Raw genomic sequence first — 288,358 nt, forward strand, 5'->3', positions numbered from 1 at the left:
ACATGCACCAGATGACTGTTGTGAAGTTGTCACAGCTCTTTCATGCTAGCGATCTGAGGGTCATTTGAAGCTTTTTACCGGTGGTGGGATTCAGCCAGTTCGCACCGCTTTGGCAGAACCGGTAGCTAATTTTTTGTTGCCCAGGCCCAGACTGGACTTCCAGAAGCAGCATCCACACAGAGAACGGGTTGTTCACATATTTGAATCCCACCACTGCTTGTTACCATTCATCTCTGTGCCTATTCCGCAATGGGGCACTTTTAAGGTCACTCACACCCAAGATGCAGAGTCAGTTTGAAAGCTTTTGCCTTCCGCTTGGTTCCTGAGCTTACAGTCCTATAAGGGCCACCTGCCAGAAGGTGGGGGTGGGATGGTGTGGGAATCATATAAAACCTTGCACATGGGAGCACGAAAGTAATGTAATCACTGTATCTCTCTCCAAGAGCTTAGGGAAGGGGCAGGCAACCTTGGCTCTTTTATGCCTCGTGGACTTCAACTCCCAGAATTCCTGAGCCAGCCATGCTGAGGGGAAGGGAGAGGTTTCCATGCTGAGCCATGCTGGCTCAGGAATTCTGGGAGTTGAGGTCCACGAGTCATAAAAGAGCCAAGGTTGCCTACCCCTGGCTTAGGGGAAGATGGGCAGTACAGGTCGTCCTCAACTAATGACCGCAACTGAGCCCAAAATTTCTGTTGATAAGTGAAACATTTGTTAAGTGAATTTTGCCCCCTTTTACGACCTTTCTTGCCACCGTTGTGAAGTGAATCACTGCAGTTATTAAGTTAGTAACACGTTTGTTAAATAAATCTGGCTTCCCCATTGACTTCGCTTGTCAGAAAGTTATAAAAGGTGATCATGTGACCCCGGGACACCACAACCGTCATAAATATGAGTCAGTTGCCAAGTGTCTGAATTTTGATCATGTGACCATGGGGATGCTGCAATGGTTGTAAGTATGAATTTTTTATTTTATTTTAATTCCATTTATATCCCGCCCTTCTCCGAAGACTCAGGGCAGCTTACAAGCTTAGCAGTAGCCTTCATTCTATGTATATGCCTGCTTATTAGGGCTTTCACACACACACACCCCAAGCGGCATTATTACAAAGTCAGCTTAATTGCCCCCAACAATCTGGGTCCTCATTTTACCTACCTCGGAAGGATGGAAGGCTGAGTCAACCTTGAGCCTGGTGGGACTCCAACCTGCACTAATTGCAGGCAGCTGGTGTTACTTAAGGAGGCATTAGCCCACTGCTCCACCAAGGCTCTAAATTGATCGTAAGTCCCTTTTTTCAGTGCCATTGTAACTTTGAACAGTCACTAAATGAACTGCTGTAGGTCAAGGACTACCTGTATGTACTATTCTGATAGTCCTACTGGGAAAACAGTATTTCGATAGCTTTACAGTTGCCCTCAGTGGGTCAGTGAAATTCAGTTTCTCTTTTTTCGTCAGCATTGGCTAACAAGCTGGCATGCAAAATGCCAGTATTATCTTTCTTTCTTTCTTTCTTTCTTTCTTTCTTTCTTTCTTTCTTTCTTTCTTTCTTTCTTTCTTTCTCTTTCTTTCTTTCTTTCTTTCTTTCTTTCTTTCTTTCTCTTTCTCTCTTTCTTTCTTTCTCTTTCTTTTTCTTTCTTTCTTTCTTTCTTTCTTTCTTTCTTTCGTTCGTTCGTTCTTTCTTTCTTTCTTTCTTCTTTCTTTTTTTGTGAAAAGGTTGAAGGGATTTTTAGGGACAATCCTAAAGGGAAAGCAGTGATTTTTGCTCCTTTGTCTCAATCGTTCAAGTTGACAAATATGAAGATCACTGGCAAACTGCTTCTGAGACTTTGAGAAGAGAAAATTGTGGAAGCACCCATTCTGTATGTTTTATTAAATATTCCATCTTTGTAGTTGTTGTTGATTTATGTTTCTCTTTTGCAAATGATGAAGATGCCCACCTAATACACTGGAATCAACTGGAGAAGAGTAAGATGGCATTGAATATACTTACTGTATCTCTCGCTGCCAAACTCATAGTCCCTAAGATGGATGCACGAGTAGATTTGAAAGTGCTAGTGGACTCGGGGTGCTCCCGGTGCATTATTAGCTTGCCACTTGCCCTTAAAATGGGTATACGAGCAAGGTTGCTCTCCAAACCCATGAGATCTGAGCAAGCTGATGGCTCTTTAATGGGAGGAACTTTGGTCACACAATTGACAGAGCCGATATGCTTAGAAATAGGTGAACATTGGGAGTTCATTTGCTTCATGGTGGCTCCGAAGATGACCGAAGCTGTGATTCTAGTGCTAGCCTGGCTGGTGTTGTCCAACTTTTTTTTTATTGAAAAGTTTTAACATACATTTTATCTTTAACAGTCCCCCCTCCCCCTCCCCTATCCCTCCCTCCCTCCCCCTCCCCCCCTCCCCTCCCCCCCCGACTTCCCAGAGCTAAGTACAAGGTATAAAAAACCAAAAAAAAAAACCAATCATAAACATCCATATGCTAACAACCATAAACTCTGAGATCTATCTCTCTCTAGCTCATATAGGATAACTACAAACACTATTAATATAAGATATATAAAAAAAGAGAAAAGAGAAAAAAAGGAGAAAAAAAAAGGAAGACTTATTCAAATGCTACATGAAACTTCTTAGTCCCATATTTGTTCTGGATATACTCAATCCATTTTCTCCACTCCATAACATAACGTTCTTGCGAGTGATCTTTCAAATAAGCCGAGATCTTTGCCATCTCTGCCAGGTCAGAAACCTTTAAAGTCCATTCTTCTATAGTCGGCAGTTCCTCCTTCTTCCAATACTGACCTATTAAGAGTCTTGCTGCCGTAATTAAATTCAACATCAACTTAGTGTCCACAACCGTAGCATCTGTAATTATTCCCAACAAAAAAAGTTGCGGACAAAACTTTATCCTTTGCTTGAAAATCTTCTGCATATTCCACCAGATTTTTATCCAAAAGGCCTTAACCTTTTTGCAAGTCCACCATATGTGAAAATATGTTGCATCTTCATTGCCACACCTCCAGCATTTTGGCTGATAATTCGGGTACATACTTGCAAGCTTTTTAGGATCTAGATGCCATCTATAAAACATTTTATAAAAGTTCTCTCTTAAATTTTGAGCTTGTGTAAATTTTACGTTCCTCACCCAAATCTTTTCCCACGTGTCCATTGTAATAACTTCTTGGATGTTTTGGGCCCATTTTATCATACAATCCTTAACAAGTTCTGTTTCTGAGTCAATCTCTATCAATGCAAGATATATCCGTTTAATATGTGCTGGACCCTGATTTCTAATTTGCTTTATCAGATTTTCATCAGTCATTGTAAAACCAGTTTTCTGGTCTTCTTTCCACCTGGCCCGTAGCTGAATATATTGAAACCAAGTTTGAACAATCTTCTCATCTCGCAAGAGGCTGTATGGTTTCAGACACCAGACATTTCTTTCCAAGCTTAAAATCTCCTTATACGTAGTCACATCATGTTTAAAACCAACATTTATATTTTCTATTGCGTGTTTTGGAATTGCCCACAAAGGTATCTTACAGTCTAACTTATGTCTATACTTCTTCCAAACTCTCAGCAATGCCTGTCTTAAAATATGCACTCTAAACACATTATCTACCTTCTTATCATACAACAAATATGCATGCCAGCCAAACAACAAATCGTGGCCCTCAAGATTTAATAATCTCTCTTGTGTCAAATTAATCCAATCACTTATACCTGCTAACGCAGCAGCTTCATAATATAATTTAAGATTAGGCATTTTAAGACCACCTCTTTCACGAGTATCCTGCATAATCTTAAGTTTAACTCGTGGCCTTTTCCCTGCCCAAACAAATTTATTGATACCTCGCTGCCATTCCTCCAGATTAGAATCTTTCTTAAGAACCGGTATCATTTGAAATAAGAATAAAAATTTAGGCAGGACATTCATTTTCACTGCTGCGATTCGCCCCAACAAAGACAATTGCAATTTTTCCCAACTCTCCATTTCTTTTTGAATTTTCCCCCATAATTTTTCATAGTTATTTTTATATAATTTTGTATTAGAGGGCGACAGAAGCACCCCCAAATATTTGACCCTTTTAGCAATCTCAAATCCAGTTAACCCTTCTAAAAGGGTCTTTTGCGATGCTGTCATGTTTTTAGCCAAAATTTTAGTTTTTTGTACATTAACTTTAAATCCAGAAACCTTCCCATATTGCATTATTATCTCCATCAGGTCCACAACAGAGTTCTCCGGCTGGGTCACTGTAACAACGAGATCGTCTACGAACGCTCTCAATCTATAATCCTGATCTCTAATTTGTATACCCTTAATTCTTTCCGAGTTCCGTATTTTTACCAATAATATCTCCAATGTTAACACAAATAACAAAGGCGATAACGGGCACCCTTGCCTTGTACCCTTCTCAATATTACATGCTTCTGTCAAGCTATTATTAACTATTATTCGGGCTGTTTGTTTTTGATATAATGCCCTAATTGGTTGCAGAAATTTATCCCCAAAATTCATTTTATCTAAAACTTTCATCAAAAATTGCCAATTCAATTGATCAAAGGCTTTTTCAGCATCTAAAAAAATTAGCACCGCAGGGATCTGGTTGTTCCTTTCCAAAAATTCCAACACATCAACTATATGCCTCACGTTATTTTTCATTTGCCTACCACTAATAAACCCAGTTTGGTCCCCATGAATCACCTGTTGCAGAACCCTCATCAATCTATTAGCCAACACCTTAGCAAATATCTTGTAATCTGTATTTAAAAGTGATATCGGTCTATAGTTTTTTACTTGAGTAACATCTTGGTCTTCCTTTGGAATCAAAGAAATAAAAGCAGTTCTCCAAGACGGAGGCACCTTTCCCCCTCTCTGAATTATCTGGAACAATTCCTTTAACGGTTTTATCAACTCTAATTGTAAATTTTTGTAGTAAGCCGCAGTCAGACCATCCGTACCTGGCGCTTTATCCACCTTCAACTCCTTAATTGCTGTAAGAATTTCTTCTTCTGTAATCAATTGATTAATCTCCTCTTTTTGTACTTGCGTAAGAACCGGGATGCTAGCATTCTCCAAATATACATCAATGTCTTTTTCATTAATCTTCTCCTTAGCATATAATTTAGAATAAAAATCCACAAAGGCTTCCTTAATAAGATCCTGTTGAAACACAACCTTTCCCTTATGCTCAATTTTGTCTATATTAGAAGCCCTTTGCTTTTTCCTTAGTCTGTAAGCTAGCCATCTACCTGGCTTGTTAGCATTGCAAAAAGTATTATGCCTGGCAAACCGCAAATTGGTTGCCACCTGGTCAGCCATTAGTTTATCAAATTGTCCTCTTAATAGTTTAATAACCTCCTTAGTCTTCACATCCAATGGATTCAAAATCAAGGCCTTCTCTTTTTCCTTAATTTCATTCTCCAATTCTCTCCTTCTAGCTTCCAAAGTACGTCTATGTTTATTATTCATATATATATCAACACCCCTCTCATATAGGCCTTGCTAGCATCCCAAACCATGTCCATAGAAGTATCCTTATTCATATTAATTTCAAAACAATCCTTCATCCGCTGTTTACATTCTTCCACATTTTTCTGATTTCTAAACAAGTTCTCATTTACGCGCCACGAGCGCCTATCTCTATTGTCCTTATTGATCTCTAACCATACTGGACTATGGTCAGAAATAGCTCTTGCACAGATCTTTACCTTCTTAATCCTAGAAAAAAAATCGTTAGTCAACAAAATAAAGTCAATCCTGGAAAAAGATTGATGTCTATCAGAAAAAAAAGTATAATCCTTTTCATGCGGGTGTGTGTCACGCCAAATGTCTCGCAGTTCCAAATCATCCTTCATTTCAAAAAAAGATTTAGGCAATCTGGCATGACATGGAACACGCTTAAAAAAAACCAGCCTTATCCATCTGTACATCCAAAACACCATTCCAGTCCCCCATAAAAATAAACGATTTGTAATCCAACTGAGTAAGCTTTGTATGAAGTAAACTGAAAAAGTCAGCTTGTTGTTGATTAGGAGCATACAGTCCAACTAAAAGCGTTTTTTTGCCTTCTAGCAACAAATCTATCATAACGTATCTTCCATGCTTATCTGCTTCAATTAAGTCCGCTGTTAAAGCACTTTTAACATAAACAACCACTCCGTTTTTCTTATTCATTGCAGAGGCAACAAATTGCGTGCCCAACCTTGAGTTCGATAAATACTTTTGGTCCATAACCCTAATATGCGTTTCTTGCAAGCATATAACATCAATCTTGAATTGTTTTAAATATTGAAAAACTTTCTTTCTCTTCTGAGGCGAGTTTAGTCCATTAACGTTCCAGGTTAGAAATTTAGTCGCCATGCTTGTCATCCCGAAGCTGTTGGAGCACATCTTTAATAGCCCCTCTGTCTCCTTTGGGCCGCGCTCCTCCCACTGCTTCGCTGTAAGTACGCTTTGAAAGTTCCATAAACTTCTGCTGGTCTTGTTCTTTTATTTGTTTTGCTCGTTTTAAAGCGGCACGCGGCACCCTCTGCTCTCCAGCAACAGCGACGAGGCTATAATTTGATCCCCTCCAGCACCATTCTCCTCTGTCTGTCCAGCTTCGGCCTCTTGAGGTTTTCCTTCTCCATATCCCTTTACAGCTTCCAGAAGTGATAGTGGGGTTGCTTTTAAAACATTATTGTAGAAATCACGCACCTGTATCACAGTAACCAGACGGTATCTTTTACCTTCATGCATCACCACCAATCCAACTGGAATCTCCCATCTGAACCTTATATCACGTTGCTTAAGTTCCTGCACAAGAAATGCAAAGTCCTTCCTTCTCCTTAAAATCTTTGGAGGAATTTCTTTTAAAACCAAAACTTCTTGGTCAGCAACCACTACTTTAGTATCATAGGCGGCTTGAATAACTTCATCTCTAGTTTCTCTCTTTGCAAAATAAACCACCACATCTCTAGGTAGCTTTCTCTGTCTAGCAATCCATGAGTTTACACGAAAGACTTTATCCATGCATCCCTTTATTTCAGATGCTGGCTGACCCAATACTGCTTCCAGAGCCTCAGAAATCAGCTGCTTTAGGTCTTCTTTGGTATTTTCTTTTAAGCCTCTGATTCTAACAGCATACTGCATCTGATGATACTGAACAAGACTCAATTCTCTGTCCATTTTGTCTCTTAAATCTTCATTCTCCAGTACCTTTACTTCTAGTATGGCATTCTTTTGAGTCAGGTCTTCCACTTTTTCATGCAAACCTTGCACACATTCAGCCACGCTTTCCACTGTAGACAAAATGTCTACCCTCATCGCACTGAACTTCTCTTCTATCCTCTCTTCTATCCTCTCCTCCAGTTTCTTCAATTTCTCCTCCACCTTTGCCAACTTATCACCCAGTGTTTCTAAGATTACCTGGGCTTGTTTTTCAAGAGCATCTTGTAAATCCTTCGATGTCAATGCAGCAGGAGGAAGCAAAGCTTGCAACGATGTCTGTTGCACCGGGGAAGTTCCAGCACTCCAAAGAGTTTTTGAGGGAGGTTTAGCCTCCATCTTTTTACTTTCACTTGTTGCGCACTTTCACTTTAAGTTTATAAAGTCCATTAAGCTAGAGAGTAAAAATAAAAGTCCTCTTCACCTTGTCCTCCTGTACCGCTCTGCCTGCTCCTTTTTATTCCAGGGTCTTTCCTTCTGGCAGGGGTGGTCGCAAACGCCTGGCTCTGCTCCAAAAATCCCGGAGCAGAGACGCTGAACAGCTGGGAGCAACCCAGGCTACGGGGGAGTTCAATCCTTCAGCCGCCCAAGCTTTAAGCTCAGGCGGCCCCGGAGAACTCAACCCCTACCTGGGGCCTCAACCCCTCCTCTTCTCCCAGGGAGGGGGCTTCAAATTCACCTGAACATCTGATCGGCGCTGTTTTGGGTGAAAACAACACAGCTGAGCAGCGGGCAGCCTGAAATGGCTGTCTCCGGCGCCACGCCGCCACCGGAAGTCTGGTGTTGTCCAACTTATGTACCAGGAAATCTAAAGCATGCTATGATAGGCTCTTGGGAACCCTACCCATAAACCCAGAGAAAGCCATGAATAGAACTGGAAGTTAGGTATTTATTTTTATTTTATTTTAATTCCATTTATACATTTATATATTTGCAGAATTACCAATTGTGCTCTACAAATAACCCAAATCTGCAAGGACGGAGTTAGGAAAGCTAAGGCCCAGCAGTCCTAAAGGTGCTTTTTCCAAAAGGGAATTGGACATTCTTGGTGTTTTTTTTCCCCTTTGAAAAAGTTTTGCTCCTCATCCAAGAAACTTCTTCAGTTGTGAAGTCACTTATACAAGTCAAAATAGGCAAGCAATGAGTAAGAGAATACTTATCCACCCTGGATGAGTGCAAATCAGAAAAATGGATTCAAGAAATTTTAGACTAATCAGGCTGACATCTTCTGTATTGAAGATTACCTTGGCCTGCGTTCTGGCCAAGCTTAGGTATTGGGTCTGCCCGTGCTCTGTGTTTTAAGCTGATCTAGCCACATGCTGGACTAAAGCACTGCTATTTTAAATACACTTGGAGGTAGCCTACTATAGTCTCTTAAGGGACCTGTCTGCCAACGATTGGAAGACTTTAATTCGTTAGCTATATAAAGAGCCAATACTGTATTTGCTTTGGTTCTAATCATGGGCCAACATATTGTTGATTCCCACAATCTTAAAAAAATGAGTCTGGTTTTGTTTAAGTACAAGGTGCCATTGATAGGCACCTCAGCTCTGCACATAGATTAACACAGGAGATAGTTTTGTCTTGTACTAAAAGTATGGATTCAAAGTATCTGGATATTTATAACTGAGTGATTTAAATAGTGTTTTGGCACTCATTGCAGCCCATGCAGGGTTTCTTTGGAAGTGATTTGCCCATGGTTGCTTATCAGTAGAAAACACTCCTAAGTAGGGAGAAGATTCAGCTTGTTCAGTAAGCTCCTGAGATTCCAGTTATGTTTAGTAAGTTTCTCACTGAATACTACCAGTTTGGACTTGACTTTGTGGATCTTCACTCTGTTGGAAGCAAACAGGCACTTAGTTTCTAAGGCGGTCTTCTCAAGCTATCTTGGGGATACCATCTGCATATGAAAGAACATTAATGAATTTATCAGAGATCTTTGGCATTTGGACATCCACAGAAGACAGGATATCTGGAAAGTTAACACAGAAATTGATAATGTGTTCCATGTTAAAGATCTATTGACTTGACTGCGAACTTTCAATTAAAGGTAAAGGTAAAGGTTCCCCCGCACATGCGTGCTAGTCGTTTCCAACTCTAGGGGCTGGTGCTCATCTCTGTTTCAAAGCCTAAGAGCCAGCGCTTGTCCGAGGACATCTCCGTGGTCATGTGGCCGGCATGACTAGACGCCAAAGGCGCACGGAACGCTGTTACCTTCCCACCGTAGTGGTCCCTATTTTTCTACTTGCATTTTTACGTGCTTTCAAACTGCTAGATTGGCAGAAGCTGGGATGAGTAACAGGCGCTCACTCTGCTACGTGGCACTCAGGATTCGACCCGCCAAACTGCCGACCTTCTGATCGACAAGCTCAGCGTCCTAACCCACTGAGCCACTGCGTCCCTTTCAATTAGGTATAAATAAATTTAAACAAATATAGGAGTCTAGGTTCCAAGGCTACTTTTTTCTTCTAAGTATCTCTGTTTATGGAATCAAATGCTGCAATAAAATCCATAAAGGATTCAAACAGTTGTTTACCTTCAGTTACATGTTTTTCACTGAGATGTTATTCACAGAGAATAAAACAATTCTGAATCTGGCCTGCTCTTCCACTAAAAGAATTTTCTCCAACTTCGGTCTTCACTCTTATTCAGAACACTAACTTAATTTGATTCTGGTAACAGAGCCAAATATCTTCATGAAACTAATTCAGTTTTCTGCTGGAGTTTCCCCAATTGAATTCCTCTTTTTCTTTCCCTGGAGGAAAATGTGGAGGATTGAGACAACAGAATAAGAGCCTGTTTCCAATAAGTCCACTTTTAGGATGACCTGGGTCAAATTCCACCTGGTGTTGAAAAAAAGTTGAGGGAGAACTCACATGCATTGAGCACCAAATTTTAGATGTTTGCTTATCAACATACTATTATGCCATTGTCAATACTACATCTTTTAAAAATGTGGCTTGTGTTTGTTGGCACTATGAAAGAGTGAAAGAAATCTCAAGAGGGCTTCAGGACAGATGTCAGGTTGAATGCAAAGCAGTGCCCATTACAACACTATATGCTTTTTAATAAACATGCGTATAAAATTTGCTTCATATCATCATTTTGAAAGGCTATTGACAGTAGAAATAATCAGTCAGTCATGAATTGTGACAATATAGTAAGGAATTACTGTATATGCACAATTATTCACAATAATATACTTATAAAGATACAATAAAGTCAGTTAAGTTAAAACATTTATCCCATTAATTTTCTTAGAAATGAACTCAGGTCTATAAACCAGAGGAATATATCTCCAGATGTTCTCCTAGGACAAAGTAACTGAAACTTAGTCAATTATATAGAGGTTTGGTTTTTTTACATATTTTCATTTATTATACTGTACACCACTCATTTTATCTTATTTTTTTCTCTCTAAATAGATATGCTTAATAAATGTATCTATTCCACATTACACAGGCTGAAATGTAATATACATTTCTCCAAGTAAACTGTACAAAATGAAGGGGAACTATGCAAGTGTGTAGTAATAATTATGCCATAATGTACATAATAATAATAATACATTCATCTGTAATTATAATATTTCACTATGATCACTTGGCAGACTGTTAAGAGGTAAAACTAACAAACTCTTAATAAACATCCATTAAGTAATCTTATTATGGACAATTGGCTGAGCAGATAATGTTGGTGGATAGCAAGAATGTTTGCCACAAATCATCTCATAGCTGCCAACACTGTCATTTTTTGCATCACAAAACACTTTTTGGTGAAGCAAACGATGCTGTTTATTATCTTTGCATTTTGTGACTCCTGATGTTCCTTCTTGCTCTCTGTAGTCATGATATAGTACCATTAATTTTTTCTGGCACTCTTGCACTTATTATAGACTTATGGTCTTTTTAATTAAAAGTGGAGTGTACCTGGGGACAGTGAGTCATAGGCATCATTGCGGATGCTTGAAGGTTATTAATACTGAAATTGGTCCTTACCAGATTGCATCCCCCTCCTCCTTCCTTTTGAAACATATATGCTGGGTTTGGTTGAAGTAGGCATTTTCTTTGAAATGTGATTTGTCTTCAAGTTAGGAATACTATTATTGGGTCGGTAAAAACTTAAGCAAGTATTTTATGTGTGCATGCTGTTGAGTGACTTACCTGGACTCCTGGTGACTACCCGGATTAGTCCCTGAGGTTTTCTTGGCAAAGTTTTTTGGAAGTGGTTTTCCATTGCCTCTTTCCTAGGGTTGAGACAGATTGATCATTCCGCTGGCTTTGTGCCTAAGATGGGACTAGAACTCACAGTCTCCTGTTTTCTCCCCTGGTTCCTTAACCACTACACCAAACTGGCTTTCAGGCAACTGGTAGCAGAAAATATTATTTTCTTCCGTACTGGGTCATAAGAACTTTTGCAGTGCAAATATGGTAGTTCTGCATACACAGACTTTAATAAGGGACTTCTACATAAACTGAGAATACTTCTGAGCGCAATCCATTTTTGATACTATTGCACAATGAGGTTAGATGAGAAGGGCTGTAAAGGATTACTTTTTAGGAGACTAATAAACTGCCTTCTACTGAAGCAGAGCATTGGTTCCTATCTTTCACTACTGTCCTGGGGGAATTCTTTTAGAGACAGCTACTTGACAGTGATTCACGGAGCTTAAACCGAAACTCTCCCTCTCTCACACATACACACGGGAAACACCAACCAAACAGGCTCTTATTTGCAACTTCTCAGTCATTTCCCAATAAACTGAACAATAAACAATAAGTCAGGCTTTCCCTGAAATAATATGATTTCTAGGTGTGAAATCCTTTAGAGATGAATATGAGCCGAGCACACGTGTCATGTAAGTTTGAGCAACTGTATGATGGATAACACCAAGTTTCACTGACTCTACTTCCTGAAATGTTTTGCAGTAATGGGTTTTTCCAGGCCGTCTTGTAAAACAGCTTAGATTATGCAATCCTTGGTGCTCTCTGAGCTTGGTTATTTGCTGCAGACATTTCATTACTGAACTAGGTAACATCATCAGTGCAATTATATCGCTACATGGCATTAGTGTAGCACACAAGTCATATTGCTGACGTTACCTAGTTATATACTGTATGAGTTGAGTTACATTTGTTCTCTTCTGTTGGAACAGCTAAGACCTCAGGGCATTGGAGTAATCAAGATGTTAGCAGAGCATGGGTTGTTGAAGTGAGGTCACCTTTATTAAAGTATGGCCATATCTAGTGCTCTAGCCTAATATGGCAAAAGGACCTCCATGATGCAGATGGACCTCTGATGACAGAGGTGGATCTAGAAGGCCCCCAAGCTATTAAGTAATTTATTTAGAATGAATGTAAATTCTTTTAGAACATGCTGAATGCTGTCAGGTAATTGTATTTCTTGTTCAGGCAGAAATTCATTTTTTTTAAATCCCCTTGCATTCTACTCATGCAAGCAGTGAGTGCTTGCTTTTCCTATTTGGCTAGCATACTGGAATGGTAATAAGTCTTTGCTCTGCACCTCCAAATGATCTCACTCAGTATCTCATACTGACATTAACGGAACATGGGGTAAAACAGAACGGTATGGATCCCCACAAAGAAAGCTCCATGAGTGTTATGAGAAATCCCTTTACACTTCCTTTTATAGATAGCTATCCAAGAAGGAACAAAATGATGAACTGTTTGAAATCTTGACTGTAATCCAAGGTCTTGTGGTGAAATGAGATACCTTAGAAAAACAGTCTGTGCTTTTGGGAGTTCAGTAGTTAATTTTAACTGCACATACAGCAGGGATTTGTGGTCCAGAAATAGCTATCAAGGAATAACTTGCTTTCTGAAAGATTAGTACAAAAAGAAATATAAGAGAAGTCCGGCTGGATCTGGCCAAATGCCTACTAGCCCAGAATGCTGTATCACTCACTACATGCATGCAGGAAGAAGTATGTTACAAGGGCTATATATTTAAGCTTCTTAATTGGCTATCCTTTATGTATTAATGTTAAACATCTAAACTGGTAGTCACCCGTAGTCATCACCAATACATCCAGTGGCGGAAAATTCTTTTATTTAACAATTCACTGAATGAGGAAATAGTTCTTTTATCAGTTCTGAATCTCCCAACATTTAATTTTAATCGATAATCCCCAATTCTAATTTACAGGCAGTGCTCAATTTAAGATCCTGATTGGAACCAGAATGTCTGTCCCTAAGCAATGTTTAAGCGAGTCACGCCTGATTGTATGACCTTTTTTTGCTGTGGTTGTTAAGCAAATCACACAGTAATTAAGGCTGGGTTGCCAAGTGCCTAAATTTTGATCACATGGCCGTGGGGATGTTGCAATGTTTGTCAGTGTGAGAATGGTTGTAAGCCACTGTTTTCAATGCCTTTGTAACTTTGAACAGTTACCAAATGAATAGTAGTAAGTTGAAGATTACCTGTAGTAAGTGTTGGTGGTGGATTCTATCAGTCCATATCTTTCATACTTCATCATATATCCTCATAGTCATATTCTATCTAAGATAAACATACTCAGTCATATTCTAAGATAAACATACTCAGACACTGCTCTAGGTCCTCAAAACTGTTATTTGATCCTCTCTGTACATTTTTCAGTTCTACAGTATTATTTTTGAGGCGCAGCAGTGAGAACTGTATAGTATTCTGAGTGTTCATAGATTTATCCTTGTAAGATAGGAGCAAGCCAAACAACTCATTTTTTATTATTATTACAGCCATCTGTTAGAAGATGTTTCAGTTCTACCAAGAAGCAGAACAAAAGAACTAATGAAGAAGTCCCATCTCCTCCTGGTGACTAGCAAAGAGATTAAAGATACTTCCTTTGGTAGAATTTATCCTGTTTTGTCCCTTTTCTCTCTTTCATTATAGTCTAGGTTTGCATTACAATTTTCCTACAGTGATTTCTTTTCAGCATTTTCAGACGCTCCTCTTGTTTAGCTCAGGCAAGTGGCCCAAGTTTCAAGAACAACCCTAGGACTTGCAGCCAATCCTTGCAAGCGATACAGATAATAGAGATCTGTTTCCAGCTAGCACCTCTACCTACCATCCTTTTATTGTAATGTCTTGTTAGGTCATGATAAAGAAGAACAAAAAGGTAACCTGGCTAATTTAAAAAGCACTATAAAGGTAAAGGTAAAGGTTCCCCCGCACATGCATGCTAGTCGTTTCCGACTCTAGGGGCCGGTGCTCATCTCTGTTTCAAAGCCGAAGAGCCAGCGTTTGTCCATGGACGTCTCCGTGGTCATGTGGCTGGCATGACTAGACGCCAAAGGCACACGGAATGCTGTTACCTTCCCACTGTAGTGGTCCCTATTTTTCTACTTGCATTTTTACATGCTTTCGAACTGCTAGGTGGGCAGAAGCTGGGACGAGTAACAGGCGCTCACTCTGCTACGCGGCACTCAGGATTCGACCCGCCAAACTGCCGACTTTCTGATCGACAAGCTCAGCCTAGTATAAAAGCACTCTGGCACCCCAGAGACAACACATTGAAGACGAAAAAGCAGCCATAAATGATGATTTTAAAAGCAGGCATAAATGATGATTTTACCCACCCCCAAGGCTATGGGATTCAAATGTCTCAAATAATAAAGTTGAATTTTTGTAAAATGAGACTTTGGGTAATGGAGCTGAAGAAAATCAGCCCTCGCTTGGAAACCAAGGATATGGTACCCATCAAGAGCAACATTAAAGACTCATGTAGAAGTCCCCAAATTGCCTTTTCTCTTTTGAGCCTATATTTTAAATTTTTATTTCTTTTATGGTGGATTTGTTAACCGATGCTATGCTATATGGATTGTTTTTATCCTCATCTAGTGATGGTTCTTTACAATTTTTATTTCAATTATTTCATGCTGCTGATTTGAACAATTTATGGATATAAATTTAAGTAATAAATTTGACATTAATAGAAAAAATGCACACTTAATAAGCTAGTTGTCTCCATATCTTCTTAGCTCCTTTTTGCTTCTCTTCATGTGAGGTCAAATGTGTAGAGTAGATGTTGGGATCTGCTGGCATTTCTTGCATTGTAGATCCCAGTTTGTGCTGGAAAATAGTTTGCCTATTTCAGTTTTCTCCAAGCTAATGGAGAATCTGGGAACTGGAGTTAGGGATGATACTATCTTTGGAAGTCCTGTTTTATGCCATAGGTTTCCTTTTATCTCAGACTTAAGCACTGGGGAACTGAGGGTTTCTGAATCTGAATCTGACCGAGCACAGTTAAGATCTTTTACTAGATCTTATCTTGTGGCAATGGAAGTGGCGAAGCATGCTTACTTCACCACTCTCATTGCATCTGCAGATAACTGCCTGGCCACCCTGTTTAGAGTGACCCATTCCTTATTGAATCAGGGGACGAGGGAGGACCCTTTGCGGGGACGAGTTGAGGAATTTAGTCAGCATGTGCTGGACAAAATCGCTCATATCCGGACCAGTCTGGACTCCGAATGGGCAGTATCTGACAGGGGGGAAGCGTCAGGTCTTGTTGATACCATTTGGGAGGAGTTCGACCCTGTGACTCCAGATGAAGTGGACAGAATCATGGGAAGACTGAGTGCTGCCACGTGTTTGTTGGACCCGTGTCCCTCCTGGCTGGTGTATGCGACTCGGGAGGTTACACGAGGCTGGCTCCAAGTGGTTATCAATGCTTCTTTGAGTGAGGGGTGCTTCCCTGCCACCTTGAAGGAGGCAGTGGTGAGGCCCCTGCTCAAGAAGCCTGTCCTGGACCCAGCTAATTTGAACAACTTTCATCCTGTCTCCAACCTTCCCTTTATTGCAAAGGTTGTTGAGAGCGTGGTGGCGCAGCAGCTCCCGTTGATTCTGGAGGAAACTGAGTATCTGGACCCGTGCCAATCGGGTTTCAGGCCCGGGTACAGCATGGAGACGGCATTGGTCGCGCTGGTGGATGATCTCTGGCGGGCTCGGGATAGGGGTTATTCCTCAGTCCTGGTTCTATTAGATCTCTCAGCGGCTTTTGATACCATCGACCATGGTATCCTGCTGCGACGTCTTGAGGGGTTGGGAGTGGGAGGCACCATTTTACGGTGGTTCTCCTCCTACCTCTCGGGCCATTCGCAGTCGGTGTTGGCAGGGGTCGACCCCGAGGCCCCTCACTTGTGGGGTGCCTCAGGGGTCAGTCCTCTCTCCCCTCCTGTTCAACATCTATATGAAGCCACTGGGTGAGATCATCTGTGGTTTCGGAGTAAGGTACCATCAATATGCTGATGATACCCAGCTTTTCATCTCTACCCTGAACCAACCCAGTGATGCCCTCGAGTTGATGTCCCGTTGCCTGGAAGCGGTACGAGTCTGGATGGGGAAGAACAGGCTCCAACTCAACCCGGCCAAGACCGAGTGGCTATACGTACCAGCATCTCGGATAATCCAGGATATTCCATCTTTGGTTATGGGGAGAGAGGTGTTACCCCCTGTTGAAAGGGCACGCAACTTAGGCGTCCTCCTGGATGCATGACTCAGTTTAGAAGATCATATAGGAGCCATGGCCAGGGGGGCATTTGCCCAGGTTCACCTGGTGCGCCAGTTGTGCCCCTATCTGGACCAAGATGCCCTACATACAGTCACTCATGTGCTCGTTACCTCCCATATAGACTACTGCAATGCTCTCTACATGGGACTGCCCTTGAAGACCACCTGAAGGCTTCAACTGGTGTAGAATGCAGCTGCGCGGGTTGTGATGGGAGCATCCCGATACTCCCATATTACACCCCTCCTGCGTGAGCTGCATTGGTTACCAGTTGTCCTCTGGGTGAGATTTAAGGTGCTGGTTCTTACCTATAAAGCCCTACATGGCTTAGGTCCGGGATATTTGCAGTACCGTCTGCTGCCAGGAATTACTGCCCATCGCCCTGTGCACTCACACAGGGAGGGCCTCCTCAGGGTGCCGTCGGCCAGACAATGTTGACTGGCGACCCCCAGGGGGAGGGCCTTCTCTGTGGGGGCACCTGCCCTTTGGAATCAACTCCCCTTGGAGCTCCGGATGGCCCTGGATCTCCGTTCCTTTTGTCGCGACCTTAAAACATGGCTTTTTCAACAGGCCGACCTGGACTGATGGAAGGGAGGTTTTCTTAATTTTGTTTTATTGTGTTTTTAATTGGACTATTTATGGGATAATTTGATTTAATACCTTTTAATGTTTGTATTTTGTGTTTTTATCGTTGTTAGCTGCCCTAAGTCCTTTGGGAGATAGGGCGGCATACAAAATCCCATAAATAAATAAATAAGTAAGTAAGTAAGTAAGTAAGTAAATAAATAAATAAATAAATAAATAAATAAATAAATAAATAAAATATTAGGCTGATAATGAGAAAAAAAAGGCTAAACAAGAAGGGGATCCTTAAAATAAATCAGCACTTTGAATTAATTAGTTTTTAGTCAGGCATGGTGTCTTCCATAGCACGTCTTGTGTGTATTAGTAGAGAATGTTGCCACTGTAGATTTCTCATAGGTGTGGCTATTTTGTTGGTGGTTAGACTCATTTCTCATTAATGTTTCCTCTGAGTAGTTTATATGGAAGCAAAGGGCACAACATAAATTGCCATAAATGTACCTTATACTTCCTAGTTAATTTTTTGAGATGTGGTTCAAATGCTTAAGTGGTTGCAATGAGGTTTTCCATTAGGAAGATTGATACATAGCTCTACCAGTATTAATTATGAAGGAAAATAACCATCATTTTCATCTGTAAGAAAACATACGGAGAAAGCTCTATTGGGGGAGGGGGTGATAAATGAATTAATAAACTAATATGTCCATCTAAATGCTTACAAAATTCGCTTGTAATACTCATTAATGTGGTTTGGTGATTAATGAGGGATGGTTTTAACAAACGTTTGTGGGGGATGGAAGTCTTGATTCCAGCTTTGCCTGATCCAGTGCATATTTATATAAAGATCTGTATACCCTTTACTAGTATTCTCAATTCAAATGCCCAAAACTCAGAAAGATGCCAGCAGTTTCATTGTTAGAAGTATAGGATAAATATAAGTTGATTACATGCAGCAGCCTAGAATACATCAAGCAGAAAGGAAAAAAATCTTGGAATCTATTAGTTAATGATTAAACACATGATAATTATCTTGAATCAACTTCAGAAATGAACTTTGGGTCTCTCAAAATCCTCATCCGATAAGGGGCAGGGACCCAGAAATCATATGTTAAATCAAATTAAAACCAGACTTAAGGAGATTTTCTACTTTTTCACTCCATTTCCCCCAATCATTTCTACTCCTTTGTCTTAATTTGATGATACCTTTGCTTGTTGCTAGAGGTATTGTTGGGCTTGGGAGCAGATATAAGAAATAGATGATAACTGGAGGTTAGGGTTATGGATGTCACAATGAACTGTTGTCTCTCTAGAACAAATGAAGGTAGTGCTAATTTTTCTCATCTTTTTGAAGTTCATTTGAAGTTAATGCTGTCCAAGTTTAATTTTGTGCCATAAAGCTCAGCTTCTAAAGGATTCCATATGTTATGGCTGTGCAATTGATAAACATTTCCAAGGGCTGACTTCAAATATGATGGCCCTAAGAAACTGTTGTAAACACAAAACTAACACAATTATATAAGAGTACATGAACGAAGACAGTAATCTGGGATGAAGGATGAGACAAAACAACTTCCAAGATTTATGAAGTCCACTGCCAGTTATCCCTTTCTGTTAACACCTACATTTGGGAACAAAGGATGTGTACCGAACACTTTAAAACTCATATCATCATAGAGATAATATACTGCATATTTTGGGACTTCACAACAGTAGATTTTAATACACTCAAAGCAATGATAAATCAGATCTCATGGCAAGGGAAGGTGAGAAAAGGAGGATGGGAGTTCGTAAAAAAGGAAATACTCAAACTACAATTGTAAACAATTCCAATGAGGAAAAAAAATGGAGGGCAGTGGAAGAAGCTTTGTGAAGTTTGCTAAACAAAAAAGGACACATATCAGAAATGGAGAAAAAAAAATCAGGTTAGCAAGGAAGAGTACAGATGGATAACCCAAAATAGCAGACCTGATATCAGAACAGCAAAAGTTCAGAATAGACTGAGATTAATGAAGGATGCTAGAAATAGCACAAAGAGTTTCTTTTGATATGTTCAGGATAAAGAAAAGAAAAGAATTGGTATCTCAGTTGCTCAGTGAAAATGACAAAATTGTGGCCAATTACAAAGAAAAAGCATAACTCAACACTTATGTTGGCAACTGTGAAAAGCAGGATCTAGGAGCCGTTTGAAGTTTAAGATGAATAAAATATGATCAAGAAAAATCCATTTATTATTTTATTTTGAGTGAGTTGATAATTCCAAGACAAGCTTAATTGCATCCTATGGTGCTTAAGGTACCAGCTGATTCTCTGGACAAAACCTTATATATATATTAACTTTGAGACATAATAGAAAACTGATGAAATGCCAGATGCCTGAAAGTGAGGTTGAAAATTGTACAATGGTTCCGTATGGTGAGAGGCATTGAATATGGTGCCATAAGGTTCAGCCCTGATAATCTATTCTTTCATTTTAATTATTAATTAAAAGAACGGACAGAATGTTTAACAGATTTTCAGATATACAAAATTGGGTGGAAAAGCCAGTTCTGTCAAAGGCAGAAAGAAAATTAAAAATAATTTTGATAAGCTCAAGGAACGGGCTGAAATAAATGGAATTAAATTTAAATGAGAAAGTACCAAACAACTATCAAGTGCACACATATAAGATGAGGAATGTTTGGCTTGGCAATGATTGGTAAAAGACTGGATGATGATTGATTGTGCAATAGCAGTAGATTACAAATGGAAGTAACAGCATAATCTGGCTGCAAAAAAGACATACAACTTTAGGTCAAGTCAGCAGAAATACAATTTCCAAATCATAGGAAAATATCATTCTGCTTTATTCTGTGTTGATAAGATCACATTTTGACTACCAATTCCAGATTTGAGTACTACATGTTAAGAAGGCTTCTGAGAAATTGGAGCAGGGCAGCAAGGCTGATCCAGGTCTAGAAATTAAATCCAGTGAAGAAAGACAGGGAACTGAGTAAATCTAGCCTTGGGGGGGGGGGGGAATTACCAAAGGGATGTTACATCTCCAAAAGAAATCACATAGAAGAAGGTCAAGATCTGCCCTCTGTTTTTCCAAAGCACATTGCACAGAAGAGTAGATTTCAGCTATGAGAAGACAGTTTCTGATTGCATTTTATAAGTTATTTTTTTCCTAACATATAGAGGAGTGTAATCTTTTACCTGGAGAAGTAGCAGATATTTTAAAGCAGAGGCTAGAGTAGACAACCATGCTCAAAGGGATTAATTCCTGCAATGAGATGGGGAAATAGAGATGACTTAAAGTTCCCCTCCCAATGACATGATTACCTTCTTCTATGAATTTTACAACCTCTACTGCTGATCTGCACCCCCTTTTCCCAATTGCTGTAATCACATGGCCTCCACCTTCCAGCTACTCTAGGGTGGTAAAGGGAAGCCATTGCTTAGCATCCTTATGGCTTGAAATGACTCAAGGCTGTCTCACTCATGGACTAAGGGTGAGATGAAGGTGAGGCATAGAGACAAGGCAAAACAAAAAGGTTGCTAGACACACATATGCTCTGCTAAGATGCAAGTGGGGAAAGGCAGATGGTGTACATACGTCAATACAGAAGTAGGCAGCTCTCTTGAAGTGAACGGGCGTAGGCTTGCAAAAAGCAAACCTGATCATGATTACTGTGGGGCTAGTGTACATATCCACAAAAGTACTAGTCATGTGTATGAACTTAGGCAGGGTTGGAATAGCAGGTAGAAGCAAGCTACAGTTGAGTGTAGCCAATATAGGATGGTCAGATATCTGAACAGGCAAAGGAAGACAGCTACTGATAGAAGAGAGAATATCTGTAGTTCAGGGTTGAATTGTGCAGTCCTTGGTGCTCTCTGAGCTTGGTGGGTTTTCTTGCAGATGTTTCATTACCAAACTAGGTAAAATCATCAGTGCTAGAAGGAAACCTCCTTCTAGCACTGATGATGTCACCTAGTATGATAATGAAACATCTGCAAGAAAACCACCAAGCTCAGAGAGCACCAAGCACCCATAAAGGAGTACCCGGACTACTGGATAGGAGGGCAAAAGAGGAGGAAAGGAGGACCACACATATTGTTTGATATTTGTACTTACATTCAATGGAGATGCAGAGAGTAAACAGGCATGCAATGGGGAATGCAAACTGAGAGGAACGTGCTAGTGCCAGCTTTTTTGCCTAGTTTGTTTAGGCTGCAAGCTGGTTAGAGGTCAAAAGCCTGATTAACATTTTGTCAATTTCAGGACCATCTTGTTAACCTGGTTAACAAGTGGTTAGCGCTTATTAGGAAAATGCTGCACCTTGCACAGGGCATAGAAAAACTGCTCAGTTACCTACTCAAGCAGTCTGACAATACTTGATGTTAAAGCTGTGTCTGCCAGACAGAGGACACAGGGAGGAAAAGGACAAGTCCTCCTCCCCCCCCCAGGTTGGTAACTCTAAGCAGACAGTCTCAGTAGGTGTGTTTACTGGTCTCAATTTCCTCTGTTGGGATTGTTCAGACAGCTTTCTCTCATATAAAGATATTTATTACTCCCTGGAATCACCAGAAAAATCTATTTTAGCTAGCAGAGAAGTTCCTTTCAGCTACATTTACAAAGCCAAGAGAACAAAAATCAAACAAACATTTATTTGGCCAAACGTCAAGAAATCACTCGTCCATGTCTTCGACAACATGCAGCACATAGAACAAGAGTAGAGAGTGCTGAGCTGAATTGCAGAGCTAGAGGACCAAGATATGCCATTTTTATCTTCAAAGAGTTAAATAAAATAGGCTTCCAAGATTTCCTTTGCCCTCAGCACAGAGCACCTCTGAAAATGCTGCAAATTATCTGGAAAAGGCTGCTAGATAGTACCCCACAAATGTAATCACAGAAATGAGAAAGAACCGGCTTACATGGTGCTGTTGCCATGGTTTCCGTGAAAGTCACACATGACCGAAATGTTTCGATAAAGGGATCCTGGGGAGAGCAGTATCTGTGGAGACACAGGTTGCTCGAGAAAATTCTTGAGCCAAATTTCTTTTTGAAAGATATTTGCTTTTCATTCATCTCGATCACATCTTTACTTGGTATTGTACCATTCCATAAGCAAATAATGGATGGGAGCTAAAGGACAGAACATTTTTATTTTGTTTTCTTTCTTTTTTTCTCTTTTGAAGAATTACATCTTTACATGGAATGACTCTAGAAAAATGGGGAAAAGAAAGATCCAACTCTTTGGAACTCTGCTCTGTAGAAGGGTACCTATTCTGCTGTTGAGAAATATGTGAGCATTTGGGGAGGTGGCTGCCTTCCTTTTTAGAACTCAAGAGATCTGGTTGAGGGCTGAATACTTACTGCTGCCCTAACTAATATCCTTGCATTCTGCTTGGGCAGAATTTTAAAACTCTAAACATAAAATTAACAGCGTAAACTTTGGAAGAGACCTATGCATTTTAGCCTCATTTTTAAGAAAAAAGAGAAGAGACAAACCAGCTGATAAGATGTTGTGCAGGTGAGGAACAACATTAAGAAAACACTGGAAGATATAAAGTAGGGGAAAGGATTTGGAGCTGAAGAAATAAAGAATAAGATAAGAGAGGATCAAAACAATCAGATACGTATGAGGAAGAAGTCCTACAGAATGGACAGATTTGATTCTTAAAAGGATGTTGAAAAGGTAAGCATGGAAGAGGGGTAAAAAATGGAGAAGCAATTTTTTTTAACCTTTTGAGGGGTGTGTGATGCCACAGGAGGCAGCAATTAGAGCTGGTGTCTGGCTTTCCTTTCCTTCTCCCTTGTACCCCTCCATCTATTTTACCAGGCAAGATCTCCAGCTGTGAGTATCAGTCTTGAAATCCTGCATTTCATCTTCTGTGAGGTTGATATTCCCAGTAGCCAAATCATACAGCCCTCCTCTCCACTCATAAAAAAAGCAACAGAAAGAAAAAACTATGCAAGGAATGTTTTATCTCCCTGGTCGCCACAGAGACCCCCTGAAAAAGACTGGAGATGGGCAATCCTGCAAGGGGCTTATTGAAGCCCAGCAGTTTTTTTCATGGTATCCAGATTGTCTGCATGGCTGGGTCTCCACTTCCAATTTTCCTGCCTTACTTTCATGCAGATCATCTGGGACCTGCATCAACCTACTTCAGAATGGACTGATGACAAGATGGTGGGTTTGTTGTGAGGACACATGCTCCATGAATGATAAGGGGCCACTTTCCACAATGAAAATAAAATAGAATCAAAACATGGGCAGAATCAATGGAACAAGAGCACGGATAACATAATATCCACACTGTCTTTCTCTTTAATAATTAACCATTTAATACTTGACATAAATGTAGTTGATACGTTGATGGAATTTAAGAAGAGAAAATAAAAACAGGAACAATGTATCAGGAAAAGCTCTAATCTTTTGCGACTTCAAGAGGTGTTAGGAAAAAAGGTGGTGTATATATATATATATGCTTATAGCCCGTGTTTCCCTTCCAATAAGTAGGAGAGGCTATTCTTATTCCCTCATAAACCTTGGGCTGATGAGATGGCAAAGATGAGGAAACATCGTAAGGCAGAGCAAGCTGTCTTGAAGACTATGAGTTACAAGCTAACGAATCCATGTCACAGAAAAGCAAAGTCCTGTCTGCTCACCCCATGGCAGCTGTCAATTAGACAATAGATATTGTCGTTATGATCATGAGTATAAAGCAAAAGAAGCAGTGCTTTTTTTGTAAAAAAAAAAGGTGCCGGAACTCCATTCTGAGCGTTCTATGACAAAAAAAAGCCCTGAAAAGAAGGATGACCTATGACCTACGGCAACACCTGCGGCCGGCGTCAACTTCCCTCCGTCCAGTGCGCTCCCACAGAGAGGGCCTCCTCAGGGTGCCTCCGATCAAAGAATGTCGATTGGTGGCCCCCAGGGGGAGAGCGTTCTCTGTGGGCACGCCAGACCTATGGAACCGCTTGCCGGTTGAGCTCCGGATGGCCCCCGACCTTCGCTCCTTCCGGCGCGATCTAAAAACGTATCTATTTGAGCAATCTGACCTGGTCTGATGGGTTAGGGTTAGGGTTTTAAATACGTTTTAATTATTGTTTTAACCTTGGGCATTTATTTAATTGCTTTTAACTTTTGTATCCTGTTTTGTATTTATTGCCCTGTACACCGCCCTGAGTCCTTCGGGAGAAGGGCGGTATAAAAATACAATAAATATATAAATAAATAAATAAATAAATAAATAAATAAATAAATGAGGAAAACGTCACCCCGTGTTAATCTTGCGAGGTAATCCAGACAAAAAGCACAATCAGGAGTAATGGCTCTATTGCTTTATTTTTTTTGTAAGGTTACATTAAGAGAACCTTGCAAAATCTGAAAGCACATCTCCTGCCTCTCACTTTCACGCTCCTGAAAACTAGGCAGGGTCCCTTCTGAGATGCTTTAGCCTCTGCTTCAGGCTCAAAGTTTGCTTATCAGACCATTGTCTAGATTGCAGCTCTTTCTCCTGTCTCCCAGGTCATTGCCACATAACTTTATGTCTCCTGAACGTATATTGGTGAGCTTTCATTAGCACCTCACTACCCAGGGAAGGCAAGTTAATTTTGAGATGTTGATTTCAGCTTAGAAGGCTGGGGGCAGAGGTGTCCCTGATCCTAAAAGAAATTAGCAACCATTTATATTTGTTCCAAGCAGGAATATCTTATATGTACTGTAAAGGGCAGCCGATTAAGGTTTTCCTACACTGTCCCAGAGGGATGCGGTGGCTCAGTGGGTTAGGACGCTGAGCTTGTCGATCAGAAGGTCGGCAGTTTGGCGGGTTGAATCCCGAGTGCCGCATAACAGAGTGAGTGCCTGTTACTCGTCCCAGCTTCTGCCAACCTAGCAGTTTGAAAGCACGTAAAAAATGCAAGTAGAAAAATAGGGACCACTCCGGTGGGAAGGTAACAGCGTTCTGTGCACCTTTGGCGTCTAGTCATGCCAGCCACATGACCACGGAGACGTCCTCGGACAAGCACTGGCTCTTCGGCCTTAAAACGGAGATGAGCACCAGCCCCTAAAGTTGGAAACGACTAGCACGCATGTGTGGGGGAACCTTTACCTTTACCTTTACACTGTCCCAACCACTCTGCCATTTGTTGAATCACCAACCAAGCACAGGACTCCTATGACCAGGATTGGTTAGACAGTATACATATTGCTTTTTTCTCTCTCCAGGTTACACTCTTTCCTAAATGCTTTCAGTAAAAGCCATGACATTTTTGTTGTTGTCTGGCTGGGAAGAGAGTGGTCAATGTAGTTGGAGGTAGGAGGGTGAACAGGATGTGCCTCAGGCACAGAAGAGGCAGGATCTAATCACCTGGGTTGACAATGAGGGCAGGTGGTTCAATAGGTCAAAGGATCTATCGGAGCCACTAACTGTATTTAGGTTTGCCCAGTAACCTACCGGTACTATACTTTCTTTAGGGAATTAAAAATTTGAAACCTTACAAAAATAGAGAGTCTTGTTGACCCAAGCTTTTTGTTATTTATCCTTTTATAACACTTTCAGCCATTTAAATTAATTGGCCTATAATTTTCTATATCCATCTACCAATTGGTTTTTAAGGAAGTGCACTGGGCATAGGGGTCCTGTGCTTGGTTGGTGATTCAACAAATGGCAGAGTGGTTGGGACAGTGTAAAGGTAAAGGTAAAGGTTCCCCCACACATGCGTTCTAGTCGTTTCCAACTCTAGGGGCCGGTGCTCATCTCCGTTTTAAAGCCGAAGAGCCAGTGCACCCGGCTATTTTGAACAACTATCATCCGGTCTCCAACCTTCGCTTTCTTGTGAAGGTGGTTGAGAGCATGGTGGCACTTCAGCTCCCTCTGTTCCTGGAGGAAACTGATTATTTGGACCCATACCAATCCGGTTTCAGGCCCGGTTACAGCACGGAGACGGCATTGGTTGCGCTGGTGAATGATCTCTGCCGGGCTCGGGACAGGAGTTGTTCCTCTGTCCTAGTCTTATTAGACCTCTCAGCGGCTTTTGATACCATCGACCATGGTATCCTACTGCGGCGTCTCAGGGGGTTGGGAGTGGGGGGCACTGTTTTACAGTGTTGACGGGAGGGCAGAGGTCTGCCCCGAGGCCTCTCATTTGTAGAGTTCCTCAGGGGTCAGTCCTCTCTCCCCTCTTGTTCAACATCTATATGAAGCCGCTGGGTGAGCTCATTCGTGGTTTCAGCTTTTTCTTTCCACCCCGAACCAACCCAGTGATGCCCTCGACATGATGTCTCGTTGCCTGGAGGTGGTCCGGGTTTGGATGGGGAGAAACAGGCTTCATCTCAATCCTGCCAAGACTGAGTGGCTGTGCATACCGGCATCTCAGACTAACCAATCTTTTCCATCGTTAACTGTGGGGGGGGTGAGGTGTTACCCCTCGTTGATAGGGCCCGCAACTTGGGCATCCTCCTGGATTCACAGCTCAGTTTGGAAGATCATATAGGAGCCGTGGCCAGGGGGGCTTTTGCCCAGGTTCGCCTGGTGCGCCAGTTACGGCCCTATCTGGACTGAGATGCCCTACGCACAGTCACCTATGCGCTCGTGACCTCCCGGCTAGACTGCTGCAATGCTCTCTACATGGGGCTGCCCCTGAGGACCACTCGGAGGCTTCAGCTGGTGCAGAATGCAGCCGCGCGAGTTGTGATGGGAGTCTCCCGATACTCCCATGTAACACCTCTTCTCCGCAAGCTGCATTGGCTTCCAGTTGCCCTCTGGGTGAGATTCAAGGTGCTGGTGATGACCTATAAAGCACTAAATGGCATGGGCCCGGATTATCTGAGGGAGCACCTGCTGCCAGCGTCAATTTCCCATCGTCCTGTGTGCTTCCACAGGGAGGGCCTCCTCAGGGTACCGCCGGTCAAGGATTGCCGATGGGTGATCCCCAGGGGGAGGGCGTTCTCTGTGGGCGCGCCGGCCCTATGGAATCAACTGCCAACGTAACTCCAGACTGCCCCTGACCTTCGTTCATTTCGCCGGGACCTAAAAACCTGGCTCTTTGAGCTATCTGATCTGGACTGAGGGGTTTTAATGTTTTTAAATTGTGATTTTAATTTTTTGGGGCTAGACTTAATTTAATTTTATTTTAATTTTATATTGAATTGTTTTTAAATTTTGCCTTGTAAACCACCCTGAGTCCTTTGGGAGCAGGGCGGTATATAAACCGAATTAATAAATAAATTTTCTAGATTCTAATTAATTGGCCTATAATTTTCTATATCCATCTACCAATTGGTTTTTAAGGAAGTGCACTGGGCATTTTCTAGTTTTCAGGAAAAGATGTCAGTTTTGTAGACAAATTGTGCATTTTTTAAGAAAATCAAGAATTTCATATTTGAGTTATTTAGGAATCTGACAGTGAAGATTATCTGAATCAACACATTAGTTTAACTTGTCAATTATCTCACATCCAAGCATTGCCTTCATCTGCTGCAATTCACCTGATTTCCTAAATATGGCATCTCATCTATATCCTTAGTAGAAGCAAAAACTACATTCAGTTTCTCTGCAATTTCTCTAATCTCCTTTAGCCCACCCTTAAAAATTTTGCAATTTGGGGGGATTTATTTACTGTACTGCTTTGACTAGAGTTGACTTTTTTTCCTTACCAATCTTTGCCATATGCTACTCAAAAGTCTTTTGTTTATTTGGTTTTTGAATCATGTATTGACTACTTGCATTTATTTTGTCAAAGAGCATGTTCTTGGTTAGGAGTCTCATTTGGTAAAGAGTTTATTTCTTTCAAGAGCCTTCTTGCCTCTGATAGTTTTCAGACCCTGCTTGCTGATCAGTGAGATGAAGTGATCCGTAGATTCTGACAGTTTTATAGTTGAATGACATTATTTTATTATTTATATTTCCTATTTCTTAACCACCCATCTCTCTCAAATGAATTTGTGCTGGAAACAGCCAATGGAGCAGAAGAACATACATTTAATAGGATAATTTAAGTCAGTTCTATTGATATCTTGATCCCTTATTTCAGATTTGCTGAATCTGAAATAAGTTTAACTTTTCCTTTTCAAATGTTAAACTTAAAATATAAACTAGGCTGTGCTGAGTTACTGGCCAGTTTTGAACTCCAACCTCAATTCTTTCTGCCTCAGATTAGTTGGGGGATAAACTACTCCAACTTGTTTCCATCTCTGGACTTAATTCAAGAAAACAGAATTAATTCTATTGTTGCTGGGAGAATTCTTCTTGCAGAACAATGCTAATAAAACCTTTGGGAATAACAAGAAAGTGGTCAAGATCCAGCGACTAAAATGCAGGCACAGCTGTTTTCATCTCCTCTTTATGACAGCCACCTCAGTTCAGACAAAGCTTAAATTTACAGAAAGCGTTTCCACAGGATGATAGATGATGGCTCTAAATATCTAGTGAGAGGAAGAATAAGCTGTCTGTTTATGTATGGAGGGAGGAATTGGTGTTACTGTCTTAAAAATCTATCTTGATCTTCTCTCTGCTGCTTTTCTGATTACAGTATAACAAGTCTGAGATCTCCCAAACAGTATGGCGCTCCCGGGTCCACATTCAGCATGAGGCCTCTTAGTACAGTTTGGCTCTTCATCTCCTCATATTAGCAAGTGCTTGTTCAGGCCAGTTCTGCAACCTCCTCAAAGCTCTTTTTGAAAACAATTTTATAGAAATATCCTGTTCTGTGCTCCCTCAGGGTAGCTGACCAGCCACTTGGACTTCTGTTCAGTGTTAAAAAGTCTTGTCTCAAAGGTTTGGAAAGGAGCGACTAATAGTGATGTGATAACAAAGGCATTCTCAGTTGCAGTCAAGCTTATTAATCCCGGAATCCCATATTCCTCTTTCCTACCATCCTCAATCAAGGAATGTTTTCATAAGCAACTATCAGTTGCCTTTTCAATTTTCCCTCCTGACTTTTTTATTTACTTTCTGATGTGGCAGCCATGGTAGCAAATTGCAGCACGACAGATTTCCACGGTGCATTGAAAACTTACTGTATACTTCCATGCAGGATCTTGAATAGGGTCAGAAATAAGTAAGATCTTTCAGTTATCTTAATAAACATCTATTCCAAACTACATTAACCCAGAGAATATTTGAGCTTTTCTGAGAATCAAAAGCACATGCCTAGTAAAAGGCCTTCAGAGCAGCTTTAGCACACACAGCTGGGCAGATGAACTACACATATCAAGAGTATTTTTGGCTTATGGAGCTTCAAGGCAACTAGTTCATTGCTGCACCCAGACCCTGACCAGGTCAGATCTTCTGTCTCACATGAGTTTGAAGAAAAGGAGAAGAAAAGAGATGGCTGTCAGTCCCACTTCAATTTCACATCTTGGATTTCACTTGAAACAGCTTCACTGAAAACGTTAAAAATCCAAAATAATAAAAGAGAGGGAGAGAATCCTGTCCCTGTACAACTTTGTAATAGAATTGCCGTTGCATGGAGCAATTGTCACACTGCACCAGCTTTTGAAATCACCTGTCCAAGGAAGCTTTGCAGCCTGTCTAATAACCAACTCAGCCAATTTATCCATTAGGATATGGTAGTCATTGCTAGTGTATGAACAACCCTTTAAAGGTACAGGAAAATCTTTATGTTGGCAAATTTCATCACATACAGGTAGTCCTCAACTTACAAGCATTCGTTTAATGACAGTTCGAAGTTACAATATCACTGAAAAGTTAATTACAACCAGCCTTCGCCCTTATGACTGTTGCAGCGGTCAAGTGGTCAAAATCTGGGTGCACGGCAACCAGTGTGTATTTACGACAGCTGCAGCATCCCGGGTCACCACAAAATCAATGGGGAAAAGCCAGATTTGTTTGACGGTTGCATGATTTCCATTAACAACTGCAGCGGCTCTATTAATGATCATTGGGAAAAAAAGGTTATAAAACTGAGTTCAACTCTTTTAACTGCCTCACTTGGCAACAAAAATTCTGGTCTGGGTTGTGGTTGTAAGTTGAGGGGATTTTCAATGCAGAATGGAACTTAAATGTAGAAATGCACGAAACATTTCTGATTTAAAAATAGGGCATTTTGACCTTACTTGACACCACCCAGGCAGTTGCTGGCACAACCCTGGTAAGATTGGAAGGGCTGCTGAGAACTAAGGTTGCAAAGTTTCCAATCTGAAATACCATTACTTAAAAGCCTATGATTAGGGATGCCTGGTGCTGACCCGGCGGGATTACTGCAGGGTTGAATACTGAAACAGGGAAACTGAAATCTTTTTTATTGTCACGTCTTTGTGATGGCAAGGTACAGGCAGAGGTGTCTCTCTTTGCAAGGCTATTGGTTCTCTTTGGGAGCTATTTATGCAATAGCAATAAGTCTCTGATGGAAGGTCACTAGCAGCATTTCCAGTCAGGCTGAACGCATGTTTATAATTTTTGTGTCACTTTTGCATTTTATATATATATACATACATATATATGTTTTCGGAGGTTTTCGTGGGTGTTTGTGCTCACTACCACATGCTTCTCCCAGAAGAAGGAAGCTGAAGCCACCAGCCTGATGATGACGGATGGGATTTCGTCGAAACGTTGCTTTTACACCTTCAATTCTACGTGGGAAAAAACTCGAATAACCAAAGATCATATATATATGTGTGTGTATGTATATATGTGTGTGTATATATGTGTGTGTATATATGTATATATGTATATATGTGTGTGTGTATATGTGTGTGTATATATGTATATATGTATATATATGTGTGTGTGTGTATATATATATATATATATATATATATATATATATATATATATATATATATATATATATATATATATATACTTTCATTTTCTTAGGCTGAGAGCCCATGTGTTCTAGCAATTATTCCATCTGCCATGGATCTGTTCTCTGTTCCATCCAGGGAAAGATTTTTCAGCCAATTATCTTTGATTATTTCAATGTCAAATAGTTGGCTTTCAATAGTGAGTCCGTGTCATTTATTAATGTAAGCGTAATCCTGAATATTCTGAAGACATGTTTTAACCATATGTGGGCAAAAACCTGGCTTATAGGTGTATTTACATTATGGAGAGCCTCTGAGAAGAAATGTGCTTTTAAATATGTAGAAAAAACACGAAGGAATAAACTTCAAAGCTTTTGTGTTTTTGTAACCCATTGCAGCAATTTACTCCCGTTTCTTTTGGTAACAGAAGTCTCTCTCCCTACTCCTGGTTTGGTCAATTGCCACCAACTTTCTCAGACAAAAGGTCATTCTGTTGTTGCCAATTATTTCAAGTGAAACAAATTTCAGTTTTATGGCTAATAGTCATCTTTGTGTCACTGTCTGTGCCATTCAACCATAAATGTCTGTTATGTTCCCCAGGGATTTTTGTGGAAGTTATTATCTTCCTTTGAAGATGGATCAGATCAAGCCATCTGGACAGACAGAGAGACAGGAATCACCCCGATCTCCTCACCCTCCACCTTCCCTTACAGCGGCACTAAAATATCAGGGAGTAAGATCTGTGTGCAGGCTAGAAATGGTGCTTCTGGTATTCTCTGTGACACAGCAAAGGATTCCCAGGCATTCCTCTTGGATCTCACATGCTGCTGGTGATCTCACTCCACTGCTTGTGTTGCTTATGCAAGCTGAATGAGCCCAGCAATAAAATGAAAACAACACCCTCTCTTTTTAATCACAAATACATATTAAAGCAAGAACTTTATTAGGCCAAGGTAGAGCTGTAAAATAATCCCAAGAATCTTGACTACAATTAGGTGACTAAATGCTTAACAAACAAACAAACAAAAAAGATAACCTGAGGAGAGGGATAGAATTATTGGGGTTGATATTCAAAAGTAAATCACAATCCTTTTCTAAAATTTTATTTTTAATTTTTAATTTTAATTTATTGCACAGATGATTTTAATTTTATTTTTATCTTAATTTCTGTACTTATTATATGTTTTGTTGTTAGCCGCCCTGAGTCCTTCGGGAGATAGGGCGGGATATAAATCCCATTAATAAATAAATAAATAAATAAAATGGGGGGGAAAGTAGAAGCAGAATTCCTTCTTCGGAAGCCACATTTATCACAATTGCTTAGGGACCAGGCATCCTACCTTAGAGCCGGTTCAGGCAAGATGATTTGAGATGACTGCCTGATGACTCTTAGGTAGAAATGAGCTATGACCTAAGACTGCAGACAGGATGCCACATCCTCACCGCCATTCACCTCTTAATTCAGCTTTTTTTTTCCCCCCTCGGTCAGATTCTTTCTTCCATGTCAGTTGAGTTCACATATTCAACTACCACTCTCAACAGATGCTGGTTAAAAAAAAATAATTAAGCCACCCAACAGGAGCCTCCTCCTTCAGGGATCGGGGTCCAGCACTCTGCACACGCTCAGGGTTACTTTTTGCTGCCTGATCTAAAACGCAGCAGTGGTTGAGGCGAAACCCGGAGACAAATGAAAGCGCACCCTATTTACCGGATGAAGCCGTGGAGAATTTGCCCAAACCTCCTCCGGTCCCCCTAGGCCAGGGGTAGGCAACCTCGGCTCTTTTATGACTCATGGACTTCAACTCCCAGAATTCCTGAGTCAGCATAGCTGACTCAGGAATTCTGGGATTTGAAGTCCATGAGTCATAAAAGAGCCGAGGTTGCCTACCCCTGCCCTAGGCTTTGCCAGGCTGGACCATTATTTATTATTTATTATTTTATTACATTTATATACCGCCCTTTCCCGAAGGACTCAGGGCGGTTTACAGGGTGATTAAAAACAAAAATACAAAAGTTAAAAACAATTAAAACATTATATCCGTCCCTGAACAAATAAAACCCCCGTTAAGGGGGACAGAAGCGGGCTCCGGCGGCGGCCACGAGGCGTGGGCTCCCTGGTTGTCCCCAGCCGGTCCCCCGGTTCCCTCCAAGAACGGGATTCGCTGGAAGAGGCGGCGACAACAGGCGGGGCGGCCTCCAAGACGCCCCCGCCCCCGGCCTCGAGCAGGGGGCGGAGCCGATGGGCGAGAGGGGGCCCCCGGCCGACGGATCTCCACCGCTGCCAGGCCGGCTAGAGCGCTAAGCGTAGCAGCCGCCAGCCGGGGAGCCCTGCCTATGGCGCAGCGCCTCGCCCTCGCCGAGCAGCCGGCCGCCCTCCGAGCCACAGCGCTCGGAAGCGGCTCGGCGTGAGCGGCGAAGGAGGCTGGGCTGGGCTGGCTCCCGACGGCCGAGAGGGCTGCCCGGGCGCTTCTTTGCCTCGCTCCGGCCGCTGGCGCCGGGGCATCCTCCTCCGGGGCGCTCCGCTCCGCACCGCGCCGTCCGTTGAGATGCTGCCGCCGCCGCCGCCGAAGAGGGGCCAAGCTTGGCGGCGCAGGAAAGGGCTGCGCGCCGGGCAGCTGTGCGTCCTGGCTTCGCTGCTGGGGCTCCTGCTGCTCGCCTGCGCCCGGGCAGGCCAGCGGGCTGGCCGCTCAGACGCCGCAGCCGGTGAGTGAGAAGCAAGAGGGGAGGGAGGGAACCGGCGGGGTCGCGGGGAGGGGAGGGGAGGGGAGGGCGAAGAAGGGACTCCGGCGGCTGCCAAAGGAGTCGCGACGCGGCGTTGGGGGCGAACCCAACAAGCCGCCCGGCCGGCGTGGAGCTGCTCTGCTGCGGCCGGACCTGCCTGTGGGTTCGGCGATCGGGTGTCCTCCTTCGGATGAAAGGAATCCCGCTGCTGGGCTGGGCTCAAGCGCGGGTTGGGGGGGAGGGGAGGGGTGGGGTGGAGGGGTGGGGGTGGGTGGCGAGTCGATTTGTGGGCTCGTTCGCCCTTTTTCAAGCGTTTAAGGGGTGGGGAGAGCTGGCCCTACCTCCACAGCCTTTGGGGTGGGGTCCTCGGGTTCTTTCCTCCTCCGCCGTCCTACCTGACAGGTGCCATTCTGGGGCTCCGGTCTGCAAGACAGGGAAGGGGGATTGCGGGAGCCTTCGCTTGTATTTTATTTATTTATTTATTTTAATTCCATTTATATCCCGCCCTTCTCCGAAGACTCAGGGCGGCTTAGCAGTAGCCTTCATTCTATGTATATGCCTGCTTATTAGGGCTTTCAGCCCCCCACCAGCGGCATTATTACAAAGTCAGCTTGTAGGCTGCAAGCGACGTCGGGACCGGCGAGCGGGCTGCGCGGTTCTTCCTTTCCCTTCCCCGAAGTTTTCCTGGGCCAGCCCGATTGGAATGAGCTGTGCCCCTTTTTTTTTCTTTTTTTCTTTTTAAAATTCCATTTATATCCCGCCCTTCTCCCAAGACTCGGGGCGGCTTACAAGCTTAGCAGTAGCCTTCATTCTAGGTATATGCCTGCTTATTAGGGCTTTCACACACACACACACACCCAAGCGGCATTATTACAAAGTCAGCTTAATTGCCCCCTTGCCTGCTCCCGTCACTGGTCCCAATAGTGTGCCCTTTTTTCCCCCCACAGAAATATTCCCGGGAGGTTGTAACATGTCTTACTGAAGAACGGCAGGAAATAAGGGGCGTTTGGAGTTTCCACCTGATTTCATTGTATTTGCATAGTACCTTTAATCACCCACCGGCTAACCATATTTTAACATAGCATGTTGTGTGACCTCCATCCTGGGAGGGTTCAGTGAATTAACAGAACCTAGGGAATGGGCTGAATAAACTGTGTTTGAATTAACCGTTGGTTAGGCATGTTGTACAAATATGACCACTAATCACTTGGGAGGGCCTAAAGTTTGCTTTTCACATTACTGACTTCTTCATTATCCCCACCTATGGGAACTTCCTCCAGTGACCTAAGGAACTACTGGGCTAAATGTTAAATGGAAAAGCTAGGATTTGGCTTGGATTCCTACAACTGAAGGACCTGTATGCATATCTCACCATAGGACTGTAGCCAAACTGCATATGTTACCAAGCTGACCTTCATTCAGCTTGTGATTTAATGCATGCTTTTAGAAGGCTGTAATATTTAGATTGCATTCTCATACTCGCTTTCTGGCTGGAAATATGCCTACCTGAATTCAGTGGGCCTATTAAGAAGACCTGTTTAGGATTGTGCAGTTAATGAAACCAAATATTAATATCTTTCCAGTGTCAATAATATATCTTTCTTCCAAATAGTAACTTATGCTCCATTCTTCCTAGCTGCCCCCCAACCACCATATGCCACCTAGATTAATGGAGTGGAGAGGAAGAAAAGAATTTAGTAGGTTCAAGCATCTACTAGTGCTGTTACTGGTCCTCACCTAACAGCCTAGTAATCTCTTCAAGCTTGACGTGGAAAGACATCATTAGTCTGCCCTCCATCAATGTCATTCAGCTGAGTATTTGCGAGCAGGCTGCAGTTTTTCAGGTTTTCTTATATCCTGTTGAAATCAGCAAGACTTATTTTTGTCTAACCTTAGCCAGAGAAACCATACAGACTGAGGTGGCAGTGAGTCGCAGAGAAGAGAATAAATAAATGAACATTTTTATTTGGAATGCTCTATGAATAGTTTTATTGACATTTAACTGACTGACGAAGTGATTCTTTAGTTGAAATGGTAGAACGGATCAATGAATTCTTCTTCACTAAGGTGAAACATTAAGTTTTTAGCTCAGGGACTTTTCACCGTTTCATAAAAATTCGTTTTAGTATCTCTGCATTCAGCACGTGCCTCGCCTGGACTTTTTTTTAATGGGGCAGATGATAATGGTTCCCTACCTGGGTACAGGTGATGGCAGAGGTGGTGTGTCTTTCTTTGTAGGTTCATGATGGAGATGAGAATTGAACATTTCCAGCCATTGCTTAGACAGTCAACAAGACTGCTCTTGTTCTACTGTTCTTCTGTTGTTATATCGTTGTGTTTTTTTTTCAAGTTTAAAATTCCTGGGAACTGTGATTTTCTGATGTTACCTCAACCAACTGGATTTTACAGTCTCGCTTGTCTTTCTGGACTTTCGTAGAAGAATCTGTGGTACGGGATTGTTGGGCACGACTGTGACAGCCAATCAGCATTTTCAGGAATTACACGTATCTGTTCAGCTAGGGTTGCATAACTAATGGAAAGGCTCTTCAGTACATTTCTTTTGCAATCCCCTCCACACTGCTGGATTTTGTGAAGGGAAAGGCTGTGTACAATATATCACCTACCTCTGAACAAAGGAAAATCCATCTGTTTATGGTTTATGTTTCATATCATGCAAAAGAGTCGCTGAGTCACACGCACAGCCCTGGGAAAGCGAATCGTTTAACCTAAGTTAATGCTTTTCAATTGTGAGGGCATGCAGTGGAAAACTCTGAGCGTGTATCAGAACTAGACTATTTGTCTTGCCCTTGCTAATGTTACTGTATTCTCTGGAGCTCTTGTTTGTCCATTGAGGAACATGAGGGTGGTCTAGTATCACATCAACCTGACCTTGATTTGTGTCTTAGAGACCTTGTGCCAAACTCTGTTACCTGAACTAGAAAACATGAGAGATTCTCCTGTAGTATACATTCATGAAGCTTTGACCATGGGAATACTTGTGTTAGAGTATATCCCACTTACAAGTAGTCCTTGGGTAAGAACCATTTGTTCATTCAGTGACCATTCAAAGTTACAATGGCTCTGAATGAAGGAGACTTAAGGATGAATCCTCACTGTTTTGGCTGTTACAGTGTCCCAGTTTTCAACATTCCCAGCCAGCTTCCCACAAAATAATCAGTGGGTAGCTGGCAGGGAGTCAGAAGTTGTGATCATGTGAGATCCTTACTTAATGACCAATGCAGTCCTCATTTTACAATAGTATCTGGGACTTAGCAATGTGGACACATGTTATACTTTATGACTACCTCACTTAGCAATGGAATTCTTGGTCCCAATTGCTGTTGTAACCCGAGGACTATTGTACACTATTCTGGTGCAGAGTAGCACTTGACCTGCAGGCTACAGTAGACTTGGCACTCCAAAGTACACACAAGAAGCTCTTCTGTCTTTTCAACAAAACTGTACTGCTACCTGAGAAGGTGCTAATTCCTGGACAGTCCCATACTATCACTGCTTCAATATTAAGGGATTCGAAGAAGAGGAGGTGAAATCCTACTAACAAGGGTGAAGAAAGGAAAACTTTTTTCAAAGTTTTTTTTCTTGTGTGTGTGCATGTGTGTGCACCCCTTCAAGGGAGTCTTAACTCTTTGCAACTGTCTCAACTAGTGTCTGCAGTATCCTTGGCAAGATTTTCAGAAGTGATTTGCCTTCTTCCTTGAGCCCAGAGAAAATGAATTGCCCATAATCACCCAGCTGTGCTTAAGGTTGGACTTGAACTCATGATTTCTGGTTTCTAGCCTGGTGCCTTAACCACTACACCAAACTGGTTTTCTTGTTTCAAGTGTGTTATCTATTTCAATTCTTAATCATCCCTGTCTGTTCTCTACCACTACTTCTACCTCTACCATCTACGTTGACATAGACACAAACAGACAGATCTGTTCAGTTGTGTCCAATTTTTGGAAACTACCTAGACAAGTCCCTGATATTTTCTTGACAAGGCTTTTCAGAAGTGGTTTGCCACCACTGGAGGTTTTTAAGAAGAGATTGGACAGCGGTTTGTCTGCAATGGTATATGGCAGACATGTCAAACACAAGGCCCAGGGGCCGGATCCGGCCCGTGAAGTGGTTTCATGCGGCCCGCAAAGCCATCCTGGAAACAGTGAGGGAACGGCCCCCACTGCCTTGGCCCTGGCCCAGAGACCCTCCTCCTGCCAGAGACCCTCAGATCTGTCCCACTCCTGCCCAGGCCCCCATAGGCACCCTTGATGCGAATGATGTAGAGCTGGCCACACCCACCCAGTAGGCCATACGCACTCTAGCCACGCCCACCCAGTAGGCCACACCCACCCTGGCCATACCCACCCGGCCCCCTGAGGGCAACCGCAATGCTGATGCGGCCCTCAATGAAATTGAGTTTGACACCCCTGAAATAGGGTCTCCTGCTTGAGCAGGGGGTTAGACTAGAAGACCTCCAAGGTTCCTTCCAGCTCTGTTATTCTGTATTCTGTATTGCCTCCTTCCTAAGTCTGAGAGAAAGTAGTATTGTTATGAATGTTCTAACTTTCCAGAAGGTTTAAAAAGTGTCGACAAATTGAATGTAGTGACTGAGGCTGTACTGCTGATAAAAAGAATGAATCGTTGATAAAAGATAATGAAGAATGAATGAAAAAAAATACGATATCTAAAATGTTTATATATGCAAGTGGTCATATGCATAGCACACAGGGCACATTTATTAGTCCTGCACCTACATTTTAAAAATGAATGTGTGAAATTATATATCAATTAAATTAGAGATATGTGAAAGAGCAACATGTAGAAAGGCAAAATAACGCTTCTCAGATAATAGGCATATTATTATTATTATAAGATCAGCAAGAGTTTCTTTGAAATTTGGGCATATGGGATCTTGACATTCTCCACCGTATGACAAAAAGGGAGCTCTTTCTCTCTCTCTCTAGTTGGTTGTTTGCTTTCAGACATTTCATTACCCAATAGGCAACATCATCAGCGGAACTTGCTGTATGTTTATATGCAGTACTGTAGCTTGCCTTGCCAGTTTTGGTGGGGGTATGTTTTTCTCCTTTTGAGTTAGCATCTTTCACCAGGTCAAATCCAAAAATGCTGGAAAATTCCTGGAAGCTTGGCATTTAGACAAATCAGCCATCAATAGACCATGGAGACAAACCACATTTACACACAAGAGAAAATTAAAATAAACTAGGAAGGAAACAAAGAGACCACAACCCATCCCCTCCAGCAGGCCACATTCAGAAAAGCAAGGGTCAGCACCTGACAAACAGGTAGCAAACTATACCCTAATCAAGGAACCATCAAAGTTATTCCTGATTGGATTTTGAAGTTGCCCATCTTGTGGACTACTGACAAAAGAAATAAAAGAAACAAAGCACAAATTTGGGCAAGTAATCAGTGAATAGTTTGCTGTTCTGAAAAACGGCTTAAGTATGGTAAACCAAAATCCAAACCCAATTAATTATACCTTAATGTGAGGGATGAACCCTAATCCTGACTCTGCCTGGCTTTTTCCTTGCTTGATAAACTGTGATTAAAATAAATCCTGGATTATGTGCAAATATTAAAATATTGTGGTTAATCCATCAACAGACCACATCAATCTTTAGCATTATGACTGAGCTAGGCCAATATTTATAAGCCGCCATGGGAAAACTTAAATTCTCATACTGGATGATGAGTCTCTACTTGTGGAAACTTCCCCTGCTGGGTATCCATGCCCATACATAACAAGGCTACCTTAACTGGGAAAGAAACTGTGACATTGGTGTCACCCATAATAATGTATAATAAGGTAAAGGTTCCCCCGCACATGTGTGCTAGTTGTTTCCAACTCTAGGGGCCGGTGCTCATCTCTGTTTCAAAGCCGAAGAGCCAGCGCTTGTCCGAGGACGTCTCCGTGGTCATGTGGCCAGCATGACTAGACGCCAAAGGCGCATGGAACGCTGTTACCTTTCCACCGTAGTGGTCCCTATTTTTCTACTTGCATTTTTATGTGCTTTCGAACTGCTAGGTTGGCAGAAGCTGGGACGAGTAACAGGTGCTCACTCTGCTACGCAGCACTCGGGATTCGACCTGCCAAACTGCCGACCTTCTGATCGACAAGCTCAGTGCCCTAACCCACTGAGCCACCGCATCCCTCAATAATAATGTATACTCCAGTATTAACCCATGAGACATCAAGTTTTAACTGTGGGGATTATTATGGCAGATGAAGATTATTTGCATACAGGGATAATTGTGCCAGACAAATACCACAATCAACTAAATAAGTAGATATTACTGTTTTTCACTAAGTTAGAATTAGCTGTTTCTATCCATTGTCTTCATGACCTTTTTCCGTGAATGGTCTTGATACAATGACATATCCTGTTGAAGTGTCTAATGTTGTCCCTTTGATTGATGGTGTCACATTTTTGACATCTCTGTTTCAATGCATTCTTTAGCATAGATTCTTTAATCATTCTTCAAAGGGGCACTATCTTGTTAATTCTTCCTGTCTTCTAAACTGTATACATGTTGTATTGAATTCTTATTATTCTAGATGGAACATTTGTATTGTACCCTTTCCCCTAGAAGTTTAGAAAAAGGTACATGGAATTATTTCATCATCGCAATAATCCAAATATTTCCCGAGAGTTACCCAGTAGACTTTATGACTTTGTAAAAATTCCAACCCAGGTCTTTCTCTAGTCTACTTTCTAATGCTTAGCCCCCACCCATATAGTCTTGGTATGCTGGAAAAGTCTGTTGAAAAAGCTAAGCTGTCTTGTCCTCATGCAAGTGTAGAAAGCAAATAGCTGAGTGCCCTGATTACACTAAACAATTATTGCAGAACAATTATTGTACAGCTTGGTATGATATGTGAATTCAAGTGCAAGTCTCATTTTATTTGTGGTCTGTTCAGAGCGTTAGTTTATTGTTGCTTTGCAAATGAAGGTAGTTGTTCTGAATTCTTTGTCTCAGAACTGGCATTCTCTCCCAGTTATATCTGAATATAACTATTATATCTGAATATAACTATAACTATCCTGTTGATCTTTTTCTAATTTTCTAATTTGTCCTTCTCTCTCTCTCTCTCTCTCTCTCTCTCTCTCTCTCTCTGTGTGTGTGTGTGTGTGTGTGTGTATGAATGAAACATATATATGTAAAACTGGGAGACAGTGCAGCTCAAACAACAGGGGTGTAATATGAACAAACTTAGAGACAACCCAACACTGTATTGCTGTTGCATTCTAGACCAGTTGTAACTTCTGTGTGGTCTTCAAGAGCAACTTCATGTACAACCCCATATATTGTTTGATATATGAAGCTCTAGATTTGCTCTATAGGTTGGTTATCCAGAAGTGAATATGTGTTAGAAAATACTATAACTTTCATTGTTGATTGTTTATAGCTCTGTTCCTTGCCACAATATTGGGCTAAGGCAGTGAGATCATTTCTGGGGCTGATCTATGTGAATGGTAGGGTTGGAGTATCGTTGGTATAAAGTAAGACAGATAGATGTTTCTCAGACAGTTTTGGGCATGCAAATCAATTCCTGGAGATGTTTAATTGGTCAGTGTGTGTATGTGTGGGAGGTGTATGTGTGTGTTTTGTGGGTGTGTATGAGTATATTTTTATGAGTGCATCTATCCATCCATCCATCTAATATCTGCCTGCCTGCCTGCCTGCCTGCTTGCCTGTCTATCTATCTATCTATCTATCTATCTATCTATCTATCTATCTATCTATCTATCTATCTATCATCTATCCTCATTTATCTTTCTCACAAAGAGGGGCCAAGAAACATCCTATTCATACTCCTTTTTAAATTAAATTTAGAGTTGACAACAGTCCAATGCAACTAAATCTGATAAAATTTATATTTTCATATAATTAAGAACAATAAATGTTTATAAGTAGTTGAGCTTTAAGCGTGTTGTGTAAGAGGAGTCAAAGCAGCTCTGAAGTTCAGGAAGCTACAAATATCAACCATGAATACAGAGTCCACAGTGAGTTTGTGTTTATGGGGGGGTTATATATTCTGTTATTCCCATGTACATACCTATTGTTACCTAAATATGTGCAAACATACATGCATGTGTTTGTTTTACTAGACTCTACTACAGGGGTCCCCAACCCCCAGTCCGTGGACCAGTACCGGTTCGTGGCATGCCAGCAACCAGTCCGCACAAACAAGCAAAACTCCTTCCACGGGATGCAGACAGTTATAAAGAGAAATGTTATGCTCTCTAGGATTTGATCATGCAGCTTATTGACAGTCTCACAGAGAAGTGCCCTATTGCCTGACTTGAGCAACAGTCTCCCTAGTGGAGTTTCTATACTAGTGGTAGGGTGATATGATTGGGAGCAGAATGTCAAGTGCCAGTGAAATCAGGAGATCCAGGCAATTCAAATGGGTTTATTGCAAACTTAAGCTGTCTAGAAAAATTTGAACTACTAATGGCCAAAGGAAATCAGCAGTGGGTAAAGGTAGAAGAAATTCAAGATGGGCTGGATTTAGATCTCTTGTGGGTGCAATGGGACTCATGACTGATAACATGTTTGACCCCCTCCCTCAGGCTCAGCCTAGTCATTTCCTACACAGAATGACAATACAACTTAATTTGGGGACATGGAATAGATTATTATTAATTCAGAAACCTTGTTATTGGAAACAATACTAAAGACCTTTGTTGGATGAAGTATTATTCTGTTGATGAAAGGTAGGTGTAGCCTGAAAGTGTGCAATAAGCATTGCTCCCTAAATCCCACTTTGGCTGCCTGTGGAGTTTCTTTTGCTAAAAAGCTGGGGCATTGTCTCTTACCATTTTGTACTAGGAAAAATTAAAAAAGCATCTGTAGTGGAAATTTTAAATAAGCAGAACATCATTTTCAAAGCATAAAGAAAACCTCCAAACTACCTTCTGTATCCTGTAGTCGTCAAAAAACAGCCCTGGCCTTCATCTTAGTTCCCCCTAAAATGCACACCCCAAAATATGAGACTAGGCATGGATGCTCCTGTCCCAGCATTCTGTGTCAAAGCAATGGCTCTGCCACATTTCTAATGGATCTTCACATCTGCAGCAGGTTGATGGCATAATGTTCTGGTGATACATCGGGAAAGTTCTGATTTCATCGCCCCTTGCAATCCTAGTATCTTATCAGGGAAACTCTGCTCATAGCCTGCAGCTTGATTCTGACAGAGCTCAAGGTTGCCTCAGCCTTCCATCTTTCCGAAGTCGGTAAAATGAGGACCCAGATTGTTGGGGGCAATATTCTGACATTATAAACCGCCCAGAGAATGCTATAAAGCAAGGGTCCCTAACCCTTCATGTGTGGTATGCCAGCAACTGAGCCGCGCAAACAAGCAAAGCCCCACCCGCCAGATGTAGGCAGCACGCGAAAACAGTCCATGGAAAAAACCTCTCTCCACGGAACCGATCCTTGTTACCCAAAAGGTTGGGGGGCCACTGCTGTAAAGCACTATGTGGTGTGGCAGTATTTAAGTCTAAGAGCTATTGCTATTATCATAGTATTATTTTATTATCTGATACCTTGCTGAAGCGTGCAGGGCTTCACTCAAAGCCAGCCCAATGACAGTATAAGCTGATGCCCTGATTCGAGGGTGGATAGACTCTGAATCAATTTAGTACTTATGAGCCCAGACCTAGAAACCTGAGTCAGGTGAACAAGCCATTCTCCTAGAATTAAAGGATTCTAAATCCAGCAACTTCTTTGAGCTGAACAGAGCTTACCGTCTTTCTGTTCCAAACCCCTCTCCAGGGTCCCCCAATTTTTATTTCAGCTGCATAATTTATGCAAAATTCGAACGTGGGGGGAACTTGCTGAAGCACGATGTCTGCTTATATGGTATACTGAGTGCCATTCCTGATATTTGGTAAGCTTGTGAATTTTAATTATAAGGCATGCAACTGAAAGACATTACACAGATTTCCTTTTTTGGGCACAGAGCAAGTGGCTTGATGGAGAGCCTCTGCTGAGAGGGATGCTTGCTCCCAGCTGCTTGGATCCCTTTGGAGGTGTTTTGTTTTTTTGCTTTGAGCCTAGACATGTGACCCATCTGTTTTTTCAAAGGACCTCACTGTTTAAAATGACATCTTAATAAATAAAAAGCATTACTCGGAACTGGCTGTGCTACACAAAATTAAAATAAAACTATTTTCGACCAAGGCTATTCTTTATCTTGAAAAGATGAATTTCCCATACATTAGAAATGAGGTGTTCTGTCTGCTGGTGAGTGATTGCCTTGCCTCTCAAGCAGGACTCAGCCCTGGTCCCTGCAACGTTTGGATGATTTTAACTAGAAATGGTGGGGATTAAAGTTGAATTTATTAGATACAGAATTGCTAGTCCACTGACGGATTTCTCCAAGCATTAAGCAACTCTGCTGAGTCTATATGCCTGCTTACTTCAGAGACAAAGACCTATTCAGTTCATTAGACCCCTTGTCCAGGATAAATCTTCTTTCCATCCTCCTATGAATAGGGAAAACTGGAGGAAGGTGTTCAAGGCAATTCTATCTGGTTGTATAGATAAGGGGTGTGTATCTGTGTTTGGGTAAATAAAACATAGACAAAAACCTTTATCCTTCTTAGAGGCAGATTATTCCAGAGATTAAGCCACTGTTAGCTATATAGGGTCAGATTTATATATTATTTACATTTAAATCAGATTCTTTAGTTGTTGTATAGCAATAGCAATAGCACTTGGACTTACTTATGTACCACTCCACAATGCTTTACAGCCCTCTCTAAGCAGTTTACAGAGTCAGGCTATTGCCCCTCCCAACAATCTGGGTCCTCATTTTACCGACCTCGGAAGGATGGAAGGCTGAGTCAACCTTGAGCCAGTATGTGACAGTATAAAGCAAACATACAAAAACATCAAAAAACAATGTGATAAAATGCCAAAATAAATAAATAAAAAATATTAAAATAAAAAGTTGATTTAATGTCTGGCTGTTAAAATACAACTGAAATGAAATGAAAAATAAAAAAAAACCTAAACAACCCAGGCAATAAAATTAAACATAAACCAACAAATCTAATAGAGACTTTAAGGCAGGGGTGTCCAAACTTTTTTCAAAGAGGGCCAGATTGGATGAAGTGAACATGCTGGAGGGCCGAACATTTTTCCGAACATTCTTTGAACAATTGCAATTAAATGCAAATGAATTATTTTATGCCAAGTTAATTGCAAATGGCATACTTTTCATTTTATAACATTAAGATCAACTGTCAGCTGAGTTTTCACAATGTATTTTAAATAAATTTTAAAAAAAACTTACCTGCACTAATGTGAAGGGTGAAACTGAGATCTGTACTGCAGCAAATAGGCTCGGTCTGGTACAAAGGCAGTGGTTTTGATACGCAAAATGTCACGGAGATGTGAGTCACTTAGTCTTGTCCTCACACGGTTCTTATTAAAGTTCATAGTAGAGAATGTCTTCTCACACAAATATGTTGAGCCAAACAAGCTCAGCATTTTCTTTGCAAATGTCCGAATCTCCTGAAACCTGCCCTTATCTAGTTGGCGGTAAAAGTTCACAAGAGAGAGCTGTTGCTGACGACTGCGTAACTCACTGTCACAATGCAGATCAATGAGCTCAAGCTGCAGCTGATCTGGAGCATCATCGGGGTCAACAGAGAATGGAGAGGAGAAAAGGCTGATCTCCTTTTCAATAGCTGCAAAATCTTGAAAGCGCCGTTTAAACTCTCCAGCCAGAGATGCGATGTCTGCTGCATACCTGCTCACTTGCACACTGATATTGTCCTGTGAAAAACTGTTCATTATTTCCTGCAATGCTGGGAAATGTATGGTATTGGGCTGTGTTTGTGACAAATGCCTTTGGAAAAGTTGCAGCTTTGTTCCAAAGGCCTTGATGTGTGAATAAAGCTGGTTCACCACTGCATCTTTTCCCTGAAGACTCGTGTTTAGTACATTCAGATGCTTTGTTATGTCAACTAGAAACCCCAAATCAGCCAGCCAAATAGGATCAGATAGTTCTCGCATCGGTTGTCCCTTTGTTTCCAAGAATTCTTTTATTTCCTTTCTGAGAGAGTAGAAACGCTGCAGCGCAGACCCTCGACTGAGCCATCTTACATCGTTGTGATATAAAACATCTTCATATTCAGCCTGGATGTCCAGTAGAAACTGTTTAAACTGGCGGTGGTACAGAGCTTTAGCGCGAATAAAATTAATAGTCTTTACAACCGGTTTCATAACATGATCATATTTGAGATATTTAGCACAGAGAACTTGTTGATGAATGATACAATGGAGTTTAATAGCTTTGCCTCCTTCTTCAATCACCTTGTTACAGATTAGGGTTGATAAGCCACTTCGTTCACCAGCCATAGCAGGTGCCCCATCAGTAATAATCCCAGTAATTTTGTTCCAGGGCAGTTTCATGTCATCTATTGCGGAACTAACAGCAACAAATAAATCTTTTCCTCTAGTTTGGTCCGTAAGGCTCTGGAGGTCAAGTAGCTCTTCAGTCACATTTATTTCATCGTCCACCCCTCTCAAAAAAATCAGCAACTGAGCTGTGTCAGATAGGTCTGTGCTTTCATCACAGGCTATTGAAAAGAAGTCAAAATCCTGTCCTTTGGACGTCAACTGTCTCTTAATATCTGATGAAATATCTTCAATTCTCCGTGCTATAGTGTTACGAGCCAGGCAAATGTTGGCAAACTCTTGCTTCTTCTCGGGACAGATATTTTCAACCATTTTCAAAACGCACTCTTTAATAAAATCACCCTCAGCAAAAGACTTGCAATTTTTAGCAATTAACATTGCCACGTCATAGCTTGCCTTTGTGGCATTTTCATTTGACTCACGGGCTCTTGTGAGAAATCGCTGTTGTGACATTAAAACTGCTTCAAGTTGCTTCAACTTTTCACTGCGGTCACGCCCTGTTAGTTTGTCATATGTGCTATGTTTTGTCTGGTAGTGTCTTTTGATATTAAATTCTTTATAAACGGCCACAGTCTCTTGACATATCAGACAAACACAGCGATTCCGTATTTCAGTGAAAAAAAATTCCACTTTCCACCTTTCCTGGAAACGGCGGCCCTCACTGTCAACTTTCCTTTTCTTATTTATAGTCGCCATTTTCTGTTTGACCTTGGAAGATGGAAACTGTGTTATTTGCTTTGACAAGGTCAGACTCTCTGGTAACAGCTCACACACTTCCACCACTTCACAAATTCTGCCCCGCCGCTGCCTCACCTTCCCCCCTGCCGAGGAGAGAACCAGCGCCGCACGCCCACCCCTTGCCTGGCCTTGAGGCTGCTGAAGAGTAGAGGGTGCCCAGGTAGATGGTCACAACCAATTGTTTCTGGCTGACAAAAGAACCATTGCACAAAGGGGCTCTGAAAGGCAATTTTCTCGGCTGCCACATACCAAGGGCTTCACCTGCATTCCTGGTTAGCACTTGAGAGGGGACCAACCAGAAACATCCGGGAAGAATTCAAGCCGAGCCCTTTCCATGCAGCGGACAAGAAAATTGCCACTTGGAGCCCACCTGGCAACCGAGCGGTGCTCGCAGTGCAGAGAGAATCCGAGGGCGCGGCAGGCCCTTTTTCCCTGGCCACCGGGGCGTCTCCGGGGGCGGGAAGGCCGTTGAGGTCTGCCTGGCGCAAGCTCAGAGACTCCACCCGCCAGGCCCTTCTCCCGCTTGGCCAGGCCAGGCGCGCACCGTCAGCCTCGCTGCACCGGCACAGACGCCGCACCAAGCCCGGGGCGGGGGGAGGAGCGTGGCGGTTCGGCCAGCCAGGAAAAGGTGCGGGAAGCGGAGGCGGCAAGCGAGCGTGAGCTCAGGGCGAGGCGGCTGGTGAGGGAAGAGCGCCGGTGAGGGAAGAGCACCGAGGGAGCGGCCAGCCGGGCAGCGCTGCTGCCGAGCGGAGCTCGCCCGGGGCGCCCGCTCTGCGCCACTCGTCCTCCACGTTTGGGCGGTGCCGTCAGGATGCGGCCCTCTCACCGCCCTCCCTCGTGTGGCAGGCCCTTTCTCCCTGGCCGGCCCTCTCACCGCCCTCCCTCGTGTGGCAGGCCCTTTCTCCCTGGCCGGCCCTCTCACCGCCCTCCCTCGTGTGGCAGGCCCTTTCTCCCTGGCCGGCCCTCTCACCGCCCTCCCTCGTGTGGCAGGCCCTTTCTCCCTGGCCGGCCCTCTCACCGCCCTCCCTCGTGTGGCAGGCCCTTTCTCCCTGGCCGGCCCTCTCACCGCCCTCCCTCGTGTGGCAGGCCCTTTCTCCCTGGCCCTCTCACCGCCCTCCCTCGTGTGGCAGGCCCTTTCTCCCTGGCCCTCTCACCGCCCTCCCTCGTGTGGCAGGCCCTTTCTCCCTGGCCCTCTCACCGCCCTCCCTCGTGTGGCAGGCCCTTTCTCCCTGGCCCTCTCACCGCCCTCCCTCGTGTGGCAGGCCCTTTCTCCCTGGCCGGCCCTCTCACCGCCCTCCCTCGTGTGGCAGGCCCTTTCTCCCTGGCCGGCCCTCTCACCGCCCTCCCTCGTGTGGCAGGCCCTTTCTCCCTGGCCGGCCCTCTCACCGCCCTCCCTCGTGTGGCAGGCCCTTTCTCCCTGGCCGGCCCTCTCACCGCCCTCCCTCGTGTGGCAGGCCCTTTCTCCCTGGCCCTCTCACCGCCCTCCCTCGTGTGGCAGGCCCTTTCTCCCTGGCCCTCTCACCGCCCTCCCTCGTGTGGCAGGCCCTTTCTCCCCGGCCCTCTCACCGCCCTCCCTCGTGTGGCAGGCCCTTTCTCCCTGGCCGGCCCTCTCACCGCCCTCCCTCGTGTGGCAGGCCCTTTCTCCCTGGCCGGCCCTCTCACCGCCCTCCCTCGTGTGGCAGGCCCTTTCTCCCTGGCCGGCCCTCTCACCGCCCTCCCTCGTGTGGCAGGCCCTTTCTCCCTGGCCGGCCCTCTCACCGCCCTCCCTCGTGTGGCAGGCCCTTTCTCCCTGGCCGGCCCTCTCACCGCCCTCCCTCGTGTGGCAGGCCCTTTCTCCCTGGCCCTCTCACCGCCCTCCCTCGTGTGGCAGGCCCTTTCTCCCTGGCCCTCTCACCGCCCTCCCTCGTGTGGCAGGCCCTTTCTCCCTGGCCCTCTCACCGCCCTCCCTCGTGTGGCAGGCCCTTTCTCCCTGGCCCTCTCACCGCCCTCCCTCGTGTGGCAGGCCCTTTCTCCCTGGCCGGCCCTCTCACCGCCCTCCCTCGTGTGGCAGGCCCTTTCTCCCTGGCCGGCCCTCTCACCGCCCTCCCTCGTGTGGCAGGCCCTTTCTCCCTGGCCGGCCCTCTCACCGCCCTCCCTCGTGTGGCAGGCCCTTTCTCCCTGGCCGGCCCTCTCACCGCCCTCCCTCGTGTGGCAGGCCCTTTCTCCCTGGCCCTCTCACCGCCCTCCCTCGTGTGGCAGGCCCTTTCTCCCTGGCCCTCTCACCGCCCTCCCTCGTGTGGCAGGCCCTTTCTCCCCGGCCCTCTCACCGCCCTCCCTCGTGTGGCAGGCCCTTTCTCCCTGGCCGGCCCTCTCACCGCCCTCCCTCGTGTGGCAGGCCCTTTCTCCCTGGCCAGCGGGGCAGACGCTGCGCCAAGCCCGGGGCGGTTCGGCCAGCCAGGAAAAGGTGGTCCGCCCCAGGCACCTCCTTGCTGCATTTCTTTTTTTTTACCAGGGAGGGAGGAGGGCTTACCTGCGTGGCTCTGCCCGGCTGGTCCTTAGAGTGGGAGGCGCAGCGAGATCGTCCCCCCGCTAGAGAGAGACAGAGCCAGAGAAGCCGGACAAGAGGCGGTGTCGGGTTTCTTCACCCCACCTCCCTGCACTCAATCCGGCCCTCGAACAGCCCTCCCTGCTCTATGTAAATGTGGCCCTCCCACGGCCCTCCTGCGCCGCTCGTCTTCCAGGTTTGGGCGGTGACGCCAGGAGGGCCGTGGGAGGGCCACATTTACATAGAGCAGGGAGGGCTGTTCGCGGGCCGGATTGAACCGCCCCGCGGGCCGCAAATGGCCCGCGGGCCGGACTTTGGACATGCCTGCTTTAAGGTAAAGGATTTATATATTGGGAGAATAGAAATATGTGGCTATGACAAGTGAAAGAAAACAGGATTGGCACCAGTCAAATGTTCCTGAAGTGACTCACCGCTGAAATGTCCTTGCTTCTTACAATTTCTTCTGTGCTTCAGCATGCAGAGACCTCTTAGAGCCAGAAAAGAAGAAGCTGAGGTGCTAAGATAGGAAGAGGCAGGTCATTTGAGGTCAATTAAAAGCATTATTAACACTTTGAATGATGGTCAGAAATGAACACGGCAGCCATATAAATATGGCAAGATTAGTGTCAAATAAGTCCTGATTAAAACGTTCCTGGCCATTTTTTTTTTTGCATCAGTTGTTGTTCTCAGAGAATCGCCAGTGGCAGTCTAGTCAATGACTTACTCCACCAATCTAAATGGAAGAGTTCCTACATCATGGACTGGCAGGACTGCTTAGCCTAGCTCAGAGGTAGGCAACCTTGGCTCTTTTGTGACTCGTGGACGTCAACTCCCAGAATTCCTGAGCCAGCCATGCTGAGGGGAAAGGGAGAAGTTTCCAAGCTGAGCCATGCTGGCTCAGGAATTCTGGGAGTTGAAGTCCACGAGTCACAAAAGAGCCAAGGTTGCCTACCCCTGGCCTAGCTTATAACAGGAGAAGAAGCACCAATAAAAGTACTGGTGCTAATTAAGCAATGTTGGTTCCAAGAACTTCTCCACTTCTTTAGTCAAGCTGTTTTTGAGTAAGCAATGGAAACATGAGAATTAGAAGCTAATTGGTCATAGTATTGGACTGGGTCAGGGGAGATCCAATCTCAGGTCCTTATTGAGTGCTCTCTTCAAGAACAAGTCAGTTGCAAATATAATATGGTACTGATTCAGCCTTGTTTGGGGCTGCAAACTGCGCCTCTTTATCCACTGTGCTATGAGTTTGCAACTGTGGGCAGTGATACTTGGAGAGCAGAGATGGATGTAGAAAGGCTGCAGAAAGGATTTTCGGAAGTCTGTGGAAAAAGAATAGTATAAAATTGCAGTCTGTGTCAATAAGGGATTATGATAAAATAGTAATCTGTTTTTCCAATTTGTAATACTTAGTTAGAATACTCTGGTGCATGGATTTTGTGCGGAATGCTCTTATAATGTCATGTTGTTATCATTATTAATGTTTTTACAAAGTGAGCTGCCAATAACCTTGAGGAATTAAATGATTTTTTTCTAGATAAACTGTTTCTTTAGAAGAGATGAAATGTGCCATGGTCAACATGTTGATAGCATCTCATTTTAGAGAATATTTTATAATGTAGAGTTTTAAGATAAAGGGCTACTTTTGTCTATTGTTCTTATTTAGTGTGTGAAGGGATTTTTTTTCCCAAAAGTGGTTAAGGTGCTAGCTTAGAAATCAGGAGTCCTAGTCCCACCTTAGCCATGAAAGCCAGCTGGGTGACTTTGGGCCATTCATTCTCTCTCTCAGCCTAATTCACCACAGAGGGTTATTGTTGTGGGGAAAATAGGAGGAAGAAGTATTAGGTATGTTCAGGGGTCAGCAACCTGAAACAGTGAAAGAGCCGCTCGGAACCGGTTCCCTCACAAAAGGAAAAACTGGGAGCCGCAAAAAATGTGTGCGCATGTTCGTACATGCGTGCATGTGCAGAACAGGGTTTGACTGAAGAGTGGAGCCAAGGCAAGATATGCACCTACCCTGCATATTTGAATTGATTGGTAGAAATTTTTTAGTCCCACTTTTTTTTTTTTTTGGACTGCACATGGCAGAAGACTGGGAGCCGCAGGAGATGGCTGAAAGAGCCGCATGGTATGTGGGTATGTTCATCATCTTGAGTTACTTATGAAGGGATAAAAATCTAATACATAAATCTAATAGTTAAATAAAATGACATACAGTGACCATGTGATACTACCAAAGAAGCTTGACAAATTACAGAAAGATCAATGGAGCAACTTAAGCAATCACAGGTCTTCAGAAGAAATTTTGAGAAGTAGGAAGAGGTGGGAAAATTGCAGGATTCTGTTGAATGCCTTCTCAAAAGTAGCATCATAAAAGAAGCATAAAGAGAGTCACACGTCATGTTGAATCAGAAGACCAAATGTATCCCAGCATTTTAGTCTTTCATTGCACAACCCCAAACAAGGACGTAATATAAATTCAATAAATGCAATAAAACACCCCTGCTTATGTTCCCTACAACTGCTATTTGTGTTCACTCTATTTCCTTTGATTCTAGATGTACCCTAATAGATATTATGATGTATATTTAATGCCTTTCTGCTATCTTGTGACTTTCGGTGTCTGATAAAGTTTAAAAAAATAAAAAATAGTATTAGTAAAGAATGAAAACCATGTCATCCGAGATGAACCCAATGAACAGTAGACTTCTTAATAGGCACCTAACTTCTGATTCCGACCATATCGAGGTCTCCTGTGAATCTGACATCTTATGTTTTTAATTTAGGAGGAGGAGAGAAAAAGGCTAGCCATACTAGAGATGAGTACTTTTTCACCAAAGCTTGGTAAAATATTGAAAGCTTTGTTCATAAATATCAATAACCATGTGCAGTATAAAATTGCAGTACAATAAGAAAAACAGCAAAATTTGTAAAAACAAGCTTTTGGATCTGTATACATATATGTATAGAATATGAGAAAAAAACATAGAATCATAGCGCTGGAAGGGATGTTAGTAGACATATAGTTGTGGTGCAGGATCCACTATATAGCATCTCTGGTAGATGATCATCCAGTATCTGGTTGAAGATCTCTAGAAGGAGAACTCAACACATCATGTGGCAGTCAGGAAATTCCTCTTTACGTCTACCCTAAATGTACTTCCCATAGTTTTAATTCACTGCTTATAATCCTGCCTTCAGAGGCAACAGACAGTGTCTGCAATCCCTATTTTTTTATGACAATCCTTCAGGTATTTGAAGTCTGCTGTCATATTTTGCTTTACTCATCTTTTACGTAGGCTAAACGTACTTGGATCCTTTGATTATTCTTCATGGCATTTAGTTCCAACCCCATCAGCTCTTCTTCTCTGAAGTTGCTTCACTTTGTCAATGTGATTTTTAACTGGGCATGGTCTTCCCAGGGCACATTTGAGTGGAACGATTACTTCCTGTGGTCTGGATTCTGTGCTCCTTTTAATGGGCCTCAAGATAGCATTTGTCTTTTTAGAAAGTATATTACGATGCCCGGCCCATGTTCAACAAGGACAGCCATATCATTTTCATAGGTACTACTGCCAAGCCAGATCTCCTCCATTCTATTTTTCCTTCTCTCCAGATGCAGAATTTTACATTTCTCCCTGTTAAGTTCTACCCTATTCATTTTAGACCGCTGTTCAAACCTATCTAAAAGTTAACACTGGTATTTAAATGACAAACTTATTACTTTCATCCATGATAAAAAGATACCCTTATATAATGATAGACATGTAAATAAGTTGGAAAATACTTTATTTAGGTAACGCAACCTTTCCTAACTTGGCATCCTTCAGCTGTATTTCACTTTGAATCCTATAATCTCCATCTTGTACACATGTTCATACACTTCTTGTTCTTGATGCTAGAATTTTTGCAAATAAAACATTAGGATCTATAATTACTTAGATATTCAGCAACTATGTTTTAAGTAAAAAAGGTAAAGGTAAAGGTTCCCCTGCACATGCGTGCTAGTCGTTTCCGACTCTAGGGGCCGGTGCTCATCTCTGTTTCAAAGCCAAAGAGCCAGCGCTTGTCCGAGGATGTCTCCGTGGTCATGTGGCCGGCATGACTGGATGCCAAAGGCACACGGAACGCTGTTACCTTCCCACTGTAGTGGTCCCTCTTTTTCTACTTGCATTTTTACGTGCTTTCGAACTGCTAGGTTGGCAGAAGCTGGGACGAGTAACAGGCGCTCACTCTGTTACGCGGCACTCGGGATTTGAACCGCCCAACTGCCGACCATCTGATTGACAAGCTCAGCATCCTAACCCACTGAGCCACTGCGTCCCTCCATGTCTTAAGTATACATCTTAAGTATAGTTTGTGACTGATAAAAAAGTGTATTTATTTATATATCTGTTGAACTAGTGTCTCATTGCATACTTCAGTGACAGCTAATAGTTACAGTTGGATCAGGGTAGTAGTATAATTAACTCAGTTATGATAACATTATAAAAAATATGTACCCAACCCCAATGTATTGGTAAAGCCACGTGTTAAAAACTGTATCACTGGGTGTTATTTCAACAATGAGGCTTCTATAGAAGTTCACTTACTCTGTTCAAGTGTTTAGTTTTTATGCAGGGTTGAATTCAGGGAAAACCATTTATAAATGGGTGGGGAGCCTGCCAGGACGCTTTTGACCAACTGGCACTTGGGGCTTCAAGAACACATTTATATCCTCCTCTGCCTGGAGCTATTTTGCATTTTTTGTAAACAAATGTCTTTTGAAACAAAATCCAATAAATAAATGTGTGCTCGGTGCTTGAAAAGAACATTTTAAAAGTCAGTCATTTAGCCTGCCTGTGGGAGATACGGGTAAGACTGATGACTGAACGCTACTCTGCTTAGTATTTCAGAGAGTGTGTCAATTCTCTTGCAAAAAGCGGCTGGGCTACATCAGGGGAGGAAAACTATGTTTAGTTGGAGCCTGCAAACACATGAAAATGTTATCATGTTCTTCTGTTCCCAGAGTCTACTTTTGCCTATGATATTCCTGTTTTAGCAATCTAGTTCAGAAATATCACAAAGGGAAGCTCTGACAACTAGTTGCAGCATTTTTTGGAAGAGGAAGGCTTCATGGCAGTGACTCACACACTTAATCTCCTTAAGAATAGACTGTTGCAATGTACTTTACCTGGGGCTGCCTTTGAATACTTGGAAAATATAGTTGGCACAGACAGCAGCAGCTCCCAACTTGCTGGTGGGTGAAAGCCACTCTGACTTATCTATGACTGATTTTATAAGTGCTACATTGGTTATTCATAGGTTTCTGAATTCACTTCAACAAGCTAATTGTAGAAAGTAAGGAGGATAATTTTGTGGAGATATGCAAATGATTTGCTAAGAACCCTTAGCAAAAAGGACTGAAATGTTTCTTAAAGCCCTCAATGAGTTTTGATTAGCATCCGGAAATGTCTCAGGTAGATACCTAATTCACTGAAGTATAAGGAGAAGGAGACACCTTCCAATCAGACAAGATTCTGTTACTTGTTTATTGTTTAAGAAAACGTATATGTCTGCCCAACTCATTCTCAGTGACTACAGGCAGCTTACAAAGATAAATTATTACAGTAAATCTTAGTGAAAGTAGTTTTAGCCTTCTTGTGGAAATGATTTTTATGACCTGTTCTACCTAATGGGGCTACTAAAATAAAAATAAGCTATATAGTCCTACATGCCTTGGCTCCGCATGTGCTTAAAACTTTTTACTCTGAGCAGAATCTGCCTATCCCACACATTCCATCCAGGAGGGATCCCCTGAGGGATCCCCTGGGAAAGGTGTGGGGTTGGAAGCCACCTCAGTGGGTGCTCAACTGTTTTGGACCAGTTTGTCTCCAGAGGTCTGAATGGCTCCCATGCTATTGAGGTGCAGGAATGCGCTCAAAAATGGTTTATTTTGTGGATTTGTGACTATTTAATGTGTACTTTTCATTCTGTTTCATATTTTCAATGATTAGGTTTTTAACCTTAATTCTGGACCACATTTCTGTATTTTATGGAGATTCTTCTGCGGTTTTTTATTCTTTTTCATGGTTTGTAAATCACTTGAGTCCTGTGATAAAGTGGAATTTAACTTGTAAAATTAGAAAAAGTGGAGAGTGACATTTATTTATTTTAATCTTTATTTTTATTACTGATTGATCAGCAACCTTTATCAGCTAAAGATGATAACTAAAACCCACAAAGCAGCACTCTCTTCTACAGTCTGACAAATTCTTTTTTTTTAAAAAAAAAAGGAGAGAGAGAAAACCTGGACATGGAATCACTTTATTTGCACTCATTTCCCCACCTCTGCAAGTCTCTACTGCAAGTTTGGATACTTTCCTACTCTTACTGGGTTGGGAGAAGCTGGTAAAAACACAGAACATGCAATTAGCACTACAGGTTTGAAAATTTAAAAAAAATAACACAGGCTTTACATGCGTTAAAATGCACATATTTAAGTTTCTTAATAGATCGTCTTCAACAAAAGGTAAAATATATGCAGCTGTTTATGTAGATGTGGGTGGTTCACTTGGGCCGGATAACTATCAAGGCATAATTCATGGGGGGGCTGCACATGCTTCTTAAATAGAACAGAATAGAATAGAGCTGGAAGGGACCTTGGAGGTCTTCTAGTCCAGCCCCCCACTCAAGCAGGAGAACCTATAATGTCTCAGACAGGTGACTGTGTAGTCTCTTCATAAAAATCTCCAATGATGGAGCGCCCACGATTTCTGGAGGCAAGCTGTTCCACTGGTTAATTGTCCTCACTGTTACGAAGTTTCTCCTTAATTCCAGGTTGCTTCTCTCTTTGATCAGTTCCCAACCACTGTTTCTCGTCCTGCCCTCTGGTGCTTTGGAGAATAACAATGTTCTGAAAGAAGTGCAAGCACAACCCCTCTCTGTTACTCCTTAAAGCAGCTCTCATTCTCAGGTTTCCACACGAACCTGAAACAAAATGCTCACTTGGAAGCCTACAGAAAAGATACGCTTTCACATATAACAGGGAGGAGCCATACTCATACTTGTGCAAATTGCAAAACATTTCTTTCCAAGCATTTTTTCTGAAGTCTGTACAGTTGTTATACTACAGTACATATGTGGGAAAACACAGCTGCTTAGTAATGTCAAAGTGTATCAGAAGATTGAATAAACTTGATCAACAGGCAGGAATGCATCTTCAGCGTTGGCTTTAATCTCTAACCTATATCACTGCTGAGATTTGCTTCCCTAATCTTCTTTCCAGTGTGGGATGTTCTCATATGAAGCAATTCATTACTGACATTTCTCAGCCTCTGGAAGACATGCCGTATCTTTGGAGCTTATTCCGGATATCTCTGGAAAGAAAGTTTTCCATATCAGGCTCTGAAAAAAAAAAATGAACAAGCAATCCGCAATTCCAAACTTGGATATTCCTTTATACTGCAGAATATAGCGGGAGGTTTCTGCCTTTGGGCCCTCTTAACTCCTTGTTCCCTCGGAAATGTTCCAAATCCATAAAAAAAGGAGGAATACACAATAAAATGCATCTTAAACAGTAGCAGTGCAGGATTTGTAAACAAGCAATGGAAATCTTCTTTCTTGTACATAGGAAAGAGGCTCAGCAGACTCTGATGATCCTGACCTTTCTTTCACATGTTAGTTTTTCAGGTGCCAGATACTTTTTAAGAGAGAAGGAGCCTTGGTGGAGCAGTGGGCTAATGCCTCCTTAAGTAACACCAGCTGCCTGCAATTAGTGCAGGTTGGAGTCCCACCAGGCTCAAGGTTGACTCAGCCTTCCATCCTTCCGAGGTAGGTAAAATGAGGACCCAGATTGTTGGGGGCAATAAGCTGACTTTGTAATAATGCCGCTTGGGGGTGTGTGTGAAAGCCCTAATAAGCAGGCATATACATAGAATGAAGGCTACTGCTAAGCTTGTAAGCTGCCCTGAGTCTTCGGAGAAGGGCGGGATATAAATGGAATTTTTTTTAAAAAAGGAGTCTAGCTTGCAACATTCCTTCTGGCTGTTTGAAATAATAAAAGCCACTTAGAAAAAAATCTTTACTATTTAATTCTACTTTATGAAAAATCTTCATCAGCTGATTGTACTGAACAGGCTCCTTATGAGAAGTCCATTAAGATGGTGTTTTGTGCGGTTGGTGATCCAACGACACTTTGCGATTTGAATTTGTGTGTGCTTTAAAAGTTATAATTTGACATGACATAAATAGTTCAAATAAATAAATTGCATATAGTGTAATTTATAGCATAATGATTTACAAGAAATGCATGAGAAAAACCAGCATACATTAAATACATTGAATGTTAATATTAAATAATTACCACGAATGTCAGAATATTTACTACTTCTCACCTATACATTCTGTCATGTTTGCTGTTTCAGGAAACTTCCAAGCCTCAGAGGGCTTCTACATAAAAAAAAAAATCTCTAGTATTTCAAAATATTGTTTTTCTTCTGTAAACTATAAATGAAATTGCAAACTGTTGCTGATATTATTGGGCACCAAGTAATAAAATCTCACTGTGTTTTATTTATACCACAGGCAGGGCATAGCTGATTCAAGTGACAGTAAACCTCCCCCCTTTTTTTACCCCTAATTCTCCTATACTTTCTTGGTGTACACACCCCAACTTTTCTGTAGGAGTCATTCTCTTCTTTCTTAACAGCATGTTTGTGCAAAGGTCGGGTATGATACAATTCTCAATTTTTTACTTTTATGAATGTTTCCTGCAATACGTACTATTCTTTTAAATAGTGACCTCTCGTTTGGACTACTGCAACGCTCTCTACATGGGGCTGCCCTTGAGGACCACTCGGAGGCTCCAACTGGTACAGAATGCAGCCGCGAGAGTTGTGTTGGGAGTCTCCCGATACTCCCGTTACACCCCTGCTCCGCGAGCTGCATTGGCTCCCAGTTGTCTTCCGGGTGAGATTCAAGGTGCTGGTAATGACCTACAAAGCCCTTCATGGCATGGGTCCGGAATACCTCAGGGAGCACCTGCGGCCGGCATCAACTTCCCTCCGCCCAGTGCGCTCCCACAGAGAGGGCCTCCTCAGGGTGCCACCGGTCAAAGAATGTCGACTAGTGGGCCCCAGGGGGAGGGCGTTCTCTGTGGGTGCACCGGATTTATGGAACCATCTTCCGGTTGAGCTCCGGATGGCGCCTGACTTTCGATCCTTCCGGCGCAATCTAAAGACTTACCTGTTCGAACAAGCCGGCCTGGCCTGATGGGTGATGGGTTTGGGTTTTATTGTTTTTTTATGTATTTTAATTTAACTTATTGTTATAGTTTTTGGGCATCTTGTTTAATCTTTTTTAACTTTTGTATTCTTGTTTTTTAACATGTATTGCCCTGTTCACCGCCCTGAGTCCTTCGGGAGAAGGGCGGTATACAAATATAATAAAATAAATAAATAAATAAATATTTCTGCTAATCCATCATCGGGCAACCACCAATGTTATTTGTTTAGTTATTACATTTATCCTCTGCCTTTGTTTTGTATAATTCAAGGCCGCATAATGTTTCCTCCTACTACTTTTTCCTACTATTGCAACCCTATCAAGTGGGTTGGGCTAAGAGGGAGGGACTGACCCAAATTTCACCCAGCCAGCTTCCGTGTCAGAATTAGGACCATCATTGCAATAGGCTGGGCGAAATTAAATTTTATCTCATTAGCCACCATCGTTCAAGAATCCCTTCTCCCTTTGTGAAATAAACTGGTGGCGGGAGAATACTTTAATTGATGCCATTTTTCTTTTTTATTTCTGGGTAATCCTTGGCTCAAATTCCAGTTTGAAAAAAGAACTTAAGCAACCTTCTCCAGACTCAGACCTAAAGGAGCCTTTTAAGAAGCCTGCAACGCTTCTATTTTGTTAAATTATTTTGGAAAAGAAAAAGAAAACAACTACGAGAATAGAATCAGGCGAGGAGGAACGATCAGAAATGACATCTGCCTTTCCCAGAACAACAGCCATTGTGGCCTAACTATATTCTTATCATTGATACCTTTGGTATCAGATGTTTACTTGCTTCTGTGAAGAAGGAAGGCCTTGAAGATGGAATCCTAGGTGTCAGTGGAATTGGTTCACAGAGTCACAGCCATTTGTCAAATACAAAATAATTAAGAATCCTAAAATTGTTCACAGAATTCAGTTAAATCCTAATTTGGATCGGACTGTCCCAACGCATTGGGTGACAGGCTGGATTTATGGGACCTCTGAACTTGAATTTGGAATTTTCCATGTTCTCCAGCAAGGAGGATTTCCTCATGCTCACGATGGAAGACTCAAAAATACCCTCCTGAGAAATTATTAGAGAAAACTTTTATCATCTCATTTTCCCTCTATTCTGGACTTATTTCTGTCGGTTAAATTTTAATTTTAGTTTGAACAAGTAGCTTGTAGATTTATTTCAGTTTCACAAGGGTAGAATGAGGAAATAATTTCCGTTTTTTTTTCTATTTTGATATTACACACTTATCCTTCTTCTGCACTAAATGGTCCCAGAAACTTAATGAGCAAATTCTCTCAGCCACTTCTGCCCGAAGCAACCCTGCATCCCTGTTCCAGCCAGTATCTCCACCCAGATATCAAGAAGAGAGGAAAACAAGGGGACAGGGCCAGTGGTGGGATTCAAATAGGTGAACAACCAGTTCTCTGTGTGGATGCTGCTTCCGGAAGTCCATTCTGGGCCTGGGCAACAAAACATTAGCTACCGGTTCTGCCGAAGTGGTGCAAACCGGCTGAATCCCACCACTGGACAGGGCCTACCCCTCTCAGCCTTGCTTGGATACATAATGTTTTGAGATTAAAAGTAAATTGATCGGGGAATTTAAGTTATACAAAGAGAACCCAGTGGAGCATCCCATCCAAGATCTTATGCTCCTGGAGAAAAAAAATACAAACATCTTCTACAAAAAAAAAAATGTTCATGTGGCTGCGCTCCACAGGGTCCCCCTTTCAGCATCCAGGTGACGGGGGAGGGAAAGGGCTGTCACTGCTGCCTCTGTTGCTGGTCCTGTCCGCTGCCTCCAGATGCCTCCATCCAATGGTCTTGTCCCCTCCTCCCCCCACCCATTAGTGGCAAGCTCACAGAGGCTTGACAGGCGGCCCCCTCTAACAGGGCTCCACTTGGAAGGCAAGGAGAGACATGTGATTAGTCATGAACTATGGTGGATGACGTAGCTAACCCCCTCCTGGCTTATGGGGATAGCCTCAGTAAATGGGGGGCTTTTATATCTACTTCCCCCACCTGTGATGCGTCCATGACAGGGTACCCCTTCCACCGTATCAGGTACTGCAAGTGACCCCGGTAGATTCGGGAGTCCAGCATCTCATGGATCTCATAATGGTCCCCTGCAACAGGGCCTGGTGTCTGCCTGATGGACCGAAAAGAGGACCCTTCCACTGGTTTCAGTAAACTGCAGTGGGAATACTGGGTGCAGCTTCCCCCAAAACCGGGGTAGCTGTAGTCTCACAGCAACTGGGTTAATGACCTGTACAACCCAAAATGGACCTATGAACTTTGGCCCTAGCTTTTTGCAGGGTATTTTCAGGTGCAGGTACTTGGTTTACAGGTACACCATATCCCCCACCCGAAAAGGCTTTTGAGGTGCCCATTTCTTATCAGCCTGAGCCTTATAGGCCTCTGCTGCTTTTTGTAGTGCTCTTTTTATGGTCTTCCAGACCCCCTGTCTATCCAGTCCTGGGGTTGGCAGGGGGGAAGGTCCCCCTGAGGGCACTCAGGAATCGGGATAAACTCTACCCCATGAACCACCCGGAAAGGGGCGAATCCAGTGCTGCTGTGGATTGTGTTGTTATATGCCACCTCAGCAAAGGGTAACAGGTCAACCCAGTCCGTCTGTTGGTAGGATACGTAACACCGCAGGTACTGCTCCACCATCGCATTAGCCCGTTCGGCTGCCCTGTTGATGCTGGGATGGAAAGCTGAGCTGAGTCCCTGGGACCATCTGATGGAGCGGACAAACTCCCTCCAAATGTGTGTGGCGCACTGCACTCCCCGGTCCAATATTATTTGTCAGGGCACCCTGTGCAGGTGGTACACCTGTGTAATGAACATTTTGGCCAACGTCCGAGCAGACGGCAACCCTATGCATGGAACAAAATGGGCCTGCTTGAAAAATAGATCGACCACGGTCCATATGACCATGCATCCATGGCTCTCTGATAGTTCCACGATGAAGACCATGGCTATTTCCTCCCATGGCCGGCTCGGGTCCATCACATGTTGCAACAACCCAGGTGGCCTCCCCGTATGAGGCTTTGTGGTAGCACACACGAGGCAGTCCTGTACATATGCTTCTATGTCTGCCTTCATCCAAGGCCATCAGAATTGGCGCCTTGCCAGGTGCAGGGTTTTGAGGAACCCAAAGTGACCAGCCTGTTTAATGTCATGGCACTTCCGTAGCACCTTAGGCCTTAATGCCTGTGGGACATAGAGCCTGTTACCCTTCCACGCCAACACCTCCCTCTGAGTTAGGAGGACCTGATGTCCCAGAAGCCAGGTGTTGGTTTGCTCTGTGCAGCTCCTGGAACAGGTCTTCTGCTGGTTTGCGCATGGCCACCTGAGTGGCCGGCTGCTTGAAGGGAGGCATAATGGCCTGTACTACCTCTTCCACCGGCTATTATATGGGGCATACGTGACAGAGCATCCGCCAGGAAGTTCCTACCCCCCGGCACATATTTTAGCCAAAAGCAAAACCGTTGAAAGTATTGTGCCCATTGAACATATTTCAGGGATAGGTGCCATGGTGTCTGCAAGGCCTCCAGGTTTTTATGGTCCGTCCAGACCTCAAATGGTTCTTTGGCTTCCTCCAGGAAATGCCGCCAGGTCGACAGTCCCCACCGTATGGCAAACGCCTCCTTCTCCCATATCGCCCATGCCCATTTGGTGTCCGTCAGTTTACAGGAGTTGTATGCACATGGCTGCAGTGTTCCTTGCATTCGCCTGGACAATGAACGGCACATCAAGATTGGGATGTTGTAAGACAGGCTCTCTTGTGAAGAGTGCCTTCAGGTCTTTAAAGGCCCCTTGGCAGGCTAATGTCCATACCAGTGGCTGACCAGGGTTGTTAAGGGCAGAGCCACCTTAGCGAATGAGGGGATGAACACCGATAGAAGTTTGTGAACCCTAGGAAGCTCTGTGCCTGCCATTCTATCACAACCCTGACTTTGGCAGGGTCCATCTCCACACCTTCACCTGATATACAAAACCCTAGAAAGTCTAAGTGGGTTTGGTGAAACTCACATTTGGACAGCTTTATGTACAGGTGCACCCTCAGTAGCTTTTCCAGTACCTGCCGGACTAGGCGGATGCATTCCATCATGTTAGTGGTGTAGATCAGGATGTCGTCCAGCTACACAAGAACCCCACGCTATAAATGCTCATGCAACACCTCGTTAATTACCTGCATGAACACCGCAGGGGTTCCTTGTAATCTGAATGGCATCACACAGAACTGGTAGCTCCCTAGTGGGCAATTAAACGCCAGCTTCCACTCATCCTCTCATTTCACCCGGACCCTGTAATATGTCTCTCATAGATTGAGTTTGGTGAACACCCTACCCTTTGCCAGATGGGCCAACAGGTCCTTCATCAGTGGCAGGTGGTACATTTTCTCTACACATACCCTATTGATGCCACAGAATCACAGAGTCCCGTCCTTTTTTTCCTTGAAGAGAACTGGAGCCATGACCTGTGACTGTGCAGGTTGTTTAAACCCCGGGCGCTAGGTTCTTATCGAAGTACTGACGCAGCTTTTCCATTTCCTTGGGCTTCATTGCATACATTCTGGGCTTTCAGAATTTGGCGCCTAGTAGGATGTCGATTGCACAGTTGGTTGGTTGATGAGGAGGTAGCACATTGCACTCCCACTCACTGAATACCTCGGCAAGATTGGCGTACACCAACAGGAAGGGGTATGTTCCCACTAGTCTCCCTTCCCCCTTTTCTCCCTCTCCCTTGCTCTCTATGCTTTTCTGTTCTTGTTCGTGAGGGGGTGGCCAAGGACCAATACCTTTTTGTAACTTCCAGTAGCCCCCCTCCCACCAGATCATAGGACCCCACTTGTCCAGCCACGCCAACCCCAAGATAACAGCCTCGGTCATGGGTGGCCCATGATAAACCAGAGGACCTTCCAGTGGGCCCCCATCTCCACCCACACTGGTTCTGTCACAAGTGTGGCTGAAGCCCCCCCAACAGGGAACCATCCACCTGCTTGAACCGCACAGGGCTGGCCAGCCGCCTCCTCCTCCTTTGGGCCCCCCCAAGGGGTAGGGGCCTCTACCTGGTGCACAGCTCTCGACTTCTCTGGGATCTTCTTGGTTGTGGCTCCAGCCAGAAGCTTGCCTCACGTCCCAGCCTGGCTGCTCTTACTGGTGTGCACACCGGATGCTGGCTAGGTGAGGCTTGTCGGGAGGCTTGACACCCTTATTTTATACCTGCCTCTATATGTCAGGATCATTTTAGAGCATTATGTCCACAAGAAGAGTTTCCTGACTTCGATTTAGAACTCAGTGCCAATCTGCTCTCAAATTGGGCCCCAATTACAGATGCTGAAACAAAAACACTCATTAATCAGCTGAAGCCTGGTAAAGCTCCAGGCAATGATTTTATCATGCCTGAAATACTATGAAATAATCTGGAATGGTGGACCCCCAAAGCTTGCCTCGCTGTTTACTTATATTGATCTCATTGCACAAATTCCAGAGGATTGGAGCCTAACCATTATTGTGCCTATTTACAAAAAAAGAACTCAAGACTTGCCTACTAACTATCAGCCTATTACCTCGTAAGCATATACGTAAGCTCTATGCTAGACATTTTTACAATAAATTAGTTGATTGGATTGACGTATAGCATGTACTGGCAGATGAGCAAGCAGGCTTCAGATCCAGACACTCTATTTATGGCTGTGCCCTTGTTCTTCAATACCTGGCTGAAAAATACATGCCCCAAACAGGTTCAGTATTATATACTGCATTTACTGATTTCAGGTCCACATTGATCTAATTCCCAGAGAAAGGCTCTGGTCTAAGTTTCTGCGTACCACTATTGACAGGTGCTTATTTTTGCTTATGCACAATCTTTACAGGGAGTCTGCAATCAAAGTTTGATGCAGGACTACACTAACACGATCCTAACCTACAGAAGAGTAAGGCAAGGATGCATTCTAGCCCCTCTGCTGTTTAATTTCTATATACATCCACTTGTCATCCATTAAAACAATTAGAGCACCAATCCCCCCAAACTAGCTAATAGACATATTGCATCCCTGTTGTATGCAAATGACATAGCACTTTTATCATGAACGCAAATTGGACTTAGATGACCCTCAAATGCTCTGGCTAGTTACTGCTCTGAAGAGGACTTTGAAATCAGTTATAGCAAAACTAAAATCATGATCTTCTCCTGGAAGATAAATGGTCAGAACATCTTATCTGTGATGAGAATGAAGATGCTTATAGGGAAGAGGTGGACTCGTGCAATAAAAATAACCTGGTTCTAAATGTTGATAAAACCTGGGAGATCATTATAGATTTCAGAAAAAGCCGGCCTAGTCATACTCCACTCAGTATCAAGGCTGCAGGTATAGAAGTGGTCAACAGTATTAAGTAAGTGGGGGTGCAGATAACAAACAATCTGAACTGGTCTCTCCACACGTCATCCTTAGTGAAGTGTGCAAACTAGTGTTTGCATTTCCTGTATCGGATGAGGAGAGCACATCTTTCTCTTTCTGTCCTGTCCACTTTTTATAGAGGCACGATTGAGAGCATTTTAACAAGTTCCTTCACTGTCTGGTTTGGTGGTAGCAGTGTCTCAGATAGAAAGTCTGTTCAGAGAATGATAAGGGCAGCCGAGAAGATCATATGAAGCTCGCTTCCTGGTATTCAGGATGCTGCTTATAAGTGCTATGTGCTTAGAGCTCAAAGCATTGTTAGAGACCCCACACACCCACTTTATGGTCTGTTTACTCCCTTCTGGGAGGAGGTTTTGAAGTATTTCTAGCAGGACTACCCGATTCTGTAATAGCTTTGTTCCCTATGCCATCCGTCTGGTAAACTCACAAGATTCGTTTTTCTCGCCATGCACATGTATACATAACCCAAACTAGACTGTTGTTTCTTTGTGTCATATAATACATTTATTTATTTATTTATTTATTTTAATCCCATTTATATCCCGCCCTTCTCCGAAGACTCAGGGCGGCTTACAATCTAAGCACAAATCAAATGTGCTTAGCAATAGCCTTCATTCTATGTATATGCCTGCTTATTAGGGCTTTTGCCTCCCCCCCAGCGGCATTATTACAAAGTCAGCTTATTGCCCCCAACAATCTGGGTCCTCATTTTACCTACCTCGGAAGCATGGAAGGCTGAGTCAACCTTGAGCCTGGTGGGACTCGAACCTGCACTAATTGCAGGCAGCTGGTGTTACTTAAGGAGGCATTAGCCCACTGCTCCACCAAGGCTCTTGTGGATGTATGTGTAATTCTGTATGTATGTATGTATGTATGTATGTATGTATGTATGTATTTATTTATTTATTTATTTATTTATTTATTTATTTATGTCATATTTATGTAGTGTATATTGGTGGTGGTGACCTTTTGAGAGCTGTATGCAACGAAATTTCATTTTAATGTATGCTGTACATTCAAAGTGACAATAAAGTTATTCTATTATTCTATTCTATTCTATTCTATTCTATTCTATTCTATTCTATTCTATTCTATTCTATTCTATTCTATTCTATTCTATTCTATTCTATTCTATTCTATTCTATTCTATTCTATTCTATTCTATTCTATTGAATAGAATAGAAATAAAATAAAGGGGGGGATGACATTGCCATAGGTGTATACTATAGGCCACCCAACCAAACAGAGGAAATAAATGAACTTTTTGCTAGTCAGCTAACTAAGATATATAGGAAGCACATCACAATAGTAATGGGGGACATACCGAGACATCAACTGGGAGACAAACTCTGCACCAAGTGGAAGATCAAACAGATTCCTGACAAACCTAGCAGACAACTTTGTCACCCAAAAAGTAGAGAAGGGAACTAGGGGAATAGCCATTTTGGATCTAATTCTCACTAACAGAGATGAAATGAGAGAAGGTGTTGAAGCCACAGGAACCTTGGGAGGAAGTGATCATGCAATATTGGAATTCAACATTATGGAAGCACAAGCAATAGAATACAGTCAAACTAGAGTCTTGGACTTTAAGAGAGCTAATTTCAATAAACTTAAAGAGAGCTTGGGAAGGATCCCATGGATGAGAATCCTCAAAGGAAAAACAACTCAAGAAGCTTGGGAAATTTTGAAAAGTGAGATGACAAAAGCCCAGTCTAGCACAATACCAACAAAGAGGGAAAAATAACAGCTCTCAAAAGAAACCAGCATGGCTGCATAAAGAACTCTCTGATAAATTGAAAGATAAAAAGGACAAGTATAGAAAGTGGAAAGAGGGGCACATAACTAAGTCAGAATATCAGCAAATAGTCCGAGCCTTCAAAGACAAAGTGAGGAAAGCTAAGGCTCAAAATGAACTAAGGCTTGTGACCAAAATAAAATATAACAACAAAAAAAGCTTCTTTCAACATGTAAAAAACAAGAAAAAAGTTAAGGAAATGATTGGTCCATTAGTGGGGGAAAGTGGCAAGAAGGTGACAAGCAACAGGGAGAAAGCAGAACTATTTAACTCGTTTTTTGCATCTTTCTTTACACAAAGGGAAAAAACAGACCAACCTATCAAAAATAGTGCCATAAAAAACAGAATAGAAACACAAGTTAAGATAGGCAAGAAAATGGTATGTGAGCACCTGTCCAGCCTAGACGAGTTCAAATCACCAGGACCAGATGAATTACACCCCAAGGTTCTCAAGGAACTGGCAGATGTGATCTCAGAACCACTGAACTATATTTTTCAAAGATCCTGGAGCACTGGGGAACTACCAGTGGACTGGAAGAGAGCTGATGTAGTTCCCATCTTCAAAAAAAGGAAAGAAAATGGATCCAGGAAATTACAGACTTATCAGCCTGACCTCAATACCTAGGAAGATTCAGGAAAAGATAATCAAACAACGAATCAGCAAGTACCTAGAGGCAAACAAAGTCATTACTAAAAGCCAACATGGGTTTGTCAAAAACAGATCATGCCAGACAAATCTTTTTGCATTCTTTGACCAAGTGACAAAATTAGTGGACCAGAGTAATGCTGTGGATATAATTTACTTGGACTTCAGTAAGGCATTTGATAAAGTAGATCATAACCTACTACTTGATAAGATAGAAAAATGTGGGTTAGACAGCATCACTACCAGATGGATTCGTAGCTGGCTGACTGGCCGTACTCGGCGTGTGGTGCTCAATGGAACCGCATCTACATGGAGAGAAGTGTGTAGTGGGGTGCCCCAGGGCTCTGTTCTGGGCCCAGTGCTCTTCAACATCTTCATCAACAATTTGGACAAGGGGATAGATGGGGAACTCATCAAATTTGCAGATGACACCAAGCTGGCAGGAATAACCAACACTCCAGAAGACAGGCTTAAGCTACAGGAGGATCTGGACAGACTTGAACATTGGGCACTATCTAACAAAATGAAATTCAATGGTGAAAAAAGTAAGGTTCTACATTTAGGCAAGAAAAACCAAATGTACAGGTATGGTATAGGGGATACCTTGCTCAATAGTAGTAACTGTGAAAGGGATCTCGGAGTCCTAGTGGACAATCACTTAAATATGAGCCAGCAGTGTGCTGCAGCTGCCAAAAAAGCCAACACAGTGCTAGGCTGCATTAACAGAGGGATAGAATCAAGATCATGTGAAGTACTAATACCACTTTACAATGCTTTGGTAAGGCCACACTTGGAATACTGCATCCAGTTTTGGTCACCATGATGTAAAAAAGATGTCGAGACTCTAGAAAGAGTACAGAGAAGAGCAACAAAGATGATTAGGGGACTGGAGGCTAAAACATATAAGGAACGGCTGCTGGAATTGGGTATGTCTAGTTTAATAAAGAGAAGGACGAGGAGGGACATGATAGCAGTGTTCCAATATCTCAGGGGCTGCCACAAAGAAGAGGGAGTCAAGCTATTTTACAAAGCACCTGAAGGCAGGACAAGAGGCAATGGATGGAAACTAATCAAGGAGAGAAGCAACCTAGAACTAAGGAGAAACTTCCTGACAGTTACTGTACATCCCTACAGAAAGACATTTCAACCTCTCTCGAGTCTGATGTAAATATCCATACTACGAAAATGACATGCAGTTCGTATAAGTGAATTGCTACGTGATAATATTTCACATTATCTCCCCTTCCCCAAAATAGCAATTCATGAGATGCAAAACTAAATGATAAATGCAACACAGAGAAGAAAATCCGTTATATAGGGGCTGCTTTTGCTTAATGCTGAATCAGGTATTCCCGATGTTATTCTAATGGCTACAAGTATCATAAGAGAGCTGTTATCTTGACTAGTCTATTCCTTTGAGTGCTGGAGTTATGGAAGAGTAAATATGCCTTTGGCTGGGGCTACTTTGGTTACTACAAAGTACAACTTTAGAACGTGTGGCTGGTTGTCAGGGGAAGCCAGGAACTCTGCCAACATGTGAAAGGCGACTCTTGAAATATACAACAATTTTTCAGCTCCGTATTCCTCTGTACTCTTGACAGGCCAATCTTTTAACTGCTCTACGCTAACAAGGTCTGTTTCTTTCTTGTGCACATTTCCTAAAAAAATATAGCAAAGGATCTTATCACTCCTTAATAATTTTTAGTACAAAGGAGACTTTCCACCAGATTTAGAGCACTGAGTTTATATGCTGAATTTAGGAAACTTCTTTCTCTGCGGGTGGGGGAAGTACAGGAAAACAGGGGTGTGCACTCACCAGAAGGCTTTGTTCAATCCCGATTCAGGACTGTGGAAAATAGGCCAACTCAGAACAGGCAACCAGTTTTAAAGTACTAAAATCTCAACCTAAGATTTACATTTAATCTAATCTCAGACAATTTTCATACCTAATGTGGATAAACATAAGTAGGTGCAACATTTTTATTTTTCAGCACAATGAGATGAGATGTACTGGTGTACTAACAGCTCTGCGGATTTCTGACATCTGAAAAAAAATGTTTTTTTTAAAAAAGTGTCCAAAGTGTCCATAACTTTGTAAGTTTTAGAAACAGTTAAGATGATATTTACAAATTATTTACCATACTGATTTTTTTTGCGGGGGGGGGTGGGAATCTAGTCATTGTTCAGATAGATAGGTTCAGGAAATTTATGCAAAAGAAGTCTTCAGTTTAAAAAGCCCCACTCATTGTTACTCCTTCTCCACCCCAATGGAAAAGGTTGATGAAAACGGCAAACAGTGTAGAAAATTGGAGACAATGTAGAGATGTCTTTTGTCAGGAAACCTGCCCATTGTTTATGTTTCATAATTATCATTTATATTTGATATAACCATAGCTGTCAATGTGACAAAACAACTGATTTTTACTTAAGGCACATCATTTAGTTTGGCTCATTTTGAATGGCCTTCAGAACGAACAAATGCATTGCGCTGGGCATTCATATCTTTTGTATATATCCCAATTTGTTGAAGGCAAAGATTACAGTGATGTACCTACCTACCTACCTACCTACCTACCTACCTACCTATTTGTATGCTGTTTGACTCCCAACAACTCTAGATGGCATATAATTTTAATAATAAATAAATAAGTACCAACCAGGAGTGATCCTGCTTAACTTCGAAGCTTAGACAAGGTCAGCTACAGTTTGCCACTTGTTGAGGCTGGAAAAAAGCCTATCTGTAACCAGTTTTACTCCTTTTACTCCCCTTTCACTCTATCCTGGATTTTATTCAACGATATAAAACAGTGCAACAATTTGTGCAGACTGTAGATGCTGAGTAACTCACAGTAGTGCCTAGGTTTGATGCACTTACTGGCTTCAGAAGCTTCTTAAAAATAAGTGGAACAGATAGGATATGAGTGCAAACCTAAATAGAGAGGATACTTTTGTAATCTCTCTAAACTTGCTCCTTGTCCCTAGAATTTTTCCAAGAGGTTTCAAGCTCATATTGATTCTCTTTTGCTATTCACACCTGCAGAATGTTTTGGCTCATTTCCCATTTCAGAAAAACGTGCGCAAGGTCATTTGATGTTACCGCCCTCCACAGTGATGAATGCCTAATGGAAACCTTAAAAAGAGGTTCATCTGAACAGCCTGATAAGGAAAGGGCTAAAAAGTTTCAAAACACTTTATGCACATCATGCTTTCAAATCCTAATTGTGTTCTTATTCTTGTGAACCTGTTTCTTAAGGTTGGAAAAAATCACGGTGTAGTGTACTGCCAAGTGATATATGTTGAAAGATTAATAAGTGAGTTGGAGTTCAGATAAGGTTAATGCTGAAAGGTTAATAAAGCTTAGAGAAGCAGGATCTTTTAGTAATGTAGATGGAGAGAACCTTCTCTTGTCTTAACCTCCCAAGAATGGAATAACATGTTTCACATGCTATATTTTTGGTGGTCAGAGGGCACCTCTAATGACATAAAGGAGAGAGCTCAGCAGGTGAGAGGAATCTGGAAGATTTTCTGATGTATATCTCTGAACATTTTGGAAAAATCACGCAAGGCAGTGCCATATCCATAGTGGGTACCATCATGAGACTTGAATTTTCATCAGTGGTAGGCAGTAGATGGAAAACCAAGAGAGAGAGTAGAACAGAGTATTCTGAAAAAAAGAGAGAAAAAAAGGCGTAACTAGCTGGAAACCTGAAGGGAAATTTTTCACACTGCAAGAATATCCTTTTTAAAATTAGAATTGGTAACACATTGAAACTTGGTTTTGACAAAGCAGCCAGCTCTAGTTACTATTTACCGATGTATCTTTGCAATTTGATTATTTAATGTTTCACCAAAAATATTTTTACACACTTTTCAGAGTCACACTTCTCCTTTATTACAATAGTTTAAAATCCATTTTGGAGCAATGTCTTCCCTGAAATGTTCTGATCCAGATTAAACTCGATGAAATCTTTTGTTCTGCTACCACTTTGGAATTCTTATCTTGGCATGTGAACTCCCTAAGGATGTATTTGGGGGTGGGGGAAAGGCTGGGAGGAGGGAGAGGGGAAGGGCTTTGTATCTTCTGAGTAATGTCTTGACTCCCATTTAAGGAGCAAGTGCAGACCTGTAGGAAAAAGCATACCGTATATTGATCTGAATTCTTCAACCTAATTATATACTTGTCTTCCAGCAGAATTCTTCCTACGTGCCCCAAATTCAAGAATTATGCATATGCTTTGCACATTTCTCAGGCCATTCTTAAAGTTTGTTGTTTTCTTGCTTGACACAAAATTACAGTCTCAGACTGTAATTCTTATGCATGCAGGTAACCAGCTGTTTCTATGCTTGAAACAGGCTCCCAATTTTAGAGTCAAGTTTGTTGAGAAAAAGTTATCTGGGAAATGGTATGATAAGTAAAGGTATAATGGAAAAATTATTTTGTTGGCACGCTTTTCAGTAAAATCTTATCTGAATTCACAAAAACTGTAACCCATTAAGACAGGGGTGTCAAACTGCTGGCCCATGGGCCAGACATGTCATCCGGAAGCCACCCGCGGCCCCCCCATTGCTGGCAATGGCAAAACAGTCCCGATACGTCTTGCGATGTCACGTGATGTCACGAGTTTGACATGTCTGCATTAAGACATGAATGGGCAAAATATGGCCTCTCATCTGCCATTGGTTGAAACCAGCATGGCCGGAAATGAATGATGGCAATTGCAATACAGCAGCATCTTTGCCCAATCCTGCTTGAGGGCTGCACAGTGGTTCCTCTGGTGCACAACCTGTTGTGCTGCAAAGGTAGATGGGGCTTATTGGGGCTTGAGTAGGCAAAGTCAAGAAGACAATATAATTATTTTCACATTTTTCTCTCTTAAGAGGATGGAAGACAATTTAAGAGGGCATTGCATAAGTAGTCCTCAATTTACAACCAGTCATTTAGCGACTGTTCTAAGTTGTAACGGCACTGAAAAAAGTAACTTACAACTGTTGCAGCATCCCCATTGTCATGTTACCAAAATTTGGGGGCTTAGCAACCAATACATATTTATGAAGGTTGTAGAGTTCTGGGGTCATGTGATTGCCGTTTGCGATTTTCTCAGCTGGCTTCTGACGGCAGAGGCAGTGGGGGGAGTCAGATTCATTTAACAGCTATGTGATTCTCTGCAATGACTTACTTAACAACTGTGGTAAAAAGGGTCATAAAATAGGGTGCGACTCACTTAATAACTACCTTGCTTAGTTACAGAAATTTTCATCCCAATTATGGTCATAAGTTGAGGGCTACCTATAATTACTTATAGTCCAGGGGTAGGCAACCTTGGCTCTTTTATGACTCATGGACTTCAACTCCCAGAATTCCTGAGCCAGCCATGCTGAGGAGAAAGGGAGAGGTTTCTAAGCTGAGCCATGCTGGCTCAGGAATTCTGGGACTTGAAGTCCACGAGTCATAAAAGAGCCAAGGTTGCCTACACCTGAGTCTTATATTGTAATTGAACGGAGGAAGTGTATCTTACCAACATTAGTTTAGAAAGGTAGATACCTTTACTTTGCTGTAATTTTAGATACCCCCCTTCATGGATTACTGCCTTGTCGTGGCGAAGGGGCTTGCGTAATTCAATGAAGCTATGAGCTATGCCGTGCAGGGCCACCCAAGACGGACAGGTCATAGCTGAGAGTTCTGACAAAACGTGATCCACTGGAGAAGGAAATGGCAACCCACTCCAGTATCTTTGCCATGAAAACCCTATGGACAGTACCAAAAGGCAAAACGATATGACGCTGGAAGATGAGCCCCTCAGGTCGGAAGGCGTCCAATATGCTATTGGGGAAGAGCAGAGGGCTAGTACTAGTAGCGCCAGAAAGAATGAAGCGACTGGGCCAAAGCCGAAAGGACGCTCAGCTGTGGATGTGTCTGGTGGTGAAAGGAAAGTCCGATGCTGTAAAGATTTTTTCTCCATAGGAACCTGGAATGTAAGATCCATGAATCAAGGAAAGCTGGACGTGGTCAAACAAGAGATGACAAGACTGAACATCGACATCTTAGGTATCAGCGAACTTAAATGGACAGGAATGGGTGAATTTAATTCAGATGACCATCAGGTATGCTACTGCGGGCAAGAATCCCTCAGAAGAAATGGAGTAGCCTTCATAGTCAATAAAAGAGTAGGAAAATCAATACTGGGATACAATCTTCAAAATGACAGAATGATCTCAGTTCGAATCCAAGGGAAACCATTCAATATCACAGTAGTCCAAGTCTATGCCCCAACCACCGGTGCTGAAGAGGATGAAATTGACCGGTTCTATGAAGCCCTACAGCACCTTATAGAAGTAACACCAAAAAATGATATCCTTATCATCATGGGGGATTGGAATGCTAAAGTAGGAAGCCAAAAGATAACTGGAATAACAGGCAAGTTTGGCCTTGGAGTACAACATGAAGCAGGGCACAGGCTGATAGAATTTTGTCAAGAGAATACGATGGTCATAGCAAACACTCTTTTCCAACAACCCAAGAGACGGCTCTACACATGGACATCACCAGGCGGTCAACACAGAAATCAGATTGACTATATGCTCTGCAGCCAAAGATGGAGAAGCTCTATACAGTCAGTAAAAACAAGACCAGGAGCTGATTGTGGCTCAGACCATGAGCTTCTCCTTGCAAAGTTTAGGCTTAAACTGAAGAAAGTAGGGAAAAGCACTAGGCCACTCAGGTATGAATTAAATCATATCCCTGTTGAATATACAGTAGAGGTGACAAATAGATTTAAGGAATTAGATCTGATAGACAGAGTGCCTGAAGAACTATGGACAGAGGTTCACGACATTGTACAACAGGTAGCAACCAAAACCATCCCAAAGAAAAAGAAATGCAAGAAAGCAAAATGGCTGTCTGAGGAAGCTTTGCAAATAGCTGAGGAAAGGAGGAAAGCGAAAGGCAAGGGAGAAAAACATAGATATGCCCAATTGAATGCAGAATTCCAGAGAATAGCTAGAAGAGATAAGAATGTCTTCTTAAATGAACAGTGCAAAGAAATAGAAGAAAACAATAGAATAGGGAGGACCAGAGATCTTTTCAAGAAAATTGGAGAGATGAAGGGAACATTCCATGCAAAAATGGGCATGATAAAGGACCAAAATGGCAGGGACCTAACAGAGGCAGAAGAGATTAAGAAGAGGTGGCAAAATTACACAGAAGAACTATACAAGAATGAGCTTAACGTCCCAGATAATCACAATGAGGTGGTCACTGACCTCGAGCCAGACATCCTAGAATGTGAAGTGAAGTGGGCCTTAGAAAAGCTGAGCAACAACAAAGCTAGTGGAGGTGACAGTATTCCAGCTGAGCTATTCAAAATCTTAAAAGACAGTGCAGTAAAAGTGCTACACTCAATTTGCCAGCAAATTTGGAAAACTCAACAGTGGCCACAGGATTGGAAAAGATCAGTTTACATTCCAATTCCAAAGAAAGGCAGTGCCAAAGAATGTTCAAACTATCGCACCATTGCACTCATTTCTCATGCTAGTAAAGTCATGCTTAAAATCCTACAAGCTAGACTTCAGCAGTATGTGGATCGAGAACTACCAGAAGTACAGGCAGGATTTCGAAGAGGCAGAGGAACTAGAGATCAAATTGCTAACATACGCTGGATCATGGAGAAAGCTAGGGAGTTCCAGAAAAACATCTACTTCTGCTTCATTGACTATGCTAAAGCCTTTGATTGTGTGGATCATAACAAACTGTGGCAAGTTCTTAAAGAGATGGGAGTACCAGATCATCTTATTTGTCTCTTGAGAAACCTATATGCGGGTCAAGAAGCAACAGTGAGAACTGGACACGGAACCACTGATTGGTTCAAAATTGGGAAAGGAGTCCGGCAAGGCTGTATACTGTCGCCCTGCCTATTTAACTTATATGCAGAGCCCTGCTAGATGAATCAAAAGTTGGAATTAAGATTGCTGGAAGAAATATCAACAACCTAAGATACGCAGACGATACCACTCTAATGGCAGAAAGTGAAGAAGAACTAAAGAGCCTCTTGTTGCGGGTGAAGAAGGAGAGTGCAAAACTTGGGTTGAAACTTAACATTAAGAAAACCAAGATCATGGCATCTGGCCCTCTCAATTCCTGGCAAATAGATGGGGAAGAAATGGAGGTAGTGACAGATTTTGTTTTCCTGGGCTCCAAGATCACTGCAGATGGGGACTGTAGCCAAGAAATTAAAAGACGCTTGCTCCTGGGAAGGAAAGCCATGGCAAATCTAGACAGCACACTAAAAAGCAGAGACATCACCCTGTCAACAAAAGTGCGTATAGTCAAGGCTATGGTCTTCCCAGTTGCATTGTATGGCAGTGAAAGTTGGACCATAAGAAAGGCTGAGCGCCAAAGAATTGAGGCCTTTGAACTATGGTGCTGGAGAAGACTCCTGCGAGTCCCTTGGACTGCAAGGCGATCAAACCGGTCAGTCCTAGAGGAGATCAACCCTGACTGCTCTTTAGAAGGCCAGATCCTGAAGCTAAAACTCAAATACTTTGGCCACCTAATGAGAAGGAAGGACTCACTGGAGAAGAGCCTAATGCTGGGAAAAATCGAGGGCAATAGAAGAAGGGGACGACAGAGAATGAGGTGGCTGTATGGAGTCACTGAAGCAGTAGGCGTGAGCTTAAATGGACTCCAGAAGATGGTAGAAGACAGGAAGGCCTGGAGGAATGTTGTCCATAGGGTCGCGATGAGTCGGACACGACTTCGCAGCTAACAACAACAAAAATTTTAGATACCACACTATATAATTTTAATCTTTAATTAAAGATTATAGACACTAGTTAGGTTATTTTACAAATGTATTTTAATTGTGTTTTAAATTTTATTTGTTGATTGTGCTGGTCTTTGATCATATAAATTGAATTGAAATTGATGTAAGGTGACCGATGTCACATTGGGTTTTACACTGAAAGAAGGCGTATAAGGCCTCTGCCATCCTGTACAGCAAAGTGCAGAACCCTAACTCCTGCTTGCACAAGGCTTCCGGCACCATTTGAACCATGGTGCCACTGAAATTTGAAATCACATTTCAGGTGTGTGTCTGTGTGTGTTTTAATACATTAATGGAGGAAATGGAAACTGGATGCCTATGAAGGAAAACACTTGTTTAAATAAATGATTACCCCAGCATCCTCAAATTGACATTACTGAAGTCTGTAGAGATATGAAACATCTTTTTTTTAAAAAAAAAAAAATAAGGAACAAAATAAGATCCCCTTCATCTGTGTAGCAACTGCTTTTTTCTTTCTATCTCCTGGAGGTTTGCTCAACTGATCATCAAGTTTACTGCTGGATTATCTGGTGTTCAATGTCAGATGGTCAGGAGTGAGGAAGAAATCCTTGACTCATCACCGCAAATATTCCTCACTTTTATTTTAATTACTTCCTTCCTACATGCTGTTCTCCATGCTCCACATAAAATATGCCCAAACCCATCCCACCCATTTCTTCTTTCTCTTGCATCTTGCCCTTTCCCATTATCAGCAGAGCAGAGGAATAAGGAGTGGGGGGTGGGTGGGTGGGTGGCAGAAGAGGTGGTGTGTGTGTGTGGAGGGGGGGAAAGCTGACTTGAGTTGTACAGTTTTGATACTTCAGGAAATCTTGCTTTGTACTGTTAACATCTCATAGATTATGAGTTGCCAAATACTAATTGGTAGCTATTAAATACCATTACTCAGCAAATATAATCAATTTAACACTCAAATTAATCTTCTCTGTCTTTTCACCCCTATCGAGCTCCGTTCCTTTTCCAATTAACACATATTTTACTCTCTCTATTCTTGGAAGCTGTTTGGAAGGTGTATTAAATAATTCCATTCATTTTTGATAATTTACATTCCTTTAAATATCTTATAGTCTCTGGAATACATGGAAGTGTTTGAGGTGGTTCTGCTCATTTCCAGATTGTCAGTCAGCCATCTGAATTTGCTACAGGCAGTCAGTCCTTGGGTTACCATAGCAATCCTGACCGAATTGCCAGCATTATAAAGTTTGATGTCATGTGACTGCATTGCTTAACAGTGGCAATTCCAGTAGTCTTAGTTGGTATCATAAAGCAAGGACTGTACAGGTCATAAAGCAAGGGACTAACATGATTGCAACTTCTGATTTCCCATTCACTTTGCTTGTGGGGAAATGACCGGGAACATGGAAATCACAATCACATGACCACAGCTTGCTGTGATGGCAGGAACTCTGAGAACCAGTTGTGAGTGCCATTCATTCAATACCATTGTAATTTTGAACAGTCCGGAACAAAGAGTTGTAGCCTAAGGGCAATCTTTATTAGGGAAAATGGCAACTCTGTTGAGACGTAAAGGTATCTGAAATGTTCAGAGGTTGAAAGTAAGCAAACCCTATAATTAGGTCATTGCCATTTAGTTTTCCGCTTTGATTTACCTGAGTGGCTTCCAATATCTGCGTCTGAAATTAAGTCCCTAATCAGCCAACTCAGAAGGGGAAGGCCCCTGGCCCTGACCCTATTCTCCCAGCAATACTGAAGACTAAAAATAATTGGCAATTGTAATCCCAATCTTTAAGAAGGGTTAGGGTTAGGGTTGCCTAGAGTCTGAATTTTGATCATGAGACCATGGGGATGCTGGAAAGGTTGTAAGTATGAAAAATGGTCATAAGTCACTTTTTTTCAGTGCCATTGTAACTTCAGTCCCTAAATGAATGGTTGTAAATCAAGGACTACCTGCATCTAGGAGTAGTCATGCATGCCATTAGCTGGATGGAAGTCCACGGTGAATATGCTGCTGTTGCTGAACAAAGATCTGCCAATGCCATCCTTAATTTTTTCCGATCCAGCTGCACTTAAACTCTTTAAGGCTGAGCCTCTAGCCCAGCAATTTTAGGGGACTTTGGTTGCCCCCCCCCAGCTTTGGGTTTACCTCTCTAGAAAGGAGTCCAATGCCATGATCTCCCCTCTGCAGTATTGGATGGTAAATATCTTTTTTTTAAAAAAAGTTCCATTGAACATTTGAAAGGCTTTGCGTGTGATTCCAGAGAGGTGGAAACTTCAGAACACATTCTTCTTTGTTGATCCTATAGGGAGACAGGTTCATACTTCCTCTGATTAGTAGATATTCTGACTTATGCCTAAATGTTGGTTATAGACAAAGTATCCCTTGTCCATAAGTACCCCAAAGTACAGCACGTGTGGCTAGGTTTTGCAAAGCAGCGGAGAAGACCCGTCAAATTCTGATGTGCCAATGTCCCGCAATGAATTCCTTGCAACTATAATTCATCTAACTTTTAGATATTAACATTTCTCAGATATTAATAGATACCTTTACTTTGCTGTAATTTTAGATACCATACTATATAATTTTAATCTTTAATTAAAGATTATAGACACTAGTTAGGTTATTTTACAAATGTATTTTAATTGTGTTTTAAATTTTATTTGTTGATTGTGCTGGTCTTTGATCACATAAATTGAATTGAAATTGATGTAACCAATGTCTTTTAAATGCAGAATTAATTAACAATAAAAAAAACTGAATAAGACTAAGATATGCTTGTGTTTGTTTGTGTGTACTCCATTCCTAAATTCTTAACCGCTATCTAACACATAAAAAAGAATCAGACAATATACTAAGAAAAATACATCTAAACCTTAATTTATATACATTGAAGCATGTTTTGGAAGATTGCAAATCAAGAACATTTTTTTTATTGTTAAGGATGATTTTCAGTTATTTTGAACTTTGAAATAAAGGCTTGCATTACCATGGCATTGCATAGTAAGAAATCAATACTTTGAGGTTTAAATAATATTAAATATTTAGTAAATGAGAGTAATTCAACATATTTTCATATTTATTGGATACCACACAGAAAGTATAAAAAGAGTAATGGGAACTTATTGTATGATATAGTACAGTCTTGTTACACTATTGTTTCATTTTAGTTTAATATCAATAATTTGTTGACATCCTTTTGGGAAGGATTGTATGGTTTAAAGATCAGTGTGATTAAAGATTATTTTTGCATTGGAGCAAACAAGCTTGAGTTCTGCTTATCAATTGGGTGTTGAGAAGATTGATTAAAATTATTCCATATGCTTTGCCTTAAAACATTTTAATGCTTTTTGTCTCTTTTTTTCTTTTTTCCAAGGATTTGTATATCAATTAACCTGGGGTTCAACATGAATTAATTTTAACTTTTTATTTGGATGAGGCAGCAGAACCTGTCTTGCTACACTTATCCAACAATTTTGGCACTAATTCTGCTTTTTTCCTGGTGTCTGCATGGGAAAACTGAGTGAAAGAGAGATATATGGGAAAGAAAGAACTATAATACATTTAACTTGGGGCAAAAAAGAGTGAAACCTGTAATGGAAACCTGGCATAAAAGCTCTGCTAACTCTTGAAAGGGGTTCAGACTGAGACTGCATAGCATATAATGAGCACCACGCTGCTGTAGCCTGCCAAATGTTACTGGCACATGAACATGTACTCCATGCCTAAACAGAGCAATATGCAAGTTTCCAGGATTAAGTAGCATTTGCCAAATAAATAAATAAATAATATATCTTGGACAGGTGCCATGTGTTTGAATTGAAATGGGAAAATCAGAGTTTTGCTCACTATCGTCTCCTGTAAAATAGGAAAGGAAGACAATATATCAATAACAATACATATCTAGTTAGCTACCTCTCGTGTGCATGAAAACTACTCTTATTGAAGGCATCCACAAACATTTGTGAAAAGAGCATAAAAATGTCTTGGCTGGTTTATCCAACATTTGTGCTTCCAAAAAAAAAAAAAAATCAGTTGTCTCTGGAAGCCTTCTAACGCCCTTTCCTTTTATCTGTTTTTCTGGCTATGTTGTTTAAATACTTGCCTTTCCAAGCTCACTTAATAGTAACAGCAAAGTGATCCCCATGTGCTTTTTATGAGAAAGAGCCATGCTGCTGGAATAACAAAGCACCTGCTTTGTATACAGAAGGCTTAAAGTTCCAGCTTTAGTGTTTCCCGGTGGCAGAACTAAAATTGAAGCTTGGCAAGATATTGAGAGTTAGAACAAACAGTGCTAGGCTGATCTAGTTAATTTCAAATGAGGGTTGATTTCCCCACATTTCTTACTCATGTTAATTCTGGCAACTTGTTTAATTACTTGTCTTGTTTTTCTTGGCCACACACACACACACACACATACACACACACACACACACACACGTGTGTGTGTGTGTGTGTGTGTGTGTTTCCTGCAACACAAAACACTTTCTGGTTTCATTGACATAAGTGTTCTCAATTTCCTTTCCTCCCTAACCTTGTAGAGTAGGCAGTGTTACAAGTACCAGTACCTACCTTATCTGGGAGGTAGAGTACTTCCTCTAATTAAGCTCAGGTTGCTAACATCCCCTATTTGTTGCCTTTAGATGTGTTGGGTTCCTTTCCCATCATACCCAGCCAGCACTGCCTAGGGGAGGGCTGGTCAAATCTCTAATCGCTTGAGATGGGAGTTTGAGACATTGCCTGAGCTGAAACAGTGGTTGACTGGTTTGAAGCATTGACTAAGAACATTGCAAAATGGGGGAAATGTTGCTAGTAATTGTGCTAGATCAGGGGTGTCAAACTCAATTTCATTGAGGGCCGCATCAGCACTGCGGTTGCCCTCAGGGGGCCGGGTGGGTGTGGCCTGGATGGGCGTGACCTACTGGGTGGGCGTGGCTAGAGTGCGTATGGCCTACTGGGTGGGCATGGCCAGCTCTACATCGTTCACATCAAGGGTGCCTATGGGGGCCTGGGCAGGAGTGGGACAGATCTGAGGGTCTCTGGCAGAAGGAGGGTCTCTGGGCCAGGGCCAAGGCAGTGGGGGCCATTCCCTCACTGTTTCCAAGATGGCTTCACGGGCCACATGAAACCACTTCGTGGGCCGGATCCGGCCCCCGGCCCTTGTGTTTGACATGTCTGTGCTAGATAATATCCTGGGAGCTCCCAGCTCTTTCCTTTCACTTTATATTTTCAGTGTGTAACTCTTAATGAACATGCATGGAATGGGAACTTTGCTTTGCAATGATAGGACCCAGAGATTAAGGACAAGGAAATGTAAGATTACTGTAGGAATACAAGTGTGGAAAACCAATTCCTTTCTCTTTGTGACCTTTTCCTTGCTGGACCTGATCCTGACACCCAGAACTATGAAGGTTGAAATATAATACTTATCCAAGTATACTGACTTAGTGCTTTCTTTCTTGGTAGTTTACGAATCTCTGAACTTTGACTTGGAGACGAGTGACAAATGGCTGGGAAGAAGACTACTGCAAGAAACTGAGGATAATGTCACTGATAAACCAGAAGAAGTAAAACATCTCTATCGAAAAAATTGCACTGAACCAGGTAGGATGGAAGTTTTCTATCTTGATTTGGTAGTTGTGAGGTTCGGCAGCTGCAAAAATATCACCCTTTTAACATTTCCAGTTATGCAGACTTTGTATGTATGAACGGTGGTGGCAAGTCCTTTCCACTTCATACTCGAGAGTAAGAGCCTTATCGAATTTCTGTGGAGTTTACATGCGGAAAAACTTTTACCAGCTTTTTAGTTGCTCTTTGGTTTTATTATCATTGCAAGCAGTGGCCTGAACATGGATTTTGAAAGAAAGTTGAATCCTAATTAATTAATTTAATTTATTTGCCACTCGACTTGTAATTTGCAGAATATTTTTAACAGTGAATAAACGGCCTGTTTGTACACTTTGACTTACTAATATTTAGCCTATTTTACCTTTCTTCAATAAAACTATGCTCGTTTTTAGTACTAAGGTAAAGGTAAAGGTTCCCCCGCACATGCGTGCTAGTCGTTTCCGACTCTAGGGGCCGGTGCTCATCTCCGTTTCAAAGCCGAAGAGCCAGCGCTTGTCCGAGGACGTCTCCGTGGTCATGTGGCCGGCATGACTAGACGCCAAAGGGGCACGGAACGCTGTTACCTTCCCACCGTAGTGGTCCCTATTTTTCTACTTGCATTTTTACGTGCTTTTGAACTGCTAGGTTGGCAGAAGCTGGGACGAGTAACAGGCGCTCACTCTGTTACGTGGATTCGACCCGCCAAACTGCCAACCTTCTGATCGACAAGCTCAGCGTCCTAACCCACTGAGCCACTGCGTCCCTGTTTATTTAGTACTAGTTCACAGAAAAATACATGATATTTGGAAAAATAAGCCGGAAATGTCCCCCAACGCTGGTTGCTTCTTTTAGCTTTTCTTTCTGATTTGTCACATTCTCAGTTGTTTCTTTGCTTTGTAGAACAGTCCACATCTGCTTTCCTGAGAACTTCTTTTTGTATAAATACTTACCCTTTGTTCCCTTACTTTTATATGGAGAATCAAATTATGTTGATGGTGAATTATTTGGTTTCTCTGTGTTCTTTTCCATTTTCTCAAAGTGGCTTGTTCCCTTTACTGTGCTTTTGTTCCCGTATTTTATCATCTCTATAATGACATTGTGTTATATTTGCTGTGCAAAATGAAAAGGAAATGAAAATGCAAATGAAAAGGTTGGTCTGTGGTTAAAGACCTTCTTAATAGGAAGTAAGATTAAAGGCAATTAAGAGAACTTATTCAAGGAACAGTTAGTAGGCTACTTGTCAATTATCCCTGATCATACTCGGTAGGGCACAATAAACTGGCTAAACTTGTATGCCATAAGGTTTTTTTATTAATGTTGGGAGGGATCCTTACTGAATGCACTAACTTCCAAATAAACATTATTGAAGTCTCTTTCAGAGGAGAATGCCTTGCTTGAAACTATGCAGTTCATTTAAGTAATGTATAAGACCAGTTGTTTTAATTCTATTTACAGTTAATTATGGGAAAGGCATTTCTCAGCAAGGAAGGTTACAATACAGTTGAGGAAAAGCTGAAATACCTGAGTTGTAATTATTAAACGCATATGTGTTCGCAAACACTCAACAAAAACAGCTGCATTTCTGTATTTTTAGCTAGCGTCACTACAAAAATCAGAAAAGCAAATGATTAATGAACTGAAAGATTTGTACATACTAAAGATGATTAAATATTTGTAGAATTATTTAGCTGACCACATAATTTTGCCAACAAATTTACTATAAAACCCTGGAAGTTTTGTTTGGAAATACTCACATAAAGTATAATTAACAGTTACATTAATTGCTTAGCTGTTATCTTCAAAAAAGCAGTATCATTTTTTTTAAAGAAGTAGATTTTCTGATGGATGCCTGTATTTTCTTTGACAAAAGTAACATTAATATTTCATTTTAAGGAAGAGATAAAAATCCTGTGGTGGTGGTTGTTTTGTGCTAACATATTTTGGGTATATGAATAGGTAAGATTGGATAACTTTCCCCCATTAAGAATGAAGACAGAACCTCTCTCAAACAAAAGGGGTTATTTTAGTCTCTTATTTGTTATTGCCACTGCTTGTCTCCAAATATGCAGAAACATAAATACAAGGATCTGGATGCAGCAAATTATGACTTATCCAAAATGCGATGGCCAATTGGCTCAAAGAAACAGAAACACTTAAAAGTGCTCACCCTCACTGCTTGCCCTTTAAATTGAGCATGTGTGTGAGAGAGAGTTCTTCATGGTCACTCGAGGAATACATTTGTTACTAAAAAGCGGGGTGGGGGGGACCTTGAAGTAACAAGAGTCCATATCTCAGTTGTGTTTGAAATAACGTTTATATTTGAAAGGTTCTGGGTTTGGTCACCAACATCTTTTTTTTTATATATCCATTTATATCCCGCCCTTCTCCGAAGACTCAGGGCGGCTTACAAGCTTAGCAGTAGCCTTCATTCTATGTATATGCCTGCTTATTAGGGCTTTCATACACCCCCCAAGCGGCATTATTACAAAGTCAGCTTAATTGCCCCCAACAATCTGGGTCCTCATTTTACCTACCTCGGAAGGATGGAAGGCTGAGTCAACCTTGAGCCTGGTGGGACTCGAACCTGCACTAATTGCAGGCAGCTGGTGTTACTTAAGGAGGCATTAGCCCACTGCTCCACCAAGGCTTGGGTAGCAGGTTTCACTGGCAGTACTGAATTAAATGCAGCTCTGGAGTTAGAAAGTCACTTTCTATATGCAAAATGTTGTGATAAAGCTGTTAGCTGGAGGATTAAAGCAAGAGCCCACTTTACTGAGCTTTTGCATGAAAGGCCCAGATGACTTTATTTGCCAGTGATTTTCCATGGATAAAAGCATAATGTGTTATGTGTTTGAGTTTTAAGGTCTAAAACGTTGGGGGACTCTCTGAGCAGCTGTTTGTCTCGATATGAACGTGCCTGAGCACAAAATCCTCTAGAACAATGTTTCTCGACCTTGGCGTCTTTAAAAGGCATGGACTTCAACTCCCAGAATTCCCCAACTGGCACATATCTTAAAGTTGCCAAGATTGAGAAATGCTGCTCTAAAGGCTGCTCCCATTTATTGGGAACCTGGGGCGGAGAGCTTCTTCTTTTGCTGCTCTGGAATGGTGAAATGTGCTTCCTTGCCTCAGAGCATATATTCAGTCCTCAGTCTTTCTGCTTTTTTTTTTTAAGGCCAGGCATTCTTCCTAGGACAACAGGTCTTTTCAAGTTTCAATAGTTTGATGTGTGTTCAAGTGTTCCTATGAGATTTTCCATGATTATGTTTTCTGTTTCTTGTTAACTTTAGTGGAAAGGCAGGATGCATCCTAAAAATAAATGAAAAAAAACAGAGAGAATAAAATTGCTTGAAACTCAGGCTGTGACTGACTAACCACGCTTCACATCAGGAAGCTCAGGAAAGTAACAGTCCTGTTCTGCTGTTCTTGTTGGTGAGATTACTTGGCCCTCTGCTGTTTTTGAGGTTTAGGGGAAGGACTGGATCCTGCTTGATATGAACAGCTGAAAGGGGGAGAAAGGGGAGGGTTCTGCTGTCACCCGGACAAAAATACCCAACACTCATTTGTGAAAATGCCGTTTTCACAGAAAAGTAGTAGAAAGCAATAGAAAATTGGAAATAGACTTTCCTTTCTTTCTTCCATTTATTTATTTGTTTGTTTGTTTGTTTGATTGATTAAATTTTTACGTCCTCCATCTTCCCTGCAAGGTGACTCTGGGCGCTCTTCTTAGATTTGTTCAATACCTCACTTGCTTGCAATTCTTGGAAGGATATTCTTTCTGGAAATTTGATAAAGTATACCTTATTTATACCTCCTCACTATAGCAATATATATGTTAGGTAGATAATATTTAGGAAACAGATCAACTGTGCCTTTTCTGTGATGTTTTCAGCTTCAGTTTCAGCCTGCAATATGGAGATACTATTTCCTACCTACCTTCTGGGATTTTTACACCAGGCTTGCAACTAAATATAACATGGAGAACAAGCTAAACATTCAAACGCTCCAGTAGAGGTGGCTTAACATTTTCCTCTGTCTGCCCTGTTCTTCCCCATTCACCTTTTAATAAGCCTAGATTTGGAGCTTCAATATGAGATTATAATGAATGGGGGGGGGGAGGCAGGAAGTCAGAGGCAGAACAGGCTTCCATCTTCCTTCATGCCTTTAATATATTTTACAATCACACCGTTATTTCTCTGCCCCAGTGTTTCATGTGTACTGTATAGTTTTTAATGAATTAATTACAGTTTCATATGTATTTCTGTTTGCTGTTTTCATCATCGCAGAAGAAAAGCTAGACATTGTAAAAACACATGATAAACAACATACAACTAGGACTGTGCTGAATTTTTGCCATGTTTATATTTCATTACAGGGTGTTAACACTTCTGAATGGTCTACTTCAATCAAATTCCTAGCCTCGCAGCTGCTGACTTATCATATGCTTTTGATTTCCATCTCTGTAAAAAAAAAAATCTCTCCTCAGGAGCTGTAGCTCGTTGTCTTGAAGCTGTGAGTGGCAGTTAGTTTGTCCTCTGCAATGTGTATGGTTGGCATCAATTTCCATAAATAACATTATTTGGCATTACGTAGGCTTTAAAGATTCATAATGAAGTAGTAACACAGTGTGCTAAAATGTGGGATAATAATGGCACATAAAAAATAACATATTCATGGACAGAGACATTGAACATATTTGTTCAAATAGAGTGAACTGGGGAACACATGGGTGTCTTGTTGCAATCTGGTACCATGGCATCTCATCCCTGACTTGGATGCATTTCTCTCAAGTAAATATGGGCAAAAATATTATTTTCCTTTATTCCAATAAATAAGGAGTGGGATACAGGTTTGGTTTAAAAAATAGGGGGGAAAAGTGTGTCATTTAGAGGACAAGAAGCAATGGATGGAAACTAGTCAAGGAGAGAAGCAACCTAGAACTAAGGAGAAACTTCCTGACAGTTAGAACAATTAACCAGTGGAACAACCTGCCACCAGAAGTGGTGAATGCTCCAACACTGGAAGTTTTTAAGAAGAGACTGGACAGCCATTTCTCTGAAATGGTATAGGGTTTCCTGCCTGAGCAGAGGGTTGGACTAGATGACCTCCAAGGTCCCTTCCAACTTCTTCTTCTTCTTCTTCTTCTTCTTCTTCTTCTTCTTCTTCTTCTTCTTCTTCTTCTTATTATTATTATTATTATTATTATTATTATTATTATTATTATTATTATTATTTCAGCTCAGGCTAAAATAATTGGACACACACCACATCTACCCTCCAGTCTTATTTAAAACACTGGATGTTGACACTCTTTGGGTTATAAATGGTAAAGTCTTGATTAAGGGAGCTTTCTTTGAGATTTTTTCCCTGCCTAATTTGTTGCAGATTTCTGGAAGTGATTTTGCTTCCTTTTTCCCATCTCTACCATGAGTTGTTTAGATACTGTCTGGCTTAACAGGAGTTATACTTTGTTTATTTGGAAATAGCAAGTACAACCAGTCTGTTCACCTGTAATTATGTTTAATTTAAATCTTAGTTCCTTTAACATATATTTAGAGGCAAGTTCAAGTTCAGCTGAAATTGGGATAGTTACAACATAAATATAATGCACTGCAGTTAACCTTGATTGTTTACAAGCATCCAGCAACCCTTCAGACAGTTTTGAGAACTTAAGGTACACATGAAGCGAAGGTCTCTCTGGGCCACACATTGCACTAAAGCATAAATGCCAAAAGATTTTGCTTAGCATACCATTCCAAAACACAGTGGGGAATTGTGCATATCATGATAAGCCACAAATAAACCACAGTATGACTTTATGTGAGTGGTGATCTCATAAGAACAGTTTGATTCCTTATAAATACTTGGTAGAGAATTTCCTTAGTTCCAAATACATACACAGATGTTGCATCCTAGGAACACTTGGATGGTCTCTTCATTTGTTGGGAGAATGATCTTTTGCAATTTGCATAAGAACATACAAATAATTGTCTTCAGTGCTGGATTTGGAAGGGGCTTCCCATGTCAAAAAAGTGTGTCAGCCTTTTGCAATCTTAGCTGGCAATGTCTCAAGAGGAGACATTAAAGTCCCAAAGGGGCTTTTCAAAAGGCAACTGGACTGAATGTTTCACTTCTTGTCCAAGAAGTGTCTTCAATTCTGGAAGTTCTGGAAGCTTCTTGGATGAGAAGCAAAACATTTTCAATGAAAAAACAAATTCCAGTTTTCTTTTGAAAAACATACTTGGGACAATCAAAGACCTGGATGATTGGGACTCTCCACAGACATTGCTCATTAAACAGTGTATTATTCATGTAATGCGTCACACTAATATAAGCAGAGGTCCTAAACTGCCTGTGGAGCAGTGCCTAAGGTACTTTCTAAAACCCGCCTCATACCTCAGAAAATTGGTTTACCCCAGGCATAGAAAAGCTTTTACCTTGGCAAGGTAATTGAGACCATAGTAATGAGATTTTGAAAGCCTGATTCTGTCCCCCTTCTCTCCACCTTGTACCCGAGGGAGTTATACAGAGTGAGTCTGAGTTTCTTTTTAATGCTTTCTTCGTTTCCCAGACTTAAACTGTATTTTGGCAATACGTAGTTTCTCCTAGGTCAGGGGTAGGCAACCTCGGCTCTTTTATGACTCATGGACTTCAACTCCCAGAATGGGAGTTGAAGTCCATGAGTCATAAAAGAGCCGAGGTTGCCTACCCCTGTCCTAGGTCATCTCTGGCTCATGAAGCCCACCTGAAGTTAAATGAGGAAATTCAGCTTGTGTAAAGGTGATTATCAGCTTCAAGAAGACTAGATACAGTACATGATGTGAGAATGTCAAATGTTTAGAGTGGACACCCTTCCTACAGAGCGGCATTTCTCTCTGAGTCAGCTTTGGACAAGGAGATTATGCTTATTTACTGTACTGTAATGTCCCTAAGATTATCTTGGGCAGGCAGGAGAATGGTGAGACAAAGTATGAATAATTCTTTGTATTCTTTTTAATAAATGAAGCCATGGCCAGAAAGGAATGATATTGCTATTGTTATTACATGGTTTTTCCTCTGTAGCAGATTCACTTTGTATATTGCAGAAATAGTAAGCTGTTGTTGGAGAGAGAGAGACTGGCAGAGCCAGGGGAAAGAGACAAATAGGAATTAGTCTAGACCAGGGCTTTTCAACCTTTTCACCCATTGTACCACTTTTAGGATATGGCAACATCCGAGTACCACCAGTCGCCTAGCAAGGTGTCAAAAACTTGATGACCCCCCCCCCCCAAAAAAAACAAAGGAAAAAAGTGATGAAGTACAGGTAGTCCTCGACTTACAACAGTTCTCTTAGTGACTGTTTGAAGTTACAATGGCACTGAAAAAAGTGCCCCCCCAAGCTACAGTCAAGCAAGACACCTGCCTGCCTGCCCAGGGGCGCTCTTCCTCCTGTCCGAGGTTTTCATTGTTGTGAGCATTTCTGTTGAGGATTGGCAATGAGGGTGGGGTGGGGGTGTTTGGTTTTTATTTCCCCCGCCTGCTGGGTGGTTGCAGCAGGTTTTGGTCACTTCACATGACCCTGGGACACTGTGACCATCATAAATATGAATCAGTTGCCAAACATCTGAATGTAAATCACAAGACCCTGGAGATGCTGCAACATTCCAGCTAGTCGGTGCGTCTTCTGGGCTCAGAAGCACCAGGATCAGTGCCGAGCTCCAGCTGGAGCCTGGCACTGATCCTGGAGCTTCTGCTGAGCCCTGACAGCCCCAAAGAAGCGCTGATCCTCGTGCTTCCGCTGAGCCCTGACAGCTGTGCAGCTCCAGCCCTCTCTCGCTCAGGCTTGTGCGGTGCTGCCACCGGTTCAGCTCTTTCGTCTCCCCCGCTACCACTTTTCTAGGATGGTCGTGTACCACCTGCCAGGTGCCAATGTACCACATGTGGTACCCATACCACTGGTTGAAAATCCCTGGTCTAGAATCCCAAGAGGGTGAAGTCTGACCATCTAGAACGCCACTGAGCTTTATCTAGTATTACCCAGGTGCAAACAGTCAGTCTGAGAAGATTCTTGTATATAGCCATGAGCAATAAAATCAGCTATTTGAATTCTTCACGTGTGGACCTGGCTGTTCACATCTGACAGCTGTGCAGTGTTGCGGTTTCTAGGCTGTCTTTTTAACCTGTGTATTGCACATATTTGTAAGCTACCCAGGGTCTTTCTAGAATCAGGTGGCCTTAACAAATCTAAAAAATAAAATGAGGTCTAATTCAAAATTAATTCTGCCATGGGCTTTCAGCCCTGGGCAGATATAGTAATACCCATAAAAGTCACAAGGTAATTTGTTGGATTGTAAAATAAGCAAGAAAAAAATGGAATTTCATCAGTGAAGTAAGGCCTAAAGGTGATATCCCTGGACCAGGTGACATAAGAGCATCTCTGTCATTCTAACATGCACAGCTACATGCTGTTATGCCTCACAGGGCCTTTGAAGATAGGATATTCCACTCCACTCTCTCTTTTCCCCTCTTTTCCTTTTTTGGTGTTTCTTTTTAACAAGGTAGGTTGGTATCCTAGCTCAGAAAGCAGGAATCTTGAGTGAACCCATAAACTTTAATGTGCATATATTTAGGTCAGTCATATAGTAACTGAGCTAATTTTGAGTAAAAATAGATGGAGGTGTTGCACCTATTTTAACTTTTATCAGGGATAAAAAAAATGCAAAAAAAGACTGCTTTCAAACAGAAAATTGAAGGAAAAAAGGAAGATTGGTGGACCAGATGCCATACAACAATTAAAAAATTACTAATGCGTTTAAATATTTTCAAGCTGCCATCTTGGAAATTCTTTTGTTTGTGGAGTGCTGGCTGTGTAATAAAAGGCTTACTTATTGAGCAACTTATCTTACCTGTTCTCCTGAAATAATGAGTATTATGAATGAAAAATAGATGTACTATTTAAAAACTGAAAAAACAAAGATTTAGTTTAGTATGTCAAAAATGGGAAAATATGGATAATTACTAGCATGCGGCACCAGATTGCAATCATCGATCTGTATCAACATTTTTACTATTTTATAATATTAGCAAGGTAAAGCGGTAAAGCAATCACTATCTTTTTTTTAAAGTAGCAGTCTTTGTAAATTCACTGATCAAAAATAAATTGGTAGATTCAAAGATCAAAACAATGACTTGCTATGTGTGTGGCCATACATATCACACTTTTCAGGAACCCCTTACACCTGCTCCATCTTCTCTTGGATTTGCATGACTACCCTTAGCAGCTGATGTTTAAGAAAAGATAGTTGTTTTAAAGTGTTCCTGAACAGATGTTATATGCACACCTGTGCGCACACTGAATTACACTGAGCCCTTCAGATATGGATTTTCACATAGCCCTAATGAATACTATTCAAAGGAATGATTTATGATTATAGCAATAATTCTGATTAAACGTATTGACAGATTTAGACAATAATGGGAAACCAAGAGGATTAGAGATGCCACTTATGCATCACCAAAGAATTTTACATATTATTTACATGAACTTTACATGTGTGTAGGTGTGAATTTGAATTAATTAATTTCATTTGAATACGAATATAGTACATTTAAGTGCACCTAGTAAGACATTCTCCGGGAACTATGTGTTTCGTAGGTTTGCTGTCTACATCCTGCTGATGGGCAACTAGTCAGCTTCTGTTGCTTTCCATTATTACAACCTTTTTCTTTAAACTGAGGCTATTCTTTGGAAGGTACAACAAATGGTTCCTCATATTAAGCCTGGTAATATATAAAGACAGGATCTTATAATGGAAGAGATGGGAAAAAGAAGAGGAAAGAAGGGAAGAGATTCCCCTTAGGAAACGATCAGACAAGAAAGGCAGGAGCCCCCAATGGTTTAATGGTCAGAGATGGAAATTAGTAAAAAGTGCCCTAATTGATCAAGCAGTTAAAAATGGCAGTGGGAAGTTTGTGCCTTCTGACTTGCAAGATTCTGTTAAATGTAGCCTTACAATAAAGTAGAATTAGTTCATCTAGTCCTATTTTCTGATTGGCTTACCTGGGAGGGTTAACAGATACAGATTTTCAATACATGTAACAGTTGAAATCATCTTGAGTAGACTATGTCACTAATACTCAAGATTATGCGTGAACTGTCCTTGGCAAAAAACTGTTGTTGATAAACTTTAGGTAATTTGATGCATCTCTTGCCTGCAAGTTATAAATTAAGGTATGCTGGAATATGACTTTTACATCATGGGAAATCTAGAATGATACTTTGCTGTAGGATTGGTTCTATACACTTGGCATGCTACATTTCTGGAACAAAATATCTGCAGTTGTTCATAGCAGAATTGGAAAAAAAACTGATTGTTAGGATAATTCTGTGAAAGTCTTACAGGTTTTTCCCCCCTGGGAAATAGAGATCAAGAATGAATGAATCACACCAGAGTCAAAATTTCCAAAAGAGCCATACCAAAATAAGCCATCAGCAAAAAAGCTAATTAAGTTGATGATGGGTTGTTGAAGTTAGGCGTGGATGTGAACTCAGTGCATGCTCTTTAATTTTCTGACATACACTTCATTGTCATTGCTCACCTCGCCCTCATGTGTGGGCTTTGTCTACCAGGAAGCATAAAGCAGCACTGACCTGAGCCTACACCCTACATTATAGGTAGTGCTAAGGCCTGTAGACCCATACTTGCCATTCTCACCCTATCTTCACCAGTGCAAAGTGAGGGAGAGGCAAGAATCGTGGATTCTGCCTTGATTGGATCAAATCTCTGAAGTGTTGGGGCCTGCAAATTGCAATAGTTCTAATGCTTTCTTCCTGTGTCAAGCAAGGCATCACCTGACTATTGAAAGTAGAAGTCAGGAACAACCAGATGGAGGAAACACTAAACTCTAACGTTCTCCATCCTTTCTGAATGGCTAATCATTGAATGTTGCAGGAGTACATGCCACATTTGATTCCTTTGATCCTGCAACTTGTCTCCCTGAGTGTGTCTCCCTGCTGGTCCAAGTCTTGCAATCTTTGCAGACTTCACAGTATGGGTTTTCAAATCCAAGACTGAAGGACTCCCATACCATGCTATCCTTGGGCCTGCAGTATAGAAGGTTTACTGATACTACTGGATGACACCTTCCACCATCTGTCCTATTCAAATGAGAGAGGTACTTCCATCCCTTCTTACTTTTCCTAATTTTTAGCTTCTGTATCTAAACCAGGGGTCCTCAACCCCCGGTCCATGGACCAGTACCAGGCCACAGCATTCCAGCAACTGGTCCGCACGAACAAGCAAAGCCCCATCTGCGGAATGCAGCCAGCACACAAAACCACACACCCTCTGGTCCACGGAAAAACCTCTCTCCACGGAACCGGTCCCTGGTGCCCCAAAGGTTGGGGGGCTTCTGGTTTAGATAGCTTGGAACCATCTAATGTTTTGCCTCTTGCTGCTCTTCATAGGAAAAGAAAAATGCTTTGGTCTTTCTTGTGGTACCTAATTTCTGTTGCACATCTCCAGGGGCCTTAGAAAGAAAGAACATTTATCTGGGGCCATAAAGCAGAATAATGTTTACATCAGATGAAACTGTTGATGGTCACATCCAGAGAAGATAATAATGTTTTGTTGTAAGCTGCAATAGCTGATTGCTGGGTATCCCAGGTGCCGGGTGTGCCAGGTTTGCCACCTTTATACCAAGGTATACTGTGTTACCAAGTTTGGGTAATACAGTGAGATTCAGGATGTTTAAAATGCAGCATGTTAAGGTGCCAGGCAGTGTACCTTTCTTGACTGACTCTTATGGCTTAACCTGTAGTGTGGACAAAACTACAATGTTTTTCAATATAATGCAAAATAGCAGTGATAGGATTGGTACTGCAGTTAGTTTTTATGCCTCTTAATAGAGGTAACCCTTGACTTACAACGGTTCGTTTAATGACTTACAACAATTTCATTTAAGTTCAAAGTTACAACATGACATGACCATTTTTCACACTTACGACTGTTGCAGCACCTGTGATTATGTGATCAAAATTCAGATGCTTGGCAACTGACTCATATTTAGGACAGTTGCAGCATCACCTTCTGCAACCTTCTGACAAGCAAAGTCAGTGGGTGTGCTCCCCCACTCATGCACACATGCTAACAATGGAGAGTTCAAAGGTTTTTATTCGAAGCCCCCAAGAGTGTCAACGGTTAACCAAACGGTGAGTAGGTCTGGTTCCCAATCTTGGCACAAGAGGAACTCTTGACAAGACTCAAAGAAACACAAACGTAGTCAGTGGTGGGATTCAAATATGTGAACAACCGTTTGTGTGTGTGGATGCCGCTTCCAGAAGTCCATTCTGGGCCTGGGCAACAAAAAATTAGCTACCGGTTCTGCTGAAGTGGTGTGAACCGGCTGAATCCCACCACTGAACGTAGTCCAAAGGTCAGTCCAAAGTCCATGTGAACATGGGATCACAGGTCAAGATGCAAGCAACAGGTACACAAGACTAGAAACTGTACACGTTGTTCCAGCAACGCCCATTACTTTGGGTGGGATTAAATATAGGCAATGCTGGTACAGCCCCTTACAATAGGTGAGACTGCTTCCTTACGAGCAATCTGGCCAACCCACATTGTGCCTGTGTCTTCTCCGCCTTGCACGTCCTTGGATCTGGAGGAGGTGACTTGCCAGCAGCTGTTCAGCCTGCCACTTGTTCGATCGTCCCGGCTGAGGCTGTTCTCTTGGGCGGGGCCCTCACCTCCCTGATTCACACCTCTCTGCACCTCTGTGCTCTCTTCCCCCACGATGCCAGGACCCGGCTGCTCCTCCTCCTCCTCCTCCAAACTCACATCCGGAGAGAAATCCAAACAGTGGGGAAGCCAGGTTCATTTAACAACCATGTTACTAACTTAACAACTGCAACAATTCACTTAACAACCATGGCAAGAAAGGTTGTAAAATGGGGCAAAATTCACTTAACTACTGCCTCACTTAGCAACATAAATGTTGGGCTTAGTTGTGGTCATAAATCAAGGACTACCTGTGCCGTAGGTCTCCTTCAAAGTTGAGCTTGTCTCTGGTTGGCTTCATGCACATGTCCAGATAGGGTTCTTTGAAATGATAATGAAGATATATCACCACCTAATTCCGAGTTATATTTTGTTGTTTTCATGGTTTATCAAAAATGTCTTAGTCTAGCTAGCCCATTGTTCAGTATTTTCCTAGATTTTATTAACAAAAACCTGCTTAGCTTTTTAAAAAATCTGCCAAGATTGGCTAGGTACTGACACTTACTCTGCGTTATGTGCTGTAATTCATAAATGTTGACAATCAAACTACCAAAAGGACAGTGTCTTGTTTTTTTTAAAAAAATGTAAATGTTAAAGATTCTTTGGAAAACAAACACTGCATAGATGAGACTGAAATTTAACAGGCTTCAACTCAGCAGCTGCAGGTATGCCTGAAAACTTAATCAAATTCTTTGAAAAGCTGCCAAAGCAATTATAGCTATTAGTTTTTCTTCTTAAAATAGATGGAGAGACAGGTGACATTTCAGATTTTCCAAAATAAGGGGTTTTTTTTAGATCAAAACAAAAACAAGATGCTCATCCATACAGTAAAACACAGTAATTTACCAAATCAGTTGACTTTTTTCTATCCACATCCCAAGGGAGAGCTGTGTATATATTAATGAAGTATTTATATGTGGAAGAGATTGTGAATGAGTGAAGTGATTTCAAATTTTTTTATGTTTTTCTCTGAGTAAAGCTCTATGGCATTGCACTCATAAGAAGTAAATTATTATAGAGGCAAAAAGTGAGCTACATCCATACAGCAATGTAATGAAAACTTTTGAAGTGTAGGTTTTCATAATGAAAATCTCTATCATTCCACAAGAGCTAGGTACTTTGTCCCTAAATTAGTAACAAATTTAAACATTTATTGATCAACCTTCAAGTATTTTGCCATTATTACATGGAAGCTTATAAGAGAATCCTTCTGCTCGCTATTGTCTGTAATTTATGCTAATCCCAGAGGTAATAAGGAATCCCCAAAATTAATAGATTTCTCCTATAAACCCTCATTTCACCAGAATTCCATGTTCAAGTAGGTATGATAATCTGCAATTTGACATTCAAGATTTGGCAATTACCTTTCCATACAGTATAGTCTCCAGGACTCAATTAGCCTGTGCTGTATTTAAAATCATTACCCTGTTAAGTCATGTCTTCTATCTACTTATTTCTCTAAAAACCAGAATATGCTAAGACAGATGAGGAGATGACATGCTTTTAAAAAGAAAGAATTTGAACCCCACCTCCACTTTTGATTTGATATATAAAAGTGTGAGGGACCTCTGACTATTTTATGAAGCATCTTCCTATCTGGTCATCTCTGCACATCTTTGATTGGATTTCATTCACAGGGCTGCAATTCATCTGGAGAGTATCTTAATTTTGTGCATTTTTTGATGCTTCACATCCTAAGTACAGGCGCCCTTTGGTAAAGCTTTAGTTTCTAAACAGAATGTGCAGTGATTGCTTCCCCATTTGTTGCAAAAGGGGCAGGCTCTGATTACTTTAATTGCTGCAAAAGGACTTGGTGAGAGAGATTTCATCTGTTTTTCCTTTTACAATCCCAGCTACTTTGTAGGGTGTATGGAAGGATTATGATAAACAAAGGCAGAAAGATTTAAAATTAAAGAAAACACATTTCAGTCTAAGGAAAGAATTAAAGCAATTGCAAGTATGGGAATGTAACTCATGCCACTGGTCTTGAATTTTACATCATGGAAACGGGAACAGATTCTGTTTTTATATTTGTTGGAGGCAGTTCCTCTGATGTTACAGTTCCAGCCTTCTTTCTCTGCAGGTTAAGGATAATGCTAAACATGATGATCCAGTTTTAGTAAGCCACAAACTTTTAAATCCTTACTACTAACAGTCAACTTCTTATCTTAAAACAGCAGAACACAGTCTTCTGCATCATCTGTCAAACAAATATTGTAAGTGTTATTATATGGATTAGCTGTGCTGCCCGCTTGAAAATTACCAATTATAGCAGAAGCCAAATCCTCCTTTCTTTTGATGATTTGTATTTTTTCACATTGATATATACAGGAGCTATAATCTCTTCCTCATCCCCACCCCAAGCCCTCAATTTATTTTTTTCCAAACAATTTTCTGGCTTTGATAGCATATGAAGATAGCAGGGAGAAACTTTAGAGTTCTCCCTAATTTGCAGGGGGAAAAATCAAAGGGAAAATGAATGTATGTAAGCAAATTCATAAAAAAGTAAGGCTGTGTAGAGTGTAGGAATTGTAGCTGATGGCTTAAGTTTAAATTTCTGTGCTTCTTCATGCATGAATGTATAACTGTGCTTATTTTTTTTTAAGTGACTTGGCAAAGTGTTCTGTTGGCAAACAAAGGCAAAGAGCTGGACAAATTTAAATCAAAACTGAGATTCAGCACGTCCAGATTGCCTTAGAACAGTGTTTCTTCAACCTCACCAACTTTAAGATGTGTGGACTTCAGCTCCCAGAATTCCCCAACCAATATGCTTGTGAAGCATATGAATGTCTTTTTAAAACATGGATCTGTATGTACCAATGCCTTGAAAGCTATTATTAAGAAACTGTTGTTGGGCCCTGCAGTTTTGGAAATAATAATATCTCCTTTTTTGGTTAAGATGTTGGAAAGTTATAGCTAGCAGTAGATTCCAAGTCCATGAGGTCATAATATGGACTTTTCAGAAAGGAGTTGTGTGTGTTTGAAGGAACAGGTGTTTAATTTAGGTGTACTTCTGGATGCATTCTTACTAGTGTACCCTGGTTGCACGAGGGACCAGAAATGTCTATTTTCATATGATTGACCAACTTTAGGCAAACTTTAATTGGGACAAAAAAACTTTCCTATTGTTTGAACTTGGCCTGAAAGATTCTTTTCAACTCTATGTCTAGATTACTGTAATGAGCTGTATATGGGAGCGCCTGGTCTATTTTTCAGCAGCCTGTATTGGCTATAGAACACAAGTTGACTTAATGTTGACTTATAAATTCCTAAACATCTTCAGGTCCATGTTCTCTGTGGCCAAAGGCAACCATTTTCTTGTGGCCAAAGCTCCAGATTTTTTTTCTAAAATATTCATCCGTAGAAGTTGGTGATCTAAAAGCATCCAAAGGAGAAAGTTGCTAGGACTTTCTACTCATGGGTTTTGTTTTTTGTTTTACTTCTGATAAGTTTAATGTGGGTAGAGAATTATTATACTGTTCAGGTAGTCTGTGACTTATGATCACAACAGGGACCAGAATTTCCACAGTTGTAAAGTGAGTCACGCCTGATTTTATGATCCTTTTTTGTCACAATTGTTCAAGTGAACCACTGCAATTGCAAAAGTCAATCATAAGGCCCTTAAGCAAATCAGGCTTTTGTCTTTGACTTTGCTGGTTGGAAGCCAGCTGGAAAGGTCACAAATGACAATCACATGATGCCAGGACACGGCAACCTTTCCAAATACAAGCCAGTTGCTGAGCGTCCAAATTTTGATCATAGGACCACGAGGACGTTACGACCATCGTAAGTATGGTGAAAAATGGTCATAAGTCACTTCTTTCAGTGCCATTGTAACTTTGAACAGTTGCTAAACAAGTCAAGTATTACCTGTTAGTACATTAAGGCAATAAGGTTTTGTTGGTTTACTGCACTAATTTTCTTTCTTTTTTTGTCTGCTGACAAATATACTGGTAGTCCTTGATTTACAGCAGTTTCTTTAGTGACCATTTGAAGTTACAACGGCACTGAAAAAAGTGACTTATGACCGTTTTTCACATGTACGCAACATCCCTGTGGTCACATGATCAAAATTCAGAGGCTTGGCAATTGACTCATATTTATGACGGTCGCAGTGTCCCGGGGTCAACACGATCACCTTTTGCAACCTTCTAACAAGCAAAGTCACTGGGGAAGTCAGATTCCCTTAAAAACCCATGTCACTAACTTAACAACCGCAGTGATTCGCATAACAATTTTTGGCCATAAAGGTTGTAAAATGGGGCAAAATTCACTTAGCAACTGTCTCACTTAGCAACAGAAGTCTTGTGCTCAGAAGACTACCTGTAATTGTTTTTCAGTGGCTTGAATACTTTTTAGGGATTGCAGAAAAGACTTCTTGGGGATTGTTAGAAAACGTAATTGGCCACCCTTGAAGAACTTGCTAGAGCACCTCAACTGGTACGTACTAGCCTGGCCTCAGATATCTTGGGTGGCCTCATTGTGGTGTGCCTAGTCATAATTCCCAGGGAGCAGTTAGCCACGTGAGGATCTTCTCTGCTGGGTCACCTGGAAACTCCCTGTCCTAAGAACTGTGTCAGGCATCAGCAACGCCCAGCTTCACTGGGCAATGGAGTGCTTTGGTTACGGAAATACAGTATTTTAGACAATTTCTGCTGTTGATATTGAATGAACAAACGTCTTACTATTGCTCTAAATACAGTCTGTTTCTCAAGCTGCTGGCTGGAGAATTCTGGGAGTTAACGTCTGCACATCTGAAAGTTTCCGAGATTAAGAAACAGTGCCCTAATGGCACGTCTCTTACTTGTATGGATTGAAAGTTGGGCTTTTTATATTGCTCTGCAAAATTGGTTTCTGGGTACCTAATGCAGCTTGGTGTGTATTTGTATACTAACATCTACTGTTAAAGCACATGCTACAGAAAGTATTCCTCTCATGGTGAAATATGTAGTATTGACATTGCTATAATGCTGTGCAGTCTAGGAATTATTTCAGCTGAGGGCTAGTGGTGAATATTCCTTCTATTGTGGCTTTGTTAGTCTGTGTGAAGTTGAACCTGAGAAGCCCAGAGAGAGTGTATGGTCAGCCCTGAGTGTCTGAGAATGGTAAATCTACAAGCTTTGTTAAAAAGAAACAAAGGTTTGAGACCATCGAAAAAAATGTGTAAATGTGGGCTGAATAATCTTAGATGTGTTGAATATATCTTAATGCCAGCTTGTCAGTCTCTGTCAGAAAACTGCTGTGCAACAAGATACAGCATTTTTGCTCAGAGAATGACTGCTTCATCTTGTAATTTCCCCCCTAAAACAGCATGAGATCCATTTGCAGCTGCTAGTCCTGATGCCTTTTAACAGGCAACTGATAGCTGAAAGACACTGCCTGAATTGCAGAACATAATTCTGGAAAGTGATAGCTTACAGTAACTGTTTCCAATTATGCTAAATGTTTCCAAAATCCGCCTTTATGCCTTCCCTGTGGTGTATTTGTTGGGACTTTATCAGCCTTAAAAATTCTGATAATCTTTTTTCTTCTCTTTTTTCCCCTTAAATAATGTCTGCATTTTTATTTTAAATGTTAGAAATATCAATCTATACTTTTAAACACTTGTGAATTTGCTTCAAGAAATCTGTTTTTCTTAAGTGTTATATGGAATGATAAATATATGTAGACACTTTAGGATTTGTTTTACAGGGTTAGTTCACCTGTGTTTGAAATTCTTATGTTTCTGCACATCTGAAATTCTAAGCAGCACATAGCTGGAAATTTTCCAAGTTCCATTTTTAAGCCAAAGAAAGATCCTTTGAATTTATCTGAAATGAAATGATTTTACATCCTTGGCCAGAAATTTTATCGTTATCATATCAGCAACCATTTTTATTTATTATAATTGAGATTTATATCTAACTTCAGAAGGCAGCAATAGTTAGAATCCTGGTTACAAAGAATTTTGGATCAAGGTACTAACATAAATATGAGAATGTCAAATTTTTAAAACTTATCTTCACTTTCCACTCAAAGCTCCAGGGCTGTTATTAATTCTTAAAAAGGTAAAGGTAAAGGTTCCCCCGCACATGCGTGCTAGTCGTTTCCGACTCTAGGGGCCGGTGCTCATCTCCGTTTCAAAGCCGAAGAGCCAGCGCTTGTCCGAGGACGTCTCCGTGGTCATGTGGCTGGCATGACTAGACGCCAAAGGCGCACGGAACGCTGTTACCTTCCCACCATAGTGGTCCCTATTTTTCTACTTGCATTTTTACGTGCTTTCGAACTGCTAGGTTGGCAGAAGCTGGGACGAGTAACAGGCGCTCACTCTGTTACGCGGCACTCGGGATTCGACCCGCCAAACTGCCGACCTTCTGATCGACAAGCTCAGCGTCCTAACCCACTGAGCCACCGCGTCCCTTATTAATTCTTACCAGTGCTAAAAAAACCCCACAAAAACCTAATGCCATAATCATTTGGTAAGATATATGTTAAATCAAGCTAAGGAAAGCCATCATTTCCAACAAGAGCAACCTTAATAAGGATAGCACCTGCAAGTTAGAAAATACATTGTTAGAAAAATGGGATAATGAACTAGTTTTCCATCCATCCCATAAATAAAAACTCACTGGCAACATATTGTTACTGTGCCACTGGGACAGTCTTCTGTGCCCAAGGAAAGCTTAAAAAATCAAATTACCTTGTACCAAGTTACCTTGAGGTAAGGTGGATGGCCTATAAATTTTATAAATAAAATAAATAAATAGAATTAAAATTGCAAGTTTAGACAAGCCACAATGCCAAACACTAATTACTAGACTAGAGCACATCAAGTTCAGTGTGACTCTTCAGAGCACCTTGTCCTTTCCAGAGAAACACATGAAACAGAGATGTATCATTGCCCTAATTTATTCAGTTTCTTTCATTATCAAGAAAGGAGCACTATCCACCTATGTTGGCCAATCTCAACTGGCTATAAGAAAATTATATCAGACCTTGAGCCTGGTGGGTTTATAAATTATAAATTATATCAGACCTTGAGCCTGGTGGGATGTGAACCTGCAGAAGATGTGTGTTGCAGGTCCTCTCTGTTAAGGAGTTACATGTGGTGGGACCAAAGAGATGAGCCTTCTCTGCCCTGGCACCCATCCTTGATATCTTTCTGGAAGTCCTTCAAAACAACATGGCTATGTCAATAGATTTGGGGAATCTCAAAAGAACTGTTGAACCAGTGAGGTTGTGGCATTCCTTATCATATTGAATCTTTTTTCCTAATCTTAATAATAAGATTTTTTTAAAAAAAAATCAAAAAGAAAGAAAAGAAAATTATATCAGAAATACATCTACGGCTTTTGTAAATGTAGGTCAAAACTATGACGTAAATTTTACTCCTGAAGTCTATAACTTAGGCATGTTAGGAAGATCATTCACAAGAGATCTCATCAGCTTCATCCAGCTATATCTTTTGGAATGATTATACTCCTTATATAACTGTATGTCTAGCTACCGAATACTAGACATTTTGAAGAAGATATATAAACAAACAAAACTAGGAAAAGTATAAGGCAGTAAAATAGAAATCAATAAACAAGGCATTTACACATGTCATGAGGTTATAATTTCCACTGTATCATTATGAATACCTGAATTTATTCCATCATTTTAAAACACCGGAAATCACTATCAAGCTCTAATTCATTCAGTACCAATTCATTCTTGCATTTATCTGTTATTTTACCATGCAGGCTTCTTGAGTAACCCATTCAGCTTACTTTTATGATTCTTTCAGTATAACCATCTCTCATTTCCATATAACAAATCGGGCAGAGGCATACTCTTACATATAACTAATTTCAGTCTTTTTATAAACGTTCATTGTACCACAGACATGTGTAGGAGATGTGTGATATATGAAGAGTTTTCAGCAGACAGTTGTAATTTGGGTTAAATCATGCAGGCAATGTCTGAAATGGAGTGGAATTCCTACATTTTCACCATAGTAATTTCTTCAAATTTCACCTCCCCTAAGACATTGGTTAAGAAGAGACTTCATGAAAAGTCCCATTGGTCAAAAAATACCAAACACAGAAGAGGTCTAGGCTTATTTATTCATTTGGTTCCCTGCATGGGTAGTGAATTGCAACCTTGCTTTCATCGTATAAGACCTATTCTAATAGAGGGACATAAAACTAATGCAATATTTGTTGAAAGAAGACAGGTTCCATCAGGGAGGGGACATTTCAAAGTCATACACCAATAGTAGCAAATTCCTTCTTACATTTTGGCAAGGCATACTATGCACAGCAAACCTGACCTCCACCTTTACATTCTTCATTTAAGAGAGAGTTCACTGAACACATTCCATTAGATATTATCTTAATTACTTAGTTCTTTCTTTCCTTGTGTGTTATGAGATATTTAGTTTCTGACTATCTCTGTGGTTCCTTTCCTGAAATATATCTAAATCCCGATCCTAAGATAAAACGTTAAAGGTAAAGGTAAGGTTCCCCCGCACATGCGTGCTAGTCATTTCCAACTCTAGGGGCTGGTGCTCATCTCCGTTTCAAAGCCGAAGAGCCAGCGCTTGTCTGAGGATGTTTCCGTGGTCATGTGGCCGGCATGATTAAACGCCAAAGGCGCATGGAACGCTGTTACCTTCCCACCGTAGTGGTCCCTATTTTTCTACTTGCATTTTTACGTGCTTTCGAACTGCTAGGTTGGCAGAAGCTGGGACGAGTAACAGGCGCTCACTCTGCTACGCGGCACTCGGGATTCAACCCGCCAAACTGCCAACCTTCTGATTGACAAGCTCAGCGTCCTAACCCACTGAGCCACTACATCCCTTAAGATAAAATGTTACATAGTGGTAAATATGTTTATTTGTGACTGGCTTACAGCCTCTTTTTCACGTTTTGCTTGAATCTCTGTAAACCTAAATTTGACAAGTGCCCTTGTCCTGAGTTAGGACAGGATGTGTGGGGAAGAAGGGTGAAGAAGGGGCCTAGAGAAATAAAGTAGGCTTCAAAGAAGGCTAGTAGAAACCGCATGGCAGAAGTGGTGATGGAAATTGTAGTCAAATACCTCTGGACTACAGGGAAGAAGAAAGCTGTTTTTGGCTGTTTAAAGTTCTGTTTTCTAAATGCATTGTAAATACAGTGGTTTCATTTCTATTTTCAGATTTTAGACAAAAGCTTTTATCAGATTACTCTATGGCATAATAGAATCCATTTCTACTATGAAAAGGGAGTCTGTGGGATCCATTTTCCGACCTAAATTGCCTGTGGAGGTTTCACAGAGGATGGTGTTGTGGGTTTATATGCCCCTAGTAGTCCTGTCAAATTTATGCCAAATTAAACATTCAGGTGAATTTCCTCATCCAATTGTAAAATTTCCTTCTCAGAAAATAGCAAGTGAAATTGAAAACAAAGACATAAGGCTGAGTTCTCAAAGAACACGTTTCTGCTATTGGTTGATTCTAGTCCAAGTGAATTAATGCCACAATGTAATAAGCTAGCTAAAAAGAATGAAGTAAAGGAATACTCATTAAGTTGCTTAAAGAAGAATCAACTGACAGATGAAAGGCTGAGGATTTTCTGTCGTGACAGTGGGAGCATTAGCTGACTTTTTTTGAGACTCAGAAAAAAATATTTATTAAGAACTACTGAAATTCCTAACATATGTCAGGAAGAGAAATGAAGGAGTGTATTACAATGGCCTTGCGGTGTGTATCTTCTGAATCTCAGCATGCTTTCTCTAAGCATTTACTTGGATCTTTTATAAATATAACATTCCTTTTAAAGCAAATGATAAGCAACTGACCATATAATAATTCCTAGATGATACCTCTCGTCAACATTGCAATGTTTTTTTTTAATATTGTTAGAAGGTTTGTAGTCAGATTGGTACGTGTTACCATTTTTAATTCCTTTTGTCTGAATGTGAGGAAATGGAAAAATTACACAACACTTTTAAATAATTAATAGTTTTGTAGCTTTATCGGGCATTTCCCCCAAAACATAGAAAATGGTTCAACACTAGAAATTAATTCACTTTCTATTCTAAAGTTCCAAATTCACTCTATCAGAAAGATATAAAACTAAAGAGTTTATTTGGATCAATGATAATTTAAAATGTGGGAAATAGCACTGGCTAAAAAAATTAATGGAGCTGCAAAGTTTTCTGAACAATCCTTAATAAAAAAAAATAGCTGGAGTGGAAACAAGAATAAAATGACTAATTCCTGACATATATTGTCATTTTGGATGGAAATAAATGTGTATTTTTTTTACTTCTTTAACTTTATAAATATATGTAAATATATGCAAAAGGTGGAATAATAATGATATGGGATTTCTTGTTTTTTATTTAGTTACATTTATTTATTTAGTTACATTTATATACCGCCCTATTCCCTGAGGACTCAGGTCGGTTTACAGGGAATTAAAAAATCCACCATACAAAAGTTAAAAAACCAAATTAAAAAATATTAAATTGACCCTGTATACTTAAAACCCCAATTAAAAATTTCTCCTCAGCCTGGGCCTGAGAGCTCAAAGAGCCAGGTCTTCAGGCCCCGGCGGAATGATCGGAGGTTTTAGTTTCTGTTATGTGATTTCTGTTTGTTTATTTTAAAATTTTCTATGTTTGTATGTTTATTTGATTATCGTTTATTAAATTTGTAAGCTTGTCCAATTTCTTGATGGGCAGTATATCATATGGAAAACAGATAAGATGACACAAAACAAAGGAAAAAGATCATCAGTATCTGAAATCAGCAAAACAAACACTCCTTTTAACATGCAAAATTCCCACAAAGGACCTGCCACTCAACCTAGCCCAAAGCCTGGGAGAAGAGCCAGGATTTATAGGTCCATTTAAACAAGGTCACAACATGGGCAATAGGACCCTTTGGGAGGGAGTCTGTTCCAGAGACAGGAGCCATAACAGAGAAAGTCAACTTTCCCTGTTCCATCAGATGACAATGTTTAATTGGTGGGATCTGAAACATGCCAACTCTTGAATCAAACAGGATGAGCAGATATGACAGAATATAGACGCTCCCTCAGCTGACTCTTCCTTGCCATGAGGAGCATTGTAGGTGATAACCAGCACATTGAATTGTAGCCAGAACTGGTAGCCACAACAACTCACAGAGCAGAGGTGTTATATAGGCATATTGTAGCATGCCTATACTTGTTTAAGATGTTGCACTGAGTGGTCTTCAAGACAACCCGTGTACAATGTATTATAATAGTATAGACACAAGTTGGCCAAAGCAAGACTGACTATTTGAAGGCTCTCTTGGACCAGAAATTGACATGGCTGATGCCCAAGATGATGCTCACCTACTTCTTAAGCAGGAGTTGTGAGTCCAAGAAATTCTTCAAATTGTGTATCAGTGCTGACTAGAGAAGCACAACCTCATTCACAACTAAAAATGGAAATTCTTCAGATGGGGTTAATCCAAACATCCAGAGCCACACAGTCCTGCTAGGGTTGAACCTGTATCTGTTCCTCCCCATCCATGTAGCCAGTGGAGGGATTCAAATATGTGAACAACCGGTTCTCTGTGTGGATGCTGCTTCTGAAAGTCCATTCTGGGCCTGGGCAACAAAAAATTAGGTACCGTTTCTGCCGAAGTGGCGTGAACTGGCTGAATCCCACCACGGTGTGTAGCAAAATAGTTTCAGTTTCGGCTGAGCTTTACAGATCAGATTTATAGCTTACAATTGCTCTGCAAACCAACAAGGATAATTTTTGTCTCCCTTTTTGAGGTAAAATAATATTTTTAAAGTGCAACTTAGAGAGATGTTATCTTTTTTTCAGCTGTAAATAGCTCCAAAATGTGTTTAAATAGATTGTTTATTTTATTTATTAGATTTATGTGCCACCCATCTCATCTAGAGACGATTATGATTTCAGTTTAACATATGTGCTCAATTCTAATTTTGCCCCTTCCTATGCTTTCTAATGCTAGAGTATTAGTGCCAAACTTTCTTCTTTTTCTGATTTAGTCAGATGAGAGCTGACAGCATGGCTGGCTCAGGAATTCTGGGAGTTGAAGTCCACGAGTCATAAAAGAGCCAAGGTTGCCCACCCCTGATTCTAGGTGATGATCCTTGCAAAAGTAAAATCTTTGATTCTTCCCTCTTCTGTCATCATCACTCTCAGCAAAGGCTCCTTGTGAGTAGGTTAAATACCTTGCCAGTTGTTTTCATCTTCGGCACTCTCCTTCTGCATTATGCTCTTCAGTGTTTTAGAACTAGCAAACCTTCAGCAGGGTAAACACTGCCTAATCCATTTTAGGATTCCTATCCATCCTTTTTCCTGATGAGATCAACATTACATTTTGGGCAGCCACTAGAAGTGCTCAATTTCATGTTTACCATTTTAGCTGCCAGCCATCACCTTCATTTCTAAGTTGTTCCCGTTTTCAAGCTGCTGTTTCCTCAGAGTCTTCCTGGATATTTTTTTAAGACTTTCTGCTGTGCCACTTTGTCTACCTCCCACCTGTCCTTCTCCTCTAAGAACCGATTCCCATCAGAATCTAAATTAATTCTCACCACCAGCTTCTTATCAGGAAAATGAGTACAAACTGTTTTGTCTGTCTGCTTGGATACCTGAAAAACCAGCCAGAAGTCAGGGCTAGAGGAAGGCTTATAAAGGTTGGCCATCGACACAGGTGTGTTTTTTTTTTAAAACATTGAAGAAACTTTATTACTTACGATTTGGACTCTTTGTTTGTCCATTTTGGTTTATTTTTTATTACAATATATTGTGAGACACCCAACCAGCACAAAAGAGACCCCGTATCCCAGAAAGGGAATCTGCATCTCTATCTCTCTAGCACATAGTGCTACAGACATGGCTGACATCATGACCCCCATGAATCTCTCTCTCTCTACAGGAGAGGAAATTGCTTTGCTTGTTTTAAATCCAAGCTTCACAAAACACAAGAAAGTAGAAAACAGAAAGAAGGTTTCAATAAAGGAGACTATTTGTAACTCAGGGTTGACATGAGGGGTCCTTGGTGCTCTCTGAGCTTGGTGGTTTTCTTGCAGATGTTTTATTATCCAGATAGGTAACATTATCAGTGCTGGCAGAGAGTGGGGTTGCTGTCAATTTATTTATTTATTTATTTATTTGTTTGTTTGTTTTATATACCGCCCTTCTCCCGGAGGACTCAGGGCGGTGTACAGAGCAAGGTAAGTATACAGTAAAGCAATAGTAAAACAAATAAAACCCCAAATCTATCAGGCCAGGCCGGCTTGCTGGAATAAATAGGTTTTTAAGTCACGCCGGAAGGTGCGAAGGTCGGGGGCCATCCGGATTTCGGCTGGCAAGCAGTTCCAAAGGGTTGGCGCACCCACCGAGAATGCTCTCCCCCTGGGGGCCACCAGCCGGCATTCTCTGATCGGTGGCACCCTGAGGAGGCCCTCTCTGTGGGAGCACACAGGACGGAGGGGTGTTGACGCTGGCAGTAGGTGCTCCCGTAGGTAATCCGGACCCATGCCATGTAGGGCTTTGTATGTCATCACTAGCACCTTGAATTTCACTCGGAAGGCAACTGGAAGCCAGTGCAGCTCACGGAGGAGAGGTGTAATATGGGAGTATCGGGAGGCCCCCAAAAGTGTTCGTGCAGCTGCACTCTGTACCAGCTGAAGCTTCCGAGTGGTTCTCAAGGGCAAGCCCATCTAAAGAGCGTTGCAGTAGTCAAGTGCAGTAGTCAAGAGAGGTCACAAGTGCATGGGTGACTGTACGCAAGGCATCCAGGTCCAGATAGGGTCGTAGCTGGCGCACCAGGCGAACCTGAGTGAAAGCCCCCCTAGTCACAGCTCCTATGTGATCTTCTAAGGAGAGCTGTGAATCTAGGAGGACACCCAGGTTTATATCCCAGTAGCTTGTTCTGTCAGTGGGAAAGGTCTTGGTGGTTCATTAGTTGGGCTGTTTGCTGTTAGTTTGTTTGTCAGTTCTTTGATTGGGGAAGTGTTTACTTCTTGATTGTTGGTCTAATGTTAATCTGGGTGTTGATTGCTGGTGAGGAGGTGTTCTGATCTTTGTGCTCCCTTTTTAAGGTACCTTGGTGCTCTCTGAGCTTAGTGTTTTCTTGCAGATATTTCATTACCCAAACTATTTAATATCATGAGTGGCCATCCAAACTTCCAGGAATTCTCTAATTCTCCAATTTTGAACTTGGCTTGGTCTAGGCGGGTATTCATTGAAAGAGATTTAATACCGTTTTCTACAGCAAGGCAACCATGGAAGATGTGATGGAAACCTTCAGTAGCTGCTAAGCTTTAGGGAACCATGTTAGGTGTTGTTTTGGGTATTATATTTCTTTTGGGCTATATGTCCATTTTGGACAAAACATCCAAATATGAACTACTTTTAACTACAGCACACTTGAAAGCAAAGTTCTTACTGGATCTATCAGTACAGGGACTGAGCTCAAAATTTATGTTGCTAAGTGAGATATTTGTTAAGTGAATTTCACTCCATTTTATTATTTTTCTTGCCACAGTTTTTAAGTGAATTACTGCACTTGGTAAGTTAGTAACCTGGTTAATAAGTGAATCTGGCTTCCCCATTGACTTTGCTTGTCAGAAGATAGCATAACTGACCACAGGACTGCAGGACACTGCGACCGTCATAAATATGAGTCGGTTTTCAAGCATCTGAATTTTGACCACGTGACCATGGGGATGCTACAGCCGTCATAAGTATGAAAATAGTCATAAGTCACTTTTTTCAATGTCATTGTAACTTTGAATGGTCGCTAAATGAACTATTGTAAGTCGAGAATTACCTGTAGTGTGTGGAACCATACTATCTGAGTAATACTTTTGACAGTGTTACAGATCTGCCTGTTTTTTGGAATATGTTAATGTATTGGAGAGTTGTGTTACACATAAATGTAGAGGAAGAGGAGGAGAGGTTATAATGGAGTTGACAAGGAGAAGAGACAGAAGAAAAGAAGTGAATGGCAATAGAGTTTGGAGGAATACACACACACACACAAATGTATACTAGTTTGGGATACTGAATAAAACTACTATTTCTACTTTGTTTGCATGGAAATCTTGAATCTACTTTGTTTGCAAACAAAAATCATTTTAAAATGTGGACTGAGATAACACTGGGTCATAAGATAATATTTATTATATCCTCATTTTGTTCAACTCCAAGTGAAACAATCAGTGTTATGGTCTAGTAATGCTTGACAGAGGGAGAGACTAGAGGAAAGACAATAAAATAAAACTCAGTGTAGATAAGAAGACCACAGTTGCAGTTCAGAAATGCTCTTAGATACTGCATTATCAGTGCAGGCAAAGGCCATCTGTGTGGATCAGAGTACCTTTAAAATCAGTTTAGACTATTGCATCAGTTCTAAAATGCATCTGACAGAATTAATCCTGCCGTAAAAAAGGCAAAGGTAAAGGTTCCCCTGCACATGCGTGCTAGTCGTTTCCGACTCTAGGGGGCAGTGCTCATCTCCGTTTCAAAGCCGAAGAGCCAGCGCTTGTCCAAGGACGTCTTCGTGGTCATGTGGCCGGCATGACTAGACGCCAGAGGCGCACGGAACGCTGTTACCTTCCTACCGTAGTGGTCCCTATTTTTCTACTTGCATTTTTACGTGCTTTCGAACTGCTAGGTTGGCAGAAGCTGGGACGAGTAACAGGCGCTCACTCTGTTACGCGGCACTCGGGATTCGACCCGCTAAACTGCCGACCTTCTGATCGACAAGCTCAGCGTCCTAACCCACTGAGCCACCGTGTCCTGCCATACTTACTCTAATTAGGAACTGTTTGATTGGATTGTTGCCATGCTCTTTATACAAATCTGCCTTTTAAAATAGTGTGAATTGGGGCTGTGCAGTCTTTTTATGTATCAGTGAGAAAGAGATATAATAGTATAGGTATGTGAATTATAGGTCACAAAGAGACTTGTACAAGACTTTTGATTGACTATAAGTACTGATTATGTTAGCTGACTGCTGTGTTCCAAAACAGTGGAATGTTAGGGAAAAACAGACTAACAAAATTGGGATGCTTTTATTAATTGTGTTGTTTTGGAAACTAACTAAACTCAAGGCATCTTAGTGGTTCCTCCACCCCCCAGCATTTCTTAATTTTCCAAAAAAAAGTACTATGCTATTAATATTCTGTGGAAACTTCAGTTGAAAGCATATGTTCCTTCTTCTCCAGGAATTGTTCTTTGTTTGACAGATTTTGTTTTTAAGTTTTAAAATAATCTAACTCAAATTGTTCCTGCATGTAATTATCCATGTATGAACACTGGTTCCTGCCAATAAATGTTAGTATTATTTAACATTTGTTCTTTACATTTATTTATTGGCATTACAGAGATTAGCAGTGTTGTTTTTATATTTTGTTAGGAAATTTTGTGTCTGAAGTAAGTACATTCAATCTTGGAAGCAGTAATCAAATCCCAGTTGTTTCCCTGTTAATCATTTTAAGTTCTTTGTTGTCTTTGTGTATATTTAGTATTTGTATTTCTTAGAAATATAACTGCACCCTTTAAATATCTGAGTCAAAACACTGTAATAGATTTTCTTTGGGATGTACGGATGTTGTGGTACAGTGTTCAACTTTTGCAAACGAAACTGTGTTAAATAAATATACAAAGTTGAGTCTGTAGAATCACAGAAGCCACAGCTAGATCAGAAACTAAAATTGAGGATATCTTTATTTTATCAGGGAAGACTATAACAGTACCAACTATCCAGAATGTTCAAGGGAAACTGACCCCTCTACTTTCTGTGCGTGTATGTGTGTGTGTTTTAATTGTAAGAGATAGCCCTACTAATAGGAGAATTTTAAATTGGTTGCTGCCTTCCAATAGCCATTCAGTAAGGCCTTGAGCATGTTGTATCTTGCAAAATCAGTGGATTCGGCTCTGGTCTCACTGTTGTACTAATTAGTTTTTAAAAAGTTACACAAGTATAACCTTATTGTAGAAGTTGTGTTAACAACATATATATCTCATTCCCACCTAGTAATGCAGGAGTTGCCTATTGGCTACCTTGCTTTGATTTTTCATTGCGAGTGTGGAAATGGAGACCACGTTTCTTTTTTAGTCAGCATCTGTATTGCCATCTATAAGTAATTCCCACAGAAGTGAATTCCAGCAGCGAGTGATGATAATGATTGCAGCACAGTGCTGCTACTGAATTCTTATACAATTATGCTTGATTTCCACCTTCCTTCTCCTATTAAAAAAGTGATGTCTGCTGCCTTCCAAAACTGCTTCTCTTGATTTTACTTTGAGATTTAGTAATTAAGTGGATGACAGCTGTGAGAAGCATTTCTGTAGCAGTGATGAATTTATATATGTATGGCATGATTGTTGTGCTCGCCCATGTCTGCTTTTGAATAAGCAGATATTCAGTGTTGAAAAATGTATTTTACGGTAAATGGTAAGTTCGAGTAGCTACTATGGAGCTCAGTTTTTTAGGGGAGAAGCTAAAGACCAAATTAAAGGTGATGATGGCTTAAACTCATAGTGCAGTTACATTTATATCCAAGTCTTTCTCTGGGGTCTCTTATAGTATGTGTGGGCTTTTCCCTTAATTTCTGTCCTACAACCTTTAGGCTGATCCAAAGACACCTGACATGTTCAGTGGGCAAGTCGGCTTTGAATCTATTTGCCCTTAATCTGAGTCCAGCTTCTTAAGCACTGCATTCTAGTCAGCTCTGGTAGGGTGGGAAGTGCAAAGGCCATCCTCATGGACCCTCAGGTACTACCAAAGTGTTTTTGGTTTTTGCATATGCATAAAGAAATTAGAGCAGAGTTGATAGTACCAGGGATTCCCATTGTGAGTACCGAATTAAGCTGTGCAAAACATCCTGCAGAGGAACTTCTCATTGGGTAGAAGCATGAACCAAGCATCTCTTCTTCAACTGTTTAAATAACCTCATTGTTTGCAAGACACATAGGGAGGCTTGGAGGGCTGTTCCAAGGTATTGCCATATATATTATGTACATGCACAGCCTCAGCAGAACAAAGGCTCCAACTGTGCAGTGGCATAGGATTGCAGCATAATTGCCCCTTCCTATCACTATATCACAACTGTGCATATACTTTATTGCTTTGGGATTAATTCTGGGACATTAAGAAGACTATACAGAATGGCACAACATTCTCGGAACTATAAATCTGACAGTATAAATGTAGAAGATTGGGTGACTGTATCAAACTGGCACGAGGAGATATCCTGATTGAGATGGAGTAGTAAATTGGTCTTAGTTAAAGGGGCTTTCAGTCTACTTTTTCCAGCCCGTGAGAAGTATCACATAGTTTCTTGCCTAAATGAGATGCTTTGGGGCGAGATAGTCTTCTTTTTGGTGAAAGAATATAAAAGATAGATCTGTTGGGCCAGGGGTAGGCAACATTGGCTCTTTTATGACTCATGGACTTCAACTCCCAGAATTCCTGAGTCAGCTTCAATTCTGGGAGTTGAAGTCCACGAGTCATAAAAGAGCCAAGGTTGCCTACCCCTGTGTTAGGCAATGGAGGAGGGAAAGGAGACCTGCCGAGAAAACTGGCTGAAGACAAAGACTCCAGACTGGGAATTAGAGAGGAAAGTTTGACCAAGGTGCTGGGATTCCTAGGAGCTCAGGAAACCATTATTTTCCTTCTTTCCTTCTCCTTTCTAGACTAAAAGCAAACAGAAGAAGTGGAAATATGAACAGGTCTAACGGAGTGACAGTATCATAGTTGTGATAAGAAACTTCTGTGTGAATTAGGGACGGAGCAAGTGAGATATTAAAACTGTAAAAAAAACTCTGTAGAGAAACATGTTTAGAGAAAGGTAATGAATGAATGAACCTTTATTGTCAAAGTACAACATGTATACATTGAGATTGGCTGAGCCTCCCTTCGTGCTCCCCCCTCACAGTGACAACAAACCCACCATCTTGTTACACTATGTGAGCTAATTGCACAACACACCGGCCTCACAAGTCAATCATACATAAAGTTATTTCCCATTCAGGAGCCTGACAGCCCATGGATAGGAACTGTTCTTCAGGCTGTTGGTATGGCTGGCTATACTCCTATATCTCCTACCCGATGGTAGGAGAGTAAAGAGGTACTGACCAGGGTGTGAGTCATCCCTGAGAATTTTCCTCACTCTTCCAAGGCAGCGAGCCCTGGCGATGTCATCCAGTGATGTCAGGGGACAGCCCGCAATGTTTTGTGCTGTGCTCACCACCCTCTGTAATATTTTCCTATCCGCAGCTGTCAGGCCAGCATACCAAACCACAATACAGTGCGAGGGGACGCTCTCTGTAGTAGACCGGTAAAAGAAGGCCATTAGCTGTTGTTCTACCCTGTTCTTCTGCAAGACCCTGAGGAAGTGGAGTCTCTTTCTGGCCACCTGGGTTGTATTGACTTTCCAGGTAAGATCTTCACAGAAGTAGACTCCCAGGAATTTAAAGGAGGAAACTCCACACAGCCCACCCACCCACCCCGATGTAAAGTAGGGGAAGGTTCCTCTCTTTTCCGCTGGAAGTCTAGCACCATCTCCTTTGTCTTGCTGATGTTCAGGTACAAGTTGTTCTCTAAACACCATAGGGATAGTTTTTGTTCCTCCCCCCTGTATGTTGTTTCATCTCCACCTGTAATAAGACCCATTACGGTGGTAACATCTGTGAACTTAATGATCGCAGTGGATGGGTCAGACGATACACAATCGTATGTGTACAGTGAGTATAGGTAGGGGCTAAGCATGCAGCCCTGTGGCGAGCCCGTGCAAAGCTTCAGGGGGGTGGATGAATATGTAGGCTAAAGTGATCGTATGCCAGATATGTATAAATTACTTATTTGAAAAGCAGTTTATGAGAAATATCAGTGTGACGGTAGTCTCTGACTTAGAGCAGTTCATTTAGTGACCATTCAAAGTTACAATGGCTCTGAAAAAAGGGACCTATGACCGTTTTTCACACTTACGACTGTTGCAGCATCCCCATGGTCACCTAATAAAAATTCATATGCTTGGGAAGTGGTTCATACTGTATTTATGACGGGTGCAGCATCTCGGGGTCCTGTGATCAGCTTTTGAGACTTTGTGACAAGCAAAATCAATAGGGGAATCCAGACTCACTTTACAGCCGTGTTACTAACTTAACAAATGCAATTGTGCACTTAACTACCGTTGGCAGGTTGTTCCACCGATTACTTATTCTAACTGTCAGGAAATTTCTCCTTAGCTCTGGGTTACTTCTCGCTTTCCATCCGTTGCTTCTTGTCCCGCCTTCAGGTGCTTTGGAGAATAGCTTGGCTCCCTCTTCTTTGTGGCAGCCCCTGAGATGGAAAGACATGCTACAGCAGCGTCAAATAACAATGGCTGAGGCCAGAAGAAGTGCAAGAACCAAAACTTTGTGTCTCCCTTGACACCTAAAGTGTAAAAGGGGGGAGGAGGAGGAGGAGGAGGAAGAGGAGGAGGAGGAAGATTAAAGAATGGAATTATTATTATTTTATTATTTATTAAATTTGTATACCGCCCTTCTCCCGAAGGACTCAGGGCGGTTAACAGGGCATATATAAATAACAATACAAAAATTAAAAAGAAATTAAACAAATGCCCAATTAAAAAATACAATAACAATAAAAACAATAAAAGACCCATTAAAAAACCCTAATATTCCCCATCAGGCCAGACCAGCTAATTCAAATAAGTGGGTCTTCAGCCCGCGCCGGAAGGAGCGAAGGTCCGATGCCATCCGGAGGTCAACCGGCAGTTGGTTCCATAACGCCGGAGCACCCACAGAGAAGGCCCTCCCCCTGGGGGCCACCAGTCGACATTCCCTGACCGGAGGCACCCTGAGGAGGCCCTCTCTGTGGGCACGCACAGGGCGGAGGGGAGTTGACGCTGGCAGCAGGTGGTCCTCGAGGTACCCCGGACCCATGCCATGTAAGGACTTGAAGATCATAACCAAAACCTTGAACCTTGAATAGCTTGTCTCCTTGAGTTGTGGATGCTTTTTCACTGGAGGTTTCAAAAACAGATTAGATTCACCACGATGATATAAGTTCTCCTGCCTTGAGCAGTGGGTTGGGCTAAAAGACCTTCCAGCCTTATGATTCTATCTATGTTCTATGCAGGAGAAAATTAGGGTCTCTGGCTGGGAACGGTCTGACAGATGGAGACAAGCAGGCAGTTAGTCACCATCTCCACTGAAACGTAAGACATCACAGTGGCATTAGAATTCCACTCAGTGAATTCCCTCTGGATTTCCCCTTTTAACCCTAATGATAATTAAACATTATACGTAGCTAACACATACACCCCACCGCCATCATTTGAATTTAGATTACCAACTACAGCTAAAGAGCAAACTCTGACTAATTCATATATTAGATGAGACATGCTGAACTTTGGTTTTTTTCATCTGAGCTTAGCACAGTGTATGAACCCAAACACAGTCACTTGTAAACCAGGTATCGGATGTGTAGAACTCAAGATGCCAAGACCAGATATGCACTCCAAAAATTTCAGTATGATCCTTACATACTGAACACAACCCATCAAAAACTGAAATGTAATTTTTAATATGGCAAGAAAGGGATAACAGCACAACAACTGTAATTCATTCAGTCTTATAGTTAATTTTAAGTTTGGTATTAAATTCAAGTAATTATGACCTAAGGGACGCGGTGGCTCAGTGGGTTAGGACGCTGAGCTTGTCGATCGGAAGGTCGGCAGTTTGGCGGGTCGAATCCTGAGTGCCGTGTAGCAGAGTGAGCGCCTGTTACTCATCCCAGCTTCTGCCAACCTAGCAGTTCGAAAGCACGTAAAAATGCAAGTAGAAAAATAGGGACCACTGCGGTGGGAAGGTAACAGCGTTCTGTGCGCCTTTGGCGTCTAGTCATGCTGGCCACATGACCACGGAGACATCCTCGGACAAGCGCTCGCTCTTCGGCTTTGAAACGGAGATGAGCACCGGCCCCTAGAGTCGGAAACGACTAGCATGCATGTGCGGGGGAACCTTTACCTTTAATTATGACCTACCCTGCCATTTTTATCCATGTTCTTTTTTGGCTCAAAAAGACACACTGTCATATATGAACATAATCTGTTCAGCAAATGACTGCATGTGCTGTGTTTTAGTATCCCAAGTCTGGAATTGAGCAGAAAACATAAAGTGTTTCAATTTATATAGTAGTAGTAGTAGTAGTAGTAGTAGTAGTAGTAGTAGTAGTAGTAGTAATAATAATAATAATAATAATAATAATAATAATAATAATAATAATAATAAGAAGAAGAAGAAGAAGAAGAAGAAGAAGAAGAAGAAGAAGAAGAAGAAGAAGAAGAAGAAGAAGAATTACTTCTATTAAGTATTGGCTTAGTGACTATAATCATTTACTGACTGGAGTCATTTAGTCACTGATTGAAGAGGCCATGGTCTGAAGAATACATTTAGTCTTTAAAATATACCTTTTTTGTTTTAAAGGAATAGAGATAACCAAAACCTTTACCGTAATCATGGCCCTTTGGGAGGGGTGCATGAGCAGTTCAGGGTTCTGATTATCGTCTATAAAGTTCTCCGTGGCACAGAGCCAGGTTATCTGAGGCAATGAATTCTGTTCATCCAGTAAGATCAGACAGAGTTGGTGTACTTCAGGACCCTTCAATCAAACAATGCCACCTATTGAGGCCTAGAAAACAAGTCTTCTCTGTTGCAGTGTATAACCTAATAATATCCTCCCAGAAAATAATGTGGCTCTTTTTCTAATGAGGTCCTAGGGGCTTTTGAAAACATGGTTGTTCTCCCAGATTGTTGGGTTGGGTGGTTATGGAGTCCCTTTGGTGTTTTGTTATATGGGATATTGTCTGAATGTCTAGTTTCATTTTACTGTTTTTCTGTGTTAAGTTGTAAGCTAAATACAATAAATAAATAAATTTATTTTCCTCGTATTTCTCTCAAGCCCAATGGTTCGTAGTAGCATGTCACAGTTCCAAGCCAAGAGCGCTGGGTCTTAGAGTGTGAACTAAGGCTGAATGTGCTTATTGGGAGTTGGCAATTCATGAATTAGAGGCTGTCAACCAGTGGTGGGATTCAGCCAGTTCAACCGGTAGCTAATTTTTTGTTGCCCAGGCCCAGAATGGACTTCCAAAAGCAACATACACACAGAGAACTGGTTGTTCACATATTTGAATCCCACCACTGCTGTCAACTAAGGGAGGGGGGTCAAATGGCTGTTGCGGGTACTGCCGTTGTACGAAAGGTGAGGTCAGGCAGTAAAAGAAAAGAATGCGGGACTATGAGGAGGAGAAAGGGAAGTCAGGCCAAAGGAGAAGCACAGCATCAGCTGGCTGAAATAATTTGCTTCTTTTCTGACTGCTAGCCTGAGGGAACTCTTTTTGAGTTTAGTCAAGTATTACCGAGACATGTGAGTTTTACCTTTAGGGTATTTGTTCCCTTCCCATTTTAACTGCAGCATTTGCCAAGGGAAATAGGTTACATCAGGGCTTTTTTTGTCATAGAACGCTCAGAACGGAGTTCCGGCACCTTTTTTGATGGAACCTTGTAGGGTAGGCAAGGAGGGTTGTATGACATGTGTGAGTTCCGGCACCTTTTTCTTTTACAAAAAAAGCACTGGGTTACATTTCTTCAGGATTAACATAGGTGTGCCACTAATCCTGGGGGATACAGGACCATCATCAGAAGTAAATTGAAATTATGTCCCTTTTCAATAGTGGTGCTATTTCTTTAATACAGAAAATAGCTTTCATAAAAAATGTCTATGGAGATTCTCAACCATCCAAGTCATGATTGTCCCGAAGGTGCTTTTCAAAAGGCAACTGGACTTTCTTGGTTGTTTTTTTCTTTGAAAACGTTTTGTTTATCATCCAAGAAGCTTCTTCATTTCTGAACTGAACTGAAGAAGCTTCTTGAATGACAAGTGAAACGTTTTAAAAGAAAAAAAAAACAAAGAAAATCCAGTTGCCTTTTGAAAAGCAGCTTTGAGACTTCATAAAAAAAAAAAACTACATAGAAACATGAAAAATGTCTCAAGCTTCAGAGTTTCCAGTTATGGAGAAGATGATTGTGTCAGTTGCCCTAAAGTTACGTAGAAAATCAGCCTGCTCCTTTTTCTGTTGCTAAAGTTAAATGTGACTCAGTGATGGCTTAAAATTCCACCATTACAAAATCAGTACATACAGTTTTTGACATCTGGTACATCTGGAAGCACCGTCAGAAAAGGTCTCCTAGAAGAGGGAAATGCCTTTTCAAGCTTTCCTACCTGAAAAGGAAAGATGAAGAGTTAAAGGCTGGAAGGAACACATTTTATGCTTTACATATTATATTTTTAAGCCAGAGTGAGAATTTCCCACTATTATTGTTATTATTGTTATTATAGAAGGGACGCAGTGGCTCAGTGGGTTAGGACACTGAACTTGTCGATTGGAAGGTCGGCAGTTTGGCGGGTCGAATCCCGAGTGCCGCGTAGCAGAGTGAGCGCCTGTTACTCGTCCCAGCTTCTGCCCACCTAGCAGTTCGAAAGCACGTCAAAATGCAATTAGAAAAATAGGGACCACTACGGTGGGAAGGTAACAGCGTTCCGTGCGCCTTTGGCGTCTAGTCATGCCGGCCACATGACCACGGAGATGTCCTCGGACAAGCGCTGGCTCTTCGGCTTTGAAACGGAGATGAGCACCGCCCCCTAGAGTCGGAACGACTAGCACGCATGTGCGTGCGGGGGAACCTTTACCTTACCTTTACCTTTATTGTTATTATTGTTTTTCTCACACCCATTCCCCAAATTACTCTGCAGCGTTACCGTATTTTAAAGAGCTATGTGATGTAGTCAGACCAAGGTTTTTTGTTGCTTTAGTGCAAACTAATCTTAAGCATTATATTCAAAGCTACAAGGTTTAGTTTATTTAAAATAATTTACTAGTCATATTTCAACCAAAAATGCTCCCAGAATGCTTCACAGTGAAAAATAAAGAGAAAGCTTCTGATTGTGGAATTATAATCTGAAAAGACATGACAGATAAAGACAAAAGGGTGAGGCAGGAAAAGATAAATACTTATGTAGTGATTCTTAATTTTTTAAGGATCTCAGCAACTCCTTTTGCCACCACCCACTGGGCTGGCATTGGAAGTCTTTATAGGGAGAGGCAAAATCTGAACCTGTTGACAGTAGCATCTTCCTTCCTTCCTTCCTTCCTTCCTTCCTTCCTTCCTTCCTTCCTTCCTTCCTTCCTTCCTTCCTTCCTTCCTTCCTTCCTTCTCTCTCTCTTTCTCTTTCCGGATAATTCTTTAGCCCTGCAGTAGTATTTATTTCCTTAATATTAAATTTTCATACTGTGACAGAACCAATAACAAATCAAATCAAATATCTTTATTATGGTCTTTGACCAGCTTTTACGGTAAAAAAAAACCACACGCCAGTTTGACACAACAGCTCATAACTGAGAAAGAGAAAAGAACAAAATCTTCATGCAATGTAAATGCAGCTCTTCCTTTTAAGTGTTGCCAAGTGAGTTTTTATTGGCAACACCCTGTGGGTGTAAGAGGAAAGAGCTTGTTCTTGCATGGCACATCCATGTCTGATAAACTTATTGTAAACGATACAGTGAACAGTTCCCTATGCACTGTATGTTAACTACGTATACAGCAAAAAGAACAGTGATTCATGAAATAATCTATCAGTATATTTCTGTAAAAATGTTCTGCTCCTGAATTCTGGAGGCTATGACACATAGACACACACTTATACACACAAGCATGCAGAGAGAGAGAGAGAGAGAGAGAGAGAGAGAGAGAGAGAGAGAGAGAGAGAGAGAGAGAGAGAGAGAGAGAGAGAGAGAGAGAGAGAGAGAGAGAGAGAGAGAATAAAGTAACTATGAAAGTCCACCTGTGTGGTTCGCGTTTGTTTTTGTTTTCTTTGCAACACTCTGCCTACCTCAGGCATTTCATTTGAGCCAGACTTTTGTACGCTGACCAGACTCTTGTGAAGTCATGCCAGAAAATTTTATTCTATTAATTAATTCAGGATTCTGCAAATAAAAATACTTTGAAAATGAATAATGCTTTAGCGCTATTAATAGTGGTGCTGCAACATTTAGGCTATTATATCGTTCACTAAAAATCTTCTCAATGAATAATCCTTTACCCTATTTACTTCAGCAATTAATATTTTCGGGAAAAAGTTTGTCTTTATGTATTTAAAATTTCTGCTAATGATAATCTCAAAGAAGCTACCTTTTGATCTTTCACGCATAGGAATAAATGTTCCTTTTAAAATGGTGCCTATATAATATCATTTATATGATTATATATCACATTTGCCACATAAAACAAGAACCCTTTTTCTCTTTTGAATTTATTGGTTTCTTCATGATCATGTGTATGCAAGTTTAATTGCTTAACTAACATTATACAACTAATATTTATTTTTATCATTGACCAACAAAATTTACATTCAATATTGAGATTAAAGCCATCCCATTGTGCCAATAGTCTTTAATGTATATAGTTCTATTACTGTTTTTTTATCAAATTGCTATTTTATACTGTTGTTGTTGTTCCCTGTTGTTTGGTATTTCTTTTTCTTCATATTAGTGTACCACTAGAACATTGTGGATGTCTGGCAGAATACATATTATACGATAATAAATAGAAAAGACTAAAGCAGGGGTGTCAAACTCAATTTCATTGAGGGCCGCATCAGCATTGCGGTTGCCCTCAGGGGGCCGGGTGGGTATGGCCAGGGTGGGCGTGGCCTACTGCATGGGCGTGGCTAGAGTGCATATGGCCTACTGGGTGGGCGTGGCCAGCTCTACATCGTTTGCATCAAGGGTGCCTATGGGGGCCTGGGCAGGAGTGGGACAGATCTGAGGGTCTCTGGCAGAAGGAGGGTCCCTGGGCCAGGGCCAAGGCAGTGGGGGCCCTTCCCTTACTGTTTCCAGGATGGCTTCGCAGGCCACATGAAACCATTTTGCGGGCTGGATCCAGCCTCCGGGCCTTGTGTTTGACATGTCTGGACTAAAGAAACTACACAAGGGAGAGTAGGAGTTTCACATCTGGAAACCAGAATAATATAATATCAAAGGAATAATTAGGTGGGCAAAAATGCCAAATCCAGTCTGACCATTTTGGCTGACTGTGCAACGAACCATAATATAATATGCTACAACTGCCAGCTTATATGAGAGAGAGCAGCTTACATTTAGAAAACCAAGAACATCAGATAATGTAGGAGTGCCCAGTGAAGACCAGCATGACAATTATAAGGGCTCCCCTGCTAGCTCATGACAAAACTGAGATCGTTGAAACCAGGGTTACAACACAACATTCCAGTTCATGCTAGAGAGCACCTGCCACCATGCCTCTTTGGACAACTGGGGGAGAAATGATGCTAGTTTGGTTTTCCTCTTACCTTGAGGAGGCTTTATTATACATTGCTGCAAAAGGATAAAAACATCAGTAGAATTTTGTTTTGTTTGTTTATTTAATAAGGCCATTCAACATCAAAACAATTCTGGGAAATGTACGCTATTAAAAACAAAGGCAATCATCAGGAAGAATGTACATTTCTGAATACAGACACTTCACAAAATACACCTAAGAGATGCTCAACGATCACCATATTCCAGAGCCTGAGAAGGAAAACTAGATTTTAAAGAACTTCTGGAACTCCATGAGGATGGGAACCACACAAAATTTTTATGGGGGCTGCCTAGAGGAAAGGTGCTACAAGAGAGATGACACACTTCCTTGGTCCTGCTAGATGGCATTGCTTGATAAACAGACCTGTTGTGAATTGAATCTCCCTGATCTTACTGGACAGGCAGAAATAATAGAAAATAAGCAGTACTTCAAATAATCTGGCCTTATGTCATGAAGAGGTTTACTATGTACCTTGAATTCTGCCTAGGAGCTCACTGGGAACCAGGGCAGCAGCTGGAACAAATGGGCATCTTCACCAATGCCCCCACCCCTGCCTGCTGCACTGCATTTTGAACCCGCTGCAGCTTTCATATGGCCTTCAAGGACAACCTTGATGTCCATTGCGATCATTTGGCCTATTGGTAGAGTAATAATATTCTAATAAAGAAGAAACCTCATGAAACATGGACATGTGACTTGCAACCTCATTCCATACAGTTTCCTTAGTAGATACGTTCTGCTGTTTGACTTGGCCCTCTGATGAAATTTCTGAAGGGAAACCCACATTCTTTTTTCTGTGTTTTCTCTTTGTGTGTTAATCAGCTGCTCATCTTCCACATAGAAACTAATTATACCTCTTGCTTATTTATTGCTCCTATCCCAAGCTTTGGCATTTTGTGCTGATCTTCCTGTGTAATGACTTCTCACCGATCATTCTCAAAGAGTAGCATTTCCATTTGTAAACATCCATAGCTGATAAGTGTTACTGCTGAGCATTGCTATTTCTGGATTATAGCTTTTTCCAGCCGTTGTATCTCTGAGTTTCAGCCTGATTAGACAGATATCTGTTTATAAGCTCGCCTCATTTAAATCTGCTTTTTGAACATTAGAGCCCATTGTTTGCCTGAAAACTCATAATCTTTGCCCATTACCTATTTGACAGAGGTGTGTTTATCGAGGGGCCTTACAATATGAATACACTGAGTCAGGGACCTTCCAAAATTAGAAGGAAAATGTCTTTATCTGGTTTGGCATAATTTTATACATAAAAAGAGATTACCGTATGTTGTGTTGTGGGTTCTGAAGAGTAGGAATGATGCCAGGCAGATGAGTACAGTCAAACAGCTCTTTATTTGGTGACCACTGTACTGAGGGTTTAGGGGGTACTTGCACTCTTTATATACCTTTCTGAGTAAACAGCCAACCAATCAGATTGAACCTAAATCTCCCACCATAATTGACTCCCACCAAAATGGTTACAGTTCAAATGCATACTGGTAGTGACTGTTATACAAGTGCTTAGGTGTTTCTTTAAACCTTAATACACATCACCGTAACATACAGCCTTCATGAAGTGGGATAGGGGAAGATGGCTTGTGAGAGCCAAGAGGGAAAAGTATCCATAAGGTAACATATGCAGTACCCATATCTGAGAGATTTGCAGAATGACCCTCCCTCCCTTTTTCTTCTCCTGCATGAATGTATTCTCCTCAGTCCCAATGCAGAGTTGACCCAACTGCTGCTTTAATTTCAACAGGGTCGCAGTCTTGTTTCATATTAGCTGACCCCGAGCGGGTAGCCCTTTAACAGTTTCTTCTTTAATCAATTCAGGGAATATTAGAGCTGTTCCTGATGCATTTATTTTTGACTGCTGCTCCATTGCCCTTGTTCCTCACTTTCTACTGAAATTAGATTCTGAACATATTCTCTTTCTTCAACTGTGCTATAATCCCTTTTGTAAAGAGTTTTAGCATACACTTTCCCATCTTCCCTTGATCTTATTTGACATCGGATCTTTTTCATCGTTACTCTTGAGTATTTTCACCTTAGTTGTACATTTTCCTGGGACATTCCTTTTTTTAAAAAAAAATCTCATTTTTGCATTCTTCCTATTTTTCTCTCTTGTGGAAAATATTTGTGATTGAGGTATCTTTCCTTTTTGTTTCATGCTTGAGTTAGGATGCCTGCATTTAGATGTTGCATGTCCTTCGTGTTGCCCAAAATTTTCATCCTGGCAACTTGCTTTAAAACCACTTGGATGTATTACTTTTTGGAATTATGAAAATGGGTTTCCCCACTTTGGTATTCATAATGTCACTTATCTCTTCCAAGAGCTGTTCTCTTCAGATGAATCCGAATCTTATATGCTGACTCCCCTATGTCATACCTTGCTGGTAAATTTACTAGGATTATCAGCTAGATATCGAGACAGGATTTTATTATCCAGCTTGTTCTTTCTGTTCAGTTAACAGTCGTTTGTTTTTTATTGTGAGGTTTTCTTATATTCACCCTGAGGGAAGAAACACTTTAAAAAGACAAATGTCATAGAATGCAGAAAGAAACAGTTCTGTATTCTTCACAGGTTATACTAAAGAGATCCAACAACATATAAAAATCTTTATTATTTATTTATTTATTTAATTTAATTTTTATACCGCCCTTCTCCCGAAGGACTCAGGGCGGTGTACAGGGCAATACAATAAAATACTACCGGTATATATAAAAATTAAAAAGATATTAAATACAACACAAAGCTTGCTTCATGAGAAAAAATTTAAAGTATCCATTAGGTATGCAGCTATTTCTTGTTCTCAAAAATTTGGAAAGCGTGCAACAGTTCTTTTAAAGTGATGGAAGAGTCAAAATATTTCTTAACTATGTGGTGAAACCTCATCAGAGGATTGAAAAACGTCCCGTGTTTTGCTATGGTGCCTACTGTCAATGTCTGGCTCTCAGGCTCTTTTTCCTTTTAGCTTTTAATTAAGCATTCACTTGTTCTCTGTCATTGAGCTTGGCTAATATGAAAAGATGAACTGTAGCCTTGGTTGCCACTGTGATTAGCCCTTTTTTCTCTTCTTTCTTCCCAGAATGTGACAAAAATGCATTTTCTCAGGCCATTGAGTAAAAACCTCCCGTATGTTTTTATAACAATAATTAGTTCATTAAAGTATGTAGGGAATTTTGAAGTGTGCTCTGCAACAGTTCTAGTTATAGCAGTCTAAATTTCATTTTTGTTTATTATTTATTTTATTATTTATTATTTATTAATTTAATTTATATACCGCCCTTCTCCCGGAGGACTCAGGGCGGTGAACAGGGCAATACATAAAAACTAGATACAAAAATTAAAAATTATTAAAACGTGATTAAACAATGCCCATAATAAATTAATACAGATTAAAAATTGAAGTTCATTTATAAAAATCCCACCCCGTCCCATCAGGCCAGGCCAGCTTGTTTAAAGAGATGGGTTTTAAGATCGCGCCGGAAGGAGCGGAGATCAGGCGCCATCCGGAGCTCGACCAGAAGATGGTTCCATAAATCCGGTGCACCCACAGAGAACGCCCTCCCCCTGGGGGCCACCAGTCGGCATTCTTTGACCGGTGGCACCCTGAGGAGGCCCTCTCTGTGGGAGCGTACTGGGCGGAGGGAAGTTGACGCCGGCTGCAGGTGCTCCCCAAGGTATTCCGGACCCATGCCATGAAGGGCTTTGTAGGTCATTACTAACACCTTGAACCTCACCCGGAAGACAACTGGTAGCCAATGCAGCTTGCGGAGCAAAGGTGTGACACGGGAGTATCGGGAAACTCCCAATACAACTCTCGCGGCTGCATTCTGTACCAGTTGGAGCCTCCGAGTGGTCTTCAAGGGTAGCCCCATGTAGAGAGCGTTGCAGTAATCAAGACGAGAGGTCACGAGCGCATGAGTGACCGTACGTAAGGCATCCCGGTCTAGATAGGGCCGCAACTGGCGCACCAGGCGAACCTGGGCGAAGGCCCCCCTAGTCACAGCTACTATATGGTTTTCTAGGGAGAGCTGTGAATCTAGGAGGACTCCCAAGTTGCGAGCCCTATCTACAGGAGGTAATAACTCACCCCCCATAGTGAGGGGTGGGATATCCTGAATATCCCGAGATGCCGGTACGCACAGCCACTCAGTCTTGTCAGGGTTGAGTCGAAGCCTGTTCCTCCCCATCCAGACCCGGACCGCCTCCAGGCACCGGGACATCACGTCGAGGGCATCACTGGGGTGGTTTGGGGTCGAAATGAAAAGTTGGGTATCATCAGCATACTGATGATACCCAACTCCAAAACCACGAATGATCTCACCCAGCGGTTTCATGTAGATGTTGAACAGGAGAGGCGAGAGGACCGACCCCTGAGGGACTCCACAAACGAGAGGCCTCGCAGTCGACCTCTGCCCCCCTGCCAACACCGACTGCGAGCGTCCCAGGAGATAGGAGGAGAACCACTGAAGAACCGTGCCTCCCACTCCCAATCCCCTGAGACGCCGCAGGTGGATACCATGGTTGATGGTATCGAAAGCCGCTGAGAGGTCTAATAGGACTAGGACAGAGGAATATCCCCTGTCCCGAGCCCTCCAGAGATCATTCACCAGCGTGACCAATGCCGTCTCCGTGCTGTACCCGGGCCTGAAGCCCGATTGGTATGGGTCTAGATAATCCGCGTCATCCAGGACCAGAGGGAGCTGATGCGCCACCACACTCTCAACAACCTTCGCAAGAAAGCGAAGGTTGGAGACCGGACAAAAGTTATTCAACACAGCCGGGTCCAAGGCAGGCTTCTTGAGGAGAGGTCTTACCACCGCCTCTTTCAAGGCGGTGGGAAAACTACCCTCACTCAAAGAGGCAGATATAACCGCCTGGAACCAGCCTCGTGTCCCCTCCCGGGCTGCATAAACCAGCCAGGAAGGGCACGGGTCCAATAAACATGTGGTGGAGCTCAGCCTCCCCATAATCCTGTCCACTTCCTCCGGAGTTACAGGCTCGAACTCCTCCCAGGTAACATTGACAAGACCACTCGTGTCCTGATCGTCCGATACTGCCCAGTCGGAGTCCAGACCGGTCCGAATCCGAGCGATTTTGTCTGACAGATGTTGACTAAATTCCTCGGCACGCCCCTGCAAGGGTTCCTCACTCACCTCCTGATTAAGGAGGGAGCGGGTCACCCTAAACAGGGCGGCCGGGCGATTATCTGCGGACGCGATGAGGGCAGCGAAGTAGTTAGACCTCGCCACCCTCATCGCTGCGAGATAAGACCTAATATGGGTTCTTAGTCACAATCGGTCGGATTCAGATCGGCTGGACCTCCAAACGCTCTCTAGGCCCCGTCTCCGACGCTTCATCTCCCGGAGCTCCGCAGAGAACCATGGAGCCCATGGGGATCTGTGCCGGGTCAGGGGCCGCAGGGGTACAACTCGGTCAAGTGCCTCCATGGCCGTCCTTTCCCAGGCTTCCACTAAGGCATCTGCCGAGTTGTGAGCTGAGGAGGCAGGTGGGGACCCCAGTGCTGCCTGGAACCTCTCAGGGTCCATTAAGCGCCTGGGGCAGAACCATCTGGTTGGCTCAACAACCCCACGGTGGGGAGTGGCAAAACGGAAGACCAGCCGTAGGAGATGATGATCGGTCCATGACAGGGGCATAACAATTGGGAAGCCCCCACCAAGATCATCTAACCACCGACCAGATAAAAAAACCAAGTCAAGGGTGTGGCCTCCCTCATGAGTCGGTCCATGAATTACTTGCGTCAGGTCCATGGCCGTCATGGAAGCCATGAACTCCCGAGCTAACTCAGATGCTCCTCCCAGGGATGGTAGATTGAAGTCTCCCAAGACCATAAGTTTGGGAAACTCAATCACCAGCCCTGAGAGGATATCGAGAAGCTCAGGCAGGGTTGCTGCTGCGCGACTAGGCGAAAGGTACACCAGCAGCAAGCCCAACTGCGCCCTAGGACCAAACCTCAATAAGAGAGATTCACACCCGACTATCTGAGGAACGGTGGCCTCCTGCGGACATAAGGTCTCCCTCATAACCACAGCCACTCCCCCACCCCTACCCTGAGTCCGAGGCCGGTGTAGCACCCAGAAGCCTGGTGGGCAAAGATCAACCAGGGGGATACCGCCCTCTGGGCCCAACCAGATTTCCGTGATGCAGGCCAGGTCCGCATGCTCACCCTCGACCAAATCCCGGACGAGAGGAGCCTTGTTAGCAACGGACCTGGCATTCAGGTACACCAGCCGGAGCTCAGGTGGCTGCACATCCCTGCTCCCAGAACCTTGGGTCGAAGACAGAGGGTCGGAGCGCCTCACCGCTTGTAAATAGCGGAGAAGCCCTCCCAGAGGTCGGTACGGCCCTCTGATCTTACACCTGCTGCCATTCCCTATCGTCGTGGGAATTGGCAATCCCACGACCCGCTCCGGAGCTCCGGAGATGACCGACCCCGGCTTCCCCTCTACGCGATCTATCCTGGGCCTGGCCTGAACAACAGTTGGTGGATTACCCCCCATCTCCAACCAACCACAACCCTCCCCCCTCCCTAACCCTACAAAAAAATTGGCTAAAAAGTAATCAGGGGCCTCTTATTAAATTTATATCTTAGGCCCCTGTTCCTGCCCGGCCATCTCTCAGGGTCCCAGCAATCGGGCCCGTCATCAAGAGGCAGAGTAGAAGGTAAGGCGGGTTGCACCCAGGATGGGGGGGCACCCCTGAGGGCGAACAAAACCGTGCTGGAGTACCTCAGGACCATGATAATAATTAGGTAATACAGCAAAAACAGACCCAGATCAAAATAAATAGGATGGGAGGATCTTAAAATGGAAGGAGAATATCCAGACTGCAGACCCAGCTCCGCTGCCACTAGAGCTGGGTAACCCCGGGATATTTATTTATTTATTTATTTATTTATTTATTTATTTATTTATTTATTTATTTATTATTTAAATTTATATACCGTCCTATTCCCGTACGACTCAGGGTGGTTTACAGGGAAAATTAAAATACATAGCATACAAAATTGAAATCAGTTAAAACTATGATTAAATTACAGTCCCTGAAGTTAAACTAAAACCCAATTAAATTAAATTAAATTAAATTAAAACCCCTCAGTCTGGGCCAAACAGCTCGAAGAACCAGGTTTTCAAGTCCCGGCGAAATGAGCGAAGGTCGGGGGCTGTCCAATGTTATATACCTTATAACATAGTTTTTATATCTTATAGTTTTTTTATTGTGGGTTTTATGAGGAGCAGTTTGGAACAGTTCTATTAGGATGATAGATATTTTAATTGGATTGTGATGGTTGTGTTTTTCTTGTCTGGGATCTCCTTTGAAACTTTGGTGAATGTCACCTAAATTGAATAAAGAATGGGAACTGAAATTGTTATCTTCTAAAAGATAAAAAGTGAAATCTATGAAAATGAAGCAGACGTATGGCTCTGCTTTCCAGTTGATTGAATTCTGCTGGGAATATTGAATTTTTGGTTTTGTTTAAAAATTAGGCTAAACAAAATGTAATATAATATATTTCTGTTTTTTTATGTTCCTTTTTGCCTTTTAGAAGTTTTTTTTGCATATTATAGTAAAATAATAATTAAAAATAGGTTCTTATCTCCTATTCTTTTGGAGGTATATGCTGAAGCTTTTGCAGACAGATGCTTATCCCTTAGTTTCAATGGGCAAATACAATAGTTCTCTCAAAGCAAAGTAAGGGGTTAACTGTTCCTTTTATAGATTTTTTTTTAATGAAATTGGCTGCTGTTAACAATTATCTTGGTTCCTATATTACATGGTTGGATTGTTATTCCAGTTACTGTGCTTTAGCTGGATTTTTATACAGTCATCAAGATTCCAATGATAGTTAGTTAATGTAGCTGTTTTAATTTAAAACTGGCTCACCAGCAGCTATTATTTTGCTGGGTGCTAGAAAAGTGTTTGCTATGGTTTCTTTGACCTTTTGAAGTGGATGTTGACTTATTATGGATTTCTCTAGTTTTATTATCTAGTTATAAATCTATCAATCTTTTTATGACCTAAAACAATCTGCTTATAAATGATACATTCTCATCTATATACTGTTAAAACGGTCATAACTGTTAATTGTTGTGCCATAGGCCAACCATTTTTGAAGCAATGTACCTCAAAGGACGTATCCCAAATCCAACACCTATGATTCCTGTGGAATTGGAATTTGACGAAGTTGTGACCTCTGCTGCATTGCCACCATGGTCAGCTGTGGTCATATAATTGTTATTTCCATTGTTCCCTGTCAGCTTCCTATGAGGAAAGTCAGTGAGGAAGCCAGCAGGAAGTCAGCAGTTGCTCCGACTCCATTTTTTTTGCCCTCCCATGATGATTCTGTTTCTCTGTTTAGGTAAGGAAATACCTCTGAAACAATGATCCAATGGGTGAAAGGGTTTCTAGTTTTCATTAAAGTTATAAAGCTGTATTATATATCAAAGGTACCCTCTTTCTCTCCTACCTGGTATCAATACAAATTCTGAAAATATTGAAACATTGTTAATGTTCACTGGCTGTAAACATTTGCTTTATGGGATATAGTTTGCTTGCTAGATCAGTCCCAAATATTAGTATGAGTTTGAAAACTGTCTAGCTATTGATACAGAGAGCTGATCCAGTATTCTTTTGTTGATTTGGAATAATATCACCATGAGAAATGTAACTTGTATGTTGATATATATTTTAAAAGTCATCCTATTTTTATTTTTTTATATTGTTGCAAATTTAAAGAAAAAACAAATATTTTTTTCTACCAGAAACATCACTCAGGATTTTAATTGTGTAACAAGATTTGCCTCAGGGGATTTTTTTTAATGTTTGGTTTATCATTAAACTTTTATTTTAGCTTCAGCTTGTTGTTGTTAGTTGCGAAGTCGTGTCTGACCCATCGCGACCCCATGGACAACTTTCCTCCAGGCCTTCCTGTCCTCTACCATCTTCTGGAGCCCATTTGAGAATTGAGAGGGCCGGATGCCATGATCTTGATTTTCTTAATTGGCATAAATTTCAGAATTCAGGCCTCTTTGGACCCAATTTGAATATTATTAGGTGAACCTAATAAATCTTTGCAAGCATTATGTTCCTTTTTTATCTGAAGATTGTCTTTAATAGTTGCCCTTAGTGATGTCTATGGGGCTTTTCCCCCCCTCAAAATCTCAAGATCTACAAGATGAGTGCAGTGTCATATCCAAGCTTGCTGGGTTACAGATATCAATAGCAATAACAATAACACTTAGACTTATACACCGCTTCATAGTGATTTACAGCCCTCTCTAAGCAGTTACAGCCTCAACATATTGCCCCCCAAAATCTGGGTCCTCATTTTACTGACCACAGAAGAATGGAACTCCTGGAGTGAGCAGTGTGAATTAGTCTGTAATCCTGTATTCTAACCACTGCACCACCATGACTCTTAGATGTGTGAATGAATATATGAACAAAAGAAGTGGAGTTTCGATCATAACCCCATGCTTGCTATCTTGCATGTTTTGAACCTTGCATGTCCTGAGGACACTGATGCACTAGATAGCACAAGTACATATGGAATTGGTTGCTGAAGTAGCTTTCATCCTTTATTTATTTATTTTTTAAAAAAAGCTATATATCTCCCTGTTATGAGATTCTAAAAAAGCTTCCATTATGAGTTAATCCTAGTTTTGAAAAAAAAATCTGCCTTTATTTGGCTGATTTGGTCTTTTACAGGCTTTGGAGGAATTAGATGAGGCTTTTAGAGAATCAACTGGTGAAATATTTTTAGAGAAAACTGATAATATAATTGATATTAACTATTTTGAGCCAAATTGTGCAGTCTGGAGATAGGAAATGTTCAGTGCGTATTCCCATACCAAAGAATGGAAAACCAAGAAATGTGCAAATTACTTAACCATTTTACTATTTCCTCAGGGAAACAAAATTTTGCTTGAGATTTTACAAAGAAGAATAGAGCTAGTCATGGAGAAAGAAATGCCAGTTGAACAAGCAAATGGCAAAAAAATATTAGACACAAAATCATATAAATAATGCAAGTAGGAGTAGTAATTTTTTTGGCATTACCTCTCTCTTAATATTTAACATTAACACAAAGTTTCTCTCTGCATTTCAAAAAAAAAATCAAAATATTTTGATAGGCTAGAAACAAATGCACACTTCTTCACATAATTATAAATAGAATGGTATAGGTATAGAATATGGAGTGGAATGGAAGTAATAGTACCTGCACAACTGTGGAATAATAGTTAACCCTGAACTCAATATCAACAGGTTCTGATATTTATTCAGCTCAACTGTGCCTTAGTCCAAGCTAGGAAAGAAAATGATGTGTTGTTGTTTGCAATAATCCATTTTTGCCCAAAGATTTGCTACATTTCTGTAAAATATACAGCCCACATAAGCTTCCTGTGGTTTATGCCATCCTATGCATAGATGCTGCTGCTATTTGGGATGTGTTGCACTTCCGGCTTCAATAAAAACACACATTGTCAACAAAGGAACAGAGTTATGCATGCAGGATCAATGTCATGGTATTTCACAGATATTTAACTGAACTTTCTACATATTGTGTGATGAATGCAAAATGACACATTTTATGCTTTATACTGTACAAGAATTCTCTTCAGCTTATTCTCCAAATCTTATACATACACACTTTCAATCTCTCTTTATGAACTGTAACAGACCTTTGTATTTATTATGAAGTAATCTCTTTTAAAACGTAGAATCATTCCATGTGATTTATGTGAACAGTATATCCTGTCCAGCCCCCACAGAAATAATGAAGAAAGGTGTACTTTGATTGATTGTAGTGGAGGAAGAGTAATATTTATACAGCTCATTCTGTTCAAATATGTTGAGTTTTATTTACTATATTTTGATTGGTTGGCAGGATACATGGAAATCATGGACCACGATTTTCTTCTTTGTCTCAGAGCCAGCATGATCAAGTATGGATCTAGCTAATGTAAATTCAAGTAGGCATGATGAAATGCATTATAATATTTTTAGGATAATATATGCTTTTAAAGTCCATTAAACATATCCTATATTTGTGTTATGTACAGCATATTTACTTCACTGTTTCTATGAACGTCAGAGGGACTACTCTGAAGTAAATTATCTAGCATTCTGTGCTTGAAAGTAGAATGGAATGCAATACTACCTATGACATTTGAGCTGACATGTTTGCTAGGTTTTCATTGTCGTTGCTGCTGCTACTGCTAAACTCTAATAATTACTGAGAGGTTTTTAATTACAAAATGATCTCTCTGTATAGTTTTGGTAGTTTAACTTTTAGAAATTTATAGAAATTACATTGGTTTCCTTTGAAAATGTTTATTAAACTGTGTTGATATAATCTCTCTTTTTGCTTCTATAAGATTTCTAATGAGAGTTAATGGATAATAGAGCACAAAGTTTTAAGGAGTTAAATTTGTTGTTGTTAGCTGTGAAGTTGTGCCTGACCCATTGCAATCCCATGGACAACATTCCTCCAGGCCTTCATGTCCTCTACCATCTTCTGGAGTCCATTTAAGCTCACGCCTACTGATTCAGTGACTCCATCCAGCCACCTCATTCTCTGTCATCCCATTCATCTATTGCCTTTAATCTTTCCCAGCATTAGGTTCTTCTCTAGTGAGACCTTCCTTCTCATTAGGTGGCCAAAATATTTCAGTTTCAACTTCAGGATCTGGCTTTCTAAAGAGCAGTCAGGGTTGATCTCCTCTAGGACTGACCGGTTTGATCGCCTTGCAGTCCAAGGGACTCACAGGAGTCTTCTCCAGCACCATAGTTCAAAGGCCTCAATTCTTTGGCACTCACCCTTTCTTATGGTCCAACATTCACTGCCATACATTGCAACTGGGAAGACCATGGCCTTGACTAAACGCACTTTTGTTGGCAGGGTGATGTCTCTGCTTTTTAGTATGCTGTCTAGATTTGCCATAGCTTTCCTCCCCAGGAGCAAGCGTCTTTTAATTTCTTGGCTGCAGTCCCCATCTGCAGTGATCTTGGAGCCCAGGAAAATAAAATCTGTCACTACCTCCATTTCTTCCTCATCTATTTGCCAGGAATTGAGAGGGCCAGATGCCATGATCTTGGTTTTCTTAATGTTGAGTTTCAAAATGAGTTAAATTAGAAAAGTCCAGTTTCATTCTCACATGATCTCAGGCAGGCTAACCTTTCATTCCTATTGGCTGGAATAAGGGCCTTATTCCAAAGTTATAGGGAAATATCCACAATTGTCCATGCATTCCTAAAATATAACTGTTTGGGAAAGTATCTTTACCCTCAAGTTGAGGGAATTCAAGAAATACTTTATGACTTACCAGCCTAGTGTGTTAGTCACCTAAATCTCCAGGTGCAACATCAGGTGGGTACTCCTGTTAAAGATTCTACTAATTGCAGTGAAGGCCCTACTAGTACTGATTGATACTTGAGTCCTATCCTAGTGGTTCATATCCATGTGGCTACCAGCATAAAAACAAAGCAAAACCGGGAATACAAAGTGGAGATTAAAAACAAAACAAAACTACAAATCTTAAAACCCTGCATTAGGCAAAATATTGAACAATTTTTTCAGAAAGATTTCTCCACCAAAAGAACCATCCAGTACTGGTATCACGAAAAATAACAAGTATCCTCAGGGGATTTTAGTATCAATCCTGAGATGTATAGCAATAAGCAGCCTAAGCCTATCCAGCCATAAGGGATCTATCTCCCACCTCCCAATCCAAACAAAGTCAAGTTGAACATGCTGTAATGTCTTCCATTTCCGAAGGGGGGTTGGAAAATGAAGGAGATAATATGGGCAACTGCAGTTGGGGTTGTCTACTGTCTTAGTTTCGTTGCCGTCTTAGGGGCTAATCATCAACTAGCAAGGAAACACAAATTGCTTAGTGAATGAAAGTTTTACACAGTTAAGCTATATCGTTAGGTCTATTTTGATCTAATATCAGATATATAGAATAGCTAAACTGAAAATGCAGCTGGAATTGATGTTTGGAGAAAAAGAAATTCAATATTCAGCCCGTGATAAAAACCCACAAACACACTCCTATGTTTCTTTTTAATTAGAAGACTACATTTTTTTGCAAGGACTTTGTTTTGTAAGGACACATGTTAGGTACACAGTACAAAGAGCTAAGCTGATTCAGAAGAACAATCTATGCTGATGAGAGTAATTGCATTTGGAGGTTATTTTGAGATGGCTGATGTGTCTAGGAAGGGAATCGGTTTCATACGTTTTTCTTTGCTGCAGCAATTGAAGGGGAGGGCAATTCAGCCTTGATTTTAATCATATTGTGGACCCTTAATGTTCGGAGAGCCAGCAAAATGCAATATGAAGACATGGGGCTTTTTGCGATTTCAGTTGCACACTATCTTTCCTCCAAGTATTGTGACAATGTAAAAGCCCTCATGTCTGGTGTCAAGATTTACTGTGAACTGTACTTTCTGTTGGCCAAAACAAAGTTTTCCCCCACCACCCCATCCACTCCTCAAAGGCCCCCCTCAGATTTAATTACATTTGTTAGAAATGAATCTAGCAAAGGTTCCATGGTCTTTGATTGCAAATAGTCCTCAACGTACAACAGTTCATTTAGTAACTGTTCAAAGTTACAAAGGCACTGAAAAAAGTGACCATTTTTCACAACCACCATTGCAGATCCCTGTGATCATGTGATCAAAATTCAGATGCTTGACAAGAGACTCATATTTATGACGGTTGCAGTGTCTTGGTGTCATGTGATCACCTTTTGTGACCTTCTGACAAGCAAAGGTCAGATCTGGGGAACCCAGATTCATTTAACAACCCATGTTATTAACAGCTGCAGTGATTCATTAAACAACCATGGCAAGAAAGGTCATAAAATGAGGCAAAATTCATTTAATGACTGTCTCACTTAGCAATATAAATTTTCAGCTCAGTTTGGACATAAATCGAGGTCTACCTGTGCTTAACAGGATAGAAATAAGATTCTTGCAGTGATGCACAGTTATGAAGAATAAATGCAATTCTTCTTGCCTGCAATCCTATAGTGACAATTGTGAATACCGGATGATTTATTGAGATAGAATCCAAATGGTTTTTTGATGATATGACTATTTGCTGATGGTCCTATGGTTATTGATCCAGGTTTGTTTCATGCTATGCTACTGGAAAAGGAACTATTTTAGTTTGTTTTTGGGGGTGTTTTTGTAAAGGAGAAAAAAAGAACATGATGAGTATGATGAAATATGGGCTAGAACCCATTTTCCAGGGCCAATAAAGTATATTAATTCATTTCTAGCTTTTCATTTTCAGTTAATGATTTAGTTATGGTAGCATAACTCACGTTTTCTGTACAATATCTATATTTCTTTATGTTCACCTTCTAGCATAGCATTAATGCCGATTCAGTCTTGGTCACCCAAAAGGATATTCTGTGCTGGAAAGCTGTTGATTCTGCTAGATCTCTTTGTAGTGCAAAAACATAATTGGTCGTGATGCGGTATATTATCCAGTTTCTTGCTCTGCCTCATATAGGAGTTCTTTCTTTGCCTCTTCCTTAGTTAGGATTTTTCTGCCTGGTAAATTGATTTCAACAGGCCTGCTTATCATGGGTAAATAGTTTTTAATGAAACATCAGTGTAATTTTATTTTATTTTTTATTTCTTCTATTGTAATCCCTGTTTTTGATTTTATGATTTTGGAATGTCTTTAGCATTATTGTTACAGTGAAAGATAGTATAAATGCTTATTTTCAGGAAAAGAGACGATTCCTGCTTTTTAAATGAGTGTCATTCCAAGAGACCCGGCAGGTGACTATTTCAAGTACTTGTTTTGTGCAAAAATAACCCCAACCCACCCCTCTCTAGTCTCAGTCTGTTAGCAGTAATTAAGCTTCTTTTGATTTAATAATACAAGTTCATTATGATTAATTTAATCCTGTTTCTTTCAGTGGGAATTTGTAATAAATGACATCATCTGGATTATATGATTCAATTCCTATAGGATATCTATTAATGGACCATCTACCTTAAAGCCTTGAAATTTAGTTGGATGAAACTATACTAATTACATTTTTTAAAAAGCCAAACTCTAGTTTCATTTTTCTGTATGCTATGTTCATAATCAGTGCACAGCTTTCCTGTAATTTTCCTTACATTTAAAAATCCTCCTGAGATAAAATGCCCTGGGAATACTACAAAAATATGCCATCCATCTGCTCAAAAATAGCTTATTTTTTATCAGACATACAAGAGGGAAATAAGCTCAAACAATCAGTTCATAGTCAGAAACACTTATAAAAGTTATTTAGTATCTCATGTATACAAAGAGATGCCACACAGATTTGGAAAGAGCAAGTTTTATGAATGGTCCGATAGCTGCTACTAGCTTAGAATATGAGAAAATTAATACTGTATATAGGACGTGAAAGTAGACTGTAGTGTCTTTGGTATAGCATAGTAGGATTTCATTAATCCAGGGCACTATTCGAGCAGGAAATTTGCATAATCTTTTATTAAATTCAATAGTCTTGTTTGCTTTATAGAGTCTTGTGAAGGAAAAATAATGCTGGGTTGCTGCTGAATTATTTATGTACAGTAGTCACAGCAACAATTATGCATTTTAATTTGAAGTAGAATTTATTTCTCTTTCACTTTATTTCCTTGAATATTAACATAAACACTACCTTTATTTTATATTAATTGGAGGGAATTTTTATTATAAGCTTCAAGAATATTTTATTAAAAATATAAATACTGTAAGCTTATATATCAATACCAATGTTAAACAGAATAAGATATGTTAATTGGTGACTGCCAATATGATAGTTGCCAGCTTTATTGTGCAGTTCCTATCTGAAAAGTGATCAAATTTATGCATAAAACTTTGAGTAATTTCTGGGTTAGAAATATTGCATGAGATGGAAGAGAGACAGGACATCTTGGCCGAATTACATGCAGTCAATTCTATGCCAGGCAGTTCCTCCTGTTAAAAAGACTTCTTGCAAATCACATAGATAGTGGTTTTGACATCTTGTACATTTCCACTGTTAGCAATCTCTCATAAAATATCCTTTTTAATTCTTTTTCATTGCAGTGGTTTCAGCCGTGTGTCTCCTCTGTGTAAATCTGACATTATTTGCCCTTCTGTAAGCTTTACTTCAGATTTATGGTCTTGCCTTTTTAATTAGCCAGATGAAAACCTTCCACTCAGTTGGATTTATAGGAAGAGCTTAGCAGACTTCCTATGTTTTAAAACATAGACTGATCATGGAACTCATTCTATAGAACAGTTATTTATTACCAGAGATAGTATACTAATAACATCTTTTTTTAAAAAAAAAGGCACATGAAAGACAAGCCTGATCAAAGGCACTTTTAAGTACATATCAATGAGTGTCGTTATTTCATGTGCTAGTGAAGCATAATGAGAATTGTTGCCAGCACTAAAGTGCATCCTTTAAAACCCATACATCTCAGGTGACGTAGAAACCACAGAATCATGTAAGAAGGACTTCTGCCAATTCTTAGATAGTTGAACTTATCACGAGGATAGCAACAGTGTATTTTTTTCCTCTTCCCACCCCTTCCCTAATCACTTGTACATGTGCACTATTGTAAGAGGCCAATAATAGGACGAATGATCCATATACTGTACATTCGTTTTCTCAGTCTAAAGGTCTCCAAATGTGTTGGATTTCAGTTTCTGTAATCTTTAACTGGTATATGTAATTTTTTAACATTTTTTGATGTAAGTCCTATATCTGTAGAATACTGTTGGTAGAGCAGATATTTGTCAAGCAATTATTATCAGTGCACAGTCCTACAAGGCACAGTATGTATATATAGTACTGTCTTCCCGGGATGATGCTACATTCATTAAACTATAGCAGTACTACAAATCTTTCTTGTTGCATTAAGATGTCCAATAAATATTTCATCTCCAGCAATAAAGATGCAATTATTCTAGAAATCAAAATCCCAAGGGATTTACCATTTCCTGTTACTTTACTTCCAATAGACAACCAGGAAAGTTAATAGGATTGTTCCACATTTATTGAAATATCATTCTATTATGCTTTGTTTTTTCAGAAGATTATTTTTAAGAGTTATTGTATACTGTGTTATGTTTAAAAACATTCACCAAATGATTTATAGACTGAGGTTTTTTCAAATTGCAGATCATTTTAGTGTGATCCCAATTTATCCTTTCACATCAACATTCAAATGAGGAAATCAAATAGGAATTGTATCATCACTCCAAGTTACCATTCTTAATCAGTCACTGTCAAGTTAGAATCCATCAGGATAAATCTGAATTTAAGTGAATTATTTATAATTCAAAATGCATTGCTATCCACCTACTTACATTAATTACATTTACTTCTTTAATGCCAGTCTTCCTATCGAAAGATAGCTTTGGGTATTTTCACTTGTCCTTTTTTTAATTCCAGTCCTCTTAAATAAATTAATAATTATCAATAAATGCTATAAATATGTTGATATTATAATTAATAATATCAACATTGCTAATTGTTAATACCTCAATTTTCACCTAATTAATAAAGAACCCAAAAAATATAGGTACAGTTTTTTTGCCAGTTTTTTGAGATGTAAAAAAATCAGACCAAGATAAATCACTTTAGAATTCCTTCCACCTTAAATATAACATATAAGCTATACAATTCAATTGTAATTGAAAAACAAACTGAAATATTTTAGGGGAAAGAATAAACATAAAATTATTAATAGACTTAGTGGTTACAGGATAATCAACTGCCTAAAATACCATTTTGTAACATACTTTGTAGAATATGCTTCCAAATCATCTTTGCAGCATAAATTGCCAACCTTGGTGAGCTTATTAACTCAATGTTATTAAATTTGTAACAACCTTATTCCAAAATGTGATCAATCAAACTTAGTCCTCATTACATTATCTATTTACATTAGATGTAGTTTGTCAACTATAGTTATGACAGTAGCAAAATAAAGTCATAAATGTTTTTATAATTTTGAGTGCAATCTTTATGCTCACTGATAAATTATGAAGGATATTTCAACAACTGGTTAGCATAAAGAATGTGCTGATATTCTTCTGCTTAATCACTTCAATTTGGTTGTTTCTCCCAGCAGAAATACTATAGCTAAATGAATTAAAACAATATTCCTAGTTGGTTTAATATGATTTCCAAATCAGAACATTTAGCTTATTCTTATCCTATCCAGATATAAATGGATGCCAGAAAACAAAAACCACAAAATTAGGGTTAGGGTTAGGAATAAGATGATTTGATCATCTCTCTAAGTAAACCATGTTCACACACATGAGCTCTACTCACAGGTGGGTTCAAATAGGAATGCAAATTGATATATCATTTGGAAAATTATTGTACAGGATAAATTACTTTTTATTTTACCTTGGCATTTCGTGTGAAGTTCAACAGTTTTTCAACTATAGGTCCAAAAATATTTATGCAAACTTCTCTGCATAATGCAGAGAGAAATCTTGGATTGTTATAAATCTACATTGGAAAATATTCCACCAAAATTGCCTTAAATAATTTTCTGCATAGTAATGTCTTTCTCAGAAAACTTGCAAACCTGCCTGCCTTCCCATATGCTGCTCCCTCAGAAGTCTCAAGAATAACCCTGGAATAGAAGAGAATCAGGGAACAAAAATATGAAATGAAAGATAGATACCACAACTATGGATGCCTGGATGCTGATTTCTGATGAGAAATGTTAGACTCTTCACATTAAATAAAAAGTATACTTGTGTGTAATGTGATTCCAAATGTTGGATCAGATAAAATTGCCAAACCTTATTTTTGCGTGACATGTGAAACGTTTCAAATGGGGAAACGAGAATGCAGGAAAGTACAATTCTCTCAGTGGGATTCTCTCAATGGGGTAAGATTTCAATCATTTTTCCTATTTTAATTTTTGGCGTGCACATCTGAAAATTTGCTGAACATTAGGTGAACACATTACGGACCTTAGAAGTATACCTCAAATATGAAAAAAGATTATAAAAGTCATCCACCTATGTAGAAAATAGACAAATACAGCTGTTGCGCTGATAAACTTGTACTGATAACGACATTTAGGAAATTTGCACATTCCTGGCAATTATAATTAACTGTGCAAATGAACTGCAACTTTTGTCTGTACATAGTTTAAGTCAGAAATATACCGCATGACATCAAATTATCCTAGTGAAACAGCTCAAGCCAGATTCAAAACAATATATTCCTTGCTGCTTATTTATGAGAGTATCATGCATAAAATAGCTTATAGTAGTTCAAAACTGATAAAAAAAGCTCAGAATCCCTGTTAGGATTCTGCAAAACAGTTTGAGAACTAGCTTTGCCTTAATTATTTAATAGCAACAGGACAATTTGCCATCCTTGACAAGAAGGAAATGGAGATTGGTTTTTGAACAATCCTTAGCTTAAGCACTTTTTCTTTGAACTGAACAGTGTGAAAGCCAAACTAAAACTAAAAGAGAAAAGAGAAAACATGGGGCTGGTGGTGGTGGAGGTGTGTGATGTCCCCTTTGCTGGTTTGTCTGGCTCAAATTGGGGCAGGAATCTTAAACTCAAATTGTAAGAGGGGCAGCATGAAGATACAAGGGAAGGGAAACAGCTTCCCTTGGAACAATGGTCTGACTCTAACCATTACTAATTTCTGTACTAATGCAGTGATGACGAACCTATGACATTATGTCAAAAGTGACATCCCATGATGTTTGGGGTGACACATCATTCACAGACACAGATACTGTATATCATTTAACCATCTGACAGCTTTGATTCAGAGTCTTGTGTAAAGTGGTTTTGCTAAATGATATACTCTTCTCCCTGCCTTTAGCGGAATACGTATAACTATAATCCTTAATGTAGGATATACAGTATATATAGTCTCTCCATATTGTGTTTTACTGACCTCTTATTAAGTGTGAAATCAGCCATATTTGTAAACTATTGTTTAACGTTTATTTTTTATGTCTGAACAAGGCCACTGCTATTTGTTCAACAAAGCATGGTTAAAACAAACCATGGCATAGGACAGTGTATAAACTTGTATTTGGTTGGATGCTAGAAAGAGAAATGCTAGGTTTTGCCATTCTTTATCTGTGTCTAAATGCAATAGCAGCGAGGGTTAGAACCCTGTGGACTTGTGTTTTTGCAGCAGCTTGTTGCTACTATTTGCTCAAATCCCACCTGCTGGGATGCTTACTTAATCCTGCCACAGACCCCTTGTTTCCCCCCCCCCCATTTAGCTGTGATGAAGCTGAGATGGGGAGGGGGGAGATGTATTGGTTCCACTGGGATTACAAGGTGCCTGTACATGAGTAGTTTTTTTTTAATTAAAGAGTTTTACAAAAAACTTTTTACAGAACATCCCCAAAACCCACCCACCCCAAACCACCCCCTCCCCCCCACTTCCCAGAGCTGAATACAGGGTCATAAATATAATAATCATATTCTAACTAAAATTATCCATTATAAAATTAACCAAATTCATAATGTGCTTTAACTCCCCTTTAACATTGATACATAAAAACATAATAATAACTTAAACAAAAATATAATCAATACTAATACTAAAGTTAATAAAAATCTAAAATCTACTCATAAGCTAAATGGAACTTTTTAATTCCCATATTTATTCTGAATATAATCTATCCATCTCCTCCAAACTGAAATATATCTTTCTTGCGAATAATCCTTCAAATAAGCAGAAATCTTAGACATTTCTGCAAGATTCGATACCTTAAGTACCCATTCTTCTATAGTAGGCAAACTATCCTTCTTCCAATATTGTCCCACCAGTAACCATGCTGCTGTTATCAAGTTCAACATCAAATTGATTTCTTTGGTATCACAATCTACAACAATACCCAATAAAAACAATTGTGGAGAAAACTTTATCTTTCTCTTAAAAATCTTTTGAATGTTCCACCAAATTTTAATCCAAAAAGCTTTTATATTTCTGCAAGTCCACCACATATGAAAATAAGTAGCATCTAAACTACCACATCTCCAGCATTTAGACTGTAGGTTAGGATACATATTGGACAACTTTTTGGGATCCAAATGCCATCTATAAAACATTTTATAAAAATTTTCTCTTACTCTGAGCCTGAGTAAATTTAACATTTCTAACCCAGATTACCTCCCAAGTATCCAACGGAATTGGTTCCTGTATGTTTTGTGCCAACTTTATCATACAATCTTTAACTAATTCCGTTTCCGAGTCCAATTCAATTAAAACATTATATATCCTCTTTATATGTGCACGATTTAAATCTCTAATTTGTTTTACTAAGTTTTCATCTGTAATTGTAATGCCAACCTTCTGGTCCAGCTTCCACCTAGCTTTCAGTTGGGTGTATTGGAACCAAGAGTAACTTATGTTTTCTTGCTTTAACTCATCTAATGATTTAAGTTGCCAATTATTCCCTTCCAATCTAAGTAATTCCTTATAGGAAAACATATCCAAACTCACTCCCATAGATACACCTTCTATCGCGTGTCCGGGAATTCCCCAAATGGGTATTTTAAAATTTAACTTATAATAATACTTTTTTCCAGACACGCAGCGAGGCACTTCTAAGAATATGAGATTTAAAAGCCCCGTCTACCTTTTTATCATAAAGCAAATATGCATGCCATCCATATACCAAATCCCAACCCTCAAGATGAAGTATTCTTTTATTAGTTAAAATGAGCCAATCGCTAACCCATGTCATGACCTCCGCATCATAATACAATTTCAAGTTAGGCGCCTTGAGTCCCCCTCTTTCCCTATCATCTTGCAGAATCTTAAATTTAACTCTTGGTTTCTTCCCCGCCCAGATAAATTTATTAATACCCTTCTGCCATTCATCAAGGTTGGCATCCTTTTTCAATATAGGTATCATTTGAAACAAAAAAAGAAACTTCGGCAGAACATTTATTTTAATGTACATGAGTAGTTAAAGATGTATACTCATCCTCCCCACACTTTGCCTATTTACTGTAGATAAAAATTGTATGGGGTGAATGCTGCTTTTCTTACAGATAAAAACAGTTACACCAAGATCCTTGGATTAAAGAGGGGATTACAGGCATGCCTTTCAGTTTTCTTAAACCTTTGATTTATACTGTATTTATCCGAATCCGACCGGTTACGACTAAGGTCGTTTACGAGAACTTATCTCGCAGCGTTGAGGGTGGCTAGGTCTAACCACTTTGCCACCCTCATCGCGTCCGCAGATAATCGCCCGGCCGCCTTGTTTAGGGTAACTCGCTCTCTTCTTAATCAGGAGGTGAGGGAGGAACCCTTGCAGGGTCGAGCCGAGGAATTTAGCCGATTTCTGTCGGACAAAATCGCTCGGATCCGGACCGGTTTGGACTCCGACTGGGCAGAGTCTGACGAAGAGGATACGGGCGGCCTTGTCAATTTAATCTGGGAAGAGTTCGATCCTGTGACTCCTGAAGAAGTGGACAAGATCATGGGGAAGCTGAGCTCCCCCACGTGTTTGTTGGACCCGTGCCCATCCTGGCTGACTTATGCAGCCCGGGATGGGACACGAGGCTGGCTCCAGGCAGTGATTACTGCCTCTTTGAGTCAGGGTAGTTTTCCCTCCACCTTGAAGGAGGCGGTGGTGAGACCCCTCCTCAAGAAGCCTGTCTTGGACCCAGCAATTTTAAACAACTATCGTCCGGTCTCCAACCTTCGCTTTTTGGCGAAGGTTGTTGAGAGCGTGGTGGCACAGCAGCTCCCTTTGTTCTTGGATGAAGCTGACTACCTAGACCCGTACCAATCGGGTTTCAGGCCCGGGTACAGCACGGAGACGGCATTGGTCGCGCTGGCGAATGATCTCTGGCGGGCTTGGGACAGAGGTTGCTCCTCTGTCCTAGTCCTTTTAGACCTCTCAGCGGCTTTTGATACCATCGACCATGGTATCCTGCTGCGACGTCTCAGAGGGTTAGGAGTAGGAGGCACAGTTCTCCAGTGGTTCTCCTCTTACCTTCTGGGACGTTCGCAGTTGGTGTTGGCAGGGGGGCAGAGATCGACCTTGAGATCTCTCATTTGTGCAGTTCCTCAGGGATCGGTTCTCTTGCCTCTCCTGTTCAACATCTATATGAAGCCGCTGGGTGAGATCATTCGTGGTTTTGGAGTTGGGTATCACCAATATGCTGATGATACCCAACTTTTTATTTCTACCCCAAACCACCCCAGCGATGCCCTCGACGTGATGTCCCGTTGCCTGGAGGCGGTCCAGGTCTGGATGGGGAGGAACAGGCTTCGACTCAACCCTGACAAGACTGAGTGGCTGTTCGTGCCGGCATCCCGGGAAATTCCGATTATCCCATCATTGGCCATGGGGGGTGAGCTATTACCCCCCGTAGATAGGGCCCGCAACTTGGGGGTCCTTCTAGATTCACAGCTCTCTTTGGAAGAGCATATTGGAGCTGTGACTAGGGGGGGCTTTGCCCAGGTTCGCCTGGTGCGCCAGTTGCGGCCCTATCTAGACCGGGATGCCTTGCGTACAGTCACTCATGCGCTCGTGACCTCTCGTCTAGACTACTGTAATGCTCTCTACATGGGGCTGCCCTTGAGGTCCACCCGGAGACTCCAGCTGGTGCAGAATGCAGCCGCGCGAGTTGTCTTGGGAGTTTCCCGATACTCCCATGTTACACCTTTGCTCCGCGAGCTGCATTGGCTACCGGTTGCTCTCCGGGTGAGGTTCAAGGTGTTAGTGATGACTTACAAAGCCCTTCATGGCATGGGTCCGGATTACCTACGGCAACACCTGCGGCCGGCGTCAACTTCCCTCCGTCCAGTGCGCTCCCACAGAGAGGGCCTCCTCAGGGTGCCGCCGATCAAAGAATGCCGATTGGTGACCCCCAGGGGGAGAGCGTTCTCTGTGGGCGCGCCAGACCTTTGGAACAGCTTACCGGTTGAGCTCTGGACGGCCCCCAACCTTCGCTCCTTCCGGCGCGATCTCAAAACTTTCTTTTTCGAACAAGCTGGCCTGGTCTGACGGGATGGGGTTGGGTTTTTATAAATAGTTTTAATTGTAATATGTATTAATTTTAAGGGCATAATGTTTAATGGCTTTTTAATTTTTGTATAATATTTTTATTGTGTATTGCCCTGTTCACCGTCCTGAGTCCTTCGGGAGAAGGGCGGTATAGAAATCAAATTATTAAATTAAATTATTAAATTAAATTAAAGCTAGGTACAAGTGTTTTGAGTCTCAACAGCATGATAATAATTTCCAGAATTAGAAATGGTATTAAAAAAAGGGAAAAAAAAGAAATGGTATTAAAAAAGTGGCTAAAACATCTTCTCCGTCACTCATAACATTACAAATGTAATAATAATAATACTTAAAAAATTCTTTCTTCACATGAATTTATGGAATTCACTGTCACAAGATGCAAAGGCTGCTGCTATCTGAAAGAATGAGGAAATTCAGGGTACATCTATAAATAATTATGAGCCCCGATAAGCAGGACCTGTCACACAATGTTTAAGTATATCTTCACCTCCCGTAAGAGTCATCTAGAATGGCTGGGCAGTCATGAATAATCTATAAGGAGCTCCACCAGTGAAGGGGTTATTTCTCACACTGACAGCAATGATGGATACGCCCTTCCTTGGGCCCCACTGGTGGGTGAAGTGTGATGTCCCCTTTGCTTGTTTGTCTGGCTCAAATTGGGGCAGGAAACTTAAACTCAAACTGTAAGAGGGGCAGCATGAAGACTACTTCAATGTAATACTGAATATGTTTTATACGTAACTACAAAAATCATTTTCATCATTATATGATGAAGAGCCTTGGTGGAGCAGTGGGCTGATGCCTCCTTAAGTAACACCAGCTGCCTGCAATTAGTGCAGGTTCGCATCCCACCAGGCTCAAGGTTGACTCAGCCTTCCATCCTTCCCAGGTAGGTAAAATGAGGACCCAGATTGTTGGGGGCAATTAAGCTGACTTTGTAATAATGCCGCTTGGGGTGTGTGTGAAAGCCCTAACAAGCAGGCATATACATAGAATGAAGGCTACTGCTAAGCTTGTAAGCCGCCCTGAGTCTTCGGAGAAGGGCGGGATATAAATGTAATAAAAATAAAAATAAATAAAAATTAATATTCTAATCTATAATCTGAAGCTGTACAGAGGTTGCTAAATTGCAGTTCCATCAACCCCAGCCAGTCTAGGAAAAGGAAAAGGATATGGGGCATTTTAGCTCAGCACTGTTAGAAAACCAAAGCTGTCTGCTGCAGATCAACCATCATCCCAAGGGAAGCTGTTTCCAAGAAAGTATAAGCAGATTTAGTGCTGTCTTGGGGATGGAGTGAGCAGAGTGAGCAGTAAGAGTGAAAGAGTGAGCAGTAAGAGGGGACCGGCAGAAAAAAATTACACAGGATTGAGAAAGAAAGAAGGGTGAGAAAGAAATACTAAGTAATCCCACCTTGATATGGGACAAAGAAATTTGGACAGACTTTCAAGATTCTGTTAGTCTAGATCAGTGCTTTTTTGTAAAAGAAAAAGGTGCCAGAACTCACACATGTCATACAACCCACCTTGCCTACCTACAAGGTTCCATCCAAAAAAGGTGCCGGAACTCCGTTCTGAGCGTTCTATGAGGAAAAAAGCCCTGGTCTAGATTATTACAATAAATGGCATTTTTGAAATCACTGCTGTGCCTGTTTCTTGACCTGCCCTACATTAAAATGTTGACAGGAAAGCACACTAATTCCTGCCTCCAATCAAATCTCTATGCCTTTTACTGCTGGAGGCAAAAGTGCTTCCCGCCTTTTCCCCCAATTTGAGAAGGTTGTTGTAGCTCATTGCTTCTGCCTCCTTAGCCCCAATGAAGCTCTTTCCAGCAATTGCCTTGCAGGATTTATTTATTTGTTTATTTGTAACCTGTTACAAATAACATAAGGTGCCAAACATCTCCAATACACCTTTCCCCTCCTCCCATTTTCCTCACAACAACAACCCTGTCAGGTGGGTTGGGCTGAGAAAGAACCTGGCTCAAAATCAGCCAGCTGCTTTCATGGACAAGATGAGGCTTGAACTCATGGTCTCCTGCTGGTACCTTAACCACTAGAGCAAAACTCTCTACCCCCAAAAAGCACCTGAGCTACATCGCGGTCCTTTCACTAGTAGAAGCTTCCAGGCTGCTTCTCCCTCAGTCTGGGAAGGCATTTTAGGATGGTGCTGCAAGTTTCTTACTGTTTGCTTGGGTTTTTCTCCCCTTTCCTTTGGGAAGAATAGGACTCTTTCACATGATAGCTTTATCCCCTCCCAAATCTCAGTTATGACATCTGTACAGGGAGGAACCCAAAAGTGGAACTTGTTGCTCAATCTCCCCACTCTCCTTCACCAAGGAGGAGGCGATAGAGAATTCGAAGAGAGCCATGCAATCTTGCAACTCATATTTACCACACTTGGGAACACACCACAAGTAACCCAGCACTGTGGTTATGTTGCAACCCAAGTAACCTAATAGTGGCTTCATTTCACTGTGTATGGAGAAAGACAGATCCAGGGAGAGGAAAAAAAGTTAGAATATATTAGAATAAAATAGAGCTGGAAGGGACCTTGGAGGTCTTTGAGTCCAGCCTCCCCGCTCAAGCAGGAGAACCTATACCAGGGGTCGGCAACCTCGGCTCTTTTATGACTCATGGACTTCAACTCCCAGAATTCCTGAGCCAGCATAGCTGGCTCAGGAATTCTGGGAGTTGAAGTCCACGAGTCATAAAAGAGCCGAGGTTGCCAACCCCTGACCTATACCATCTCAGACAAGTGACTGTCTAGTCTCTTCTTAAAGACTTCCAGTGATGGAGCGCCCACGATTTCTGAAGGCAAGCTGTCCTACTGGTTAATTGTCCTCACTGTTAGGAACTTTCTCCTTAATTCCAGGTTGTTTCTCTCTTTGGTCAGTTTCCAACCATTGTTTCTTGTCCTGCCTTCAAGTGCTTTGGAGAATAATTTGACCCTCTCTTTTTTGTGACAGCCCCTCAAATATTGGAACACTGCTATCATGTCTCCCCTATTTCTTCTTTTCTTTAGACTAGCCAAACCCAAGTCCTGCAGCCGTTCTTCATGGATTTGAGTCTCCAGGCCTTTGATCATCTTACTTGCTCTTCTCTGAATTTTTCCCGAGGTCTCAACATCTTTTTTGTAATATGGTGACCAAAATTGGTTGCAGTATTCCAGGCATGGTCTTACTAGGGTTTTATAAAGTGGCACTAGTGATATGATGCCTCTCTGCCTGCCTGCTTGCCTTCCTTCCTCCTTTCCTCCTGCCTACTTGCCTGCCTGCCTACCTGCCCAGTATTCACAACTTCTGTTCACGTATCCACCCATTCCCATGAAAAACCTCAAACTTTCTTGGATGGAAGGCTGTGAAAAAAGTACTGAGGGTAAGAGAGCAGGCTCATGCGTAACGTTGGAGATAGTGTGAACATATCAAGCATATGTGGGCTATGGAAAATGAGTCAGAGGGCCATTGGTGGCGTACAGACTGGAAGCAATCTTCAAGTCTTTTCCCAATATGCTCTTTCTTACTTAACAGACCTGTTTTTCTACCATATCTGTCAGAATTTTGCATTTGAATTTGTTGTTAAAGTGAAAATACCTAAATATCACCAGGATGAGTTTATTTCTGAGATGCTGAGAAGAGATATTTATGTTTGCCTTGTAATCTAATCTAGAGAACTGTTCGTGTTCACTGTTGGAAACAGTGAATGTTGCCTCTGTTTTTGGACCCTATGTAGCAAAGTGCTTTTTCTGTGTTTGTTTCTGAGTTAAAAGATGGCTAGTTCTGGATCAAAACATCCCTTGTGATCAAAGACTATTATCCTGGGATCAAAAGGACCTCTGCTTCCTCTCCAATATGCATATCCACGCACCACTTTGGAAGGTTCTCTGCTTGCTGTTTGAGAGAGGAAAGCTTTGTCTAAAAGTAAGAAACTGGAAAATGACACAAAAATATTTCAAAAGCCTTGATTCCCTGATCAATTTATTTCTATGGCACGCACTTAGATGTTTTTGCTTTGAAGGGAAAATTTAATAGAAACTACACATTTTTCAGCAATAGATGCCGCTGGAGAAAAGAAGAAGTTGACCGGAGTCTTCATATTTAAGCTATCAAAGGTGCAGAATGCCTTCTAGTGACCAATTCAGACTGGGAGCTTCATTAGCTTGCATTCCTGCTGACAAAATGACTATGAATGTTAGTTGCTGAGCAACCATAGCGCTCCAATATGATTGGGCTCAAATTTTATCTATTGGTTTCCAAATAAACAACGAGTTTGCCATTGTGTGAACTGATTCAGTTGGCTTTTCCTTTAAGCAGGCATGTTTTTCCTCATATTTTTAAAATCTTAATCACTATCTAAACATAGTAGTCCAGCAGCAAATGTACCATTAATAAGAAACATACATCACATGGTGTTTCCTATCATAAACAGAGATGACTGCATCTCCAATGACTGCATCTCTAGGGATTCCTCTGTTAAAGTACTGAAGTTTGTAGATGATACAACAGTCATTGGTCTAATTCTAGACAGTGATGAGTCTGCATATAAACAAGAGGTTGAACAACTGGCCTGTGATGCAGTCAGAACAATCTGGAGCCAAACATGCTTAAAACTGTAGATGACAACGTATTTAAGAGGAGTCCTTCTATTCTAGAATCCTGTGAGCTTTTGGGTTCTATAATCTCCCAAGGCTTGAAATGGACACTTAACATTAGAACCATCATTAAAAAAACACAACAAAAAATGTTTCTTCTTGCATCAACTCAGGAAGTTCAGACTGCCCCTGGAGCCGTTGATACAGTTCTACAGAGGAATTATTGCGTCTGTCATTTATATTTCAGTAACTGGTATAGAAACCAAACAGGACAGGTACAGACTCCAGCAGAGAGAGTAAGACTGCAGAAAAAACAATTCCAACTGGCTTGCCTTCGATAGAAGACCTATATATTGCGCGGGTCAGAAAGAGGGCTGAGAAAATATCTACAAACCGCTCAAATCCTGGACATAAACTGTTTCAACTCTTTTCCTCAGGGCACCATTATAGGGTATTGCATGCCAAAACAACAAGACACAGGAACATTTTTTCCCTCTGCTGAACTCCTAATTCTCACAGTATTGTCTTATGTCTAAGTATATTTACCCATGTTGTATTGCTGTAGTATTATTATTATCCTTACAATCTTCTTTATTACCCGCCCCCCTTTATTGGCATCATCACTATGATTATTATTACTCTGTTGCTTTGCATGTACACTGAGAACTTTTGCACCAGAGACAAATTCCTTGTGTGTCTTTACACTTGGCCAATGAAGTATTCTACTTTATTCTTTTCCCCACAATTAGTACTGTATGCAGTGAAAATGAGAAAATAATAAATTTAGCCCCGTTCACTTTACAGATGCCATTACTGTTTTCCAGTTAACATATCCTCTATCTGTTAGCACAGATTTTAAAATAAGTAAATCCACCTATTTGAGAATTGCTCCAAACTGCTAAAATCAGCAACGAATCTGAACTGTAGAGATGATAAAACTCTCGAGTTTGTATTGTCTCATTTTAATCAAAAGTTTTAAAATGTGCTTCTAAATTATGCCCAGTATTAGAAGTATAATTTTATTGTTTTAAGAATTTAATAGTTCTTTTAAGCCTGGTTACTATAACATCAAATTTCATTCTACATATTTACACTAAGATGTAACATGAAGTAGCTTGGTAATAATATGCACTGTAGGACAGTTTCCATAATATAGGAACATACAAAGATTGCCCGTCTAAAAAACCACTTTGCTTGTTTAATTAATATATCTTTACTATAATTCAGCTGTTTCAATGTTTGATTTTATTTTCTTTTTCCTTCTCAGCTCTCCTTGAATTCCCTGATGACATCTTTTCGAATGAAGATCGGCGGCATGGAGCAGTAATTTTGCATGCTTTCTGTGTGAGTTATTCTTTGCCTACATGCATATTATGTTGGCTACTTCAAAAGAGATGAAACAGCAACAGGTCAAATTAATATTGCCTACTCATAGCTTAAGTGCCTTAAAATGATTAAAAGTTCTAGTTTTCAGTAGGAAAAGTGAACACCTAAAACTGAAATAATTGTTCCCATCAAAGCTCTGATTCATAGGATACCACAAAAAAGCCAATACTGCAAGTTTAAAAAGCTGATCTGCCCACTTGAATTGAACTAGTATCTACTGTATTCTGGCTATGAGGATAATTCAAAGTTTCAGGGTTGAATTCCAGACAGAATATTGAACTTTGTATCATATGTCTTTTCTCTCATTTCCTGGAAAAAATAGTAAATTAATTCCTTATTTGAACATACTTTCTCTCTGTGTCTCTCCTCACCCCCCTCAATAAACAAAGATCCAGCTCAGTGTCCTCCAAGTGCCTGGACTGGTGGTAAAGGTCAAATTGCTGATTACTAGTTGCTTTCAGCTTGATTCACACACAAGAGCCAAGAAGCTTAGACAGCAAAATGAAAGAAAGGCAATAGAGTTCTATAAAATCCAATATTGTTCCATGTTCCCCACCACAACAACTACTTAGTAGCCCATTGTTTCCTCAGGTAACCAGCTATTGGAACTGTTGCTGAAAATGGAGACACCAAGCTATCTCCATTTTCTGCAACATTTCTATTATATTCAGTGAATTTCTTATCTATTAATGTGATAATCTTATGATCTGTAAGGGTCACCTTATCGAGAGATGGCCAGCATATAAATTTAATAGATGATGATAATAATAATAATAATTAACAGAGAGGTACCTGCTACATAACACCCCAGACTTAACAATTATTGATAAGAAAAACAAAATGTCTGGATAGTGGACATGGTAGTGGACATGGTAGTACTTGGAGACAGCAGAAGAAGTCATATAAATGAAAATAGAACAACTGTGGCAAAAGCAAAGGTAGTACCAATAATAATTGGCATCTTGGGTGCAATTCCAAAACAACTAGAGCACCACTTAAACACCATCAGCATTGACAAATTCACCATGAACAACTTTGCTTGGAACAACTGACATCCTGTGAAGATACCTTTTAAGACCATCAAAATTCCACATCTGCCTATCTCAGGTCCTTTGGAAGCACTTGATAGGTGAACAAAAATGCCAAATCCTCTCTGAACATCCGTGTGACAAACCATAATTAACAATCCAAGTTTTTAATAGTGATTTATGAATGGATTCTTAAAATTGGTTAACTTTAGGTCAAGTAGGCAATCCTGTGATGATCAAATGATAATATCCAACCAAAATGATAAGCTGTCACACCAGTCAAAGTTTATGTTTTGTAGTTTTCCCCTCTACAATAGGCAAACTTCAGGAAATTGGGGTGTTCAGGGGTAGTAATGGTGATGGTGGTACATGAGTAACATACATAAAAAGGAACAGGGCTTTGATCACATAGACACCAACTTGACTTTTTTTGACAACCACATTCCTCCTGATATCCTGGGCTGTAGACGAACTCTGCTCTCAGCCAAGTTACCCAGCTTTTTCAAGGCCTGGCTTCCTTGAAGTCTCAACGGAGTGTTGCAGGCCTGAATAGAGACATCCTGCAGCAGAATGTTACCATGTCAGTACTCCCCTCTTTTGAACATGGATCAGGGCCTTACCTCTTGGGCATTTTTAAGTTAATGATTCAGGAAAAAAAATCTTAGAAATCAACAAGCAGTGTGGTTTGTCAATAACTATTTTAATACAATAAATTCAAAAAAAAAAATCATAGTACCTGAAAATTCTCTTTGCAGGATTGCATAATATTTATTAGTCGGCTTATTTATGCTTATTTCAGTTCAGCAATCACAAAATACTTCCTGGGCACAAGAAATTAAAGTGGCTGCTTCTTTATGAAATCATTAGACTTTGTGATGATTAAGCTTATTAATTTAAGATGCGAGACAATAAAAAATTAATACTATATTCAAAACAAGACTGCTCTTTAGAAGGCCAGATCCTGAAGCTAAAACTCAAATACTTTGGCCACCTAATGAGAAGGAAGGACTCACTGGAGAAGAGCCTAATGCTGGGAAAGATTGAGGGCAATAGAAGAAGGGGACGACAGAGAATGAGGTGGCTGGATGGAGTCACTGAAGCAGTAGGCGTGAGCTTAAATGGACTCCAGAAGATGGTAGAGGACAGGAAGGCCTGGAGGAACGTTGTCCATAGGGTCGCGATGGGTCGGACACGACTTCGCAGCTAACAACAACAACAACAAAACAAGAAGGGATCCATTATATGGTTTACATTTAGTAGAAAGATAACCTTTCAAGACAAAATTAATAAAAAAGAATCAATTGGCCTTAGTGTGACATATTAAGTAACAAATGTCTAAAATGTGCTTGAAGAATAAAGAAGTTTAAAAATAGAAAATAGTTGGTCCACTCATCTCAGTGTGATCTATGTTAATTTGCAGCTTTGAATAAAGTACTCAGATGGGCTCTTTTTATGTTACTGGGATGCAAATGTTACTTTGTTTCTGATCTTTGGTTAAAATAAATTGGAACAATTAATTGGTTGATTGATTGACTGATTGACTTAGAGCTGCTATCTAGGATTTTGTTCTTACTCTTTCTGCAGATGGCATGCCAGGGATCACTCAGCCTTTTTAGCCAATGTCTGCCAATTGTGATCCTTTCTCTTCCAATGCAAACGTAAATGAATAGCCACACATCTCTTTCATCCTGATCTGCTTATCGAAAAACTAATCCATATAGCAGAATAAATTATAGACATGCATGCACAGTGTGTTCTGATCCTTTATCTAAATTAAAATCAGCTTTGAAATGCAATAGGAACTAATGAGCTTTTTTGTGAAATGTGTTACTTTTGAGTCACGGAGGGAATTATAAGAATTTAATTTGTAACTAATAGGCAATTATTGTTTGCTTATCTCAACTATCCTTATTAGTTTATGTATTTTCATTTTGTCATAAAAGATAGGTTTGCAGAGCGTTTGTTCTTGCTCTTGAATGTCCACATTAGCATTTATGTAACGATGAAGTACTGTTATGAAACAGAAAACAAAATTAAAATCAGCATATAAAAAGCAACTATGAAAACAGCCTAGAAAATGAACCTTGGCACCACTTGAATTGACTTACAATCAAACTGCTTGGGCTTTCAGTCTCACTCGGTGATTTGTGGTGATGTCATCAATTATTATCCTCCTTGTCAGGAGTTTGATGTCTTAAATCAAGATTTTAATGGCTTTTGTTGTTGTTAGCTGCGAAGTCGTGTCCGACCCATCGCGACCCTATGGACAACATTCCTCCAGGCCTTCCTGTCCTCTACCATCTTCTGGAGTCCATTTAAGCTCACGCCTACTGCTTCAGTGACTCCATCCAGCCACCTCATTCTCTGTCGTCCCCTTCTTCTATTGCCCTCGATCTTCCCCAGCATTAGGCTCTTCTCCAGGGAGTCCTTCCTTCTCATTAGGTGGCCAAAGTACTTGAGTTTTAGCTTCAGGATCTGGCCTTCTAAAGAGCAGTCAGGATTGATCTCCTCTAGGACTGACCGGTTTGATCGCCTTGCAGTCCAAGGGACTCGCAGGAGTCTTCTCCAGCACCACAGTTCAAAGGCCTCAATTCTTTGGCGCTCAGCCTTTCTTATGGTCCAACTTTCACTACCATACATTGCAACTGGAAAGACCATAGCCTTGACTATACGCACTTTTGTTGACAGGGTGATGTCTCTGCTTTTTAGTGTGCTGTCTAGATTTGCCATGGCTTTCCTCCCCAGGAGCAAGCGTCTTTTAATTTCTTGGCTACAGTCCCCATCTGCAGTGATCTTGGAGCCCAGGAAAATAAAATCTGTCACTACCTCCATTTCTTCCCCATCTATTTGCCAGGAATTGAGAGGGCCAGATGCCATGATCTTGGTTTTCTTAATGTTAAGTTTCAACCCAAGTTTTGCACTCTCCTTCTTCACCTGCAACAAGAGGCTCTTTAGTTCTTCTTCACTTTCTGCCATTAGAGTGGTATCATCTGCGTATCTTAGGTTGTTGATATTTCTTCCGGCAATCTTAATTCCAACTTTTGATTCATCTAGCCCTGCCTTTCTCATGATGTGCTCTGCATATAAGTTAAATAGGCAGGGCGACAGTATACAGCCTTGCCGGACTCCTTTCCCAATTTTGAACCAATCAGTGGTTCCGTGTCCAGTTCTCACTGTTGCTTCTTGACCCGCATATAGGTTTCTCAATTTGATCTCTAGTTCCTCTGCCTCTTCGAAATCCTGCCTGCACTTCTGGTAGTTCTCGATCCACATACTGCTGAAGTCTAGCTTGTAGGATTTTAAGCATGACTTTACTAGCATGAGAAATGAGTGCAATGGTGCGATAGTTTGAACATTCTTTGGCACTGCCTTTCTTAGGAATTGGAATGTAAACTGATCTTTTCCAATCCTGTGGCCACTGTTGAGTTTTCCAAATTTGCTGGCAAATTGAGTGTAGCACTTTTACTGCATTAATGGCTTTAGGCTGGGACAATATGGAGAGATACCATAAGTGGTGTACACAGAACTCTTTGACACTGAGGAGAATCATGATGCATGTAGCATTGAATGGCACTACTCATGAAACATTTTGTTTCTGGAATCCGACTTACCGATTTGCCTGATCAATAAGCCAGTGCCTTCTGTTTCCCACTTTTAATACAGCTGCTCATAATCCTGGTTTGATCTACATATTTGTCTATACCACAGGTCTGCAACCCGCGCTCCGGAGCCGCATGCGGCTCTTTCAGCTGTCTCCTGCGGCTCCCAGTCCTCTGCCATGTGCAGTCCAAAAAAAATAAATGTGGGACTAAAAAAGTTCAACCAATCAATTTAAATATGCTGGGTAGGTGTATATCTCGCCTTGTGTCCACTCTTCAGTCAAACCCTGTTCTGCACATGCGCGCATGTACACGCATGTGCACGCATTTTTTGCGGCTCCCAGTTTTTCCTTTTGTGAGGGAACTGGTTCTGAGTGGCTCTTTCACTGTTTCAGGATGCTGAGCCCTGGTCGATACGATATGATAATCTTTATTGTCATTGTCCCATACAGAACAACGAAATTGAAAAATCCACATTAACCCCACAAAACCCAACAAAAACAACAAAATACATATCAATATACCACCCACCCCACATATACACATTTAACCCCTAAAAACACTCTAACACTCTAAAAACTAAATACAGAAGTTCTCTCAGAAACTGCATTCTGCTGCATTCAAAGCCAAAACCGCTTTTGGATAAAAACTATTTCTCAAGCGGCTGGTCCTGGTCTTTATGACCCTATACCTCCTTCTAGAAGGCAGAAGCTGAAAGAGATCATTTCCGGGGTGCGTGCAATCCTGCACAATCTCCACAGCTTTCTTATAACACCTGGAGGCATAGATTTGATCTAAAGTAGGAAGAGTACACCCAATTATTCTCTCCGCAGTCTTTACGACTCTGGACAGCATTGTTTTTTCCCTGACTGTACAACTGCAGGTTTGGCCAGATCCATTTTGATAGCTATGCCAAGTCCTGGGTCAGAAACTTCAAACATAAATAGAACAGTTTGAGAGGAATCCCTTTGTTTCTATCAGGACTCCTACACTGAAGGAGTTCAAGACTCCACGCCTCAGTTACCTTTACCCAAAGTACTGTATTTTCTCAATATCTTTTCGGTCTATTTTTGACTTTTATCTTGAGTTGGTAACTGAGAGAAAGATATGACCTGTTCAGAAGATGGATTCATTTAGTTGAAAAGTTTTTAAATTGTGATTCCTTGTTTGTGATGTGAGTGACTAGCCTATCTTTACTTCCATAAAAATGCGAGTGTCTACACTTTGCTGTTGATTAGCTTTCCCTGTATTGTTAGGTGATTTGTGCTGTGCGCCAGTTGCAGCCTTTCCTGGATCAGGACTCCCTGCGCTCAGTCGTTCAGTCCCTAGTCATCTCATGGATGGACTACTGTAATGCGCTCTACATGGGGCTACCCTTGAAGAGCATTTGGAAGCTACAGCTGGTGCAGAGTGCAGTGGTGTGGGCAGTTTTGGGGACCCCAAGAATGGCCCCTGTAGCATCACAGCCCAGTGAGCTACATTGGTTACTGGTCTGCTTCTGGGTGCAATTCGAGGTGTTGGCAATCACCTTTAAAGCCCTTCATGGCATGGGTCCAGGTTACTTGAGGGACCATCTCAACCGACTGGGGTTGGCCTGTACCACTCATGCCGGCAGAGGAGGCATGCTACGGGTCCCGTCAGCCCAATTATTCCAGCTGATGGGGTCCAGGAGGAGGGCGTTCTGTGCTGTTGCTCCTGCCCTCTGGAACATCTTGCCCCAACCCTCCTATCTTTGCATAAGGGCCTAAAGACGTGGCTCTGCCAGTCAGCTTGGGGCCCCAGTGGAGGTGGTTGATTGACTAACAACAGATTCCCACCTCCCCCCATTCCACCCCCACCTTCCCCACATGTCCTTAGATTTTAATATTTGGTTAGATTTATTCAGTTAATTTAGATCTATTTTTATGTGTGTAAGCCACCCAGAGTTACCTTATGGTAAGGTGGGTGGCCAAATAAATAAATAAATTCATTTATGATATTCAACAAGGCAATTCAAAATTACATATTGTATGAGAGTTGTATTCATTCATCCAGCTTTTAGCTTGCTGTGTCATATCCAAGCCCTTTATTGCCACAAAGTAGAAACAGTCTGATGTGGTATGTTCCAGAAAAGATTTAATGATAATTGGTTGTGGGGGTTTTTTGCATTAATGTGTATTGCATTTTTAACATTGTCTCTGTGACAATAGAATGAGTGGCAAAGATACCAGTCTTCCTACTATGAATGAATTGAAAAGTCATCATAATGTGACTGCAAACATTATCACATTTGTAAAGAAGGTAAGAATCGAATGATGAGCTTGTTCTATTTCAGTCTTCTGAAGTTCTGAGTAAAGAAAGCAAAATTTCATGCTGGGTCTCAAGGTGTGATATAGTGTGAAATAGTTTTAGCCTTCCTAAATTAATAGGGTAATGGTAGATAGTCTTTTGTGGATGAAGGGCCACATTGGAGACAAATGTCTACATTTTAAAAGTAGACATGGCCAAGAAAAGGGCACATATTACAAAGGGTAAAAAACATGTCTAGAGCAAAAAGAATAATTTTATCAATAGCTCATTATTAATGCATTAATAAAATGTTCTGCCTCCAGTAAAGCCCACCTGAACATTTCAAGATGTCTGAAAAAAATTAGCAGACAGAACAGCACAATCTCTTGAATATGATTGCTTTTCTTTATTAAGATAAATTATTCTGACCTAGTTCTCTCTCTTTTATCTGTTAACTTTTGTTTACTGTAGCAAACGCTTGAATATTTTTCATCTGTCATCTTTCTTTTTGTAAAGCAAATCTTAATCAAACGTTTTTGTGAATGGTTTGCTTCCAAAATTCTCCAATAAACTCATAGGGAAGAGCGACAAGACTGACTATTTTGCTCTTTGATCATCTGAGTCCACTCTGAGGCCCCAGGGACAGATAGGTGTTTATATGATCATCTCTGTTAGCTCCAGAAATTACTAGCTCCATCCCTGTCCTAAGGGACGCGGTGGCTCAGTGGGTTAGGACGCTGAGCTTGTCGATCAGAAGGTCGGCAGTTTGGCAGGTCGAATCCCGAGTGCCGTGTAGCAGAGTGAGTGCCTGTTACTCGTCCCAGCTTCTGCCAACCTAGCAGTTCGAAAGCACGTAAAAATGCAAGTAGAAAAATAGGGACCACTACGGTGGGAAGGTAACAGCGTTCCGTGCGCCTTTGGCGTCTAGTCATGCCGGCCACATGACCACGGAGACGTCCTCGGACAAGCGCTGGCTCTTCGGCTTTGAAACGGAGATGAGCCACCGGCCCCTAGAGTCGGAAACGACTAGCATGCATGTGCGGGGGAAACTTTACCTTTTACCTTTACCTTTATCCCTGTCCTACCAGACACTTTCTCCTAATTAATCTAACACCATGTAATAGTTTTTGTGGATTTAGGATTTGGACCTAGAATCCAACCCTACGTTTAACTTCATTGAAACCTCCAGTTGGAATCCAATTTAGTGTCCCCAGTTGTAAAGCCCATTCACAGAATACACATGTGTACAGGAGAAATTACAAATCAATAGATCTTTTTCTTCTAATACTTAAACATATGCAGTAAAAAGGAAAATCCTATTGCAGGTCTTGCTACATCTGATGGTATTTTCCCCCATGGAAGTGGAGTCAGAAGCAAACCTTTCATGAATTGTAGTGATGTGACGACCTGAGGTAGCAAGTTTGATGCTATTAAGAATAGTAGGAAAAAAAACAATATTACCGGTATATAGCTGTAAATCATTGATATATTCTGTATAGGTTTTACTGAGGCAAATGGCAGGTGGAAATAGTCCTTAGAGAAAGGACTAATATCAGTTTGGTATTGTTTGGCTTATGGAGAGAATGCCTTGGGCCTCTGTTTGGATGAGTTTCAATAACAGAATTGCTCTCTCTGGTCCCAATATTATCTCATCCTTACTAATTTGATTGAGGATCTTTTTTGGACATGCATGTTCTGGGTTTTTATAGCTTTACTGGCTTTTAATATTGTAAGCTGCCTAGAGTCTAATGGAGTTGGGCTGCTCCCTAAATCTCATTAATGTGTATACTGGGGGAGGGAGTGAGGAGGGCATCTAGATGGATGAAGGATGAATATCTAAATATCTGAGGGTCAAATCAGTTCTCATTATTTCTCTCTCTCTTTATTTGGGAGCCTAAGAGTCAGCGATAGGGGACAGTATGGTTACTGTGATTTCTGACAATCCACTAGAAATGCCTTCTCCATAATAGACTGTTAACTTGAAGATACTAGCTTGGGGATTCCTTCAGAAGAGAATGGAAAGAGCATCCTATCCTTTCAATTACCATCCGATCAAGATGGCTGTCCCCCAAAAGATTTGATGGGCAGAATTATGAATTCTTGATCAAATTATTATAACAATCAGTCTGTGCTTCAGTAATTACTGGACTGAGGCTCAGCAGTGTTCCCTTATTGCCTCCTAATCTATCTACTCCCTTTTCCTTTTTTAAATAATTTTTATTACTTTTAAAATAACAGAAAAAGGGAACAAAACAGAAAGATGTATGCATTATAAAAATACTTAAGCAGTTTAAATTAAGTGAAGAAAAATATTAAAAATTTAAAATATAGAATATGTCTATACTTTTATAATTGTACAATTACAATTCTATATATATTTATCTAATGCAAACATGCATCTCTCTCCCTCCCTCTCTCTCTCTCTCTCTCTCTCTCTCTCCTTCCAACACTCCTTGATAATAAGTAAATTTGGTGATCTATAGCTCCTGGTATTCTCAGAATCGAAGAACCCCATCAAAATATTTTATATATAGTTATATAGAGAATAACTTATATAGGATATATAGTTATGTATAGAATAACATAACTGCTTTTATTTGCAAATGACATTCTTGTGTTTATTTCTAAACCTCACTCTATAATTTCTGTATTGTGGCAAATAATAGATGCTTTTAGTAAAACAGTAGGATATTCTATTAACTGATCTAAATCAGAACTGATGCAAATAGATGGAAATTTGGTTACCCATTTAAGGAATTTTAATTTCATACTTGTACCAAATTTGTTAAATGTTTAGGTATGTGTTTACTGAAAGATATAACACAATTAGTAACAGGTAATATAGTCAGTGGTGGGATTCAAATATGTGAACAGCTGGTTCTCTGTGTGGATGCCGCTTCCAGAAATCCATTCTGGGCCTGGGCAACAAAAAATTAGCTACTGGTTCTGCCGAAGTGGTGCGAACCGGCGAAATCCCACCACTGAATATAGCCAATGCTTTTTTTGTAAAAGAAAAAGGTGCCGGAACTCACACATGTCATACAACCTGCCTTGCCTACCCTACAAGGTTCCATCCAAAAAAGGTGCCGGAACTCTGTTCTGAGCGTTCTATGACAAAAAAAGCCCTGAATATAGTAAAAGGTTTCTTCAGATATGGATAGATGGGAGTCATTAAACCTCACCCTTTGAGGAAAGATGAGTGCTCTCAAGATAACTATTATTCCCAGATTAATTTATATTCTGAGAACAATTCCTGTTCAAATATCTGGATTTTTTTCCAGAAAATATACAGTACTTCATATATTTTAATGGGGTTCTTTGATTCCAAGAATAGCTTTACAGAAAAAGCAATCACCAATTAACAAAGGAGGGTTCCGTTTTTCAAAATCGGAGCTACAGATTATTAGAATATCAGTTATAAAGCTATGAAATGTAATGTCTAATAAAAATGGATTCAATCTTTTTTCCTATGCTAAATTGACTATGATAAGTCCTAAATTCGTATGCTGAATCAATATCCCTGCTTTCATCCAGTGTTTCCATATTACTGCCTTTTTTCATAATTTTTAATGTTGGATTGGAAAAAAGATGACAATATGGAAACATTGGATGGAAGCAGGGATATTGATTCTGGAGTCAGTAATAGACCATGAATATAATTTTTTAACATACACTGTTAACAGATAAACATAGCCTATCAGATGCAACTCAGTTGCAATATTCATAGCTAAAACATTGGTTAACAACATTATTTGGACCAGCAGCATTTTCAGTTTCTGAAACACCTGCGGTGAACCAAACACATTTTTGAAGCATATTTGTTCCTTCAGGTATTTGTTATCAATAAATCAATTTGATATGCAGATGTTAAAGAGATGAGTGGAAAACAGAATTAGAGGTTCCTATATTGCTTAGAGTCAGGCATGTCAAACTTGCGACGTCACGTGACGTTGCGCGACATATCACGACTTTTTCCCCATTGCCATGGCACCTTGCCATATCACAGCAAACAGAATTCATGTTAACATGTTTTCAACAGAGATAATGGGAGAACAGGGAAAGACCTGGTAAGGTTTTGGCTAATTGTTTAAAGAAAAAGAAAGATAGGACAATGATTCCAATTAAAAGAGATGAAATATATACAAATTTCACAGGATATAAATTTTAAATTTTTAAAATTCTATTCAGAACTATATAACAAACCAAAGCTTACACTGGATGAAGATATCAAGAACTACCATTCCTAGACTGTACACAAAAACCATCTTTTATTTGCCCACTTTCTGAAATAGAGTTTTTTTAAAAAAATTCTTTACCATGTATTCATATGTTTGGTAATAAATAGAAGTCTCATACATTGGTCAAAGGTTTACTTACCTTAATAAAAGTCTTTGAATATTTATCTTGACATTTATGGTACAGACAACTTTTAAATTCAAAGAATTATAGACACAGAGTAGGGGTGTTTATTTTATGCAGGTGTAACCTAGCAGTTCGAAAGCATGTAAAAATGCAAGTAGAAAAATAGGGACCACTACGGTGGGAAGGTAACAGCGTTCCGTGCGTCTTTGGCGTCTAGTCATGCTGGCCACATGACCACGGAGACGTCCTCGGACAAGCGCTGGCTCTTCGGCTTTGAAACGGAGATGAGCACCAGCCCCTAGAGTCGGAAACGACTAGCACGCATGTGCGGGGGAACCTTTGCCTTTACCTTTTAACAGAATAACAGAATAACATAGTTGGAAGGGACCTTGGAGGTCTTCTAGTCTAACTCCCTGCTCAAGCAGGAAACCCTATACAGTATCTTTCGCAGAAGATTGGATACAAAATGTTCAATTCCTAATTTCAGAAAATTTTGGGGAAACGAAAAATCAAACGTAAGGAATCAATATCAATCAATGGAGCCTTGGTGGAGCAGTGGGCTAATGCCTCCTTAAGTAACACCAGCTGCCTACAATTAGTGCAGGTTCGCATCCCACCAGGCTCAAGGTTGACTCAGGCTTCCATCCTTCCGAGGTAGGTAAAATGAGGACCCAGATTGTTGGGGGCAATTAAGCTGACTTTGTAATAATGCCGCTTGGTGGGTGTATGAAAGCCCTAATAAGCAGGCATATACATAGAATGAAGGCTACTGCTAAGCTTGTAAGCCGCCCTGAGTCTTCGGAGAAGGGCGGGATATAAATGGAATTAAAATAAAAATAAAAAAATAAATAATATATACGTTTTGAAGCTGTTGTAAAGGAAAATATATGGAGGGCATATTTAATGAATTGCTTGATCTCAAGACAGGGATGCCTAAAATTGAAGCATAGGCTTGGAGGCAGATGATCTATTACTGGCTTAAGAAGCACAGATTAGTTTTCTTTATCTCTAAAAATGATAACTTATCAGTCTGGAAAATATCTATTGAATAGAAGGTAATATTATATCAACTTTCTGTATTTTATTTTATTTTTTGGGTGTAAACAGGTAAAACAGGGTTTTCTTTGATGGCTAAATTACTATACAGGCAGTGCTCAACTTGTGACTGGTCACTTAGTGATGTCTGAAGTTATGATGGACCCCAGTAAAGCTACTTACAACCCAGATTCAAAGTTCTGATATAGTCACAGCATTTTCGGTGCTCAGCAACCAGGCTGCATTTATGGCTGTTTGCAGCGTCTCATGCTCACTTGAACACGATTTACATTTTTGCTGTAAACTCACGTTTACTTTTGGTTTCTGGGGAAAAACACCCCATCCCAAACAATGAATTTACACAACAATCATGGTGTTGCATTATGACTGCTGCCTTTGCGTAACGACCTTCTCCTTCATTGGTACTGTTGCCTTTGCGCAATGACCTTTACAAGATGGCTGTAAAATCAGTCGCTTGTGTGTTGACCTGCTTAACAACCACACTACTTACAGCTAAAATTGTTGCTTAATTATGGTTGTAAATTGAGGACCATATTTGAAATATTAGGAAAAAAAATGCATAAGTTTGGAAAAAATAGGAAAGCAGGTGCTGCAAAATTCCATTAGCAATTTGCATTTTTTTAAAAAAATATTTGCCTTTTCCAGATTTGAGAAAATCTGGAAATGCTTTCTAACCTGCACTTCTGCAGATTAGATATTCTAACCCCTTTAGCTGAGACCACTTGACCATACTTATCTGGAAATTGAAACAATACAATATTTCCTACAGTGCTTTCCAGCAGGAGCATTGTAAGAGTTATGGTTTGCTCCTCTTATGCTAATATCTTTACAGAATGGGTGGGTTTAAACTTTTTTCAGATATGAAACATTCAGTTCTCTGCATGATAGCAAAACGGAGCATAGCTGCAGTGAAAACATTACAAGTATTGCTTTACTGATCTTCCTGGGTAGTTGTTTTTTTTGTCATTTTTGATGATCATTAACTGTAAAAAAAAGACATTCGGTATGCATGTATTTGTGTGTATTTGTTTGTGGGGTTTGCCTGTTAAAAAGATTGGTATAGTTGGACCATACACTTTTATTAATGCTAAACATGAAGCCCATAATGAAAAGTGACTCAGGGTTCTTGTATGTATTGTAAAAATAAAATGAATGTTTATATACATTCTTTTAAAACAGCAGGAAAGCATAGGCCCAATCAGTTCCAAATCATTCAAACTTTCTCAAGGATGAAATAAATTATTGTCTTCCAGTAAGGCACTACCTTGATGTGGTTGTGGGTTGTGTGCTCTGAGGAAGATGAGAGTTATGCCAGAAGTTCAACCATACCAGACAGGTTTTATCAGAGTCTCTCCCATAAACAATATGGTGAGATATAATTTATAGAAAGTTATACCAAGTGGGTCAGCTCCTGGGTCAACAAAGGCCATGCTAAATGTTATATGTCTACCAAATGGACACCTGGTGACAAGTAGGCTAACAGCATCTAGAAAAGTGCAAAAACAACAGAATAAGATTGTATTTTTAAAAGCTTGTTACAAAGAAACAGCTAATACAAGTTTTAAAAGATGCCAATACTGTAATATTAGATATAAGCTCGCTGCAAGAAATAAACCAACTAATGTATAGCATGGCTGCAGTTATAACTAGATAACCTGGATGCAAAATCAACAAACAAGAAAAGAACCCAAACAGTGCACCACCAAAATGGAAGATAAGATTGGACAATAAATCAGCATGTTAAGATCAGATGCAAGCAGGTTAGAACAGATGAAATAAAAGAAGCTGAAGAGCAAGAACATCAAAGACTACCAGATCGAGAAATATCACCTAGGAACAAGGAAGCACTAGAAATAATAAAGTAGCAAATAACAGCTACAGTCAAGAAGATTAACAGATTCAAGCTTAAATTAAACAAGAGGAATAATCTTGAATTTCAGTTGAATCAGAAACATTTCTACCACTCGAAAGAGAGGCAGCAATGAACCAGTCAGTATATGACAAAGAAGAAACACCCTGGTTCAGCTATGGGACAACCCAAAGAAATACAAGAATGCAGCTTAAATAAAGGAGTTAAAAAAGAATAAAAAGGAGCTGAAATGAAGAACTTGTAATATCAGAAATGGTGGAGAAAAGGGCTAGGACGATCAAGAATTGGTTGTACCAGATATAGATGAACTGCATGGTTTTTGATTGAAACATCTGCTTGGTTGACACCCACTTGTTGCCAAACAGTTTAATAAGAGACCGCAAGAAGGTGTAATCTGTGGTGGGATTCAGCCGCTTCGCACCATTTTGGCAGAACCGGTAGCTAATTTTTTGTTGCCCAGGCCTAGAATTGACTTCCGGAAGTGGGATCCACACAGAGAACTGGTGTTCACATATGTGAATCCCACCTCTGGGTGTAATTGAAGGTTGGTTAACATCTGGCAAAGTGATAATGAAAGATCCAACAAAAGGGCAGCATCAGGCAACTACAGGCCAATTACTTGCTTACCAACCAGTTTCACATTGCTAAATGGTGTTTTAGATGATGCAGTCCGACAGCAGCTAGTTGAAAACAAGCCCTTTCTATCTGAGCAGAAATGAAACTATCTAAACAGCAGAGGAACAGAAAATCAGCTCCTAACTGACTAAATTATTTTGGAAAATTGCAAGAGGAAGACAAAGTTGAATGTAGCTTGGATTGATTATATGAAAGCATTTGACTCCCTGCCACATGATTAGATAATAAAGTGCCTAGAAATAATAGGAGTCAGTAGGAACATCAGAAAGGGATGCAGTGGCTCAGTGACTTAGGACGCTGAGCTTGTCGATCAGAAGGTCGGCAGTTTGGCGGGTCGAATCCCGAGTACCGCGTAACAGAGTGAGCGCCTGTTATTCGTCCCAGCTTCTGCCAACCTAGCAGTTCGAAATCACGTAAAAATGCAAGTAGAAAAATAGGGACCACTACGGTGGGAAGGTAACAGAGTTCCGTGCGTCTTTGGCGTCTAGTCATGCCGGCCACATGACCACGGAGACGTCCTCGGACAAGCGCTGGCTCTTCGGCTTTGAAACGGAGATGAGCACCGGTCCCTAGAGTCGGAAACGACTAGCACACATGTGCGGGGGAACCTTTACCTTTACCTTTTAGGAACATCAGAAGCTTTGTGCAAAGATAGATGGTATTATGTTACAATAAATTTCCACAATCTTACAATCCTCTTTTCATTTCCATCCAGTTTAATATGTGTATTAGTAATGGCACCTTAAAGTCAATCAATGCTGTTATCCAAATTAGAAAACAATTACTTGTTTCTAGTTCAAGTAGTAATTAAGCAGGAGAAACGTTCACAGGAAATACTGAAGCCAGTCCCAGTCAATTATATCATCATCTTGAGCAGAAATTCTTGAAACTGGACTATGTTAATTGGGCACGAAGACACTTCTCCACTTTAATTTGTATTAGTGAATAAAATACTCAGACAACACGTTTTTGTTGAATAATTGTTATTGAAATCTGTTAAAATAAAACTTTATATACTGTATAAAAAAGACACTTCTCCAAGTGGCTTATCTTCTGGCACACCATTTATTACCCTACCAAAAAAAAAAGATAATTAATCTAGGGAGACCCTTTTATTTAGATGTGATTGCTTTAATAAAAACTAAAAGTGTTTCCAATTGTTTGGGAATTGAAATAAAGTAGATTTCTATAAAATTACCTTTCTTCATTGTTACCTATCCTATGGAAATGTGATCATTAATTGGCATCTCCAGAATAAGCAACTGGTCATATTACAGTCTCTCACAGGTAAGTGGACAGAGGCTCTTTGCATATGACCTGACCGTGTGCTGTGCATTACAAAGAATATCTTTGCATGTGCTTTAGCCTTTTCCCTCATAGCATAAGACTCTCCTGTTCCTGTGTATGAGGTGTAGTGATATTCAGTGATTCTTGATTAGCCTGCATAAGGTGCTTGAGTGACTTGAAGGTTCTCTTGTGCTTGTACAAAGCTCTAGTCTACACAAAGGAATGGGGTATGTGGAATTGCTATTCCACTGAAATGAATTCAGGAATTATTGTGCAGGAAAAAAGCTTTGTGAATGCACCAGAATTTATTTGCATGGAACTAATAGGCCACAGCATGTGAGTTGATATTAACTCAGCATTTAGTATAATCGGCATTTGACTTGTAATGCTTGTACTGAATCTGTCTAGGCATGGGCAGAAATGCTGTTGGAAGTTGAATAGCAATATTGTTTATTTATATGAAAAACACTTGAAATTAGGATAAAAATGTAAAAGCAACAAGGAGCACATAGAAAATATAAGCATATAAAAGATATATACATATGGAACAAATAAAAATGAATAAGAGAACCATTTACCCATCACAAAAGTATATACAGTAATTGACTTCAAGAACTTTCAAATGTGCGGCAATTATTTAGCATCAAAAACACTGTACACTATGAAGGGTCATATTGTACAGGATTTTTTTCCAGATGTATATGAAATGATATGAAATGGGTAGTTTTAGTACTGTGTATTGTGCATTACAAGAGGGACGCGGTGGCTCAGTGGGTTAGGACGCTGAGCTTGTCGATCAGAAGGTCGGCAGTTTGGCGGGTCGAATCCCGAGTGCCGCGTAACAGAGTGAGCGCCTGTTACTCGTCCCAGCTTCTGCCCACCTAGCAGTTCGAAAGCACGTAAAAATGCAAGTAGAAAAATAGGGACCACTACGGTGGGAAGGTAACAGCGTTCCGTACGCCTTTGGCGTCTAGTCATGCCGGCCACATGACCATGGAGACGTCCTCGGACAAACGCTGGCTCTTCGGCTATGAAACGGAGATGAGCACCGGCCCCTAGAGTCGGAAACGACTAGCACGCATGTGCGGGGGAACCTTTACCTTTACCTTTACCTATTGTGCATTATGTAATCCCTTTATAGAGAATGCTATTTGACATAATTAGGTGCAATCTGCATAGTCCCGTCCCTTGGTCTTAATACAGTGCATAATATAGTAAAACACTGATGAATCCCCAGATGTTGGTTCCATCTGGGGAGAAGGAAGGAAGAAGCAAGGATAATAAAGGCAACGTGGTGATTTGCAGGGTAATTCTTCTAATTGCTCAGACATTCAGCTTAAACAATTTGGGATTGATTGTCAATTGGGAACAAGGAAACCAGTTTCATATTTTGGAGCTGATAGGTGGACAGAGTCTGTGTCACCTTGCCTACCAGCGATTACTTCAAGATTATAGCAAAAGCCATATAGGCAGATTTATACCATCAGGTTGAATATGGTCTGAATTAGGGAAAGAATTCAAACAGGTTTGAAAATATACAGAGTTGTTTTTACACACATACAGATTCTCACCCACCCATTTTCCTGTAGAGGCACACAGATGCATATCTGATTGGGTTAATAATTCCTGGTTTTCTTGCAGGAAGAGTAGTCCTGTGGAGGGAGCTGAAATGTGTAATTGACTTCTCTCAACAACTTCCCTCATTAGATTACTGCCCTTGCTTGGGGTTAGAAATTGAGTAGGCTTGGACCTTTTTCCATATTTAGATGGGAATCCATCAGGGCATTCCTCAGCCGTAGGCTAAGCTGGGAACATAGAGAAACATCCTAGAGGGTTGCAGTGGGAAACAACCTTTGTGTTTTTATCAAAAAGATTCAGTATCTTTTTTTTCTATCTGCCTTTAGTGATAATAACATTTTTAATCATATTGATATCAAGAAAACAGAGTAGACATACCAATGAGTTGAGCTCAATTAAAGGATGTCTTTTCTCTTTAGTATTAAAAAAGGTAGATATGCTTTAAACTCTTTCAACAGAACGAAATGAGGAAATATCATGATTAAAATTGCCTTGTCTCAATGGAATGCTTTTTCTTTATTTAGGCTGTCTACATGTTCTATGCTTTGGCTATTATCTGTGATGATTTCTTTGTTCCTTCATTGGAAAAAATTTGTGAAGTAAGTATTTGCTGGAAATAGTTTTCCATGTTTATTCAAATGTATACATTATCATGTTTTGCATTTAATCATATTTAATCTCTTATTTTACATTTTTCATATCTATGGTAGAGGTTTCCTGAACATCTGTGTATTTGTACCATTCCCTACTCTTATTTCTTTTATCAGTGAGAAACATGAGGAGAGTAGCCTTGACTATTAGTGCTTTCCAAGAAATGTTATTGGTTGTGTTTTATGTTCTCCGAACATGGAGGTTAAGGCTAATACACATGGAAAAAAAATTCTCCATTCTGAGTATGTCTAGTTCCTTGTAAATGTCCTCTAGCATATTGAACTTAAAGGCTGTGCAATGCTTCAGATTCAATTCTGCAAGTTGCTTTGTAGCACCTGAAGAATGAATGCAGCACCAGCCGGTAATTCATTAAAACACCCAAATCTGTTGCCAGAAGCACATGACTGATATGGAAAAAGACACAGCTGGTTTAATAAGTGACCAACAGGTGCTACCTTGGCATTTTTGCATATCGCAAGAGAACTTTTCAGAATAATTGATTCTGAAGCATTGCAGATTTCCAGTGAATATGTAAAAGACTAATCCATAAGTGCATGAAGTGCACATTTCCCTACTCTTAAGTTTTCTAAATGAAAAACAAACTTTTTTTTCTAATTTCCATATTGTTTATATTTGTCCTATTTGCATATTTTTCCCCCTCAAACTGACATGTATTTTAAATGGAAAATTACTAAAGGGGTACTGTACATAGTCTTCTAAACACAGTTATGCCATTAAATGTGCGTACTACTCTTAAAATACCAGCAGTTCCCTATCTTCTTTTCTGCATGCTCTTAATGAGGGAATTAGCTTTTTAAACACTTAAATTGTACAAGGGTTGTAATTGTCTATAAGGCTTGATATTAGAAAGTGTTTATAAAAAATATGAGCTATATCCAACAGTGTAATTCTGCTGCAAACCGATATGTTTGTTTGCCTTGATCTGAATTGGATTGTTTAAATTTAAAAAGTCCCGTTGGGGAAATTTTATTTTCTCTTATACAAACATAATTGTTTCCTTCTGTACCTTTTTTGAGGTCCAACATAATTCCAATATAGTAAACTCATCCCAAAGCTACAAAGTCAAGGGTTCCCAGGAGATATATATATATATATATATATATATATATATCTTATAGATATATATATCTCTTTTGCTCTGTCCTACTGAATGGCCCTTCCTACCAATTTCAGTTTGGATTTTTCAGACTAGTAAAGTCACCTTGAGCAGTTTTTACGTTTGAAATGAAACAAATACAGAAAGCTTTATAATCAGAAGGTTTGTACCAATGCCCAGTATTATATTTTTTGTTGATGTTATTGTTAGTTGCGAAGTTGTGTCCGAACCATTGTGACCCCATGGACAACGTTTTTTTAAAGATATATATATATATATATATATATATATATATATATATATATATATATATATATATATATATATATATATATATATATATCTTTAAAAAAGTGGTTGTGTAGGTTGTTAATTACAGCTTTAAAAAATTCAGACTCATCCAGAATGTATATGCAGGATCATTATTTAAGGAATATTGCACATTTGTAAACAGAGAATGAGGTGGCTGGATGGAGTCACTGAAGCAGGAGGCGTGAGCCTAAATGGACTCCAGAAGATGGTAGAGGACAAGAAGGCCTGAAGGAACGTTGTCCATGGGGTCACAATGGTTCGGACACAACTTCGCAACTAACAATAACATCAACAAAAAATATAATACTGGGCATTGGTACAAACCTTCTGATTATAAAGCTTTCTGTATTTGTTTCATTTCAAACGTAAAAACTGCTCAAGGTGACTTTACTAGTCTGAAAAATCCAAACTGAAATTGGTAGGAAGGGCCATTCAGTAGGACAGAGCAAAAATAGAATATTTAGGAAACAGACTTCCCACTTCTCAATCAGTAGTACAGCCTAGCCTAGGGTAAAATGCGTACTCAGTCATCAGTCTAGGTTGATGTTACTGGAAAAGTGTCTGAATGAAGAAAATGACTCAACCAATTCTGGAACTCCGCCCTTGACAAGCCATGCAATGCATCCTTTGTCAGATAGGTATTAGATGCCCTTAGATAGGCATTAGATGCCCTTTGCTTCTCACCTAATATTTGATATGACAGTTGCTTACCTTTATTGAGATGTCTTAATTACACTTTAAATGCGTTTTTATATTTTTTTAATCTCCTTTATTATGCCTTGAGAAGCATTAAAAGTGGTTTTAAAATCATATCAGTCAATCAATGATTTTTTTTCCCCACTCCCTCCACAGCGCTTGCACCTCAGTGAAGATGTGGCAGGGGCAACGTTCATGGCAGCTGGCAGTTCTGCTCCAGAGCTGTTTACATCTCTGATAGGTAACTAAACCAGTAACTTCTGACCAATAACAGTTGTGAAAATAAGAACGACTATTTGTGGCTGTGTTCCTGCTTTGCTAAAGTATGTGTGTGTCTCTGAAAGTAGCTCAAGCTGATGGGATAGCAAACCTTTGTGGCAGAAAAACTGACAGAATGATTGTCCTATATAATGAAGTGGGAGCTTGCATGGTGCCAACATTCAGACTCTGTGAAAATGGATGTATGATTATCAGCAGAAGTCTGTTAACTGGGAAAAGATTATATTCGGAACAACCACCAAAAATGTCCAGACAGAGGGGCATTAATTAATATATACTCCTGTGCTTTCAAGTGCTAACTCTGCTATTAGGTTACATTAAAAAGGATGGGAAGAACAGTTCATTACTCAACTGATAATTACTTTGATACCGGGTGTTTGAAATGTGGAGAGAAGCCAGCTCATGAAAGTGGTGGAGTAGTAACTAACAGAGCACATGCCTTGCATTTACTACATTCCTGGCATTTCTGAGTGGGATGCTGAGAAGCACCTTTGCCTGAAACGCAAGAGGTAAACGGAGCTGGCTTAGAATGCTGCTTTATTTTATTTTATTGGAGGCAAATAAACTGGATCGAAATGGCAGTTGAATGAGAGCAGTGCAAGTATTTTTAATAGGAGCCATCTGAATAGGTAACAGATGGGAAGGCCAGGTTGTTTGATTGCTACTAAGCAGGAATACAAACAAAATATGGTACTGTCCACCAGTGTTCTGAAAGAGGGGACTCTCACATTCCAGCATCTGATTTTGGGAAGGATGGATCAGGTGAGGGGAACTCAGCTCTTCTAGTCTTTCTCACGGTAGATTTGACTGGAGCATCGTCTGTGTGGTCACCAAGAGAGAGAAGCCAGAGCAGCAGGCAGGGCCGTCAGACGCCTTTGTGGAATGTTTGCACAGGACTCCTTGCCAGATCTCCCGCCATGCAAGGAGCAGCGCATTTTGGCGGGGGTCGTTGCTGTAGTGAAATATGCAGTTAGAACAACCTGTCCAGCATTCTTTAGGTCTATACCAAAACTTCTAGCTTACGTCAGTCAAAAGTGCAGTTTAAAAAAATGTGAAACTTTACACCTCCCATCATTATGCTTTATATGGAAAAAAACAGAATAATTTCATTTATGCATTTGAGCAATCACGTATGCAGCTTTTCCGGAATATATTTCCATTACCACTCAAATCTGAGAAGCCTTTTTTACATATTACTCTATTCAAGAGGAAAACGTGATACAAATAGTCCTTTTGTTTCGTGACAGTTCAAAGTTACAACAGCCTGGGGGAAAAGTGATATATGATCTATCCTCAAAGTTACAGCCATCATACCAAACCCCCACGGTCACGAAATTGCAATTTGGGTGCTCACATTTATGAACAGTTGCAGCTTCCTGTAGTCACGTAATTGCAATTTGTGACCTTCCCAGCTAGTGTCTGACAAGCAACATCAATTGGTGAAGCGGATTGGCTTAACAATTGCCTGATTCACTTAAGAACTGCTGTAATAATGTTTGCAGAATCAGGTCCAATCATGTGATGACTTACTTTACAATTGCAACAACTTAATGACAGAAATTCCAGCCCCAGTTGTAGTAATAAATTGAGGACTATCTGTAGACTGGAAATAGGGAAAGTCACATTTTAAGAGCTTATTTGCAAGAATGGCTGGGAGCAGGATTCCCCCTAGCTTTGCCTCCTCTATCTGGTTAAAAAATGCAGATGGCAGCCTATTCCATCATCTCACTTTGAGAGACATGTTGGTTAGGGGTCTATGTGTTTGGAATAAATGTTGAGAAATCTTTGCAAAAATATCGTTGTAATCCACTTTATTTTATCATGCAAAAATCACATCTGGCTGCACTTTTCATTCCACAAATCTGCTTTAATCAAAGTTTAAATATGCATATTTTTTTGCAGTTCAACTTTGCATAGAAATCCTGTCTGCCTTTTGATAACACATTGAAATTATCTCCTATCCACAGGTGTGTTTATCACAAAAGGAGATGTAGGTGTTGGAACCATTGTTGGCTCTGCAGTATTCAACATCCTGTGCATAATTGGGGTTTGTGGCCTATTTGCAGGACAGGTAAGGTAATCCATGGAATTCGAAAACATTTCTAAAACTTCTTTTAACCTGTACAGAGTGAGAACTATGTATCCAAAAATCACTTGTCCCTGATCTCTCTCTTGCCAGAACCACTATTTAAACCTCACTTTAGGAAGGTGCAAACTGATTCACATACAATATAGGTATTATTCATAGAAATAGATTCCTGGGTTTCCTGCATACTGTAATTTAAGGATTTGATTTTCCCAATTATTTGAAAGTGAAACTTAAAATACCACACATACCTGGAACAATACTATTCACCATTGCTGAAGGCATTTTTGAAGGTAGCATACCACTTCCATATTGCTGCCATGGAAACTATATGACTATATCCATATAGTTACCAGAAGGAAGTTATCTGTAAAGAGGATGGATAACCTTTTGTTCATCCACAAGTTTGCTTATCTTTGGATCAATATATGCTAATATAAGTAAAGAACTTTTTTTTTCTTATGCACTGCCAAAATAATTAGTTGAGAGAGTATGAAGAAAATTTCCATAAAATTGATTTTGGGATAGTGAAAATGGCACAAGATTTAGCCTAAAACAAAAATCTTACTGAATTCCATTCAACGTCTTTTCAAGTAGATACCTATAGAAATGCAGTAGCAAGTTTTTTTTAAGTACAATAAGAAATCACTAGAATTTTTTTTAATGAATCAATGTAATAAGAACTTTTAAAGCATCACCTAAAGAAATGCCAGATCCCTGGACTCTTTTGCAAGATGACTCTTGAAGCCAGCTACAGAAAGAGTCATGCTAAAAGAAATCTGAAGGTCCCCAACTTCTGTTGACCTTCTGTAAGATGCTAAAGACCTTGGTTTTCCCTCAGGCATTTGGGCAAGATGTTAAATAAACTCCAGCTTTTTTTTCTTTTTTACTATTGATTTGCCAGACGGAAGAATCTGTTAGAACTTCTGATACATGGTATACTGACCCTTGTTTTAATTCTTCTTCTTCTTCTTCTTTACTTATTTGAGATTTTACTGTTTGGGAATTTTAATGGGCCATATAAACAGCTTAGTAAATAAATTTTATATATGTGTGTGTGTATATATGTGTGTGTGTATGTATGTATGTATATGTATATGTGTATGTATGTATGTATATGTATATGTGTATATATATATATATATATATATATATATATATATATATATATATATATATATATATATATATATATATGTATTTAGATTACCTTGCTAGGCCTCAAACATGGAACAAATCTTTATTTCCTGTTTCAGCCTAACCCAAGGCCATCCACAGGCAGTGGTCACAGTAGTGACAGCTCATATTTGTGTAAATTTTTTTGGATTGCTAACAAAGAATTAAGGGAGACTGATATGCATTTCAAACTTATTTGTTCTCATCAGTCAGCCATACCCTTCTGAGATTCGAACCTGGGCTGATTGCACATTAGGCAGTTGTTTTAACCTCTAGGCCACAGGCTCTTTGTCACTTTGTTAGCTGAGAAGCAAGGGAGATATGTGTTAAATGCAGTGGCGTAGCGTGGGTTGTCAGCACCCGGGGCAAGGCAAGTAATTTGCGCCCCCTAACCCGTGGATTTTAGCACTCGAGTCTCTTCCACTAGATTAGTTAAAGAAACCCTTACCCCCTAAGCACATGTATTGTTTGTTATGAAAATACTGATGTAATTAAAGTAAAATGCCGCTGCACTGTCCCTCCCCCAGATAGTCCCTCGCTCTCTTTCCGCACCGCACCGCACGTCTGGCACCCCCCCCTCCACAGTGGGCGGCGACCCGGCAGCTCGGATCGGATTCGCACAGCCAGCACTGCAGTGAGAGAGAGTGAGTGACCCAGGCAGGGGCAGAGAGCTGCGAGTGCGAGCGCGCCCCCCCAGATGTTGCACCCGGTGCGGCTGGCCCCCCCTGCACCCCCCACGCTACGCCACTGGTTAAATGTTTGTTAAGTATTTATATATATAAACTTGCATTTTTACGTGCTTTCGAACTGCTAGGTTGGCAGAAGCTGGGACGAGTAACAGGCTGTTACACGGCACTCGGGATTCGACCCGCCAAACTGCCGACCTTCTGATCGACAAGCTCAGTGTCCTAACCCACTGAGCCACCGCGTCCCTTGGTATAGAAAGATAGATATAGATATAGATATAGATATAGATATATAGATATAGATATAGATATAGACTGACTGATGAAGACTAATGAGTCCGAAATGCATATCAGCCTCCCTAAATTCTTTGTTAGTAATTTACACAAATATATGAACTGTCCGGTGTGACTACAGCCTGTTCGATGGCCTTTGAGATAAGGCTGAAAACAGGAAATAAAGATTTGCCCCATGTTTGGGGCCTAGCAAGGTAATCTAAGAGTTAACATACGACACATATTTCTCCCCTTGCAAAAAAAAAGCTAACAAAGCGAGAGAGAACCTGTGGCTCAAGAAGTAAAAACACTGCCTAACGTGCAAGCAGCCCAGGTTCGAATCTCAGAAGGGTATGACTGACTGATGAAGACTAATGAGTCCGAAATGCATATCAGCCTCCCTAAATTCTTTGTTAGTAATTTACACAGATATAGATATAGATATAGATATAGATATAGATATAGATATATATTCATGGTCTCTATCTTATAGTCCAAAATAGTTGTGGCTCTTCGTCATAGGGAAAGGTGCTTTTTAAAGTATTTGAATACCAAGCTATTTAGCACATTAGGGATAATTTCCAGTTTCTTGAACTGTGGTTGGAAGCTAATTCTACCTGACTCCAGAAGCTAAGATTCTGACAATCATATTTTCAATTGACATTTGAAACTAGACCTATATATAATGCATTATAGTAATTTGGTCAGGAGATTAGTGAAGCATGAAGCATTATGCCATATTTAGTGGCTATTACAGTACTATCTGTCTATTTAATGATTAGTACAGAGAAGGAAAATTAAATTCAGGAGAAAAGGTATTAATATTCTATTTTTCTATTTGTATAGCTGTTCCATTCATCCTAACAAAATGTAGCACGTGAATATTTGTTCAGACTAGATGAGTAACCCCTCAAAATCAGCAAGGATTTCTTTTAAAAAAATATTCTATTCTAGGTGAAGAAATAAATTGACCTAGAACTTTATTCTATTATGAACATCATAGGCCTACGGGAATTCTTACACAATAAAATCGAACCTTAAACCCTAGATAGACAACATTTGTTGTTTCGTTATGTACAAGAACCCCATTAATATGGAGGGTTTTTCTTTCTTCCTGGAAAGCAAAAGGAAGAAATAAATTTAAGAGTTTATCCTAGATGTAGTTGGTAGAAGTCTGTAATATATACCTTCTTTAGAGTCAATCTGCTATTTTTTTTTAAAAAAAAAAGCTAGTGCAGCAAATATGTAGCAAAAGTTGATGGGTTAGTTCTCTGATAGCACCAACTCTGGTAAAATAATGTAAGTGTTATGGAAAAAACATGTAGTATTTTAAAAGATACAAAGGAATAGTAGCCTAAATGAAGCATGGGGATGGGTAGATGTGTGGTTTCTTCAGTTAAATTCTGAAACAGGAGAAACTGAGGTCTATTATAAGCGAATTTCTCAGTGGATTTTTCTTTACATTTTATATCCCTTTTCATACATGGTTTTCCCTTTGGCTGCTCATAAAGCCCTTGGTGTTCATGCAGAGAGTAGCAGAATTATATAACCAGGATAATAAAGGAAACTATTATAAATGGCATTATATGGTAATGTAAATGGCATTTGAAACGAAAATGATTCCAGTCAGTCCATTCAAGAAAGATCTTTTATGAAATGCACTGCCTTTTGCATCATCACAGCAATTACACAATCAATTTTGCAATAATCATGGACCAACTTCATACCTGACTTAGGATAAAGCACTTTTTAAACAAGTCCTATCTTTTAGCATCTCCTGCTTGGTTCCGGAAGTAAGTGGCAGTCACTGGAGCCCTATAAACAAATACTTTGGAATGAATCATCCATCTGAAACTTTCCATATATTTCATCTTAGCAACTGGAAACCTCATTTCGTCTCAGTGCTTTCATATCCCAAAAGCCTTTGTATCAGATGATCACAGTCACCATCTTTACTTTGTGACCTATTCTGTGGGCACCCCTGAACCTTTGGAGTATATGGGCAGCCTATATCTTTCTAAAGGTGAAACAGAAGGTAGTTAAGATCTGTTCATGCCCAGCTGACAGATAATCAACACAGAGGAGGTACAAGGCTAAAGGGGAAGATAGTTCTGCAGTGCTGCTGTTGTCAGCTGGACTACTTCTGAACAAAGATTGAGTGCACTATACCTTTCTTCCAAAATAGCCTGCTGAGAGGTAGAAAGTAAGGAGGGACTTTTGGGATGAAGTGGAAAGAGGCAATAGGCAGCAAGCAGGCTCTGTTATTGGCTGCAAGGGAATGGCAGTGTTAAAATGAGAGAATAAAAGGGGCCAGTAGAAATTGGACAGATACCATCCCACAGCATCCCCCTGAACAGATCAGCAGTCCTATTATCAGGAAAGCATGCCATATTATACTCATGGCAACAATACTGTGTTGAAATCAGAGGAGTTAAAGACCTGAGTTGCCTCAGTTATGAGCTAAGCATGAGAGAATGACAAAGTATTCAAAAAATGGTTATTAGGGCATGTTTGTGCTGTGGTTAGAATCAAAGAAGGGCCTTCACATTATTCCCAATAGCAATTTTATCTGTTATATCCTTAACATATGGTTAGCACCAACGAGTACTATCTCTTGCAAAGCGCCAAGCCATTCCAGCTCTCGCAAATGAGGTACTAATTTTATGTAAAAGAAATGTAATATTCAGCAACACAGAAATAGACAGTGAAGGATCCACAGCAGGCTTGCACAACAGAATCTCCTCCCTGATTTTGATCTGTAGATTATGGGTCATGTAAGCTTTATCAAGCTAAACTACCATATAAGAAAGAAATCCTAAAGATGACTAGATGCATGGTTGGGTGGCTAGTTACTTAGGATATATCCTAGATGGTGGGGTGGGGGTTCTGCCCAATTAGTTTGTGCCAGCTATTCTTTGAGCAGCTATAATTCAAATGTTGCCTCTGTTCTCCAGTTCTGCATTTTACTAAGTACAAGTAATTCAAATGGACTCAGTCTTTGATCTCTTTTATCATAACTGTTTACATGAACTTGCTGCCCTGTAAAATGATTTTGGGTGTGATTGTTTTGATACAAAATACTCCCTGAAAAAGTTTGCAGCATATGAAGTACTAAATGCACTACATGTTGCAAATAATGCAGGGTTATTTAAAATAATAAATAATATAGTCTTGATTCATGCCACTAAACAAACTTAAAAGAATATCTTGTTGTATGGAATCGGAATTCTACTGATAGTGTGAAATGTATTACCACCAAACTGACTTGAAACTTCCTAGTATTGCAGCCCACAGAATGGATTGGAATTTGTTGACAATAATAACTCAAGCCTCACCTTAATGCAATGGCAAAATGAGACAGCAATGGGGCAATAATGAATCAAATCCCCTCAGACTGCAAGTCAGCAGTGTTCACATTTCAGAAATCTTCTTTTTATGAAGAATCAAAACATTTATTAAGAATAGAATAGAATAGAGTTGGAAGGGACCTTGGAGGTCTTCTAGTCCAGCTCCCTGCTCAAGCAGGAGAACCTATACCATCTCAGACAGGTGAATCTAGTCTCTTAAAAATTTCCAGTGATGGAGCACCCACAATTTCTGGTTAATTGTCCTCACTGTTAGGAACTTTCTCCCTAATTCCAGGTTGCTTCTCTCTTTGATCAGTCTCCAACCATTGTTTCTTGCCCTGCCCTCTGGTGCTTTGGAGAATAATGTGACCCCCTCTTCTTTGTAGCAGCCCCTCAAATACTGGAATATTGCTGTCATGTCACCCCTATTTCTTCTTTTCTTTAGACTAGCCCAGGGGTAGGCAACCTCGGCTCTTTTATGACTCATGGACTTCAACTCCCAGAATTCCTGAGTCAGCTGACTCAGGAATTCTGGGAGTTGAAGTCCATGAGTCATAAAAGAGCCGAGGTTGCCTACCCCTGGACTAGCCCAACCCTAGTCCTGCAGCTGTTCTTCATATGTTTTAGTCTCCAGGTCTTTAATCATTCTATGCCTCTTTTTATGCAACCCAGGATTGTAGTAGCTTTTTCGGCTGCTGCTGCACATTGCTGGCTCACAGTCAAGTGATCGTCCACTAGGACTCCAGGGTCCCTCTGGCATGACATGGAGTGAATTGGAGGCACATTGTTCATTTATATATTGTGTTTTTTGAACTTGTGTGAATCTACATCAATCGGCATTCAAAAATGGAATTTTTCCAGATGCCATCTGATTTTGTCATCTCAGTGCTTAAACATACATAGCTTATTTTCTTAGACAAAAAGTGTTCCTCTTTCCAAGCATTAAAGAAGCAAAAGCACAGCAGTTTACAGGGGTCAATTTTCAGTTTTCACTAAAATCAAAGTGTTATTAACCAAGTTGCCAGCAGCAATAATAAATCCGTTATTAATGGTCATAAATCTCTTTCTGATTGCTGACATAATCATTCCCTCCCCACCCCCACCCCATAAATGTTCATACATGTTCATAAGTGATCTCTTGGCCCATATCCAAGGTCAGATTCATAAATAGTTTGACACATACTTGGTTTGGGATAGTCTGCCCTGACTTGTTCCCACTTCTGGAACATGGTTTCGGGGGGGGGGGGAAGAACGCTCTTCTTGCTGTGAGGATTCTCAGAAAAACCCATCCTTTTCAGAGGCATGTGTTGCCCTCCTGAAAGCTGAGCCATTGTTCAAGCCCCCAAACTAGAGAAAATAGTCCCAATGAATAACTGTGGTGGGTCTAGTACAGGGGTAGGCAACCTCGGCTCTTTTATGACTCATGGACTTCAACTCCCAGAATTCCTGAGCCAGCTGGCTCAGGAATTCTGGGAGTTGAAGTCCATGAGTCATAAAAGAGCCGAGGTTGCCTACCCCTGGTCTAGTAGTCCAAGTCTGAAGAAAGGCGGAACAGACCGACCTATTTGCATAGGGAAGGAGGGGGGAACATTGCTCTGTTGCTCATCTTGTTGTTCTCCTGGCCCCTCTTTTACACAACAGTCATTCTGGTATCTCCCAAGTCAAACTGACAAACTAGCCTGAGTCAGCAAGACCTGTCATAAACATCTCACTCTGCAGGTTTACTTTTGTCTGAATGCAAAAGAACCAGAATTGCCAGAGCAAGCCCTGCAAATACAATGTAGTGAGACCTGCTTCTCCCCAGTCTCTCTAGCTGACTGCCGTGCTGTCTTGCCAGTGCCCCAGAACCCATTGCCTACCCATCCCAAAGGCTCACTGTCTAATCCAGGGGTTCCCAACCAGGGGTGTGAGACGATATTCCAGGGGGTGCGAGAACTTGGGCTTTCAAAATTATAGTGTATGTGCATAATCCGTTGCCATTATTTTGAACTTTTGTAATGCATGTGAGAATATATCAGAAGCGTTCTAGGGGTGCAGGGTATAGAAAAGATTGGGAACCAGTGGTCTAATCAAAAGAGTCACTTTAAATTTCTGATAGGGCTGTCATTTAAGGAAACTAGTATCCTTTCCATCAATATTTCAACCAATGTCAATTTCTGTCACGTGTGTGTGTGTGTGTGTGTGTGTGTGTGTGTGTGTGTGAGAGAGAGAGAGAGAGAGAGAGAGAGAGAGAGAGAGAGGGAGGGAGGGAGGGAGGGAGGGAGGGAGAGAATGAGAGAGATGTGTGTTGCAGAGCCAGCATTGCAGTGAAGCAATGCTCTGGAATTGAAACTTGGGGTGCAGAGCGTTGGGGAAGGCCTTGAATCAGGACAGGACAGGGCAGAATCCTGCTTCAGGAAAGGAAAAATCTGGCCTAAATTGCCCTGATTCACTATGAACTCAAGCTCAATCACAAATCAGTACAGAGACCTAATCTCTCATTGTGTGGAACTAGGTATCTTTTTTTGAAGTAACCTTGAGTTTCAAAACTGCAACATTTTCAGATTTCTCCTAGTGAACAATTGTACATGGGAAACAGCACCCCAAAGTTTCAAATTATTCTAAAACCCTGTCTTGCTGTTTGTTTTTGATGCAAACTATGCTCACCAATTCCCTTTCTTTTTGCTTGTTTTCTCAGATAGTTGCATTGTCTTCTTGGAGCCTCTTGAGAGATTCAGGATATTATACCTGCTCAGTTGCTGCACTTATTTTGGTAAGTACGGAGTGGTTATTCTCCTAAATGAAGGTTTTTGGCTATGTATATGTGCATGTAATACTGACCTAGCCAACCAAATTTTTGTTGACATTTGTGTATATGCCCAGTTTGCATAGCTAATTTATGATTAGATTTATTGTACAAATCCACAATTGAATGAGCCATTGTTAATTTGCCCTGGGATAAGAATGTGATGTGAATTCAGTCTCTGACTGCCCTTAACAAACAAAAAAGTATTGATCTTCCTATTTTGTAAAGATTTTAGTAATGACAGATCTTTTTACCAGTATATATTGATTGTTTTGCTGTTCTGGACATTCCATTTAATTAAACACAAGTTACACTCCTTAACAATTTCAGACTTTATCCTTTAGTGATTTTTTATATTTTGTCCATTGTGATCTCAAAAAGCTTGTTTCAAAACTTTGGAATATGACGCTTCAGCTTTATATGGCCACAGCTGTATTGAGCATACCAAATTTTAGTATTTAAAGCAAATGCTATACATTCTGAATTCTTAAAACATGTGTTGTCATTCAGAAAACATGTCTTAATAACTGAACATTGACATAAAATTTGTTTTATGAACTGCCAAGATGTTATTTTGTGCTATTTACAAAAGGGATAGTCGTTATCCCTTCCTTTCCATCTTTAGATGTTTATTCCTTGCTATATTTTATTTATTTATCTTATTTATGACAGCTGCAATTGCCAGTCCTTCGGCAGTTTGCAGTAATTACAAGCAACATGAGCATTTAAATAAAATGTCCACAATAGGAACTAAAATCATGAATGTCGTGAAAATAATCACATTGGGTGATACCAAAAGACCCTTTGGATTAACTCGGTTTTCTGGAGGTCTGAAAGGCCAAGATTGAGATATCTTTTCGGATGTACTGTATGTCTCAAGGTATTTACTTGAATTTTTGAAGACAGAAATCATACTTGTGCATTGACCTTAGTAATCAGTATGTTATTATTAATTTATTATTATTAATTTTATTTGTATGTTCTATAGCAATGGCTCTAAAATGGTGGCCTAAGAACATTGATGTACTGGTTTACTTTCATGTAGGGCTACAATTCTGGGCTGCCAAAACCTGGATTAATGATAGTGGCAAAAAAACCAAGATGTCAATTTATTTCTTTGTTGCTATTTAGTGGCAGTCATGATTTTTGCAAGGCACAACTGGTAGCAATGCTAATCCTGTGGCAATCCATAAGTTATTGTCTTCCATTATGTGCATTTTTATGTAAACAAATTCATCGTATTGTTACTACAGTAAGTGGCACTACCTGGTGCAACTGACATATTCTCATGATTTCGGCTGGGTTGATCTATTGTTCAACCAATGGTCTATTGTTTGAAAGTCAACTAGGCAACTGGCTGAAAGTCAAATTCCTCTCACAGAATATAAGTAAGAAAGTATGCTGCATGATTCTGTATCATTTTTTATTACCTGACCTGGGATTTTCTTAATAATCTCTTGAGTTTCCAAGGAGCCCAGGGGAAGACTTTGTGGGGGCAGGTGAAAAAGTTCATCTGGCACATAATATATTAGAACAGACATGTCAAACACAAGGCCCGGGGGCCGGATCCGGCTCGCAAAGTGGTTTCATGTGGCCCACAAAGCCATCCTGGAAACAGTGAGGGAACGGCCCCCTCTGCCTTGGCCCTGGCCCAGAGACCCTCCTTCTGCCAGAGACCCTCAGATCTGTCCCACTCCTGCCCAGGCCCCCATAGGCACCCTTGATGCGAACGATGTAGAGCTGGCCACGCCCACCCATTAGGCCATACGCACTCTAGCCATGCCCACCCAGTAGGCCATGCCCACCCTGGCCATAGCCACCCGGCCCCCTGAGGGCAACTGCAATGCTGATGCGGCCCTCAATGAAATTGAGTTTGACACCCCTGTATTAGAACATTGGTTGTGTATTAAGTATAGGAATTGTTATTTACTCTCATTCCTTGAGGAGCTCAGACATTGGAATTCTGGTTTTCAGCCAGCTCCCAGGGTCTAAAGGCTGGCTAAAGATGCAACCTCTGCCAAAATCCAAGCAGAATTTTTAGATTTTTTCGGTCCCAGAGTAGAAAGGTGTCAGATGCTTTTTGACTCTGGAGCTAAAAATTCAAGAGATTCAAGAGGCTCTCACACAATCCCCTCTGACCCCCCCCCCCATTCACACACACCCCTTGCTCCCTCCCCATCCTCCGGGGCTTGGAGCTTCGAACTTCCTTGGATTGTGGGAAGCTGGCAGAAAGTTGCTATGCCTAACAACTAGGACATTAAGGTAATGATGACAACTGGGACTGCATGGATTGCCGGCACAAAGCAGTTGCACTTTATCGACTGCATTGCTTAGTGACTGCAATTCCCATCCAATTGACATGGAAGGTCAATATGCAGGTTCAATACTACTTATATTGAATATTTATGTAGCTGTTATTTGTATGGTGAGAGAGTGCTAATATTCTGTATGATGCTATTTTTTCATTTTGATAGAAAATTAAGTAAAGAATAAATTGTATGAATCATGACAGTGAGCCTAATACTCTGACCACTCAGCGTAATTACTTTATTCTCCTACCTTGAGAAGTTTGCTGCTGTCTCCTTGATACTTTCTTTTTGCTTTGTTTTCTTTATTCCGTATCTCAGATGAAAACTTTGATAGGGAAAGTAGAGCTGTGCACAGTTCTGAAGTAATTTGGAAGAAGTGCTTGGAAATCTCACATAAGCATAACACTACACCACAGTTCATTAAAACAGTACCTTTCCCCCTTTTTTTCAGCTTCTTTCCAAGCTTGGGGGGGGAAGGGAGGCTGCTTTAACAGACACATTCACTGTTGTGTAGCTGGTTCTTGCAGGCATTGAGCGAGATGGAAGGTTCAAAACAGCAACAGGTTTTATTGAAGGTCAAACATAACAGAAGCAACAAGGGAGCTTCTGTTCAGCTATCTATACAGTTGGCCGATAGGCGGCGACCAATAGGTTTGAAGCAGAGGTTTCCCGCCCAAAGACCTACTTAGCCAGCTGGAGACAACCAGTCTGGGCCGGCTAGCAGTCGTTACAACCATACAGGTGAACTAGCACTTAGCAATTGAATTCAAGCAATTAGCAAGCAGTGCAACATAAGCAAACACTTACAACATATAAAAAGGCCAATACATTACATTCACTTTAATCCCCATGACAACTTAAGCAGTTGCGCCTTCTTCGGGCTCATGCAGAATAATTCTGTACCAGAATTAGGGTCTGCTCAAGCAAAGTCAAAGCAGTATCTTGAAAGCATGCATGGCTCCCCGCAGAGTGAAAGTGTCAAAAGAAACCATTGCAGCTACCTGGCACAATGGAGATCTGGACATGGGTTCATTCTCTAGTTAGGAGCATCACATTGCCAGTGATCTCTCTGGTTAAGGACTGTACAGAAGCTTTTCCTTTTTTCCCCATTGTCATATAATATTCTAGGAATCTTCAGCCAAATTCAGATGGCAAAAAAGGAAGGTTGTGAAATCAGAAATGCATTTTTGCTGTCCTCCTCTGCTGCGATATTTTATTATTGCATGAATATGTTTCCCGGCCTGTAAGTTACTTCATAGGGAGGCCTGTAGTTACAGTGATAACTAAGAACAAACAGATAACCAGAAGTATATTTTTAACCACAAAACTATAAAGGAAGTAGAAAGCTAGAAGTGTAACCATGGAAATACTACTACTAAGTACTCCAGGTACCTTTATTCGCTAGTATCATTGTAGGCAAGTCTGAAAGAAAAAGGACAGATGTCAAGTAGAAGGCACAGAATGTCAGTGCACCCTGCTGGTCACGTAGAGGAAAGCTTCTTCCTGATTTACATCCTAGAAGAGGAACAGAGCTGCATGTTGATTTCTGAAGGAGCTGCTAGAATCAGGGACTGTGATTTCAATATGGAGAGGGAAGGCTTGAATTTTAGAAAGTTTTTCCCACATTCAGAATAGACGTGTGTATAGAGCGACATCAAGGGAAAGATGGATATATGATGTACTATTCAATTTCATGCATTTACAGTATATGAAAGCAGTGGCACTATTCAGAAAGATGCCGTATGACTAGCCGTAGGACTCCAGTTGGGTTCTTCACATGAAATTCACAGTACAAAGTAGAGAGTCACATGTGTTGCATGTACAGCAACTTAACAGAACTTTATATTACACTTATTGGCTTCTCTATGTGATTTAATATATAATTTTTGTTTAAAATTAGACAAATTGCTGTTGGATAGTCAAATTGGAAACTCAAACTCTGACATGGTATTTATAATTGTGATTTATTTAAACTCTGGCTCTCTGCTCTAATTTGCACGTTAATTTAAAACAAAAATTCCATGTAATGTATGGAGTTCTACATTGCAGATGCTTAAACAGTTTGAGAGAGAGAATGAAATGTGTAGAACAATTTGAGTTATAGAGCCACCATAAAATACTGAGATATGAGATTCTTTTTTAAAAAAGTAGTAGATATTTTATTAGCAGTCCTATACAGTAATATTTATTTTTCCATTTTTTTCCTCAGTTTATTTATGATGAAAAAGTTGCTTGGTAAGTAGTATGGTTGTCATTTGCCAATTAAGAAAAGTAAGGAAAACCAATGTTCTGCTAAGAGGTTCAGGGACCAATTTCAATCTTGTAGGAAAACTAAATAATATAACAATTTGTCTAATTTTTTAAAAAAAATTAAAAGAAAAAACTTTCCCAGGACTTTTGGATCAGACTTTTGGTTGGTAATTACTTAAATGTAATGCCAAATGTACATCTCTAAAGAAATGGTTGATAATTACACTGCAGGTTTTATTGAATGGTTATGATGAACTGTGTCAAAAATGCAGTTGTATTTGTATGTTCTCCATCCATTATATATTGCTAACTCTTTTGTCGGATGATGCTTCCATTCCAAATAATTGAATGTGTGGAACATGCATAGACTAAGACTTATAGTTTGGCCCAACATTTTAGGGATTTATCCTTCTCACAATCACTGGAGGTTTTTTTTTAAGAAGAGACTGGACAGCCACTTGTCTGAAATTGTATAGAGTCTCCTGCTTGACCCAGAGGGCTGGACTAGAAGACCTCTAAGACCAAGGTCCCTTCCCGCTCTATTCTGATTGATTGATCTCAGGAGAATGAGTCCTATCTCAAGGTCAGAGGCCGAAAGGAATTAGCATGCTGTTTTCAGTTGTACGTTTTGCCAGTCACACTGCTCCGCTTACTCCCTGTCCATCCAGCTTCATTTTTGATACACCAGATTTCTCCTTGCACCAACAGATGCCCTCTCACTCTCTGTAAGCAACATTAGAGGGTAACTCGCCCTCTGTGCTCCACACTTGGCATCATTCACCATCCCCTGTGACATTGGCCTGAATTTCAGGAGAAAAGGCAATCGTACCGTAGTCATGGAACTGCGCTGCTTATTGTTTTCCTTTTATTTCCTTGGCTGATTGCAGGTGGGAGTCCTTAATCCTCGTGCTGATGTACATCATATACATTCTTATCATGAAGTAAGTACAATATGTTCTGGCCTGCTTATTGTTCCCTGTTATTATTTTAGACAAATCTGGATTACCTACAGCTCCCACCGTGTCCTTCTCCATCCGCTTGAAAGCTTCTCCTCAATACACTGCACTTTTTGTATACTTTGGCAGTTATTTTATTTTTATTTTTTATTTATTTTAATTCCATTTATATCCCGCCCTTCTCCGAAGACTCAGGGCGGCTTACAAGCTTAGCAGTAGCCTTCATTCTATGTATATGCCTGCTTATTAGGGCTTTCACACACACACCCCAAGCGGCATTATTACAAAGTCAGCTTAATTGCCCCCAACAATCTGGGTCCTCATTTTACCTACCTCGGAAGGATGGAAGGCTGAGTCAACCTTGAGCCTGGTGGGATACGAACCTGCACTAATTGCAGGCAGCTGGTGTTACTTAAGGAGGCATTAACCCACTGCTCCACCAAGGCTTTTTAATGAGCAGAGACACCTTAGAAGGTTTTTTTTTCCCCCGGATTCTCCACTTTCTGCTATTGTTCATCCTACTCTCGTATTAGTAAAATGTAAGAAAAATCTGATCAGCTGCAAGGCAGTGGAAAAGATCGTGCATTCTCTGTGTCTATTTGTTCCAACCTTGAGGCCCTCTGACCTTCTGGAATCCAGATGTGGCAAATCTAGCCATATTGCAGCCTGTCTCAATAGTAGCCCACAGCTAGGAGAAAAAAAAGTTGTTACACAGAATGTTTCGTAGAATAGACAAACAGAAGAAGATTGAAGGAAACAAAAGAACCCTGTACACAAATATAGCTGGACAGTATAGAAATATGGGAAGTAATTAAGTAAATGGATAGGGCTCTATTGTCCATCCGTGTACATCAAGTAAGGCAAAGACTAAGATTTCTGCAAGTGGAACTCTGCCCTTGATGAGTACTTAGACATGTCTGCGAAGTTACCTTGGCAACAATATAAAAGTCATTTGCTTTTGTCTCCTTTACAGCCAAGTCTAATTTATAGCCCTGCATTGATTGGTGGCCTCCTGTCCAAGTATTAAGCAGGTCTGACTTGGCTTAACTGTTTTGAGATCAGTGAATGTTAATTAATACAAGTCATAAAAACGTGTTCATACAGGTTTCATCGTATGTATTATTTTTATTTTACAAAAAATATCTTTGCTCTTTTTCGATATAAACTGTCAATTTATAACCAGGATTTACCTATCTATGAATAGAAGTCTGACTCCCAAGACAATCACAAAGCCAGGCCAAAACTAGGAAAGGAGAGTGCCAAGATTCTCTTAATATCAATAGGGAATAAAAATGTGAACAAAGCGGTAACTTTTGAATCAAGCTAAAATTTGATTTGATTGGCAGGACACGGGAAATTATGGGGGAACATCACCATGGGACATCCTCATATAAAAAAAAACAAGCTCCTTAAAATGAAGGATGGGTTATAGGGCCAGCTGGAGCCAAATTGATTCCTTTCATCATGTAACTGGGCCAAAACATCAAATACTGGGCCTCATGAAGATGGCCCAATAGGAAGCATTCTTTAGTTGTAAAATAAAAGGTTGCAGGAATCCAAATGAAAGTTGTTTGGGCCTTTACTCATCCAACCAAAATTAGCTACTCTGCTGCTTCTTCCACCATATTGAAACAGGAATCTGAAATGAGACCAGGAGTTGTATAGCATCTAACAGTGCCTAAAATAATTCCCAATTCTTTCCTCTTTTGTGTAGGTTTAATTCCAGTCTTCAGCATATGTTTGAACGGAGGACAAAGAATGTAACAAATATGGTGAATGGATTAGCAAATAATACCGAGATGGATGACAACAGCAATTGTGATGCTACAGTGGTATTACTAAAGAAAGGTAACTGTTCCAGTAAGTCAATCTGCTTGCTTGGAGAACTCTGATATTTAATGAGCTAGAAACTCAGGTTAGGAACAGTGCAAATCTGTAATTTATAAAATTAAGCATCCATATACCTATTATATATATCCATATACCATCATTTTTATTTACAATTTATTTTTCTGTCATAAATTATATTTAAATAACCAGAATTTTGTAGCATTTATCAAAAATATATTTGGCCAACATAAGGAGCTAGAAAAAAATATGATAATAGAGGCAAAAGAGAGTTGTGAATGGACTCGGTACATCTAGATTTTTCAGAAATAATTGTTGTATGTTTCTAACAATTAGGGAGATGCTACTAATGCTTGAGCATCTGTTACTCGTCCCAGCTTCTGCCAACCTAGCAGTTCGAAAGCACGTCAAAATGCAAGTAGAAAAATAGGGACCACTACGGTGGGAAGGTAACAGCGTTCTGTGCGCCTTTGGCGTCTAGTCATGCTGGCCACATGACCACGGAGACGTCCTTGGACAAGCGCTGGCTCTTCGGCTTTGAAACGGAGATGAGCACTGGCCCCTAGAGTTGGAAACGACTACAGTAGAACGCATGTGCGGGGGAAGCTTTACCTTTACCTTTACTAACACGTTAAGTGGAATTAAGGTCAAAAACGCCATAAATTATAGAACTTTCAAATAAGCAAAAATGGATGATGTAAAAGGCATTTTCCTTCCAATTCTGTTAATTATTGTTTAGGAAATTTCCACCGCAAAGCCTCTGTAATCATGGTGGATGAGTTGCTGTCTGCATATCCACACCAGCTATCCTTTTCAGAGGCTGGACTCCGGATTATGATCACAAGTCACTTTCCTCCCAGAACCCGGCTCTCCATGGCCAGTCGCATGTTGATCAATGAGGTATTTACTATGTTTTATTCAGTGGTGGGATTCAGCCAGTTCGGACCGGTTCAGTAGAACCGGTAACTAATTTCTCTTGAGTTTGAAGAACCAGTTGCCATGTGGCAGAAACGCCACCCCCCACCCACCCCCATGCACCTTCTTTCCAGCTCCGACGTGGTCCTCTGTCACTTCCTCCACCGCCGTGAGCAGTCCCACAAACAAAAGAAGTTTATGGGACTAAAAAAAAGTTCAATCAATCAATTCCAACTTTGCGAGATTTTTCTTTTTCACGATAAGTTGGATTTGATTGACTGAACTTTTTTTTTTTAATCTCACAAACTTTTGTTTCTGGGACTGCACATGGCGGCAGAGGAAGTGACGGAGGAGCTGGAAAGAAGGTTAGAAAAGAAATGGTTTGGGAAGTGAGGGCATCTGGGCGGTGGTGGGTAGGGTAAGATCTCCAACTCTGTGGCGGCAGAGAAATGCTTTCCAGCTCCGGCGCTCTAACTGTCTCTTCGGTGGCTATGTGGGCAGAGCTGTGAAGAGGGCTTGGAAGGGGAGTGAAAAGGAAGAAGATGGGTGGGCAGGTGAGGGGGGATCTGCCGAAGCCGTCCAGAGGAAAAGGCAAAAAGCAGCCCCTGCCTCGCCCACCGCCAGCAGTTCAGAGAAGCTGCCTCTGAACTGGCTGGCCAGCCGGCCAACAGATGAGGAGGCGCGGCAGTGAGTGAGTCGTGCCCAGGAAAAGGAGAGCATGTGTGGCTGGGATGGGGGCAGAGGGAAACCAGCCGTGCTAGGATGTATCTGGCCACGAGTTAGTGGGCGGCTGGTTGAAGAGAGGGACAGTTGCAGTTCTGCCTGCTTTATTACACAGCAGGCTATTAACAGCAGCCCACTCCATTTCATTAAAAAAAATTAAATAGGTTTTTTTTTAATTAAATGGAGCAGGCTGCCTGTTAATAGCCTGCCCCGTAATAAAGCAGGCAGAACCCCGACTGTCCCTCTCTTCAGCCACCCGCCCTCTAACTTTTGTTCCATAGGAGGAAGGCAGGTATCAAATGGCGACATTATTTTTTTCTCCAACCACCTGTGTCCAGTGTTAGAACTGATAGCTTTCAGGGAGACATGTGGTCGAGGAAGGCACCACTTGTAATCAAAAACATAAGAGGTGCTGCCCTGCATCATGAGGAACTAGCCATGGGAGCCCCATCAGCGTGAGTGGAGACAGCCCCAGGACAGCTAGAAGGGAGCCCTCGCCCGGCCTGGGCCCTGTCTGCTCAGCAGCTCTGATGGAGGCAGTGGCTGCTGCTGCTAGTGCTCTGAGCCTCTTGACCCTCTGGCCACACAGAGAAGCAGCAGGCGGTGGCGGCAATCCCTGCATCTCCTGGCTTGGCTTGCAGCAGCTCTGGAAGCAAAGCTGTGCCGCCCGTCCTTGCACTGGTGGGGGCGGTGGCTGGTGGGATCCCAGCAGATGCTGTGCTATGGAAGGGAGACAGCATGCTGCCGGCCAGGCCTAGTGATGCAGAGATCTCCACCACCACCTCCTCTTGCTTCTCTGCATGGCTGGCAGTTGGTGCACTGTGCCGCCTGGGCAACGCGTGGGGCTGGGAAGGAGGAGGCGGCAGTGGCGATCCCTGCATCACTAGGTCTGGCTGACAACATGCTGTCTCCCTTCCGCAGCGCAGCATCTGCCAAGATGGCAGTGGTGAGGGGCTGTGGGATGATGTGGAGTGGAAGCAGCGAGGGGTGGATGCGTGTCAAAGCCCGCCTTCACCCAGCCCCACCAGTGTGAGGATGGACAGCACAGCTTCGCTTTCACCTGGCAATGCAGGGATCACTGCCACCTCCTCCTGCTTCCCTATGTTGATGGCTGATTGAGGGGCTCAGAGCAGCAGCTGCCACCCCCATCAGAGTTGCTGAGCAGATGAGGCCCAGGCCGGGTGAGGGCCCATTTCCGGCTGTCCCAGGGCTGTCTCCACCCACGCTGATGGAGCTGTGCTGAGGAAGGGAGACGGCGGCTGCTCTGATTCCTCCCCTGCTGGCAGCTCCCCCTCAAGCTCCCTGCCCTTCTATGCAATCCTATCTGACTGCGGTGTGGATGACAGGCTCGGCCAGTGGGGTGCGGCTTTCTCTGGCAGAGGTGTCCCAGCCCTCCCACCCACCTCGCCAGACCCCCTCACCTTCCCCCAGCCGGGACCTGCTGACCCCCCACCCTCCTGCACCCACCCCATTCCAAGTTTCCTGCAGCCCCCCATCCCCCCACCGTACCCTCCTGCCCTTCCCAGCTGGGACCACCAGCAATTCCATAACCGGGAGCTCCTACGCCCATCCCAGCCGACCCCCCAAAGAAGCCCACCCTGACCAAGGTGGAGGGAAGGCGAGGCAGAGAACCAGTTGTTAAATTATTTGAAACCCACCACTGGTTTCATTCCAATGTTACAACCTGCCCTTTCTCTTACTCCAGCTATTAACCGTACATTGTCTTTTGCCCCCTTCCATCTTGCTCAGAAAGCATTAGCAGGAAGAAAGCAGTATAAGGAGTAAAGGATCATGGGGATGCTACAAAGGTCATAAGTGTGAAAAACGGTCATAAGCCACTTTTTTTCAGTGCCCTTGTAACTTTGAACAGTCACTAAACGAACTGTTGTAAGTCAAGGACTACCTGTACTGGCATCAGCCAAATATTTTTGAACGAATAATTTGGTCAGAGCTCTTTGTCTTTTCATTCAGTTTTATTTATGTTTTAAAATTGCCTGCAGATTTCACTTTGTTGTTTTTTCTTTTCTTCCAGAGACAAAGGTTAATCAACAGCCGAGTGTACACCAATGGAGAATCAGAGATAGCGATCAAGGTCCCTTTCAAACACACCATGGAGAATGGATCGGGGCTCGGCAACTCTGCTAAGGGAAGCACAAATGGAACCGGGCGAGATGAAGAGGCTGCTGAGGGTGGCAGTGAAACAGAGAATGAAAATGATGACAATGAAAACAATGAGAATGATGATGAGGAAGATGATGATGATGATGATGATGACCAAGGTCCTTACACTCCCTTTCATCTGCCATGTAAGAAATTGCTGTGTTTCTACCTATCTTTCCTTAACATTTCAATTCCTCGTCTTTCATTCCTTAATGATGAAATATCTAATTCAAGGTTTTGGTAATGATTCAAGGTTTTGGTAATGGTTTTGGTAAAGATTCAAGGTTTTGGTAATGGTTTTTAAGGCCCTACATGGCATGGGTCCGGAGTACCTCGGGGACCACCTGCTGCTGGCGTCAACTTCCCTCTGCCCTGTGCGTTCCCACAGAGAGGGCCTCCTCAGGGTGCCTCCGGTCAGAGAATGTCGGCTGGTGGCCCCCAGGGGGAGGGCCTTCTCTGTGGGCGCCCCGGCTTTATGGAATCAGCTGCCGGTCGAGCTCCGGACGGCACCTGACCTTCGCTCCTTCCGACGCGGTCTGAAGACCCATCTATTTGTACAAGCTGGCCTGGCCTGATGGAGATATGTTGGGGTTTTAATGGGGATTTTTAATGGGGATTTTTATATTGTATATTGTTACCGACTGTTTTAACTGGGCTATTATTTAATTCTTTTTAAAAAATTTTATCTCGTATTTTTTATGTATGCCCTGTTCACCGCCCTGAGTCCTTCGGGAGAAGGGCGGTATACAAATACAATAAAACTTAAACTTAAAACTTAAACTTAATTTGGACATATTTACTTTACTTTATTGTACTTAATGGTATTAGAACAAAGAGAGTACAACCAGCAACAAGTACCTTTATAAGCTTTCCTTCCATTTCTTTTCCCATACAGACAAAATTAATTCTTATTAATTTACTGTCCTTTAAATAACTGTATTCTTTGAGGCCTTGTAGGAAAAAAGGGGAATAATAAATGCCAGAGATTCTTTTCTATATTCAGGGCTTTGTAGGATTTGACAGTTTAAAGTATTTTTTTCCCTTTTGGGTTAAGATGTCCCCCAGATGTTTTGGACTTCAGCTTTCACCAACCCCAGCCAGAATGGGACTATAGAACTTGTGGTCCTAAATATTTTTTGTAGCACCAAGTTGCCTTCTCATCTTTTAGGGGAAAAATCTTACAAAATCCTTTAATATTGTTTTATATTGTATTTACTGTACGTTTTCCACTTCCAAAGCATAATGTTACAGGTCTACGGACGCTTGGAGAAATTTCAAAAAATGTTTGCCTTTGTGCTTTAGTTATTAAACAATTAATATTTGTAGCACTGAAAGCAAAATATGAATTAGCACACATCCCTGTTTTGGCTCTTCTTGATTGGATGCTTTGGAATTAGAGCGGTCTTCCCTTTTGAATGCTGCTGGTTGCAAAAGACTTTGTAATGTGGGAGTAATGTTACTGGCATCTCATGCACTACCTTGGTGGAGCAGTGGGCTAATGCCTCCTTAAGTAACACCAGCTGCCTGCAATTAGTGCAGGTTCAAGTCCCACCAGGCTCAAGGTTGACTCAGCCTTCCATCCTTCCGAGGTAGGTAAAATGAGGACCCAGATTGTTGGGGGCAATTAAGCTGACTTTGTAATAATGCCGCTTGGGGTGTGTGTGTGTGAAAGCCCTAATAAGCAGGCATATACATAGAATGAAGGCTATTGCTAAGCTTGTAAGCCTCCCTGAGTCTTCGGAGAAGGGCGGGATATAAATGGAATAAAAATAAAAAAAATAAAAAATAAAATACCACTAAGTGGAGAGGGCAACATCTGAAAGGGGACTACAGTGAAGCCTTCTGACCTTCTGGAAAGTTATTTCTGCACTGAAAACATCCACAAAATACTTCCCATTTCTTTGCCTAACTGAGGAATACTTGAGAATTCTCAGCAGCCAGCTTGCAAAGGGAAATATTGATGCTGTGGCCTAGAGCAGGGCTTTTCAACCAGTGGTACCCATACCACCGGTGGTACATTGGCAGCCAACAGGTGGTACCCGGCCCTGCCCAGTCTAGACAAGTGTAGTGGGGGAGGGAAGGAGCTACACAGGCACAGGGCAGGACTTGCCATGAGAGAGTCCTCAGGAGCTGCAGGGCTGTTGGGGCGAGACAAAGGCCCCAGATTGGTACTTCCGTCTCTCCTGGAAAAGAAAGGAGAAGAGAGACAGAGAAAAGGCTTTGGGGGAGGTGTGTGTGAGAGAGAAGCAGAGAGGAAAGGCTTTTGGTGGGAAGTGTGTGTGAGAGAGTGAGGGGTGAGGAGAAAGAGAGGAGAGGGAGAGAAGAAGAAAGGCTGACCAGCCACCTGACCATCAAGGTAGTGGTGCACATTAATAAATATTGAGAAATTCAGCATACATTTGTCAGTATAAAGGGAAAGTGATTCAGCAAAGGAGCCACCACTGAAGAAGTTCAAACCGTTACCGTATTTTCCGGCGTATAAGACGACCCCCTACTTTTAAGAAGTTTTTCAAGGTTTTTTGTCTTATACGCCGGAAAATACTTACATGCCCTGCCCTCCCTGTCCGTCGCAGAGGAGGCGAAGGCCCGACTGGCCCCACCGGCCCTCCCGCTTCTCCCGCGCTTCTGCCGGTCCCTGAAGCGCAGCGTTTCCCGGGCGGCAGGCAGCGCCGGAGGGCAGCCGCCACCCGCCATGGCCGGCGCCCCTCCTGCTTCCCCCCCAGGCCTTGAACTTCTCCCATTTGGTGCAGGGCAGGGCAGCTCCGCCCGCAGCCTCTTTTTCATGTGCCGCTTCCCTCTCACCGTCGGCCGAGGCGCGCTCGGCCCGGGCTCCCGGTCCCTCTTCCCGGCCGGCTTCCCGCCCTGCCCCTCATGGAGCTGGACTGGGCGTGCAGCCTCTCGGTGTGGCTGCTTTTCCTGGGCAGCCTGGCAGTGCGGCTCCTGCGCTCGGACCTATTGCTGAGCCGGCGGCTGCTGCTGCGCGTAGGGCTGCTGGCCGTCCTGCAGGCGCTGGGCTGTCCTGCCGCTGCCCCTCAGCGCCGCGCTCACGGTGGCTGCCTGCTGGCTCGTCTCGGCCAGCACCGCCCGGCGGAAGTGCAGCGTCGGACGGGAGCAGGACTTCCCTGCCGGCTCCCGTCCGATGCTCTTCCCTCTTGAGGCAGCTGCTGCCTCAAGAGGGAAGAGCATCGGACGGGAGCCGGCTCTTCCCTCTTGAGGCAGCAGCTGCCGCAAGAGGGAAGAGCGTCGGACGGGAGGCGGCAGGGAAGTCCTGCGTGCGCGCGCGTGTGGAGGACTTCCCTGCCGCCTCCCGTCCGACGCTCTTCCCTCTTGAGGCAGCAACCCCGAGGACTCCTTAGGAGCCGGGGAGCAATGCTGGCTCAAGAGGGAAGAGCGTCGGCCGGGAGCCGGCAGGGCAGTCCTGCACACGCGCGCACTCCCCAGCTGCTAAGGAGCAGCCGGGGAGTGCGCGCGTGCACAGGACTGCCCTGCCGGCTCCCGCCAGACGCCACCCACTGATTTTCCGGCGTATAAGACGACTGGGCGTATAAGACGACCCCCCAACTTTTGAGGTGATTTTCATGGGTTAAAAAGTCGTCTTATACGCCGGAAAATACGGTACTTTTTTCCTTGTTGTTTTCCAGTTTGTAACATTTTATTAGATTATAGAATAAAATACAAAGATACAAAGGCATATAGTAGGACACAGTGGGGAGGAAAAAGGGAAAAAAAGTGAGGGGGCAGAAGGGAAAAATAAAAGAAAAATCATTTGACTTCCGACTTCCTCTGTTGTAGTAGAAGGAAGCATTAACATTGTACCTCAACTTATACTTTTTCATAGTATTATATAAACTACCCATTTCTATAACAACAAATGAATCTAACCAGTAAAAACCAACCCACCCCCCTTTTTTTAGTCATCACGTTTTTGACACCTTGCTAAGTACTGATGGTACTTGAATATTGTCATGTCCTAAAAGTGGTACAATTTGTGAAAAGGTTGAAAAGCCCTGGTCTAGAGAGCCTAGAGAACCTTTGAAAAATACTAAATGAGGAAATGCTTATTTAATTATTTAAAATCTCAGGGAGCACCTGCTGCCAGCATCAACTTCCCATCGTCCTGTGCGCTCCCACAGGGAGGGCCTCCTCAGGGTTCCGCCGGTCAGGGAATGCTGGCGGGCGATCCCCAGGGGGAGGGCGTTCTCTGTGGGCGCGCTTGCCCTATGGAACCAATTGCCAACGGAACTCTGGATTGCCCCTGACCTTCGTTCATTTCGCCGGGACCTAAAAACCTGGCTTTTTGAGTTAGCTGGCCTGGACTGAGGGGTTTTAAGGTTTTTAAATTCTAATTTTAAATTTTGGGGCTATTGATTTAATTTTATTTTAATTTTTATATTGTATTGTTTTAATTTTGCCCTGTAAACCGCCCTGAGTCCTTCGAGAAAAGGGTGGTATATAAATTGAATTAAATAAATAAATAAAATAAAACAAAATAAAAGTAGTGAATATTGTAAGGTGGATGTTGAAAAGATGATCTGTCATTCCAAAAGTTAAATTTATTTGATAAGAAAATTTGGCAGCAATAAACATGCTCATACTTTATTGGGCTTGGTCACCTTTCCAACCTAGACTTTCTAATAGGGGATCAACCATCTAAAGCAGGGGTTCCCAAACTCTGGGCCACGGCCCACTACCGGGCCTTGAGCCCTTCAGAACTGGGCCGTGGAAGTGGTGGACAAGCACACACAAGCAGCGGACAACCATGTGCCCATATGTACACGAGCCCACCGCTTGTGCATATGGAGCTGCATGCATGCGCACTTGCCGGCCACTCGTGCTGAACCATCCGGTTTCCCATCCCTACAGGTCTGCAAAGCTGGAAAGGTTGGGGAACTCAGGTCTAAGGACCCCATTACTTGGTTTTACTATTTGCTGAGTAATCATTATGGCTGCTGTTTGTACCTATTTATTTTGTGGATGCTTTTATTGTTTTAATGCTTTTAATTGTTTTATAATTTTAGAATTGTAAGCCACCTAGAGTCCCCTGTTTGAGTTGGGTGGCTATAGAAAATAAATGTATAAATCTCTGAAATTTTAATTTTATAGGTTGGAAGACCATGTTTCCTACAAAAAAAAGGATTTTAAATTGTACTAAAATGATCTGATCAGGGTCCCTGAATTTAGTATGTCAGCCAGCAGTATTTCATAACAACCATGTCAGATGCTTTGGGACCAAGAATTGTTCCATTGAAATAGAAAATTAATGGAAGGTGTACCAGCACTTGAATTGAAACTATCAGTAGGAGCCTTCAGTTTAGGTTGTAAAGTTTGAGACATGCTCCTTGTTGCATGATGAAGATCTTGTTAATTTGTGTAGAGCCTGCCTTTTGCACTAGTTCTATCTCATACTTTAAATAAGTTCCTTGATCTGTTGCTCTGGTAAAGATATCATCAGGCACAAGACAGATTCCATTCCTGCACTGAAAAAAGAAACAAAACACAGCAGTATTTAGACAAGTAGGAGACACTCAGGTAGTGTTTTCGTAGACAGATTACTATAATCATAAGGAATTATATCTTTAACAATTGAAAGGAGAGAGAACAGCTTCCCACTGTCTTCATTATTAGCAGTGTTGTTGTTGTTAGCTGCGAAGTCGTGTCCGACCCATCGCGACCCTATGGACAACATTCCTCCAGGCCTTCCTGTCCTCTACCATCTTCTGGAGTCCATTTAAGCTCACGCCTACTGCTTCAGTGACTCCATCCAGCCACCTCATTCTCTGTCGTCCCCTTCTTCTATTGCCCTCGATCTTCCCCAGCATTAGGCTCTTCTCCAGGGAGTCCTTCCTTCTCATTAGGTGGCCAAAGTACTTGAGTTTTAGCTTCAGGATCTGGCCTTCTAAGGAGCAGTCAGGATTGATCTCCTCTAGGACTGACCGGTTTGATCGCCTTGCAGTCCAAGGGACTCGCAGGAGTCTTCTCCAGCACCACAGTTCAAAGGCCTCAATTCTTTGGCGCTCAGCCTTTCTTATGGTCCAACTTTCACTACCATACATTGCAACTGGAAAGACCATAGCCTTGACTATACGCACTTTTGTTGACAGGGTGATGTCTCTGCTTTTTAGTGTGCTGTCTAGATTTGCCATGGCTTTCCTCCCCAGGAGCAAGCGTCTTTTAATTTCTTGGCTACAGTCCCCATCTGCAGTGATCTTGGAGCCCAGGAAAATAAAATCTGTCACTACCTCCATTTCTTCCCCATCTATTTGCCAGGAATTGAGAGGGCCAGATGCCATGATCTTGGTTTTCTTAATGTTAAGTTTCAACCCAAGTTTTGCACTCTCCTTCTTCACCTGCAACAAGAGGCTCTTTAGTTCTTCTTCACTTTCTGCCATTAGAGTGGTATCATCTGCGTATCTTAGGTTGTTGATATTTCTTCCGGCAATCTTAATTCCAACTTTTGATTCATCTAGCCCTGCCTTTCTCATGATGTGCTCTGCATATAAGTTAAATAGGCAGGGTGACAGTATACAGCCTTGCCGGACTCCTTTCCCAATTTTGAACCAATCAGTGGTTCCGTGTCCAGTTCTCACTGTTGCTTCTTGACCCGCATATAGGTTTCTCAAGAGCCCAATAAGATGGTCTGGTACTCCCATCTCTTTAAGAACTTGCCACAGTTTGTTATGATCCACACAATCAAAGGCTTTAGCATAGTCAATGAAGCAGAAGTAGATGTTTTTCTGGAACTCCCTAGCTTTCTCCATGATCCAGCGTATGTTGGCAATTTGATCTCTAGTTCCTCTGCCTCTTCGAAATCCTGCCTGCACTTCTGGTAGTTCTCGATCCACATACTGCTGAAGTCTAGCTTGTAGGATTTTAAGCATGACTTTACTAGCATGAGAAATGAGTGCAATGGTGCGATAGTTTGAACATTCTTTGGCACTGCCTTTCTTAGGAATTGGAATGTAAACTGATCTTTTCCAATCCTGTGGCCACTGTTGAGTTTTCCAAATTTGCTGGCAAATTGAGTGTAGCACTTTTACTGCATTGTCTTTTAAGATTTTGAATAGCTCAGCTGGAATACTGTCACCTCCACTAGCTTTGTTGTTGCTCAGCTTTTCTAAGGCCCACTTCACTTCACATTCTAGGATGTCTGGCTCGAGGTCAGTGACCACCTCATTGTGATTATCAGGGACGTTAAGCTCATTCTTGTATAGTTCTTCTGTGTAATTTTGCCACCTCTTCTTAATTTCTTCTGCCTCTGTTAGGTCCCTGCCATTTTGGTCCTTTATCATGCCCATTTTTGCATTAAACGTTCCCTTCATTTCTCCAATTTTCTTGAAAAGATCTCTGGTCCTCCCTATTCTATTGTTTTTTTCTATTTCTTTGCACTGTTCATTTAAGAAGGCATTCTTATCTCTTCTAGCTATTCTCTGGAATTCTGCATTCAATTGGGTGTATCTTTCTTTTTCTCCCTTGCCTTTCGCTTCCCTCCTTTCCTCAGCTATTTGCAAAGCTTCCTCAGACAGCCATTTTGCTTTCTTGCATTTCTTTTTCTTTGGGATGGTTTTGGTTGCTACCTGTTGTACAATGTCACGAACCTCTGTCCATAGTTCTTCAGGCACTCTGTCTATCAGATCTAATTCCTTAAATCTATTTGTCACCTCTACTGTATATTCAACAGGGATATGATTTAATTCATACCTGACTGGCCTAGTGCTTTTCCCTACTTTCTTCAGTTTAAGCCTAAACTTTGCAAGGAGAAGCTCATGGTCTGAGCCACAGTCAGCTCCTGGTCTTGTTTTTACTGACTGTATAGAGCTTCTCCATCTTTGGCTGCAGAGCATATAGTCAATCTGATTTCTGTGTTGACCATCTGGTGATGTCCATGTGTAGAGCCGTCTCTTGGGTTGTTGGAAAAGAGTGTTTGCTATGACCATCGTATTCTCTTGACAGAATTCTATCAGCCTGTGCCCTGCTTCATTTTGCACTCCAAGGCCAAACTTGCCTGTTATTCCAGTTATCTTTTGGCTTCCTACTTTAGCATTCCAATCCCCCATGATGATAAGAACATCATTTTTTGGTGTTAGTTCTATAAGGTGCTGTAGTGCTTCATAGAACTGGTCAATTTCATCCTCTTCAGCACTGGTGGTTGGGGCATAGACTTGGACTACTGTGATATTGAATGGTTTGCCTTGGATTCGAACTGAGATCATTCTGTCATTTTGAGGATTGTATCCCAGTATTGCTTTTCCTACTCTTTTATTGACTATGAAGGCTACTCCATTTCTTCTGAAGGATTCTTGCCCGCAGTAGTATACCTGATGGTCATCTGAATTAAATTCACCCATTCCTGTCCATTTTAGTTCGCTGATACCTAAGATGTCAATGTTCAGTCTTGTCATCTCTTGTTTGACCACATCCAGTTTTCCTTGATTCATGGATCTTACATTCCAGGTTCCTATGGAGAAAAAATCTTTACAGCATCGGACTTTCCTTTCACCACCAGACACATCCACAGCTGAGCGTCCTTTCGGCTTTGGCCCAGTCGCTTCATTCTTTCTGGCGCTACTAGTACTAGCCCTCTGCTCTTCCCCAGTAGCATATTGGACGCCTTCCGACCTGAGGGGCTCATCTTCCAGCGTCATATCGTTTTGCCTTTTGGTACTGTCCATAGGGTTTTCATGGCAAAGATACTGGAGTGGGTTGCCATTTCCTTCTCCAGTGGATCACGTTTTGTCAGAACTCTCTGCTATGACCTGTCCGTCTTGGGTGGCCCTGCACGGCATAGCTCATAGCTTCATTGAATTACGCAAGCCCCTTCGCCACGACAAGGCAGTAATCCATGAAGGGGAAGTAATCCATGAAGGGGTTATTAGCAGTAGATATTAGAAATTGCAGAATGAAAAGAGCTTGTTTGAATGCCTCTAGCCTTTTAAGGAGGGTGTCCTGCTGATTCTTAGGCATTTGTGAAAAAGCATTTGAAGGGGATAAATGCACCCTATTGCAGCTTGGCTATTAGTTTAGGGAAAATCACTCTCACTTCAACCCTCAAGACAGGCTTAAAGGGGGAATTATTTTATTTATTTATTTGACTTATATACTGCCCTATTCCTGTAGGACTCATGGTGGTTTACAGGGCAATTAAAATCATACCATACAAAAGTTAAAAAATTTAAAACAATTAATTAAATTTAAAGCCCAAAGTTTAAAAATTAAAACATTTAAAACCCAATTAAAACCCCTCAGTCTAGGCCCGACAGCTCAAAGAGCCAAGTTTTCAGGTCCCGGCAGAATGAGCGGAGGTCGGAGGCAGTCCTAAGTTCCATCAGAAGTTGCTTCCAAAGGGCAGGCGCACCCACAGAGAAGGCCCTCTCTCTGGGAGTCACCCGCCGGCAATCCTTCACCGGCGGTACCCTAAGAAGGCCCTCAGGGCTGTTTTCATTTTATTATTGTATACTTCTTTTATATGCCATATATCATTTTGTATTCTACACTTCTTTTGTACTTCATATATCATTTTGTACACATACAAGGCTGTCCCCTCATTAGAACTAATACAATCCACATTCTTGAGAATTACACTCCTATGAGTCCTATGTTCAGTTACCAATGCTCTCCTTCTTTTAGATGCTTGCTCTCTGATGCCTGCTTGAGGCTACGCTTGTACTGATTCAAGCAAATGTTGAGGAGGAGGATCTCCAGCACGAGTCCTATACTCCTGGAAAGTAATATTTCTTCACAGCAGAACCAAATTTCTTGTTTATGAATGAAGGCGAATAGACGTGTCCCAGGATAATGTTGCAGGATCCAATCTGGGTCGGTCACCGAGAGCCATAGGTTTAGTCTTCTGAGCTTTTGGATTCACACTGGGGCCCCCATCCTCAGGGATTTTCTAGCACAGTGTATCCATCCTCAGGAAACTTCTCTCTAGCACAGACTGTGCTAGAGAGGATGGGCTCCAGCACAGGTCTGAAAGCTTGGAAGATTAAACCACTAATCCCAGTGACCGACCCAGATTGGATCCTGCAAATTTTCTTCTTTCCTCGCTTATGGCAGTCTTGTTCATCATGGTCTATGCCTGCTGGCCTAGAACTGAAATTATGCAAAAAATTAAAAACCTCAGTGTGCAAAGGGATAAAACTACAATTTCATACTACTTCTATTTGACTTTATATAGCCACCTTTCCCCATCCCTAAATATGTTTCAAATTCTGTATTTTCATACACACTTAGATTCCTTCCCCTCAATGGTGTTAACAAGGATGTAACAATATTCCCTCCGAAGTTCTCTTCTAATAGGAAATCAAGTTAATAATAGTAGTTGCCAATTAATTCTCCCTGGACGGTGGAATTGATAACCCTTCAACCTGAACAATATTTGAGTTGGCAATGAACTTTTTACTATGGGATCATTTCAGTGAATTTTCCAGGCAAGGCACTAAATTTTGTACTATATTTGTTGTCAGAAGTCAGAAGATCTAACTGAATTAAATCCTGTAAAAATTTGCAGTGTATCACCTTCAGTTATTGTATTCAGCCCCCACCTCACCCCTTTCTTCCCTTTTTCATCTGTATTCATTCCCTATATGTTACAGTAAACAACACTTTTTTTCAAAAGTTTTGCTTCCTGAAAAACGTTCAAACTGAACAAAAATATAATTCTGGACTGTATCACATAGGAACCTTGAGAAATATTGAGAAATTATTAAATTAACTTTTAATGACTATACTATATTTAATTGCATAATGTTTCTGGCATGCTGCATGAGTTCAACAGGTCTAAAAGTATTTTGCTGCTGATCTTCATTTCACTTAGTGTCTGATGCATCTTACTGCAGTGTCCAACAATAGTCAGCCAGCATTGATGGATTCCAGTTGCCCTGATACTGTTTTTCCATTGTGGTGATGTCCCAGTGAAACCTTTCACCATGTTCATACTGACTGCACTAGATTTTCAAGAAAGAAGTCCAAGGGTGAATGCAGAAAATGAATTTTCAGTGACATGTTGCATTTCATGGTTTTTTATGTTGTAGGAAGCTTGTTAACCAGCTGAATGTAATTTTTTTTTAATCCCATTTATATCCCGCCCTTCTCCAAAGACTCAGGGCGCCTTACAATTTAAAGCACAAATCAATGTGCTTAGCAATTTTGTGCTCTGTAGATACCAAGAAATTTTTCAATGACCTCCTTGAATGTTTTGTAGGATTTTCTTGGACCCCTACTAACAGATCATCGATCCGCTTATCATCGATGACATATCTGATCCGTGGGCCAACAAAGATGCCTCCTTAATTGTGGCACCAGTTATTCTTGGAGGCATCTGTCTCAAATAATGAAAACCTTCTTTGTTCATCGCCTTCACAAAATTTTTCATCAGTCCAAATTTTATGTGAAGCAGAGGCTAAAATATCTTTGTCAGGTCAAAATGTGGTTCATGTGCCCAGTGCTTTTTTTTGTAAAAGAAAAAGCTGCCAGAACTCACACATGTCATACAACCCACCTTGCCTACCCTACAAGGTTCCATCCAAAAAAGGTGCCGGAACTCCGTTCTGAGCGTTCTATGAGAAAAAAAGCCCTGCATGTGCCACATTTTTATGTCCTGGAACTTAATTCTTTTGGAGTAGCCATTTCTTTTTAATGTAATATGACTCTTTTGCATGACTGTCCCATTTGCATATGTAACTATATTACTTGGTATATCACAGCTGCATTCCAAGTAGGAGAGCCACTACTTTTAGATCTCCACAGAAATTCCAGTCGTTCTTGGTTTACTGGGTGTGCTTTAACAACAGTTCCATGCTTTTGTATGTCTCTTTCATGTGTGCAGCATAGCCAACAGGTACTAAAGGATGTACATTGCTGTTATGTAAGCAGCTTCTATAAAACAATATGTGGTAGATTAAATTGCAATATGTGGTAGATTAAATTATTTTCATGATTAGCAGCCAAAACCCTGTAAAATATATCCAGGAGTGTTCAGGAAGAAAAATCTTTTCTGCCCGTTATTATTTTAAACTGCTGGTCTTTGACTATAATTATAAAGTCTACAAAAGTATATCTTGCCATCCATCCATCCATCTATCAACTCTCAATCTTTTTGGCAGTGTATGAAAGTTTGCAGACCTGAACTACTCAGATTTCTGTACTTTTGACTAACCATATTCCCCACTGTTTTTAGCATTGCTTTGATTATTTATAAAAGTGTGGCATAAGAAGTGCAAGTGAGGCTCTTTGGATCTTATAACATGTATTGATTTATTTTTTACAGCTGGCATAATAGAAATTATCAAGTGGCTCTTCACCTGGCCTCTGTCTTTGCTGTTATACTTCACGGTGCCCAACTGTAGCAAACCCTACTGGGAGAAGTGGTTCTTGGTCACTTTTGCTTCCTCTACGCTCTGGATTGCAGCCTTTTCCTACGTGATGGTCTGGATGGTATGTATTAGGCTTGAGTAAGATAGCTTTAGATTCGGTAGATGCACTGTCTTCTTGTGGGAAAATCTACCCTTCACTTTCAGCACTAATCAGCCAGAAGCTCATAAGGAAGATATTATTGTCCACCCAACAGTTATCAAGCAATCAGTGAAAAGATGTCAGGAGTGACAAAACTCATACCCCAGTTCAGGGGTAGGCAACCTTGGCTCTTTTATGACTCATGGACTTCAACTCCCAGAATTCCTGAGCCAGCATGGGAGTTGAAGTCCATGAGTCATAAAAGAGCCAAGGTTGCCTACCCCTTGCCCCAGGTGTGCCTGAAGCACCTCCTTGGCTAACAGCCATTGCCATCCCTTCATCACAATTGCAAAAAAAACCCACAAAAACACACAGAAGTACCATTTTCTGCCATTTTGAGTTAGGAAAAGCACAAAACTATGGTGTGTATACCTCTCAGGAAAAACAAAATTCTGAACTGGTCCATTTGTTTCCCCCCACTCCCCAAAAATAATTATGCCTGTTGAGGGTGAAGATTCATTCTCTGAGCTTATGGGTTAGTTTCCGAACATTTTGTTACCAAGCTAGGTAACATCTTCACCAGAAGTTTAGGTGATGTTAGTGTTCTTCTGTTTATAAGGGCTTCGAATTATGCGTATTCTTTAACGACAGTAAATTGGTCTGTCCTATGTACATTTTCCAAATCGTTTTGGAAATCCCACATCCTCTAGCTTACAGGTGTCAAACTTGCAGCGACACGTGACATGTCGCAACGTATTGTGACTTTTTCTGCATTGCCGGAGCTGGGGCGGGCACAGCCTCCATATGATGCAACCGGCCCGCGGGTCGGCAGTTTGACACCCCTGCTCTAGCTAATCCCAAAAAGTTGCCCATCTCTTGATTGTTTCAAGGCAATCTAAAGAGGTCTGCTTTAAACAAGGAGGCATCTTGTGCTCTGAGAAGCATTTATCTCACTAAATAAGACATCTTTACTCTCAGGTAGAAATTACAAATGAAGTTGAGCAAAGATCCATGGGACTAGTTATACAGCATATCCTCTAAGGCACGGGTGTCACATTCACCGCATCATGTGACATGTATGGCCTCCATACGATGCATCTGGTGCACAAGCTGGCCCTTTAATACCCCTGCTCTAAGGAGACAGTGATTCAAGCATCACAATTGAAACTGATTAAATCTAACTATTGTTAGCTATTAAACACCCTCATTGTTAACTATATGAAAGATGGCATCCAGTTAATCTGAATATATCATATTTTGTCAGCAAAATAACTCCTTAAAAGTAGTACAAGCTTCTTGATATTCTCTAAAACAATTTTGGGAAGAAGAAACGGGAGTGCAAGTCAGTCACATACAACCTGAAACAGCTTAGCAGATCATAAGGTTGTGAGTACCTTATGTACAGAAAAAACACCACCCACCCACCCATGCTTATTTGCACTACATCACTATAGTACAAGTCTTGGTTATGGGCTGGTCATTGCCTGCAGTGAAGATTCTTCTCCTTTCACAAGCCATGAAGTGGTTTTTAAGCTGTCCTTCTTAAATTCTGTTTTTCCTCCATCTGCCTTACCACGTTAGTACCTAAGTTCTTTCTGTATACTGCAGCAGACCAGAAAGTGCACTCAGTAACAATTGTTGGGAATGCTTGCATGCTCCCTATTCTAGGTTTCATCCATACAGTAATATCACCCAAACCAGTTGCAGCACAGGCTTGTTGGAATCCAATTGGATCTAATAACTTTTTCAGCCAGAGTAGTCTAATAAGTACTACTGTTCCTGCAGAAATTAATTGTAGCCACATGATGATCAGTGGGAAAACCTAAAGTGTCTCCATCCACAGAACACCTCATTGAAAACCAAATGGCAATGTAGATATGTGTTTAAGCAACCTGACAATTCATTTTATTTTTCTAGGTCACAATCATTGGTTTCACTTTGGGTATTCCAGATGTGATCATGGGGATCACATTTCTGGCAGCTGGAACCAGTGTACCAGATTGCATGGCAAGCCTTATTGTGGCACGACAAGGTATGTTTGTAATTTGTTTTATATATATATGAATATTATAGAGTTCTTGAAGATATTTAAAAGGCATTCTTTAATTCTGCTTTGGGGTAAAGAAATAACAATTACTACAATAGAGAGTATATATTCATAATATGGAAAAGAGTAGTCTCTTTTCAGATAGAGAGCCAAAAAAAAAAAATAACTGAAGAAGGATAGGGAATGTCTTTAGACTTGGACGCCCTTTTCTTTCTCTTTCCCATCTCTTTTTGATTTTCCACCATAGGTATGTTATGATGGATTACACGGATGACAATCTGAAATATAGGGCCACACCTCTTCCTTTTCTTCTTCCTTTATAATTCCATCCTCTTTTTTATTTATTTATTTATTTATTTAAATGTATATACCGCCCTTTCCCGAAGGACTCAGGGCGGTTTACAGGGTATTTTTTCTTTTCATTTTCTTTCTCTCTCTTTTTGCAGCCCTCAGAGCACTTTCTGAGCATAACTGCTGAAAATCACAGCCTCATCCACTTTACATTTTTGCTCACCTATCCCAATCTTAAATGTATTGGTCTAATCTCTAAATTGGAGGGTTCTAGACTTTGCCATCTCTACAACACTACATGTATTATGCCGAAGACGTAATATTCCTCTGATGCAGCACAGGGCAAAGAATGTGATGCTGGTAAACTGAGGCATTGCACATCATTCTCCCTGGCCAATGGGCTCCTGGCCCTTCGCCCCTCACTCTTCAGCCAGGTGCCCATTGGCCAGGGAGAATGGCAGGGGAGGGCCAGCGGAGGGGGAAAGCTGGCTGGAACTGGACTGAGGCAGATGGACAAAGGTGAAGTGGGCGTGGCCAATGGTGGGAGCCTAAAGGGCCTAGACCCCTCCTGACATGCTTCTTTTCTTTTCATTTTCACATACGGTTGTGTGCATCTAACTCAGAGAATGTTTTACTGCAAGACAGGGGATGACAATAACTTACGGAGGACAGGTTTATGACCCTGATTGCCAATTGTTACCTTTGAGTTAAGAAGAGATATACCTTTTCAGTATTAATTGCTTCTCACAAATGCTGTAGAAGAGTTACTCTTTTGGGGGGGGGGTTTAAAATGCTAGACAGGATGAAGCTTTTCTTTAATCATTCTTTAATCCTTTAGAGTCAACAGCTTTTTTCAAATCAAAAGCCACATTGAGAAATGGGAAGGGGGGCAGTAATGGATGGCAACTGGATGGAGCCAGGGAGAGTATTGTTGTTAGATTTAGCTTCATTGGACATTGCTAAATCAAAACAAACATAAAGTAAAACAAGGCAGCCCGGATCACTAAAGCCAGGTTTAAAAGCTTTTCAGAGCCCCAGGAGGGAGAGTGCCATCTGGGCCTCAGCATCTGTGGAGGGATGCTATTCCAGAGGGTGGGGGCTGCGTCAGAGCAAGCACGTTTCCTTGGTCCTGTAAGATGACAACATTGAAAAGAGGAGACCTGGAACACATCCACTCTGCCTGAATGTATCAGACAGGCAGAACAATGGGAAAAGGGCAGGCCCTTAGGTAACCAGGTCCTATGCCATGGAGGACTTTACGTGTAATTATTATCATTGGTACAGTTATCATTGTATTTAGGATACAGTGATGATTGCATTTATTGGTATTCCCTACCAATGTAACTCAAGTGAAAGTAACTCAGCATTGTATCATTATTATTTTCATTTTATAAATCAAAATACTTATCTTTACCAGGAATTATTAAATACTTTATTATATCTATTAGTATTAAAATACAATACAGTAGTTCGGCACATGGTTTCATTGAGCTCATTTCATCTTTAAATCTGTTCTCTCTCTGCTGCATTTGTATGTTGTTGTCAGTGACTCAAAAACAAAAAAAAAAGAACAGATTCTCTAGAAAATTGGGAACAACCAAATAGACAATACCTCTCTCAGAGAGAAGAAAGGAGAAGAAAGGAAAGAACGGTAGGGCTATAGCCATTGTATACTCTTCAGGCTGCAGTTTCATGTGAAACTCCACTTTAAACACTTAATTGAGAGCAATTTGTAGCAAACTACTTTTGCTGCATTCTAAGTTATGCTAATGAAAACAATGACAAAAACAGGATGAACAGGAAGGCTTTTTAAATGTCTCTGTAATAATATTGCAGTGGTAATTTCTCCATTTCTTAACTTCTGTTTATACTTTGTTCTGAAGAAAGTTTACACATGCTTTACAACATCTTAGCTGGTCCTAATAAAGGCAATCCCCAGCTACAGATTTAGGAATTTGCTTCAGTAGCTCTGTTTTGTGGTAATTCTGACTTATTTACTTTCTTGTGTTGCAGGAATGGGTGACATGGCCGTTTCTAACTCCATCGGAAGCAATGTCTTTGATATTCTAGTTGGCCTTGGCCTTCCATGGTCTCTACAGACTCTAGCAGTAAACTATGGCTCTGTTGTAAGTTATACATTTGGCTGAATGAATTCAAGGGCATGAGATGGAAGATAACTTTCTAGACATGAGGAAAACTCAGAAGAAATTAAGAATTAAGGTGGATAACAATTTTGACTGGTACCGCCTTACCGTTAGCAAGGAATACTACCTGTGGCATGGATACAATTAAAACTGGTAGTTTCTCTATACACCTTCTCTACATAACTAAAAAGTTTACCTCTTGGTATCATTATTTACTATCCCAATCCAAATAGACTTTTGAGCAGCTTAGATTTCTTGGTTTCAATAAGAAAATTAAAAGGGAAGGGGGTGGGGAGAGAATTATATGAGAAGCATAAAATGGTGTCATCTAGATAAGCATGTCCAACCTGCAGACATGGGCTACTTGCTGCCCTGGACAGTTAGTAATGTGATCCCACAAGACCACCACCACCACCCCAAAAAACCCGAACTTTGTTATTTATATGTGACTCAAGACAATTCCTCCACACTCAGTACAGACCCAGCAGGCCAAAAGGCAGGACATGCCTGATCTAGAATGATGTGGATGTGCACAGAAATAGGAATCTACGGATTGGTAATAGTTAGAGGTTTCTGTCACCTTAAGTGGACCAGAATGACTACACCTACAGTATGTGAAGTAATAATATTTTTTAGCATAATAATGCCGGAATTACCATGTTCCCTTCAAATACCTCATAAAGCTAAGGTGCTGGAATGTAGCAACATAAAAATAATATTGATAACACTGAAATATTAAGAGAATAACAAGTTACAGAAAATAGGTTGCAAACTATTATAAGTCATAATGCCTACTCTCCATATACTGGTAGGCATCTTGGAAACCTGCTTCAGTCCAAGTTCCAAGATCCTGTTCAATGGACTTAAACTATATACTTACACAAGCATCATTTCACATCCAGTGCTATTCTGCAATACCTGTGTTGTTATATTTATAACTGGTTTACAAGAAAGAAAATAAGAGCTGTTTTCAGAGTCACATGTCAAGAAGTCAAAACAAAACAAATCTGTTTACCAAGCTCTAGGGGTACAAAAGCTAGTATCCAAGCAGTCAAAATAGGAAAGGAAACAAATGGGAGCAAGCTACTTTATAGACTCAAAACACTGATTGTTTTGCTGCTGTGGAACTGGATGTTCACTATCCATCCAATGTAAAAGTGCCCCGCCCTGGCATAGCAGCTTTCTGAGAGGAAGAAGAAAAATCAGATAATCCCACTGCATTATGAATTGGTTTAGACCAGGGGTAGGCAACCTCGGCTCTTTTATGAGTCATGGACTTCAACTCCCAGAATTCCTGAGTCAGCTGCTGATTCAGGAATTCTGGGAGTTGAAGTCCATGACTCATAAAAGAGCCGAGGTTGCCTATCTCTGGTTTAGACCCACTAATGCAGTCCCAAGAATGGTCCCTGGCAAAAAGAAAGGGAGAGCATTGTGAAGATGAGAGAAACTTGAGAGTAATCCAGTGTGGTTAGATAACCTTACAATTAGACCTGAACACTAGCTGAGTATAGATGAAATAGTAGCTGCTGCAAGAACTTGGGTTTGGTTAAGATTAACTCTTCAGTGAATGGCTATCTTAGTTGTGTTAATTTGTCAACACTGATTATCCAACAGTCAGCGCACTCTCCTTTTTTCTGCTTGGATCTTACATTTTGATCTCCAGACCCTTGTCTGAGTCTTGAGCTGGTTTTGCTTTTGACTTCTGAGCCTGTTTGCTAATTTCTCTGTATTTCTCTGGCTACAAGTAATTCTTTTGTGCAATGAGACCTTGGACACTTACACTTTGCTTGGTATAGTCCTATATAATCCTTGGTATAGTCCTATATAAATATAGTTAGGTAATAAACAAATACAGGAAATGTAAGACATAATGAAAATGAGTGTGTCTTTGAGAGCAGTACAGCTAGAAAAGAATAATCAGCATCAATTTGAACTGACCTATTTAGGGATAAGTAAGATTTGCTAAATGCAAAATAAATGAAGTTAAAATCCATATCTAATGGACAGCTTAAACTGGACTATAATGGGAAGTGAAATTTATATTCTGTAACTATAATGACTGTAACATAATTGAGTTCGTCATTACATTCTGTGCTACATTTAATAAAGTAGAGCAACCAGATTTGGGGCTGCAAAAATCTGGATAACCACTAGATGGTACCAAAGTCATACAATCTGAAAAAGGACTAAGAGAAAATGTAAACTTTTTTACAGATGGTGTACAGGTAGTCCTCGACTTACAACCACAACTGAGCCCAACATTTCTGTTGCTAATTGAGACAGTTGTTAAGTGAGTGTTGCCCCATTTTACGACCTTGCTTGCCACAGTTGTTAAGTGAATCCCTGCAGTTGTTAAGTTAGTAACACAGTTGTTAAGTGAATCTGGCTTCCCCATTCACTTTGCTTGTCAGAAGGTCACAAAAGGTGATCACATGACCCCAGGACAGCGCAACCGTCATAAATATGAACCAGTTGCCAAGCTTCCAAATTTTTATCACGTGACCATGGGGATGCTGGAAAGGTCATAAGTATGAAAAAAGGATCATAGGTCACTTTTTTCAGTCCCACTGTAATTTCGAATGGTCACTGAATGAACTACTATAAGTTGAGGACTACCTGTACTTTAATAAACAGGAGTGAAAATGAACTGGGGCCTGAAGTCGCATCCTGAGATCCTGCGTGAGGGCTACCTGCCAGATTTTTGAAGCAAGTTCCAAGTTCGGAGAGTCAAAAGAACTGGAATAGACCGTGCTAACCTTCAGACACTTTTCAGCTTGTGCCAGAGGAAGAAAAAATGCCAGATCCAAGAAAGGAGGGAAAACCTTTTATCCATAACAACCTTTAACAATGCAGCCCTATTACTGAGAGAGGGTCAGATAGCATTGTATGTATTAGCTTAAGCAACTTGGCAATTCATTTTATTTTTCTAGGTCATAGTCATTGGTTTCACTCTGAGTATTCCAGATGCGATCATATTACCAGATTTCAGGGCAAGCCTTCTTGTAGCAGCATTGCAATACCTGCTAATATTAATGTACATTACAGGAGTTTGGCACACACTTTCATTAAGTTCATTTCAGCTTTAAATTTGTTTTATCTCTATGGGTGTATTTGTATTTTGCTTTCAACGATTCAAGAAAGAGAGAACAGAGATGTCCTCGTAGAGAGAAGCAAGCAGAAGAGGGAAAGAAAGAGTAGGGATGTAGCATCTGTGTATACTAACCTTTGGAGTTTCGTGGAAACATAAAACTCTTTAATGAGGGTAATTTGGTACCAAACCACTACTAATGCATTTATATGGTTAGTTACGGCAATGAAAACAACAATGGCAAAAGCAGATTGAACAGGAAGCATCAGGCACTTTCCTCTCTACTTCCCCCCCCCCCCGCTCCCCAAATGGCACAGAAGGAACAAACAGGTAGGCACATAATTCAGACACCTCAGAGTACGCCAGAGGAAGAAAAGTTTGCCAGATCCAAGAAAGGAGGTGCTGCAATGGAAGTTGGCAGGGGGAACTTTTCATCTGCAACACCAAATTTAACAGGCCAATTACTGACAGAGCTGGCAGCCCTCTCTTTGGCAGATGAATTCAAGCATAATTGTGACAGTTGTCTGTCAAGGATGGTTTTAACTGTACTGATCGGAGGTTAGACCTGAGGCCTGAAATGGCTCCTCCCGATTTTATAATTCTATTATTTTATGTACGGCCTGCAAATAGGTTGGTTTTGGCTTTAGCAACAGGTCCTCATCTTCCCTGAGTCAAGTGCGGCAGCAGAAATAGAAAGCAAAGAATGCTGCTCTTTCCATTTCCTTATTTTTACTCTCCATGCGAGGGAACTGGAGTCAGCTTGTTCTGAACTCATTGTATTGTAAACTCATCTGTTTATTTAGTGAAATTTATGAAGGGAATTTTCCCCCTTCCCATCCTGTGAGAAATGGAAACTCCACGGAGCAGCCCCCATCTAAAAGACTGCCCACTAAGAAGGAAAAGAGGGCTTAGGAGCCCCGGTGGTGCAGTGGTTAGAATGCAGTATGGCAGGCAAACTCTGCCCACAGCCTGGAGTTCGATCCGGATAGGGGTCAAGGTTGACTCAGCCTTCCATCCTTCCAAGATTATTAAAATGAGGGCTCAGATGGGGGGGGCAATAGGCAAATAATGTGTTGTTGTTGTTGTTGTTGTTGTTGTTGCAAAGTGCTATATAAGTCTAAGTGGTATTGCTATTTCTACTGAATAAATGTTCACCTATCATAATCTGGGAGGGGGGAAAGGGGAGCCTTTTCCTCTCTGCGTGTAACTGATTTCCTGGTCAAATCTCAAGAGGACTTAACCTGCAAATCAGCTTCCTAATGGCTGGTGCTTAAATATTGCTTTCTTGACACAGCTAGTGCTTTTGTACGCAATCCTTTGTCTGTTGTGAGAAGAGGAAGCAATGATGTACTGGTAGTGACAATGAAGTATGCTACAGCCAGAAGGGGGAGCTATTGGGATACTGGTTCCTCTTTCATTTTTCTTACATTATTCTTTGTGTGCATTTCCTGGTTCCTCATAGATCCCCCCAACCACTGGACTTTTCTCCCAGTGTGACACTGCGGATGCACAGAAGTACATCTTGCCAACACCTTAGCCAGGGATAACTATCTTTTGTTTGTCAGCTTTTCTTTTTTTTTTTGAGAAATGTGCCAAGAGGCTTTCTTGCCCCAAGAAATCCAATCTTTGTTCCAGGAAACACAGCTGTAATGCCATTGTGGGCAGCTGAGACTATAAACCAAGTACATGGAAAAGCTGCAAAGTCTTCAGTTGCAACACTCCCAGTGAATTTCTCTAGGGAAATTTGCCTGCTTTATTCATTAAAGAGACTCTAAGAACTTACATTCAGCAAGAAGAAATGTGATTTCTTGGCCCTTTCATGCCGTGATCCTGCATTGGATTAGGCTGCCCTGTAAGAATATAAAAATATCCTAGATGCATTTTTTTGTTATTGTGCCCAACTAATGGTATAGCAATGCTAGATGAAAATCAAAGTCTTAAACCATATCCTCTCTAATATTTCTATGATATTTCTGTATTTTGTATTATTTTTTACTTTTTGTCTTGCCTCTGCGTCCTCCAGCCCTCATGTGCTTACTGCTTTTGAAGGCAAAATAAGGAAGGGTTGATACTGATGCAATACTATTGAGCATTACTTCGATGCAGAAAGATTTTATCTTAATTGCTCATTAGGCAAAGAACAACTTTACAAACTAGGAAGAAAGTCCTTCTGTTGAACGAACAAGAAATGCATTGTTTGCAGGGCACGAACTTTAATCCTCAGTTATTTTGTGGTGACAGATGAATGCTTTTCTTCTTCTCTCTTTCTGTACATCTGTGAGCCCAGCTGAGTAACTAAAATCTGGAAGCCATCCCATCACCTTTAGAAGAAGATTTGTCTGCTAGAGATGCCCTGAGCCCTCTGAAACAATGGCGGCTTGCCATTAAAAATATTTGGGTAACCTAAAGAAAATAAAAGCAAGCCAACAAATACTAGTTAGAAGTATGTCTGGGAAATAATTGTGTTTCTTGGACATTCTCCTGATATTTATATGGCTCCAGAAAAAAAAAACAGATTGATTCAAAATAGGATTGTTTAACTTTTTTAGAGGCTTGAAAGTGGATTTTTTTTTTCACCTAACTTGATGGATTGTAAATATTGATTACATAGTCGTGGACTCTTTTTAAAGCAACATGTGAAATTGACACCGCATAACTGTTTTTCTAGAAGGAAAATATGAAATGCATTTACATACCCTGAGTAATACCGAAATCTTTCTTTTTAACTATCTTCAGTTCTAAACAGCTGGAGTTTAAATGTGCTGTCCCAGCAGACTTTATTTCTAACTATGTGTTATGATCCCACTGAAGTTCCAGTTAGATCATGTGTATACTGGAATAGAGCCAAGTACAAAACTATACACATCTGTTACTACTAAGGTGACTAAGGGGAATCTGTCTCTTTTGTTGGGAAATGTCTTGTTTCTGAAAACTTTTAAAGGTCCAGGGACCCTTCATCCAGGATAGTTTACTAACAGTTTACTAATTATCACTCTGATGCCTTAACCTGTATACCACAGAAACTCACATGTCTGTTTATTGATCTCCACTAATGGGGCAAAATAGTGTTTCATAGGAGAACAGATTTTGAAACAATATACCTGAAATGGGCTCACTTAGAAAATTCATCAAAAATCCGCGACCCATTATTCCCATGGGACGGAAATTTGGCATAGTTGTGGCTCCTTCAGTACTGCCATACTGCTGCATCACTGTGCCAAGGTGGTCGGCTGCGGTCATGTGGTTCTTATTTCCAACACTCCCTGACAGCTTCCTATAAGGAAAGCCAATGGGGAAGCCAGCAGAAAGTTGGAAGTCACGTCTGTTTTGCCCGCCTACGGTCATTCTGTTTCTCTGTTTATGGCAATGGAAATACTTCTGACAGGATGACCCAACATGTTGCAGGTTGTCTAGTGTCGAAAAGCTGAGAGTGCAGGCCTATACATTATGATTAAAAATATGTCTTAAGTAAGATTGCTTTTACATAAATAGGTATAGTGTTCCACTCATAGAAACTGATGTACTCATAAGAGTCAGGTTGTATGTGTGTATATTATATAAGAGGCAGGAAAAATGAACTGTGCCCATCCAAAGGCACTTTTTGGGGGAGAAAAACCCTTTGCAAAAATAGTTTTCAGCCCGGGTGGTGCTGTGGTTAGAATGTAGTATTGCAGGCAAACCGCCCACAGCCAGGAGTTCAATCCTGACAGGCTCAAGGTTGACTCAGCTTTCGATCCTTTTGAGGTCGATAAAACGAGACTGCTGGGGGCAATATGCTGACATTGTAAACTGCCCAGGGAGTACGGTAAAGCACTATGGGGTGGTATGTAAGTCTAAGTGCTGTTGGTATTGCTATTGAAATACTAGCATGCTCCTCTAGCCTTTCTCCTAGGTCCGTGGTGGCAAACCTATGGCACACGTGCCACAGGTGGCACGCAGAGCCCTCTCTGTGGGCATGCGCACCATCCCCCCAGTCCTAGGCCTTCAGCTGGGTTTTATAAAACCTTTTTGTTTTAGGCCTCCGCCACCATGTGCAAAAAAAAAGGTTCAATCAATTTCAACTTCTCACAGGAAAAAAAAAAGATCTCACAAAGTTGGAATCGATTGATTGAACTTTTTAGTCCCACCCAGTCTCCTGTTACCACCGCAGCCATCCCCACCCATTGGGCCACGCCCACCCATTGGGCCACGCCCACCTGGCACCCGACAATACATAAGTGGGTTTTGGGTTGCAGTTTGGAGACTCAGTCTCTAAAAGGTTCGCCATCACTGTCCTAGGTAGTTCTCCTATCTTCTAGCTAGGGTTTGTCAGTGTACAGTAAATCCCTGCAAATGTGAACATAGATGCGTGCATAGACACAGAGGGAGCAGCCGAATAAAAAGTGCAATTAAGAAAGTATTTGATTGCCAAAAGTAAGGATAAGTGTTCAAGAACATCATAGGCATCTGCAAAGGGAGCAATAGCCCATTAGCCATGATGCCCTGATTCAGCTCTTTCAATTTAAGAACTAGTCCCTAACTGTTCTTGAAGCCAAGATAAGCAATAAAACAAGTTATCACCATGTGGCCTATTTTATCTGAAAAGACCTTTCCTGTTTAGCGAACAGTGCTAGCAGTGACAGGCAGGGAAGCTAGCCAGCAAGTGTAAAAGCAAAGGCAAGAATGTGTCATGTTTCCTAACTCAGGATTATATCTAAAATCATTACGATTTTTCAAAACATTCCAAGCAGTTCAACAGCAAATGCTGAGTGGTGGTGGTGATGGTTTCTCAAAATGGAAATGTAGGGTGTAATGTTTTTGATGGGAAAATGCAATTTATTGGTGCTTCGGGGTGGGTGGCTTTGGGGGGAGGGTATGGTTGGGCTGCACAGTGATCTGGATTCAAAAAAGAAAAGGTTATTTGGAGTGCATATGTTCCACCAACTGGCAATTCCTCAAAGAAGCTGCCTCTTTTTTGTAAGTATGCATATCCATCACTGAGCCCTGAGAAAAGATATGCCTGATTTCACAAGGTGCTCTGCGGCATGATAGGCCTGCTTTGAATCACCTTTTCCCCTTTGAAATTTAATTGTTGCCTAGCCCAATCCTTATTTATTTGTTTGTTCATATCCTTCCCTTTTTATTTTTACAAATAACTCAAGGCAGTGTAGATATTCAATACACCTTCCTCCTCCTATTTTCCCCATAACAACAACCCTGTGAGGTGAGTTAGGCTGGCTCAATTCACCCAGCTGGCTTTCATGGCAAAGGCAGGACTAGAATTCACAGTCTCCCCCTGGTTTCTAGCCTGGTGCCTTAACCACTGGGCCAAATTGGCACTTTATATATACACCATTAAGCAAAGCTTCAAGATTGCATGTCTCTTATTTCTACATGAACTTCTCCTGCTCTCAAAGCTTGGGTTGATCTGTGGTGTGCAAGTGCTTAGAAAAGCAATGCTTTTTGTATATAGTAGGGAATTCTAATGTGAAGATATGACAGTTTCTTGTGTGTAACAATGCAGCAAACTCTGGGGTGGGCTGCAAGCTAAACTGAGTGGTACTATATTACCTATATTACATCGAGAACTACCAGAAGTACAGGCAGGATTTCGAAGAGGCAGAGGAACTAGAGATCAAATTGCCAACATACGCTGGATCATGGAGAAAGCTAGGGAGTTCCAGAAAAACATCTATTTCTGCTTCATTGACTATGCTAAAGCCTTTGATTGTGTGGATCACAACAAACTGTGGCAAGTTCTTAAAGAGATGGGAGTACCAGACCATCTTATTTATCTCTTGAGAAACTCATGTGCGGGTCAAGAAGCAAAAGTGAGAACTGGGCACAGAACCACTGATTGGTTCAAAATTGGGAAAGGAGTCCGGCAAGGCTTTATACTGTCACCCTGCCTATTTAACTTATATGCAGAGCACATCATGAGAAAGGCAGGGCTAGATGAATCAAAAGTTGGAATTAAGATTGCTGGGAGAAATATCAACAACCTAAGATATGCAGATGATACCACTCTAATGACAGAAAGTGAAGAGGAACTAAAGAGCCTCTTGTTGCTGGTAAAGAAGGAGAGTGCAAAAGTTGGGTTGAAACTTAACATTAAGAAAACCAAGATCATGGCATCCGGCCCTCTCAATTCCTGGCAAATAGATGGGGAAGAAATGGAGGTAGTGACAGATTTTATTTTCCTGGGCTCCAAGATCAACACAGATGGGGACTGCAGCCAAGAAATTAAAAGACACTTGCTCCTGGGGAGGACAGCCATGGCAAATCTAGACAGCACACTAAAAAGCAGAGACATCACCATGCCAACAAAAGTGTGTATAGTCAAGGCTATGGTCTTCCCAGTTGCAAAGTATGGCAGTGAAAGTTGGACCATAAGAAAGGCTGAGCACCAAAGAATTGAAGCCTTTGAACTATGATGCTGGAGAAGACTCCTGCAAGTCCTTTGGACTGCAAGGCGATCAAACCGGTCAGTCCTAGAGGAGATCAACCCTGACTGCTCTTTAGAAGGCCAGATCCTGAAGTTGAAACTCAAATACTTTGGCCACCTAATGAGAAGGAAGGACTCACTGGAGAAGAGTCTAATGCTGAGAGAGATTGAGGGCAAGAGAAGAAGGGGACGACAGAGAATGAGGTGGCTGGATGGAGTCACTGAAGCAGTAGGCGTGAGCCTAAATGGACTTCAGAAGATGGTAGAGGACAGGAAGGCCTGGAGGAACATTGTCCATGATGGGTCGGACACAACTTTGCAACTAACAACAACAACATATTACCTTACTGAAGGAAAACATGGTAAGTACAGTATTTGCTTGTTTATCTGACTGGAAGTCAACTTCCCTTCCAAAATGAACCCTGAACAGTTAACAATTCCTTAACCTCCTTCTTGACTGCACAAGAGCCCCTGATCTAATCCTCATTTGTGGTTCTCCATTCTATCTCTGGCTGATGCCAGATGCTTTTTTAAGTCTTGGGCATCTTCTTTGGGCTTAAGTTTTTCAGGTTTTAGCCTCAGGTGGAACAATTTTATACCTTGTAAAAGAAGTTGACCTAATCCTATTATTACTTAGATATTTTTAATCTCACCTTTATTATTTTTATAAATAATCTGAGGCAGCAAACATATCTAATACTCTTTCCTATTTTCCCCACCTCAATAATCCTGTGACATGAACTGGTCTGAGAAAGAGTGACTGATTCAAAGTTACCGAACGGGCTTTCATGCCTAAGGTTGAACTAGAACTCAGAGCCTCCTGGTTTCTATGCCAGCACTTTAACCACTTCACTGAACTGACTTTAATATGGCTCCATTTTAAGGCTAGGCCTCTGTACTGCAATGGGCTTCTTGCACGGGCCGCCCACTCACTCATATTTGCTTGCTGATACTGTCACTTTTTAACTGAATATGCAACCAGGCACGTTTGCGTCCCTCAGGGCATAAGAGCATTTGTGCAGTATCCATTTGAAGTAATGAACAGAGTTGTATTGTGTGAGTTGAAGAAAGAAGTAGCTGACCAACAAAGTGCAGACAAAATGAGCTCCAGGTTTGGCTGAGTACAGATGTTTTCCTCATCCCCAGGATAAAAGGCATTCCCTACAGGCTCCACTCCTACTCCCCACAGAATGTCTGCCAGTTTCTCAGAGCTGAAGGGAAAGGCTGGAATTTCGCATAGCCCCACTGCTTTGCGAGAAGAAGGTCCTAGGAGAGACTCAGTCTTAAATCCTGGAAAATTCCTGGTGACTGTACTGGATCAGCCCATGGTTAGACTAGGCCGCTTCCCATTTTAGAATATGGGACACTTTCCCTGAAAAAGGTGTGCTTGTACTCTTTCTGCAAAGTCGATGTCACTAAGAAAATCCAATAAAATCTTAAGATTTTTGAGCTTGTCGATCAGAAGGTCGGCAGTTTGGTGGGTTGAATCCCGAGTGCCACGTAATAGAGTGAGCGCCTGTTACTCGTCCCAGCTTCTGCCAACCTAGCAGTTTGACAGCGCGTAAAAATGCAAGTAGAAAAATAGGGACCACTACAGTGGGAAGGTAACAGCGTTCCATGCGCCTTTGTCGTCTAGTCATGCCGGCCACATGACCACAGAGACGTCCTCGGACAAGCGCTGGCTCTTCGGCTTTGAAACGGAGATGAGCACCAGCCCCTAGAGTTGGAAACGACTAGCACGCATGTGCAGGGGAACCTTTACCTTTATCTGTTATGGAATATGACATTAAGTAACAAAGATGCCCACCCCAAAATGGACAGATGTATTATAGAAGATACCCATGCAAATTACACTCCCATTCTACACTGTAATTTTGTTCGTCTGTAGCGATGCAGTTTAAATTGCGATTTCTTTTACTTGTGATCTATGATCAACTATCCTTTTCTTCAGATTTTGCCAGATGATTGGGAAGTGCAATCAAACAAGCTTACAGTACATTGATTGATGGATTTTGTTTTATTTTAAAAAGTTCTTTTTAAACTTTTTGTCCTGTCCATGTTGTACTTATACTATATTCTCCCAAAGGGAATGCTAATCTAGTGTGAAATACTGGAAATGTAACATGGTTTTCCGTATAATTGCAGTTTCCAGCAGGAAATCTGGAATGCTTGTGTAATGCACACCAAACTGGCAGTTTAGCCAAATGCAAGCTGAAGGCAACACTGTACTGTAATCTGCATCAAATGAATCTAAATTAGTCTGGGAAAAGGCAACACCAATCTTAATGCAAACTGACTGAAGAAGCTAAACAAATATCCATTGGAAGCAAAATAAATTAATGCAGAAGTAGAGGATGAATTTGGAAGAGTGAGGAAAATTCTTAGGGACGACTCACACCCTGGTCAGTATCTCTTTACTCTCCTACCATTGGGTAGGAGATATAGGAGTATAGCCAGCCATACCAACAGGCTGAAGAACAGCTTTTATCCATGGGCTGTTAGGATCTTGAACGGGAAATAATTTTATAATTTTATGTATGACTGACTTGCGAGGCCGGTGTGTTGTGCAGTTAGCTCACATGGTGTAACAAGATGGTGGGTTTGTTGTCACTGTGAGTTGTGGTTGGGGGGAGGCATGAAGGGAGGCTCAGCCAATCTCAATGTATACATCGTTGCACTTTGACAATAAAGGTTCATTCATTCATTCATAGTCTAGATAGGAGCAGTAGCACAGAAGATTATGCAGCCAAGCTCAATAAACGGGTAGATAGATCTGTAATGTATTGGGATTTTACTTGAACTGTTTCACGTATCTGTTTGAATGATGCTTAAGGTTGCTCAATTGGTGTGTCTGTGTAACAGTCGCTGACTAAGCCAGACTTGTCTCCAAGAAGATCATTGGATGATTTCGGGCGGGAATGAGTTCCTTTAAACCTATTGGCCACCACCTAGTGGCTATCCGCATAAGTAGTTGCGCAGAAGCCTCTGTTTCCGTTCTGTTCCTGTTTGCAACCTCTCATCTCGCTTATTGCCTACAAAGAACCAGCTACACAACACTGGTGATGAAGGTGGGATACTGCTTCTTCAAAAGAGCTGGAAGTCACTAGGGGGTGAGGCCAGCAAAGCGCCTGGCAGGGACCCCGTTCCCCCTCCCTCGGTCAGCCTAGCAAGCCACGCTAGCGACCACCCCAGCCTGTGGACCAGTCTCAGGGCCTACGAAGAGAAGCAGCACGAGGCAAGGTGAAACACGAGCCATGAAGACTTCCACCATGTTGAAAGTCGGAAAGCTTGAGGAATTTGATGTCACTCACCCGGAGGGATGGTCGTCCTACATTTCAAGAGTAGAGAACTACGTCTGCACCAACCAAGTCGCTGAAGATGGCCTGAAGGCCGCAACATTTCTATGTGTCTGCGGGTCTGCGACATTCGACATCGCTGAGAACTTAGTCGCACCGGCACAGCTGGAGTCTGTTACTTACGCAGACCTGAAGAAACGGCTCAGCGACCATTTCCAAACGAAGCTGTCAGTGATAGCATGGAGGCATGCCTTTGAACAGCGAGTACAACAACCCGGCAAGATGGCCACAGAATTCATCGCGGTGTTGAGACAAGCTTCGCACCTGTGCCAATTTTCAGACCACAATCACAAAAAGTTATTTATTTATGCTTATCCATCTTCTGGGATCACCTGCTGCCGGCGTCAACTTCCCTCCGCCCTGTGCGTTCTCACAGAGAGGGCCTCCTCAGGGTGCCTCCGGTCAGAGAATGTCGGCTGGTGGCCCCCAGGGGGAGGGCCTTCTCTGTGGGTGCCCCGGCCTTATGGAATCAGCTGCCGGTTGAGCTCCGGATGGCACCTGACCTTCGCTCCTTCCGACGTGGTCTGAAGACCCATCTATTTGAACAAGTCGGCCTGGCCTGATGGGGGATGTGTTGGGGTTTTTATTGCGGATTTTTATATTACTATCTATCGTTTTAGCTCGGGCTCCTATTTAATTCTCTTTTAATTTTTGTATTCTGTATTTTTATAAGTGCCCTGTTCACCGCCCTGAGTCCTTCGGGAGAAGGGCAGTATACAAATATAATAAATAAATAAATAAATAAATAAAATCTTGGCTTCTAAAGCTTAAAGGGAACAATCAAACAAGGCAATGCACCTGAAACTGAAACAGAGTTTTTCCATTTTAATAAAATGGAAAATAAAATTATAGTACGATAAGTCCTTGAATTACAATCACAGTTGAGACTGGAAAGGTTGTCACTGAGTGGTACAGTTGTTAAGTGAGGCATCATGTAAATGCATCCAATTTCATGACCTTTTTTGACACAATCATTAAGCTAATCATCCATGCTGTTAAGCAAGACATCAAGTGGCTTGTAACCTCCTGCCAGCTTCCTCACTGACTTTGCCTGTCGGAAGCTGTCTGGGAAGGTCGCAAATGGCATTCACATGACTGCATAAGGGCAAGCTAGTTGCCACGTGCCCAGATTACAATCACATGATCACAGGGATGTCGTGATGGTCCTAAGTCACTTTTTCAGTCTCGTCGTAACTTCAAATGGTCACTGAATGAATGGGCGTTAAGCAAGGTATTGGGTAACGATAGCTAGATAACTTTTAACTTGTCATTTGCTGCAGATGGAAAATTATTCTATAGCAAGTGGGGGCGGGAACCTGAAGTTGCAGGTTAACATCCATTTCTTTCAGTCATTGAGTTGGATAGATTGGACACATTTGGCATGATGTTAAGCATTTTGGACTTTCTTGTGTTATATCATGAATCTCATCATGGAATAATGAGAAGTCAAAGGTTCACACATTGCAGATAAGGTATACGTTTCCTTTTCTGGCTGGCTTTATCATTCTCTCCTGGAGCAAATATGAGGAACTGGGTGTCCTTTCAGAATGAGGGTGTGTTTTTTTCTTTTTACAGAAAAAAAGAGAAAATGCAACTGTTCCATGTAAGAACAGCTGTTGCCTTTAGCACTTAAATCACAGAAGGAAAGACCTGAACTGAAGCAAGAGACTTCTTAAAAAATAGAACTCTGTTCTGTATAAGAGCAACTCTTGCCTTTGGCAGTTAAGCAGTCTTTGAACGTGACAAACTGTGTTTTAGAGCAAAAGCCCTTGGTTTCATTCTTCTTGCGAATACTACCCAAATCCCAGAACACACTGTGCTTTCTGGTACTTCATGTCTAAGCAATTTCAAATATGTCTTTGTAAATGCTAGCCAGAGCAATACACACATTAGTCACCCTTGCTTTATTCACACAATGTGAGCTTTGCAAAATAGTTCAGACAGGAAGCACAACCATCTTACTTGACTGTAAGATTACAGAATCTTGCAAGCCCAAAAGTAACATCTCTTCCCCTTTTGTCTTTACAGCCCAAGCAACTAGGGAGTGTCAGGTGCCAGGTGCCAGATTAACCTGGAGAGTGAACCTCTCCAGTTATTTCTGCAACGTAGAAGATTTGTAGAAAACTTTTCTGGCTTTATTGTATCAGGAATGTAGGGAGACACATGTGAAAATTTGGTTAAGTTAGGTGGATTTTCCAAGAGCCATTAGCCACAATTACTCATCCATGCCTTTTGAGTCTCAGTCTACCAAACTACAGAGAAAGACCATCACCTTTGTTCTCTAGCATTATGAACTTCTCATTGGCCGTGGCCTTTTGGAAAGAGGGTACAGCATAGAAGACTTGAGCTGATCCTCCTGGTAGGGTCCAGCAATACTCCAAATGCAGCATTCGGTTTGATCCTACAGATGTGATGTAACAGACCTGCTTAATTCTGTATATAGTTCTGACAGCTAAGTTTCCTTTTGCACAGAAATTACAATTGCAGTTCATTGGAAATAATGTGAATAACAGGATTCTTAACATATCCTACCAATTTTTCAGATTCGATTGAATAGTCGTGGACTTATCTATTCTGTGGGCTTGTTGCTAGCTTCAGTTTTTGTCACGGTAAGTGTATCATTCTTTATTTTTTAAAAAGTGATCATAGGCACATTGGCCATGAGGAGGGGAAATCTAGACTTGGTGGAGCAGTGGGCTAATGCCTCCTTAAGTAACACCAGCTGCCTGCAATTAGTGCAGGTTCGCATCCCCCCAGGCTCAAGGTTGACTCAGCCTTCCATCCTTCCGAGGTAGGTAAAATGAGGACCCAGATTGTTGGGGGCAATTAAGCTGACTTTGTAATAATGCCGCTTGGGGTGTGTGTGAAAGCCCTAATAAGCAGGCATATACATAGAATGAAGGCTACTGCTAAGCTTGTAAGCCGCCCTGAGTCTTCGGAGAAGGGCGGGATATAAATGGAATTAAAATAAAAAAATAAATAGACTCCACAGAGGCAATACCCATGGCTGATCTTCAAAGTGTATCAGTACCATGTTTAGATGGAAAGCAAAGGAACATTTAGACCTGCAAATTGGATCTTATCAGATTGTACCAAGGATGAAACTGAACAGTTTTTTAATTTCAGTGTTATAAATCTGTTCTCATAAACATCTCTTTGTCAAGGACCTTAGGCCAGATTGTTGCTATTGGGAGAAGAAATGCTGTTGATTTGTAAGAGGGAGTAATGGAGAGAAGATTATTCACATTGGTTCATAGATATGGGAGAGCCATCTCTAGATTTATATAGTAGTAATGACTTTCTTTCTATTTCTAGGTATTTGGAGTTCATTTGAACAAGTGGAAGTTAGATAAGAAGCTGGGGTTTGTGTGCCTTTCCCTCTATGGAATCTTCTTGTGTTTCTCCATCATGACAGAATTTAATGTCTTCACTTTTGTAAATTTGCCTATGTGCAAAGATCATTGATCCTATGGACAGTCTGTTGAGAGGCAACTTCCTTCTGTACCAGTGCAATATGAAAATGGTTGGCATTTCCAAGCAGTATGAGGCCCCCTATGAAGGCTGTGAAGTTCAGTGGGGCCTCTTCTTGTCTTGGCTTAGTCTCTTTCTAAGCCATCTTTTCACACGTACAAACGCTCACCTGGAAACCACCTATATTGATGTGAAGATTTACAAATTCAGAAACTCTGATGGGCAAACTAACTTTTACCTGGCCCTGAGCCAGAGAAACTGAACTATTACAGTTTTTTTTAAGTTATTTGATGGAAGACTAATTTATGAATTGAGACTATAGCTAAGATACAAAGAAGAGGGTACATTGCATTGGCTGCTTTTGGAGAAAAATGAAAGGAATTTATTTTATTCTACTTTCCTAAGAAAGTTTCCTTGCAACCTATCTAATTTGCGGAATACTGCATCTCATTGGATGATTCCGTTGTCATAAACAGTGCTGTGAGAACTGAATTCCAGGTACTTACTAACATGAATGGACCTATACTTTTCAGAAGTGGTACATAATGACTTCCTTACGGGAAGTAATGTATCCCAGAAAGAGATTTGGGAGGAATCTTAACTGAATTCAGACCGCAGAGTTGAACCTTGCTGCCATTTTATTCTTAACAGCAGAATGTGATCACTAGGTTGTTTAGAATATTTCCAAGCAATAGTTTAGGCCTACCAACCCCGGCAGGCTCATGAGATGGAGTCCTGGTTTTTAACTTGATGATTGCCAAGAAAACTACATGGATGTATCCATGAAGTCACCAGGAGCCAAATGTGACTCAAAGGAGATTTAACTCTTTTTTTCCCCTTTTAATTTAATTTACAATGCCTGGACTAATCTTTTATGGGTTCTCAATGTTTATTGAGACTATTTCTTTAGCACTTTTAGATTGAAAAGTACTTTATTTCCCTCCCTTTCCTCTTTATCCTGGCAACAGTTTCTTAAGGTAAGCATTAATATTCCCGTGTCTTAAAAAAATAGTGCAGTTGAAAAAGTCTGTGTCCCCACACATATCAACTTCAGGACCACGTTAAGATCTGAACCAAAATTGTTTTGATCCAAAACAAAATTCACGTTTTGGGATCACCAGACCATCTATTAATGTTTGGAGATTGGAGAAGAGGAAATGGATGTAAAGGGACATTAGTTGAGAAGGGAATAAAAGCACATGGCACATTTTAAAATAATTAGTTGAAGACACTGGTTTGTAAAAAGCATATTTTGCACATATATTATTGCTGATGTTATCATTTGCCATTCTGCGAAGGATACACTGGACCTGGGTGGGCATGTTATTGTTTTTTCCTTTTGTATCCCACTGGGTGGTTTGCTTATGCAAATCCTATTTTAGGAATCTTTGTTGGTGAGTTCTTCCTGCTATTTACCACAAAATTGCATAGCACTTATTTTTAGTTTTCTCGACAGAGAGGATTAGATTTGGACAGAGAAAGCTATGATAAAGTCCCCCCCTTCAATGTCCCATTGACTCTGCTGTCTTTAATGTGATTTGCTCTGTTCACTCTGGAAATCCTGAAGACACCTCAGCTTCCATGTAGACCACATCCATTCCCATTACATTTTCAGTGATAAGAGCTGCATTCCTGACTGTCCCAGTGATATTTAGGCCCAGACTATCCTGTTTTGTTTTATTTGGTATATATGTGTATGCTTTGTTTTACTCTGCTTTTATAAGAAGGGATCTTTTGCTAGGCAAATGTGCAAGGAAGGTTTTATCTACATAATCCACAAAGGTCATTCTTAACAGAAAAACAGCAAGCTGATGCCTGGGCATAAACATACCTTTCGATTTACCCATCAATTTACAGTATACTTTAGCACTTCCTTATTCAAATGAGTTTCTTTTTCGGATCAATAGTATGAAACAAAACGTTGTGATCTGCAGTCTCCCTTCATCATAGCATCTTGCTTTTTCTTATGACTTCCATAGTTGAATTTCCCCTTGATCAGGTCTCATCCACATGCATGGCTAATTTGTGGTCAGCCAGATAGAATAAATGTATTAATACAAACTTAGTTTAACAGAGAAAAGTTTGCTCTTTCCGCACCTCTCCCTCACGCATACTGTACACATGAACATAATTTGCCAATTGCTCCCTTGTGCACATTTTTAGTGTTTTCAATTCTGTGTCAGACAGATGCAATAAAATTGTCAGAACTCATGTTCTTATGCTAATTTAATGTTCTAATGTATGCTGAGGGAACTATAACTGCATTCTGAATTTTCTATCTCTTTGTTAATTAACTACTGAGCATCTAGCATGGCAAGAGCCATTTTGATGTATGGTTGAAGGCACCAGACTGGACGCTAGCCAGTGACCTTGGGCCATTCATTTTCTCTCAGCCATAGGAAGAGGGTAATGATAAACCACTTTAAAAATGTTGTCAAGGAATTTTTTTTGAAAAGGTGTTTTCATATACTGCAGAGAAATTATGACTTTTAATCTAGGGCAGGGATAGGCAACCTTGGCTCTTTTATGACTCGTGGACTTCAACTCCCAGAATTCCTGAGCCAGCTATCAGGAATTCTGGGAGTTGAAGTCCATGAGTCATATAAGAGACAAGGTTGCCTACCCCTGATCTAGCGCAATCAATTGTTTCGCATGGGAATCTACAGTAACAGGTTTTTAAGCTTTAAATTCACAATAAACTCTAGGAGTGAAATGCAGAAATAAATAGTGGCAATGACTATCTTTTCAGAGATTTTTGTCCACTGCTACAGATTTATTTCATGAAAGATTGTTTAATATGCTCCTATGAAATCTTAGGATTCTTGTAACATATTACTTTTACCATCCATCATGTTTTCTTCATTCTGTTTTTAATTAAATAAATAATTACGGTCGCTTAGTATATTTCTGTTTTAGCATCCAGAAATTTTTTTAAAAGCATTCATTATTATCGCTTCCTCTTGGTTGTATAATAGATTGCATATAGAAATCCATTTCACATCATCCAGATGATCAGGATGGATTGCTCCCATTGTCAACACAATACAATTTATTGGTGAGACTTCTGCCGCTTGGCCCTGACCAGCTCTAAATGATCCCCTTGGAATTTTCTGTAACTCCCTACTCCCTCAAAACACAGACAAACTATTTTCAAAACAAAATGGAACAGAATAAATGGAGAGCATGGAATAATGTCACATACATAACAATACTTTGGAGATAAAAATAATGTGTGGTCTTGCAGAGTGTGGGTGCTAAAAAATCTGGGCAGTGCATAGTGACATGTGCATATTGCTAAGATAAAATTCTTCATTTTGCATCACTCTCTTTATGGAATGTGAATAACACCAGTCTAAATTTGTATCTTTGTATTAAATGGAACACATGTTCATCTCTGCAACTATCTGTTCAACTCAATAACAATAACACTTGGAGAACAGAATAACATTTAAAGACAAATGTTAAATTGAGAGTTTACCCTAATTCTAACAACAAGTAGAAGAAGGCTGGTGGGTATTGCCTATTCTCTCCTCTCAGCAGTTCCCAGCATGACATATCCCACTAGCCCACCTTCTCTCCATCTTCTCAGTGCCTTCATCTGCCTCCCCCTGCTCAGTTGCCATTGCCAATGCCCTTACACAACATACTGCGTCATCCCAGTACTTTTCCTCCTTTGCACTCAGGTCCCAAAACTACCTATGGCCCTGGCGGTCATCCTGATCTTTTCAACAGTTTCCCTTCACTCTCAGCCACATAGCATGTCCCAACTCCTTCATTTTAAAGTTAAGCCATGAAATAATCTTCCCCACTAAGCTGTGAAGAGTTTTATTTCATTTATCAATTCAGTTTTGATTTAGTTGATTTAGACTTCCCTAGAAGAGAAGATTGAGTTAGTTTCCCTTTAAACCTTTCACCTAAAAGGAAGTAAAAACAGCTGGTTTTTCTCTATGTAAATTTGTTAGCAACCTATAATAAAAACATTTTAGCCAGTAGTACTTCTTGCTCTGGCTTCATTATTAATAATTAGGCACAATAAAAATATTAATGCATTTTTGAGGTTCATGTCGGAGATGATATCCATTTACTTTATGTGAGAATGTAATATTTTTTAAAAATATAATTAGTTCAGGCTTTTCCATCATAAAAGTGAAAATATTTCAGTTTTGCAAATAGCAACTCTGCTCCAAATTAAGTGACATGTTTATTTTCTTTTTATACGTAAAATAAGTAGAATCATAACATTTTCATTTTAAAACGTGTTTCTTTTGCTTTAGGTTTAAAATACGTTGTACGTTGCAACTTGATCTTATCTCATTTTAGGCATTGATGTTTTGCAAGAATAGTGTAAACTGCTTTGTTTTGTATAACCTTGATAAAATAATTTTTCCAGATCAAACTGGATTCAATAAAATCTGCCTACCGGCATCTAAGATACTATCCCCCTTGATCTGTTTTCCAGTACCTGCCCTCTTCTTACTGTTGTTCAAGGATGTGATAGCTGATGGTATCAAAGGCTGCTGAGATGTGCAAAGGAACTACTAGGGCCACACGTCCCGTGGGGATCCCAATTTATAGATCTTTCACCAACATAATCTATCTCTATCTCATTTCCCAGCTGTACTGCAATAGGTCCAGATAAATTGAATTCTGGAGTTAATGATGAACTGAATAAGTGTTATCTAAGTAAATTAAAATTAAACTTAGTGCTATTATGCCAGTACAAATTTAGGAGTGGGGGAAAAATAAGAATGTTTATTTATTTTTTATTTTATTTTAATCCCATTTATATCCCGCCCTTCTCCGAAGACTCATGGCGGCTTACAATTTAAGCACAAACCGAGGCCTAAAGCAATTTCCCCTCAATTCATTTAATTCTATCTGCAACAATCGCTTATCAGCAGCCCAGAAGTGTCACACCCTGAAGCCAGACCCGAGGACAATCCTTGTCTTAACCACAGGATCCTTGATAATAAGGAGTTTCAAATGGTTTCCCCTTCTTGGATCATAATTATATATAACTAAAGACGGTGCTGTAATGATTATGACAACTCATATGATGTTTCATATTAATTGGTGGATAAAAAGAAATCCTGTGACCCCTAACCTTAGATAAGGAGAAGGAAAAGATGCAAAGCCTCCCTGCTTGCATTCATGTCATTTGTTTCGGTGATCTGGCTGCCCTTAAATGAGTAAGGAACAAACATTTCGATTGTCAGGTTGGGATTACACAATGTCAGGTTGGGATTACACATTGTAGCCTCAGCTCTACAAGATTTGAAATCATTATATCCATCGTACAGGAAGGATGATCTGGAATGGGAATGGAATGGAGAATAGAACAGAACAGAACAGAACAGAACAGAATTCTGGCGTGGGAAGACAGCTGAATTGGTGAATTATTTTTTAAAAAATTTGATTGATTTCTTTAAAAAAAAAGAGAGAAAAACCAAAGGAAAAAAAGAGACAATCCCATTATATTATCAGATTTTCTTCCTTGAAGTCTAGACTTAAAATAGTTAATCCAGAGAACAAGAATCTAAGAGCTCTGAATAATAGTATTTGTTAGAAAGAAGGTTATTGCTACAATATATCCCAGATATGTGGAATATGTAAGAAATTTAAGGCAACAAAACTATTGTTGGTTTTCCGCCACTTTTTTGTTTAAAAGGATAGAATCTTGACTATAGGTAGTACCTCTTGTTTTGATCGCTGTCATTCCTATCAGCATAAGTGTAACCTGGTAAGCATCTACTCAATTCATGCTTATAGATAAGTGGAGCTCACTCTCTCTCCAACTGCTTGCCTCACCATGTATCTCCTCCCCCACAGCCTGTTATCAGAAAAGGACTGGGATATTATATTAGGGGAAATCTAGGCATGAAAGCATATCATTCTTCTCTATAAATGCCCCTTTTTCTGATTATATTTTAATGAGATAACTAGACAAGCAATAAATGTGCTGATGTGTCATTCTAGTTTGGTCTTAACTGGGAAGCTTGAACTAGCCCAGATATTTCCCCTACCTTGTACCACCTCACAAATTACTTACAGAAGTCCCCTCTTTTTCAAAAACACCTCACTACATAATACAATAACATGGGTAGAAATGCTGTTCTAGGAACAGATCACAAATCCTGTGGGTCAGTGTTTCTCAATGTCAACAACTTTATTATGTGTGAACTGCAACTCCCTGGATTCCCCAATGCTGGCTGTGAAATTCTGGGAGCTGCAGTCCATGCATTGTAAAGTTGTGGAGGCTGAGAAATAGTAATAGCAATAGCACTTAGATTTAGTGTATATACCACTTCACAGTGCTTTAAGGCCCTCTCTAAAAGGTTTACAGAGTCAAAATATTGGCCCCAACAATCTGGGTCCTCATTTTACCAACCTCGGAAGGATGGAAGGCTGAGTCAACCTTGAGCCAGTGAGAATCGAACTGCCAAACTGTTGGCAGCCAGCAGTCAGCAGAAGTAGCCTGCAGTACTGCATCCTAACCACTGCACCACAAATACTGCTCTAAGTCATATATCTTTATTATTTTGTCAGGTATAATCTCTGATAAAGACTGGAATGAGCAAGTAGGTAATACTTTTCGAGTTTGAGAAAGGGTGAAGCAGTAGGGATTCACAATTGTGTAACTGTGAGATAGAACAAAGAAATTGAAAATAAAAATAGCAGTCTTCCACAGGTGCCTACGATACAATAACAAGAAAAAGGCATATGTTTTTCATATAAAAGCAATCACTAAAGATGTACGCATAAACAGTCTCAGGAATTAGAGCAGAATTAGAGACAATTCCCCAAGAAACCCTTTTTTCCAATTCATACTAAAAGGAAATGTGAACTAAAATACTTTGATACACTTCCATTTTAGGTAATTCTGTTGGAATTAAAACCCTACAATCATACATCAAAGACATTAAAACTACTTTTCTTTCTCTGAAACATTGTGGGTGTTACCAAATACTTTTTTTAATCAAATAACAGTGTGATATTGAGCAATAATTGTATCTTCTACTTGGCCAGTCAAACTTTCTATCACAAATTACACAGCTCTAACATTTATATTATACCTCCTCCATTATAGAAGTGTCACATTTGTATAATTGCTTTGGACTGAATATTAAATGAAAAACCAAACATATTATTTCATAGGAGTGTAGCTAAAAGGGAGAAATAACCTATTTTTGAAAGATAATATATGTAGCATAAAATCAAATCTTGAGGTGGTGCAAAGTTGGAAACATTTAAGACTGAAGTTATGAGGTGCAATTTATGAATGTATCCCTGTCTATCCATTTCTGTGACTGTTTTCTTCCTTTTTCCCCTGGAGAGCGTGGCCCATTTTATCCCTTCACTCTTATTTCATGTTATAGTCTTTTTAGATAAGACATATGCCTAACAGACTTAGATTTCCCTCATTTGCTTTCTAATGTGGATTAATGCAGTCAATAGCATGTTGGCATCATACTAGAGTTGTACAGCACTTCAGATTTTATTCTAAAGATATTCTTTCAAGCATATGAACACAGCACGTAGCTGCAACTCTTTAAAACAATTATATCTTCCCCAAGATTATGTAGCTCAGTGGGTTAGGACGCTGAGCTTGTCGATCAGAAGGTCGGCAGTTTGGCGGGTCGAATCCCGAGTGCCGCATAACAGAGTGAGCGCCTGTTACTCATCCCAGCTTCTGCCAACCTAGCAGTTCGAAAGCACGTAAAAATGCAAGTAGAAAAATAGGGACCACTACGGTGGGAAGGTAACAGCGTTCCGTGTGCCTTTGGCGTCTAGTCATGCCGGCCACATGACCATGGAGACGTCCTCAGACAAGTGCTGGCTCTTCAGCTTTGAAACAGAGATGAGCACCGGCCCCTAGAATCGGAAACGACTAGTACGCATGTGCGGGGGAACCTTTACCTTTACCTTTTAGGGGGAAAAAGTGCTTTAAAGAATTATAAGTAGATGTGTTCATGTCCTCACATTTCCATAGCATATGATAATCCTTTTTATTTACCGACTGGGTTTAATGGTGGAGGACAGTGGAAAAACCATCGAGGAAGAGCTAGAGAAGAACCGTCTGTGATTGATCCCGTAGAAAAATAGAAGTGTAAGGCACCCCAGTGAATAAAAGGTGATGCCTCTTTCTCTCCTCTCCTCTCTTCCTGAATATTGTACTCCCTTGTTTGTACATATTATAGTAACTATAATGTCTTTCCACTGATGCTGTTAAGATTTTGGTACTTTGCTTGCATCTTTGTTTTCTTCTATTGATCTTCCTTTGTATCTTCAAATTGTATTGTCTCACACTGAAAGTGCATGTTTAGAGTGTAGCTTTAGATTGTACAAAAAATATGCAGAGCAAATGGAATTAATCTGTTTGTTTCTGTCATTCTACTAAGAGATCATAGATTGAGTTGTTGGTAGAAAAGAATAATTCTGTTCTGTATTTTCATAACATTAAGTTTCCAAAGACGAAAGGTAATATTTCCAAAGTGGAGTTTGCATATAAATTAATCTTGTCTATATAATTTACACTCAGTTTGCCATACAAAATAAGGTATGTTATTCCCACCTGTTGAAATAAGTCATAGTACCCCGGCTACTGATAATCCATCTGGATGACTGCAGTTTTATGAATATTTAAATGTTCTTAAAACTGAAGATCCTGTACTGAACAATATTTAAAACAAATCAGTTGTGTGTACAAGTAGTTGGGCACATTTTGTCCTTATTTTTTTAAAATTGAGAAACAGATTTATATTCAGGTTTATACCTTGAACTTTATATCCTCACCCCATGGTAGCTGGCTGCCATTTGAATTGAAAAAAATAGTTTTGGCTGCTGTTGAGCTAATAATTGCTGTCAGCAATTGAAAAGCCTAAAAATGGCAATGGCTAGTTTTTCATATTTTTATCAGGCAGTAAATTGGTAATCTATCAGCCCATTGTGTCTATAATGTATCAGATCAAATTGGGTATAGCTTACCTTTGTAATTTTTATAGTATTTTCTCATTAGTAGTATTACTGAATCTAAACTCTTTCTTTGAATACAGTATAGGATTTAATTTTTTGTGCTGGTGCTTATACAATTATCCATATATTTATTGTATTTATTTTTCATTGAAAATACAAATTTTGTATCAGGGAAGCAATCTTTATTCCAGAAGGACCTAGAAACTGAAAATTGACTAATATGTGTTTATTCTGTAAGAACACCACTCCAAATGAGCCATCTGCTTTTGTGCTTTTCTATAACAAAACTTCAGTTGAATCAGCTTAAATGAGGGGTGTCATCTACTGAGAGGTTCTCTTGCACAAACATCACTGATGTAAATGAGCAATATGCAAGAAATTAAACAATGACTTTTATAGGTGGTTATGCCTATTAACATTTCTGAGCTGGTCTAAATCTATTAAATTGCCATATTTACTCTCATACATTAAATAATGTATATATACATTTAGCCTATAACTGGCACATCTCTCCTTGGTGCACACTGATTGTACTTTTGTTCTTTTTTTTATCAGCAGCACAAGGTAATAACGGCTCAGGTTTTGCTAGTACATTTGTGTGTGCATGCATATGTTTATACCAGGCACCAAATGGTCACCTGTCTTTAAACCTACAGCTTTTTCCTGTGATCCTTGGTGTTTCAATAAAGATAGAAAAATACATGAAACCAACTCATGTTTTGGGCTAATTATTTTTCTATGGGTTTTTTAATTTATCACTAAAATAAGACGAAACTCTTACAAGCTGTTCTCAAGAACTGTATTTCAAACAGAAATGGTATAAGGCAGGCATGTCAAACACAAGGCCCGGGGGCCGGATCCGGCCCGCAAAGTGGTTTCATGCGGCCCATGAAGCCATCCTGGAAACAGTCAGGGAACGGCCCCCACTGCCTTGGCCCTGGCCCAGAGACCCTCCTCCTGCCAGAGACCCTCAGATCTGTCCCACTCCTGCCCAGGCCCCCATAGGCACCCTCGATGCGAACAATGTAGAGCTGGCCACGCCCACCCAGTAGGCCATATGCACTCTAGCCACGCCCACCCAGTAGGCCATGCCCACCCAGGCCACACCCACCCAGCCCCCTGAGGGCAACCGCAATGCTGATGCGGCCCTCAATGAAATTGAGTTTGACACCCCTGGTATAAGGTTTCCTGCCTGAGCAGGGGGTTGGACTAGATGACCTCCAAGGTCCCTTCCAACTTTATTATTATTATTATTATTATTATTATTATTATTATTATTATTATTATTATTATTATTATATGGAGGAAATGTGTTTTCTTTGGTACAGATGAATATCTTTTCCTTTTCTTTGTATGCACAAACTAATATATCATCACTTTCCTACTTACATTGCAGTTTCTAAACTGGAAATAGAAACAAGCTCTGGGCCTAGGAAAACTCCTCATTCTCCAAACTTATCACTGAAAGCAGGCAATATTGGCAATGGGAGAGTTCAGCCACTCTGACATCTAACATTGCCAAGAGCTGGGAGGTCACAAATTCCTGTCCGCTCTAGATGATAATTTTACTTGCAAGAAAGTAAAACGATTTTTGGATATCTCAGAAATGTAAAGAAAGATAAAGTGATTGCAGAACTACTAACTAATATTTGTGAACTTTTGGAGAATTAACAGGGTCCCAGAGTAGTAGGTGTAACTCTTTCTCTCTCCCACCCACTCACTCCCTTTCCTCTTTTACCCCTTTGGATGTCGAGGAAAATATAAAGTTCTGGTTCTTGCTCTTCTGGCAGCCTCAGCCATTGTTAACTGATGTTGTTGTAGTGTGTCTCTCCAACTTCTTCTGGGTCTCTTCTTTTCGTGTATGCCTTGTACATTATGGAATCCCACAACATCCTCTTCAGGTAAGCAAACCAGTTTGTAGTTTAAGATTGGTTCTATGCCTATTCTTTCTCTTGGTCTAATTTCTGAATTTCTCTCTTCAAACATCTCATTTCTGTGGTGACTTTCATTTATGTTTTATTGAAAGTGTCCATGTTTGGCACTGGTAACATAGGGTGGGGATGAAGATGCTTCTTTGTATGAGATGCTTCTTTGTGCTGATTGGTACTGCCTTATGTTGTAGGAGTGGAGCAAGCTGACCCAAGTCTACATTACCAAAGTATTTGTCCCAGTTTGCACTTTCCTGTCAGGGCCTGCTTGAAATACTATGTTGACTTCAAGGCACCCCAAGCTAGAAAGGGCATTGACAAAGTGGAGCAAGTCAGAAGAGGGCTACCATGACGACAAGGGAACTGGAAATAAAATCTAATAAGGAATGGCAAAATATTTTGCCTGTAGAGTAGTATAATAGCAATCTTGAGATATTTACTGTAATATAAAGGGTTGTCAGGTACTGTACAGGAGGAATTGGATTTATTCTTTGTTGCCTTGGAGGGCAGGACCAGAATCAACTGTTAAAAGAAATGTCCTAATGATAAGAGGTATCAAATCAATGGAAAGATTACCTCATAAGATGGTAGATAACCAACTTTCTGAATGGCTTTACCAGATCCTACACTAAGCATTTATTTACAAGTGGACTAGATGGTCTTAGAGGACCCTTCCAATTCTGTGATAGTATGTATAGGCAACCAAGTTACTCTGAAGTGAATGGAAAAGTTTGCATATGAATATATCTGCTGAAAAAGAACTGTTTAACCTCGAATGCCAACAATTTATGTACTCCACTGAGATTATGCACTCCACTGATATTTCTTGCCTAGAATTTATTGGAACTAATGTGAGATATGCCTGCTGTTGCATACTTCTCATTCTTTTGAGGGGGGACTTGCACACCATTTAATGGCTTTATCATTTGTACATGTAATAAATTATTTTGCTTTCTTTTTGAGAGTGCATAACTTCATCTTAGACATTACAACAAATGTGTAGGGATTGGTAAGTATTAATGCAGCGAAAACAGCAGTGTACACAGCCAAATGACAGCCTGGCCTTGGTTAGATTTAGCCTTCATATACTCATTACCCTGTGAAGACAACATCCCGAATCTTTGGCTAAAATTAAATGAGGTTTGTGTTTGAAAATCTAAACATGTAAAGCAATATGAATTCATTAGTAGAAGCAAACACATAGCTCACTAACAATCTAGCCCAGTCTATCCCAGCCTGGTGTTCTCCAGATATGTCAGATTACAGTTCCCAAAATGCTGTTAATATGTTGAAGCTTGGGACAAAAAAACCAAGAAATCAGAAGAAGCGCCATTCTTCCATCTCAAATAGTTTGCAAGTCAAATCTACCACTAGTGATCAAAGGAGATGGGTGAAAAATACGTTCTTGGTGAAGCTATTGAGAGTCCTGAAGGTCTTAGAAGTAGTCCCCAGTCTACAAGAGTTCATTTAGTGACTGTTCAAAGTTACACCAGTGAATGCTGATGACACTACTTTTATTACATGATTATATTAACAGAATCTTCCAGGTTAGAATGCATCTTTCCACTCCCTCTTTTTATCTTCCAAGAGAATTGGGGGAAATTAGGACTGAGATACTTTCTCAAATTACATTTCTGTCTTGGATTCAAATATTTATTTATTTATTTATTTATTTATTTATTTATTTATTTATTTATTTAATAATATTTCTATACCGCCCTTCTCCCGAAGGACTCAGGGCGGTGAACAGGGCAAGAATAAAAATACAGAATTACAAAAATTAAAAAAGGATTAAATACATGCCCACTAAAAACAGTCAATACAATATTAAAACCCCAATAAAACAACAGTAAAAAACCCCACCAATCCCCCATCAGGCCAAATATGTCTGACTGTTCTTCCTTTTCCTTAAAGATAATCCTATAACCCAGGGGTCTTCAAAGCGTGCCTGGCTGAGGAATTCTGGGTGTTGAAGTCCACAAGTCATAAAAGGGCCAAGTTTGAAGACCCCTGCTATAACCCATTGCAGAGATTGACATCCCTTAACCCTAGGTGTAATTGTATTTGCAGGTGGTAGTGAGCACATTAGCATAATTATACCAACCATAACCCTTCCTGAGCCAATCAGGCTTTGTGACAGTTCCCCATGCCTTGGTTACGACCTGTCTCAACTATTGCAATAGTTTTCATTTGGGGATACTCTAGAGAAAGAATCAGTAAATTGCAGTTGACATAAAATGTGGTATTGATGTGATAGGTGAAAGATCTGCATAGGTTACAAATTACCTGTTGAGCGTAATTTCATATTGACCATTCAAGTCCTCAACAGCTTGGGGAACTGATTATCAATGAGACTGCCTCTATCTAGCCATGAATTTGCCCAGGCATTTAGATTAGTGGGAAAGCTTCTTCTGAAGATGCCTCGGCTGCCAAAAACGTGAACTCTTGATTACACAAAAAAAGCTTGTGTGACTCCTCGGCTACAGAATGCACTCAACTAGATGTGTTTAGCTTCAATCTGCACAATATTTAGGAAGATGGTCAAAACACATCTCTTTCATAAACTTTTAACTGTTAATTATTATTAAGTGTTAATTAATTAATGTTAATTATACTGACTGGTTTTATCTGTAGTCTCAGTTGTAATAATTTTGGTTTGTACTTGGTCTCTTTTTATTGTTGTAAGCCATTTTAAGTGTCAAAATAAGCAAAAAAGGTGGAGTTTAAATTCAATCAGTAAAATGAAATTCAATCCTCTTTGAAGGAGATTAGAGGGCTATACAGTTCTTCCCTCTTTATTAAATTAACTTTTATAATATTAAAAAAATGAACCTGTTTGGGAGCATTTTTCCCCCAAGGGGGAGGAGAGACAAGGAGAGAAATTTTTAAAAAAAACCCTTTCCTTGTTTTGAAACATACAAAATAGAGGACAATGTACAGGAAAATAACTTGGTTTCTTCATTTTTTTCATGTGTTACTGGCAAAATTTACTTTATTAGCATTTGTTAAAATTTTCAGCGCTTTCTGGAGGAAAGGTAGAATACATTTGTACATGAAAGCATATAAATGCATTCTTAAAACCCTCTTGAGCAGGTTAGCCTGAGAATGAATGACTAGCCACCTTTTGGCTGAACATGAATTTGAAGAATAGCATCCTGATTTGATTGAATTAAATGTCCAAGTGCTTTGGCTGTTTGTGACTTAATACATTGTTTGAATGCAATAATTTTGGTTTATAAATTACGAATTATGACTCAACATACTTTATCAACTCAGTCACTGTAACACATTTTTGTATAAAACAAATCATGGTTAAAATAGAATGTAACCTAACACAATGAGTTAACTCATTAAGAAAATTCTGCTCACAACTCTTTGTTGCAAAGATAAACAAGCTCTCCTGTTTGGATCGGTTACCACAATTAATAATGTTTTTCAGAAGGGTGAATCTTCCCACTTTATTTCTAGCTGCTAAACCTGGAACAAAATTAGTATTCAGAGGAAAATGAAGCACTTCACTCTACAATGCAAAGCTGTCTCTGCTAGGCAACCAATTTATTAGAGGAAAGGAAAATGTTCTCAAATACAGAATATGTATAAATCTTTGACAAACAAATGTGGCTTATTTAGAACTACAGTATCTGCTATGCTCTTTGGAAAAGCAAGCCATTTTGTGGAGCAGAAACTCAGGTATCAAGATAATAAAAGAGAACACAGCTCAAAGGAAATTATTCCAATTGGCAGATCCATACATTTTCAGAGTGTTAGCATTTGTAGAAACTAAGACTGGTCATAGAATTCAATTTTTGAATGATCTTTTCTTAAAATATGTTAGTATTTTTATGGCTATTAATGTTTTTGAAAGTGGTAGGAATACCACCAGTTAAAAAAACCCCTCATAGATTGTTGACTAAAACATGATTTTTAAAATCAATTTGCATGCTGCTTCAAATGAGTCCTTCGGGAAAGGGCGGTATATAAATGTAATAAAATAAAAATAAATAAATAAATAAATACTATAGGCAACATCTGCTAAGGTTTACTAAGTATCACATGGTGAAATTTCACTTCTTTACTCATTGCTAATAAAAAAATCATTGGAAGTTATGAATTTATATTTACAGAATGGAGCTATCAGTAGCAATTTTTCTCACAAATTCTCTCATTGGGCCAATACAAGTCCTTCCCTGATTAATTACATTGTAATCACAAGGAACCCTTTATACAAAATTCTACCTAGATAATCAACCTGATTGCACTTCTCTTCCTAGCATCTCAGTAATATGAGCATTTAGTAAGTTATTTCTGGAAATGGCTACTGTTGCCAACATTCACTTTGATCTAAGGACAAGGCTTGTTTGTGTTAAATTTACCTAAGAGTGCAAAGAGGCAAAGTCTGAACTGCTTTTTTCAAGGTAGCATCCCAGACTTACTTTACAACAGTTGGGGGGGGACCTGAAAACTACATTTTATAGTATGGAAATTAATCAATTACTCCAGCCAGTATTGTGTGCTCAGATACCCCAGGGCAGGGGGAACTGAATAAAGACCTTCTGCAAACCAAGAAAAGAAAATTTACCAAGCCTTCCTAGCTACAACCAATAGTGGCATCAAAAGTCAGAAAGCAAACCTTATTTTGGTGCTTGGTAGCTTTCCATTCAAATAATGCCACCCTTCAGTTCCTTACCGCATACCAGCAACAGTTGAAGAAGACCCTTTGAGGACATTATACGCACAAGAAGACCTGCCTAAATTCAGAGTCGAATTCTATATTGACAAGCACCCCAATGGGGCATTAGTTGCAAGTTCTGAAATAAAAGACCTCATAAAACAGCCTGGCTAAGTCCCTGATAATGATTTTATTACTGCTAAACTCTTGCAATAAGGAATGGTGGATCCCTGTACTTGCTTCTCTGTTCCCCTATTAATCACACTGCACAAATACCAGAGAACTGGGGTTTAGCCATTGTAGTGCCCATTTATAAAAAGGCTCACTGTGGACTGCCTGCTAGCTATTAGTCCATAAGCCACCCTAGATTAATAAATTTTATTTATTTATTATTTATTTATTCATTCATTCATTCATTCATTCATTCATTCATTCATACTGAGCCTTGGTGGAGCAGTGGGCTAATGCCTCCTTAAGTAACACTAGCTGCCTGCAATTAGTGCAGGTTCGAGTCCCACCAGACTCAAGGTTGACTCAGCCTTCCATCCTTCCGAGGTAGGTAAAATGAGGACCCAGATTGTTGGGGGCAATAAGCTGACTTTGTAATAATTCCACTTGGGGTGTGTGTGAAAGCCCTAATAAGCAGGCATATACATAAAGTGAAGGCTACTGCTAAGTTTGTAAGCCGCCCTGAGTCTTTGGAGAAGGGCGGGATATAAATGGAATTAAAATAAAATAAAAAAATAAATTTACATCCAGCCTTTATAATTTCACAACACAAGCCTAATTTATAAGGATTCCAGAATAGAGGTTCGTTGCCATTTGCAGACGCATTACAATAAAGAGACCACGACCTGAAGAAGAGTGAAACATTTAACTTAATTATTTAATTCAATTTCTATAACCGCCCATCTCAACCAATGACTCTGGGTGGCTTATAATTTGGAGATAATGGATAGTTTGTGTACAGTTTCAAGCACCTTACAAGTATAAATTTTAAAATACGAAACATCGTTTGATCTATCATAATGAGTCTTTGAAAGGTTTTCCATATTAGAAGATCTTTCCTTTGGCAACAGATGTCTTCTCATGCAATTCTACTGGTCTTAGTAATTTCATTATCCAAACTAGGTAACACACCTAGCTTGGGTAATGAAACACCTGCAAAAATACAACCAAGCTCAGAGAGCACCAACGACCCCTCATTTCAATCCTGAGCTTAAAATATTATTATTTTTTATCAGTATAGCAATTTTACTTTAATGTTTGTGGTCTTTATAGCTGTAAACAAAAGCTGCTCACATTCAGTTTAGCTGCTGGACAAATTAATATTTTTTTCAGTTGCTAGTTCTTCTAATATTTCTAAAGCTTTGCTTGATAAAAGTTGTTCAACTTTACTAATGTGCATTATGCTCATGGTTCAATAAATCTGTCTTCTTTCTTTCCTGTACGCAGGAAATAAAATACCTTCTTAAAGAATCTAATTCAACATTGAGCAAATACATCTTACCTGGGCTTTCTTTCTGTGGGAAAAGAAGAGAATTTCCTACCTCTGTAAATTGCAACAAGCCTCTTTAATATTTCTAGTGGCTGGAGGAATTAATTGCAGTCATTTCATAGTTCGCTTTTAGCGACAGAATTCAAAAACAATGTATTGAACAGGAACCTTTTTCCAGGAAGGAAAAACAAAACCATTATGTTTACAACACTCTTTTAAAAAGTCAGTCACCCATCCTGTTACTCATTATTAAAACAGCCAAATGAAAAAAATGTTTTGCTTTGAAATAATAATCTTTAATGATTAGGCACAAGGCCATATCAGAATACAAAATACAGGACAATAAGACCATTTATAACAAAATAGAGTAAACAGTAGAATGAAAAGGAAATGCAAATGATTTCTGACTTATCCCAATCAGATCCTTAAATGCAATTTCCAATAATACTGTTTTATTCAGAAAAAAGCACTTTTATATATTTCAGTTCTGAACATACAAATATATTGTTTTAATTGATAAATCTCAATAGGCCATTGTCTAATGTGTAATCCAAGATATTGATCTTTCTCATATAATTGGTATTCAAGAATGTATGTGTTATGTCCTCCATCTCTGGAGCTTCACAAATACATCACAAGGAACTTGGTTAAATCTTTCATATTTAACCATTTTGTCTAGCTGCTTAAATCTCATTTCCATAAAATAGCCTCCCCGGAATATGTGAGTATTCTGTATTTAGATATTTTCCAGTCTGAAAGGTACATTTATAGTGGCTCATCCATTTGAATGTGTCGACATTACTGCAAGTAGCTATATTTCTTCAAGCTTCTACAGCTAATCCTTGACCCATGACCATTTGCTCAACAACCATTTGAAGGGCTGAAAAAATGGATTTATGATCCACACCCAAGGCTATGTGCCCCCATGGTTATGTGATCAAAATTGGGCAGTTTGTTAGTAGCTTACTTGCGCTTATAACCACAAGAGTGCTTCTACTCCTCCACCTATACCTTTTTGACCACCCAGCACCTTGCCTCACAGAGCAGCAACCAAGCCCAGAACCACGTGACTCTGTGGCTGACCTTTTGCCTTTTTCATCCAGTCACTGTGGCCAAAGCAGAAGTGCCTTGCTATCTCCTTTTTGGATCCAGCTTCTCATAGCTTTATGAATTCAATGCACTTTCCAAAGACAGCAGTCAAGAAGTCATGTGTAGGAAACCTTAGCCAGAGAAGTTGGGCCCAAAAAGGAGATAGCAAAAGGCAAAATGTCAGTGTAGGGAAATAGGAGAGAAGGCAGCTGGATCAACAAATGCTTGCTGGGGTGGGCTGGGACTTCCTGGGGTATGGCAAGCAGCCCCAAAGCTGCCCAGTTCTGGGGATGCTTGCTGATCCACAAAGCAGGGTAAAAGGCAGCCAAAAGGGCAGAGTGGGAAGGGCAATAAGTAGTGGGGGGAGTTGGAGGCAGCCCCTACCTTATTGAGACTCTGGGCTGGGCAGAATTAAATCCAGAAAGACTTGATGGGGGTGGGTTGTTGCTTAATGACCTATGATTCTCAGTTAACAGGATTGCCAGAGTAAATCGGTACGGTTACATGACATCTTGCTTTATGACCGCATCTACTTATGATGGCAATCCTGGCACTCCCTGTGGTAATTGTAAAGCAAGAACTACCTGTATTATTTATTTAGCATATGGCAGTACACTAAATAAATGTGCTTTAAGCCAGATCACAAAGACTGTCTCACTGCCATTGAAGAAATAGCCAATTGTGTGTTGTTGCCCAGGAGATGCCTGAGTTTAGGATTCCTATACTCTTCAGGGAGGCTTCTTCCTTGTCTCCCAACACCTATAAAATAACTATTAAAAAGCATTAAAATGTATAAAAGCAAAACTATACAAGAAAAGAAGAGACAGGAAGATGTTAAGGATAATGGTGCCAACTCACAAGTTCATCCATTGTCCAGTGTCTCCAGGCCTGCTGACAGAACCAGTTTTTGAGGGACCTTTGAAAGCTTAGGAGTCATGAAGCCTACCTCATATTTGGGGGGGGGGAATTTGAGCAAAATATAATTCTCTGAACAACGGAAAGAGTAAAATTCCCATTCTGTTGGTTCTGGTAGGATGGGCAGATGAGGGAAGAGGCAATCCCTCAAATAAGTGAATATCAAAGGTAAGTTGAAATATGTGTTTCAATAAAATGTTTGGGATCTGCAAATCCTTTGATTCTCACACTTCGGTTTGAGTATATTATAGAACTAAAGTTGATTTAGAATCAGAAGCAATATTTAACGTTTCAACAGTAACATGTAATGAAATGGCTATGAAATTAGGAATGAGAAGTGCCTGTCATTCCCAGTAATATTAATTAAAGTGTAATTTGAATACATTATCTCTATTGTTTTCAATAAATATGGTTTACTACATTAAAGCTTTGTGATCTTTCAGTTTTGTTAAGGTTTTTTTTTTCTTCAAAAAGTCCCATTTCAACCATTTTCAAGCAATTCTAGTTATTTGTAAAAAAATTTCTTCGGACATGATTTTATCATTGCATAAATCCATTCTAGTTTTGTGGTTGGGAAATGGGGATTCCAAGTTTTTTTCCCCCTACTAAAATAAGTAGTTTTGTCCAGAACAAGTAGCAGAATTTATTTTAAGTACAAGATTTATGTCTTATTACATTATGTGCAGCTGGTGAGTTTCACTGGTTTGGCTGAGCAGAGCGTGTTCCAGCAAGGCCTGGAAGGGAACACAGAAGGCAGTTTCCATGAGACTTTTGTAATTTTTTGCATCAAGCCCTTCTTCCAAGGCTAAAAAATGCTGAATTTAGCTGACTAAGCTGACAAGACGTGGACACTGAATAGGTTTACCTTGCCTGTGTTTTTTTGGGATGGTAAGGAGTTAATGAATGCTGACATATCTGGTCTGCAAAACTCCAGACAACCCATAAGTAGCAGTTTGCTCCTCTCTATTACTGTATTCACCAAGACTTTTACAACCTGCATCAGGTTGTTGTTGTTGTTAGTTGCGAAGTCGTGTCCGACCCATTGCGACCCTATGGACAACGTTCCTCCAGGCCTTCCTGTCCGCTACCATCTTCTGGAGTCCATTTAAGCTCACGCCTACTGCTTCAGTGACTCCATCCAGCCACCTCATTCTCTGTCGTCCCCTTCTTCTATTGCCCTCAATCTTTCCCAGCATTAGGCTCTTCTCCAGTGAGTCCTTCCTCCTCATTAGGTGGCCAAAGTATTTGAGTTTTAGCTTCAGGATCTGGCCTTCTAAAGAGCATTCAGGGTTGATCTCCTCTAGGACTGACCGGTTTGATCGCCTTGCAGTCCAAGGAACTCGCAGGAGTCTTCTCCAGCACCATAGTTCAAAGGCTTCAATTCTTTGGCGCTCAGCCTTTCTTATGGTCCAGCTTTCACTGCCATACATTGCAACTGGGAAGACCATAGCCTTGACTATACGCACTTTTGTTGACAGGGTGATGTCTCTGCTTTTTAGTGTGCTGTCTAGATTTGCCATGGCTTTCCTCCCCAGGAGCAAGCGTCTTTTAGTAACCCAGGTTAATAGAAGCATCGTATAGAACTATAATTTTTCACCTCTGTTCCAGCTATTTCTAAGAGATCTTGCTGCCCAGGTAGTCTTTGATTTATAAGTATTTGTTTTAGTGACCGTTCAAAGTTACAAAGGCACTGAAGGAAGTGACTTACAATCAGTATTCACACTTACAAGCATCACAACATCACGTGAAAAAAAATTGCCCACTTGGCAGCAGGTACGTATTTACAACGGTTGCAGACTCCTGGGATTGTGCGATTGACCTTTGTGACCTTCCCCCACGAGGTAAGTCAATGGGGGAAGCTGGATTTGCTTAACAGCTATGCCCCCCAAAAAAAAGGACCTAAAATCAGGACCGACTCACTTAACAACCATCTTGCTGGGGGGGGGGAATTCTGGACACATTTATAGCCGTAATTCGAGGACCTGTGCTTTACCACTATCCTCAAAGGGAAAATTTCTTGCGCAATCCTCGAATCCGTGCTTATTAAAAAAAAAAACAGTCACCAAGGAACGGTCTACCTGGCGAGGGGCAAAAGCGCTCCGGTGCTCTAGCCGCCGAGGCTTTGTTTTGCTACCTTTTCACGACAGCCGACTTGCACGGATTTCGTGTTGGCGGCTGAAAAGAACGCCCAGCCCCGAAGCCCCAAGCCACCTGCAATCCCTCTCCTGCCTGCAGTTCTGCCACACAGCCCGCTCGGCATTCCTCAAGTGCCAACCTGGTCAACGCCCACCCCCACCGGCTCCCCCGCCTTAGCTCTGACCGCAGCGGCGTAGGGTGGGTTGTCAGCACCCGGGGACAAGGCAAGTAATTTGCGCCCCCTAACCGCACGCCTGGCACCCTCCCCCCTCCACAGTGGGCGGCGACCCGGCGGCTCGGATCAGATTCGCACAGCCAGCACTGCAGTGAGAGAGAGTGAGTGAGCCAGGCAGGGGCAGAGAGCTGCGAGTGGGAACGCGCCCCCCCAGATGTTACACCCGGTGCGGCCGACCCCCCCTGCACCCCCCACGCTACGCCACTGGCTGACCGGCCTTTCCGGACTGGCTCCCCTCCCCTCCTCCCTGTTTTGCTCCCAGTCCTCGGCCCAAACGCGACTTCCTCTTCCTTTCCCAAGCTCCCGCGGTCCGCCCTGGTTCGGGCCGGACTGCCCTCTGCAGATCGCGGGGGGGGGAGGGGGGGCTGGGAGCGCCCTGCCGAGGCTGGCGCGGCCGGGAGAGCTCTGGCGCGCGCTCTTTCCCCCCCCCCCACCTCTCTCTCTCTCGCGCTCGCTCGCTCGTTCTCCCTCTCTTGTCTCTCTCTCTCTCTCTCTCTCTCTCTCTCGCTCTCCCTCTCTTGTTTCTCTCTCTCTCTCTCTCTTTCTCTCTCGCTCGTTCTCCCTCTCTTGTCTCTCTCTCTCTCTCTCTCTCTCTCGCTCGCTCTCCCTCTCTTGTTTCTCTCTCTCTCTCTCTCTCTCTCGCTCGTTCTCCCTCTCTTGTCTCTCTCTCTCTCTCTCTCTCTCTCTCGCTCGTTCTCCCTCTCTTGTCTCTCTCTCTCTCTCTCGCTCGCTCTCCCTCTCTTGTTTCTCTCTCTCTCTCTCTCTCTCTCTCGCTCGTTCTCCCTCTCTTGTCTCTCTCTCTCTCTCTCTCTCTCTCGCTCGTTCTCCCTCTCTTGTCTCTCTCTCTCTCGCTCTCTCTCGCTCGCTCTCCCTCTCTTGTTTCTCTCTCTCTCTCTCTCTCTCTCGCTCGCTCGCTCTCCCTCTCTTGTTTCTCTCTCTCTCTCTCTCTCGCTCGTTCTCCCTCTCTTGTCTCTCTCTCTCTCTCGCTCGCTCGCTCGCTCTCCCTCTCTTGTTTCTCTCTCTCTCTCTCGCTGCCGAAGTGCCGCTCCTCCCGAGGGACGCAGCCGAAGCCAGGAGCTGGCGGACTCCGTAGACGAAACAAAGCCCGGTTGCTTCGCTCGTCTTCCCTCTTTCTTCCCTCCCTCCCTCCCTCTCCCTCTCTTCCTCCCTCTCCCTTGGCTGAGCTTAGTTGCCTCTTTCTGATCCCGCCGCCGCCGCCGCCGCTTCTCCCGAGGACTTTTTTTCCGCCTTGTGGGGGAGCAACCCCGAGAGGTAAGGCGCAGGAAGGGACGAATCTGCCGCCCCTGGTACTACAGGAATGGCGTGGGAAACGAAGACAAACCTACCCCCCACCCTTCATTTTAGTCCACGGGAGGGGGGAGAGCCGGAGGGAGAATGGCGGGGGGGGGTTTCCCCTCCGAAGGCGAGCGCTCTTTTCTCCTGTCCACCCCCCCCCGCACACACACACACACACACACACACACACACACACACACACACAGAGACACCCTCGTCGGTCCTATTGTAGACATCAGTTGGAAAAGGGATGCCAGCAGGAGTTGCTTTGGGCGTCCGGCTGGGGAAGTGGGGGGGTGGGGGGGGGAGAGAGAGAGAGAAACAGGCTGCCTTCTTACAGCGCCCCCCCCCGCCGATAATCAGCTGAAGCGTAATGCTCTACTGCAGCGTTTCCCAACCTTAGGAACTTGAAGATGCGTGGACTTCAACTCCCAGAATTCCCCAGCCAGCTATGCTGGCTGGGGAATTCTGGGAGTTGAAGTCCACGCATCTTCAAGTTCCTAAGGTTGGGAAACGCTGCTCTACTGAAGTAACCTCGTTGTCTCCTTCCCAGGGCTTTTTTTGTAAAAGAAAAAGGTGCCGGAACACACACACACACACACACGTGTCATACAACCCGCCTTGCCCTACTCTACCAGGTTCCATCCCAAAAAAAGGTGCCGTGCCGTGTTCTGAGCGTTCTGTGAGGGAAAAAAAGCCCTGCTCCTTCCCGATAACACACTGAACTATAGAGTAAAGCGCACGGGCTGGCTGGCACGCTAGGCCAGGGGTCGGCAACCTCGGCTCTTTTATGACTCGTGGACTTCAACTCCCAGAATTCCTGAGCCAGCATAGCTGGCTCAGGAATTCTGGAAGTTGAAGTCCACGAGTCATAAAAGAGCCGAGGTTGCCGACCCCTGCGCTAGGCTGAGCTGCCTTTTAACCGGCCACATTTTTTCCACTTAGCTTCTTGGGCGAAGCGAGGCTTAACATTCTCCCTGGGGGGGTGGAAACAGCTGATTTCCGAGATGTTAGTTTCCAAAGGCGAGAATGGGCGCTCGGATCGTTCCCATTGTTTTGGGGAGCGTTAAGTTTGTGTTTGGGGTGGTTTTTTGTTTTTTTTTTCTAGTAATCCCCGGAGATCAGTCCTTGCCTTGTGGGGGTTGTGTTGTTTTTTTCGTGAATCTTTTTTTTTAAACATTCCCCAGTCTCCCGAACCGGGTATATTTTGTCAAACTTTTTTTTTTACTACGGTGTCCCTGAAAGTATTAAGAGGGTTTTTTTATTCTTTGTTTTAAAGTCAATTGAACCGGGTGTATTTTGTCAAACTTTTTTTTTTTACTACGGTGTCCCTGAAAGTATTAAGAGGGGTTTTTTATTCTTTGTTTTAAAGTCAATTGAACCGGGTATATTTTGTCAAACTTTTTTTTTTTACTACGGTGTCACTGAAAGTATTAAGAGGGGTTTTTTATTGTTTGTTTTAAAGTCAATTGAACCGGGTATATTTTGTCAAACTTTTTTTTTTACTACGGTGTCACTGAAAGTATTAAGAGGGTTTTTTTATTATTGTTTGTTTTAAAGTCAATTGGTTTATCTTCTGGATTTTACTTGAATCGGGGAAGATAGCAGGTGAAACTGAAAGAATGGATTGTTTACTGTGAATTGCCTCCTGAAAAGGGGGAGGCTGATTGGATGAGTTTGCTGTATTAAAAATCAGTACGCTGTGTAAAGCGTTTACTTCCTACCTGGCAAAGGTACGAGGGCTGTCTCTGGTCTTTAGATGAGAGAGCCCACCTTGTACAGAACTGTAAGATCATGCTTAGAATAGAACTGGGTTGTACGGGTTCTGGAGCTTGTTACGTATTGGCCCAAACATGCCACAATAAATTTGTACTGAATCCCTACTGTTAACAGGGAGTCCTGCATATGCCATGGCTACACCTAAGGCTGGTAATCTCGTCCTTCCCTATAGTGCTAAAAAAAAGTTATGTAAAAGTTTTGATTGACCAACCCATGATGAGTCAATGTGTGTACCTTCTTGTCTCATTCTGATTCATCCATATCACTACTAACTGGAGTATAACATGCAACTATCATGAAATCTTACTTTTGAGGAGCATGACTAGGCCGTCTTAAGTATCCAAGTAGTATGAATGAGAAAAGGGTACTTGTTTGCTGAGTATCTGCTTAGAAAAAAGTGTGTGATGATGATAACTTTATTGTCACTTTGAATGTACACCAATCGGCATACATCAAAATGAAATTTCGTTGCATACAGCTCTCAAAGGGTCACCACCTCCAATATATACTCCTTGTTCGTGGCCCGCTCAAATTTCACATTGTCCATTTTAGTTTCTAGGGAGTGAACGATGGCAAACAGGACAGATTATGAATATAATATAATAATATATAATATAATGAATACATATTATAGCACAAGTTTATTCATGCATCATCATAGCAAAGGAATGAATCTGAAAGCATACTTGATTTGATAAGATGAAATTCTGAAAGAATTAGCAAAGGATACAAGAATGAGGAGATGTTCTGAGTTTTTGGTAGAGTCAAGAGTACATCTTAGGAAAGAAAAAGAAACTACAGTGAATACAGAGTGACTATAAGAATTATAAGTCCGGTATGACAAGATTAAAGTCCTTAGCAGAATGAATGGAAAGTGGATGTTATGAAAGAAGATGTGGAAACTGCTTGGAACAGAGTGAATAAACTCACACTACAAAGTACTGTAGAGGTTTGTGAAATTATATTAACATTAGAACGCTGCATGAGGGGGAGAAAGACAAAAGAGAGGGAAAAAAGTCAACATATTGATTGCTTATGGACAGAAAAATATAATTCGAGAAATATCGTGAAAGAAAGCAAAGATTAATATTAAAAGAAGATAACACAGAGTACAGGTAGTCATTGACTTACAACCAGTTGTAAACTGAACCGCTGCAGTTGTTAATTGAATCATGCAGACATTAAGAAAATCCGGCTTCCCCTGTTGACTTTCCCTGTCGGAAACTGACTGGGAATGTTACAGATGAAGATCACATGTCCCTGGGACGCTGCAACCATCATAAATACGTGCTGGTTGCCAAGCAACCCAATTTTGATCATGTGACCATAGGGATGCTGCAATGTCACAAGTGCAAGGACTGGCTGTATGGTAAGTCACTTTTTCCAGTGCCGTTGTAACTTTGAACGGCCACTAAATGAATAATTGTAAGTTGAGAACACCTGCAATTTTGCTAAAATTATAATTGTTTTGGAAGTGAGAGAAAAATGGCTAAATGAGGAGTCTCCAGCAGAATGAAATGAAGCTTAAAAAAAAAGTGGGTTCTATGACCCTGGATGAAACTGAAGGAAGAGAATGCTGGAGTAATGAATCGTTATTTTAGACATTTGTACAGGAATGACAGTGGTACAGGTAGCCACTGACTTACAACCACAGTTGAGCTCAAAATTTCTGTTGTTAAGCAAGAAAGCTGTTAAGTGAGTTCCGTCCCCTCTTACGACCTGTTTTTCCACAGTTGTTAAGTGAATCGTGTGGTCGCTAAGCAAATCTGGCTTCCCCCATTGCCTTTGTTCGTTAGAAGCCAGCTGGAAAGTTACAAATGGTGATCACATGACTCTGGGACAGTGCAACTCTCGTAAATATATGCCAGTTGCTAAGCACCCAGATTTTGACCATGGGGATACTGCAACGGTCGTAAGTGTGAAAATCAGTCCTAAGTCACTTTTTAAAGTTCTGTCGTAACTTCAAATGGTTACTAAACGAATGGCTGTAACTCGAGGATTACCTACAGTATATGTCAAAGAATGGAATTTAAACCAATATAATAAATGTTGAAGAAGAAAAAATCAGGAAAGCTGTGAGAATGTTGACAAAATAAAAGGGCGCAAGTATAATCTGCAATGGGGAAAATGTTAAAATACGGGTGTGATTTGCCAATGGAATAGTATTTTGTTTAATTTTCTTTGTATTTCATTCATGCAAGATGTCTATATGCCCGATCATTGGAAGAATGTTGCTATTGTTGCTTATTCAAAACAAAAGTTATTAAGAACGAATGCAACACCGACAAGTCTGTTAAGTAAGCCTTTCTGTCAGAATTCTGATAGAAAGTAAATGAGAGGTGTCAGGGAGCAAAATTTGGGAAGTGGCTTTCTGCCATTCTGCAGACATATTTTTGCTCATCAGGTTATAGAGAAATATAGGAATGTGAGACCTATTGCATGTTACAGTTTCAGACAAGGTGTATGATGAATAGATTCAAATTATGGAATGCTCTGTGCAAATACGGAGTGGGCGGATGTTGGCTGAATATAAGAGCAATACATGAAGAAACTATCATGAGAGTAGATGAAGCATTTATCAAATGGCTCAAACTTGAGCAGTAAGAAAAGAATGTGTAAATCCCCTTCATTGTTTAAGGCCGTTTATTTATTTATTTATTTTTGGGACTTATATGCCGCCCTATCTCCCAAAGGACTCAGGGCGGCTTACAACAATAAAAAACAACAATACAAAAATTAAAAAAACGAATTAAATAACAGCCCCAAAATAAATTAACTACAGTTAAAAATTAAAACATATTTAAAAACCCATCATCAATCCAGGTCAGCCTGATGGAAGAGAAAAGTTTTGAGGTCGCGGCGAAAGGACCGGAGGTCCGGGGCCATCCGAAGCTCAAGGGGAAGCTGGTTCCACAGGTGGCACGCAGAGTCCTCTCTGTGGGCACGTGCGCCATCGCCCCAGTCCTAGGCCTTCAGCTGGGTTTTATAAAACCTTTTCACTTTAGGCCTCCGCCTCCATGTGCAAAAAAAAAAAGGTTCAACTTCTCGCGGGGAAAAAAAATCTCGCAAAGTTGGAATTGATTGATTGATTGAACTTTTTAGTCCCACCCAGTCTGCTGTTACCACTGCAGCCACGCCCACCCAATGGGCCATGCCCACCCAGCACCCGACGATACATACGTCGGTTCTGGGTTGCAGTTTGGGCACTTGGTCTCTAAAAGGTTCACCATCACTGGTTTAAGGTATTCAAGATAAATGTGCAAAGCATACCTGTGCTTGCATACAGTGATAATATCAGATGAGACATGGAGGTTAGTGGGCAATGAAGAAGTTTTGGGGTGGCAGATTGATGTCTGCCAGTGCCATATTGCGTACCCTGTGCTAAAATTAACGTCATTCTTAATAAGACTAGTGTACTGTAAGTGGTTAATACATCTAACATAAGAAGCTAATTCCAGTGTAGTCTTAATGAGATTTTCGCCTCAGAGATTACAAGGGAAAGAATACTTTATCTTAGCCAATAATGGCTCCCCTTATAGACCAGACATTCATCTGTCTGTGTCTATTACTTCAGGGTACCAGATCTTGATCCTCATATCTAGCTACATTTTTTTTAACTTTCATAGATTGGTTGTCTTAGATTTTTGGAGCTTAGATCTGGCAGCTCTGTTATTACTGTTCTAGATAGACATCTCCTGTGAAAAAAAAAATGAGGGAACACTTGAGCAATATATTAAATATAAATTATCTTTTTAAGTTACATAATAAGTAGGAATTGTAAGCCTTGTTGCAGGTTGGTGCCAGCTAGCTGTATCATTTTTTCCTGAAGGTTTCATGCTCCTTTTTCTCCTGGCATTCTAGATTTCCTTGTGCCCAAAGCAAAGCTCAGTGTATTGCTATGAAGCATTCTTAATTTTCTTTAGTTTGTGCTTGCTTTTTCTTTATCTTGGGCTCTTTTCCCCTTGATGTATCTGTGTTCTTTTGCAAAACCTGGAGTTCCTTGAGCCTGGAAATAAAGTTATTTTGGCTACGTATCGGTTTCCACTCTTTTGTTGACATGGCAAGGAATTTGATGCTCCTGTCTTTCTATTTTATATCCCTGCTTACAGGACTTCCAAAGCTTCAAGCAGGCTTTCCATACCATTATGTTTTCATATGTGTGCTTTGAATTACATTGTTGGATCACTTTTGAAGAATGCATATTGTCTGCCAAACTCAAAAGAGCTTCTGAAGTCCAGAGCTGATGTGCAGTGTCATCTGATGGGAAATGTTGATCTTGTCCAAATATCAGCAAATTTATGTTTATCACAATGTACTTTTGAGAGTAGTTTGGTGGGCATGGCTGTTTGGTCTGTGAAAAAGAAAAAAGGGGGTGGGGGGACTGTAACACTTGCCACTGTTTTAGTAGGTAAGTTGGCCTAGCTCTAGAAACCCTAGCTCTAGAAATTTTACATCTGGCCTATAATAACAATGAAAACATACGTAAACCTTTTGTATGATTATTAAATTTGATATGTTAACATTTCCTTAAAATGTAACACTTGAACAAAATGGATGAATATGTTACTTTAAAGAAACAATGAAAGCTAATATATCTTACACCTTCTTTCTGATTATGTATACTTTTATGTATATAATCTATTATCATTCTGAAGTAATTGAAGTTTACTGTTTATTTTTTTAAAAAAAACACATCAGTGTAGTTGCCCAAAACGGAAGAAAAACATGAGTATCTTATTCAAAAGTTTGTATCATAATGCTTCCATGTTTTTTGTTTATTATTGTCGGGACATGTTTTCTGATGTATTGGCAGGTATTCAACTCAAGGAAAGTGATTTGTATTTTTCCCCCTCAATTGTACGTAATCAACCAGTTAAATCACAAAGACTTGAAACAAGAAATAACTTGGCTGGTTTGACATGGTTTGTTCAGCTTATTTCCGGATCATGAGTGCTTAATGAGGGTTTTTAAAAATATATATATATGCTTTGTGATAGGCACAACATGGAAAAAAACCTCAATTATGCAACAACTCAGAAGGTTCTGATAGTTATAATGTTTGCTGTGAATTAATGGCTAGTATGCCTCATGAGATTCTTTGGCTCATGAGGTTCCATTTTAGATAACTTTTTCCAGAAATACTTTTGTGCTATGGAACTTTATACTCTGCATGAATTTTGAAACATTCTAGGATGCCCATGAAGTTATGCATAGAACATAGAATTATAGAGTTGGAAGGGACCTTGGAGGTCTTCTAGTCCAACCCCCTGCTCGAGCAGGAGATTTGATACTGTTTCAGATAAATGGTTGTCCAGTCTCTTTTTGAAGGTCTCCAGTAATGGAGCACCCACAACTTCTGAAGGCAAGCTGTTCCATTGGTTGATTGCTCTCACCATTATGAAATTTCTCCATAGTTCTAGGTTGCTTCTCTCCTTGGTTAGTTTCCATCCATCGTTTCTCATCTTGCCTTTTGGTGCTTTGGAAAATAATTTGATCCCCTCTTCTTTGTAGGAGCCCCTCAAATATTCTGCTGTCATGATGGTGAGATGCCAGGACTGTCTGGCATCTCACCATCATTTCACATGAACTGAAAGTGCTTCTTAAAACAGCTTCTATTCTTTCTGTAGCAGCATATTGTAAGAATGTTTGAGAGTGGTGTTTTCTGGGAAGCATCCTCTTTGTTACAGATTTGTAATTAAGAAATTGCTGGTAAATGTTTGAAAAAATCCAGAATGCCCAATAGAAATTTAAAATTACTAATGTTCATCTGTTGAAATGTTTGGGTAGCTTTTCCAATTTTGAGACTACAAATATTTTTCTCTGTATCCTAGCAGTTGCTTTAGTTGCACTCACATCACTAGAAACAATTATTTTCTCACTTGTGTTGAATCAAAAGTGGGAGCCATTCCTTTTCCTGACATTTTCAGTATAATTTTGGTCCTTTGTTTCAGATATTATCATACTATCTTGACTTGATTATCTATTCTTTCTTTGTGACTTTATTGAGCTGTACAGGAAAATGTTCCCAACCTTAGACATCACCATCAAATTTCTAAAGACTTTTTTTGAGAAAGTATAATTGTTATTATTCAGGTTTATATTCTGCTTTTCTTTCAGAAGATGTCTATGCCTTCTCTAATTTTATCTGTGCAGCAGTCCTGTGAAATAGATGAGCTTCCAAGACTGGTAGTGGATCTCCCTGACCCTCTCCAACACACTGTCTTTTCAAACCATTGTTCAATAATCTTTCATGGGATGGCTTTCCTCCAAGGACTTTCCGAACCTTCAGGATTTGCAGACTTTACAAACACTACTGTATTGTATCTGGTTGGGCTAAGAGCACAATAGGAATGTCCCTGGATGGACTTTGCTTAAAGATTGTAGAAGCATAAGGAATATGCTGCAGTTCCACAGAGTAGCCATTTGTTCATAGGCAATGAAAAGCTTTGGAAAAGAGTAGAACGCAAACGGAAAACTGTTTTTAATTACATGAATAAATAAGTGTTTCAGGAATTCCTAAATACTCATGGGAACATGTAGTTTTCCTTGCCTGAAGGAAAAAAACATGAAGGATCTTAAATCAGGGGTTCCCATCCAAGGGTGTGAGACGATATTCCAGGGGGTGCGAAAATTTGGGTTTTCAAAATTATAGTACATATGCATAATTCGTTGCCATTATTTCAAACTTTTGTAAGGGGTGCAAGAATATATCAGAAGCGTTCTAAGTGTGCGGGGGATAGAAAAGGTTGGGAGCTGCTGATCTTAATGGAAGATCATTGTCATCAGGTTTAATAAGATGAGGTATATTACACAATATGCTGCTGTATTATAGCTGAAATTCAGGTGTATAAAAGCCAAGTATCCAAGGTTAGTATTTTATCTAAAGGTAAAGGTTCCCCCGCACATGCATGCTAGTCGTTTCTGACTCTAGGGCCGGTGCTCATCTCTGTTTCAAAGCCGAAGAGCCAGCGCTTCTCCGAGGATGTATCCGTGGTCATGTGGCCGGCATGACTAGATGCCAAAGGCGCACGGAACACTGTTACCTTCCCACCGTAGTGGTCCCTATTTTTTACTTGCATTTTTTACGTGCTTTTGAACTGCTAGGTTGGCAGAAGCTGGGACGAGTAACAGGCGCTCACTCTGTTACGCGGCACTCGGGATTCGACCCGCCAAACTGCCGACCTTCTGATTGACAAGCTCAGCGTCCTAACCCACTGAGCCACCGCGTCCCTAGTATTTTATCTAGTGTCATGTAAAAAAAAAGGAAACTAGTGCAGGACAGTGCAAATAGATAATAAGAGGTGATCGTTTAGTTGCCATCAAATTTGGTAGGACAATGGAAACAGTGAAATCTGAGTCACAGTTGAGCAGAGAAATTCTGCCTCTCATTCCATGCCTAGAATTTTTTTGCACAATTTTATAAGACGTGCAGCTCCTGACTGTTTACTTCAGACAGTTTACAAATTAAAAACTATATCTATATAAAGTGTGTGTGTGTGTGTGTGTGTATGAAACAAATATATCGGTCAGCACCAACAAAATAGAAAGATTGCGTTGGTACTAAAAATCAAATTTAAAAAAATAGTTGCCAAATGTTGTCTGAAACAAACCTTTTTGTCCAGTGTGCCCCTCTGCTTTTTCTTATATAAATAATAATAATAATAATAATAATAATAATAATAATAATAATAATAATAATAATAATAATAATAATAATTTTATTTGTATACCGTCCTTCTCCCAAAACCGTTCACTGGTATGAGAAGAATAAAATGTCATACCTGCCATTTCTGCCAATGAATATAGTCCATCTCCCAAAATCTAGGGTTTAAAATATACCTCTCTTAAGAAGATGCTTGCTGTCCATTTTGAAGCAGGTGTTTTATGATCGTAATATTGTGGGCGCGTAAGCTGACTTCAGTTTTTGACAATGTTCTGAAACTCTCATTCTACCCTGATTCAAAAATGTCCCATGTGTAACATCAAAACCAGTTTTAGGAGGACTGGCTTTGGTCTTGTTTCACCCTAAATCTATAAAGCCCTAAATGGCATGGGTCCGGATTACTTACGGGAACACCTGCTGCCAGCATCAATTTCCCTTCGTCCAGTGCGCTCCCACAGAGAGGGCCTCCTCAGGGTGCCGTCGGTCAGAGAGTGTCGGCTGGCAGCGCCCAGGGGGAGGGCGTTCTCTGTGGGCGCGCCAGACCTCTGGAACCGTTTACCGGTTGAGCTCCAGATGGCTCCTGACCTTCGCTCCTTCTGCCGTGACCTGAAAACTCACCTATTTGAACAATCCGGCCTGGTCTGATGGGTTTGGGGTATTTTAATTGTAATTTTAATAAATTTTCACTGCAATTGGGCTACTCTATTTAATTCTTATCGTAACTTTTGTATATTGTATTTTTTTATTGCATTTTATTGCCCTGTACACCGCCCTGAGCCCTTCGGGAGAAGGGCGGTATAGAAATTAAATTAAATAAATAAATAAATCACTGCAAGCTTAACAGAATTCCAATAATATTTTCATATGGCTTGATCTATGTGCAAAATACTTTAGACTAGCAAACATGGGTCCAAATAACCTCTGAAACTCTGATCAAACAGTTTCTTTGAAATATATTTTATTTAAAAAATGTTGACAAAGAACGCAGCAACCTTTTTTCGTTCTTATCTTTTTGACACAGATCTCTAGAGAGGAAATGATCCTTGGTGTCCCATTGATATGCATTAGGTTTTCTTCAGTAACTTTAGAAGTAGTTGTTTTTTTGCTGATTGCAAAATCCTCTACTTTTAAATTATTGCTTGTTTATACATAGTTTTGAGTTCATTCTGATCTGTTTTCCCCTGATTTGCTAATCACATGCTTTGTTTTGTTAAGGAATAATTTTGGCATTTATCATGGTGGGAGAGTGGATAAATTGTCATGTCGTTTTACAAAATGTACGTTTTATATTTCCATGTTTTTAAGAAGAATTTAAGGAAAAATAGTTGAGTTGAGTACTAAGTAACTCTGCTATTAGATATTTTATCAGATACTCCATTTGGACCTTGGGAGAGTAAATCAAAATGCTCATACCATTTAATATAAAACATCATACCAAAATTAGCTGAGGGAAGAGGCCATTGCCATTTGGTTATGAAACTCCCTAAACGGATGGACTGAAAGTATTCAGCAAAGGTAATGTGGTTTTTTGGGGGAAGAATCTTACCAAAAGATAATTCACCAGTAAGGAAAGCTCAACTCCCAATTTATAACAGCCAGTTTTCAACTCTATATATTCTGTCTTGAGAATACCAAAGAAAATTTGTGCCACTGATTGCTGTATGTTCCAAAAGAGGATTTTTGTCTACTGTTTTCATGATTGTGAGAAGGTAAAAGGCAAGAAAATAGGAGAAAATTTTCTTAGATGGAAATAAACAGTTAACAATAATAGTGATGGAGGGATGTGGCTATAAAAATAGTTTGCTTTTCTGTTTTCTCAGGCAACAATATAGGTGAGCTAAAGAGGGTCAGTAACATAAATGTGCTGAAGAAAAAGCTTAAATTCTTTGTCTTTCCCCTTCCTTCCTTCCTTCCTTCCTTCCTTCCTTCCTTCCTTCCTTCCTTCCTTCCTTCCTTCCTTTCTTCCTTCCCTCCCTCCCTCCCTCCCTCCCTCCCTCCCTCCTTCCTGCCTGCCTGCCTGCCTGCCTGCCTGCCTTGATTGCATTCATTTTCTACCCCAGACATGTCAAACACAAGGCCCGGGGGCCAGATCCGGCCCGCAAAGTGGTTTCATGCGGCCCGCGAAGCCATCCTGGAAACAGTGAGGGAACGGCCCCCACTGCCTTGGCCCTGCCCCAGAGACCCTCCTCCTGCCAGAGACCCTCAGATCTGTCCCACTCCTGCCCAGGCCCCCATAGGCACCCTTGATGCGAATGATGTAGAGCTGGCCATGCCCACCCAGTAGGCCATATGCACTCTAGCCACGCCCACCCTGGCCATACCCACCCGGCCCATTGAGGACAACCACAATGCTGATGCGGCCCTCAATGAAATTGAGTTTTACACCCCTGTTCTACCCTTTTTCTAGGCATTATACTCCATTTTCCCCCCACACATTAGTGGTCCTCCGTGGTGGGCGGGGGTGAACTCCAGTGGGGATCTTTAATTATGCACATGTTGATTGAGAAGGTTTGTAATCAATACAACAAAGACACTAAATTTCTAATATCCTAAATGAATGCAACTTGGAACAGATGAACCACAAAGGAGGTAATCCTAGATTTAATCCTAAATCATGACTGTGATCTGAGGCAAGATGTAAGTATTGTGGAACTAGTAGAAGTGGGCGACCAAAATACTATTACATTTAGCACACATGGAAATGGGAAACTGCCAGCTGAGTGCAACAGTCACATTTGATTACAAAAGGGGCAACTTCTCAGATATGAGGAAATTGTGAAAAAAGACTGCAAGGAAAAATCAAAGAGAGCCAAACCTCTTCTTAATATCTTAGTGTTAATTAAAACCACATTAACTAGGAGTCAAGGGGGATGTATTTGGCAGGGTAAGAAAGAGTCATCCTAGAGTTGCATCAGATGCATTCATGAGAGACATGCATGACTAGTCTAGCAGCATCCAGGAAGCTGTAAAAGGAAAGTAGTTTTTCTTTAGGAAATGGAAAGAAGCCCGTCCTAATGAGGAAAACAATAGGAAGCCCAAACTCTGAGAGTAAAAAAGAATCGTGCAGGGTGATAATAAGGAATTTTTTAAAAGAATCCACTCTCCCCAGTAAACAGAACTAAGAAAAACAATATAAGGCACTTGCGGTAGGACATCAGCCAAGGAAGCGGTTGGGGTATTGATGCTGAAAAGATCCTGAAGGAAGATGTGGACATTGCAGGGAAATTGAGTGCTTTTTTGCCATTTATTTCTACAGATAGTCCTAGTCCTATGTCCATTTCTTCAGCGATTGTTTTAAGTTACAACAGAGCTGAATGAATAGTGGCTGGGACCACTTCTCGGAGTTCTAGTTGCCCCAGCAACCCCACGTTCATGTGATCATGTGACCAGTTGCAGCTCCCCCCACAATCGCGTGGTCTCCTTTTGCAATCTTCCCTGCCGACTTCCCCAGAAAGTCAGTGGGGAAGCTGGTAGAGAAGGTCACAAGTCACTGGGGTATGTCTCTCCCACCCACACACCTTCCCCCAACCTTTCCGGGCTTTCGCTCAGCTGCCCACTCATGTTCCCCTGCACAACCTCCCTAACCCTTGTCATGCCACCCTCCCATATCCATTTTGACCTGTGTTCTCTCAACTACCCCCTCGCATCCTTGTGGACCTTCTTAAACCTACACCATGCTCCTCACACATCTTTTGCACCTTGTTGCACCCTTGTTTACTCTCCCCTGTCTGCATCTCTTACAAACGCCTTCCCCCAACCTGCACTGTGCCCCTCTTGCACCCTCATGTACCCTTTACCCCTGGAGTCCCTCCATCACCTTGCAGCAGTCACTTACCTGCTTAGTGACTTGCAACTTCCTGACATTTCACTGACTTCGCTCGTGGGAAATTGGTAAGTTGCCTCACCTGAACAGTTAACAATAGCAATTAGGACTGCAGGGATTGCCACTGCTAAGTGATGAAGTAATATGGTCATGCTTTATGACTGCCTCGCTAGCCACAAGAATTTTGGTCCCAATTGCTGTCATATGTTGAGGATCACTGAACCCTTATAGACATTCTGAGGGAGGGAATCAAAACAACTGGAAGAATGGCTGGCTTTCATGGCCAAGGTAGGACTTCAGTTCATAGTCTATTATATACGATATATCATATCATATCAATCATATATCATATCATGTCATACCATACCATATATAAATAATGTAACTATTCCTACAAAAAAATCTACCCCTTGGTAGTAGCAGTTCCATTCTGGATCTCTGACTCACAAACAAGCAATTACAAATTGTTCCATTTCCATATAATATGTCCACATTATTCCCTTGAGGATAATGGTACTTTAAGAATCATTGCCTTAGCTTGCACAGCCAGGATGGTTGTAAACTGTAGCCTGAGATATTTTGTTTTGTTATGCAAGTTATACAAGTCAAGACATTTAGATTAAGAGATTACTGTTTATTTGCAGTAAGTTCCATTCCTTACTAAGGGGAAGGTTTTTTTCCTTCTCTGTCTCTCTCTCTCCTTCCCTCCCTCCCTCGGTTAACCAGGTTTTAGCTGAGAGTAAGTTTGTTACTCGTCCCAGCTTCTGTCAACCTAGCAGTTCGAAAGCATGTAAAAATGCAAGTAGAAAAATAGGGACCACTACAGTGGGAAGGTAACAGCGTTCCGTGCGCCTTTGGCATCTAGTCATGACCATGGAGACGTCCTCGGGCAAACGCTGGCTCTTCGGCTTTGAAACAGAGATGAACACCGGCCCCTAGAGTCGGAAACGACTAGCATGCATGTGCGGGGGAACCTTTACCTTTTTAAAGTTTGATTATAAATGAATGTAGAACAGAATGCCATTTGTAACCTCCTTCTGGCTTCCCCACTGACTTTGCTTGTTGGAAGCCAGCAAGGAAGATCAGAAATGGTAATCATATGACCATGGGGACATTGCAACAGTTATATGTACAAGGTCTAGTTATGAGGAGCAGTCAGCACTATCATACATTTGAATGGTCACTGAATGAGTTGATCATTAAATGAGGACCACCTGTATTCCATGTTATCATTTGTAATCAATAGTTCCATATATTTTTCTAGTACCATAGGAAAAGTGGTTGGGTTCTCTAGAAGCAAAACATATTTTATAATTCCAGAAAGAAAAGAGCTTTTACATAGGAGAACATGTGTGGTGTTGGATTTAAAAGACCCAAGTTCTATTCCACCATCAACCATTATCCACTTATTGGATAACTTTGGGCCAGTCATTTTTTTTAATCTTAACATAATTCAGCAATACGTATGAGAGCTGTGTTAATCTATGGAGGCAAAAAAACATGTGTCTGATAACACTTTTTCCAGCTAATTTATTAAAGACATAAACTACTTATTACTAGTATTTTATTACTAGTTGTAATGTGTTAAAAACTCATTATGTTTGTTGAGAGCTGTGTAAGCTATCTGAATAAAATGTAGGATAGAAATGTATATATGCCAATATATATGCTTATAACAAATACAGTATAAGTGTATATATATATATATATATTTTATTTATATTTATTATATTTATTTATATTCATTTAATTTATTGGATTTTGAGGCTGGTTAAGTCCAAAAGGTTACGGACAGCTTCCATTTAAGAAACATTATGGCCTGGGAACAACCATATCAGTAACAATTATAACAATTATAACACCCTATCTCCAGACTTGGGAACTGAGCCTTTAGAGTCATCCATATCTCTGGGGGAAAGGGGATGCTCTGCCAGACAGGGGCTGTGGCTGAGAAGTCGCAGAAGATGGCTATGTTTATTAGAGAGGACCTGGACCCCACGTACCCTGTCCACAGGTATTGGAAAGGTAACCTTAGAGAGGGTAAAATATAAATGTACTTATAACTGGAGTTAATTAAAGCAGTCACATGACATTTCACTTAATGAATGCTTAGCAATGGAGTTGCCATTTCCAATTAGACTCATTAAGCGATGACTACCGTATGCCTTAAGCTGTACGTCCCACTTCCCATTTTTGCTATATAGTTGCTTTAATTCGGTTTAGCAAATTCTAATTTCCTTATTTAAAATGAGTCTCGAAGTAATTTTGCAAGAGTCCCCTGTTTGGAGCAGTACTAAAATCATTTTCTCATCAGTTTTATCTACAACAGCTAATGAGGGCCAGAAAACAAAGAAGAAGAGAAGAAACACATATAAGAGCAAATGCAAAACTTGAACAGAGAGCATGTCCTTAAGCCTTCATGCCATGATTTAGAGCATCAGATTGTTATACTGCAGTCTTATAGTTTCAAATACTCAGTGCACAGATTTGTTTCCACAAAGATTGCTCTGTGCCTGATTAAAGGCTGTGCTGCATATCAACATGCATAGAACAAGTGCATGTTTGTAGCAATAGTCATGGTTTAATGCAGTAATACCTTCCACAGGATTTGGATATGCGCACAACTCTTGAGAGAGGAAAGATTATTCATACATCCTGGTTCTCTTAGTATTTGTATTGATATCAAAGGTAATGAATCACGCTGCAGGCTCAGAGTGCTTATCAGGGAAACTTAACTACAGCTTCAAAACTATGTCATAACATGCTTCAATGTACCTGATACTTAAAGGTTTATTCTAGTAAATAAAATGTTGAAATTAGTTTTGATTCCTGCAGCAATGACTGATAGGTGTAAAAGAATTGCAAACTTGATTTGCAGTACTTTGCTGTCAACATAATGCAGACTTAGCTTTTCCTATAGCACTTATGTGCCATTTTATGATGATTGTACATACCAATCTGTAATAAAAAAAATTACAGAGAGATCAACAGTTAGATAGAAGCAACTGAATGAATATTGTGGTAAATATAAGTATAAATATGGAGCCACTGAGGGGAAAAAAGTCAGCTTCAACAATGGGAACTATTTATTTATTTATTTGTGAATCACATGCATAAACCATCCAACCCAGAGGACTCTGGGTGGTTACAATTAAAAGCACATCCAATACAGTATAAAAATAAAGGCAATAAACTTTAACTAATATAACAATATAATACCTAACTAAAGGAGTGGGGAACACACATGATTCCAGAGGGCAGGTACTGTGACAGAGAAGGTATGCCACATATAGTGAGGGGAAAAATTATTTGATCCCCTGCTGATTTTATACATTTGTCCACTGACAAAGAAATGATCAGTCTATAATTTTAATGGTAGGTTTATTTTAACAGTGAGAAACAGAATAACAACAAAAAAATCCAGAAAAACGCATTTCAAAAAAGTTATAAATTGATTTGCATTTTAATGAGTGAAATAAGTATTTGATCCCCTATCAATCAGCAAGGATTCTGGCTCCCAAGTGTCTTTTATACAGGTAACAAACTGAGATTAGGAGCACTCTTTTAAAGGGAGTGCTCCTAATCTCATTTTTTTACCTGTGTAAAAGACACCTGTCCAAAGAAGCAATCGATCAATCAGATTCCAAACTCTCCACCATGGCCAAGAGCAAAGAGCTCTCTAAGGATGTCAAGGATGAGATTGTAGACCTACACATGGATGGAATGGGCTACAAGACCATCGCCAAGCAGCTTGGCGAGAAGATGACAACGGTGCGATTATTCGCAATGGGAAGGAACACAAAATAACTGTCAATCTCCCTCGGTCTGGGGCTCCATGCAAGATCTCACCTGGTGGAGTTTCAGTGATTATGAGAATGGTGAGGAATCAGCCCAGAACTACACGGGAGGATCTTGTCAGTGATCTCAAGGCAGCTGGGACCATAGTCACCAAGAAAACAATTGGTAACACACCACGCTGTGAAGGATTGAAATCCTGCGGTGCCCGCAAGGTCCCCCTGATCAAAAAAGCACATGTATAGGCTCGTCTGAAGTTTGCCAATGAACAGCTGAATGATACAGAGGAGAACTGGGTGAAAGTGTTGTGGTCAGATGAGACCATAATTGAGCTCTTTGGCATCAACTCAACTGACCATGTTTGGAGGAGGACCCCAAGAACACCATCCCCCCATCAAACACAGAGGTGGAAACATTATGCTTTGGGGGTGTTTTTCTGCTAAGGCAGGGGTGTCAAACTGCCAGCCCATGGGCCGAATGCGTCATCTGGAAGCCACGCCCACCCCATTGCAAGCAATGGCAAAATAGTCCAATACGTCTCGCAACGTCACATGACATCACGAGTTTGACATGTCTGTGCTAAGGGGACAAGTCAACTTCACTGCATGAAAGGGACAATGGATGGGGCCGTGTACCATCAAATCTTGGGTGAGAACCTCTTTCCCTCAGCCAGGGCATTGAGAATGGATCGTGGATGGGTATTCCAGCGTGACAATGAGCCAAAACACATGGCCAAGTCAACAAAGGAGTGGCTCAAGAAGAAGCATATTAAGCTCCTGGAGTGGTCTAGCCAGTATTCAGACCTTAATCCCACAGAAAATCTGTGGAGGGAGCTGAAGGTTCAAGCTGCCAAACGTCAGCCTCAAAACCTTGATGACTTGAAGAGGATCTGCAAAGAGGAGTGGGACAAAATCCCTCCTAGATATGTGCAGACCTGGTGGCCAACTACAAGAAATGTCTGACCTCTGTGATTGCCACCAAGGGTTTTGCCACAAAGTACTAAGTCATAAATCAATTTATAACTTTTTTGAAATGTGTTTTTCTGGATTTTTTTTGGTTGTTATTCTGTCTCACTGTTAAAATAAGCCTACCATTAAAATTATAGACTGATCATTTCTTTGTCTGTGGGCAGACGTACAAAATCAGCAGGAGATCAAATAATTTTTCCCCTCACTGTAGGTCCTATCAGATGGCACTGTTTTAAAGATGGGATCTGGAGCATGTGTGTGCTGTGTCATATTTCACCAGTTGAGCAGATACCATAGAAGAAATTTGGTCCATCAGATAAACTATGCCATGGAGGACTTATAGGACACAACTAGCACTAGAACTACTTCTGTCACTTGCATATGATTTAAATCTAAAATTACTACTTGCTACTTATATTGTCCCTCATGCCGTAAGCAAATAATGATTTTGATTATTTCTTTTATGAAACATCAGTTTCAAGAAGTTTTTTGGAAAGTCAAACCATACAGTATATAAAACCAGGTAACTACGGTAGCAAGTTCCTCCTCTGTTGCATTTTGATTGGCCATCAGTGATCCTGTACATACTGTTCTCTTCTGTTTTGTAAAATTGAACAAAACCTTTTTCTTACCATTTGCAGAAGTTGGACTCTTCCCCCCCCCAACACACACACATCCTTCCCCTGCAAATCTCATCCTTTACAAATACAGCTGGACTAACACAATGACAACAATAGAATTAAGAGAATTACTAAGTACTGGCACCACAGACAGTTCCTGTATTTTGGCTCCTGGAGTTTCAAAGTAATCTAGTGTGAAACTATATCAGTGCTGTGCTTGAATTAGGCTGTCAACTGACTGCTGCAAAAGAAATTATTTCAAAAGAAATTTGCCAAGGTTAAAATAAAGATATACCTCTTTAAACAACACAGAAATATGCCCATTGCATTTAAAACACAGTTTTTGATAAAGTAATTAGGTATTTTTGTTAGCTATGACTTTCCCCATGTAGAAATTAAAATAACAATTTTTGCCATACCTGTATAGTGTTGAAGAATTCCTAGATTGAGGGAATAGAGAATAGTTTTTTTAAATTTCATTTTGTTATAAACAATAATGTCTTGCTAGCACTGAAACCTTGAGATCTTGCTGCACAATAAGAGGAGGAGAGCCATGTAGATCTATATAAAAAAATATATATATTGGCAGACTATCAGAAGGAATCTGATGAGGTACACTGCAGCTTGCAAAAGATTATGCCATTAATAAAATCTGATAGCTGGAAAAGATGCTCCTTCTGATTTTATAACCAGTAACATAATATTCTAATTTCTGCCTGATGGTAAATTATTACTGAAACGCAGACTTTTAAGTCTTCCGGACAAACATGTATTCACAGATAAAGCCTTGTTCGTGTTTTAAAAACCCTCCTTTAGATAAGCACTAGAAGTTTGTTTGCCAAAGAATGTGCAGTGGAAGTAGCTAAGGGCGTACAGGTGTAGTATTTCAATGCTTTATTTCTTTTCTCAAAACTGCAAAAAAATGAAACTTTGATTTTAGGTTTTAATGATTAGACCAATTTTGTTATTTTAGAAATGGCTTGAAATATAAAGCAAAAGTTGAGGTTATAATTTTTTTTTGCATTTTACGGCACTGAAAATGGGAAGATAAGTACTTTTTCTTTCCTTTCAATTCTCCCTTTCCCTTAGTTCACTAACTATTGCCTTTCCTGTATTTTTTACCTTATAATGAAACCTATTAAAATATGTTTTTAAAAAGGAAAAGGTTCTGTTGTATTAGGTGTAGAATTTTAGTAAACCTGTTGTATTTGTTTAGTTTAGACCAGGGGTGTCAAACTCAATTGCATTGAGGGCCGCATCAGCATTGCGGTTGCCCTCAGGGGGCCGGGTGGGTATGGCCAGGGTGGGCGTGGCCTACTGGGTTGGCGTGGCTAGAGTGCATATGGCCTACTGGGTGGGCATGGCCAGCTCTACATCGTTCGCATCAAGGGTACCCAGGGCTTTTTTTCTCATAGAACGCTCAGAACGGAGTTCCGGCACCTTTTTTGGATGGAACCTTGTAGGGTAGGCAAGGCGGGTTGTATGACATGTGTGAGTTCCGGCACCTTTTTCTTTTACAAAAAAAGCACTGAGGGTACCTATGGGGACCTGGGCAGGAGTGGGACAGTTCTGAGGGTCTCTGGCAGAAGGAGGGTCTCTGGGCCAGGGCCAAGGCAGTGGGGGCCGTTCCCTTACTGTTTCCAGGATGGCTTCGCGAGCCACATGAAACCACTTCGTGGGCCGGATCCGGGCCTTGTGTTTGACATGTCTGGTTTAGACTGAGATCAAGCAAATAAGCAACTGTTAAGCCTCTTTATATTCTTTCACAATGAGCCTGTGAGAATGCATCAAAAGCAATGCATGGGTGTGTTTGTGAAGAAGGGAAAATGCCAGTAGCACTGTCCTTAAAGTGTGATTCACAGGAAATAATGGGTCAAAAAGATACATTAAAGGCTCCCGTAGGAAAGAAATGGTACTGTGTTGTTAATGGAAAAAAAGCTTGGCAAAAATGTTGTTGTGACTGTTTCTGCGGCTTGGAAAGGAATTTCCTATAGCCCAGAGTAACCATTAAATATGTCTCTGTTTTTTAGGAGGAGTTCAGCAGGGCTTTCTTTCCCAGAGAAAATGTCAGCTTCTGCCATGGAACCCCAGTCTCTTGAAGAGAGAGGAAGTTTTTTTAAGGTAAATAAAACAGTGGTACTTTAAAAAAAACAAAAAAGAACAAGAAGATAAATTTTATTTCAAAATGTATATTCAGCCATCTGCCCACTGCTTTTCGGTTTAAGAATTTGGACAAAACTATGGCGAGAAGGCTTTGTTTTTTCATGTGGAAGTGAGAGTTGGGTAAATAGATTATATAAAGTCTAAACGGATTACCGTAGTTAAAGTGCGTGTGGTAAAACAAGAAGAGGCAAGGTCAAGAATGAATAGGTGATGAATAAATACAAAAATGAATGTGAGGTAAGTGACCGTTATGAAACAAGTACAGAGGCATGGTTTTATCATATAAAGCAAGTATGTGACAAATTGAAAAAACAAAATATGTTAAAATAAGAGGAAATGGATTGATAGAAAGAAGACTAAAAAAAAATCGTTGACTGATGAAGATCCTCAAAAAAGAAGTAGGAATGGTTTGCAAGGGTAAAAGGGTTTGTCAAATGGTATTGGGGTCCCCAAACAAAATAACATTATGACAATATATTTATATTCCCTTGAAGGTTTTTTTGTTTTTGATGCCTTCAGGTCAGTTTGACTCTTGGCGACTGTCCAAATAGTCCCTGCAGTTTTTTTTGCAAAGCTTTTTGGAAGTAGCTTGCCATTGCCTCCTTCCTAGGGCTAAGAGAGAGTGATTGGCCCAAGATCACCCGGTTGGCTTTGTGTATAAGGCAGGACTGGAACAATGTCTCCCAATTTCTAGCCTGGTACTTTAACAACTATGTTAAGCTGGCTCCTCTCAAAGTCTATATTCCATACATTTCAGAAATCATGTATAACAGATCAACTGTTTCTCATGCACAAGACAATAAATTATGTTGCCGTACACTTTCATATTTCTGCTAATTTACTTGGAGTTTGAATTTGGGGTCTTCTGTGCATGAAGCAGTTGCTGAGTTCAAAGCCCTTCCTTTAAAAAGCAAAATTCTTTGTTTTTCTACTGAGTGGCTGCATTTGTGTAACAGAGGGAACCATAAAATAGCCATATTTTAGTCTAGTATGTTGGGTTTGAGTTCAACCTCTGGTTAATTTCAGATGTATCAAGAAGATGGCATTATTAAATAAGCCAGGGTTGTCTAGCCACCTGCGTCATATTTGCAGCTTTCAGAATTCAGCTGCTACAAATTTTGTTCCCGGGCAGATTGAACAGTTTGCTATTATATCTGACTTAAAGGAAGTTAATGGTTTGCTTTTATTATGGAAAGTCCATTTCTTTACATCCACTTCAGCTGTGGAAATAGTGGTTTATATTATGGCAGTTGAAGCAAATTCCTATGTTTGGCAAGTGGATAGAGTTGCCTAGACATATAAATAATCTCTTTCATAAAGAGAAAAATAAATAAATTGCAGACTGGAGAATAAGGATATTTGGGAGCTGTAGTTTCCTATCCTTGTTTCCCTCCCCGCAGGTGCAGGAAATGGATACCACCTATTATACTAGAATTAAAACCCTATGTTTGGCTATCTCAGTGTTAAAATGATGCCACGAAAGACCACATCTGTAAAAGAATAGGAGATATGTTTAAGATGCAACCATTCCACTGGTAACATATTTTTGCTTGCTATTGTGTTTTTAAAACTTCTTCTTTGTTAACATTTATTGTACAATTGTTTTATACTACCATATGCATCACTCTTTATTATAGTACCATTGAATCACACCAGGCCCCAGGCATCTGAATGGACAAATTCCTGCCATCTTTAGTGTGAGTTTCTATTTAGATCTGAATGGAACAGCCTATTTTTATTTCATCAAGGATCAATCATCACCAACCCCCCAAAAATAATTTATAGGTGCCTCTCTTCTTCAATTTAATGTCATCCATTACCATAAAATGTCTCGTATCTTTTGTGAACTTTCCTCCCTAGGAGTAATTTTTTTTACTTCAATATTTTAATCATATTTATATGTTCTTGAATGTTCATTTCTTTGTCAACATCTGCCTTCTGGTTTACATTATCTTTGTCTACTTAATATTTAACCGAAAGCTAAAGTTTTATTTTCTATTTCTACACTGATAATAAATTCCTCTAAGTCTTCTTTACTGCGAGTTTACAGAGTCTGCAAGTTTCAAACTGTTAGTGCTTCAGCTTCCATTTTAAATTCCATCTCTTACCTGTTCAGTCCTGCCATACTTGTTTTTGCTGTCTATGTTAAACAGGTAAGGTAACAATCTGCATTTATCTTATTATTTATCTTATTCAGAACCATGTTTCTCTGAATTCATTTCTTAGAGTGCGTTTCTGATCACTATAACAAAAGATAACCTGATTTAATCAAGAAAAGTTAATGAATTATCTTCCACATATCATCATTCCATCAAGCTTTTAAAGACTTTTTTAAACATTTGTGTCTTTCTCCATGCATGTTGTAATTTTATTTGTAAAGAAAGCTTTGCTTATGTAAACCATTATTGAAATAGTGGTAATTTGTGCATTCTCTTACATCCATTTTTTCACGATGGGCTTTTTTATTAATTTACCAAATTCCAGTAAAAATGTATTTACCAAGAACTCCAGGCAAATGCACTAAATCTTTTTAAATTGCTAGGCCATAGTTTTTTAGGTTAGTATTTGTTTTCATCTGTTACACTTTAGCTTCAACTTTAAACAGTTCACATCTACATAGAGTGCTGTTTTGTTTGATAGCTGATTTAACTGCTGTACCTCACATTCTAATCTAATGAATCAGTTCCCGAATGTGTTATTCCTCTACAAATGTTTGTGTTGTTTTACAATCCTGTTTATAAAAGAATTCAATATAATTATTTTAATTTAACTTCATTTGCCTCTATAAATGACTGTATATTTTGACTTTGTATGGTTGGCCACCTACTCTCTTTAATTGTCCAAGTTTAGCCTGCATTTTCACACCTTTCCTTTATTTTCTATAACCTGATGGTTAGACTGTAATTATGCACATTCTGGCTTCTTTTCTGAAGTCTTTTTGTCTCTGTTGTTGTCTATCCAGCAAAGAGCATATGTACAGTCTCTGTTTATATTGCTAGAAGCAAAAATGTTCCTTAAAATTAACCAATCTCATGCATTTGTCTAATCCAAATCCACTTGTGATCCTGCGAATTCCATATTTTATTTATTTATTTATTTTTTATTTTAATCCCATTTATATCCCGCCCTTCTCCGAAGACTCAGGGCAGCTTACACTTTAAGCACAAACCAATGTGCTTAGCAATAGCCATCATTCTACGTATATGCCTACTTATTAGGGCTTTCGCCCCCCCCCCCACCCCGAAGCGGCATTATTACAAAGTCAGCTTATTGCCCTCAACAATCTGGGTCCTCAATTTACCTACCTCGGAAGGATGGAAGGCTGAGTCAACTTTGAGCCTGGTGGGACTCGAACCTGCACTAATTGCAGGCAGCTGGTGTTACTTAAGGAGGCATTAGCCCACTGCTCCACCAAGGCTCTATAAATGGGATTAAAAATATTTTAAACACTGTGTTATTTCCTTCTATCAGTGTCACTTCTCCATGATGTAAGTTAAAGTGGGTGATACTGACATACCTTGACAATAGAAGAAAAAAGTCATCACTGTTCCTATCTTCATCATTTTATCATTTTATGAGCTTCTATCATTTTTCACCTTACCTCCTTTTGTGACAGGCTAAAGAGTCCCAATTGTTCTAGGGCAGTGATGGCGAACCTTTTAGAGACCGAGTGCCCAAACTGCAACCCAAAACCCACTTATGTATCATCAGGTGCTGGGTGGGCATGCCCCTTTGGGTGGGCGTAGCTGCAGTGGTAACGGCAGACTGGGTGGGACTAAAAAGTTCAATCAATCAATTCCAACTTTGCGAGATCTTTTTTTTTCCCCGCGAGAAGTTGAAATTGATTGATTGATCGAACCTTTTTTTTTCTTGCGCACGGCGGCAAAGGCCTAAAGCAAAAAGGTTTTATAAAACCCAGCTGAAGGCCTAGGACTGGGACGACGGCACACGTGCCCACAGAGAGGGCTCTGCGTGCCACCTTTGGCACCCGTGCCATAGGTTCGCCACCACGGTTCTAGGGCTTTTTAAAAAAAATTATTGCAGGGAAGCTGCTATAGCCTGTGATAAATTTTTTACCCTTTTTTATACCTTTTTTAGTTTTATAGTGTTCTGTAGATTCCAGAATTACATATAAGTAATTCTTTATTTTCAACCATTTTTTTAGCAATCGTACAAAATTACAATAGCATTGAAAAAGTAACTTACAACTGGTCTTTGCACTTACAACCACTGCAGCAACCCCACAGTTGTGTGATCAGAACAGTTTGGGCATTTGACAACCAGCATGTACAATGGTTGCAGCATCCCAGGGTCACATGATTGCTATTTGTGACCTTCCCAGTTGGAGTGATTCATTTAACAACCCTGGCAAAAATATTATAAAATCAGGTGTGACTCACTTAACAACTACCTTGCAATTTGGGTTACAATTGTTGTAAGTTGAGGACTACCTGTATATCAAATCAAATAAAAACATTTATAATGGCCTTTAAGCCAGAGAATGAGGTCTAAAAAATGGGTTGTGCAAAATTTAGCATTTCGGGATGGAACATTCTAGAAACCTCTGATGTATTTTAGGGTCAGACAAAATAATCCCCAGTTCAGAAGGAAATCACCAAGCTATATCCAGAATAACATAGTCCAGAGGGGAATTGGGATCTCTGGAAAAGGAATGAAATGCTCCAAAGTTTGGTGTACTTTGCATATTATTTTCAAGTGCAGAATTTCAGCTTCATACAGGACTGACATGTTGATTCAAATTCAAATTATTTTTCTGTCAGCTCATATTAAATATATTGGTGATTTTTCTATCAATACACACCTATGTTAGTTTGCATTGAATTTCATTTGCCATTCTTTTGGAGTTCTTAACAATCTGTTTTTGATAGAACCACCTTTAACACTTTGATATCATTAGCAAACATGGCCACTTACTTCATTGTTTACTCACTGCTAACTCAAGATCATATGATGGATTCCTGGTGTTCTTTGAGCTTGGTGGTTTCCTGCTGACACTTTGTTATGAGGCCAGCTTCACAGTCCTTGAAGAAGCTTCCTGGATATTTATATATAGTGCCTAGCCCTGTCAGTCTATTGGAGTGAGGTTTCTTCCTTGATGGTTCCTTGATTAGAGAGCATTGTTTCTTCTCAAATTGTTTATCTGGGGCTGTTTCCTGCTTGTCTGGATGTTGGTTTCTAGGATGGATGTGTTCTGGGCTACTGATTTCCTTTCTTGATATTTAATTATTAATGGCATATAGATAGTTTGTCCTTGTTCTTCTCTTGATGTCTGATTTGTCCTCCTGCCAAGCTTCCATAGAGTTTGGGTTGGCCTACTTCGTCACTTTCCCATTTGAAATTCTGGTCGAAAATGCGCCATAGTGAACGGGCGCATTGCTGGCTTTTAATAGCCAGCAAGATAGCTTTTGTGAATAGAATTGCCCCTGAATGCTGGATCGGAGTCAGAATAATCTCTCCAGAACAAAAAGAGATCTCATTGAGATTATCCACATGACTCCAGACACCCATTCTTCATGAGTAGACCATGGAAAGGGTCGGTTTTGCAGTCAGCTTTAAGAGTGGAGTGGCTGAGAGTCAGAATTTTACCTCACGCTCAAACCTGCATATTAGTCTTTATGGATATGACTGAGCCTTCTCTCTTAAATCACTTTTTTGGATTATTTTTTAAAAAATTCTTTACATATTGAAGAGATTAAGACTCTTCAGACAGGCAAGATACTATTGTATTTATTGGATGAGTTTCACCCTTCTTAAAAGGCAATGGTGTAAATTTCATTTTGAAAATTTTTAAATGATTTTTTTTTTACTATGCAGCAAAAGGGCACTTAGTATATGGATTTTGGAAAGTTAATAATGGATTAAGGGGCCAGTGGAATCTGGAATTATAATTTTGAATTATTTAGAAGATATTTTCTTATGGGAAAAATGGAGAGTGTTTTCATTTAAAAAAAATTTTTTTAAAAAAACTTTTGAATACCTTTCAGCTATGCTTTTGGATAATGGATCAGAGGCTTGATAAAACTGATAAACATGTTCTTGTGAAGTTGTAAAACAAGAAGGAGCTGCAATGGATGTTTCGGAAATTAATTTGACCTTAAATATAATGCAAATGGAGTTGATGGATGATATTCCTTAAAGAGATGAACTTGATTTGGATATTTTCATCCCCTCTCTGGATATAGAGAACAGCTCTACTAACATTTGGAAGGACTTTTCTTGGGAGTGACAAAGAAAAAGGATAAATTTTACTTATGGATACAAGAGAAATCTAAAGGATTTTTGCTTTGAAACATAGATGAGCAGCAGATTACCTCTGGGATTTATTTATTTTTTTGAAGGGGGTCAAAATATCTTTTAAAAAAGCAAGGAAGATTTATAAGTTTGGCTTGCTTGATTAGGGTTAAAAGAAGAAGATAGTTATATCTGGTTGCCTTACTGGACTTTTATTGACAAAGATCAGTTGACAGAGTATTTAGACTTAAATGAGCTATGGGAGGAAATTCTGAAGAAAATACTTATATCTGGTTGTCCTTATTGGACTTTTACTGATAAAGATTGATTGACCTAGCTTTTATATTTCTTTTTCCTTATCTAAGACATGAGCTATGGCGAAAAGAGAGCATGTTTTATTTATTTACAAGGTGATAAGCTGTTAAACTTATTTTTACCTGTTAGGATTAAAGGGGAAGTTATTTCTTTTTTATTTCTCTTTCTTTTTTTTTCCTTTCTCACATACCCCCTTTTGTTTTCTTTCTTTTTTATATTTCTTTGTATATTTTGTAGTTTGTATTGACTTTTATCCTTTACGTGTATGATTATTAATAAAATTATTTGAATAAATGAATTCATCTCTGTCTTGAGAGATGAGGAGTATTCTTCATATCGTTTGATTGTCAATTGATGTTCATGGATTTATTCTAGCAATTTTCAGTGTATCTGTCCTACAGTGTCTGTTACAGTCCATACACTGAATGTTGGGGATGCCTCCTGTTTTTAATTCAATACTAGGACTTTGGCTTTGCTTCAAATGTTTGATAGATTTTTGTGCCACAGTGATGCCAAGAGTTCATAATAGTCTGTTGGTTGTCTCAGATGTGTTTGATGTACACTATGGGAGAGTTATAAGGGACGCAGTGGCTCAGTGGGTTAGGCCGCTGAGCTTGTCGATTGGATGGTCGGCAGTTTGGCGGGTCGAATCCTGAGTGCTGCATAACAGAGTGAGCGCCTGTTACTCGTCCCAGCTTCTGCCAACCTAGCAGTTCGAAAGCACATAAAAATGCAAGTAGAAAAATAGGGACCACTACGGTGGGAAGGTAACAACATTCCGTGCGCCTTTGGCGTCTAGTCATGCCGGCCACATGACCACGGAGACGTCCTCGGACAAGCGCTGGCTCTTCGGCTTTGAAACGGAGATGAGCACCGGCCCCTAGAGTTGGAAACGACTAGCATGCATGTGCGGGGGAACCTTTACCTTTACCTTTTATGGGAGAGTTATCTTCTTTCATACCCTTTGGTAACAGTAGGGTACATGGATAAGCACTTTTTAATGAAGTTACAGGATTTCCATTGGACTGGGAGGTGTTCCATAGGAAATCTACCTTTGGAGTTTGGACTATTGCTTGTGCATTTCCTTGTCTGAATCATGTTTACATTCAGTTCCCCTGGAGGCATTTGAGTTGCTGCTTTGGTTATGTGAATTATTTTTAATATGCTTGTGATTTTAGCCTGCCATTGTTTCCTCTGCTGATGAAGATATCCAGGAAAGGTAATTTTTGTTGCTGTCTTCTTCTCTTGCAAATGTTACACCTTTAAAGTTGTTGATTGTTTGTTTGATATTCCTTTTTTAATGACAAAAGTATTGTCTGTGTAATGGAAAATATTTTGGGCTGTGTATACGGAGTGCCATCAACTTGATGAATTAATTATGAGCTGAAAAGTACTGGTTCCAAGAGACACTACTGTACATTTCTTGCCAATGTAAGAATTTGATTTATATTGTTCAAAAGTATAGAATCCCTGTTTTCTGGCTATGATGCAAACCTTTCTATCCAATCCCCCCAAAGCATATCATCTTGTAGACAAACATCAGCTTGTTTCCTTATAACTGGCATGCCATCTCTAAGAATAAGATAAAATTATACTTTGCACACCCATTATATGTCAGGAATACATTAAAAATATCCAAGCATTGTTTTTGATCTTGTTACTTGAAAATAGACCTTAATGTATTCTGCTATTGGACTTCAAAGTGTTCAGCTTAGTTGTTCATAATGGAATGGAATGCAATGGGATGGGATGCGATAGGAAGGGAAGGGAAGGAAGAACACTTCATGAATTTCAGCTTGATGAATTCACAGGAAAGCAAATATAAATAAACATCAAAATAGTTAATTATATTATACATACCTCTGATTACATAAGTCAGAGGTATGCATAATATAATTCACAATTTATATTATGAGTCTGAGTTTATTGGGGATATTGATTGAAATACTGCGGATATTTTGTGTTTAGAGACGTAGTGTGGTTCCCCCTGGTGGACAGAAATGTGAAACAATATATTTTGTATGGGTTTTCTGTAAACTTCAGTGTTAAGGCTTCTGTCTTCCTTAATGTGCACTGCATAGTCTAGAAAAGCCAGACTGTTTTCTTTAATATCTTTCTGTGTGAACTTAATGTATCTGTCCACAGAGTTAATGTGTTTGGTGAAAGCTTCCATTTTCTGTATATTAACCTTGACCCAAGTAGTAGCAAGTGGGTGGAATTCCTGTGAAAAAGTTTAGGGGTTTGGCTTGTACTTCTTCCATGTAGAGATTGGGGAGCCAGATGAACCCATAGTGCAGCCATGCTTTTTATCTGTAGAAACTTTCATTGTATTAAAAAAGATAGTAGTCAGTCAGAGGTCCAATAGTGCACGATCTTCCGGCGCGATCTAAAAACTTATTTATTTGAGCAATCTGACCTGGTCTGATGGGTTAGGGTTGGGGTTTTAATATGTTTTTAATACTGTTTTAAACTTGGGCTAAATATTTAATCATTTTTTAACTTTTGTATTTCGTTTTTTATATTTATTGCCCTGTACACCACCCTGAGTCCTTCGGGAGAAGGGCGGTATAAAAATATAATAAATAAATAAATAAATAAAATATGTAGGTGTGATTATGGATTAGCATTATGTGTGAACACTTATGACTTATTCACCGAATATCTGAAACAAATAATGGCTTAGTGTTATGTAGTATGCATATATCAGATCCTTAAACATGGGCAAGGAATTCCGAATATGGAGTTCTTGGCACAAACCATTACTTAAAAAACAAAATGGTAGCATATACATTTAAGTCACAATGACATATTTGGTTTCCACTAGACTTTTATTCTTTCAACATCAGTTATATACTTGTCATAGAAGATGGAACTTGCTGAGATGGCCAATTTGACAACTTTAATTAGAGATAGGATGTTGCCTAAGTTTAATGCTGATTGGAAATACTTTATTAACTTTTTCACAAATTGAAAAAAATGGTTTTGATAATTAGAAAAATAGTTTATACAGAAATATAAGCAAATTTGTAAGCATTGAATAAGAGATTAGTTTATATTTATACTTACAACTGCTGTAAAAGAAAATTGGAAGTATTTATTTTACATTTCTTTTCCACTGCGTTATTGTTCCTGTTCTCTTATATCTTTTCTTTCTCTTCCTTTTTTATTCTAAATCTTAGTTCTTATTTTTATCTTTCATTTTAAAATTTTAATAAAGTTATATTAAAAATTGTACACCTGTTATAGATTACTTTAAACTTGATTTTTGAATGTTGCACATAACAAATCTTGCCATAAAATTCAAGCAGAAGCCCTGAGTGAATAGAGCAATATTATTTTCTGATAATACCGTATTTACACTAGTAAATATTTATGGATGGAAGCCCAACATTTGAAGAAAAGGAACTCAAAATTCACATGCATTTTGAGAAAATGTGCCACCCAAAGGATCAATATTTAGTTGATCAGAAAAAAACCAGATTCTGCACTTGCAGGAAAACACTATGAAGAAAATACATGTATAATTTTTCAGTTTGTACTGAAAAAGCATTTCATTTACATTGAATTACTTGTGACAATGACAGTATTCCACATGCCTAGCATGTAATATTTGAAAATCTATAATATTATTTATTCATAATTGCACTATTATTACACCCTATAGTTAGTTGCTTCTTAGAAATCATTAGTGGTTCAAAGAAATTGGGTTGGTGTTTTAATCCCTTAGAAATTAAGTACTTCATTTCAATAATTATAATTCACTTTAATGGAATATAGGTATCTTTCCATCATACAGAATTTCTCAAAATGGCTGAGTTTTGAGTCAAAACAATGGAGAAAAGACTTGTATAAAAGCTCTGTACAAAAGCTTATCACACTATTGTTCCATTTTTATTTAATTTCCATGCTTATTTATATGATTTTAGGAAGCATAACAGAATTTGGAGATCTGCTTTTGAATTATATATCCAAAATTTGGAATGTATCTTTATATAAAGAAATATGAATGTGTCAAGACAGGGCTTAGCAAAAAAATATCCTCTTTACAGTGGTTTTATAATCTTCGATTATTGATATTTGTCCATTCTCTTTTTTATGAATGGGTTCTTTAATAATGTGTGGTAAACAATATTCTGTGTGATCAAGCTTTCAAAACTTAGATTTTTTTAATAAATGTTGTGTCTTTTATTTAATTTCTTTTTTGTGGTTTGCGTATTTTTTTCTCTTCCAGTATCAGTTCAGTAACAATACAGATGTTAAACTGGATTTTACAAATCATTTCTTTAATGATTTTGGTCTAGGGGTAGGCAACTTCGGCTCTTTTATGACTCATGGACTTCAACTACCAGAATTCCTGAGTCAGCATAGCTGAGTCATAGCTGAGTCATAAAAGAGCCGAGGTTGCCTATAAGGCATCAGGCTAGAAACCAGGGGACTGTAAGTTCTAACCCTGCCTTAGGCTTGAATCCCAAAACTGGGTGACCTTGGGCCAGTCTTCTCTCTCAGCCCAACCAACTTCAAGGATGGATGTTGTCGGGAAAAGAGGAGGAGGAAAGAGTATTAGGTATGTTTGCCACAAGCTGATTTTATAAGTGACTGAATGAAATACGTGCATTATTATATTGGTTCCTCTTAAGAATGGGAAGTCAGAATTAGGCAGGGTGAAATGAGTTGTAATCCTAAGTGACTCATCTTGTCCATTCTTTTATTTCTACATCTTCCACTTTCTGATGACATATTCCTTTTGTCCTTCAAGCTAATTGACACAATTGCTTCAGAAATCGGAGAGCTGAAACAGGAAATGGTACACACAGATTTGACACTGGACGCCGGACGCACCAGTTTACCAAGGTGAATTAAAATTCTGTATCACTGGACTCATTCGGTGGGCTAATGTAAGGGTGTGTTGTGCTAATTAAGAAGGTGGTTTTCTTCAGTATATATTGTTTACAGTTCTAAACTATGAAAAATAGTTGGGTTTTGGATGAACTTGAAAGCAGTTTGCTTTGGCAGTAGCTAGCAATGTAATGATATACTTTATGTTTCTCTTTATGCTGCATTCCTAACGTCCTGTAAAAATGTTTGTTTTCTTTGATCCAAATTCTACAGTTAAGAGTTCATTTATTAGCATGTGGGTTCTTTACAGAAAGCTTATAGAAATTCTTTAAGGTTTAACTGCTAAAAGGTTATTACATAAAATGGTCTACATTTTTAAAATTAGGAAAAAATATTTTCTCCCAAAAAGCACTGAAGAATGCTAGTTCATTTGGATTCAGTAGAATCAAATGTACATGTAAAATTCTATTTCAGGTTGTATCAGTTCTGTACTTCAATTTGCCTTTAAGCTTTGTTGATGGTAGTTAAATTTACCGAATTGACAACAATGTGTAAGTTTTCAAATGAAATATTATCTCCCCACCTTGTGTTTGTGTGTATGAGACTGTTGGTAATGTGAACTACAGCATAGTAAATAATGGGAAGACTTCAGGCATATAAAACATGAGCATGCTAATATTGCATAATGATAAAATTAGTAAGACAGTGTGCAGTCATTAATGTCTCCTAGGTCATCAACAAGACTTCTTAATGCTGTAGCAAACTAAGCCTGGGAAAGTAGAAGCAGAATGCAGTCATCTCTCCTAAGACTTTTGCATTAATTGTTATCCTGTCTGATGGTTGTGGATTTCTGAGTGTCTGTATCATTTAGTAAGTCTTCAGTATAAGGTTTGGATTCAGCTGATGAACCATCTACTTCATTATGTTGTCTTCTTTTAGTCTATGTTTATATTTATGATGGTTGCAGTGTCCCGGGATCATATGATCACCTTTTTGAGAAGCAAAGTCAACGGGGAAGGCAGATTCACTGAACAACCATGTAACTAACTGAACAGCTGTAGTGATTCACTTAACAACTGTGGCAAGAAAAGTCGTAAAATGGGGCAAAATTCACTTAACAACTGTCTTGCTCAGCAACAGAAATGTTGGGCTCAGTTGTGGTTGTAAGTCAAGGACTACTTGTAAATGAAAATATACTGCTCAAAAAAAAATAAAGGGAACACAAAATAAGACATCCTACTATTAAATACAGTACATTGTGTTGTTTAAGTATTCCCTTTATTTTTTTGAGCAGTATATATAGAATTAACCTGGGATCCAGTGGTTTTACTTGCACGTACTTGGCAAAATAGTATTTGAATTTTTTGGAACCTGTGAGTTCAGCCACCTGCTCCCTAGATCCATGCCCCTCCTGGCTTGTGAAAGTGTCTCAGGGGGTGTTGAGTGGGTTTTAATAGCAGTGAGTTTTTGGAGTGAAGAGGTTGTTCCTTCATCTCTCAGGGAGGCTTTGCTTTACCCACTCCTCAAGAAACCATCTCCACGGTGTGGTAGTTTAGAAGCTACTTATTTTCACATGTGGTGGACTTGTAGAAATATAAAAGCTTTTTGGATTAAAATTTGGTGGAACATTCAAAAGATTTTTAAGAGAAAGATAAAGTTTTCCCCGCAATTGTTTTTATTGGGCATTGTTGTAGATTGTGATGTTAAAGAAACTAACTTGACGTTGAACATGATAACGGCAGCATGGTTACTGGTGGGACAATATTGGAAGAAGGATAGTTTGCCCACGGTAGAAGAATGGGTGTTTAAAGTTTCGAATCTTGCAGAAATGTCTAAGATTTCTGCTTATCTAAAGGATCATTCACAGGAAAGATATATTTCAGTTTGGAGGAGATGGATAAATTATATTCAAAACAAATATGGGACTAAAAAGTATCATTTAGCTTATGAGTAGATTTTAGTGGGATATTGTTATTGGTACGTTGTTTGTAGTTATGTTAAAAGAGTTAAAGCACATTATGAATTTGGTTAATTGTATATTATGCATAATTTTTATTTAGAATATGATTATTGTAACTATAATCCTGTATTTAGCTCTGGGAAGTGTGGGGGGGGGAAATGGGTGGGTTTGGGGTGGGAGGGATTTGGGGATATATTGTAAAATTTTGTTTTTGTAAAACTCTTTAATAATAAAAAAAGAAACCATCTCCACGATTCCAGTATCCTCTTTGTGGGGTAGGTGATTGAGAAAGTGGTTGTGCAGCAGCTTCAGAGGACTTTGGATGAAGGGAAAATATCTGGTATCTTTTTGGTCAGAGTTCAGACCTGGATATGGTATGGCAATGACACAGGTTGCACTTCTGGATGATTTCTGGCACAGGCAGGATAGTGAATATGGCTCCCTCCTTGCCTTATTTGACGTCTCATCAGTTTTCGGTACCATCGACCATGGTATCCTTCTGGAGTGACTCAGACGATTGGAGGTGGGTGGCACGATATTGTGATTGACCTCATTTCTATGGGGTCAGTTCCAATCAGTGGTGACTGGGAAGGAGAGTTCCTGCCCTTGGCCACTGCCATGTGGGATGCTGCAGGGGTTGGTGTCCTCTCCTATTTAACATCTACATATGACAATTGGGTGAGTCTGGAGGCTGTGACAATCTGGATAGGGAACAACAGGCTTCAGCTGAACTCTAGTAAGACTGAGTGGCCTTGGGTTTTGAGCTCCTCTACTTCTAGGTCTACAGTCTATACTTTTTGGTATTAGATGGGGCTGCACTGCCCCAAACAGAGCCTGGGCACAATTTGAGTGTTCTTCTAGACCAGGGGTGTCAAACTCAATTTCACTGAGGGCCGTATCAGCATTGTGGTTGCCCTCAGGGGGCCGGGTGGGTATGGCCAGGGTGGGCGTGGCCTACTGGGTGGGCGTGGCTAGAGTGCATATGGCCTACTGGGTGGGCATGGCCAGTTCTACATCGTTTGCATCAAGGGTGCCTATGGGGGCCTGGGCAGGAGTGGGACAGATCTGAGGGTCTCTGGCAGAAGGAGATGGGACCGGGGCAAGTGCCAAGGCAGTGGGGGCCGTTCCCTCACTGTTTCCAGGATGGCTTTGCGGGCCACATGAAACCACTTCGCGGGCCGGATCCGGCCCCCGGGCCTTGTGTTTGACATGTCTGTTCTAGACTCACAGCTCCTGCTCTAAGAACAGGAGGCAGCCATGACTAGGAGGGCCTTTCCACAACTTTATTTTGTGCACCATTGTACCCATTGTGCCTTTAGGGGAACTTACTTACATTCATTCCTGTCCTGGTCACCTCCCAGCTACACTATTGCAATGCATTTTACATGGGGCTGCCTGTAGAGCTTATCTACAAACTTTAGCTGGTACAAACAAGTGTTTAGATATTGCATTACTGAAGTCTTGGATCCTTGCCCATTTGGTAACGTGATTTCAGGGATAGAGATACTTAATGGTTCTTATAGGAGGGAAGGATTCCTGGAATACCAAGGTAGGCTAATTACTGCTTAAGATGAGTTCTTAATATTTATTCTATGCTCTCTTTTTGGAGTAGTGGGTAACCTGTTCAAACAAGTGGTGGGAACTAAGTTAGTTCCAGATAAGCTTGAATGACACTGAGAATTTCATTAAATGAAATATTATTTTAACCCATTCCAGTTTGAGTTCTAGTCTGATTTGGGGTCTTATTGAAATTTCCTTTATAAGTGATCAGAACTAGGAAATAGGGAAAAGAGCCACAGCTGATTTTGATGGGACATCTGGCAGATTTCACTACTATCTTTTTGAACAAGGTAGTTCTGTTCTGAATTGGTTTTGTCTGAAGAACAGTCTCCAGTAGGTGGCGCTGGAAGACATCGGTCTAATATCAGAGCATTTGTCAGTGAGGTGTTATAAAGTTCTATTTTTTTCATGCTTTTTCAACTTTCACAAGAGCATACAACCCATGCAGCCTCCTTAGTATGCAGGCAATACCCACTTCTATTTACCTTTCTGAAGGGCTCAGGAAAATAGCTTAATCATTGTTTATTACATTGCCTGGACATAAGCTGAGTGGGAAAAAAATCCTGACAAAAGAAGTTATGTTAACTGGTAGGAAAGAGCTCATTTGAAATTTAGGTATGCATCTGTATGGGAAAGCAAGTTCACTCAAGAATCAGCTGTGCTGTTTATGCGTTTATTGTTTTTTTGTGCCATTGGAGAATGAGAAGAAGATAATCCTTTTGCCTCCGTATGCTTCTTTATTCCAGCTGCTCTTATAAGGATAATTTTTAATTTCAAAATGGAAATGCCCCAAGAGAAATGTTGAGGAAAGAAGGATGCAGCCTCCTTCTATTTAATATGTTTGCTTGCACATCAGTGTAGATAAATTTGAATCAAGAGGATTTACACTTCATGAATGGGAACTGCTATGCATTTGCAAAATAAGGGAGAAATTTCAAAATCTCTTGATAGAGACTTTATAGAATCAATCATTTTCTGGGAACAGATATCAGAAAGGAAGCTTGCCCATGGTCAGCAGAGATGATAGGGAAAGAGGAATTTGCATTATTTATGAATGGGTCATTTTTATTAATTTATTTCATAAACTCATAGGCTACTTGAATGATGATGTAACTCTAGGCAGCTTGCATATTTGGTTAAAAAAGAAACAGGGCTGTCCCCCAAAGCCACAATACCAACACTAGACATTAATAATCAACAGTGCATTAGGAAACAGGAAAACCCCAAACCAAGTAACATGCAAGACAAAACCTAGGTAATTATAAGGAAGCAAAAGATTTGTGAAAGCACCAGCAGCCACAAAGAAGACCCTTCTTGACTTAGGTCCTCCAAGATGACACAGTTTTACAAATGAGACTTGGAGTCAGTCAGCTCTCCCACATGTTACTGGCTGGGCCAAATTAATTAAAGTGGGGAAGAGGGAACTCACCGCCTAGAGCAGGGGTGTCAAACTTAATTTCATTGAGGGCCGCATCAGCATTGCGGTTGCCCTCAGGGGGCCGGGTGGGCGTGGCCTACTGGGTGGGCGTGGCTAGAGTGCGTATGGCCTACTGGGTGGGCGTGGCCAGCTCTACATCATTTGCATCAAGGGTGCCTATGGGGGCCTGGGCAGGAGTGGGACAGATCTGAGGGTCTCTGGCAGAAGGAGGGTCTCTGGGCCAGGGCCAAGGCAGTGGGGGCCGTTCCCTCACTGTTTACAGGAGGGCTTCGCGGGGCCACATGAAACCACTTCGCGGGCCGGATCTGGCCCCCGGGCCTTGTGTTTGACATGTCTGGCCTAGAGTAGGCAGGCAAGAGTACTACCGGGGGAAGGAGAGTTAACTGGAGAGCTTGAAAACTGGAAACAAGCAAGTGTGTGAGTGTCCCAAGGAAAAGAGTCACACTAGAGGACAGCAGAGCTGTGGGAAAGAGAAACTCCAACCCAAGGATGAGCACCTCAGCAGTCATCTTCAGATAGCAAGAGAAAATTTCAATTATTGGGGCCCCAAGACGGCTGAGACGCAGGGGAGGGAAAGAGCCCCACCAGAGTCTGCAAACCCAAGCAAGGCCACTACTTGCAGCAAGCCCAGGTGCAAACTAGTTCCAGAAACAGAGGCCTGTGAGTGCTGGAGAAATGGGAGGAGAGACAAGCCC

At 40.7% G+C, this 288,358-nt stretch overlaps 2 protein-coding genes across 3 annotated transcripts in view; both read left to right on the plus strand.

Moving 5' to 3' along the window:
* Positions 1–32,999: 32,999 nt before the first annotated feature.
* Positions 33,000–230,259, plus strand: SLC24A3 (solute carrier family 24 member 3). Of its 2 annotated transcripts, none has more exons than XM_083358336.1 (17): positions 33,000–33,752; positions 81,878–82,015; positions 152,110–152,186; positions 170,437–170,511; positions 172,845–172,929; positions 174,935–175,038; positions 183,213–183,287; positions 187,839–187,864; positions 188,767–188,820; positions 190,550–190,695; positions 191,423–191,583; positions 194,354–194,627; positions 206,747–206,913; positions 208,849–208,963; positions 211,283–211,395; positions 226,825–226,890; positions 227,597–230,259. In XM_083358336.1, the coding sequence occupies exons 1-17, from the start codon at positions 33,596–33,598 to the stop codon at positions 227,744–227,746; spliced, it is 1,983 nt and encodes a 660-aa protein (XP_083214462.1). In that variant the 5' UTR covers positions 33,000–33,595; the 3' UTR covers positions 227,747–230,259. The 2 variants fall into 2 exon arrangements, with proteins under 2 accessions (XP_083214462.1, XP_083214463.1); XM_083358337.1 differs by having other exon boundaries at positions 190,550–190,683.
* A 19,995-nt stretch (positions 230,260–250,254) lies between these two features.
* The window catches only part of RIN2 (Ras and Rab interactor 2), a 73,700-nt gene continuing 35,596 nt past the window's right edge, over positions 250,255–288,358 (plus strand). The window contains exons 1-3 of the mRNA XM_083358330.1: positions 250,255–250,467; positions 271,170–271,260; positions 282,626–282,720. Of these exons, the coding sequence (XP_083214456.1) occupies positions 271,204–271,260; positions 282,626–282,720 (152 nt within the window). The 5' untranslated portion in view covers positions 250,255–250,467; positions 271,170–271,203. The remainder of the gene's footprint in view (positions 250,468–271,169; positions 271,261–282,625; positions 282,721–288,358) is intronic.

Source organism: Vipera ursinii (assembly GCF_947247035.1).
Source record: "Vipera ursinii genome assembly, chromosome: 3".
Classification (NCBI taxonomy): Eukaryota; Metazoa; Chordata; class Lepidosauria; order Squamata; family Viperidae; genus Vipera; species Vipera ursinii.

What these genes read in the sequence shown, in the direction of transcription:
- SLC24A3 (XM_083358336.1), top strand. Translation starts at nt 33,596, where the DNA reads ATGCTGCCGCCGCCGCCGCCGAAGAGGGGCCAAGCTTGGCGGCGCAGG. An exon ending in GCTGTTTACATCTCTGATAG is followed by an intron (nt 172,930 to 174,934) that starts GTAACTAAACCA and finishes TCCTATCCACAG; the next exon opens with GTGTGTTTATCACAAAAGGA. An exon ending in GTCGCATGTTGATCAATGAG is followed by an intron (nt 191,584 to 194,353) that starts GTATTTACTATG and finishes CTTTTCTTCCAG; the next exon opens with AGACAAAGGTTAATCAACAG.